Source organism: Budorcas taxicolor, chromosome 9 (assembly GCF_023091745.1).
Source record: "Budorcas taxicolor isolate Tak-1 chromosome 9, Takin1.1, whole genome shotgun sequence".
In the NCBI taxonomy this organism is placed as follows: Eukaryota; Metazoa; Chordata; class Mammalia; order Artiodactyla; family Bovidae; genus Budorcas; species Budorcas taxicolor.
This window is the reverse complement of record NC_068918.1, coordinates 87,385,513-87,673,870: the sequence shown is the minus strand read 5'-3', so window position 1 is coordinate 87,673,870 and position 288,358 is coordinate 87,385,513. Positions and strand designations below refer to the sequence as shown.

At 49.1% G+C, this 288,358-nt stretch overlaps 3 protein-coding genes across 3 annotated transcripts; 1 reads left to right on the top strand and 2 right to left on the bottom strand.

Moving 5' to 3' along the window:
- Window positions 1-63,686: 63,686 nt before the first annotated feature.
- Window positions 63,687-94,230, top strand: LOC128053363 (solute carrier family 22 member 2). The gene is made up of 11 exons (XM_052645877.1): window positions 63,687-64,082; window positions 66,122-66,225; window positions 71,344-71,498; window positions 73,777-73,945; window positions 76,093-76,207; window positions 77,754-77,860; window positions 79,904-80,118; window positions 80,938-81,046; window positions 81,973-82,085; window positions 85,686-85,785; window positions 94,164-94,230. Exons 1-11 carry the CDS (start codon window positions 63,687-63,689, stop codon window positions 94,228-94,230), a joined length of 1,650 nt encoding a protein of 549 aa, XP_052501837.1.
- A 26,113-nt stretch (window positions 94,231-120,343) lies between these two features.
- Window positions 120,344-156,467, bottom strand: SLC22A1 (solute carrier family 22 member 1). Its single transcript, XM_052645950.1, has 11 exons — window positions 156,072-156,467; window positions 150,169-150,272; window positions 147,620-147,774; window positions 144,470-144,638; window positions 143,886-144,000; window positions 143,532-143,638; window positions 139,150-139,364; window positions 134,915-135,023; window positions 124,947-125,059; window positions 122,855-122,954; window positions 120,344-120,452 (listed from the first exon to the last, which is right to left on the bottom strand). Exons 1-11 carry the CDS (start codon window positions 156,465-156,467, stop codon window positions 120,344-120,346), a joined length of 1,692 nt encoding a protein of 563 aa, XP_052501910.1.
- Window positions 156,468-165,206: 8,739 nt separating this feature from the next.
- On the bottom strand, window positions 165,207-267,889 carry IGF2R (insulin like growth factor 2 receptor). Its single transcript, XM_052645461.1, has 48 exons — window positions 267,723-267,889; window positions 248,951-249,090; window positions 239,388-239,506; window positions 237,728-237,826; window positions 231,927-232,059; window positions 231,355-231,484; window positions 229,425-229,530; window positions 226,331-226,493; window positions 226,005-226,173; window positions 225,062-225,165; window positions 218,873-219,037; window positions 216,276-216,416; window positions 214,579-214,722; window positions 213,378-213,515; window positions 212,450-212,597; window positions 211,811-211,988; window positions 211,054-211,169; window positions 210,465-210,633; window positions 208,772-208,951; window positions 205,566-205,667; window positions 204,324-204,425; window positions 201,529-201,724; window positions 198,468-198,638; window positions 197,571-197,714; window positions 197,312-197,487; window positions 196,972-197,059; window positions 196,245-196,460; window positions 195,387-195,517; window positions 195,035-195,132; window positions 191,630-191,766; window positions 190,384-190,574; window positions 188,672-188,798; window positions 187,735-187,854; window positions 187,218-187,474; window positions 186,712-186,930; window positions 183,386-183,535; window positions 180,781-180,942; window positions 179,424-179,631; window positions 179,000-179,146; window positions 177,607-177,841; window positions 176,600-176,736; window positions 174,262-174,376; window positions 173,174-173,320; window positions 172,595-172,782; window positions 169,273-169,459; window positions 168,663-168,815; window positions 167,649-167,718; window positions 165,207-167,025 (listed from the first exon to the last, which is right to left on the bottom strand). Exons 1-48 carry the CDS (start codon window positions 267,887-267,889, stop codon window positions 166,618-166,620), a joined length of 7,491 nt encoding a protein of 2,496 aa, XP_052501421.1. The 3' UTR covers window positions 165,207-166,617.
- Window positions 267,890-288,358: the final 20,469 nt, after the last annotated feature.

Genomic DNA, 288,358 nt, shown 5'->3' with positions numbered 1-288,358 from the left:
AAGAGAATGGAAACCCACTCCAGTATTCTTGCCTGGAGAAACCCCATGGATGGAGGAGCCTGGAGGGATTGCGAAGACTCAGACAGGGCTGAATGACTAAGTGCACACGCAAACAGATACACACACAATTTAATTTAGAAACTGGAGAATAACACATTCACTGAAAATGATATTATATTGACATAGTTACTGAAATGGAGTGATGCTCACATGTTCTGTAAAAGAAACAGCTTTCAAAGACTGCATTTGATATCAGTGCCTCCCATAAATGGTAAAGGAGGCCTGTTTATTTGTTTGTCAACCTGTTTCTGATTTACTGCAGACCAATGTGTGGTCTTACTGGGCATGAATCGTCTGCTTCTCAAGACACGGACACCCTCAAAGTGAATTCAACAATATCTGGTCTACATCCTGTTCAAGGAGACCTGTCCACCATTCACACATTGGATGTCATGGTGATGCCAGATTGATAGAAAAGTTTCCAAATGCTTACTTCCAATTTTTGCATTTATCAGATTGCAGGCAGGGGACAACAATTCACATACCAGCTTTAACAGTGCATTCTGTGCAGTCCTATATTTTGTACAATAATGTAGATCTCCAGAAGAATTCTTTATTGTACCCCAAGCACAAACAGATGCTGTAACACCATAGGCAATGAACGATTTCCAGAGTCTAGGCTTGAAAGACGGTCTGGAGACATGAGCTCTGTGTTAGCAGAGTCTCAGAAAGGGGTTCTGAGTGCTTCGCTGGTTTTGTGTCTGAGCGGTTTTCTATTTGTGGGTTCCTTTCCTTTTGGAATTACTTTTTGTTTGTATTTTTCAAGTTACAGATGTCTACTTTCCCTATACTGGAGTCAAAGAGTTCTGGTTGGGCCAATAAATAATTTATTTCTAGAAGTACAATTAAATTAAGATAATTAGACTATTTCCTGGCTGTAAAATACAATGAGTTAAGCTCTCTTTTCCTTTAAATACAAAAATAAAATACAGTAATCCAGGTCATATTTAGTACAATTTAACATATATATATATATGTATTGTTGTTGGCATTTATTTGCTAAGTCACGTCTGACTCTTTTGCAACCCCATGGACTATAGCTCACCAGGCTCCGCTGTCCATGTGCTTCTCCAGGCAGGAATAATGGAGTGGGTTGCCGTTTCATTCTCCAAGGTATCTTCCTGACCCAGGGATTGAACTCCCATCCCTTGCGTCTCTTGCATTAGCAGGTGGGTTCCTTACCACTGAGCCACCCGGGAAGCCATATAAATGTATACATGTGTGTGCATGCTAAGCTGCTTCAGTCGTGTCCAGCTCTGTGTGACCCATGGCCTGTAGCCCACCAGCCTCCTCTGTCCATGGGATTCTCCAGGCAAGAATATTGGAGTGGGTTGCCATGCCCTTCTCCAGGGGATCTTCGCGACCCAGGGATTGAACTCATGTCCCTTACATCTCTTGCACTGACAGGCTGGTTCTTTACCACTGACTACCAGGGAAGCCATATATATGTATATATGTACACTGGTTTTCTTTTTTTTTTAATGGCCTGCTTAAATTATTTATTACTATTAAATCACAGACAGACTCTTAACTTATCTATAGACTCCTCTGTCCATGGAATTCTCCAGGCAAGAATACTGCAGTGGGTACACATTGGTTTTCTAATGCAAGTTATAGAATGCTGGGAGACAGAATATTCATTGTCATGAGATTTTAAAACTATGTCTTAAACATGAAAAGGTGGAAGCTCCTTGAAAAATTCAAAATGGACACTTTCTAAAATGGGGCTCAAAGGTATAGTATAAAAAGAACACGAATACCTACTAGGAAATGTTGATGTAAATAGCAATGTTATATGGACTGCTGGACAGGAGCCAAGAGTGCCAGGCTGTGAGAGTGCAGGAGCAGCCAAGAGGAGCTACCGCCCACCCGAGGCCAGGGGTGGCAGCCAGGAGGAGCAACCCCATGTCCAAGGAGCAGTGGCTGTGCAGATGCACGAGGGCCAAGAGGAGCTACTCCACTTTCAAGGTCAGGAGGAGCGGCGGTGAGGAGATAACCCCTCGTCCAAGGTAAGGAGCAGTGGCTGCGCTTTGCTGGAGCAGCTGTGAAGAGATACCCCACGTCCAAGGTAAGAGAAACCCAAGTAAAACGGTAGGTATTGCAAGAGGGCATCAGAGGGCAGACACACTGAAAACATAATCACAGAAAACTAGTCAATCTAATCACACTAGGACCACAGCCTTGTCTAACTCAATGAAACTAAGCCATGCCCTGTGGGGCCACCCAAGACGGGCAGGTCATGGTGGAGAGGTCTGACAGAATGTGGTCCACTGGAGAAGGGAATGGCAAACCACTTCAGTATTCTTGCCTTGAGAACCCCATGAACAGTATGAAAAGGCAAAATGATAGGATACTGAGAGAGGGACTCCCCAACCGGTAGGTGCCCAGTATGCTACTGGAGGTCAGTGGAGAAATAACTCCAGAAAGAATGAAAGGATGGAGCCAAAGCAAAAACAATACCCAGCTGTGGATATGACTGGTGATAGAAGCACGGTCCGATGCTGTAAAGAGCAATATTGCATAGGAACCTGGAATGTCAGGTCCATGAATCAAGGCAAATTGGAAGTGGTCAAACAGGAGATGGCAAGAGTGAACATCGACATTTTAAGAATTAGTGAACTAAAATGGACTGGAATGGGTGAATTTAACTCAGATGACCATTATATCTACTACTGCGGGCAAGAATCCCTCAGAAGAAATGGAGTAGCCATCATGGTCAACAAAAGAGTCCGAAATGCAGTTCTTGGATGCAATCTCAAAAATGACAGAATGATCTGTTCGTTTCCAAGGCAAACCACTCAATATCACAGTAATCCAAGTCTATGCCCCAACCAATAATGCTGAAGAAGCTGAAGTTGAATGGTTCTATGAAGACCTACAAGACCTTTTAGAACTAACACCCAAAAAAGATGTCCTTTTCATTATAGGGGACTGGAATGCAAAAGTAGGAAGTCAAGAAACACCTGGAGTAACAGGCAAATTTGGGAATACAGAATGAAGCAGGGCAAAGACTAATAGAGTTTTGCCAAGAAAATGCACTGGTCACAGCAAACACCCTCTTCCAACAACACAAGAGAAGACTCTACACATAGACACCCCCAGATGGTCAACACTGAAATCAGATTGATTATATTCTTTGCAGCCAAAAATGGAGAAGCTCTATACAGTCAACAAAAACAAGACCAGGAGCTGACTGTGGCTCAGATCATGAACTCCTTATTGCCAATTCAGACTCAAATTGAAAAAAGTAGGGAAAACCACTAGACCATTCATGTATGACCTAAATCAAATCCCTTATTATTATACAGTGGAAGTGAGAAATAGATTTAAGGGCCTAGATCTGATAGATAGAGTGCCTAATGAACTATGGAATGAGGTTCATGACATTGTACAGGAGACAGGGATCAAGACCATCCCCATGGAAAAGAAATGCAAAAAAGCAAAATGTCTGTCTGAGGAGGGCTTACAAATAGCTGTGAAAAGAAGAGAGGTGAAAAGCAAAGGAGAAAAGGAAAGATATAAGCATCTGAAAGCAGAGTTCCAAAGAATAGCAAGGAGAGATAAGAAAGCCTTCTTCAGTGATCAATGCAAAGAAATAGAGGAAAACAACAGAATAGGAAAGACTAGAGATCTCTTCAAGAAAATTAGAGATACTAAGGGAACATTTCATGCAAAGATGGGCTCGATAAAGGACAGAAATCGTATGGACCTAACAGAAGTAGAAGATATTAAGAAGAGGTGGCAGGAATACACAGAAGAACTGTACCAAAAAGATCTTCACGACCCAGATAATCACGATGGTGTGATCACTCACCTAGAGCCAGACATCCTGGAATGTGAAGGCAAGTGGGCCTTAGGAAGCATCACTACGAACAAAGCTAGTGGAGGCGATGGAATTCCGGTTGAGCTGTTTCAAATCCTGAAAGATGATGCTGTGAAAGTGCTGCACTCGATAGGCCAGCAAGTTTGGAAAACTCAGCAGTGGCCAGAGGACTGGAAAAGGTCAGTTTTCATTCCAATCCCAAAGAAAGGCAATGCCAAAGAATGCTCAAACTACTGCACAATTGCACTCATCTCACATGCTAGTAAAGTAATGCTCAAAATTCTCCAAACCAGGCTTTAGCAATACATGAACCGTGAACTTCCAGATGGTCAAGCTGGTTTTAGAAAAGCCAGAGGAACCAGAGATCAAATTGCCAACATCTGCTGGATCATCAAAAAAGCAAGAGAGTTCCAGAAAAAACATCTATTTCTGCTTTATTGACTATGCCAAAGCCTTTGACTGTGTGGATCACAATAAACTGTGGAAAATTCTGAAAGAGATGGGAATACCAGAACACCTGACCTGCCTCTTGAGAAATCTGTATGCAGGTCAGGAAGCAACAGTTAGAATTGGACATGGAACAACAGACTGGTTCCAAATAGGAAAAGGAGTACGTCAAGGCTGTATATTGTCACCCTGCTTATTTAACTTATATGCAGAGTACATCATGAGAAACGCTGGACTGGAAGAAGCACAAGCTGGAATCAAGATTGCTGGGAGAAATATCAATAACCTCAGATATGCAGATGACACCACCCTTATGGCAGAAAGTGAAGAGGAACTAAAAAGCCTCTTGATGAAAGTGAAAGAGGAGAGTGAAAAAGTTGGCCTAAAACTCCTCATGGCATCTAGTCCCACTACTTCATGGGAAATAGATGGGGAAACAGTGGAAACAGTGTCAGACTTTATTTTTTGGGCTCCAAAATCACTGCAGATGGTGATTGCAGTCATGAAATTAAAAGATGCTTACTCCTTGGAAGAAAAGTTATGACCAACCTAGATAGCATATTCAAAAGCAGAGACATTACTTTGCCAACAAAGGTCCGTCTAGTCAAGGCTACAGTTTTTCCAGTGGTCATGTATGGATGTGAGAGTTGGACTGTAAAGAAAGCTGAGCACCGAAGAATTGATGCTTTTGAACTGTGGTGTTGGAGAAGACTCTTGAGAGTCCCTTGGACTGCAAGGAGATCCAGCCAGTCCATTCTGAAGGAGATCAGCCCTGGGATTTCTTTGGAAGGAATGATGCTAAAGCTGAAGCTCCAGTGCTTTGGCCACCTCATGGGAAGAGTTGACTCATTGGAAAAGACTCTGATGCTGGGAGGGATTGGGGGCAGGAGGAGAAGGGGACGACAGAGGATGAGATGGCTGGATGGCATCACGGACTCGATGGACGTGAGTCTGAGTGAACTCTGGGAGTTAGTGATGGACAGGGAGGCCTGGCGTGCTGCGATTCATGGGGTCACAGAGTCGGACACGACTAAGTGACTGAACTGAACTGAGACAAGAGCACATAGAAACATTTGCATTCTCATTAATTAATTTTTCTGTCTTTTTTATTGCATTAATTGTGGTCTAGATGGTTTTACCATTTATCTTGAGTACTGTGTTTGGAAGGCTATATTTTAGACATGCTATAAATAGTAGCAGAAAAGGCCAGGCAGAAGAGAAGGCGTTTGTAGATAAGAAATGAATACAAGCAGTAAAATGGGGAGAGAATATTAACTCTGTGTTCCATTTTCATATTTAGATGTCCTAGACTGTGGAATTCAAAGTCTAAATTCATCCCAAATTTACAGTGAGGTACAAGTACGCGAGACTTATCTATTTTTCCTAAAAACAGAATAGAGTGCTCTAGCATTCCCCATTTCTAGCAGTTCACATCCCCCTGCTGAGAACGGGGGTCTCTCTATGTGTCCACAGGGGCAACCCCGTCACCTTTCTCGGTTCTCAAGAGCCTAGGGTGATGACAACCACACCTAAGCCCCATAACGCCTCCTCCTCTGGAAGCGGAAGCTCCCTACTTAAGCTCCTGGGAGGCAGGCGGATCCCTCATTCCATTCACACCATGTAACTCCACATCCGCTCCATGCTCATCCCTGACACTCGGGGTCTCTGTTAACATTCACAGAACAGGACTGCACTGTGTGTTTTCCTGTTATATCCCTTTTACTCCTCAGAACCACGCTAACAGGATCCATCATCCTTTTCAGATTGGAAAACGGAGACTTGGAACAGTTAACATCACTCGTCCAAACGCCCCACAAGTTTAAGTGGTTTGTGGGAAATTCAGACCATATCTCCTCTTCCGGACCATCTTCAGGCAGGAGTCCTCGTCCTCCACAGGGATGCTGTCCTTGAATTTTCTTTTGTCCTCTTCCCATGACTTTTCTGTGAGTGCAAGAGACGTCTCCTTTTTGTGCTAGGGTTTGGTTTTTGTTTTGTCTGTTTTTAATAAAACCATCTTATGCTTTCTATGACAATCTCTCTTTTGACATAGGGATCCCATAGTTGTTTTTTAACTAAAAAAATTTCAGAAGTCATATAGTCTAATTCCCTTATTTTGCAGTCAAGGATTTAAGAACCAAGGAGATCAAGTAACTCATCTAAAATGAGTTCACTCAGTTTACAACACCAGTAGGCCCAGGAGCCAGGCTGAAACACTGTTATTACACACTGACTCAGATTAATTTTTAAAGTTGTCATTTCATATATTATTCTTTTGGCTACAAGTATTGTAGAGCCTAGAAATTTAAAAGAAAATCTTTACCTTTTGATATCAAAATTAAAGGGATTTCTGTAAATATAAAACCTACTCAGTCTTCAGTCAAATAACAATATCAGTTAAGTATTTTATAGTAAAGAATGGAAGGAAGATTGTGTTGCAAAAACTGAGATTTTTTTTTTCTTTTAGCTTTGTTAGCACTGGAAGAATAAAATGATCTAATAATTCTAAAGCATTATGCTTGTTTGGGAGGTGGGAGATAACTGGTCAAACTCATATAAGCTCTCTGAGTTAAGAGTATCTTGCCAATGCCAGTTTTCAGGTTTGGAAAATATACCATGATTATGTAGGAGATAATTATTAAGGAAACTTGGTGAAACTGGGTGAAGGATACATAGAATCTGTACTATTTTTCAACTTCTTGTGAGTCTTGAACTGTTTCCAAAAAAATTATTTAAGAAACAAAAGTAATGGCGTACTGATTGCTATGACAACCAGCTCTGGAAAGTGCGTGCCCCAAAGACCATGACCTTGAGCTCCTCCCTTCAAGGGCAAGATAGTCCGCGAACTCCAAGCCAAGCCCCGCCCCCTGGCCCAGCGCCATCCTGAGCCTCGCAGTTGCACGGAGGCGGCTCTTGGAACCAGCTTCAGAACTCAGGGGGTTCGGGAGAGCTTTACGGCTGGGCTGAGAGTCGATGCGGACACACTCCTGGGATCCAGGAAACCAACTTACAAGAGTCCTCCCGCAGCCCACCCCCCCCCCCCCCCCCCCACTTATAAACTGGAGATTGTGTGCCTGCTGTTTGAGGGTGTCCTTGGGTTTAGTACTGAGGACAAGTGAAACTGAAGCCACGGGCTGTGGAATTCATCTGCCTCAAAGTAAGCATTTCTCTTTCGATGGGCCAAAAAAAGGGAAGTTTTTGCTAATACAGTGATCGATCCTATTTCACCAAAATCTGATGAGAAAGCTGTGACCTTCTTCACAGTAGGATTTGTGTTTCTTCTGCTCTCTGATACTTTGGTCACTGGTGTTAGTGATCTTACTTCAAAATACCTGCTTTCTTTGCTTAAGACATATCCATGGCCCATGGGGTTTTGTGTGCACACTCCGTAACACACCTAAAGACACGCCATAATACACCTAAGGATACTCCATGGCACACCTAGGACACTCCATAACACACCTAGGACATGCCATAACACACCTAGGACACTCCATAACACACCTAGGACACTCCATGCTGCTGCTGCTAAGTCGCTTCAGTCATGTCCGACTCTATGCGACCCCAAAGACAGCAGCCCACCAGCCTCCCCCGTCCCTGGGATTCTCCAGGCAAGAACACTGGAGTGGGTTGCCATTTCCTTCTCCAATGCATGAAAGTGGAAAGTGAAAGTGAAGTCGCTCACTCGTGTCCGACTCTTAGCGACCCCATGGACTGCAGCCTACCAAGCTCTTCCGTCCATGGGATTCTCCAAGCAAGAGTACTGGAGTGGGGTGCCATTGCCTTCTCCAAGAACACCCCATAGCACACCATAAACACTCCATAATACACCTAAAGACACTCTGTAACACACCTAAAGACACTCCCTAACACACCTGAGACCACTCCATAGCACACCTAAAGACTCGCTGGGACAGTTGATAAGAACTGGCCCTCTGCACGTCACCAGCCTGTGCTCACAAAGGCGGCCACTTCAAGACCCCCGTGTGCGTCTATCCACAGCCCCACACTCGCGCTGCGCCCTGTCCCTCGCAGGCTTCTCCCACCTGAGCCTTTCTGCGAGTGTGCAGGACTGCCTATTAGGGGTGCTCACGTGCCATTTGGACAGTTGTCAGCCTTTCTCCTTATACCTTCCAGGAATCTCTAGGATGATGGTTGGGGGCCAGGGCGGAGACGGGGGGCAGGCAGGTCTTACATGCATTGGGGAACCACATCTTATTCAATGGCTAAGTTCTCAATCAGCCCACAGAGAAAAGAGGATATGGCCCCAAAATCTCACTCACAAGTCTTCTCAGTGGCCCAGAACCAGAACGGATTGTGGTTTCTCTGGGCAGAGACCGGATGAAGTGATGAGCATGCACTGGAGGAGCATCTTGTTGGAAACTGTTTGATGAGAATGGTGCTGTGCACACGGGGAGGCTTGATGGTGGTGAAGAGCAAGTCACCCTCCCAGGGGCCTGTGTCAGCTGAGTGGAGGGGAAAGGGGGCTGGACGCAGCTTGCCTTCACCCTCAGTCCTCAAGATTCCATTGCTCTGCACCTTCGGGTCTGCGTGTGTCTGACCCCTAAATACAGTCAGGGTTCAAGCTCTTTCCCGCAGGGCTCTTGGGCTACAGTCACATCAGAAGACATGCTTGAGCATTTGTCTCTAAATAATTTTTCTCTGTGTCCAAAGCACAGAGGCAAAGTACGGTGGTCAGTATTTGGCCAGTCGGTCCTCACCTGAATCTCAGCTCCAGACCAGCCAGCCTGCCTGGTACATGCTAACCGCGACCCACCCTCTGGGCTCTCCCATGACCCATCTCCCTGTCTCTTACCCCCTCCCAAGTTACGCTCCTCTTTCCAGTTATCTTCATCGACCCCCTCGAATCCATGCCAGTTCCTACCTTTATACTTAACTGTCTTCTCACACTGACATGCTATCTCATACAGCTATCTTCTGCTTCCATCACATCTAATACCTACGTGTACATTTATATTCAGATTCCTATCTATCCCCATGTCTTCTATGACAGCAGAGAGAGCTTTGGAGCAAGGTGGTAAGTGGCCTGCCAGCTGCTCTGTATTTCCACCTCTGTCACTGATTTGCTGTGTGGCTTAGACACATCACTTACCCCTGCTGAGTCTCAGTGTCCTCATTAGGAAAATGAGGATAAATAGCAGTATTAAACCCACAGGATTGTATGGGAAAATAAATGAGACACTGTAAGTTGATTGCCTAGCATAGCATTCGACGAAAAGAAGAATTCCATCAATGTTGGTGGTGGTGGTTTAGTTACCAAGCCGTGTCCAATTCTTTGCGACCCACGGACTCTAGCCGGCCAGGGTCCTCTGTCCATGGGATTCTGCAGGCAAGAATACTGGAGTGGGTTGCCATTTCCTCCTCCAGGGGACCTTCCTGAGCCAGGAATCAAACCCACGTCTCCTGCACTGACAGGCGGGTTCTTTACCAGGGAAGCCCCGATCAGTGGCTATCAGTTAACTATTTTCAGAATTCCTTCCAAGTGGCATTCCGTCCCTGCTCCTGCCTCTTTCCCAAACTCTCCTTGTTTCTCTTAACTCCTAAGTACTGATGCTTGTGTCAAATCATTTTGCGCTCAGTAACACCCCACTTAGCAGGAGATACTCTTTTCCAGTTGTGTCATACAAGTTATTATCGTCTTCTTAGCCTTCTTACTGCCAACCAGGACTGTACCGTGTATTTCATGTGTATTTCTCAGTGTAATTTTTCTAAGTCATCTACAATATCCTTCGGCTCTCTGAGTCATTTTAGGAAAGCTCAGTGACTCATCTGGTGATCAATGTTAAATATTCATATCTTCTGAGCCTCTTTTTTCTTAATGCTTTGGTTTAAAGATACCTTCCCCCACATACAAGTGGAAAAATTATTTAGGTGCTCTGAGGCTTCCAGAAACTGTTCTTTCCTGCTCATCCAAGAGCAAGAAAGCCATGAGCTCACCTTATCAAAATGGGCCCAGGCGCATGACGCAGTTGCTAATTATTGCTCCACTGACGTTTTCTGATGTGCTTCTGATGTACTTGTCAGGAGCTGGTGATGCCAACACAACAAGTTTACAAAGGAAACTTGGCAGGGCAAGGGGTAACTTACGCCTTCTTGCCCTTGTGGGTATTATATAGACACAATCTAAAAGACCCTCAGGGCATGTTGTTGGGAAACACTTATTCCATTTTATTTACCAGATACAGTGAGAGACAAACCAGTTCTTTCCACTCGGCTATCTCAGGACTGTGAAATCTTCATTAGGAACATCAAACAATGCTTTGCAGATGTGATGTCCGAAGCTATTAGCATAATCCTCACCCGAACATGAAATGATGCAAATACCTGAGTATCATCGTTTCTAGGCACTGTTTTTCAGTTTTCAGATGGCAAGTCCCTTTTCAGAGTACTAATTAATCCAGATATTTAGGGAATTTGGCTTGGAAAAAATGTGAAATTGAGCTTGTAAATACCAGCTCTGCAATAGGATTTGAGATTACTATTATCCTTTCGGGGAAAGCAACTCTACTGAACATGAGTAGTAGAAACAGTTTCAGATGGCACGTGGATGAACTGCGGGCTGGAGCTCTGTATTTGCGCTGCAGTCCCTTAAACTTGCCAAAGTGCTATCAGAGAAAGAAACATCATTTCACTCTGGACAGCTCTGTAAGCCCAGGTACAGAAGTCAACTAGGCAGATAGGTTTCTTTTCATGATGAAGTATCTTTTCACTTTTAAACAAGAAGTTTGGACTTTAGTCTAAGATGTAGGTAGAGATACACCCAAAGTTTCTGTGAAAATCACAAAATCTTCGGGTTGGAAGCTCACCATCCAGATCATGTTGGAAGTTAGTATTGCTTTTTCCCTTAAGGAGCCTGGAGTGAAGCCTGAAAGGAAGCAAGACCCGACTGTAACTCACTTACATTTCAAATAAGAAATCAAAATAGTAACTTTTGTATGTCTATATTCTGGCTAGGAAGAACAAAAATATTTCTTAAAAAAAAAAACACAAAATCTCATAAGATAAATGGAATATTTCAGATAGAGATTTTCTTAAGGGAAAATCATTAATTTCTGAAACATGTCATCAACTCAGAATGATTGCTTATTTGGAAAACAGATGTTGCAAAAACTACACTTTATTTGTCTGTGGCCAAAAATGCCACTTTGTCTGCAAAAGATGGCCCCAAACGTCACTTCACGTGCTTAGTTGCTCAGTCATGTGTGACTGCGACCTCATATGCTATAGCCCAGCTTTGTGGGCTCCTTTGTCCACGGGATTCTCCAGTCAACAATACTGAAGTGGGTTGCCATGCCCTCCTCCAGGAAATCTTCCCAACCCAGGGATCAAATCCCAGGTCCCCCTCATTGCAGGTGGCTTCTTTTCCATCTGAGTCACCAGGGAAGTCTCCCAAAAGTCACTGCCTAGAAACCAAATAGGATTCCAGTGTCATTCATTACTAAAATAACCTCACTGTGGGTAAATCGAAAGACTGCACAGGCCAACTTTAAGACATGCTAAAGCTTCCAAGTGTCACTTGAGGAGAGAAAGGGTTCAAATAAGTTTGGGAAGCCTTGACAACCAAATTAAATGTTTTTCTGTTAAACTTCTCAAAGTCCTTAAGCTGCATGGTATATTCCCCAAAGGAGAAAGGTTTGCACTGCGTCCAGAACTTACTGTGACCTTGAAATCCTTTTCTGCCAGAACATCTTGAAATACTGGCATTTCCTGGTGTCCTATTCTGGGAAACAGGCAAGTCACCAAAGCACTGTATGAGTCTGCGACAGTATCCTGTGGGTAAATGAGAGGAGTGGGGTGGCCTAGACATGGATGATGTGATTTGGTGGTTTGCTATGAGTTGGAGGACTGAACCACAAAAGTGTAATGAGGAAGCAGTTCCATGAAGTAGCATTGAGCCCTGTCTGCCTCACTGTCGTTCAAGCATGCATTCATTCATTCAGTCCCTGCAATGGCACCAGGTCCCAGAAGTGCAGAGATTAATAAAACACTGTCCCCACCTTTAAGGAGCTTGCTGTCTAGGGAGAGACTATGAAAACACGTCAGAGGTGTCAGGCTGAAACACTGGAGACACAAGTTCTGTCTGAGAGTCAGACAGAAACTAAGGGCATTGCAGAGTGAGGAGGGTGAGTGTATGGAGGTCAAGACAAGGAAGCCACATGTCACAGTTCAAAAGCTGCAAGACTTCTACAGAATTAAAAGAATTCCTCTGAAGGTGAGGTTGCATAATGGAGGAAAGATGCTTCAAAGATTGGAGACTAGAGGCAACGTGGCTGTTCGGGAGGTGTTTTCTCTCCCCTTTCTCACAGGAGAGAAAGGGAGCAGCTCCATAAGGAGGGATGGTGGGGACAGAAGGGCCTGATGGATGCGAGGGATGTGGAGGAGTCAGCAGGCCCTCACTGGGGGCGAGGAGGAGGCACAGAGCCAAAGTGAAATCCCTGGCGCCCCCCGGGGTCCTCGCTCACAAGCTTGTCATGGAAACAGCCTTCCTGATTAGTCTATTACAAGCAGCACTGCCAGGAATCTTGAATCAATATGGTCAAGGACATAAAAAATGGAATTTCCACCCCAGAAGTGTTGGATGATGGATTACCCCCTTGAATATCTGAGCACAGGCTTCTCCAGCACCTAGTGAAAAGGCTCACTGATTTCTGTCTGTGATAAGCACAGCCTCCAAGTCCTGAAATAATCAAAACTATCTCCAAAATCCACCTTTGAAATGAATTCTAAATGGAGGTGGGAGAGAGGAAGAGAAAACTGCATGGAACCGACTCCTTTACTCTGACCCTTTGCTAAATAAGTGTAAAAGCACTCCTCCCCCCCCAGCTTCAAGATGACCCAGAATTTTCCATGAGTGCTGGTGACATGCGCTGCTACTTGCCGCAGATATTAAAGCTCCTGGTACCTTCCAGGTGACATCAGGGCAGTGATACATAACCAGCAAAGCGGTTCCCGGAGAAGAGGCATCTCGGGTGAGTTCAGAGCTGCTCTCTCCCATCTTTTAATTACCCTGCTCTTCCCTGTCTCCACGGATTTGTGACTCCAGCCCAGGCATGGCACAGAGGCACCCTGGTGCTCCCAAAGGTGACTTTATGAAATGAGGACCCTCGCATCTAAGTACATAAAACCAGGGTGTCTGACACTGCAACCTTCCGGGAACTCTGAAGCTTATGATAAGTGGTGCTTTCTCAGGCACCTGACACCCTGGGCTGGAGAAAGGGCCACAGGGACTCGCCTGGCTGTCCTACCCTCTCTGTCATCCCTCCTCACTGGTCCCAACTTGTACCTCAAAATACACTTCCCTGTTGGATGACCCTGAGGGATGGGATGAGGAGGGAGGTGGGAGGGGAGTTCAGGATGGGGAGCATTTGTACACCTATGGCTGATTCATGTCAATGTATGATAAAACCACTGCAATACTGTAAAGCAATTAGCCTCTAATTAAGATAAATTAATTAATTGTTCAAAAATTAAAAATAATATATGCACGTGAAAAAAAACGATACAGAGGGAATTTGGGCAAACAGCAATCTCCCTATGAACCTCCCATGTCCCTGGGGCCACTTCCCAGAGCTGGTAGATTTTTAATGATTTCCATCCTCAGGACTTCCCGGAGCTGTCTGTTGTTTAATGATTTCCATTTTCAGTGTTAAGGGATATTACTTCCATTCCTTTCTTTCTTTTTTTTTTCAATTGCCTTTTGAGTTGTTAGCCGTGCTGTGCACTTTAGGGTATCTCAGTTGTCTGAGTAGAGGTTGAACCTGGGCAGTGAAAGTGTGGAGTCTCAAACCGGACCACCAAGCAAATCCCTCCACTGCTCATTTAGCAATTCTTGATAGGATCTACTGACTCTTCTACAAAAATAAGCATGCCTTTCCCTCTTTGTTGTTGTTGCTCAGTCGCCAAGCCATGTCAGGCTCTTGTGACTCCACGGACACCAATACACCAGGCTTCCCGGTCCTACACCATCTTCCAGAGTTTGCTCAAACTCATGTCCATTGAGTTGGTGATGCCATCCAACCATCTCATCCTCTGTCGTCCCCTTCTCCTCCTGCCATCAATCTTCCCTAGCATCAGGGTCTTTTCCAATGAGTCGGCTCTTCGCATCAGGTGGCCAAAGAGCTTCCCATAATCCTCTACATATTTTATGATGATAGAACAAATTTTAGTTCTTCTTTTTAAAAATGAAGCTATTAATCCTTCATTTCTTATTCTAAAACCTTAGAAAGTATCTCCTGACTCAACCATATAAGAATCCTGGCAAGCTTCATCCTTCACTTTCCATGCTTTTTACTCCCCTTTATCAAAGTTGATAAGACCTCCAGGATGCTGACATTGAAAAGGATCTTTCCTAAGTCATGTACTAAATTCCTCGGAAACCTGGCGTCCCCCCCTCAAAGTTCATTGTTAATCAAGTCTTCCTAGTGTTGGCTGTTAGCATTCAAAATAGTGAGAATGCTCACATTATACCACATACCTTCCGCTACTGCTAAGTCACATCAGTCATGTCCAACTCTGTGCGACCCCATAGACGGAAGCCCACCAGGCTCCTCTGTCCCTGGGATTCTCCAGGCAAGAACACTGGAGTGGGTTGCCATTTCCTTCTCCAATGCATGAAAGTGAAAAATGAAAGTGAAGTCGCTCAGTCGTGTCCGACTCTTAGCAACCCCATGGACTGTAGCCTATGAGGCTCTTCAGTCCATGGGATTTCCCAGGCAAGAGTACTGGAGTGGGGTGCCGTTGCCTTCTCCACCACATACCTTCAGTTATTGTTATTTCAATGTTCAACTTTTGTACTGATTCTTTTTGAGGCGCAGTCATGAGTAAAACATCAGAAAGTTCTTAGCTGCCTCCTGACCAGAACTGAAAGTGACATAAAAGGAAGATGTGGACTTAAAAAAATGCACAACACGGAAGTTGTGAGTCAAATTTTATTTGAGGCAAAATGAGGACTATAGCCTGGGAGACAGCATTTCGAATAGCTCTGAGAGACAGCTCCAAAGAAGTAAGGGCTGTGGGTGGTTGGTATAAATGTGATTTTGGTGAAGGGAGACTACGTGCAATCAAGCACGTATTTTTTACAGAAGATTTCTGCGAGTCACAAGGAGCAGTCATCACCATCAAGGATTTTCATGCTTTTCTAGATATAAAGAGATACAAGGATCAGGCTCATGAAATCGACTCCCAAAAATATCTATCTGAAGACCTGTCCTGCCAGTTTTCCCAGAGCATGGAGTGCCTCATTTCTGCTCTCCACCCTGAACTCCTTTCAGGGAGGTATTGGAAGCCAGCAGGTGCAGCAGCACATGATTTAATCCTCGTAAAAGATGGCAAGGACCAATTGGTAGTTAGCAAAGGAGTGGAGAGTAAAGGCTAAACTGTACAGACCCAGTTCCTGTAACCATGTGTATCCATTTCCTGTGGCTATAGTGATGTGCATGTGTGCTAAGTTGCTTCAGTCATGTCTGACTCTTGCAACCCTCTGACTGTAGTCCTCCAGGCTCCTCTGTCCATGGGATTCTCTAGGCAAGAACACTGGAGTGGGCTGCCATGCCCTCCTCCAGGGGATCTTCCTGACCCAGGGATGGAACCTGCGTCTCGTATGTCTCCTGCGTTGGCAGGCATGTTCCTTACTACTAGTGCCAGCTGGGAAGCCCAGCTACTGTGACAAATTACCACAAGTTGAGCGGTCCAAAACAATAGGAATTTATTCTCTGGTGGTTCTGGAGCCCAGAAGTCCAAAATCCGGTTGTGGGCAGGGCTGCGCTCTCTCCAGAGGCTCTAGGGGAGAATTTGCTCCTTCCATCTTCCGTCTTCCACCCTCGGGCAGCCCTTGGCTTGTGGCCACATCACTCTGACCTCTCTGTCTCCTCCGCTCCGTCTCTGTCTTCCACATGTCTCTTGTAAGGACACTTGTCATCCATCAGATTTAGGGACCATCCAGATAAACCAGGATGATCACATTTCAAGATTCTTTCCTTAAGTTACATCTGTAAAGGCCTTTCTTCCAAATACAATCACATTCACAACTTCCAGGGCTTAGGACATATCTTTGGCGATAGGATGATGATTCAACCCACTACACTGTACCTAGAAAAACAAGTTTTGATATAAAAATGAAGAGAGCATCCTTCCCCCTCCTTTGTTCTCTAAAAATAGGCCAGGGAACTTTACCTTCTCGTGGCAAACTCAGGTTTTCTTGCCCAAACCAGGGCTCAGCTGAGCCATTGTTCTTGATTTTCTGTGTTTAGAAAATTTTTTGAGGTTGAGGCTTGGAAGGAGGCTGTGGGCATGGAGAATGGCCTCATGGAATTCTGCTTTTTTGGACCTGGGGGAGATTCTTGAAGGATTTGCATGGGCCAGAGGGAGGGCTGATTAAAAGAAACTCCGACACAACACCTTGACACGGGTTTCATTTGAGGTCTATTATTTTTTTTTTTAATTTTTGTTTCCTTTTGACTGTGCTGGTTGTTTGTTGCTGTTGAGGCTTTTCTCTAGTTGTGGTGAGCAGGGGCTACTTTCCAGCTGTGGTGCACTGTGGCGGCTTCTCTTGTAGGAGAGCAGAGGCTCTGGGGCCCGCAGGCTCAGTAGAGGCAGCTCCCAGGCTCTAAAGCACAGGCGTAGCAGTTGTGGCACGTGCGCTCAGGTGCTCTGGAGTACGTGGGATCACAGATCAAACCCGTGTTTCCTGCATTGGCAGGAGGATTCTTTACCACTGAACCACCAGGGAAGTCCTTTGAGATATATCCTGTTTCTGATGTTGCTTTTTTTTTTTTTTTTTAATGAAAATTGTCTTCCATCTTGGCAGAGTCTCTTAAATGAGCCCACACACTGCTTTTGGCATGAGGGCTCAGACTGAAGGCTTCACCAACCTTTGGAAGCAAATGACATCATTTGGCATTTCCAGCTAAACTGAGGGCTCTCGGGCCACGTAGCCTACCTGCTAAGTCAGGCCCCCAGTGCCGCCTCGCCCATCCCAGAGGCTTCCCCCAACCCGAGGCTCACCCTCACCCTCGGAACCGAGCCTGCTCTGGCTCAGCGGGCGTTCCCCCGTCACCTCCCCTGGCACCCCTGTGAGAAGAGGCCTCCACTCACCCTCCTGCTGCCCACTCTGCTCTAGGAGCAGACGGCTGGTCCTGGGCTCTAGGGTGGAGAGAGGGCGAGCCCGGCCTCCGAGTTGCTCTGGGTGCTCTGGACCACAAGGTTTCTGCTCAGAGTTTCTGAGTTTTTCCAAGTGGGGGTCCTTTAGCCTTTGCTCTGCCCCGTCTTCCTGGGGCTCCAAATCTCAGGGCTCCATCCATAACCCTGGTGTTGGGCACTTCTTCCTGCCCCTTTGGTGGTGCTTTGTTCCCTAAGTCGTGGTCAACTCTTGCGAACCCATGGACTGTAGCCTGCCAGGCTCCTCTGTCCATGGGATTCTCCAGGCAACAATACTGGAGTGGGTTGCCATTTCCTTCTCCAGGGGATCTTCCCGACCTGGGAATCGAACCCTGTCTCCTGCATTGTAGGCAGATTCATTACCAACTGACCTCCTGCCCCTTTAGGAGTCACTAAAACACTCTCTCACAATCCATCCGCAGCAGCCCCATAAACTCCACAAGTAGAAACCCCTTCCAGGCTCTGCTGGGCCCTCTTGCCCTATTGAGGATTGGGAGCTCCGTGCCCTGCCTCCCAACCACACCTGGGATCCCGAGTCAAGGACCCAAACGACTCCCCAGAGCCCTTCTCCCTGTTTTTTAAAATGTTAAGCCTGAGATCGTTTCCTCTTTCTCCCTTTCCAGCTCCAGGAAGATTAGTGGGTTGTTTTCTCCTGATAGCCTTTCCGGTTCCATGTGGGCCTGCATTTCTCATTGCTCACTGGGAATATAATTCCCAAAATACCCTGAAAAAGATTTGTTTTTGCAGTATTACCAACCTGCACGGGAAGAGGGTTAATTATAAATTCCATAATTGGGGATTCCTAGGCCCAGGTGATGACCTTCAGTTAAGGATATCAGTTGCTTTATCATTTATTGTAATTTTTAAAAACCTCAGTAAAGACTTCCCTGGTGGTCCAGTGGGAAGATGCTGTGCTTCCAATGTAGGAGGCCTGTGTTCCTTCCCTGCTCAGGAGACTAGATCCCGCAAGCCACAACTGAAAACTCTCCCATGTCACAACAAAGAGAGTTTCCTCATGCCGCAACTCAGGCTCAGCACAGTCAAATAAATAAAATTTCATATGTGAAACAGATCACCAGTCCAGGTTCGATGCATGAGACAGGGTGCTCAGGGCTGGTGCACTGGGATGACCCTGAGGGATGGGATGGGGAGGGAGGTGGGAGGGGGGTTCAGGATGGGACACATGTACACCCATGGCTGATTCATCTCAATGTATGGCAAAAACCACTGCAATACTGTAAAGTAATTAACCTCCAGTTAAAAAAAATATTCTCCGGACCAAAAAAAAAAAAAATAGAAATAAATTAAAAAATTAAAAACCTCATTAATGTGCATATACAGTCTATACATACATAAAGAGTTCCCAAGGAGAGACTGGAATGCTTGCCCTAAGGTTCTGTTTTTCCTTTTCTTTTTCTCTTTGTTTCCTATGCAATCAATAGACACGAACCAAATGGTAGAAAGGGTAGCCTCAGGCCTTGGAGTGGATTGGATTCCTGAGGTGGTACAGATGTACCCCAGACAATAGTCATATTAGTTTTCAATTGCTGCAATAATATATACCAAGAACAGAATGAGTAAAGACCCACCTATTAGGTCACAGTGTCTGTGGGCCAGAAATCTGGGCACAGTGTGATTCAATTGACTTCTCTGCTTAGGGTGTCATAGGTGAATGTCAAGGAGTTGGCTGGCCTGGGATCTTATCTGAAGAATTCACTTCTGGGTTCATCTGGGTTGTTGGTCAAATTCAGTCCCCTGGGGTTGTTAGGACTGAGATCCCTGTCTCCTCGCTAACTGTCAGCTGAGAGTCGTTCTCAGCTTCCTTAGGCTACCCACATTTCTGGGCTCGGGGCCCTTCCATCTTCAAAGCCAGAAATCGTGCCTTGACTCCTCCTTCTGCTTGGAATGTCTCTTCCTTCCCCTTCTGCCTTCTGCTGCTGCTTCTAAAGGACTCACGTGATTGTACTCGGCCCAAATGGTAATGCAGGATAATCTTATCTAAAAGTCAAGTGATTCCTAAACTTCATTGCACCTGCAAAGTCCTTTCAAAATCCTTATCTAGATTAGTATCAGATCAAACATCCAGGGGGTAGAAAGCTTCGGGCATCCTTACCATAGCAACACTGAACCTGAAGACTTCCTGGATTTCTGCACAGCAACCTTACAGCTCTGTCTTAATCACACCACCTGGGTTCATTGTTTTGTTTGCTGGTTTTGATGGGTTACAAGGAATTAAAATTAAATTAATTATATTTAAACCTTTTTTCTATTTGGAAAAGGCTGAGGAATTAGAGATCAAATTGCCAACATCTGTTGGATCACAGAAAAAGCAAGAGAATTCCAAAAAAATATCTACTTCTGCTTCATTGACTATGCTAAAGCCTTTGACTGTGTGGATCACAAGAAACTGTGGGAAATTCTTCAAGAGATGGAAATACTTTACCTGCCTGAGAAACTTGTATGCAGGTCAAGAAGCAACAGTTAGAACCGGACATGGAACAACAGACTAGTTCCAAATTGGGAGAGCAGTATGTCAAGGCTGTATATTGTCACTTTGCTTATTTATCTTATATGCAGAGTACATCTTGTACACCTGGATGAAACACAAGCAGGAATCAAGTTTGCCAGGAGAAATATCAATAACCTCAGATGTGCAGATGACACCACCCTTATGGCAGAAAGTGAAGAGGAATAGAGAGCCTCTTGATGAAAGTGAAAGAGGAGAGTGAAAAAGTTGGCTTAAAGCTCAACATTCAGAAAACTAAGATCATGGCATCTGGTCCCATCACTTCATGGGAAATAGATGGAGAAACAGTGGCAGACTTTATTTTCTGGGGCTCCAAAATCACTGCAGATGGTGACTGCAGCCATGAAATTAAAAGACACTTGCTCCTTGGAAGAAAAGCTATGACCAACCTATACAGCATATTAAAAAGCAGAGACATTACTTTGCCAACAAAGATCCATATAGTCAAAGCTATGCTTTTTCCAATAGTCATGTATGGTTGTGAGAACTGGACCACAAAGAGGGCTGAAAGCTGAAGAATTGATGCTATTGAACCGTGGTGTTGGAGAAGACACTTAGTCCCTTGGACTGAAAGGAGAGCAAACCAGTCAATCCTAAAGGAAATTGGTCCTAAATATTCATTGGAAGGATACTGAAGAATACTGAAGCTGAAGCTCCAACACTTTGGCCACCTGATGCAAAGAGCTGACTCGTTAGAAAAGATCCTGATACTTTGAAAGATGGCATCACAGACTCAACGGACTTGAGTTTGAGCAAGCTCCGGGAGATGGTGAAGGACAGGGAAGCCTGGCATGCTGCAGTCCATGGGGTCGCAAAGAGTCGGACAAAACTGAGTGACTGAACAACAACACATCATAAAATTGTTGGCTACAAACCTCAGATTATTACTGGTGCTAAGTAATGGAAACCAACTCAGAGATTGCTGGTCTACGTAATATATTATTTTGTTCATAAAAACAGAAATTCACTGAAATTAGCTGGAGCTGAAAGGAGATTTTATCAGAAAAAAGAGGAACAGCTCATGGAGATGGAGACGGAGACCTAGGGCAGGTAAAATACTGGAGCCGAATGCAAGATTAGAACTGAACACTGTAAAGCCTGGAACTGGACGTTGTAAGCTATCAGCCAGCAGAGCATCTATTCATTCTCTCTCTCTTCCTCGAAGATGCAGTTACTGCTTAATCATTGTATGTCTGCCCAACCTTCTCTCACTTTTCACAGACCTGCTTTGTTCGCTTCTTGATCTGCGGAGCAAATGTGTCTGCCTAATCTCTGCTGCTGCTGCTGCTGCTGCTAAGTCGCTTCAGTCATGCCCGACTCTGTGCGACCCCGTAGACGGCAGCCCAGCAGGCACCCCCGTCCCTGGGATTCTCCAGGCAAGAACACTGGAGTGGGTTGCCATTTCCTTCTCCTAATCTCTAAGGCCTAGTAAACCGAGAAATCAAAGAAAGGTTGATATCTCCGAGTTCTAATTTTGAATTCACAGAAAAGAGAATCTGTGAGTCATTAGTCGGGTATCCATACCTGGTTCAGTTATCTGTGGTTAAGTGGGCAGGGCAGCAAGAGGATGTATGTGACCCGTAACATGAGAAGGAAGGTGGTGGGATCAGCAATAAAAGCATGCTCCCGATTGGCTGCATTCTTTAATCCCCGTCATCCTCTGCAGGAAGGCCAAAGTGTGTGCAGCTGCCTGGGGCCAAGCCATGTTTGCGGAGTGTAACAAGGCCTGTCATGTTGGCTCAGAGGCAATTATGGAAACTTGGGACTGCTTTCTCTATACAACTCTCCCCTTCCCTCTCTCTTTCCTCTCCTTAACCCTTCCTATCCTTCCCTGTTCTTCTAGTTCCCCGGTCCTGGACGCAGGAATCTGGTTGAAAGGCCCTCAGCCTGAGCTGAGGATTGGAGACTGATCACCTCCTCTTGGCAGAGAACTCGAATTTTGGTTCTGGTCTGGTCTGATTTCTGGTAGGGCTGAGTTCCAGTCCTCTCCTCTCTGGAGCCCCAGGGAAAAGTCCCATAATGCCTGGGTATCTGTAGGTGGCAGAGACGTCTGTAAGGCTACCCCTTTGGCACCCCCCTCTCCCGCCTCCTCCCCTTCTTCTTTCAACCTGGCTCCCTTGAAATCTCTGATGTTAGTACTTGGATCTGAAGTTCTGTGTCTCTATAGGAGGTTTTCTGAGACTGGATTCTTATATTTAACGGCTTCCCTGGTGGTACAGAGGTTAAAGCGTCTGTCTGCAATATGAGAGACCTGGGTTCGATTCCTGGGTCAGGAAGATGCCCTGGAGAAGGAAATGGCAACCCACTCCAGTATTCTTGCCTGGAGAATTCCATGGACGGAGGAGCTTGGTGGGCTACAGTCCACGGGTCGCAAAGAGTCAGACACGACTGAGCGACTTCAGTTTCACTTTCTCTACACAACATACCATTCTCTGCACTTTCCCTGAGCTTGCAGACAACCCGTGAAGCGAGAGATGTCTTAATTCTGGATCTGCGAGGACCTTCCCTCTTCCGCCTTCTTTCCCCAGCCCCCTTGGATCTTTATATCACTTCATTCTTTCCTGGTCCCCAAGGCCTCCCCTCTTTTTGTGTGGCCTCCTGTGTGGGTGGACACTTGTTCTCTCTCCATTCGGCTCTGCTGCTGGAGAGGGGTGTGAGGTGCAGACCCCTGAGGCTGAGACGGAGGAGGAAACACCCCCAACCACAGCTCCATCCCCAGGAGTGGTGGTGGTTTAGCGGCTCAGTCGTGTCTGACTCCATGGGCTGTAGCCATCAGGCTCCTGTCTTCATGGGATTCCCCAGGCAGGAATACTACAGTGAGTTGCCATTTCCTTCTTCAAGGGATCTTCCCGACCCAGGGATCGAACCTGTGTCTCCTGCATTGCAGGCGGATTCTTTACTGACTAAAGCATCTGCAAACCAGTCGGATCCCCAGAGCTGTGGAGGTCAGCTTGCCATCAGCACATCTCCTCTACTTTACCAGGTGCAAACATTGTCCACCTCCTTTCTGACCTGGAATTTCAAAAAAATTCTAAAAAAAAAAAAAAGTATTTATTTGGCTTCATTGCAGCACAGGGAAACTTTAGTCTTCACTGCGGCTTGCAGGATCTTTAATTGAGGCACGTGAACTCTTAGTTGCAGCATGTGGGATCCAATTTCCTGACCAGGTATCAAACCTGGGCCCCCTGCATTGGGAGAGGGGCATTTTAGCCACTGAACCACCAGGAAGTCCCGCCCTTCTCTTGTTTTAAAATGTACTAGGTGCCAGGCTTTGGAATGACGAGAGAGAGGAAGGCAAAGTCATCTCTTCACTGGTATAATAATGAAATCCTGCCTAAATAGACAGGACAGGAAAGAACTCAGAAGGAAATGCCCTGAGAGCTAAGAGGTCAGGCACAGGATGAGCAGTTGGGGTGGGGGGGTGGGACAAGTGTGCTTCCTGGGGAGGGAAGTTGAATGATAAGTCTCCCACCAGGACACACAAGCTCGTGGGAGTTGGAAGGAGTCGGTGAGTCTGGACTCTGGAGCAGAAGGGGAGCTTTCATGGTTCAGGATGAGACTGTAGAGGCAGTGGGACTGTAGGGACCACCCCAGGCTTTGGAGCCAGGTTAAGGATTTTGGCTTTTGCCTTAAAGACAATGGGGAACCATCCAGTGCTTTTAACTGGGGGAGTAAGAAGATCCAGTTTTCATTTGGCAAAGATCACAGCAGCTACTATTATTGCATGGACTGGAGAGGGCCAATTATGGAAGAAGGATAAACGATTAGGAGGTTATTTCAAGAGTCCTGGTGAGACAGGTGTTCTAGCTGGAGAGTCTTAGAGATGGATATGGACAAAATAGATGACCCCAGGGATACTACAGTAAACAGTTAGCCGGTGCTGGTAGGTGACTTAAGGAAAGAGAGGAAGGCATAAAGACGGTTCCTGGGCTTCTGGTTTGTGGAACTAGGTGCAGGGTGATGCTATTAACTGAGATGGGAAATTTGTAGGCAAAGACAATAAACCTGGTGTTAGACACTGTGGGGTAGACTGTGTCTCCTAATTCATATGTTGAAGCCCCAACTTCCAGCACCTCAGAGGGTGATTGTGTTTGGAGATGGGTCCTTTAAAGAGGGAAATAAGTTAAAATGAGATCATATAAGTGGACCCTAATCCAGCATAACTCGTGTCCTTATAAGAGGAGGAGATTAGGACACAGACATACACAGAGGAAGGACCAAGTGAGAACACAGAGAAGGCACCCGTCCACATACCAAGGAGAGAGGTCTCAAAGAAACCATTCCTGCCAACACTCTCATCTCAGATGTCTTGTTGTTGTTCAGTTGCTCAGTTGTGTCTGACTCTTTGTGACCCAATGGACAGCACACCAGGCTTCCCTATCCTTCACCATCTCCCAGAGCGTAAACTCATGTCCATTGAATCAGTGATGCCATCCAGCCATCTCATCCTTTGGCTTCACCCTCTCCTCCTGCCTTCAAGCTTTCCCAGCATCAAGGTCTTTGCCAATGAGTCAGCTCTTCACATCAGGTGGCCAAAGTATTGGAGTTTCAGCTTCAGCATCAGTCCTTCCAGTGACTATTCAAGGTTGATTTCCTTTAGGATTGACTGGCTTAATCTCCTTGCAGTCCAAGGAACTCTCAAAAGTCTTTTCCAACACCACAGTTCAAAAGCATTAATTCTTTGGCGTTCAGCCTTCTTTATGGTCCAACTATGAGAAAATAAATTTGTTTAAACCATGCAGTCTGTGGCAGTTTGTTTTAGCAGCTGTAGCTGACCGATATAGACATGTTGTGTTGAGGAGCCTTCAAGACATCTTACTGGAGATGTGAAATAGGCAGTTAAGGTGGTCTGGAGCTCCAAGTCAAAGGTCAGGCTGGAGAAGTTTGAGGCGTTTACTTACAGACGTTAATTGAAGTCACAGACAATGATGAGATTACAAGGAAGAAAGTGTTAAGTGCAAAGTGCAAAGAGAAAGAGCCTCAAATTGAGGAACTCCCATGCATAATGTCTGGGTGGAGAGGAAAGAGCCTCAAAAGAAACCGGTAAATGAAGGATGAAACCCAGGAGGGTAGTGTCTGAGAATCCAAAATAAGACAGCGTTTTCAGAAGAAAAAAGTGCTCAAGAGTGTTCAGAAGTGCTGAAAGGTCGCATAAGACGAGGTCTGGAAACTGTCCATCAGAGTGGGTGACTGGATGTCATCATAGCTATTGATAGAGAGATAGAAAGAAGTAAGACTGAACGGCAGAGAGCTTTATTTTAAGATGAGACTATTGAACATGTTTAATGTTAAGAGAAAAGATACAGTTCAAGGAAAAGACTGAACATAAACTAAACCTAGAAAAGAAGGAAGGTGGGTTGACAGTTCCTAAGAGGACTAGAGAGGCTGGAATCCATGGCACAGAAGGACTCAGAGTTGGGAGATCCTTAATTTCATGGGAATATTAGGAAAATCTTCTTTTTCTGCCTTAGTCTGCCACCTTCTCTATTTGGGGACCAATCTTTGATTTCCAAGTGCCTCGTTAATCGTGGGAGATCCTGTAGAGCCAGGAAGTCTTCCTACAAACTAAATCCTCCAAGCACAGAAACAGCAGTCATTCTGTTCATAATAAATCTACTGAGTGTTAGGTACTTTGGTAAGTGCCAGGCAAGCTTAAAGGTTGTGTCACACATTGATAACCCCGTGAAGGAGCACAAAGGTTGGAAGAGGAAGTAAGGAATGCATACAAATAACCGTTGTATGAAAGTGAAATTGTTAAGTTCTGTGTGACACATTTGGCCACAGCCCTAGAAGGAAGACAAACAAGAACTAATCTAGAGTAAAGGAGACCAGAAATGCAATAACTAAGGGCAGGGCATGGTCCTGGACTGGAAAAATAGCTATGGAGGACATCATCGCAACAACTGGTGATGCTGGAATAAAGACTTTGGGTTAGATAGTAGTATAGCATCAGTGTTGAACGTTCTGACTTTGATAATTGCACCAGGGTTATATATAAGAAAATGTCCTTGTTCATAGGAAATACATCCAGAAGTATTTAAGGGACAGGAGGCAGCATGTCTCCAACTTCTTTTCAAATGGTTCATAAAGAGTGTGTGTGGGGAGGGAGAGAAAATAAGGCAAAGTATAAATAACTGGTAAATCTGAGAAATGGTACACAGACTTGTTTGTTATTCTTACAACTTTTCTGTATGTCTGAGATTGTATCAAAATAAAACAGACACAAAATTACTGTCAATATCAAGTGAAAGAAGTCTAATTTTCAAGTTGAAGACTTAATAGAAATAGTGCGGTTTTGCTGGGTGACATTTGGGTTCTCTGAGAAGAAAATTGGAGGGAGAAGCATCAGCAAAATTGTGGAGGCTGGAAATCTCCGGGATGAATTTGGAGAATGGAGAGTATTTTAATGGATGTAGAGAAAACAGAGGTGAAAAGAAATAATCGGTTTCAGAGCAAGAAGGTCTTGGGACAGGGTCGTGGTGGAAGACCTCTTGCAGGCCAGCAGCACGTGAAGAGCACAGTGGAGGCAGGATGGAAGAGGGCTGGGCAGGTTGGGGCAGGGCAACAGCTCAGATGCGATAATGAAGACCCAGGCAAAGCGGGCTGTGGGCAGAGGGGAGGGCACACGTATGGCTGATGTTAGGAGTTTAATGGGTAGTTTAACAGAAAGCAGAGAGACTGCATCTCCAAGGCAGGAGGAAATTCCACCCCGGCGTCTGTCATTCTGTCCCCCTTTTCATCAACTCTATTTTTCTTCATTAATCGAACTAAAGTTTTGAACACTTTGCTTCCCTGATGGCTCAGACAGTAAAGAATCTGCCTGCAATGCAGGAGACCTGGGTTCAATCCCTGGATCAGGAAGATCCCCTGGAGAAGGGAACAGCACCATACTTCAGTACTCTTGCCTGGAGAATTCCATGGACAGAGGAGTCTGGCGAGCTACAGTCCATGGGGTTGCAAAGAGTTAGACACAGCTGAGCGACTAACACTTATTAGAGTCTTGAAAGAATTTGTTTTAGCGAGGCTGATTGTCTCTATTATATGCCTGTTTTATATTTAATTAATATCTTTCTTTTAAGTTTATTGAAGTTATAAATTAATATGAATCTATCAATGGCTCCTAATATATGCAGTATATGAATGAAAAATTAAAATTTGCAGTGAGTTCTAACAATTGGAGTAATGACCACATCCCCCAGTCTCCTCTGCAGAAATGTACAGCCGTGGACCCTGTTCTGTCCAAGGAGATGGTAGTTGATTGGGTAGGAAGTCTCCTTGAAAGAGAGGTGATGTGCCTTTCTTTCTTCTTTTCTTCTTCTTGCTGTCTGGAGTGCAGACATGGGTGATAGCAACTGGGACAATGAAGTGATCATCTATGGATAATGGATTTTTGTCAAGCGTGCCAAGACCATTCAGTGGAGAAAAGAATAGCCTTTCAACAGATGATGCTGGAACAACTGAATGGTTACATGCAAAAGTATAACCTAACTTTGGATCCCTATTTCATATCATATACAAAATTAACTCAAAATGAATCAAAGACCTAAACGTTAGAGCTAGGCTATACATTTCTCAGAAGAAACACAGGTGTAAGTCTTAGTGCCCTGGCACATAGGTGACCTGACATGGATGAACCTGTAAAACTTTATGCTAAGTGACATAAGCCAGATACAAAAGCCACATTTTGTAAGATTCCAAATATATGAAATGTTCAGAACAGGCACATCTGTAGAGGCAGAAAGTAAATTAGTGGCTTCCAGGGCATGGGAGGATGAGGGAATTGGGAGGTACATGGTTTCTTTAGAGGATGAGGGCAATATTCCGGAATTGGCCAATGGTGATGGTTGCACAATATTTTGAATGCACTAAAAGCCGCTGAATTGCAGACTTGAACATCGTTATGATGGTGAGTTTATCTCAAACAAACTAAAAATATATTTGGAGGATCATTGACCCTGTTGACCCCACTCCACGAGTCCTGGTCATATTCTTTCTAGTAAGGGAAACGAGTGTGCAGCCTTGGGGCAGGGTCCTAGTTCCACCTCAATGGATACACATAACAATGTTTTTAAGTTTTTCAAGATGTCAGCATTCTTCATACAAGAGAAAGACCACTTGAGACAATATTCAAGGAACCAGAGAAGCTCATCAAAGTTACCTGGGACCAGATTAGAGGTAGCTCAGCTAGTAAAGAATAGGCCTGCAGTACAGAAGACCCAGGTTTGATTCCTGGGTCAGGAAGATCCTCTGGAGAAGGGATGGGTTACCCACTCCAATATTCATGGGCTTCCCTGGTAACTCAGATGGTAAAGAACCCACCTGCAATGCGGGAGACCTGGGTTCCATTCCTGGGTTGGGAAGATCCCTTGGAGAAGGGCATGCAACTCTCTCCAGTATTCTGACCTGGAGCATCCCCATGGGCAAAGGATCCTTGTGGGTGACAGCCCAGTGGTTGCAATGAGTCAGACACAAGAAAGTCTGCAAAGAGTCAACTAAATTTGTAATACAGAGCAACTAAGTACATACACACAGGCCCTGCACACACACTAATCTTCTCAGCAATCCCACCCCTGCACCATTGCTATAAAGCTCCTCATCAGATCCTCCTGGGTTGGGACACATCATTTTTAAAGAGCAGGATCCCTCTGTGTCCCCCATTGCCTGGCAAACCTATAAGGCTATTCTTTTCTACTTCACCCAAAACTACCCAAAACTCTGCCTCTGAGATTTGATTAGGCCTTGCACTTGTGCACAGAAGTCAAGCTTTTAGCATCAAAGTCAAGACACAACCAAGCTAAAGAACAGAAAGAAGGATTCATTACTTGTAGCAAGGAAGGAGAACGCCAAGATCTTTCCCAAAGCAGTGTCTCTCTGAACAGCAAAATTGGGAAAGTTTTAAGCTAAGGGTATGTGCATATCCATAAATTGTCTTAGGTGGTTGACAAAGCTTCAGTTAACGGAAGTCACGAGCATCAGAAAAGGTCAGCATCTTCATCCACAGGGTTCCAGTTGACCTGGTAGCTGAGCACTTCGGGTTACTCTTCATTATTGGAACAGAACTCGGAAACTTTACAACAGATTTATTGTCTTTGCTATTGTTGTTTCTCCTGCTTGATGACAATTGTATTTTTCTACATTCTTGTCTTCCCTGAAGATCACTAATCACCGAGACCTGTTCAAGGACAAGCGTTATTGCCATGCTTAGACCCCAAAATGGCTTGGGTCAAAAATGGCTATATCAAGAAAGCCACACTTGGTTCCCTTTCTCCACAGATCCCCTACCATCTCTGCTTACACACACATCTTTTTTATTTTCAGAGATCTTGCTAAAGTGATCTGTTACCTGAAGAACTCACGGAAATTAACATATGCTGTGATTAGTCCTAGAGTTCAGCTTCTCTGTCTGTAAGTGAGTCAGTTAAATCACGGTGCTGGTCCATGACAGCTTTTGCTGATTTGTGTCAAAATGAGGAAGGGATGTGTGGAAATGCCATTCAACTTTTTAAAAGCTACCTATGTTCTATGTCTAAATCCTGAGATGATTCCAACAATTTCTGGTAGCCACCTCTTCCTTTTACAAGTCAGACTAATAGAAGATTATTTTATTCTTGTTTCTTTGGTTCTTTTTTTTTTTTTTTTTTTTTGCTTTTGAGTATCTTGCTGGCTACACTATGCCAGTCTTCGTAGTTCTGAATTTTATTTTCCTGTTTTGTGATGTACAATCAACTGGAACTGACGGACCGGCAGATTTCTTGCTCAAGTCCACCGTTCTTATTTTCAAAATGTCTGTGTGTATCTATTTTAGCAAGAGAAGCATTTTTACCATGGCCTTAGCTTCTGTCTTTCTCTTGTCCCCCAAACCTCAGCGCCCACTCTTCCTCCCACTCACTGCTCCTCCAAGGCGCCAGATGAGCTAATCCCTGCCTGGAAAACCCCTCCCATTTCAGGTCAGGCTCCTCCCTTCCCTCTAAGTTCAGGAACTTGCCTATTTCACAAACCTTTCCTGAATCACTCCACTCTGTTCCAGTCGCCGTAATCTAAGTGATTACAGTCTGATAGCATGAATGCAGAGAAATAATTCAAATGCATGTTAGAAAGTCTAGACTGTTGAATATGTGTTTTATTTTTCTCATCAGAAAAACCTCTCCTACTTAATACTCGTAACTACCTTCCCAAGGTTAATACATCAGAGCATTTAGGACTGGAATGTTCCTTGGAAGAAAAGTTATGACAAAACTAGACAGCATATTAAAAAGCAGAGACATCACTTAGCTCTCAAAGGTCCATCTAGTCAAAGCTACAGATGTGAGAGTTGGACCATAAAGAATGCTGAGTGCCTTGAAAGAATTGGTACTTTCCAACTGGAGCTGGAGAAGACTCTTGAGAGTCCCTTGGATTGCAAGGAGTTCAAACCAGTCAATCGTAAAGGAAATCAGTCCTGAATATTGACTGGAAGCATTGATGCCAAAGCTGAAGCTCCAATACTTTGGCCACCTAATGCAAAGACCTGACTCGTTGAAAAAGACCCTGATGCTGGGAAAGATTGTTGGCAGGAGGAGAAGGGGACGACAGAGGATGAGATGGTTGGATGGCATCACTGACTCAATGGACACGAGTTTGAGCAAACTCCGGGAGATGGGGAAGGATGGGAGGCCTGGTGTGTCCCTAGGGTCACAAAGAGTCAGACATGACTTGGTGACTAAACAACAACAGGACTTGGAGAAGTAAGGGACTTGCTCAAGGTCACAGAACTGGTTCCAGGAAGAACAGCCTCCTGCTTCTTCCTACCGGGGTTGCTGACATTGGCCAAGGCACTGTCCACACACATTCCTGGGAGAACCTCCACTGGCTTTAATGCCAACTTAATCCTTCTTGCTGACTTCAGAATCTAGCCAGGAGATGCTTAGCACTCAGATAAGAGTACTCTTAGAGACTCGCTACCAGGTATAGCAATTTCTTAGAAGTCATTCCACCCAGAATTAATCAACTCTCTCTGAGCCAGCCATTTCTAAGGCAGATTCTTGGCTGGAACCTTGAAATCACCATTCTCCCAATGTCACAGCTGCTAATGGCCTGCCTTATAGACAGAATAGAACTTTGCCAACTAGTAACTTCAGAAATGACATTAATCCATTTGAGCACAGTTACTTTAAACCACAGTGCACATAATCCTCACTGTAAACATCTTATTCTTTAATACACTCTGACTTCCCCACCAAACATGGATTTTATCAGTTAGTTCAATTTAAGGTAAAGTGCAACTTTATTTAGACTGTAAAATACTGATGCCCTAAAAAATGGCTTTTAGAGATTTTTTTTTTTTTTTGGTGGTGGTTGTCAAACTTTTTTTTCCCCCAATAGATATCAGCATTAATGCTGAATTTAGTAACTCTTTCAAAGGGGAACCCTCAAATATGCCCGAGAGAACCGGTCTCAGCAGGGTGAGTGGGTCGCAGCAGGGTGAGAGGGTCTCAGCAGGGTGGGTGGGGCCCAGCAGGGTGGGTGGGTCTCAGCAGGGTGAGTGGGGCCCAGAAGGGTGAGAGGGGCCCAGCAGGGTGAGTGGGTCTCAGCAGGGTGAGTGGGTCTCAGCAGGGTGGGTGGGTCCCAGCAGGGTGAGTGGGTCCCAGCAGGGTGAGTGGGTCTCAGCAGGGTGGGTGGGTCTCAGCAGGGTGAGTGGGTCTCAGCAGGGTGAGTGGTTCTCAGCAGGGTGGGTGGATCTCAGCAGGGTGATTGGGTCTCAGCAGGGTGAGTGGGTCTCAGCAGGGTGAGTGGGTCTCAGCAGGGTGGGTGGGTCTCAGCAGGGTGAGTGGGGCCCATCTGTCCTCATCTACTGTTGAAAGGGTGTGGTCAGCAGCTGGTCAGATGCTGGGAACTCAGCTACCATCCCCACAGCACAGGGAAGCTAGGAACCCAGCCAGGAGGTTGCTCGTGACCCTTTTTCCCCCAGTCACAAGTCCAGACTCTGTGCGTTTCCACCAGCCCTGTTCATCAGGTGCTCCACCCCCACTGGAGAGCTTGCTGAGTCAAACTTTTAAGTTAAATCCTTGTGTGAGTGCTTAGTCGCTTCAGTCGTGTCCAACCCTATGGACTGTAGCTCACCAGGCTGCTCTGTCCATGGGATTCTCCAGGCAAGAATACTGGAGTGGGTTGCCATGCCCTCCTCCAGAGAATCTTCCCAACCTGGGGATCGAACTCACCTGTGCCTGGGTCTCCTGCATTGCAGTCAGAGTCTTTACGCACTGAGCCACCTGGGAAGCCCAGCTAAGTCCTTAGGAGCCCAGAAGACACGGGGGCTACTCAGCTGGCCAACATTTAGTCACCTTGTGCCTTGACGGGACGAGAAAACACAAAGGAAGCCTCCTCCCCTCTTCCCGAGGGTGCAATATTGCTCACCCCACCCACGTGATTGGAAAGCTTTATTGGATGACTTTGCAAATACCGAAATTAGGAGGAGGATTTTGCTTGAGCACTCACATTCCCTGAAGAGCCCCAGGATGGTGTGAAGGAGTTCCAGGAGATGAGGCCCTTGTGATGTCCAAGAACAATGGAACAAAGCCGCTCCTCCTCTGCACCCACCAGCTGGGCTCCATCCATGAACAGTGTGGTCTGACCCCTAGGGAGCCGCCATCTGGTAGGAACAGCAGGAAACCCCAAGCCCTCTTCCCAGCCTGAGATCAGATGCTGAGACGTGTGATAGGTTTCTGGCACTAAGAGCTTCAGGGACTTGACAAACACGAGGTGCCAGGCACCTGGCTGGTTGTTCCGAGGGCAGGTGATAAGTGTGGCCGTGGCAGCTGGGGAAGGCTTCACTCACACCGCAGGCAGAAGCCGCTCTTCGAAAGGTGGCTTTTCCGCAGGGGAGAGAGCACAGGCAGGGAAGAGTCTGCTGCGTTTGGGGGAGCTGGGAGGAACCGGGCCGGCAGGATGAGCTACAGGAGGAGGTGGGGGCCCTGCATCCCCAGTGGAGAGGGTGTACTCTGGGCACACTCCTGGTCACCTGTTTCCTTCGTGGGACACACCCTGGCTCTCCTCTGCCCGGCTGGCACCTGCCTGATCTCCGAGACTAGGGTCACTCCCCTGGGAAGCCCTTACCACCCCCCTTGACCTCCTCTGCGTCTGAACTGCCTGTCCCATGTCACTAGAGCCCTCAGCTCAGGGGGTGACAAGGACTGGCTTTCTGGTCAACCTCCCCCGTGCGCAGCCAGCAGAGCCAGGCTGCGCCCCAGTGTCCAGCAGAGAGTCAGCTTTCAAGTCCGCAGAACGTGGAGCTGGGTGAAGAGGGAAGGGTGTGGGCAGTCTGGCAGCTGGGGGGATGGGGGTTCACTCGACCCCTGATGGGGACCCACAGGACTGAAAGGGAGTTTCTTGGCTGGCACGGCTGCTGGAGAACATGACATTGTCTCCCCACTTACGCGACTGCAGGCAGGCTCAGCTGAACCCCGCCGGGGCTCAAGGGCTACCAGAGATGCCAGATACCACGTGAAGAAACTAACACTCAGCCTCTCAGCCACAATTAAACAATTAAATTTCAATTATGTAATATATGATTATATATAATTAAAATTAATGAATTTAATAAACTTAAAATTATTTAGTAGATTATTTAATAAATTAAAATTTTTTAATAAATTTAATAAATTCAATGGTTTTATGTATTAAAGTGTTTAAAGAACAGTATGTGTCAAGTGATAAATCCAAAATATTTTAAGCTGAAATGGTACATAGTACATTATTACTTTAGTTTCTGGGCACTTAAACTTGTGCTATAAGCAAACAAGGGGAAAAGCGTACCTAAATGAAGTACAGTAAATGTGTATTTTTTAAAAATCCCTCATTTCCTATCTCAAGTGACATCACCTAATATTTTATTCTTTAAGGAACCATAGTACTGTTTTTTTCCTTGAGTTATTTGATATGTTTTTCACTGCTGTCTGAAGATTTTGTAATTGAGTAGCAGTGAATACACACAGACAGTGAAGAGGAACTAAAAAGCCTCTTGATGAAAGTGAAAGAGGAGAGTGAGAAAGTTGGTTTAAAGCTCAACATTCAGAAAAGGAAGATCATGGCATCTGGTCCCATCACTTTATGGGAAATAGATGGGGATACAGTGGAAACAGTGTCAGACTTTATTTTGGGGGGCTCCTAAATCACTGCAGATGGTGATTGCAGCCATGAAATTAAAAGATGCTTACTCCCTGGAAGAAAAGTTATGACCAACCTAGATAGCATATTCAAAAGCAGAGACATTACTTAGCCAACAAAGGTCCGTCTAGTCCAGGCTATGGTTTTTCCAGTGGTCATGTATGGATGTGAGAGTTGGACTGTGAAGAAAGCTGAGTGCCAGAGAATTGATGCTTTTGAACTGTGGTGTTGGAGAAGACCCTTGAGAGTCCCTTGGACTGCAAGGAGATCTAACCAGTCCATCCTAAAGGAGATTGGTCCTGGGTGTTCTTTGGAAAGAATGATGCTAAAGCTGAAACTCCAGTACTCATGCAAAGAGTTGACTCATTGGAAAAGACTCTGATACTGGGAGGGATTGGGGGCAGGAGGAAAAGGGGATGACAGAGGATAAGATGGCTGCATGGCATCACCGACTTGATGGATGTGAGTCTGAGTGAACTCCAGGAGATGGTGATGGACAGGGAAGCCTGGCGTGCTGCGATTCATGGGGTCGCAAAGAGTTGGACAAGACTGAGCAACTGAACTGAACTGAACTGGATATACACAATGTTTTAACTGCAGACTGTGAACGGCTGATTGTGTAAAACTGCTTAATAAAATTTGTTTTTGAAATACAAAAAAAACACGTCAGATATAATTAAACCTTTACCTTTGACCCAGTAATCCCACCCTTGGGAATCTGTCCCATAGAAATAAAAGTAAAACCCAGTGTATATGCAAGGATGTTTACAGCAGCTTTGTTTGGACAGCAAAATATCAGAGAAGGAAATGGCAACCCACTCCAGCATTCTTGCCTGGAAAATCCCATGGACAGAAGAGCCTGGCCGGCTGCAGTCCATGGGGTCGCAAAGAGTTGGACACAAATGAGCAACTGAGTATATACCTTGAGAAAACCATAATTTGGAAAGACACATGGACCCTGATGTTCACTTCAGCACTGTTTACAACTGCCAGAACGCGGCCATCCACAGATGAGTGGATAAAGAAGATATAGTACAAAGGTACAGTGGACTATCACTTAGCCATAAAGAGGAATGAATTTGAGTCAACTGAACTGAGGTGGATGAACCTAGAAACTGTAACATGGAGTGAAGTAAGTCACAAAGAGAAAAACACTGCATATTAACACATATATATGAAATCTAGATGCATATACATGGAATCTAGAAAAATGGTATGGACTAATCTATTTGTAAGGCAGGAATAGAGACACAGACGTGGAAAACAGACTTGTGACACATCGGGGGACAGAGAGAGTGGGATGAGTTGAGGGAGTGGCACTGACAGGTACACACGGCCACGTGTGAAACAGAAGCTCGTGGGAAGCTGCTGTACAGCCCAGGGGGCCAGCCTGGTGCTCGGTGACAGCGCAGAGGGGTGGGATGGTGGGGAGAGGCGAGGAGGCTAAAAAGGGAGGGGATAGATGTACACGCATGGCTGATTCACGTTGTATGGCAGACGTCAACATCACATTATATTGAAAATTAAATTATTAAAATTAAAAATAAATAAAGGTTTTTGCTCTATGGCTCAGGAAACTCAAACAGGGACTCCAATTAAAAATAAATAAAGGTATTTGCTGTATGGCTCAGAGAACTCATACAGGGGCTCTGTATCAACCTAGAGGAGTGGAATGGGGCGGGAGATGGGAGGAGGGTTCAAACGGGAGGGGATATATGTATACCTACGGCTGATTCACGTTGAGCTTTGACAGAAAACAACAAAATTCTGTAAAGCAATTATCCTTCAACAAAAAAATAAAAGAATCAAAAATAAATAAATAAAGGTAAATTTTAAAAAATTGAAACAAACAGACGCCAATGAGGGGCCCATGGGCTGATATAACACACGCACAGTGCAAGGCAGAATGCCTACCTCCACGAAGAGACGTGGAGTGATTTGCTGGGGGTCCTGCACGTGAGGGTAGCAGAGGTGGTCCTCCCTTCCCTCGCCCATTCTTTTCCTTTCCAGAACAACTTCGTGCGCAGGGCAGGCAGCCATACCCAGGCTGCCAGGGCTGGTCAAGATGAGGAGGGGGCCTTGCTGGCCAAGTCAGGTTCCGAGCAGAGTGTGGATGGTGAGGCGTAGGAGGAGGCCTAGGGGAGTCACAGGGCCTGGGGGAGTGAGGAGGGGTCGCTTACGGGGGCTGCCCGACAAGGGGTGTTGGAGGCCCTGTGGAAAGGAGGATCCGTCGAGGGGCCCTGGCTTTGGGCTCAGAGCCCCAAAGACTGAAGGGAACTCTGCCCTGGGATCAGCCCAGGCGGCTCACTGTCAGAGACGGGAGGTTCTGTTAAGGACGGTTCAAACTTGAGTAAACCCTCTGGCGTTAAATGGCAGCGGGGGTATGGGTGCGAATTCACGGTTTTCAGTAAACCTGAGAAGTATAATTCAGATGTGTGATGCATAGATGCATGTGTACATGTGTGTGAATGTGTGTGTGTGTGTGTGTTCAGTCACTCAGTTGTATTCCACCCTTTGCAACCCCATGGCCTGGCTCCTCTCTCCATGGAATTTTCCAGGCGAGAATACTGGAGTGGGTTGCCATCTCCTACTCCAGGGGATCTTCCCGACCCAGGGAAGTGTCTCTTGCATCTCTGCATTGGTACGTGGATTCTTTACCACTGCACCACCTACACTGGTGTATATAAATATATATGTGAGTGCATGTGTGAGTACATAGACAGATATATGTGTATGTCTATACGGACTTCTCTGGTGCTTCAGTTGATACAGAATATGCCTGCAATGCTGGAGACCTGGGTTCGATCCCTGGGTTGGGAAGATCTCCTGCAGAAGGGAGTGGCTACCCACTCCAGTGCTCTTGCCTGGAGAATTCCATGCATAGAGGAGCCTGGCGGGCTATAGTCCATGCTATCCAAAGAGTTGGATACAACTGCGTGACTAACGCATTCACTTTTCATATATCTAAATAATCTCTAACTCTATTAACTGGGAGCCGTGTCCCCCATAGTGATGAGTCCCTTCACTTTTGGGGGTCCAATTTAGAAGGCCAAGATCAAGGCATGGGCAGGGTCAGTTTCACTCTGATGGAACTGTGCTGTTGGAGAAGACTCTTGAGAGTTCCTTGGACTAGAAAGAGATGAAACCAGTCAATCGTAAAGGGAATCAGTCCTGAATATTCATTGGAAGGACTGATGCTTGAAGCTGAAGCTCCAATACTTCGGCCACCTGATGCGAAGAGCTGACTCATTGGAAAAGACCCTGATGTTGGGAAAGATTGAAGGCAGGAGGAGAAGGGGGTGACAGAGAATAAGATGGTTGGATGGTCTCACTGACTCGATGGACATGAGTTTGAGCAAGCTCTGGGAGTTGGTGAAGGACAGGGAGGCCTGGCATGCTGCAGTCCATGGGGTTGCAGAGAGTCAGACACGACTGAGCAACTGAACTGACCTTCTCCGTGGGCCCTCCCTCGGTGGTCTTCCCTCAGTGCACACACGTGCGTATCCCTGGAGCCTCTTCGTCCAGATTTCCTCTTCTCTGCTCACACTGGATCAGGGGCCACCCAAACAGCCTCATTTCAGCTTAATTCCTTCTCTACAGGCTCCATCTCTAAACACAGTCACATTCTGAGGGACTAAGGGTTAGGAACTGGGAGGGACATGATCCAGCCGGTATGAGTGTGGATATATGTGTGTACCCATATGTATGTGTATGTATATGTATGCATATATGTTTGTGGATGTAAGTGTAAAAGCCTTGACTGATCATCCCGTGTCGTCCCAATTGTAGCAAACATCCGCTATGACTTGTTCTGCCCTTCTTGTTGAAGGACTTCTGGTGACTTTTGCTCTTTAAAAAAATGTTTTTATAGGATTGTGTTTCCTGAGTTCTCTTAACTCCCAAAGCAACAGCAATTCTGTTGCTTCATTTTAGGTTAATCCAGTTTGGGGAAATGACGTGGGTTCGGGTAATCCTCTCTGATAACAGGATGTTGATGAAACATTATATACAGTCCTCTTCCACTAGGGGTCAAATGATCAGAGATCAAACTGGCTTCTCATGACAGCTCCACTTCTCAGGAAGTGTCTACAGTTGTCCCTATGGTTTATATTATATGGCTCTCTGTGGCCTTGTCAAGACATTTCGTCCCCCTCTCCCCAGCTTAATTTTCTTTCCCCTACACTTTTTGGTTTCAGCTAATTCAGTCTGCATTTGGAATTGTCTTCTCCCATAAAAGAAAGTCCCAGATACCCATATTGAATGGACAGTCCAACACGACCTCAAGAAAGGAAAGACACACCAGATCCAATGCCTGATTTTAGAAAAAGAAGAGTGTGTGTTTTCTTTGGAACACCCTTTGCACATTTGCTGCTGCGGCTTCTCAATTCCTGTGTGGTCAGGCCCACAGAGATGTGGGAAGTGTTTTGCTTGCTCTAGAAATGCCTCAAATAAACCTTCAGATCTCTTCTTTTTCTAATCGCTCTAAATAAGCTGCCAAACCATGAAGTGGCCCTGCATGGCCTGCTAGACGGAGCAAGCTGTACCAGTTACGTGTTGTCATTGTTGTTATTTAGTGACTAAGTCGTGTCTGACTCTTTGCCACCCCCAAGGACTGTAGCCCACCAGGCTCCTCTGTCCATGGGATTTCCCAGGCAAGAATACTGCAGTGGGCTGCCATTTCCTTCTCCAGGGGATCTTCCTGACCCAGTCTCCAGGGGATCTTCCTGACCCAGGGACCAAACTTGTGTCTCATGTCTCCTCCATTGGCAGGCAAGTTCTCTATCACCAGCACCACCTGGGAAGCCCAAGTTACATGCATACATCAGTCCTCAAATCAAACACTGAGGTTACAAGACAGCAGGGATGATGGATTTTGAGAGTTTAGCCTCTGTTGGGGGTGCAACGCACACTGCCTTGGGCTGGTCCCACTCCACTGGTCACTGCCGGGGAGAACTCACCTGTCTGCCTTCCCACTGCCTGCCTTCCCATGGACAAGGGCACTCATCTGTCTTCACTGGATGGCCAGCTGGGTTCCAGTTCACACACAAGTGTGCCCCTTAAGTGGTAGAGCCCCATGTACACGGAAGCTACGAGGCAATGTGGGCATAGCAGAGATGGGAGGTTAGCTGGGAGGTGGGAGACCGGGGTAATATGTCTCCCTCGAAAGTTCCCTCTGCACATTCGCTCGGATCACCCACTGGGAAAACAGAGGTCCAAGAGCCAACCCCACAGCTGGCTAGTCACAGCTGGACCATTCAGGGGCATGTGGACAGCATTTTCCCAGAATGCTTTATTACTATGTTTCAGGGAGTAAGACAGCGGTCTCCCTGGGGATGCTGCTCTCTGGGGTGGGATCAGGGGAGCAGAGCCTACCTCCCCTGGGAGTTTTGGAGCCCACAGATGCTCCTGGGAGTCACTCAGCCCCCAGTTTCCCTTTGGGAGTCTTCCTCCTCACGAGATCCAAACCTGAGGGGCCAGCCATGGGCACCGGCTTCTCCTGGCTTCAATCAGGTAGGTGAGGTCTCTGTAGACACCACCAGGTGGAGTCCACGCCTCAGCCTCCCTCAGAGAGAGGCTCGCTCCAGAGCTCTGCCCCCGAGCTGAGGGCCATCTCCCTGCCAAGTGTGATTCTCTCGCTCCAGCACACTCCAGAAAGCAGGGGCAGGGAGCCCTGTCCCACCAGCCCATCAGCGCCGATCCAAGTGTGCAAAGCTACAGTAGCCAGCAGGGCACTGTCTTCACCAGCTCCCAGGGGACAGGGTGGGAGCCGTGAATTTCCTCAATGTCCTTCTCACGCTGGGGAGTCGCTCACTCAGTCATCCAGACTTTGACTGAGACCTCTCCTCTGCACTCACTCACTCTCCTCTTCCCAGAGCAGAGCTGGGGCCTGAGCTGCAAATAAGACACCGGCCTTGCCCTCAGGGTATCCACGGTCTAATGAGAGGTGAGCACACAGAAGGCAAGGCCCTGAATACATACTTGATTGCTGTGCGAATATAAGATCACGCTTTGCATACCCCTCCCTCTTAGTATGAAATATTGACCTATTCATTAAAAAAAATTAGAGGTTACAAACTGTAGCTATAGAATAATCCATTGCAACGGACCTAAATGAGGAGTTGATCCTTGACCTTGATCCCTTGAGTCCAAGGTTTCTGATCATCCATGAGACAAATTACTGAAACATTAAAACTTGTAGGTAGAAGGGCTGAATATTGATTGTGACAAACAATCACACTTCAACTTCATTTTTCTTATGGGAAAGTATTCCCTTCTCCCCCATTCTACAGTTGAAGCCAGTGATGGCACAGGAGACCACACATCTGTGTAACTTTACAGGGCATCTGTATGTTTGATGCCTATGTATGAAATCCATTACCAGGACACCAACTCCACCTTGGAGGGCTGAGGGCTTACTCTGCTACCCAAAAAGGAGACTGACAGGCTCCTGGTAAGAGTCTATGTCTCAGGGTTCCTACTGTCTCTGTCCCCTTTCGGCTACGCCAACAACCACTTCTTCCAGGAAGTCTCCCTGGGTCACTGCATTTATGTAACCCATCAGGGCCTTGTGGCATACACGCACCTGGTTTACATGTGTTATGAGTGTTCAAAATCATGTGTGGCAAGAACAGAGATTCCAGATGTTCTGGAATATCCCATTCTTGGTGTTTTGCTATATCCCATTATTTTTTGCCTCTTTATAACTTCATGATATATACAAAGGCTACTATACGCATTATAATATACTCCTCTCAAACTACTCTACGTACTTCATATCCAGCACAGTGCTTGATGCTTGTGAGCGAAAATAGCAAAGGCTGTCATTGAAGTGAGTCTCTCCCAACCTGCTGTCCACACTTAGATGATGAACGCCTCCCCCCCCACCCTGAAGCTGAGACCTTCTGCAACCTTCGTAACTCGAAGTCTTGGACACACAACTAACTCACTCTGCATTTGTTGAATAAGTTCATGAGTGTTTTCTGTGAAGGTGAAGATATGGTCCCCATCCCCTTTTATGTGAGCTTTGGAGATGATGCTCCAAAATAAATGGGTTGTCCTCAGCCATCTTGGGAACTTGACTGCACTTGACCTTGGTGTCAGGCTCATTTCTTCCCCACCCAGGAATTGCTCTCAGGGGGCTTTTGAGCCGTGACAAGAGCAAAGATGGCAAGAAGAGGGGCAGGATTATTCCAGGCTGGTGGCAAATGATGAGAAAGGTCTGTGTTAGCTGTCTCTGATCTCAGGGTTTGCTTCAGCCGCTTTGCAAGGCTGGTTCCTCCAGGAGATTTGGATAAGGGCCCATCTCCCAAGGCAAATAAATGGGATGTGCTTGCAGAGTTCTTTAAAGCATTTTTCGGTGGCTTTAAGCATACACATTCCCACCAGGGTCCATCTCCATGGAGCTGCTCTGAGTTCTGGGCACCCACTGTGTCCCCTACACACACGGGCTCTAGAGCAGCAGGTTACCTCTTGGAGGTTCATGGTTTGTCTGTATTGTCCATTCAGACCTCCTGCAATGGGGCCAGTACCAGGGCTCTCCCCACCGCTTGCTGTGTGCTTAGAAACCAGCTTCGAAAAACAGCCTGGGGGAGCAGGTGGAACCTTCTTTTCTGCCTCTGTTCTGATACAAAATGTGCCATTTTACACAAACGGGGGCAATGCTGAGAGCCTTTATGAGGAAAATTACAGGTAATAAAAGTGTCGCGTTACCAGAATACTGAAACTGATGGTTGCTCCTTATAATATGGTCAGTAACGTTTCTTTCCCCTCTCTGCCAGTATCTAACATCGCAACAGCGACAGAGCAGACACTGTTTTATTCTTTGTAAGTGAAAGAATTAGACTGATTATACCTAAAGATTTACTCATCTCTAAGGATTTCCAGAATTTTATAACAAAAGACATCACATAGTGAGGATATTCTAGAAGTCTAGGGTTAGTATTCTCTCCTCTCCAACTCAGCATTTCATAGAGCTTCCTGGTATTCATTAAATAGAATTATAATCAAGAGAATATTAAGAGTTTCAAGTGACCCATTGATTCAAAAAAATGCAAAACCCACTGAAAACTACAGGATATATTTAAAGGAGACCAACGGAAAATGCAGAGATATCAATACCTTTTCTATCAACCAGCAAAAATCGGTTATAAAGTCCAGTGTTCCCACCCACCATAGCAATAATAACAAAAGGAAACAATGAGGGGAATCTTATTTAAAATACACAGGGAATATATGTCTATCTTACTAAATATTTACATATTTACCAAGTGACATAATTGAGTTGTATAAATTGACAGAGAAAATAGTTCTGATGGATAAGATTAAGGAGATTGAAGTATTATCAAAACAGCAGTTCTTCTCCCAAAGAATTGATATGTTCCATTTGATCTCAAAGAAATTTTTAATGGTTTTTCTGAACTTGAAAAAGTTGGCATAAAGCTTATCTGGAACATGGATTGAATAAAAAAAGAACATTCAGTGAACAGGAATAGCATGGGTCTTATCTACAGAAGACCCTGTCTATGATTCAGAGTAGCATTATAGAAGTACAAACGGAAAAATAAGCACAAGAGAATTAAGAATCCATCAACAAATCTTAGTACCCATAAAAACCATATATTTTATACATATGGAATCACAAATAAATGGTGATAGGTATTTTTTAAAGTAATAGCGCTGGCAAAATTTTTCGACATTTGGGAAAAAATGTTTGGCTTCTTATCTCACATCCCTAATAAATTTCATAGGAATTAAATAATGATGCAGGGGAAATAACCCCATAAAATAACATGTTAAAACTTTATGCCCTCTCATAATGCAAGTAAAGGTATAAAAGTAGTGGAAGAAGTAAAAGAAAAAAAAGTAAATTTTGAACACCTTTGTAAGGTTAAAACTCTTTAAAATAAAAAGACCAAAAATAAGCTGGGAAAGAATTGTTGGCACAAATGTCCAGCTTCTTAAAATGTACTGGCTTAACCTTGGCTCTCCATTCCAAGAGAGAACAGGCTATTTCTGTGTTGGTGTGGGTTGTCCTGTTCTTATTCCTGCTTTGAAGACTCCCATCCATCCATCAGAGACATGAGAGCACCTCGTGTGGAAATTCCACCACTTACTTTCTGAACATCTATGGAAAATATCTAAGCATTTCCATGCTTAAGAAACTCATTGTCGGAAGTATATTCTTAGAAGGGCTTTACTTCAGATTTTGATTTTAAAGCTGGAAAAGTGGCAGCCCCATTAAGAGAAATCTGTTCATAAAATTCTCAGAAAGGCAAAAACTGGAATTTGAGGGAGTGAACTTCCCCAAATTTCCAGTGGATACTTGATGGGAGCAAAGAGCTTCACTGGGGAGGGATATGATTCCGTTGATCGAGAAGAAGTCCCTGAATGCATGTTAGTGATAGGAAGACAAGTGAGGGCAGGATTCTCTAACTTCCTTAGTACCTGGCAGGTATGGTTTACCTAGCAAACAGAATCTATTATTATTCATCTATTCAGCTCCAATATAAAACTAGGATCAATTTTACTTACAGCAAATATTTATTAGATGTGTGCAATATATTAATAAAATCATAGCCACATGCATACATGCTTGTTAGGAGGAAATAAATCTAGTTAATTTGAAACCTCTGCTTCTGATCAAGATGGAGTAACAGAAACCACACTTACCCTCCTGCCCAAAACAATTGTAAAAACTCAATGAAATGTATCAGACAGCTGTTTTCAAGGCACTGGACATCAGGTAATGGAGAACAGTACTCCTAAGGGCTTGGGAATGGACAAAGTGAGCTTTGTAATGACCCCAGCTTACTTCCACGAGAGAGTTTCCAGGCCATGGTTCGGAGACTGTGAATCCAGGTGGTACCCAGTGGACCTCCATAGTCAACAGAGCACTATTGAATTAATAGAGCTGAGAATGTGGGCGAATGGGGTGCCTAGAGTTTGCAGAATTAAAGACCAGGGAGGAAAGTTGCAAGGAGAGAGAGTTCCTTAGATCTATGGAGGGGCTCCCTCAAGAATTCAGCAGAGTACTGCTAGGCACAGGCTTCCCTGATGGCTCAGTGGTATAGAATCCACCTGCCAAGCAGGAGAGGAGGGTCCGATCCCTGGGTCGGGAAGATCCCCTGGAGAAGGAACCTACTTTAGTACTCTTGCCTGGGAAATCCCATGGACAGAGGAGCCTGGTGTGCTGCTGTCCGTGGAGTCCCAAAGAACTGAACACAACTTAGAGACTAAACACCATCAACTGTGGCAGATGCGTGTGAGGAACCTGTGAGGCTGGGTGAAGACCTGCCTGAGAGGGTGAGCTACTCACACAGGGCCAGGGAAAGTGCCTGTCCCCACAGCAAGACATCATAATGTGTGCGTCATTGGGTAGAGCACTCAAAGGCATGTTTTGTTCGTAATGTGGAATAATTCACCTGAGACTAAACGCAGCTCTGTTTCAACCAAATTCTTAAAAGCAAGACCCAAAGCAATCAAACTTTTTCTGAGTAATTTAACTGCATCCCAAAACAAAGCTCAAGAATATTTAGAAGTAGAAAAATATTCAGCACCAAAGTAAAATTCACCAAGCCAGAAAGAAACAACAAAATAATTATAAGGAGAAAAATCAACCATTCAAAACCGACACAGAACCGATTAAATGTTAGAATTAGCAAATAAGGACATAAAACAGTTATAACTGTACAACTGTATTCTAGACATTCAAGAAGCATCATAACTGTATAACTGTGTCCTAGATGTCCAAATCAGATATTTAGAGATGAAAACTACAAATTTCAGATAAAAATTTTTAACTGTAGAGAAAAATCTATTTTTAACTACGGAGAGTTTCTATAAAGAAAGCTGAGCACCAAAGAATTGATGCTTTTGAACTGTGATGTTGGAGAAGACTCTTGAGAGTCCCTGGGACTCCAAGGAGATCCAACCAATCACTCCTAAAGGAGATCAGTCCTGAGTGTTCATTGGAAGGACTGATGCTGAAGCTGAAACTCCAATACTTTGGCCACCTGATCTGAAGAACTGACTCGTTTGAAAAGACCCCGATGCTGGGAAAGACTGAAGGCAGGAGGAGAAGGGGACGACAGAGGATGAGATGGTTGGATGGCATCACTAACTCCATGGACATGAGATTGAGCAAGCTCCGGGAGTTGGTGATGGACTGGGAAGCCTGGAGTGCTGCAGTCCAAGGGGTCACAAAGAATTGGATACGGCTGAGTGACTGGACTGAACTGAACTATAGATAAAAATACACTGGATGTGATTAACAACAAGTAAGACATTGCAGAATAAAAGATAGTGACTTTGAAAATAGAGCAATAAAAACTATCCAAAATAAAATATATTTAAAAAAACAAGAACTTAAAAAGATGACAAAATCATCAGCAAACTTTTGGACAACTTCAAATGACTTAATATATTTGTATTTAGAGTCCCTGAAGAAAAACATAGAGGGATACATCAGGAAAACTATTTAAAGAAATAATGGGGGCTCGCCTGGTGGCTCAGTGGTGAAGAATCCACCTGCCAATGCAGGGGACACAGGTTCGATCCCTGGTCTGGGATGATCCCACATGCTGCAGAGCAGCTAAGCTCTTGTGCCACAAGCACCGGAGCCCACGTGCCCTAGAGCCTGTGGTCTTCAGCAAGAAAAGCCGCCACAGTGACAAGCCCACGCACCGCTACTGGAGAGTGTCCCCTGCTCACTGCAGCTGGAAAAGAGCCGCTCAGCCATGAAGACTCAGCACAGCCAGCAATAAACTTAAAATTTTTTATAAAAAAGAAATAATGAAAATTTTCCAAATTTGGTGAAGAATACAAACTCATGGGGGTGGCAGAGGATGAAACGGTTAGAGAGCATTGCTGACTCAATGGACATGAGTCTGAGCAAATTCCGGGAGGTGGTGAAGGACAGGGAAGCCTGGCGTGCTGCCGTCCATGCGGTTGCAAAGAGACAGACATGACTTAGCAACTGAATAACAGCAACAACATAAACCCATATATCCAAAATGTTTATCTAACCCTGAGCTCAAAAGGATCACACCAAATTCAGTTCAGTTCAGTCACACTTGGTCATTAAATTTCACAAGCCACTGACTAAGAAAAAAATCAGAAAAACAGCTGAGGAAAAAAAGGCATATATAGAGAGGAACAAAGATAAGGATAATAACAGATTTCGCACTAAATAGCAAAACAAAATTTTTAGCTAATAAGTCAATAAAAGGGACTTGATGGAATAATAACAAACAATTAATGGAAAAGAAGGGTGAACAGAGGGAAAATGGAACAAAAAGCCAATGGGATAAACAGCAAGATGCTAGATAACTATAGTCATATAAATTATCACATTAAATGTAAATTATCTAAAAAGTGAAAGTGATAGTTGCTTAGTCATGTCCAACTCTTTGCAACCCTATGGACTGTATGTAAGATGATGTTGTGAAAGTGCTGCACTCAATATGCCAGCAAATTTGGAAAACTCAGCAGTAGCCACAGAACTGCTGCTGCTGCTGCTGCTAAGTCGCTTCAGTCGTGTCCGACTCTGTGCAACCCCATAGACAGCAGCCCACCAGGCTCCCCCCATTCCTGGGATTCTCCAGGCAAGAACACTGGAGTGGGTTGCCATTTCCTTCTCCAATGCATGAAAGTGAAAAGTGAAAGTGAAGTTGCTCAGTCGTGTCCAACTCTTAGCGACTCCATGGACTGCAGCCCACCAGGCTCCTCCATCCATGGGATTCTCCAGGCAAGAGCACTGGAGTGGGGTGCCATTGCCTTCTCCAGCCACAAAACTAGAAAAGGTCAATGTTTGTTCCAATCCCAAGGAATGTTCAAACTACCGCACAATTGCGCTCATTTCACATGCTAGCGAAGTAATGCTCAAAGTCCTTCAAACTAGGCTTCAACAATATGTGAACCTAGAACTTCCAGATGTACAAGTTGGATTTAGAAAAAGCAGAGGAACTAGAGATCAAATTGCCAACATACACTGGATCATAGAAAAGGCAAGAGAATTTAAAAAAAACATTTACTTCTGCTTCATTGACTACACTAAAGCCTTTGAGAGTGTGGATCACAACAAACTTGAAAATTCTTAAAGAGATGGGAATACCAGACCACCTGACCTGCCTCCTGAGAAAACTGAATGCAGGTCAGGAAGCAACAGTTAGAACTGGACATGGAACAACAGTCTGGTTCCAAATTAGGAAAGGAGTACATCAAAGCAGTACATTGTCACCCTGCTTATTTAATTCATATGTAGAGTACATCATGTGAAATGCCAGGCTGGGTGAAGCACAAGCTAGAGTCAAGATTGTCTGGAGAAATATCAGCAACCTCAGACATGCAGATGATACCACACTAATGGCAGAAAGTGAAGAGGAACTAAAGAGCCTCTCGATGAAGGTGAAAGAGGAGAGTGAAAAAGTTGGCTTAAAACTCGACATTCAAAAACTAAGATCATGGCATCCAGTCCCATCACTGTGAAACAGTGGAAATGGTGACAGATTTCATTTTCTTGGGCTCCAAAATCACTTTAGATGTTAAATGCCCCCATGAAATTAAAAGATGCTTACTCCTTGGAAGAAAGGCCATGACAAACCTAGACAGCATATTAAAAAGCAGAGACATCACTTTGCCAGCAAAGATCTGTATCATCAAAGCTATAGGTTTTCCAGTAGTCATATACGGACATGAGAGTTGGACCATAAAGAAGGCTAAGCACTGAAGAATTGATGCTTTTCAACTGTGGAGAAGACTCACGAGAGTCCCTTGGACAGCAAAGAGATCAATCAATCCTAAGGGAAATCAACCCTGAATATTCATTGGAAAGACAGATGCTGAAGCTCCAATACTTTGGCCATCTGATGCAACTCATTGGAAAAGACCCTGATGCTGGGAAAGATGGAGGGCAAGAGGAAAAGGAAAGGACAGGAGATGAGATGGTTGGATGACATCACTGACTCAATGGACATGAGTTAGAGCAAACTCAGGGAGATAGTGAAGGACCGGGAACCCTGGCGTGCTGCAGTCCATGGGATCACAAAGAGTCAGACACAACTTAGTGACTAAGCAACAATAAAGAAATCTAAGGGAAAAAATTGCTAGAGAAAAAATTTGAAAACAAGCATCTTTTTTCTGATTAATAACAGGGAGAGTCTGGCCTTAGCTGCAGCTAAAATGGATCCAGTTTGGGCAAAAACATTGCTTTCCAGGGAATATACTTGGAGGAGGTCTGCGTTTGTATAATTTCACGTTAGTGCACTCATGGCTTCTGCTGCCCACGTGAAACTGAAAAGCAGAGCATTAGGGAAAAATAAGCTGGACCATCTCCGGTCCTGACAAGAGTAGCTAAGAGAGGCAGCGTCAGGGCGAGCGAGCAGCCTTCGAGGGAGAAGCTGTCTAAGCAGCAGAGAGCTTGGTCAGGGCCTACAGAGCTGCTGATTGCCATGTAGGCAGAGCTGGAGGGGGCTCTCTGTAAGGTGTGGAAGGGAAAGAGGTACGGGCGCAAACTGTGCCGGTCAAGAGTGCGAAAGAGATGAAGAGCTTTGCTGTCCTCCTGCCCCTCCCCCAGCTCCCAAGCTACTTGTTGCTGTTGTTGTTTAGTTGCCAAGTCCTTTCCAACTCTTTGCGACCCCAGGGACTGTAGCCCGCCAGGCTCCTCTGTCCATGGGATTTCCCAGGCAAGAATTCTGGAGTGGGTTGCCATTTCCTTCTCCAGGGGATCTTCTGATCCTGGGATGGAACCCGGGTCTCCTGCATTGGCAGGCGGATTCTTCACCACTCAGCCACCAAGAAAGCCCATGAGCTACTTACCCGAACTTATCAAACTGTCAGGGGATGAATGGACTCCAGATCTTGAGACCCGCCTTGGCCAATGCTCTTCCGGCTATGATATACTGCCACATCCGATGCTGTGCTGTGTTTGAATAGGGACGAGGAAAGGGTCCTTGCCCACCTGGACTTAATTACAGCGTGGCTGTGTTCACAACACAGATGTGTTAATAGTAATTCAGGGGAAAGAGATCCGTGGTCTGCGGGGCCTCCAGACGTCCTGACCCTGCAGAACTGACCTGATTTTTTTCCCCACCCCCAGTTTCCAATTTGACTGGATATTTCTAGGTTCTGCACAAAGCCAGGTTAAAATTCGTCATCTGGTACCATGACGTCATCTGGTCCCAATATGGAAACACAGCTGCCTGTCCTGACTGGCAGGGTGGTAGCGTAAGCAGGTAGGGGTGCTGAGCGCTTGGGTGGCGTCAGCAACATTCCTGAGCCATCTCTCAGAGCTGCGGGCATTTCAACAACGAGCACGAAGCAGCACATGCTGTGGCCGCTGGCACCAGCTGTCGGCAAGGATTTGCCCCATCCAATGGCCAGCAATGAATTTCGTCACCGGCACACTGACATAAATTGGATTTGGGCTTGCGTGTCACTGGCCATTTGCTGGCTCGGGTGGTCTTTTCCAACCGCAGGCTGCTAGACTTCAAAGACAACAGCTCTTCAGGGTCAGAATCTAAGTCAGGCCTGTGTTACTAGATGCCCAGTGACCCCGAGCAACCTGTGAGCAAGGGAGCATCTCACTAACCAGGAAGGGCCGGGCCACGGTGGGACAGCCCCCAGGAAGGGCACTCTGCAGCCTGGTTTCTCCCACCCTCCGCTGTCTCTCTTACTTAAATGTCAGCATGGTGAGTAAAAGGCCAACAACAGGACCTCAGGGTTTCAGACTGTGAGTTATCAGGTTTTTTCCTCCAGGTGTTAGAATATACTGACCAGAAGGAGAGATCCCAGATAAAACCGGATGTTTTCATGGAGTAAGCCTTAACTTTGCATATATCACACCCAGTTATCAGATGAACAAAAGCTGTGGACGGATTTATTCACCATTTGGCAAGCGTTCCGCCACCCAATAATTGGCACCGTGGAAAAGAACCAAGGGCACAATCCCCTGGGCCTGGCTCGAGGCACTGATTTTTTCACAAGTGAAGGAGATGGAGAGAGAAACCGATACTTTCTCAAAAAATCGAAAATGTGAGCTTGGAAGGAACTTTTTGGTTACTGAGAGCGAATTCAATGAGTATCATTGAAATTTCACAAAAATCTTGGTACTGAAGTACTCTGTTGGAGACAACTCGAAGAGTACAAGCTTGCCAAGCCCAAGTTTGTCAATAGAAGCTACATTATGTTGAGGGTCTGAGCCCAGGCCTCTGCTGCAATTCAGACAGAGCAGTTAACTAATACTAGCCTGGAGGCTGTATTGCAGTTTCTGGGGAAAGCACCTGAGAAGAGGTGGCAGAAGACCAGGGATGCTCTTGCAGGAACGGCCTCTAATTACCTGTGTCGGGTGACATGGTTCATTCTCTGGGCCTCCACCCCTCATCTCTGAGAGAAAGGATGTGGACCATGAGTTCGCATCCAGGACATTTAGCAACATCTGGGTCATTTGGTCATGCCTTGGAGCGGGGGTTGTGTTAGTGGCATCTAGTGAGTAGAGACCAGGGATGCTGCCAAGTGGGAAACCTGGTTTCAGCTAGATCAGACTAGATTTCCAACAAGGTAATATACAGTTCAAGGCTTCCCTGGTGACTTAGTGGTAAAGAATCCGCCATTCGCCATCTGCAATTGCAGAAGACTCGGACTGGATGCCTGGGTCAAGAAGACCCCTAGAGGAGGGCATGGCAACCCACTCCAGTATTCTTGCCTGGAGAATCCCGTGGAGAGGAGCCTGGCGGGCTGCAGTCCATGGGGCTGCAAAGAGACATCAGACACGACTTAGTGACTAAACAGCAATACACAGCTCAAGCATCCGCTTTTTTTTCCATTTCAGATCCCTTATTTTCAAATTGCCCCAGATTAGTTATCTTCAATATAAGCAATAATTTTCATATATTACAAGCAATATGTGGATTAATAGTGCCTTTTAATTAAAAAAAATAGAATAAAGCCACCTAAATCATTAGAAACAGCCTCTTAACAAATATTTATGATGGCAATTGGCAGTGATTCCAAGTCTTCTGGGGTATAATCTATATCCCAGCAGTAAAATTAATCTTTTGAGAAACTGCCTTAGTAGCTGTTTGGATGATGTTTGCTGAATAAATGATTCATCAAACAATGTCTTTGGTGTTGAAAGAAAAATAAAGCTTGTGAAAGTCCTAGACTGTGGGAACTAGCAAGGCACGGACTTCCATGTGTGATTGTGATTGGTAGGTCCATGAGTAGCTTTTTAAAATAAAATAAAACCAAAAACCTTTTCCCCAGAAAGTGCTCTATTACATCCATCTTTTCCAATACAGTCTTTGTTTAGAAGAACATGCATTTTCTTTGCTGACCCTCACCCTCCCCTTAAAGCCAGAGTCAGATGCCCCCAACTTGGTGCTTCTATAGAATTCTATGCAGCATTGAACTTCTTGTATTTTAATATAAATGTTTCATTTGTTTGTCTGGCCTTCTGGACTCTAAGTTCCCTGAAGTAAAGATCTGAGTCTTGTTCATTTCTCATCCTCAGCACCTAGTCATGTATACAGTAGGCACATCATAAGTATTAGCTGATGCTGGTCAACATGGCAGACTTACAGATCTCATCTGCCATGCTCTTCACATGGGAAAATGCTGGAGAGAAACGTCGTTGGACGGAGAGCCAAGCTCAAGAGCAAAAGAAGGATTTCCCTAGAGGCTAGAGTCATAGAAGAAACACGAAATCAGAGAGGTGGTTCTTGAGTTTCGACATGAGTTGCAAAGAGAGGGCCATAAATCCCTCGGCGCTGCAGTCTAACACTAAAGAAGCACAGAAGTCATGGATTCAAGCCCTGTAGGTGATGAGCAGCTAACACTGAGTTCCTCAAATCAAGCTAAGGGTTAGAAAACTGACTTCCAGAAACACATACACAAAACAGAAATCCAAAAGATATTTTTATTTATTTACTTTTAACCTTCTTTTTAATTGAAGTATAGTTGCTTTACAATGTCGTGTTAATTTTAGGTTTATAGCAAAGTGAATTAGTTATACAGGCTGCAGTCCATGGGGTTGCAAAGAGTCCTACACAGCTGAGCGACTTCACTTTCACTTTTCACTTTCATGCATTGGAGAAGGAAGTGGCAACCCACTCCAGTGTTCTTGCCTGGAGAATCCCAGGGACAGGGGAGCCCGGTGGGCTGCCGTCTATGGGGTCGCACAGAGTTGGATACGACTGAAGTGACATAGCAACAGCAGCAGCAGCAGCATATATGCATATATACATATATCCATTTAAAAGATATTTTAAAATGAGTAGGTTTTAAGAGTTTGAAGTATGGCAAGGAAGTATTTGAATGTGTGGTGTAAGAATACAAAATTACATTGAGGAAAAAATAAACAAACAAGGAGACTGAAAAAGCACCAAATAGAAATTTAGCCATTAAAGTAAAACACTATTGACAAATTGCTGTCGCTTGCTAGATGCCATTGCTTATAAGATACACCCTGATACCAGAGGTTAAAATAGAGGAAAAATGTATGTATTAGAATCTATAAAAAAAATTACTTGTTTGAATGAGTGAAGTAGGAAGGAGTCACCTCCCATGACCTCAGCGTTTCTAACTTGATTGAAAGAGTGATGGTATCTATTATAAATACAGAATACAAGAGAAAGAATAAGATCGATAGAGGAAAGGATTCCTCCTCACCTTTGTGTAACTTGTGTGGCAGAAGCAAGAAGAATCTTGCAAGAAGTGGGAAGAAACAAGCTATCTAGTCTGAGACCTAGAGTCTATTCCTGAAGTCATCCACATTTTAACACTCTTATTACTAGGCCACTTTGTCTCTGAGGGTAAACACATCTCCAGATTTCTCAATTACTATACAATCCTTGAATTAATCCTTGAATTGCTTGTATTTCTTACTGCTAAGTCGCTTCAGTTGTGTCCGACTCTGTGCAGCCCCATAGATGGCAGCCCACCAGACTCCCCCGTCCCTGGGATTCTCCAGGCAAGAACACTGGAGTGGGTTGCCATTTCCTTCTCCAGCGCATAAAAGTGAAAAGTGACAGTGAAGTTGCTCAGTCGTATCCGACTCTTTGCGACCCCATGGACCATAGCCTACCAGGCTTCTCTGTCCATGGGCTTTTCCAGGCAAGAGTACTGGAGTGGGTTGCCATTTCCTTCACCAGGGGATCTTCCCAATTCAGGGATCAAATGGCCTCCCACATTTCGGGCAGACGCTTTTACCATCTGAGCCACCAGGGAAGTAAGCAGAGGACCAATGCATATGGGAATATAACATAAGCCTCAACACAGAGAAAGAGAGAGATGGAAAATAGGCAGAGGCTGAAATAAAGGAATGAAAAACCCCAGCTTCTTTATGAGAATTCCACTTGAGAGAGAGTCAAGAGAGTGGACTAGAAATATATTTGAAGGGAAAATAGAGAACTTTCTAGAAGAATTCCTACCAGACATCTCCCCTCACATTGACAGAACTGTTGCTCTCTGATCCGCCAGGTAAGCCTGATTGCTGATGTCACTGTTACTGCTATCTCAGAGACCCAGTCTGGGAGATTCCAGAAGAGTTTCCCACAGGCAAATTCTCTCTGCTCTTGAGACTACTCTCCCAAACATGATATCATGTCTTATCATCCCATCACATTGCTATGCTTCTAATCATATCTGGTTTGGTTTCTTTTCAGAGAGTAGTTCAAGCTTTTTCTAACAAATCACTAGCTTATGAGAGATGGAACTTACAAACAGTAATGACCAGGTTGGGTATAAAGATAGAACTTCTGCAGCCATCAGTCCAGAAAGCCAAACAATAGCCTTCAGCAATCATTTTGCCAACAAAGGTCCATATATTCAAAGCTATGGTTTTTCCAGTAGTCATGTGTGAGAGGTGGACCATAAAGAAGCCTGAGGGCCAAAGAATTCACATTTTCGAATTGTGAAGCTGAGGAAGACTCTTAAGAGTCCCTTGGACAGCAAAGAGATCAAACAAATCAATTCTAAAGGAAATCAACCCTGAATATTCATTAGAAGGACTGATGCTGAAGCTGGAGCTCCAATACTTTGGCCACCTGATGTGAAGAGTTGACTCACTTGAAAAGACCCTGATGCTGGCAAAGATTGAAGGCAGAAGGAGAAGGGGATGACAGAGGATGAGATGGTTGGATGGCATCATCAACTCACTGGACATGAGTTTGAGCAAACTCTGGCAGATGGTGAAGGACGGGGAAGTCTGGCATGCTGCAGTCCACGGGGTTTCAAAGAGTTGGACATAACTGAGCGACTAAACAACAACTGAGCCAAAATGGCCAGGACTTGATTAATAAGTGACAGCATCTCTAATTTTTGCCCTGGCTTCTAATTTAGGATCCACCATAGAAAACAAGGGGTTTCCCTTGTGGCTCAGCTGATAAAGAATCCACCTGCAATGTGGGAAACCTGGGTTCGATCCCTGGGTTGGGAAGATCCCCTGGAGAAGGGAAAAGCTACCCACTCCAGTATTCTGGCCTGGAGAATTCCATGGACTATAGTCCATGGGGTTGCAAAGAGTTGGACACGACTGAGCAACTTTCACTTCTATAGAAAACAAAATATGCACCCAAAACCAGTCACAGGGATGCTCTGCTTCCGTTCAGCCGCCTCCAGCTTCCCCACGCCCCCAGCCTCTGTCAGGACACACCTGGAGCCATGCCTTTCTCCACAAAGAAGGCCCCCAGCACTCCTCTGCCTACCCTAGAGTCTCTGCCAGAAGGCAGGTGGTAGTGGCTGACTCCATTGCTACAGCAAGCTCTGAATAGAGAGCCTTTGCTTTTCCTCACCTGGGCTTCCCAGGGGTTGCACTGACTGGTAAAGAATCTGCCTGCCGACGCAGGAGATGTGGGTTTGATCCCTGGGTTGGCAAGATTCCCTGAAGGAGGAAATGGCAACCCACTCCAGCATTCTTGCCTGGGAAATCCCATGGACTGAGGAGCCTGGAAGGCTACAGTCCAGGGGGTTGCAAAGATTTGGAGAGGACTGAGCGACTGAGCGCACACATACACTTGTCCTCAATTGCATCGTTTTGTTCATTTCCATATTGCTTATTTTAGCTTTTAAAAAATGAATTTTTTCCCTCTAAAACTGAATTATTTCACCCTCTAAAATTAATATGAAGAAAATATGTAAATTTTAAAATTTAATTCCTGGTTATAGACAATTTTCTTCACACTGCATTCTTTTCTTGCTTGCCCTGGGTACATAAATTTGGCTTGTACGTCCACCAACTTACTTCTAGTCCTATGAGAACCATGACCTGCTTGTTATTTTTATTCCTGAATCAGAGAAACCTAAATTCTGAGACTCTGTCTTAAGGAAATCTCATCTATAAACAAGGCATCTTGATCATTTGCCATCATCTCTCATTTCAACCAGAAGTCGACAGGCCTTTCCTTCAGCTTCCAAATGAAGTTGTCTTTCTGGGAAGGTGAAGAATTTTTAGAGGAATTAATTCTGTTGGTCATATATGCGACACTTTTTCTCTTTATTAAATGAGAGTGGTAATACAAAGAGATGAAAAGCTAGTAGCTGACCCAGGAACCACATACCTCACACAGCCCAGCTTGGCTCTACCTGTATTAAAGTGGAAGTCTGAGAGAAAGACAGGAGAGTTTATATGTATTTTTGCTGTGACTCGTTGGAAAATACCCTGATGCTGGGAGAGATTGAAGGCAAAAGGAGAGGTGGGCAGAAGAGGATGAGATGGTTAGACAGCATCACTGACTCCATGGACGTGAACTTGAGCAAACTCTGGGAGATAGTGAAGGACAGAGGAGCCTGGGGTCCTACAGTCCACGGGGTCACACAGAGTTGGACAAGACTTAGCGACTGAACAAAAACAATGCACTGTGATGATACAGCTGTATTAATAGCACACTAAGCATTATGAGGGTCTCTGTGCATAGCACAGAGGACTTTGGATATACCACTAGCAAATCACTGAGTCCTTAAACTATGACGTTCAGTTCAGTTCAGTTCAGTTCAGTTCAGTTGCACAGTCATGTCCAACTCTTTGCAATCCCATGAATTGCAGCATGACAGGCCAGGAGCCTGGTGGGCTGCCACCTAGGGGGTCACACAGAGCCGGACATGACTGAAGTGACTTAGCAGCAGCAGCAGGCCTCCCTGTCCATCACCAACTCCCGGAGTTCACTCAAACTCATATCTATCGAGTCAGTGATGCCATCCAGCCATCTCATCCTCTGTCGTCCCCTTCTCCTCCTGCCCCCAACTCCTCCCAGCATCAGAGTCTTTTCCAGTGAGTCAACTCTTCGCATGAGGTGGCCAAAGTACTGGAGTTTCAGCTTTAGCATCATTCCTTCCAAAGAACGCCCATAACTCCCTAAAGGTTTAGTCTGCTCCCTACAGATGGGAGGAGAAGGCAATGGCACCCCACTCCAGTACTCTTGCCTGGAAAATCCCATGGATGGAGGAGCCTGGTAGGCTGTAATCCATGGGATCGGGAAGAGTCAGACATGACTGAGCGACTTCACTTTCACTTTTCACTTTCATGCATTGGAGAAGGAAATGGCAACCCACTCCAACGTTCTTGCCTGGAGAATCCCAGGGACAGGGAAGCCTGGTGGGCTGCCATCTATGGGGTCGCACAGAGTCAGACACGACTGAAGCAACTTAGCAGCAGCAGCAGCAGCAGCTATAGATGGGGACATCTAGGTGGTGGCAGCCTGACGTCCCCTCTCCTCACCCACCGAACCAGTGTAAAACTCCTTATCACCATTGCACCTAATCATTATAAAGTAATGATTTCTTAAGACACACACATTTCAAACCATTTCAGTTATTATTCTTTTTGGTGCCCAAATTGTCCTGTTTTAGGCCAATATGAGAGCACCTTTGGGGGCCTCTTTGCCCTTTCAGCCTGACCAGCACTCTGTACTTTCTGACCTGGCAGGATGTCCCGGTGCCTCATCTGAATTTACGCCCCCTGATCTGAAATCAGTGGTCTTTCTCCCAAGGAGACGCCCCTCCCTTTGAAATGCTGCACCCCGGCCCTGAGCTGAAGTCCCAGAAAAGTTAAGATGTCCTGGCCCTTTCTCTTTAACCAGAACTCTTTGAACCTCGGGCATGACACTTTCAGCGGCAAACTTTAGCTTTGCTGTGAACCACAAGCTCTATTTCTGATACCTTTTTTTTTTTAATTGGCTTGGGATTAATTGATATTTGCATGATTTATTCCCTCTGAGCCTGGCACACACATCTATGTAGAAATCCCTGCCTAAGAATCAGACGAAGGGAATTAACAGGCAGCCTTGTCCTCAGTGCTCTGGATAAACAGTCTGAAGAAATAATAACTTGGTGGGATGAGGAGGAAATTGATCACTAATCCAACCCTTAAGAAAAAAAAAAGTGAAAGCTGAGAATAATCGAAATGAAAATCTTAAAGATTCCTCTCTTCTCATTCTCCAGGGGCACCCAGGTAACATTAAAGGGTATCCTTCCTGGCCAGACCAGACTCACGCTCTCTTTGAAGACAGCAGTTCATTTTTAGCTGACTCATTCCGGGGGTTTAGATAAGTGCCCACGAAAGTTCGATATTATCTGGACATTAGTAAAGCATGTGTTTCGGCAAACAATACCTCGTGAAGGCTGAGCTGCCCGATCACTCTCTGATCAGGCCTGTCTGAGCCTCAGGTTCAGCCTGACGCAGAAGCCAAAGGCCAAAACCGAATTTTCTGCACTATTTACATAACAAATAGTACAGCTTTGAAAACAAGTGGTGTCCCTGAGAAAGACTGTGAGATTAACTGTCCTGTGTTTTAAAAATGACGTTTCCCTGCAGCTCTTTAAAGGAAGCCCGAGAAGTCAGCCAGGCTGCCTTGCGGTTTGCTGTCAGGCAGGTGTCTTGCAGTTTAACATTCAAGGTCCAGGCTGTGTGTAGCCCCCAAGAGCTGCACCCCCCACCCCCACCCGATCCTAGGTCTGGAAGCTGAACTAAGAGGAAAGAGAAGGTGCTGTAGGCAGGAGGGACCCCCGAAACCTCAGTCACCTCCTCGTTCCTGCCCCTCCTCAGAAGGCACCCTGATCTGATGGCCAGTCTGAACCCACCTTCCTAGAGTTGAAGGGAATAAGCACAGAGCATCATTTTGTGGGGGAAACAGACCCAATAAAGATAAACAACATCAGAGATTTCCTCAAAGCAGGAAGCCCAAGGAGAGGACCCGTCAGCCCTCTCTTGACAGGAGGGTTGGCGGAGGAGTTGCCCGCCTGCTGGGGTCAGCCCACCCCTGCTTGAGCAGGCAGCACCCAGCTCTCCAGCACCCCAGGGACCCTACTCAGAGTGGTGTGCCAGGCCCTGGACTCTGCAAGTTAAGGGAAGAGAGAAACCAGAGCTCATGCTAGGGCCGTTCCCGGTAGTGAGGAGAATAGACCACCTGCCACCAGGGATTAGGGATGTTTACTCTGGAAAAGAGAATATTCTGAGGTCAAAGAAAGCCTTCTTCCAATACGGGAAGTTCTGCATAAGAAAGTTTTAACCTAATCTATCTGACCCCAAAGGAAAGAACAACGTCCAAGCATGTGGAAGATTCTGGAAGGTGACTCCTGATGCTGGATGAGAAAGATCTTTCCAGCAGTTGTTAAGGCCCAAACGCATGGTGGGGTTACCTGTACATGAAGGGACCCAGGCAGGACAAACATTTCTGAGGAACCGACGAATCAGACTGTGCTGTTCCGATGTCCTCTCAGGTCCTTCTTTCCAGAGGGCCTGAAAGGAAAAGTGTTAGTCACTCAGTCATGTCCGACTCTTTGCAACCTCATAGACTGTAGCCCGCCAGGGCTCCTCTGTCCATGGGATTCTCCAAGCAAGAATACGGGAATGGGTAGCTGTTCCCTTCTCCAGGGGATCTTCCAGACCCAGGGATTGAATCCGGGTCTCCTGAATTGCACGTGGATTCTGTATTGGCTGAGCCACCAGGGAAGCCCCATGGGTCAGGGTTGGTCTCCTACCGCTGTGGCCCATGTCTGCAGGTGGGCAGCCAGGCAGTGAAGAGGGGCTAGGCGTGTTCAGGACAGGGAGGGGATGGTGGGGAGGGGGGAAGGCGGAAGGAAGGGGTGAAGCACATCTTGTGGGTGAGGCTGATGGCAGAGGCCATGGGACTGGGGGGTCCCGAGTGGTCCTGTTCATGAGCTGTCTGACTCAGGCATAGTCACCAGCCTACAAGTTAGGAACCAACCCAGAGACACGGGTGCTCGAGGGCAAGGATGGGCACGGTCTGGAAGTGTGGACACCCCTTCCGGTCCTGCCTGGTCTGGTGCCGTCATTACCCCTGTGACCCGCCTGGAGAACACACAGCCCTCATCACCCCAAGACACCCTGCCTCCAATCTTCCTGGTCTCGGGTGGGCTCTAACTTACCTATGGGGTACCCCTGGCCGGAGGCCACATCGCCCTTTTTCTGTCTGCCAGGGGTCTACTGCCTACATGTTGGCTTGTCCCTGGGTAAGACTCACACCTCCAGGTGCCCACCTGTGCTCTGGTGGGGAGAGCTCAGAAGTCAGCCTGGGCGCAGCTGGCCTTCCTGGGTGCTGTCAGAAGACAGCATCTGGGGACAGTGTTTATTTACATTTCAAAAGAGCCTGATAAAAGATCGAGAAATACTTCCGACTCAATACAATGACTCATCCGATTATATGGATTAAGTGATCCTTCAGCATGGGATCACATTAGCCTCATGCCCCACTCCTGGGTGGGTAGGCACCCCCAGAAAGGAAGTGGTGGGGGCCCAAGAGACTCAGGCAGTGAGCGGGGAGTTACCCCATCGCCCTGTTCCCTCCCGCGTCGTGGCTCTCCTGCTCAGGGCCCGTGTGGCTTTGCTGTAGGTCCGTCTGTCACCCTAGAGGATGGGTTTTACGGTGGCCATGCTGTGGGCTTTGCTCCTGTGCCAGTCCTTCAATGGAAAAGTGTCACGTGGCCAAGCTGTAAGTGATCTGAGGTCCTGCCTTCTCCTTATCTGGTCACGTACTGTAAGTAATTCACAGCGAGTTTCAACATCTTTTCTCCGAAGCAAGCAACGTTCTTCTGGCCTCTCACCTGGTGCCCTCTGGCTCATGGCATGAAGATCTGGTCTCTTGGAGTGGAGTGTGTCCAACAGTCAAATCCAGGGTGCAGGGGTTTGTAACAGGCAGTCAGGACCACCTCTGGGTCTCTGGGGGTGGAGTCGAGTTTTAGGACCTTGCTCACTTTTAAATTCACCCATTCTCATGTCACTGGGCTTCCCTTGTGGCTCAGCTGGTAAAGAATCCGGCTGCAATGTGGGAGGCCTGGGTTCGATCCCTGGTTTGGGAAGATCCCCTGGAGAAGGGAAAGGCTACCTACTCGAGTGTTCTGGCCTGGAGAATTCCATGGCTGTATAGTCCATGGGGTTGCAAAGAGTCGGACACAACTGAGTGACTATCACTTCACTTCACTTTATGTCACTTCCAGCAAATGACAGAAGGCAGGGGGGATTTGGGGACATCCTTGCCTTGGGTCTGATTCATCCTTAATTGACTGGCTGACATTTAAGAAGTCTGTAAACTGCTCTGACCCTCAGTGTCTTCTTCTGTAAATCAGGGACACTCACGTCCACCCTGTGGAAACGATCTCCTTATTACAGGAAAGACTCGGCTCCTCAGAGGCTGCCCGGAACAGAGCACACGCTCAGCAGACCCGAGTGTCCTTCTTTCCTCCCTTCCTCCCCATCACACTCTCTGCCACCTGACGGTCCTCCTCTGGTTTCCGCCATCGGCACCTGGGGTGAGAGAAGAGGCTGGATGTAGAGTAGCAAGACCAAAGCCCCAGCTGGCCCTGCTGGACGCCTGCTAGGCCTCTCCGGTCTCCCTGAGTCACTCTCGGCAATGCACAAACTTCGACTGTAGGATGGAGAGGTCCCCTCAGGGAAGAGGAGTCTTGTTCTGGTAGTTCTGGAGGTGAGAACCAGGCTAGTAGGTAGAGAACATGTGGACAGGCAGGGTGAAGATGGCTCTGCCCCTCAGTAGCGAGTGTCGGGCGGTGAAGGTGGCAGCTTCCAAGGTCCACTGGCTGTGCGTTGAGGATCCTGTTGAGAGATCCACAAGTTTAACAGCGGTGAGATGAGGCAATCGCTGGTCCCTGCTAATTGTTCTCAGCTGGGGAACCACGTCCAGGGTGCTCAGCATCCTTGTTCAGAGGACAAGATCACACCGCAGAACTACAGACTGCAACTCTTAAAGCGGTGCTTCATCTTACGGAGTTCTGGGATTGCTTAAGAGACAATGTGATCTCCTATATATAGGAGATGTCCATTTTGGTCATGATAAAGCTCCAACTTACTCCCAAGAATCTAGAGAGAGCAGGCCTGTGTTGGGACTTCACATGGTACTGGGTTGGGACAACTGGTATTTCTGGCTTGTTGCTTCTCCAGCACCCGGTCTGGGCCCATGTCACTTTCTGGGCCCAGAGGTGCCCTCCAGGTCTGCCTCCTCTCCAGGGTACAGTGACTCCTGGTGATTGTTTTGTATAAATTGTTCACGGGTTTTTGTTGTGCTCAGTGGGAAGAAAACGGCCATCTACTGCATTTTCTTGGAAATGGAAGTTCAAGCCATGTTTTTCTTGCCCAATATCACCTTATCTTTTTGTTAGTTGGCATTATTTTTCTGCTGTTTATGTTATTCATGGTTTTCTCATCTTTATTTGAAAAATCTCTTCACCTCTAGAGATCTCTTGAGCAAAGAGCTGGAACTCATATCCAAATTCAGGCAACTGGCTGTGGCCTCATCTCCCTGGAAATCCTTCCTGTCATCTATTATCCAAGACGGATGCAGATCGAGCCGTGGCCTTGCGGGGCTGGCGCTTTTAGGTCATGACAGTTTATTCCCTCAGAAGCCGAGACCCCTGCTCAGCCTGGTCCAGTCTTGGCCTTGGCCACTTCGGGTACAGCCAGCAACTCAATTCAAGTCTCATTTCTTCTGTTCTCTTTTCTCCTTTGAATGGGCTTCCCCGGTGGCTCAGTGATAAAGAATCCACCTGTCAGTGCAGGAGACATGGGTTCCATCGCTGGGTCAGGAAAATCCCCTGGAGGAGGAAATGACAGCCCACTCCAGTACTCTTGCCTGGAAAAGTCCATGGACAGAGGAGGCTGGCAGGCTACAGTCCATGGGGTCGCAAAAGAGTTGGACAAGACTGAGTGACTGAGTACATCAAATAGTCAGTGGGTAGAGCTGCATGGATGAGCTTTGTGCTACAATTTTGTGCCAGAAATACTGCACCAGTTCTTGGTTCTAGAGTCTGGATCCACTCACTCAAACGGGGGTCCATGATGGCAGGAGCCCCACCCCCAGCCTGTCACCATCAAGCAGAGCCCCTCCAGGAGCCCAGCAGGACCCAGAGGAGGCAGACAGGGACCCCACAGGCACCCGGGTTCTTGCTTTGTTTAAAAAAAAAAAAACAAAAAAGATGTTTGCAGCTGCTTTGAGGAGAAGGACTTCTATGAGTCACTACTTTTAGACACATGCTGCTCTAGCCACAGGAAAACAGACCCTAACAGAAAAAGAAGAAGAAAGTAAACAAGATTAGATTTCTGGTGTTCTAATAGGCAGATATATCAAGAAGCCACCTTCCTAAAGTGGCAGCTGCCCACCTCGGTGAGGATCCTTCCACCCTCACCCAAGAAAGATGTCTGCCTGCTTCCCTTGCCCTTGGATGCGGCCAATGCCATCCTAAAGAGTACCCTCCGCACCAATCACAGGCAGAAATAACAAATAAGACAAAAAGGCAGCAGACCAAGACCGCCCCTGCCTGCGTCTCCACTTGACCTACATGTGGAGAGGACATATTATTCTTTCCTCACAATTGGGTCAAGCAGTTTCAGGATTCAAAGGCAGGAATGTCAAATTGTCCTTCTTGAAAGAGCAGAGTGGGGAAATCCGGGGAAATCAACACAAGGCAGCCCCAGCAGGTGCCAAGTCACGGGCTGCGGTGGGTAGTGGGAGTCCAGCAATCCAGTTCGTGAACCTCCCAAATCCAGACAAGAACTCTGGCCGGAGACTGTGATTCACACCGCACCCGGGGAGCACGGCCAAAATCCAGTTCGTTTCCCTGCAACACCTTAGTGAAAAGGTCGGCTGTGTGGGTGAGATATGAATGTATTTATTTTCTGGATGCTCGGTTTACTAAGAGAAAGATTAACAGGGCTGTGATACGTGAAAGCTCTCGGATTTCTCCCCGTGGGGGACATAGCAAGGATCGTTTGTGGGGCTGGGTGAGGGAGCGACCCACACACACGGGAGGGATGCGATAGTAAACACAGCATCTCACCTTGGGATTCTTCCGAGGAGCAGCAGGGTTCAGGGGCCAGGGAAGCGCCTGGGTGGGAGCTGGTCCCACCAGCAGAGGTTTGGACCAGAGGCTGGTCCCCTTTCTAAAGTACACTCACCCTTTGACTTTTGGTCGGGCCTTTGCTGAGCTGGCTGCAGCCTCGCTCAGCGACAACCGAGCAGCGCAGGAAAGAACCTCGGGATCTCTCTGCCCGGAATCATGCCGACGGTGGACGACATCCTAGAGCACATCGGGGAATTCAACTTTTTCCAGAAACAAACGTTCTTCCTCCTCTGTCTGCTCTCGGCCGCCTTCACCCCCATCTATGTGGGCATCGTCTTCCTGGGCTTCACCCCGGACCACCGCTGCTGGAGCCCGGGGGTGGCGGAGCTGAGCCGGCGATGCGGCTGGAGCCTGGCGGAGGAGCTCAACTACACGGTGCCGGGCCCGGGGCCCGAGGGCCAGTGCCTCCGCTACGAGGTGGACTGGAACCAGAGCGCCCTTGGCTGCCTGGACCCGCTGGCAGGCCTGGCCACCAACGGCAGTGCCCTGCCCCTGGGCCCCTGCGCGCAGGGCTGGGTATACGACACGTCCGGCTCCTCCATCGTGACCGAGGTAGGTGACCATGGGACTTAGAAGAGATAAACAGTGCAGCTTTCCTTAAGGAAGAACCCGGGGAAGCCCAGACGTGGAGTCAGAGGATCTCATAAAATCCTCGTTTCCAACCAAAACATACCGCCTCTTACTTGTCTAGAGTGTGAGTTAGTTGAAACTTCAAATTATGGCCATAATGATTCTAGCATATGCAAGTCTCAGTATAAGAAATAAACAAAAACATATCAGAATTCCTGGAAATAATGCCAGGAAAGGGGAAATTTCCAAGCCTCAGGCTGAATTTCTGGAAGCTGTATCCTCCTCCTGCCGTCATATGAATGGACAGACAGCCGACAGCTCCTAGAACTCACCTGACTGGTGCCTTACTGTGATACAATGTACTGTTCTCTCAATGGTTAACTTTCTTCTCTTTAGTTTGCTCAAAGTATATATGTCAAACTATTTGGGGTTGGAGCTTTTGCTATGGTACTATTAGTTTATTAAAAACCACACTTGACATTCCTACACTTGTCCGTCCCTGGTGGCTCAGAGGGTAAAGAATCTGCCTGAAGTACAGGAGACCTGGGTTCGAGCCCTGGTTTGGGAAGATCCCCTGGAGAAGGAGACGGCAACCCACTCCAGTATTCTTGCTTAGAGAATTCCATGGACAGAGGAGACTGGCAGGCTATAGTCCATGGAGTCACAAAAAGTTGGACACGAATGAGCAACATTAACACACAGAGTTGACATACATCTGATTGTGAGGCCTCTTTTCCATAAAAAGGAAAACAATGGAGGCTTGCTGTTTAAAAAAATTTTTATTGGAGTAGAGCCAAGTTACAATATTGTGTCAGTTTCAAGTGTGCAGCAAAGTAAATCACTCATACATATTCATACATTCACTCTTTAGATTTTTTTCCTACATAGACTATTGCATAATACTGAGTAGAGTTCCCTGTGCTCTGTAGTAGGTCCCTGCTATTTATCTATTTTATATACAATAGTGAGACATGATTTTATTGGAGGCAAAGCAAAATAGGGGGACAAGATTATCCTACAAAGAAAGCCAGGTGCTTGGCTTAACTTAAAAGGACCACTTGGACGATGTGAAGATACTCTGTCTGAACAGACATTTAGGCAGAAGAGCCTTTTTTCCTAAGGATCTAAAGTGGTCTGACAGTCACATGAAACGTGAAGGATTGAAGATTTAACACCATACAATTTTTAAGAGGCCTTACAGCTTGGCTCATCTCACTCATTCATACAGAGATGAGGAAACTGAGGTCCAGGGCAGAGAAAAATTTTGCCCCAGACAGTGAGAAGGCCTTCCCAAGTGGCTCAGTGGTAAAGACTGTGCCTCCCAATGCAGGAGATACAAGGGATATGGGTTCAATCCCTGGGTAAGGCAGATCCCCTAGAGGAGGGAATGGCAACCCACTCCAGTATTCTTGCCTGGGAAATCCCACGGACAGAAGAGCCTGGGGGGCTACAGTCCATAAGGTTGCAAAGAGCTGGACGCGACCAAGCCACTGAGCACACACTGCACGCACAGAGAGAAACTTGGTTCTAAGCCCTAGAAACCGGATCTCCCAAACTCCGGCCGGCACCTGCGACTCCTACAACACTGCCTCTTGTTCCAAATGAGAGCAAAGGCCACAGCCATGCGCAAGATGCTAATTCCCCTAATTTAAAGAGACACCAAACTTCCCAGCTTCCTTGAGGCAGCACTTGTAACATGTCCACGCACCTATTTGCCTCTGTGCATTGAAATTAGAAAAAGGAATGGTTCGTGCACAAGTAATTACCTAATTTCAGCTGATTTAGCCAAAACAGAGTTTAGCCTGATGACATACCACCAGGTAGAATGCTAAACAGGCTGCGGGTCAAATCTTCAGATTGTGTAAAGAAAGTTAACACAAGCAAGGAGAGAGTTGGGTTATTGTCATCCAGCTACTCAGTGCAATACAAGGAGTGCCTCCCGTGTCCCCTGGGCTGAGTCGTGTCTGACAGGACTTTGTTTTCTTTCTCTCCCAACTCGGGACCCCTGCGGCCCCTCGCAGTTTAACCTAGTGTGTGCCGACTCCTGGATGCTGGACCTGTTTCAGTCGGCGGTGAATGTAGGATTTTTTATCGGTTCTATGAGTATCGGCTACATAGCAGACAGGTAGGTGTGCCACAGAAGTGGTGGGACTGAAACCGTCCGAGGAGAGCACCCGCCCCTGCCTGAATGCCCTCCTACCCCACAGCACACCGGCCACACTTCCCTGGATGGTCACGACAGTCTTAGATTTCTCCCTGCTCTGTCTGTACTTTCTCATTCTCGGGGCTCATCGAGGGATGTTTCAGCATCGGGTAGCAGTGTTTCCTTGTGGGTTGTCCAGAAGCTGAGGGTGAGACGGGAGAGATGACAGATGAAAGATGACTGGATCCCTTTCATAATCCTGAATCTTCATTTGGCTTCCTGCCATCCCCCCCGCCATCCACATTTGGGGCCTCTTGCCTCTTCCCTCTCAAGTCCCAGAGCCGGGTAGAATCTCACTAGTGTTCTTACCTGAGCCTAAGGGGGTGCAGGATTCCTGAATTGGGACCCCAGAGCCAGATGTAATTGTTGAGTTGGCCAGAAAGTTCCTTTGTGTTTTCTCTTATGATCTTACAGAAAACTTTGAATGAACCTTTTGGTTAACCCAATATATGTGTGGAAGGTACAATATAACGGGGAAGGGGAAGCAGGGTCTCCACACTGACAGAGGTAAGGATTGGATTCCATAATGTCACGTCCCAAGAGATAAATGAAGGGAGATTTCTCCAGGTGGGACGCATGGCCGGTGGTCTTCTCACTTGGGTCTGAATCGTCAGGAGGTTGTTTTCAGTGGCTCGTACCAATCCAGCTCTTCCTGGGTCTCTTATTTATCCATCGTTTTGTAATCCCACATTCACTGTGCTGAAAGTTCCTCATAATGTGCATCTTTACTCATTGATCTGATTGATCAATGATCAATTAGACATTATTAGGAGTCCCCTAAAGAGACAGGGAAAGGAGGGCTTCCCTGGTGGCTCAGGCAGTAGAGAATCTACCTGCAATGTAGGAGACCCAGGTTCGATCCCTGGGTCAGGAAGATCCCCTGGAGAAGGACATGGCAACTCACTCCAGTATTCTTGCCTGGAGAATCCCATGGACACAGGAGCCTGGGGGGCTACAGTTTATGGGGTCACAAAGAGTTGAACATTACTGAGTGACTAAAAAAGGGAGAGGAATAGAAAAATCGGCTCTGTCCTTGGTAAGCACCTTAGCTAATTTGGCTATCAGAGCTATCATACCAACTGTTTACTGGGTGTGTTTTCTATGCCAGGCAGTGTGAGCAACATTTTAAACAGTATCACCCTCTTAAACTGTTAGTCACCTAGTGAGATGGCGCTGCATGACTGAGCAATGAATAGATAGTCTCATAACTTGTTATAAACTACACATGTTTAATTCTGAAATAAATGGTAAATATGCCTACTGCCTTCTCCAGCTCTATCTTTGGTACAGATAAACCCACACCTGTGAGCTTAATATGAAACGCAGGTAGAACATTTTGTCTGATGATACTGCGTGGTCTGTCTGGATTAAAACTGGCAAATATGTCAAAGATGAATAAGGCTGGCTGAGTCAGTCACACCTCAGGGGCATCTGAACGTTCACAGCCAGGACTCCCTGTGGCAGCAGGCAGGAGGGGAGTGACAGAGGGGGGCGCTAGGTCTGAGGCAGCCCTGGGCCTCGTGCCTCTTCTGTAACGGCCTGTGCACCTTCTTTCAGAGGCTCCTCTTGAGACTCTGTGTGGCGAAGAGGCTGGTGAGGTGCAAGGGGAGGGCGTTTGCTTCCACTAGTATTGCTACTGAACTGAGGGCAGTGGTTTGGAGATGATCCTTTAAGAAGGAAGAAGCACCCTAACGAGGGCGGTCCCGAGTCCACCCTGCTCCAGCGTGTGGCTGCTCGGGCCCCTGGCCCCTGGCTCCCTCTCCACTCCCGCCCGCACTGGAAAGAGCAGACTAACACTCAACTCGCCAGCACGGAAGTGAACAAATAGGTGACCGAGCTTCACAGTTGGTTAAATAAATGAGTTAATTATTCCCATCCCACTCAGAGAGTAGGAAACGGGTTATAATTCTCTCCTGATGGTGCATCCCCGGGCGATTATCCACCTTCTTAATGACCTCATCATTTTGTTCCCTTTGTTGAAATCTCCTGTGTAAAGCTGATGAGTCATCATTCTTTCCCCCCGCAAGCTGTACACATCCCTCTATTTCTTTTTCTTAAACTGTCTGAAGTCTGGTTGGTTATTACCCCCTTTCTCCTCTGCTGTGTGCAAATAAGGGTATGGAATAAGATGACTGCCAGAGGGGTCCAATGAGGATGCTTTGTCTTTTGCACACTCAACAGCTGTTTCTGAACAACTCTCAGGTTTTATACAATGGGACAAGAATCTCATGGGAACCCATTTGATGCTACAGATTAAACAAAATAGATTGCTATAAGGAATTTCCAAAATATGACCTAACAGCTGAAGGGGTGAGGAGTCTTTTAAGAGCTGAAGTGTCTTTTAGAAGAAAGCCAGGAACACCAAGCCAGACTTCTGAGGGTCAGCTTTGCAACCCTCAGGTGGGAGGGAGGGAAGATACACGCTAGAAAATTTGGAAATAAGCCTTTTATAAGATGTCTCACTTGTTTCATTATCCAGACTGCCTAAAGAACGATTGTGAGAATCATCTGACACAAAAAAGTAATCGATCAGCGACTCCAGGCTTTTTACTCCAATGATCAGTAATTCAATGTCAGGCTTGTAAATGTTTTATTTTATTTTATGTTGACCATGGGATCTTAGTCCCCTGACCAGGGGTCAACCCATGCCTCTTGCTTTGGAAGGCAGAGTCTTAACCGCTAGATTATCAGAGAAGTCCCATCAGGCTTATGAATGTTTAACTGACTCTCTAAAGGAGAAAGCCCTGACTTGTAGTTTGCTGATCTCCATGCTGTTGATGCTCCCATAGAGGTCCATTTCAAGCTACCAAAGTGAGGTCATGAACACAGAGTTGGAGAAATACGCACCATCCTATGGCATTTCCACCGTATAAATGTAACAAAAAGATGTAAAAGACCTCATGAGCATAGATAAATAAATACTCAAACACTGCAAAATAATCAGGAAGAGATGTTTTGCATATTTATTACACTAGCTTTTAACGCAATTTACTTTAGAGTAAGCGTTTACGTTCATTTTTCATAACGGTCCATTTAACACTCAGCTCACAAATTTTCTGAAAGTCTATCAGTCAGTTCTTGAGAGTCACCACTACGCTGTTCAGATTTCATAATGGAACCAGATCCAAACAGAATCAAAGTCCCAGTGGGTTGCAGTCAGGCTTACCCAACTCTGTGGAATCTTCCAAAACAAGCTGTCCCCTACCTACTATGTGCCAGTCATTGTACTGGACATCATGGTGTATTATATCTCACTAGGATCCTAACAGCCTTGAAGAGGAAAGTTATCATCCACAGTTTGCACAGGAGGAGACTGAGGCTCAGTGAAATGAAAGCAGTGCTTCCCAAATGTTAACGTGCATGTCAACCACCTGGGGGGTTTGTTAGAATTACGATTCTGATCCATTGGGTCTGGAGTGGGCCTGAGGATCTGCCTTTCAAACCACCCTCTGGCAATACTCATATCCCCAGGCCACAGTCGGAGTGGCAAGTAGCTAAAGGATTTATGAAGCCAATGGTACAGGAGTCCACCCACTCTCTTTGATTTTCTCTCTTTCTTTCATTTAACTACTTAAGTGGTTCTGTTGTAGGAGGGCAGGAAGGTAGGGATGTCTCAAACCAGTCTCCCGAACCTCCAGAATTTCTTCCAGCCCTACCTTACTGTTTTAATCGCCTTGTGTCCATCTGTGAAATTGTCCCCTAGTGAACTGCGTTCGTAGATTCGAGTTTCTGAAGGTTCCCACTCTCTGAGTTTCAAACGGTGAATGCCCCCTCTCATCAGCCATGGGATTTTGTCACCTAGGGGAGCACGATTGCGGTGCTTTGTGGTCACCCAAGTCAACTTTGGAAGTTGAAGAAATCTCATTTGAACGTGTGCTTATAAATTCTTTGAGGATAAGTGAAGGGGGTTGGGTAGGAGAACATGGAAAGAAAGGCTAAAACGTTGTGTCGAGTTGTGACTTTGGAAGGCTGTGGATAAAAGGCTAAGGGGGTATACGTTTACAGTGGGGAATAGTTGACTGAGAATTCAAAAATGATGTAGTCAACACAGAGTTTTAAGAAGTTTGGCAATTTACATCGATTCCCAATGGGACTGCTTGATCTTTAAGTTTCAGATTTAAAGCATTAATAATATCCATAAGACAGCTCACAGGATAAGGCTCAGAATATTATCTATAGCCCTTGAGAAAGAGCTAAGGGTCTTGACTGTGCTTGATGACATTATTTAGTTATTATTTAGTCTCCTTTGACTGCTGTCCTTTGTTTCCACATTTCTCACTTCTCTGATTAAACTCATTCTTTGACCAAAGTTTTCTGCAGACAGAAGGCAGGCAGAGGGCATGGTGGTGTGGGGTGGGGGCAGGAAGCATACGGTCCTGTTCTGTTTCTGTAAAGACAAGGTTAAGCCCAGGTTCCCACATTTTCCTCTACTCTGTGTACTTAGACACTCCCAGGTCCTTGAACCAATGAAACCCAAGTCCCCATAATAAAATGTACAGGAGCTCTCCTGCTAGGGGACTCCACGACAAAGGCCTAAGGGAGGGGAACACAAGAGGTGAGGGCACAAACAACCGTTTCCATGGAGACACACAAATACCATGAAGTCCAAAGGCAGTGTTGAAATGGATAGGGAAATTCACTGAACGCTGAGTTTTGTTTTTTCTAAAGCAAAAGCTCCTGGGTGGGCAGTTGAGTCTGTTCGTGGAGAGGCCCAGCCCATGTGATGATGGAAGGCTTAGATAGGCCCTTGGGGCATTCAGGACCGGGGAGCTCGAAGAATCTCCCCTCCCTGAGTACCCTCCACAGTGTGAGGCTGAGAGATTCTGCAGCCCAGAAAGGGTCTCGCTGTTTACACATCGTGCCAACGGAACAGACCCAAAGTCAAGGATTCTCTTGGAGGGAATCAATCTGTTCCTCTTGAATTTCCATCCTTCAGCGTTGACCCCCACTTTAGTTAGAGTTCCATAGCTTGTGTGAATTTTCTACAACTTTCGTGAATCTAATCTGATGCCATTCCCTCTCTTCGTTTTCTCTTCACAGGTTTGGCCGTAAGCTCTGCCTCTTGATTACAATCCTCATAAATGCTTCATCTGGAGTGCTCATGGCCATCTCCCCAAACTACACATGGATGCTAATTTTTCGCTTGATTCAAGGACTGGTCAGCAAAGCAGGCTGGTTAATAGGCTACATCCTGAGTAAGAACACTTGTGATTGTAGCTGTGGGAACAAAGGTTGGCTGGCAAAATACAGTCAGTCTGGTGGCGGAAGCTACACAGAAAACTGGACTCAGCTTCAAGACAACGTTGAAAGATTTTTCTTTCTGTATCAAAAGAATTTCTAAAATCTTTTCATTAGACTCATTCTACATTCCTCCTAGAAAGAAAACAATGGAACAGGATTGAGAGTAAACAGTGTGCCATCCAAAGTCTTATATAACGCTTTAGGAATTTTTGCTTTCTGTACCCTAGTGTGTTCCATAGAGAGAACGTCTAGCCTACCAGGCTCTTCTGATTGTTGTTCTGCCACTAAGTCGTGTCTGACTCTTTGCGACCCCATGGACTGCAGCACACCAGGCTTCCCTGTCTCTCACCGTCTCCTGGAGCCTGCTCAGACTCGTGTCCATTGAGTCGGTGATGCCGTCCAACCATCTCATCCTCTGTCGTCCCCTTCTCCTCTTGTCCTCAATCTTCCCCAGCATCAGGGTCTTTTCCATCAAGTTGGCTCTTCAAATCAGGTGGCTAAACAATTAGAGCTTTTGCTTCGGTCCTTCCGATGGATATTCAGAGTTGATTTCCTTTAGGACTGACTGGTTTGAACCCCATGAACTTTAGTACCAGGCTCTACAGAGAGAACATTCAATGAGAAACATGCTAGATTTATAAGAGACTTTATTAGTTTGAGCACATCCACTCTAGCAAACCACAGTTATCCTCAAATTATATGCAAGGAAACTGAGGATACAAGTACTGTGGTCAATCTCGGGTCCTCAGCAAGCCACTTGTAGGACCAGGAATATCATTTACATCCTACTCATTAGGAGCCAGAGCTATGCTTAAGCTCCATGGATTATAGGCAAATATTTACATTATAACAGCAGAGCATCTTTAAAGTGATATTAAGAAGACTTACCACCACACTTAGATTTTGGGAATTCACTTCATCATTGCTTTTCTTTTGGGTACATTCAAGTAGCATCCACACAAAGGGAAATGGACTCTGAAATTTAAATAATAATAATACATCTCTCATTTCACACAAGAGAAGTAGAATATCTGTGCTTATAACTGGCCCAGGAGAGGGGCCAGTACATTTGGGGGATTCTATGAGATGAGGAGGAAATGGTGCCTTTAATACTTTTCAGTGCCTGTCACGGTAGTCCCCTGATCTATGTGAGGACAAAAAAGAGATGAATGCATGTAGTTATTTGATGAGGAACGTGGCCTCTGAAGACATGACATCGAAATACGTAACTTTTGGACGTAGATTTCAGCCTCCTCTCGGTACTTTCTCCTCTAGTGTCCTTACGATGTCCTTATGGTGCCCTTGCCATGCACCCTTTTTCTGCTTTTCTACTTGCTACCCCAAGACCTCATCCGTGACCCCAACCACTTTGAAAGACAGATGTTTCCATTTATTATGTACACAATTTCATCTGTCTTTGTAAGTACTTTTGGATAGTTCACAGTACTTCATAGAAATAATTTCAGAGAACATTTCTATTTGGTTTACAAATAGCTGAAATCTTTAACACGATAACCAAACATTTCAAGCGAAATTCTGTGGTTCATGGAATATCTGGCATGTCAATTTTAGAATGTCTGTGACATAAAGATGACTATTGCCTAAAGCCATGTACCATGGACTTCATATAGCTGTCAGGTGTATGGCGTAGGATAAGGCAATAATTATACCACGTGCAGTGTTATGCCTTTAAACCAGTTCTTGGAGAATAAAAAACCTGATTCATAGTGTTTTCCAACTTCTAAGTTGTGAATACTCACACCACGACTGATTTTAAGATACCAATGGGTTAAAAATCAGCTTGCAAAATTCCTAAAATTTTAAAAATTAGTTCTTGCCAGCCAGTACTAGCTGACTTCAGTCAACTTGGAAACGCACCCCTTAGGTTTTCAAGCCATTTGCACACATTAACAGGATGGCCAAGAAAAAGTTTAACTCATGTAAGAGAACATGAGCTATTATACTGAGCTATTCATTTACGTGAAAATCATCTATGCTCTAAATTCAATGCTTATTCCATGTAATGTGGGATTATGAGACTTTATATTAACACAATAGCAATAATCATAACAGAATAGGTCCCAAAGGACACTTAAATGTTCTCTAAGAGCTGTATAGAAAATTCTGGAGGTTGGACTGCATTTTCGAGGTTGGCATTCTAGTTGTCCTTTCATTGGATCACCAGCTTCCTGTCGTACTGACTGGTGCTGGCCCTTTGGGTTCTCTCCACAGTTACAGAATTTGTCGGGCTGACATACCGGAGGACAGTGGGGATTGTCTACCAAGTGGCCTTCACGGTTGGACTCCTTGTGCTTGCTGGGGTGGCCTATGCGCTTCCGCACTGGAGGTGGCTTCAGCTCACCGTGACTCTGCCCAACTTCTGCTTCTTGCTCTATTACTGGTAAGTCCACATGGAACAAAAAGGAAAGAAACTGAAATATTACATTTAACTAAAAAGGCTATCTTCCCCCAGTGCACACCATCCATCCAGCCTAAGCTGTCCTTCACTCTCCTGTTTCACGGAAAACCCAGGTCCGTGTTTCAGGGCTGAAAATTACAAGTTTCCACCTGTCTCCCCCTCTGGAAACCAAATGTTCTTTCACTTTGAACAAAGAGCTTTATGACTTGGATCTCACATTTTCACATTATTTATGTGGTTTTAAAAATTAGCTTCTAGTGGCCGTAATACCATTTGAAGAGACTGAGAATATTACCGTTCTTATTCTGCCTCTCCTCAGAAGAAACTCCAAGATGGAGAAGGTGAAGGGTGACGCTGTTGTCACCACTTGCACCGCCAGGTCCGCAGCAGACATCCCCAGTCAATCACAGCAGTTTTTATCCCAGATTAGGCCAATGTGGCACCCCAGTCAGACCATACCAATCAATCAGAGTTAACAGAGCAAGTGAAATGTCAGTCATTCCTGCCCAAGGGAAACATGGAAATAGCAGAAACTCTCAAAAACTCCTAATGTGAGGTTATCTGAGATACAATAAAAAGGGTGATGGATTATCCACCAAATCTCCTTTGCAAAAACCCACTTATTTACCTCCTGGACATAGCTACCTATTCTTCCCATATGTGCCTTGTCTAAGGATTTAACATCTAAACCCTTTCCAGGAAGCCTGTTTCTTCTCCAAAAGCCAGTAATATTCTGAGGGTGATTCTTAGCTCCTTCCCTCTATCCTTTCTACCCCCTTTCTATCTCGGAATCCACCCCCTTGTTTTTTCCTGTTCTCATTAGGAGCTCATTATTTATTGCCTGGCTTTCTGGACAGATTCATAACTGGTCTGTTTGGCGTCAGCTTTCCTATCCTCTAGTCCATGCTTCGCATTGCATTGAAAAAATCCAGGTCTACCTCCTTACTCTGTGCCTTAAATATTTTTCAATAGTCTTATTCTCCTCAGAATGACGTAATGCTTTAGCATTAGGGCCAGGTATTATCCAAGTTCTGACCATCTCTGAAGCACTTCTTGCCACTTTTACTCAATTGAGTCAAATTTAGTTTTCTAACAATTTCACAAGCCCCACAATAGAGCTGCTTTTTCAAAAGATGACTCAAGATGAAGAGTAGAAAACAGGTGTTTGGGCTGTTTTGTTTTCTTCAGATAAATATTCAGAAGTGGGATTTCTGGATAATACAGTAGTTCTATTTCTAATATTATTCCATACCTTTCTCCATGGTGGCTGCACCAATGTACATCCCCACCAATAGTTCACCAGGATTCCCTTTTCTCCATATCCTCACCAGTACTTGCTATTTCTTGTCTTTTTGATAACAGCCACTCTGACAGATTGAGGTGATATCTCAACTGTAGTTTTGATTTGCTTTTCCCTGGTGATTAGTGATGTTGAGCATCTTTTCATGTCCTTAGTGGCCATCTGTATATCTTCTTTGGAAAAATGTCTGTTCCAATGCTCTGTTCATTTTTGTTTATTTTTAAAATTAAAAAAAGGTTTGGCTGTGCTGCATCTTTGAGGCCGTGCGTGGGCTTTCTCTAGTTGCAGTGAGTGGAAGCCACTCTCTAGTGATCGTACACGGGCTTCTCATCGCAGTGGCGGCTTCTCCTGTTATACAGCACGGGCTCTACAGTGCAGCCTCAGTCGTTGTGGTACACAGGCTTAGTTGCTCCAAAGCATGTGGGATCTTCCCAGACCAGGGATCAAACCCTTGTCCCCTGCATTGGCAGGTGGATTCTTAACCCCTGGGGCCATCAGGGAAGTCCCACTCTGCTCATTTTTAAATCAAATTGTTTGGATTTTAGCTATCAGGTTGAATGAGCTCTTTATATATTTTGGATATCAACCCCTTATTCGATATATAGCTAGCAAGTATTCTCTCCCGTTCAGTAGGCTGTCTGTTCATTTTGTTGATGGTTTCCTTTACTGTGAAGTCTCCACACAATTTTCCTTCCTCTGTAGATACAACCAAACCTCTTTATGTAAAGCCCCTCCCAGAAATTGGCTTGTGACCGCTGAGCAGGTGGAGGGCCAAGTAGGATTTTCCCCTCTACTTAACAGCACTGATGACACTTTTTCTGTGCCCCAGGTGTGTACCTGAGTCTCCTCGATGGCTGATCTCCCAGAACAAAAATGCAAAAGCCATGAAGATCATTAAGCATATTGCAAAGAAAAATGGAAAACCCTTGCCCGGATCTCTTCAGGTGAGCCAGCAGCTGAAGTAGCAAAGCAGGGAACTGTGAAAAGGAGGAAAAAGCATGCACTGTCTCCACGGGGAGCCGCAGAAGGGGCCCACCTCCCATGCACAGCAGGATATTCCTGTTGTACTAAGATTTGTGGTTCCCAGTAGAATATTTTAAGCAGATGGGAAACATCAAAGGAAACCAAAAGTCATTTGAAAGTCAAATGAGGAGCTTCTATCTTGTTCATCTCTTGACTGTGTTGGCCCTCAGCCCCAGTACAGAGGGAAGAATCTTCAAACACCAATAATTCCTTAGAATTTTTAAAATTTTAGATAAAAAATGGTCCCAAAATATTTTAAACAACCCCCTGCCTTCCTGAATAGAACAAATCAACGTGTCCATTTTCCGTGCACTTAGCATTTCGCCTTTAGTAGACCTCATCACCTTTAGTTTAAAACTTTTCACCTGACAGGACCTGGTAAAGAGAAAATCAAGCTTACTAGGAATTTATATTGACATAATAGCAAGTCATTTCTGATGAGGCTCTAAAATGAGTGACCTGTACAAATCTGAGATTGACTTGACATTCACAGTGAGAGACTCAGAGGCCTTTTCCCTTCACTTCCTCTCTGGGTGGTTAGAGTACCTATTGTTTTTTCTGCATAAACAACTGGCATAGCACTGATTCTTAGAATTCAGATCCTCTTGGACACTGGCCAGGGAATAAAGCACACATGGGTCACTGTCTGCCCCCCGGTCAGAGTTCATGTGAGGACGCTAAGTCCGGTCATTGCTGGTTCCCTGGAGGCTTCTTCCAACACCAGCTTGACCGGTCCAGCATAGACTGTGTCCTTCTAGAGTGGGCTTCTCAATTCACCACGGGAACCTGTGAACATGCATTTCCCTCTGGCTGGGCTGGGGCCAGAGATTTTTTGCTCTTTATTATTTTAATATTGTATTTTATTTATTTGTTTGGCTGCACCAGGTCTTAGTTGAGACATGCAGGATCTTAGATCTTCATTGCAGCATATGAGATTTGGCATGCAGGACCTACCTGGTTCCCTGACCAGGGATCAAACCCAGGCCTCCTGCACTGAAGTCTTAGCCACTGAATCACCAGAGAAGTCCCCAGAAACCTTTCATTCTAACAAGCCCCAGGTGATGCCAACGCTGGTCTGAGTGCCACGGTCCTCGAGCAGTCTCCTATTGGGCCTCACTCAGGTCTGGGTGTGCAGAGAGGTTGTGTCAATGCCCTCAGCCCTCAGGGTCACTGGAGGACCTCAGTTTTACCCCCACCACACTTTACCAACAGCATCCCATAATATATATGCATGAATTACCCCGCTTCTCTGTAGCCCAGTATCCTCTTCTGTGAGACATAGTGAAAAACATAAAATCTAACTTGTAGGGTGGTTATATTGATTAAATGAGTTAATGTGTGTGAAGGGCTTAGCTAGCTCTGGGCACATTAAAAGCAATTAGCAAGTCTAAGGTATTATGTTCCCTGGGTGACCCTGGGACGCTGTCATGAAATATACAAAACTATTGCTATTGTTTATATTCTCAGAGCCTCAGACCCGATGAGGAAGTTGGCGAGAAGTTGAATCCTTCATTCCTTGACTTGGTCAGAACCCCTCAAATAAGGAAACACACCTTGATCTTGATGTACAACTGGTAAGGATTATTATCCACTTTAAAATCTCTCCAAATTCTTTTAATCTCCATCATCCACATAGAGGGAGGGACCAAGAGTACCTTCAAAACGTAGCCTAGGTCCAGTCAGCATCAGTGGTAGATTGCAAGTGGGCTCATTTATATTTTCGTCAGGCAGATGTTGAAATCAGCTTACAGACCCAACACATAGACCACTACAGTCTCAACCTTGGCTTTACCTTAAGAATCACCTGGGAGTTTATAAAATACCAAGGCCAGACTCCTCTCCCACAAAGACATGGATTTAATTGTCAAGGCAAGGAACCAGGAACCAATACTTTAAAAATCTTCCAAGTGATTCTAATGTCAAACTGAGACAATTGGTATAGATTTTTTAAAAATTGAAGTGTAATTGATTTACAATATGTTAGTTTCAGTTATACAGCACAGCGATTCATATATATGTATATATGCTTCAAACTCTCTTCCCTTATAGAAGTGGTAGAAGTGTTAGCCACTCAGTTGTGTCTGACTCTTTGTGATCCCGTGGACTGCAGCCTGCCAGGCTCCTCTGGCAGGAGTCCATGAGAAGGAGAGGACTCCATGAGAATTCTCCAGACAAGAATACTGAAGTGGGCCGCCATTCCCTTCTCCAGGGGATCTTCCTGACCCAGGGACTGAACCTGGGTCTCCTGCATCGGCAGATAGATCAGATTCTTAACCATCTGAGTCATCAGGGAAGCCCTGGCAGGTTGTTACTAAATACTGATAGAGTCCCCGGTGCTGTACAGTAGGTCCTTGTTGCGTAGATTAATTGATATGAGTGTAGATCTCTACTGCAAGGCCTTTTCTTTTCTGCCTGGAGAAAATGTAAATAAATAAACTTCACAAACAAGACTACCCGACAGGTATAACCGCTGACTCCACATCCAGTAGCAAGTCTGAGCATCCTCACTGCCTGCAGGCTGCTCCAGAGCGCTGGGCCGCAGGCTCCGCACCAGCCTCTGCACCACACAGCACGGTTTCCCTTCACTGAGTGACATCACTGGGATGACACTGAGCAGCCAAATGATGCTTCACAGTCACTGACAGAAGGGGACGCCCCTGGTGGTCCACGCTCCCACTGCAGGGAGCACAGGATCGATCCCTGGTCGGGGAACTAAGATCCTGAATGTCCTGCATGCCACATGGGACAGCTAAACAATAAAAGACTATCCACAGTCGCTGACAAAAGCAAAGCTTACCAGGAGTTAATTTAGCAGCCTTCACAATATTGCATGCGAAATGCATCAGGGAAACCTGGCCTCATTATCCTCATATTTTCCATTGCAGACATTCAACACTTGCGGTCAACAAAACCAAAAACATCATCTAAGTCTTGTTTGTGAATGGATAAACAACAGGGACCTACCATATAGCTCAGAGAACGAGATTCGGTATCCTATGGTCAACCAAAATGGAAAAGAATATAAAAAAAGAAAGCATATATGTAAAAATTAATTGATTTTAGTGTGTTGTCTGTGTCATGCAGAAGATAAATCATCAAAAGTGGGGCTGTATCCATTTGGGAATTTGGTTCCCACTTGGTCTCCTGTGTTCCTTATGTTTGGATTAAGTAGTCATTAGAAGACCAGAATGGAGAAGGAAATGGCAATCCACTCCAGCACTCTTGCCTGGAAAATCCCGTGGATGGAGGAGCCTGATAGGCTACAGTCTATGGGGTCGCAAAGAGTCGGACACGACTGAGCGACTTCACTTCACTTCAGAAGACCAGAAAGAGAAAAGATTAACAACCACTAATAACCTGAAACAGTTTTACTAAATAAATCCTTCCACTAAGACATTGCTTCTCGCCTTTCAATTTGGCCAGGGAATGTTAGCCTAATTCTTTCCCTTTCTAGACTCTGCGGTTACAGCCAGTCACCATAATGGGTCAGATGGTGTAAAAGCAGTGAAATGGAGGGAACAGCAATAATAAGATGACAAAGAAAGGTGTCCTACAGTCAAGCTTTCGGTGACTTGCTCTCAATGCTTGTCTTGATCTGAGCTCTCCTCTTTGCTCAGGTTCACGAGCTCTGTTCTCTACCAGGGCCTCATCATGCACATGGGCCTTGCGGGGAGCAACATCTACCTGGACTTCTTCTACTCTGCCCTGGTCGAGTTCCCTGCAGCCTTCCTCATCATCCTCACCATTGACCGCATAGGTCGCCGTTATCCATGGGCCTTATCAAATATGGTGGCGGGGGCAGCCTGTCTAGCCTCGGTTTTCATCCCTGAGGGTAAGTGCCTGGCCAAGCTGGGGTCTCATCTGCCAAGGCCCTAAGAAGGGGCCAGGGGTGGGGCCGGGGGGAGGAAGCGGGAAGCATAGCCCTTTGATAGGAAGACCGTGTTTTTCAGCATGGAAGTCTGTTTGGAAAGAATGAATGAAATATCTGGGACTTTCCTGAGTGAACGCATATGGCAACTCTGCCTATAAGAGCCACGGCACCCCCTGATGGCCTGATGCGATATAATCACAGCCACTGGTTCTCTGAGTTGGGCTTCCCTGGTGGCTCAGATGGTAAAGCATCTGCCTGTGATGCAGGAGACCTGGGTTTGATCCCTGGGTTGGGAAGTTCCCCTGGAGAAGGACGTAGCAACCCACTCCAGTCCTCTTGCCTGGAAAATCCTACGGACGGAGGAGCCTGATAGGCTACAGTCCATGGGGTTGCAAAGAGTCGGTTCTCTGATGTAATACAACAAGAGAGGCTAGGAGGACCCACGCCTAGGGCCATCCAGCTGGGCCAGCACAGAGAGCAGGCTCTTTCTTCTGGGTCCCCTCTACAGACGAAAGTTGGTGGAACTTTGGAAGCGAGTGTCATTCGGGTGTCATTAACGACTGAGGTCTAAAGTGAGGAGTGTGCTAGAACCGTGAGGCTAACACAAGCAGACGCCCCAGATTTTGCAGAGCCGCCCTGAGTCTGCAGAAGCACCGATGGTGCACTCTTGTCCCGTTCTAGCGGATGCACCGTCTCCTTGCCCCTCCCCTCTGCCCCCGAGCCCCGCTGGGCGACCCGGGAGCCTGCGCAGCACGCGTCAGCCATGTGTTTTCCTCTCAGATCTACACTGGCTAAGAGTTACGGCTGCTTGCCTGGGTCGGATGGGGATCACAATGGCCTATGAGATGGTCTGCCTGGTCAACGCGGAACTGTACCCCACGTTCATCAGGTGCGTACGTCCCCCTCAGCGCGAGGAGGGCAGCTGGGACATCTGTTTACTGGTGAGAATGACCACAGGTGCCAACAGAGGACAACTCACCTTTTTTAAGAAATTTATTTTATTGATGTACAGTTGATTTACAGCAGTGTGTCAATTTCTACTGTACAGCAAAATGATTCGGTTATACATGCATATATACATTCTTTTACGTATTCTTCTCCACTACAATTTATCACAGGATGTTGAATCCAGTTCCCTGTGCTATACAGTAGGACCTTGTCGTTGATCCATCCTGTATAGAATAGTTTTGTCTCTGCTAACCCCGAAGCCCCAGTCCAGCGCTCTCACGCCTTCCCTTGCTCCTTGGCACCCGCAAGTCTGGCATCTGTGTCTGTGAGTCTGCTTCTGTTTTGCAGATAAGCTCATTTATATCATATTTTAGATTCCACATATAGGTGACATCATACGGTATTTGTCTTTCTCTTTCTGACCTCCTGCACTTGGTATCTCTAGGGAAGGCACCTTCCTTTTCGAGAGGATGGGAGCATGTCAAGGCAGTAGGCAGGTCACACCTCACACTCCCGGGCTGGGGTAAAACAGAGGAACCACGTGGGGAGAACGGCAGCCATTGCGTGGCGAGGGATGACGGAATGGCCACAGGCGGGAGAACAGCCCACGCAGGGTGGCAGAGCAGAGCGAGGGCAGAGGGTGAGGAAAGTACAAATCCAAAATTGCCCCCGCCCCCGGTGAGACATCTTCGAGAAAGTTAACGTAAAACAAGTACCGCAGAACACGAATGGAATTATGTATCATTTCCGTGAAGACTTTCAGCTTGCACCTGGTTTAATGACTGGGGGAGGTATTTAAGGTGGGGGCTGGGAGATAACTACGGCCCTGTGATAAGCAGAAGGAAACACGGGTGTCCCGCGTTTCAGGAACCTCGGGGTCCTCGTCTGCTCCTCCATGTGTGACATCGGGGGCATCCTCACCCCCTTCCTGGTCTACAGGCTCACCGACATCTGGCACGAGCTCCCCCTGGTGGTTTTCGGTAAGAAACCCTCAGAGATGTCCGAAGGAAACCTGTCTTTTAGGGGTCTCCATGTTTCTACCTCCCAACTAGTGCTCTCCTTGCAAGTAACTACTAAATGTGACTAGTCATTGGTACTACTGTTAGTGTAACACTAGTGTTACTAACAGCATTAGCAGCCGCTAACACTCAAGCCTGGGAACCCACGAGGACTCACGCCCGTAGAGACGCAAAGTCCAGGGCGAGTGAGGTGGGGGTTTCCTTGAAAAAGACCCTGTCCCCTCACTGATATCTGCCTCCTTGTCCAGGAACTCAATCTTTCTATCTCCTCTAGGCCCAGACATTGGAAAATCTAAACTCTTTTTACTTCCTTACTTCAAAAGAAGCAGTTAAAATTTTGCAGAGGGCAATTTCAACACCCGGGGAATAAAGACCAAGACTGGGAAAAGCAGAATTCCCTGGCGGCCCAGTGGCTAAGACTCCGCGCTCGAATCCAGGGGGCCCAGCTTTGATCCTCGATCAGGGAACTAGATCCCACATGTTGCAACTGTAAGATCCTGCATGCTGCAATGAAGGCCCAGTGCAGCCAAATAAATACATTTTTTAAGAAAGAAAGAAAATGCGTTAGCATGACAGGAACGCCTGTGGGGGTGCTGGTGCCCCGTCCTCAGGTTCCTCAGCGATTAGATTGAAGGAGCTAGGGCAGTCCTGCCGACCGACCCTGAAGGAGGTATGGGTGCTGAGTCCACCCTTCCCAGACCAGCTGCAGGAGAGAATGGGAGGGATTAACCTAATCATCACCACGTCTGGAACCCTAAGTCTGCAGACTGAGAAGGGCTGGGATCCTGGGAGGTTCCATTCACCCAGTATCCACTGCCTCTTCCCCCAGCGGCAGACAGAGGAACAGGTGCCCTCCTGGGCATCCCGGCAGACACGGCTCCAGATCCATACACGTAATTTCACCCTCTCAATGTGTCAGCCCCCGGGGTCTCCATGCACCCACTCCTGTCTTCTTTAAGACTCCTTTTGAGTCTTTGTTTTAATTTGACAGAAATGGAACGCTTTCCCCACAGGCATACAAGACAGTCTGGGGGAGGAAGGGGAAGACTATCTCAGACGACAGCAGGGGGACAGCAAATGGCTTTCCCCCAATCCTGCATGTTGTCACACCCACGTGTCTCTGCTCATTCCTTCTGCTCGAGGGACTTGTGAGGGCAGAAGCTTCCACTGTTGTAGATTTATCAGCAAAAACTCCAAAGCATTGAGAGAACTCACCCTCGAAAGAGACCTGATGAATGTTTCCTTGTTCCAACTTAATAACAACAAGATGGCCAAGTTGATAGAACATGAGGTCTCTATCCCGAGGTAGGCAGAGTGGCTGGGAGCCCTGGGCCCAGACTCCTTCATCTCCCAGTACTGGCCGAGGGGCCTGACCCCAGGACCCCCTTTCCATTTGGGGAGCACGTTCTGGTCTCTTCCTTACACTCCAACCTCGGCCACTCCCCTAGGTTGGCAATGAGTGGTCCACGGATCTGTGGTATATTTCTGGGTAGAAAATAGATACTCCTTAGTATCTATTTTGTTTCTGTTAGTACCACTTAACAACAACAAAAATATGCAAAGTCCAGACCCAGAGGAACTCCCCAGACCTAGACACTCCTTTGGGCCCTGTCTGTCAGTCAAAAAGATAAAGGATTTTAAGTGCATTTCAAATTTGAAGTAAGCAAAGTGTTAGTGGCTCAGTTGTGTCCAACTCGTTGTGACCCCATGAACTATATATAGCCCGCCAGGCTGCTCTGTCCAGGGGATTCTCCAGGTGAGACTACTGGAGTGGGTAGCCATCCCTTTCTCCAGGGCATCTTTCTGACCCAGGGATCAAACCCACGTCTCTTGTGTCTCCTGCATTGGCAGGCAGGTTCTTTACTGCTAGAACCACCTGGGAAGGAGACAATTCCCAATTTTATATGGCTGGTAGTTTCCTTCTCTCCCCAGCTTTTAATAGCTAGCAGGAAGCAAAGCGAGCAGCTTTACACTTTTTCTTTCTCTTTTCGCACAATAATGGTGTGCAAATTGTGCTCTAGTAATAACCGGAAATGGTCATCTAGAAGCTTGAAAACCAACACACAAATACATTGGAAAAGTTCATGCCATGGGCCAGGCACTTTTCTAAGCACCTAACAAATATGGACTCATTTCAGCCTCATAACAAGCATTTGAGGTGGAGACACCATCCCACATTCTGCAAAGGTGCCTGGAGTATTGGGAGATCATGGAACTTCTCGGGCTCTAAGACCAGTGCTCGGGGAGTCACCACTCAGGGTGTCAGCACCCTGGTGCCCAGAGCTACAGGCGGTGCCCTGAACTGGTGCACTGGAGGCCTGTATTTCTATTTCAGTTTTAAGGCTGCAGAAAATGGAGTCCAGCAGGCATTTTTTTGAAACCCCCAAATAGTGAAAAACCCACATCCTACTTCTTGCATTCTATGATAGGAAATATATAAAGATGTACCCTGGTTCGATTGATGGGTCAGGAAGAACCCCTGGAGGAGGGATAGGCTGCCCACGCCAGTATTCATGGGCTTCTCTGGGGGCTCAGACCGTAAAGAATCTGCCTGCAATGCGGGAGACCTGGGTTCAGCCCCTGGTTTGGGAAGAGCCCCTGGAGGAGGGCATGGCCACCCACTCCAGGATTCTTGCCTGGAGAATCCTGTGGACAGAAGAGCCTGGTGGGCTATAGTCCATGGGATCACAAAGAGTTGGACACAACTGACTGACTAAGCACAGCATAGCACGTGTGTTTGTGTGTGTGTACGCATGTATATATATATATTCCGTGTATATATATGTATTTGTGTGTGTATATATATTTTTATGTATATTTAAGTATATATATATGGTATTTTTATGTATATACACACATATATACATCTATATACATTTAAAGTCTATATATAGATATACGTAAAAAAATACATGCATATATACATAAAGATACTATATATATAAAGACTATATATAAATGTATACATTTAAAAAGCTATATATATTAAAAAGAATATATATATATGAATCACTTTGCTGTATGCCTGAAATTAACACAATGTTGTAGATCAACTATACTTAAGTAAAATAAAAAATAAAAAGCAACAATAAATAAAAATAAAATTAAAAGCCTGGCTATACCATTTAATGCTGTTATGAAGTAATATGTGATTCATTACTTTTATTTGCTAGTAACAATCCAAGTTTCTAACTCATTTTCATTACTAAGTGCTTTATGTTGGCAGGGCTATATTCTTTCTTTTCTTAGCATTGTTTTTTTTTTTTTTTCAGAGTTATTTTCTAACTCTAAACTATCTTAATATCATGGCAATGTCCTCTAGCCTAGAATAACTTTGACTCAAAATGCGAAGTATTTCATTTCCCTATAAGGAATTGTAATTCAGCGGAGTTTGGAACGGGCGAAATATTTATGATGGGGAACAGGGCAGTCTGAGATGGCAAAGGAATCTGTAAGTATAGGAAATCATCAAAAAAATTTTTTTAAGAAAGAAGGGGAGTTCTAATTACAGAAAGGGCATGCATCAACCCTGAATGTGATCTTTGCCTGTTTGGTTTTCAGCTGTGGTTGGCCTGATTGCTGGAGGACTGGTGCTGTTGCTCCCAGAAACCAAAGGGAGGACTTTGCCTGAGACCATTGAGGAAGTTGAGAACATGAAGAGGTAGGGAGTTGAGATTACTTCATGAACTATTCCATACATGTTTGGGGAAAACTCTGTAGCTGGCTGGAAAGAAAGATGAGGTTGAATCTATCCCTCACACTGTACACGGAGATCAATTCAAATGAAATCAAAGATTAAAATGTACCAACAAAGAAACAGTAAAGGAGAATGAAGATATTATAGGAGAAGATCTTTACCTTTTCACAGTGAGGAAGACTTTTAAAATCTGACCAAAAATATCCAGGGCCCCTTAGGGAAAAAAGTTCCCCTTCAAAAAAATTCAGAACTGTGTTGAAAAACTTCCATAAGCTAAAAAAAGATAAGCAAACTTAGAGAAAATGTTTACTCCTCCAAAAAGGGCTAATTTTCCTCATGTATAAAGAGTACTAACAAATTCATACGAAAAATCACTCAGTAGGAGAAAATGGACAAAGGACTTGAATACATAATTTAGTGAAAAGAAGAAAAAAAAAAACAGCTCTAAAATATATTAATATGCCCAATCTCCTTCATAGTAAGAGAATTGCAAAGTTACCCTGCACTATAATTCCCTGGGATTGTCAAAGATCAAACTGCTTGAAAACATCCAGTGGACCCTTGAACGGCACAGGAGTGAAGGGTGTCAACCTCCTATGCAATCAAAATCCACTTACTTTCAATTCCCCCAAAACTTAACCACTAATAAGTAAGTAAGTGTTAGTCACCCAGTCGTGCCTGACTCTTTGCGACCCCATGGACTGCAGTCCACCAGGCTCTTCTGTCCATGAGATTTTCCAGGCAAGAATACTGGAGTGGGTTGCCATTTCCTTCTCCAGAGGATCTTCCCGACCCAGGAATCGAACCCAGGTTTCCTGCACTGCAGGCAGATTCTTTACCGACTGAGCTACGAGGGAAGCCCCAACCGCTAATAATCAGAAGCTTATGAATCACATAGGGCGGTTCAGACATATCTCGTATGTTGTATGTATCATATACTGTGTTCCTACAGGAATCTATAGAAAAGAAAATGTTATTAAGAAAATCATAAGGAAAATAAAATACATTTACAGTGCTATGCCGTGTTTTCAGGCTTCTCAGGTGGCATTAGTGGTAAAGAACATGCCTGCCAATGCAGGAGACGTGAGAGATGCAGGTCCGATCCCCGGGTCTGGGAGATCCCCTGGAGGAGGGCATGGCAGCCCACTCCAATATGCTTGCCTGGAGAATCCCATGGACAGAGGAGCCTGGCAGGCTGAAGTCCATAGGGTCGCACAGAGTCAGACACGACTGAAGCAGCTTAGCACCCACCTTGTTTATCAATTCTGTAAATTTATAAGTTTACATCATCTGTTTATAAGACAAATCATCTATCGGCACCTACATGAACACTTTCCTATATTATACGAAACACTGTAGGACTTCCCTGATGGCTCAGTGGTAAAGAAGTGGCCTGCCAATACAGGAGACGTGGGTTCAATCCCTGATCCGGGAAGATGCCACAGGCCACAGGCCACCAAGCCCATGCGCCACAACTACTGAGCCTGTGCTCTAGAGCCTGGAGACCACGACTTCTGAGCCCACGTGCCACAAATCCTGAAGCCTGCATGCCCTAGAGCCCGTGCTCCCCAAAGAGAGAAGTCACCGCAATGAGAAGCCCGCGCACCACAAAGGAGAGCAGTCCCTGCGCGCTAAAGCTAGAGAAAAGCCCACGCAGCAAGGAAGACCCAGCACAGCCAAAACTAAATAAATAAAATTAAAAAGAAAACACTAGATTTTACATGTTTTAATAACAAGTGACATCAAAAATGAAACTGCTGCTAAGTCACTTCAGTCGTGTCTGACTCTGTGCGACCCCATAGACGGAAGCCCACCAGGCTCCCCCGTCCCTGGGATTCTCCAAGCAAGAACACTGGAGTGGGTTGCCATTTCCTTCTCCAATGTATGAAAGTGAAAAGTGAGAGGGAAGTCGCTCAGTCGTGTCTGACTCTTGGCGACCCCATGGACTGCAGCCCACCAGGCTCCTCTGTCCATGGGATTTTCCAGGCAAGAGTACTGGAGTGGGGTGCCATTGCCTTCTCCACAAAAATGAAAAGATAATGTAAAAAAGAAACCCATGTTTATTTACAGATATAGTGATTCATGGGCTTCCCCAGTGGCTCAGTGGTAAAAAAAAAATCCACCTGCCAATGCAGGAGACACAGGTGTGATCCCTGGGTCGGGAAGATCCCCTGGAGGAGGAAATGGCAACTCACTCCGGTATTCTTGCCGGGGAATTCCTATCGACAGAGGAGCCTGGCAGGGTTGTGAGTTAGACATGACTTAGCGACTGAATCTGGGCCACCATGCAGTGATTCATGCACTGATACCGAAGCAGTATCTATGTGGTTGCTTTATGGCTGCCTACTGTAATCAACTGATGCTATTGCCCTCCGCTGCTCACAGCAGCCTAGCCTATACACGAATGGATGCATTAATATGAAGTTTTTGTGCCATACGGTATTACAGTCATATTTCATAATACAGTACTGGAAACATTTGTTACATTTAAAAAAAAAAAACACTTACCTGTGATGATAAGCAGGTTCTCCAGTACGATCGAGAGAGGCATAATGTAAGATAATGTAATTCTTTGAAAGCAAAATTATAAAACAATAAGAAAATGAATACATTATTAATTAATTTTGTATTAAATATCACTCACCTTATGCCTATGTAGGGATAGACTAAAGTCTGTGCGTACATGCATGCTCAGTTGCCTCAGTCATGTGTGACTCTTTGCAACACTGTATTTCTCCAGGCTCCTCTGTCCATGGGATTCTCCAGGCAGGAGCACTGGAGTGGGTTGCCATACCCTCCTCCAGGGCATCTTCCCGACCTAGGGATCGAACCAGCGCCTCCTGCCCTGTAGATGGATTCTTTACTACTGAGCCACCAGGAAAGCCCAGACTAATGCCTGCATATACTTTATGCATTCATGATGTACTTAACTTTTTCTTAGTTTTTTCAAAATTTCTAGGCTACATGTTTCATCTGAGAGTTTTTCAAATTGTCACAAACTGCCAAAAAATTTACAACTTCTTTTATAGAAAAAAATCCACATGTAAGTGGGCACATGCAGTTCAAACTTGTGTGTTTAAGGATCAGCTGTACTGTGCTGGTAAAAGCTGCGGAGAGACAGGCAGTGTCCTTGAAATCTTTCTGATGGGCAGCATGACAATAGTATCAAAATTGTATATGTGTTTACTTTCGTATACAGCAATTCCATACTTGTAGAAATTTATGTGTGTAAAATGGTGTTTGTACAAGATTATTCATTAAAGCAATTTTTATGTATCAAAAGAGTGAGTACAACATAAACGTCGATCGGCTGGGAGACCAGTTAGGTAAATTATGGTATGTCATTCAGTAAAATTCTCCATGGTTATTAAAAAGAACGAGGCACCTTGATATATATACACTGATAAGGAAATTTTCCCAGATGCATTATTAATGGGGAAAAAAAGCAAAACATAGAAAGGTATATAATCATTTGGGTACAAAGAGCAAAATACATGTATGTGAAACTTAAATATATATTAAACATAAATATAAATTATATATGCAATTGACTTTATCTCTGGAAGCACATGCGTAACATTGATCGTCTATGGAATTAGATGGCTATGGGATATAAGTGGAAGGGAGACTCTTCAGTGCATACTTTTTGCACTTTCCGAACACATACAATTCTGTTTTAAAAGTAACCTTAAAAAATCAAAAATAGAGACTTCCCTTTTGGTTGGTACCGTGGATAAGAATCCGCCTGCCAATGCAAGGGACACAAGTTCAATCCCTGGTCCAGGAGGATTCCACTTGCCACAGAGCAACTAAGCCTGTGGGCCGCAACTACCGAAGATGCACACTCTAGGGCCAATGAGCCACAACTACGGAGCCCGTGTATCACAGCTACGGAAGCACTCACGCCCGAGAGCCAGGAGACTGCGGCCACCGAAGCCTGCATGGAGCAACTACTGAAGCCCATGGGCCTAGAGCCTGTGCTCCACAGCAAGAGAAGCCACCTCAGCGAGAAGCCCCACGGACCGCAGCTAGAGAGCTGCCATCGCTGGCCGCAAGTGGAGAAAGCCCAAGCACAGCAACAAAGACCCAGTGCAATCAAAAATGAATAGATAAAACAATTTTTAAAAATCTACATACAGAGAAACATATGTGACACACCCCCCCATGAATCTGTTTCTGTGACATGCTTAGCTATAACTGTTTGTTTTATCCATAGTCCATTTTCAGCCCACTGATGCCATGAACTGAGCTGAATTGTACCCATGCTACAAACCCTTCACATTTCACATATTCAGTACTTGGGCAAAGGTCACAGCAGAAGAGTCACAGTGGTCTGAGGCTTTTTCTAGAACTTGGAAGAGGCTTTGAATTCAGCCAGAGGTCATACCCTAGCAGTTGATGGGACACTGGGCTCTCAAGAGCCTTGCCTGGCCCACATAATTTTTTTAAGTGGGAAATTCCGCATAAACTGAATTTCTAGAATCTGTTTCATTGTTTTAAATCAGAGAATTGGGAAACACTGAGCAGGCAGTTTCCTCCTGTTGACAGTTTGGAGGAGCTGAGTGGTGACAGCTCTGCTCTTTGAAGGGCATGCCTGGGGAGCCAGCCACAGGCCTGCCTTCCCTATGCTTGGTGCCTAGAACACTTCTGTTTTCCATCTGGTGAGTGTGGACCTTTGAGTTTGAGAGCCTTGATCTTGATCAACCAACCCCCACAGATCTTGTCCAATGCATCTTACCGTGCACATGAGTGCCTCTCCTGGAGGACAGAAATTCTACATCGGTTATGGTCATGTCCCTAGAGCTAAGCATAGTCTCTGCACACAGAGAGCAGGCGCTCTCCAGATATTTGTAAAATAAATGCAGAGCTCCTTCTACAGCACCCCTATATGGGGCGCCCCTAGATTTTCCCCTGCCAGTTCCAGTGTCAGCAAGGCAGCAACATGTGATGGTGAGGAACAGGCCAGGGCTGATGCCAGAACCCAGCCTCTGTACACTGACTCAATTGAATCTCAGAGACAGAGTTTTGGGGTAAAGTAGAAGAGAATAGCTTTTTTTGCAGGTACGCAGCAGAGTCCAGGGCAGCTAGTGCTTAAAAGACCAAACCTTCCTGAAGATTTTCAAGGAAACGTTTGTAAAACAAGGTGAGGGAAGGGGGTTATGGGGTGTGTGACCATCTCATGGACATTCTTCTGATTGGTTGGTGGTGAGGTACTTGGGAGTCAGCATCATCAACCTTCTGGTTCCAACCAGTCTGAGGTCTAGAGTTTATGGGCAGCATAGGCAGTTTCTTCCATCTGGTAGGGTTTCAGTATCTGCAAAACAGCTCAAAGGACATGGCTCAGAATATTATCTATAGCCCTTGACTTTATTTAATGGTTAAAGTATTATTTTGTCTTGCTTGGCTGTTTTCCTTTTTTTCTGCATTTTCTCACTTCTCTGATTAAATTTATTCTTTGACTAAAGTTTTTCTACAGACAAAGGCAAGTGGAGGTCATGGGTGGGTGTCTATTCTGGAAAGGCTTCATAGGGTCCTGCTGGGCTATGGGTCCTCATATTTCCTATCATGTTATCTTCTCTCCACTAGGGCTCAATTTTTCATCCGTCAATGGAACAAGAGTTCCTATTCATTGAATTTTTGTAATGATTAAATGGGACTTCCCTGATGGCTCAGCAGGTAAAAAAATCCACATGCAGCACAGAAGATGTGGGTTTGATCCCTGAGTCGGGAAGATCCCCTGGAGAAGGAAATGGCAACCCACTTCAGTATTCTTGCCTGGGAAATCACATGGACAGAGGAACCTGGTAGGCGGATAATGCATGTAAAGTGCCTGGCTGGCTGTTAGTAAATGTTCAATAACCACCAGGACTATTCATAGAAGTTTTCACAGCTGTTTTACAAAACAATAAAATAGGTACTCAGATGGTTTATTGGAAATCAAATTTTTAAATATATGCTGAATGGTTTTGAGACAGGGGAGTAAAGCTCAGTGATACACCCATATGCCTGTACTTGAAAGAATTTTCCGTTTTCATCAGACTGGTTCAAAGCAGGCTAAAGAGATATTTTGCAATATTATTCCTATTGTTATTTTATATTCTTGCTGACTATGCCATCTGCAAATACATCTGTGAAGATTTGCACTTTTCTATCCTCTCCATTGTGTAACCCAGTTCACCTTTCAAAGACAGAAGAGAGATGAGTAGGGTTCAGAGCGTGACAGGAGGAGCATGAGAAGATGGAGACTGAAGCCGAATTGGGTGGAGGCTCCCATGCAGAGAAAGATGAGGAGGGGCCAGCTGGCGGGAGGTAGAGGCACCCAGGAGAGGGGGCAACTGTAGTTGGCACCTGGGGTCAGGCACGCTTCTCACTAGGTGTGGAGAGCCGACCCAGATAGAGTGTGCCAGGCACTGAGTGAGCATGGGCAAGACCAGGGAGGACAGGAACCCCACCACCACTCAAGTTATTCAGTCCCTGAGCCCATCCTAGGTACAGAGAGCCTTCTGACTTACTAACATACACCTTTTTCACCCCTTCAGCCTGTTTCCTTTCCTGTAAAATTGAGCTGCAATAGCTTACATGTCCTGATAGCTTTCATCTAGTGCTTTGCAAGCCCTTCTCCTGTATCACCTCATTTAATCCTTGCAACAACCGTAGGCAGTAGGTAGTATTATTAACCCCATTTGACAACAGAATAAAAAAGAGAGATTTGCCCAAAGTCAGTAAGTAACAAAGCCAAGGTTTTAATCCTGGCAGCCCAAGGCCAGGGTTCATGGACACACCTCACCCCAGAGGGCTGAGTTCACGAGAGGGATGAAGCGTGCAAGGTGCCCTGTGCAGGGCTGCCTTCAGTAACCAGCACCCTGGCTGTTCCTGCTGCTGCTGCTCCTGCGATTGTTGTTGCTGCTTTGCTGCTGTTGTTGTGGCTGCAACAATAGTTTTTGCTGCTGCTGTTGTTGCTGTTACTATTTCTGCTGCTGTTGTTACTATTACTGCTGTTGCTCTTGCTGTTGCTGTTATTTCTGTTGTTGCTGTTGTTTCTGTTGTTACTGCTATTGCTGTAGTTGTTGCTGTTGTTGCTTCTGTTTCTGCTACTGCAGCTGCTGTTGTTGCTGCTATTGCTGCTGCTGTTGATGTTGCTGCTATTGCTATTGTTGCTGTTGTTTCTGTTACTGTTGCTATTGTTACTGCTGTTGATGCTGTTGCTGTTGTTGCTGTTACTGCTGCTGATGTTGTTGGTGCTGTTGCTGTTGTTTCTCCTGCTGTTGTTGTCACTGTTGCTGTTGTTGCTTCTATTGCTGTTCTTGCTGCTGCTGCTGTTGTTGCTGCTACTGCTGCTGTTGTTGCTACTGCTGTTGCTGCTGTTGTTGTTGCTGCTGTTTTTGCTGTTGCTGTTGCTGTTGCTGCTCTTGCTGATGCGTTTGTTGCTGCTGTTGTTGCTGCTGTTGTTCCTGTTGTTACTGCTGCTGCTGTTGCTGCTGTTGCTGCTTCTGTTGCTGTTGTTGCTGCTGTTGCTTCTGTTGCTGCTGCAGCTATCATTTTTGTTGTTGCCACTGTTGACAGGGAGGCCCTTGGAGCTTGGTTGTTGAGCTTGGGCCCCTGCATCTGGAGTCTGACAGGACTCCAGAGCCACCTGGATTCAGGCGAGCTTCTGCGCCTCTCTGTATCTCAGATGGATCCAGAGACTGAGGCAAGACTAAGCCCCCCCAGGTGGGGGGCATTCTATGAGGAGTTGGAGGACCCAGGAGCAGCCCCAACCTGGATTTCAGTATTATAAACACAAACACGCCAAGAGGGTGTGGCTGGGAACAGCAGAGTGAAGAAAGCAGTATTTTTACATCAATGTCAGCAAGACCCTCATAGTAACAAAGACAAGATGACTGAGAAAAGTTGCAATTTGAAAAAATTTCTGAATTAATTTTTATTTGTTCCTTACTTTTACTGAAAAGTCAATAATCTTTGGTAAAATGGTTTCTCAAGTCCTATTTGTGGAACAGATGATAACAGTGTCTATATTTTGCATTCATCTAAGTGATAGAAAATCAAATTTAGATATTTACTATGTTCTCTATTACAGAGAGGAGTGGAACACCTTGAATAAAGAATGTGGGCCAGTCCCACTCCTAAGAGAGCACTTTAGGAAAGACTCCATCCACATTAGCTGCTCACAATGCTCTGTCCATTTTCTTTTGGAGCATCACCACAAGGAACACTTGGCAAGACTGATCCTGGACAAAGCTCATACTCATTTGTTGCTCCATTTTTCCATTATCCACTTTATCTTGATTTTCAGTTCCTCATAATCTCTTTCTCCTCTCTCCTTTTTTGTTTTATTATTGCAGGTCAGGAAAAAACAAGGAAAAGATGATTTACATTGAAGTCAAGAAACTAGACACTCCACTAAATTAAGAAGAGAGAGCTGCTCTAGTTTGCTTTGACGATAACAAGGCAAGAATCAGAGATTTCTGCTCTCCCCACAAAGCCTATACATGTCAACCTTACTTCTGTTTGGACACTATTAACCTCGATCTGTAACCAAATGGGGTCTGTCGTACTGCTGTATGAAAATCTGCCTCTAGGATGAGGTCCTGCAGTCTTCACTTGCTTGAACACTTCCGACGACCTCATCTTACATAGGTACCTTAAGAGGGGATGCCAGTACTCCTCTGGACCAGATATTTCCAGAGTAGGTTCTAGAATATCTCAAGGGAGAAACAAAAAGTCTGTCTAGGAAAGAAATAGCTTACACATAAAAAGAATGTCAAGATTTTATCATTTAAATCAGCAGAAATCTGGCTACAAGTTTAGGAATGAATTGTAAAGATACAAGGCCCAGGAGGATGAAACATAATAATGAGTCAGGTAAGATTTACTGATATGAGTGCTCTTACCCAAGGTTCTAGACTTAATGTGCTGGCTGGAGCATCTAGCATCAGCTCCAACAGTTAGCAGAAAAAATATATTTCCACAATTTGAAATAAAGAGGACTTATTAGGCAAAAGCATAATCCAAGAGACATAAAGTGAATGACTGACTGATTGATGTGACTACACAAAACAAGGCTAAATTAAATGAGGCTGGCTGTTTAACACACCCCAAAAGTAAATTTAATGGATGAGTGACAGATTCGGGGAAATATTTGCCACATATAAAATATTAAAGGGCTAATATCCAAAATAAATAAAAAGCTACTAAAAGTCAATAAAGAAATGATAATCCTTTAGACAGACCATAGAAAAAAATGGTTCAAGAATACAAAGTTATTTATAGAAATAGCTTTAAAAAATGGTTAGGTTTTATATATATATAAAGGTGTATATCCTCACTGTTAGGGAAATATTAATGAAATATTTTCACTCTTCAGATTAACTAATAAAATTAATAAAAATAAAATTGAAAATATCAAGTATGGATGAGGATATGAAATAACTTTCTGCATTGCTGGCATGCATGAGTGGATTGGTTCAGTCTTTAAAAAGCAGCTTGGCAGTGTTGTGCACATATTAGAAATGTGCACGTCTGGACCCAACAATTTCACCACTAGGTATCTATTTTTGAGAAACACTAAAGTGTATACAGATTCATCTTGGAGGTATTCATTGCATCATTTGCTGATGAGAGCAAAAATTGGAAATAACCAAAGTCCTTGTATGTGAGGAATGCTTAAATAAACTATGGTATATCAACTCATCAGTTGAAAAAGAGTGAAAATGATATATAGCTACTCCATATAAAGACCTTCATGGTGAAGGGCTAAGGTGAGTTTTGGAATAAGGATGTAGAATAAGGATGTAGAAGGCAATGGCACCCCACTCCAGTAGTCTTGCCTGGAAAATCCCATGGGCAGAGGAGCCTGGAAGGCTGCAGTCCATGGGGTCGCTGAGGGTCGGACACGACTGAGCGACTTCACTTTCACTTCTCACTTTCAAGCATTGGAGAAGGAAATGGCAACCCACTCCAGTGTTCTTGCCTGGAGAATCCCAGGGATGGCGGAGCCTCGTGTGCTGCCGTCTATGGGGTCACACAGAGTCGGACACGACTGAAGTGACTTAGCAGCAGCATGTAGAAATAATAGGATGTGCATCTAACTAATGATCTGGGGGGAGCATGGGACTGCAGTGCACAGGAATGACTAGAAAGATTTTACTTTTTCTGCAATTCTTGCATTTTTACTTTTCCATGTGCTGATCTGTGGCATGCTCATGCTGGTTTAAAAAATAAATGATTAACTGGGAAATAGTTTGATGGTTTCTTTAAAAACTAAACATGTACTTACAATATCAGTCAGCAGTTGCCCTCCTGGGTATTTATCCCAGAGAAAGGAAAACATACATCCACACAAAATGCCATACACAATTGCTCATGGCAGTTTTTGTCTCTAGTTAAACAAAATCTGGAAATAATCAAAATGTCCCTCATACCAAAGAACACTCCTCAGCAAGAAAAAGGAACAAAGCAACAAGACACACACAACTTGAATGGATCTCAAGGGTGCTAGGCTGACTGATAAAGGCCAGTCTCCAAAGGTCACTCATGAAAGGAAAAACTACTGAGATGGAAAACAGATCAGTAGTTAATTATGGTAGTGGTTACAGAAATCCACACGTGTGATAAAGTGACAAGGGTCTATATTCACATAGAGCACCAATGTCAGTTTCCCAGTTTTGATAATTATGTGAGATGGAACCATTGGGGAACACCAGGTGAAGGGGACCCAGAATCTCTTTGGATAACCTTTGTAAATTCCCGTGAATCTAGTTATATCAACATAAAAGATTAAAAATTTTTTAATTTTTTAAATTAAAAATTTTTTAAATGAAATGCTATGGGGACCCAGAAGAGGCCACTTCTCTGTAACAATGTTTCTTAAAGTTAACGTTCAAAATGTCTTTGATATCGGAGAGAAACTATGGTTCCTCTGTCCAGAAAACTGCATACCCAAAATTTGCATATACTTTCACAGGCTTTTACCAGTCCCTCACTCAGTTAAGAACTCTTGCTGCTGACACAAGTTTCAGTCCATAAACCAAATTCAGCATGCTGCCTGTTTCTAAATAAAGTTTTATTGACACACAGCCACACCCATTGACTTCTACATTGCCTAAGGCAACTTCGCAGCCACTGCAGCAGAGTGAGTGGCTGCTGCAAAGATTCTTTGATGCACAAACCTCAAAATATTTCTATCTAGCCCTTTATGGGGTTTACCTGATAGCTCAGCTGGTAAAGAATCCACCTGCAGTGTAGAAAACCCCAGTTCAATTCCTGGAAGATCCCTTGGAGAAGGGATAGGCTGCCCACATCAGTATTTGTGGGCTTCCCTGGTGGCTCAGGTGGTAAAGAATCCGTCTGCAATGCGGGAGACCTGGATTCAATCCCTGGGTTGGGAAGATTCCCTGGAGGAGGGCATGGCAACCCACTGCAGTATTCTTGCCTGGAGAATCCCCCTGGACAGAGAAGCCTGGTGGGCAACAGTTCATGGGGTTGCAAAGAGTCAGACATGACTGAGTGATTAAGCACAGCACAGCAGCCCTTTATGAGAAAAGTTTGCTGACCTCTGGATAGAATCCCACCTCTGTAAAGTGAAAGAAATGTTGGAATTAAAAAAAGCAATAAAACCACAGAGAAGGCAATACTATTCTAAAGTCTGCGTTCCTTCTTCTGTGTGCCTGGAATGCAACACCAGTTGTGTAAGCAAACAGGCAAGAAGTCAGGTAAGAAGGTGGCAGTTTGGAAAGAAGAGCTCACACTACACCAGCACGCTTGTGCACAGGGCCCCTTGTGGCTTCCCTCCCTGTGCCCTGAGGTGGGTTGGGCTGCCCAATGGCCTTGGGGCATGTTCTGGGTGTGGTGATTCCTGAAAGCCCCAGCACTCTTGAGGAAAAGAACTAGGTGGGCCATGCAGATTGGGGTGGCCATGGAAACTGGGAGGGGCGACTTGGGAGGGGAAGAGTCAGGGACCACTCTATCCACGTTGTAAGATGTGTTCAGTAGAAGCCCCGTTATCTAAAAAGTCCCACTCATCAAAGACTATTATTTTCATTTAACCTAAAACAAAAAGAATGTATTTTTATTTCTTCAATGAAGGAGGAACGTCTTTTCTCTAAGAATATGTCTCCTGTTAGGAGTTCTTTGGCTTTTTCTGGCGTAAGCCACATTCCTAATGCATTGTTGATCATTTGCAATTTGAGTCTCTTTAAAGTAGAACCAAAACTCAAAACACTTTGAAACAACCTGGATCCAAAATTCCAGATTTTTACCATACTTTTTTTCTTTAATATTTGACTTGTCCACGTTTACATGACATTTTTAGTGACTCACTCTATTGAATATCGAGAAAGCATTTAATTCAGGTGTCCCCAACCCCCAGGCCACAGACTGTAGCCTGTTAGAAACTGGGATGAACAGCAGGAGGTGAGCATTGGGCAGGCAAAATCAAAACTATAACCCCACCCAGGCCAGTGGCGATATTGTCTTCCATGAAACCAGTCACCGGTGCCCAAATGTAGGGGACTGTTGATTTAACTTACTTCAATTGAATTGGGCATTAAAAATGCATTTTTACCTTTCTATTTCATCAGATTACATGATGTCATCAAATTAGGTAATCACAATATCGAGTTCAAAGAAAAAAAACAGATTTAGGAGCAAATCTAATTGATCCCTGGTCCTCCTGTAACTCAGCTAAGAGACGCAGATGGGTGGTCACATTAGAACGTGGCCACCTAGTCAAGCTGAGGGCTCTCCAGCTGGTTTTGCTACCCACGCAAGTCTGTGTGCCCGACACACAGCGAGGCCAAATAAACCTGAATGTTAGAGTTTGGAGCCGAGAAAGGTTTACTGCAAACCTCAGGATCATGCGAGGAGAATGCGTGTCTCTTGCCCCCAAAACCCATCAACTCCCTGAAGGAGTCCAGCAAAGCATTTTTAAAGACGGGGGTGGAAAGGATGGCAGGTTTTGTGATCAGTTCCTGTGTCGTTTCTGACTGGCTGATGGGAAGTTAACATGGCAGTGTCACAGGGGTAACCCTGAGCAATCCTTAGGCTCCATTAGATCTGGGGGTTACGGTGCTCAGTACCATCAAGCAGTTAATTTCTTCCCTTTGGTGGTAGCATCTGACAAACTCAGGAAATAAGCATGAAATACCGTGATCTGTGCTTCAGGGAGGAGCTACAGCAAAGGATAGCGGGGAGGGGTCTGCCCCAGGAAGGTCCCACCGGGTTCTGATCTGTTACAGTTTCACAGACAGAAGGTGTGCCCATCAGGGTTCCCCAGAGGAAACAGAACCAACGCACGATATATACACGTACGTGAAAGGAAACTGGCTTACACGATTGTGAGGGCTGAGAAGTCCCACGATCTGTAAGCCAGAGACCCGGGAAAGCCAGCTGTAAAGACCCGGGGAGCCGATGCCGTAACTCCCAGTCCCAGGGCAGAAGACAGATGCCGCTCTCCGCAGCAGGAAGGGAGGATGGCAACCAGGGACAACACTCCCGCCTCTCCTCCTTCTGCTCAGTCCACGGACTGGACGATGCCCACCCAGGTTGTTGGTGGAAGGGGGCATCCACTTTTGCTGAGTCCACCACTTTCAATGCCGATCTCATCCTGAAACACCCTCACAGACACACTCAGGCATCCTGCTTCATCAGGACACAGAATTCACATTCACAGGGCGGGGTGGGGGGTGTCGCTCTGTAAACCAGTTCACTGGAGGCTGGTCTCAAGAGCTCCTTCTAAGCCCAGTGCCGCTATGTTAAACAAAACATAGAACTCCCCTTGTTTCTCTCATGCAAGTTTGACAAATAGGACAATACGTCTAAAACACTAGGACCCTGATCAAACCCCAAGAGTAAAGCTGTCGTCCCTTTTCCCTGTTTGGCAGGTCTTAGCACAGTATCCTCAGTTAACTAGAACTCTGAAGCTGTGAACTTGGGTGACCCCCATAAAAGTTCTGAAATCAAAACTGACTTGGCAAAGACTTCTCTCCCCAAACAGTCTGACTCTACGCTTACACCATCAGGCAAGCGGGTCTCGGGCTCAGGTTCACTTTCAGATGTCTCCAGCAACGATTTGTCTAAGGCAGGAAGATGTGGAGTGAGAGGGGACCACGTCCGTCACTCTCTGGCTGCTGTAATTTGGGGGTCTGTGTGATTTCCATGTGCCCTCAATCTGCATTTCCCTGCCGAGAGCCCAGCGCATCTTGCCCCAGGAGTGCTTGCCATCAAGCATAAAGCACACAAGGACGCCACATCGATCACTACCGGGCCTGGCAAAATTGAGGCGTCCATGTTCCAGGTTCCCTGTCTCTCCTCCTCCCCACACCCACCCTCCCTGGCCACACCAGGGCCCTTTGACACCAATGGCTCAGCAGGTAAAGAATCTGCCTGCAATCCAGGAGACACAGGGTCGATCCCTGGATCAGGAAGATCTCTGGAGGAAGAAATAGCAACCCGCTCCAGTAGTCTTGCCTGAAAAATTCCATGGACAGAGCAGCCTAGAGGGCTACAATCCATGGGATCACAAAAGAGCTGGATACGACTGAGCAAGCCAATCTCCCCTCTGGCCCCTCATCAAAAAAGACCTGCTCCATGCCCCAGAATCTTAGGGATCAGCTGGGGAGTGACCTGTGGGGCAGAGGGTGTTAATTCTGGAAACCAGTTCTGCTGGGTTGTGGGAACTAGCAGTCTCTATCCCAGCGTTCAATCATTTCAGTGCTTAGATGCCCAGAAACTCCTAAAAACAATGACTCAGAACACTAGTGCTGGCTTGGATTCCCAGGTCCGAGACTCCAGCCCAGAACACTCTTCCCAGCTCCAGACATCTCTATTTAGACATGCTGAGGGTTCCTGTGGGCCTCCCAGATGGCGCTTGTGATAAAGAACCCGCCTGCCAATGCAGGAGGCATAAGAGATGCAGGTTTGAACCCTGGCTCGGGAAGATCCCCTGGAGGAGGACATAACAAACCACTCCGGTGTTCTTGCCTGGGGAATCCCATGGACAGAGGAGCCTGGCGGGCTACAGTCCATAGGGTCGCAGAGTTAGACGCAACTGAAGCTGCTTAGCATGAGGGTTCTGGTAACCAGCATTTCTCACTGAGATTTTATTGCCAGTGACAAAAATGTTTATCATCTTCAGATTTTGAAAAGAGGAAGAACTCTGTAGAGGTCCATATTCATATCTTTCTTGCACATTTTCTAAGCCATCTGTCATCCCCAGGAAATCTTATGGAATGTTACAGGTATTTTACCGCCAGAACAGATGTTCAGTGATGATTTTCCCGTCAGGCAGAAAGACTAGGTTCAGAATCCACAGAGGCGGTAGAGGCCACCCAGTACCTGAGCCCCCAGCGCTCACAACCCCTCAGGGGCCCAGTTCAAACACAACAAATGGGTGCTGTAAGCAGGACCCTGTCTGGGGTGTCCCTCATCACTAGAGAAACAGCCTCAGACCACTAATCACGGCACAAAGTGCGGGGGTCTCCTCTACTCGGGAATGCTGTTCACCAGGACAAGATGAACAAGATGGGTGCGGGCTTTGACGCCGCAGGTAGATGGGGGAAATACCCTAGTGATGGCAGCGCAATGTGGAACTAGCCTGAGGACCAAGAGGGAAGTGCCCAGATTCCCAAAGTCAAGCTGGTCTTGCTTCTTGAGTGGGGACAAGTCTCCCTGGGGAGCCGATAGTACAGTTCTAGGAGTTCACAGACAAAGGAGAATACTTGGAGGACAATTTGGGGTTTGGGGACAATACCCCGAGGGGCTGAAGATAAGCATGAGCAGGAGGGGGAGAGGCAGGCAGAGTGGCCAGGGGTGCCCAACCTTGACCTTGTGGGCAGAGAGCTGGGCAGGGAGAGATGGGATGGGCAGCAGGAGGCACGGAGCCAAGAGAAGCGGACAGATGAGAGAGATTTAGGGAAAAAAGAAAAAGGATGACTATTAGCTGTGGAGCCAGAGGCTAAAGGGGCACTTAAGAAGAGCATAGCAATGAGATTTATCCCATAATGAACACACTAGACACTAACTGCACAAACTCGACAGCCTGGGGACACTTCTGGGAGCATGTTCAGAGGTCCTGAGGCCATCAGTGTCTAGAGCATCACACAGGAATTTTTGTCCACAAAGCAACCAGAAATCACAAAAACGGGTTCAAGTATTCTCAAGTACTCTTTCAGAAGGAAAGAAAAAATAAAAGACATTTTAGAAACACTTTAAATGGTTCAAAGAGAAATAACATTAAGACTGAGAGGAAGGTAGTTTTACATTTTCTTCTTCATAACTTTGGCATTTCCTCAGTTTTCTGCAATGCATGTACTTAAAAAAAAATGCGTTAGGCAGGATATGGTGCCTATAAAAATACACGTGATTGATAGGTCACCAATAAAGATTTCCTTTCTGAATTCATTCCTGATCTAGCCTCCATCACACCAAAGGTAACAACTATTCCAGATTTTGTCTCTCCGATTTCCTTGTTTTGAATGTGCAACACACACACACACACACACACACACACACAAATGTGTGTATGCATCCTGTTAAAAAACAAAAATTCCGCTGAATACATTTTAAAGATCTAATTGACTTTATTAACAATTCAGGCATCAGGCAGCATCCCACGCATTGTGTGGAAAGAAGCTTCAAAGGGTGACAGAAAGAGAAATTTGCTAAAGACAGGATGGATATGAGGGAGCCCGTGTGTGCTCATTGGCTAAGTGGTGTACAGCTCTTTTGCAAACTCATGGACTGTAGCCCGCCAGGCTCCTGTGTCCATGAGATTCTCCAGGCAACAATACTGGAGTAAGTTGCCATTTCCTTCTCCAGGGGATCTTCCCGACCCAGCGGTAGAACCCATGTCTCCTGCGTTGGCAGGTGGATTCTTTACCACTGAGCCCCCTCGGAAGCCCCAAAGGCAGGACAAGGAAGTTGTAAACATGGAAGCAAAACTGTTTCAGATTCAGATCATCTTTCTTCAGTGGAAAAGGGGTCTTTCAGGGGCACCACCTCACCTTCCTTTGGGGGATGGGGAAGGTGCTGACCGGAAAGTATCTGACCAACAGGTTAAGGCTGTATTTCTGGGGGAGTCTGAAGCTTCAGTTAAGTTAGGTATTAAGCCCCTGGTTTGGTAGCCTGATGTAGTACAAGTGAATCCTTTTGGGGCCTGTGGTCTTATTTTAGCCATATCAACTTTTTTAATATATATTTTTAAAATGTTACTGAAATACAGTTCATTTCAGTCTCTTCTTTCATCTTTGTTTTATATTTTTATTACTTTCTGCTTTTATCTTCATCTTCATTTTTCTTACTTTGGGTTTATTTTGCAGTTCTTTTTCTAATTCCCTATTCCGAATGACCATTTAGACTCTGAGCCTCAGCCGTCACAGATAACTAGCGTGTTGGCCAACTCTGATCTGAGAGGCTGTTCCACACATCCCCGTATGCCTGCCCCAGGCTTCCTATCTCCTGGTGGGACCTTCAACCGGGAGAAAGTCCCAAAGCTCCAACCCCTCTCTCAGGCTCTGTTTAACCCCCTTCTCACACAAACGGCACAGCAATGTTTTCCCACAGCCGACAACGTGGGTTGTTTTCTTCTCGGAGACATGCTGAGTTGGGAGGCCAGGAAAACATCTATTCCTGGGTCTTTAAAGGAGAGCAGCCCCTGGTGCTGTCCAGGGACTCCTCCAAAGCCATGCCCGGCTGTCTGTTGGAAGTGACCGTCCAGGGTCAGACACTGACGCATCACTGTCTCAGCTCAAACACATCTTAAAATCACCGTTTTCTCTCTTCCAAAGGCAAGAGACTGCTAAGTGCGGTGGGCGTGGTAATTAAGGTAACGAGAGGACAAAGGGGGAAGTCTAAAGAAGAGATTCCCTCTCCCTTCTTCCAAATGTGGCTCCAGAGAACTTGGCCAAGTTCAACTAGTGAGCCATTCTTTCTAAAGCATCCAGAGAAGGGGGGATTCATTAAGAGCAAATGTCCGGAATGAAAGGAAGCCCCATGAAACCGATTAAACAGGGTTCTCCAATAGATCAAACTAGGCGAAGGTGAATAGACAGCAGAAGATGAAGAGGGAAGACAGCATCAGAGAGAAGTGAGGAGGGCCTTGAGAGAGAGGTCTGACTTGTCTTCACTGCTGCTACTTTGCTTTTGCAACTGCTGAAGCGAGAGGCAGAGTGGGTAAGGGCTGACCTAGCGTTGAGACGGTTGCTCCGTTTACTAGCTATGCGGCGCACGTTTAAAGACTTCTGCTGCAAGTATCGAATTGTCCTTCCGAAGGTGTTAGACATTAATGCACTGACATACCATAGGAGAGCCTTCTTTTCCATGCCGTCGTCCCCACCCACAGCTTCTCTCTCACGCACTCACTCACTCACACCGGCACACGCACTCACCACTGGCGCGCAGTCTTGCCGAGTGGATCCGCCAAAGATCACACCTCAAGGCTGTTTCACCTGTGCTTCTTTGAGCAGTGAGGTTGAACGTGTTTTCAAATTTCTTGGCAATATTCTTTTTGCTGTGACGTGACTATTTTTGCCCTTTGCCCATTTTCTCTTCGAAATCGTCTGCTTTTCCTTATTAACAGGTAAGAGCCTTTTGTATATTAGGAATAGTAACACTTTGGCATAGAATCCTCAGTTTGTGTTTTGGAGTTGGCCTCTGGCCTTTTAGGGGTTTGGGATGGAGGGGAATTTTTCACATAAAGAATTTTTTTTTTTTTTTACCAAAATGGGTAAAAAATGGGCTGCCTCCCTACTCGAGAGGTACCTTTGGTGTAATTGAAATGGAAGGTCTCTGTCTTGACCCAATAACTCTGGGCGTCGCCACACCTTTGCCGTGAGGGGATCCTCTTTCCACACTCCCAGGACCCCCCACCCCCACCCCCATTCCATCCTGAGCAAAGCACTCCTCTGCTGTCTGTGGGACTCAGGGGAAGCCTGAAGCTGCTTCTGGTGAATTGTAAGGTTCTTTCTTCATCACGAAGGAGCTCAGAAAGGAAGCAGGGAGGTTAAGTAAGTTAAGTGAGACTTTATTTCAGCAAGAATATGCTCTGAGGGAGAGTGGCGAGCAGGTGAGGAGCTGCTGCCCCGGGTTTCTTCAGCAAGCCGGTTCCGAGGGGCTACAAATGAAGGGGTGGGATATTCACTGGGAAAGAAAGGGTTTGGGGGTCGCCTGGCCTGATTTTTGGGGCTTCCTGGTGGCTCAGACGGTAAAGATTCTGCCTGCACTGCGGGAGCCCTGGGTTTGATCCCTGAGTTGGGAAGATCCCCTGGAGAAGGGAATGGCAACCCACTCCAGTACTCTCGCCTGGTGTCCATGGATGGAGGAGCCTGGCCAGCCACAGTCCATGCAGTCACAAAGTTTTGGATACGGCTGAGCGACTAACACTTTCACTTTCAGATGAGTTTACTTCTGGATGACCAACAGGTTTCGATTTAAAACGATCAAACTGGACTTTTCTGGTGATCCAGTGGTTAAGAGTCCACCTGTCAATGGAGGGGACATGAGTTTGATCCCTGATCTGTGAAGATCCCACATGATGTGTAGCAACTAAGCCCGAGTGTCACAACTGCTGAAGCCCCCGAACCTAGAGCCCAAGCTCCGCAACAACAGAAACCACCGAAATGAGAAGCCCATTTCTCGCCGCAGAGAGAGAAAGCCCAAGAGCAGCGATGAAGACCCAGCCCAGCAAAAATTAATAAAGCAAATATTTAAAAATAAATAATAAGAGAAAAGATACGCTACTGAGAAGGTTAACAGTCAGGAAGGCTAGGGCTCCCCAAGCGGCACGAGGAAATGAACTGCAACTGGCAGGCATCTCTTTCTTCTTTTCTCTTATTCCTGTGTTGCCAAGATGACACCTGGTTCCACCTGAACTTAATTTTTCTCAAACCTTGAGCTAACCAGTGCAGTTTTCTTATGGAAATGTTTTTCTTAAGCCATGTTAATGAAACTATATATTTGCTTTGGAAATGATCAGTGCAAAGAAATAGAGGAAAACAATAGACTGGGAAAGACTAGAGAACTCTTCAAGAAAGTTAGAGATACCAACGGAACATTTCATGCAAAGATGAGCACAATAAAGGACAGAAACATTATGGACTTAACAGAAGCAGACGATATTAAGAAGAGGTGGCAGAATACACAAAAGAACTGTACCAAAAAGATCTCAATGACCCAGATCACCATGATGATGTGATCACTCACCTAGAGCCAGACATTCTGAAGTGTGAAGTCAAGTGGGTCTTAGGAAGCACCACTACGAACAAAGCTAGTGGAGGTGATGGAATTCCAGTTGAGCTATTTCAAATCCTGAAAGATGATGCTGTGAAAATGCTGCACTCAATGTGTCAGCAAATTTGGAAAACTCAGCAGTGGCCACAGGACTGGAAAAGGTCAGTTTTCATTCCAATCCCAAAGAAAAGCAATGCCAAAAAATGTTCAAGCTACCGCACACTAAGCGCAGGCGGCAGCAGCGAGCCGGCACACTAAGTGCGGCCGAGAGGAGCTACCACACATCCGAGGTCAGCGGCAGCGGCCTAGAGTGCCCGGCTGCGACGGCGCAGGAACGGCTGAGAGGAGCTACCCTGCGTCTGAGGCCAGTGGCGGCAGGGAGGAGACACCCCGCGTCTGAGGTCAGGGGCGGTGACCCTGAGGAGCCACCCCTAGCCTGAGGCCAGGGGCGGCAGCTGGGAGGAGCCACCCACGCCTGAGGCGAGCAACCCGAGGAGCGGTGGCTGCGCAGGCACAGGAGGGCCTAGAGGAGCTATCCCAAGTTGAAGGTCAGGAAGTGCGGCGGTAAGGAGGTACCCCTCATCCAAGGTAAGGAGCAGCAGCTGTGCTTTGCTGGAGTAGCGGTGAAGAGATACCCCACACCCAAGGTAAGAGAAACCCAAGTAAGATGGTAGGTGTTGCAAGAGGGCATCAGAGGGCAGACACACTGAAACCATACTCACAGAAAGCTAGTCAATCGAATCACACTAGGACCACAGCCTTGTCTAACTCAATGAAACCAAGCCATGCCTGCCGGGCAACCCAAGACGGGCAGGTCATGGTGGAGAGGCCTGACAGAATGTGGTCCACTGGAGAAGGGAATGGCAAACCACTTCAGTATTCTTGCCTTGAGAACCCCATGAACAGTATGAAAAGGCAAAATGATAGGATACCAAAAGAGGAACTGCCCAGATCATTAGGTGCCCAATATGCTACTGGAGATCAGTGGAGAAATAACTCCAGAAAGAATGAAAGGATGGAGCCAAAGCAAAAACAATACCCACTTGTGGATGTGACTGGTGTTAGAAGCAAGGTCCAATGCTGTAAAGACCAATATTGCATAGGAACTTGGAGTGTCAGGTCCATGAATCAAGGCAAATTGGAAGTGGTCAAACAAGAGATGGCAAGGGTGAACGTCAACATTCTAGGAATCAGCGAACTAAAATGGACTGGAATGGGTGAATTTAACTCAGATGACCATTATATCTACTACTGTGGGCAGGAATCCCTCAGAAGAAATGGAGTAGCCATCATGGTCAACAAAAGAGTCCGAAATGCAGTACTTGGATGCAATCTCAAAAACGACAGAATGATCTCTGTTCGTCTCCAAGGCAAACCATTCAATATCACAGTTATTCAAGTCTATGCCCCAATGAGTAACGCTGAAGAAGCTGAAGTTGAATGGTTCTATGAAGACCTACAAGACCTTTTAGAACTAACACCCAAAAAAGATGTCCTTTTCATTATAGGGGACTGGAAGGCAAAAGCAGGAAGTCAGGAAACACCTGGAGTAACAGGCAAATTTGGCCTTGGAATGCAGAATGAAGCAGGGCAAAGACTAATAGAGTTTTGCCAAGAAAATGCACTGGTCACAGCAAACACCCTCTTCCAACAACACAAGAGAAGACTCTACACATGGACATCACCAGATAGTCAACACCAAAAGCAGATTGATTATATTCTTTGCAGCCCAAGATGGAGAAGCTCTATACAGTCAACAAAAACAAGACCAGGAGCTGACTGTGGCTCAGATCATGAACTCCTTATTGCCAAATTCAGACTCAAATTGAAGAAAGTAGGGAAAACCACTAGACCATTTAGGTATGACCTAAATCAAATCCCTTATGATTATACAGTGGAAGTGAGAAATAGATCTAAGGGCCTAGATCTGATAGAGTGCCTGATGAACTATGGACAGAGGTTCATGACATTGTACAGGAGACAGGGATCAAGACCATCCCATGGAAAAGAAATGCAAAAAAGCAACATGGCTGTCTGGGGAGGCCTTACAAATAGCTGTGAAAAGAAGAGAGGTGAAAAGCAAAGGAGAAAACAAAGATATAAGCACCTGAATGCAGAGTTCCAAAGAACAGCAAGAAGAGATTAGAAAGCCTTCTTCAGTGATCAATGCAAAGAAATAGAGGAAAAGAATAGAATGGGAAAGACTAGAGATCTCTTCAAGAAAATTAGAGATACCAAGGGAACATTTCTTGCAAAGATGGGCTTGATAAAGGACAGAAATGGTATGGACCTAACAGAAGCAGAAGATATTAAGAAGAGGTGGCAAGAATACACGGAAGAACTGTACAAAAAAGATCTTCATGACCCAGATAATCATGATGATGTGATCACTAATCTAGAGCCAGACATCTTGGAATGTGAAGTCAAGTGGGCCTTAGAAAGCATCACTACGAACAAAGCTAGTGGAGGTGATGGAATTCCAGTGGAGCTGTTTCAAATCCTGAAAGATGATGCTGTGAAAGTGCTGCACTCAATATGCAAGCAAATTTGGAAAACTCAGCACTCTGGTCACAGGACTGGAAAAGGTCAGTTTTCATTCCAATTCCAAAGAAAGGCAATGCCAAAGAATGCTCAAACTACCGCACAAATGCACTCATCTCACATGCTAGTAAAGTAATGCTCAAAATTCTCCAAACCAGGCTTCAGCAATACATGAACCGTGAACTCCCTGATGTTCAAGCTGGTTTTAGAAAAGGCAGAGGAACCAGAGATCAAATTGCCAACATCTGCTGGATCATCAAAAATGCAAGAGAGTTCCAGAAAAACATCTACTTCTGCTTTATTCACTATGCCAAAGCCTTTGACTGTGTGGATCACAATAACCTGTGGAAAATTCTGAAAGAGATGGGAATACCAGACCACCTGACCTGCCTCTTGAGAAATCTGTATGCAGGTCAGGAAGCAACAGTGAGAAATGGACATGGAACAACAGACTGGTTCCAAATAGGAAAAGGAGTACGTCAAGGCTGTATATTGTCACCCTGCTTATTTAACTTATATGCAGAGTACATCATGAGAAATGCTGGACTGGAGGAAACACAAGCTGGACTCAAGATTGCCGGGAGAAATATCAATAACCTCAGATATGCAGATGACACCACCCTTATGGCAGAAAGTGAAGAGGAGCTAAAAAGCCTCTTGATGAAAGTGAAAGAGGAGAGTGGAAAAGTTGGCTTAAAACTCAACATTCAGATAATGAAGATCATGGCATCTGGTCCCCATCACTTCATGGGAAATAGATGGGGAAACAGTGGAAACAGTGTCAGACTTTATTTTTGGGGGCTCCAAAATCACTGCACATGGTGACAGCAGCCATGAAATTAAAAGACGCTTACTCCTTGGAAGAAAAATTATGACCAACCTAGGTAGTATATTCAAAAGCAGAGACATTACTTTGCCGACTAAGGTCCGTCTAGTCAAGGCTATGGTTTTTCCTGTGGTCATGTATGAATGTGAGAGTTGGACTGTGAAGAAGGCTGAGCGCTGAAGAATTGATGCTTTTAAACTGTGGTGTTGGAGAAGACTCTTGAGAGTCCCTTGGACTGCAAGGAGATCCAACCAGTCCATTCTGAAGGAGATCAGCCCTGGGATTTCTTTGGAAGGAATGATGCTAAAGCTGAAACTCCAGTACTTTGGCCACCTCATGTGAAGAGTTGACTCATTGGAAAAGACTCTGATGCTGGGAGGGATTGGGGGCAGGAGGAGAAGGGGACGACTGAGGATGAGATGGCTGGATGGCATCACGGACTCGATGGACGTGAGTCTGAGTGAACTCTGGGAGATGGTGATGGACAGGGAGGCCTGGCGTGCTACAATTCATGGGGTTGCAAAGTGTTGGACACAACTGAGCAACTGAACTAACTAACTAACCGCACAATTGCACTCATCTCACACCCTAGCAAAGTAATGCTCAAAATTCTCCAAGTCAGGCTTCAACAGTACATGAACTGAGAACTTCCAGATGTTCAAGCTGAATTTAGCAATGGCAGTGGAAGCAGAGATCAAATTGTCAACATTCATTGTATCAAAGAAAAAGCAAGAGAATTCCAGAAAAACATCTACTTCTGCTTCATTGACTACACTAAAATCTTTGACTATGTGGATCACAACAGCCTGTGGAAAATTCTTAAAGAAATGGAAATACCAGATCACCTTACTTGCCTTCTGAGAAACCTGTCAGCAGGTCAAGAAGCAGCAGTTAGAACAGGACATGGAACAACAGACTGGTTCCAAATTGGGAAAGGAGTACGTCAAGGCTGTACATTGTCACCTTGCTTATTCATCTTATATGCAGAGTACATCATGAAAAATGCTGGGCTGGATGAAGCACAAGCTGGAATCAAGATTGCTGGGAGGAAATATCAATAACCTCAGATATGCAGATGACACCACCCTTATAGCAGAAAGTTAAGAAGAACTCAAGGGCCTGTTGATGAAAGTGAAAGAGGAGAGTGAAAAAGTTGGCTTAAAGCTCAACATTCAGAAAACTAAGATCACAGCATCCAGTCCCATCATTTCATGCCAAATAGATGGGGAAACTATGGAAACAGTGGCTGACTTTATTTTGGGGGGCTCCAAAATCACTGCAGATGGTGACTGCAGCCATGAAATTAAAAGACGCTTAAGGAAAGTTATGACCAAACTAGACAGCATATTAAAAAGCAGAGGCATTACTTTGCCAACAAAGGTCCATCCAGTCAAGGCTATGGTTTTTCCAGTAGTCATGTATGGATGTGAGAGTTGGGCTATAAAGAAATCTGAGTGCCAAAGAATTGATGCTTTTGAACTGTGGTGTTGGAGAAGACTCTTGAGAGTCCCTGGAACTGTAAGGAGATCCAACCAGTCCATCCTAAAGGAGATTGGTCCTGGGTGTTCATTGGAAGGACTGATGTTGAAGCTGAAACTCCAATACTTTGGCCACCTGATGCGAAGAGATGACTCATTTGAAAAGACCCTGATGCTGGGAAAGATTGAGGGTACGAGGAGAAGGGGACGGCAGAGGATGAGATGATTGGATGGCACCACTGACTCAATGGACATGAGTTTGGGTAAACTCTGGGAGTTGGTGATGGACAGGGAGGCCTGGCGTGCTGCGGTTCATGGAGTCGCAAAGAGTCAGACACGACTGAGCGACTGAACTGAACTGAAAAACGACACCACCCTTATGGCAGAAAGCAAAGAACTAAAGAGCCTTTTGGTGAAAGTGAAAGAGGAGAGTGAAAAAGTTGGCTTAAAAATCAACATTCAAAAGCTAAAACCATGGCATCCAGTCCCATCACTTCATGGCAAATAGATGGGGAAACAATGGAAACAGTGACAGACTTAATTTTCTTGGGCTCTAAAATCACTGCAGATGGTGATTGCAGCCATGAAATTAAAAGATTTTGCTCCTTGGAAGACAAACTATGACCAACCTAGACAGCATATTAAAAAGCAGAGACATTAATTTGCCTACAAATATCTGCCTAGTCAAAGCTATGGTTTTTCCAGTAGTCATATATAGGTGAGAGTGTTGGACCATAAAGAAAGCTGAGCTCTGATGCTTTTGAACTATGATATTGGAGAAGATTCTTGAGAGCCCCTTGGACTGCAAGGAGATCCAACCAGTCAATCTAAAGGAAATCAGTCCTGAATATTCATTGGAAGGACTGATGATGAAGCTGAAGCTCCAATACTCTGGCCATCTGATGCAAAAAAAAAAAAGTCTCACTGGATAAGATCCTGGGAAAGATTGAAGGCAGGAGGAGAAGGGGACGACAGAGGATGAGTTGGTTGGATGGCATCACTGACTTGATGAACATGAGTTTGAGTAAGCTCCAGGTGTGGGTAATGGACAGGGAGGCCTGGTGTGCAGCAGTCCCTCGGGTCGCAAAAAGTCACACACAACTGAGCGACTGAACTGAACTGAACTGATTTACTTTGGAATCTGCCTTTCTTCAAATCAGTTCTGCTTAAAACTAATCTTTTTCCCAAACCTTGTGCTGATCATGTCTCAGCAAACCAGTACATTTTACTCTTGGAAATGTTTTCTTAAACTATGTTAGTGAAACTGTATTTGCTTGGAAATCTGCCTTTCTTCAAGAGTCATGTCATTGTTTTATGCCTGGAGATGACTCCCCTTGTGCCATTCTATCTCAAAATACACTTTGTGCGAGAGGGGCCTGGTGTGACCCTTTCAGTCTTGAGGTGTTTCTTTTATCTGATTAGCAGCTTGCTAACTGATATGAAAGGGGGCACTCTTTCTGTCCCCTTCTGATGCCTATGTCAGAAGCTTTCTCTATCTCTTTTTATACTTTAATAAAACTCTGCTACCCAAAAGCTCCAAGTGATCAAGCCTCATCTCTGGCTCCAGACGGAGTTCCTCTCCTCTGGAGGCCACGAATCCTGCTGTCATTCATGGCTCGCAGCCACAAACTTTCACTATGCTCATGGTTCAGAAGAATTAATATTAAAAAATGAAATAAAACAATCAAATCATAGACATTATATATTTTAAGCACTCTCTCTTTCCTTCTATATCTGTTTCTTACTTATGGTTGTTAACCTTGATGTTAATCTAACTTTGAGTAGCAAACTCATATTAATTTGTGTTGAACAATTAACAGAATGCCTTATAAACTTTATTAGGATTGGATGCGTCCTTTTTCATTGGCACAATTCCTGTGTGTTCCTTTTAAGTGTTATCATGGACTTGTGACTCTTTTTATAGTCTCAGCTTGTTCCAATAGACTATAATTACTATAATTTTATGATGTTGAAATTGTCCCTGCTGGGCCATGAGGAGCCCTCCATACTGTAGGCATCTTTGTCTTTTGAACACGACTTTAATCATCTCTGACAGTCTTTGTCGTTTGGCAAAAACGTTTCCTCCCACTTTTGAACTTTGGATTTTCCTTGTCTCTAGGTCTAGCCACAGCAGCTCTTCCTGGGATCTTAATTTCTTTTAGACAAACTGTATAGGAAACTAAAATCTGGGTGCCTCAAGTACACATGAGATGGGCTGATGCGTTTTGACAGCAGGCAGAGAGGCCTCAGAGGGAGCCTCAGCTCTAAGTAAAATTACAAATATTTTGAAGATAACTAGTCAAAAGTCAAATTTGGACTGAGACCAAGATTAGGCCACAAAAGCTTGCCGTTCACAGATCAATTAGCAAATGTTTAAAGAACACTTACTTTTCTTTGCCTTTCTAATGTTATATGGGGTTTTTTCAGAGATTTCATTTTTGGTGCAATGAATTACCCTGATTTTTCCTTGTGATTCTTTGGGGTGTTTTTTTCTTTTTTAATTTATTTTTAATTGAAGGATAATTGCTTTACAATATTGCTTTGGTTTTTAATGATTAGCAACTCTAGATTTTATCACTAATATTAATGTCTGGGACTATGATAACAGAGCAGATAAAAACCAACCTTCCTCTGAACAGATAGAGAGAGGTTAGGAGTTTGGGGCTGGCCAGTAAGTTGCAAAGGGTGGGTCACGGGCACCAGTGTCTGGAATCAGAGGGGACGTCAGCACTTGGAGGAGAAGTCGCAGAGATGGAGGCTGAAGGGCCTGAAATCCTCCCAGGAAGGGGAGGAACATTTTAGTACAACGAGAGGGTCCCTGCAGCATAGATGTGCTACCAGAAGGAGGGCTCCTTCAGGGCTTGAGACTGAGCTCTTGTCTAACATTCAGAAATGGATTGTCTGAGGAGACACGCATGCCGACAAAACAAAGACTTTCTTGGAAAGGGGCGCCTGAGCAGAGAGCAGGAGGGTGAAGGAACCCAGGAGGACTGCTCTGCTATGTGGCTCACAGCCTCGGGTTTTATGGTGACGGGATTAGTTTCCTGGTTGTCTCTGGCCAATCGTTCTGACTCAGGGCCCTTCCTGGTGGCACCAAGATGGATTCCAGAGAGGTGGATTCTGGGAGGTTGGTAGGACATTTGGACTGGTGTCTCCTTTTGACTCTTCCCGAATTCTTCCTGTTGGTGGTCGCTTGTTAGTTCCACTTTCCTCACCAGAACCTCCTGTAACTCATGTCAGTGGTTTACTATGGTGCTGACCAGGCTGGGCAGTTTCAGTTAGTGGTGTCCTTAACAGATGGACACTGGGGTTTCTTTGGATGAGGCTAACTGAATGGCTAGGTGTGATCCTCTAAAAGTCCAGACCCTCGCAGAAACAAAACTAGAATCAGACTTAAACAAAGGCCCATGTATCACCAAGTTCTCATCTCAGCTGTTTGTTAGCTCTTGAGATACCCCATGATACCCCCTGGAGCCAGGAGAGACTCCACCTGACATCAGCAGCCAGGGTGCATGAAAAGCAGGTGGTGTGTACCTTCTGGGCCACTTGGCAACTGTGATCCTTTCTGTTCTCAGGCTGCTGTGGGGGCGGGGGGTGGAAACGGAGGAGGGTGTTGTGGTTGGGATGAGAGGAGGCATACGACAGACCTCACCCTGTCATTGTCATAACTGAGAATGAGCTGAAGGACACATGGCTGTCTTTTGTGTGCTTGCTTCTCTCTTGGCAAGTTAAGGAAGTGGTGGGTGGGACATGGGAACTGCCTGACCTCTGTGGGGCTCATGTGCTCAGATGTGCCCCATACTCCACATCTTTGTTCTAACTTTCTTCCCTTCTTCTAAAGATGCCCTTTGTCCCTCCATTTTTAACCTAGAAGGCAGCTTTGAGCTTCCAGTTTTACAAGTTACAGGTTAGCCAGCTCTTTGTTTTCTTATTACCTTCCCAACTCACCTTTCATTCCCAAAAGGACCTAGGGAGGCATATCTGCTAAAGAAAAGGCCACGTGGTTCCTGGGATCTGCACTTCCCAAGGGGACAGTAGCCTCCTTTCACATCCCTCGAAGGGCAGAAGATCAGAACACGTTTGCTTGCATTTGAGAGATAAGGATAGTACTTAGCAGGCTTCCCCGGTGGCTCAGCGGTAAAGAATCTGCCTCCCAATGCAGGAGTCACAGGTTCAATCCCTGGGTCAGGAAGATCCCCTGGAGGAGGAAATGGCAACCCACTTCAGCATTCTTGCCTGGAGAATCTCATGGACAGAGAAGCCTGCTGGGCTACAGTCCTTGCGGTCACAAAAGAGTCAGACAAGACTTAGGGACTAAACAAGAACAACAATAAAGTACCTAGTGGGAGGGGAGGTATTTAACTAAGACAGAGCAAAAATTTTAACTGAGATGTTTGGAAAATGTCAGTTCAGTTCAGTTGGTTAGTCGTGTCTGACTCTTTGCAACTCCATGGACTGCAGCACACCAGGCCTCCCTGTCCATTATCCACACCTGGAGCGTACTCAAACTCATTCCCATCAAGTTGGTAATGCCATCCAAGCATCTCACCCTCTGTCATCCTTTTCTCCTCCTGCCCTCAATCTTTCCCAGCATCAGGGTCTTTGCCAGTGACTCAGTTCTTCACATCAGGTGGTCAAAGTATTGGAGTTTTAGCTTCAGCATCAGTCCTTCCAATGAATATTCAGGACTGATTTCCTTTAGGATTGACTGGTTTGATCTCCTTGTAGTCCAAGGGGCTCTCAAGAGTCTTCTCCAAACCCACAGTTGAAAACCATCAACTCAGAGCTCAGCTTTCTTTATGGTCCAACTCTCACACCCATTCATAACTACTGGAAAAACCACAGCTTTGACTAGACGGACCTTTGTTGGCAAAGTAATGTCTCTGCTTTTAAATATGCTGTCTAGACTTGTCATAGCTTTTCTTCCAAGGAGCAAGCATCTTTTAATTTCATGGTTGCAGCCACCATCTGCAGTGATTTTGGAGCCCAAGAAAATAGTCTGTCACTGTTTCCATTGTTCCCCCATCTATTTGCCTTGAAGTGTTGGGACCAAATGCCACAATCTTAGTTTTCTGAATGTTGAGTTTTAAGCCTGCTTTTTCACTCTCCTATTTCACCTTCATCAAGAGGCTCTTTTATTTGCTTTCTCCCATAAGGATGGTATATTCTGCATATCTGAGGCTATTGATATTTCTCCCTGAAATCTTGATTCCAGTTTGTGCTTCATCCAGTCCACCATGTTGCATGATGTATTCTGCATATAAATTAAATAAGCAAGGTGACAATATACAGCTTTGACATACTCCTTTCCCAGTTTGGAACCAGTCTGTTGTTCCATGTCCTATTCTAACTGTTGCTTCTTGACCTGCATACAGATTTTTCAGGAGGCAGGTAAGATGGTTTGGTATTCCCATCTCTTTAAGAATTTTCCACAGTTTGTTATGATCTGCACAGTCAAAGGCTTTGGCATAGTCAATAAGCAAATGTTTTTCTGAAATTCTCTTGCTTTTTCTATGATCCAGCGAATGTTGGCAATTTGATCTCTGGTTCCTCTGCCATTTCTAAATCCAGCTTGAACATCTGGAAGTTCTCAGTTCATGTACTGCTGAATCCTCACTTGGAGAATTTTGGAAAATGTACTTGCTAAGAAATTTTACATGCAGTCTTGTATGTTTGGGGTGATTTTCATATGTAACATAATATGCCATGTGAAATGTGTGAGAAAGAGAGAACAAAATGAATTGGTAAGATGAGACAAACAGAATTTGGATCAGCAAGAAAAATGTGTTTAGCTCACAAAATGCTTGAAAGGGCAGGACTAGATTGTGGACTGTCCAGGAGGGAAAGCCTGGCCACTCCAAGGACAGGCCATGCAGAGAGAATGTGGCAAAGCAGGATGGGGCAGGAGAACCAACAACAATAACAACAAAAACACTGTCATTTGATTTCCAGTGAAAGTGAAGTCGCTCAGTTGTGTCTGACTCTTTGCGATTTTCCAGGCAATAGTACTGCAGTGGATTGCCATTTCCTTCTCCAGGGGATCTTCCCGACCCAGGGATCGAACCCAGGTCTCCCGCATTGTAGACAGACGCTTTCTAGGAACTGTAGTGGTTGAATAAATTCTCTTGCTCAATGCATCACTGTACAGTCATTACAAAGAATCAGACCCATGTGGCTGTAATGGAAGAAAGTTAACTTGCAGACCAATGTGTATGGCGTCACTTCACAAGTTCTCAGGCCACGAAATTCAAATGTGTGAGAAATGCAGTCTTGTGTTTCTCGGACTTAGTTTTTATCTGAAGTCCTCATTCTTCCAGGAAGTGTCCTCCCCGCTGTGCCCTGTCCCCTGCAGTGGGGCCTGGCCCCCTCCCCAGCAGTGGGTGTGGGTACAATGGGTGTGCCCCAGCAGCCACCTGGGGCCTGGGAAGCCCTGTCCAGCAGAGCAATGAAATGGTGGCACCAGAACTGGTCCCCAGGCCATCAACTAGCGCCGGACAGACAGCCTCGAACTTCTTCAATGTGAGCAAGAACTTTTATCTTGTTTAAGCTTAGGATGTTTGGGAGATTTCAGTTACAGGCGAATTTAAACCACTGCATTAAACTAACGCACCCCCAGGGGAGTCTACCAGCATCTTGAAATATCAGATTTTGGACCTTCACCTGCAGAGAGACATAGTGGGGTGGAAATAGGACATGTTGCCCTTAGCAACCAGTGCAGGGACTGCGGAGTGGATAGCTCAGTGGTTTCTCCAGCTGGAGCTCAGAGGGTCCCCTGGGCCATGCAGATGTGGGGACCAGGGGCCTGGAGCTGGGACAAGGCCATAAAATCAGCAGATGGTAGAGGAGGCGTGGGAGTCACATTCGGCTCCTTCCAGGGTTGGGTCCCCTTCTGTGACATAAGGTTGCCACTTTAGGGCCACACCATGTCCCAGGAAGGATGCTTCCTGTCCTGCAATCACCCGCCCTCTGTAGATACTGGCCCTGCCCACCTGTCCCCATTGGGTCAGACCAGGCAGGCAGCCCCGCCCCCATTGCTTCCTCTGTCTCATCAGTGGTTAGCGCTCAACCATCAGTGGTTAGCTTTCAAGACCTGCAGGGAGAAATCTCTAATCGTGGGGTTCTAGACACTGCAGGAAACTTTGGGGCAGGCTGGGGAGCCGATGTCGAGAACCTCCCATCCCTCCACTTCCTGTGAGGTTGGCTGTGCTGCTCCTCCATGTCCAACAGGATGACTGAAACGACCTCACAAAGGCCTCATTTCTACTGTGAGTTCTTGTGTGAGCACTGGTCCCAGCACATCTATAGCTGCCTTCCGGTTCTCTAAGGGGCCAAGATGACAGAGGCATGCATACAGCAGGTGCTCAGTAGATACATGCTGAAGGAACAGGACTTCTTCCACGGAGGAGGCCTGGGGCCCTTTCCAGGAGCTGCCTGCCTCCTGAGGCCTGAGTCACACCTCCCAGGCGCTCCAAGTGTTCACATGACTTCTTTGCCCCACCCCCAACCCCCAACCCCGGCAGGACTGACTCTGGCTCTGGTGTAGCTACAAGGAGGAGTCAGGGGCCCAATGCCCTGTCCTGACGCATGGCTTTCCTCCTGTGCCCTGGAGAAGCTGCTCCCAGGTCGGCAGAGAAGCACACTTTCACGGTTCAGACAGGCTTCACTCTGATCCAAACCCTTGTGATGTTCAAGGGCGGCCTGCTTCTCTCCCAGAACCACATGTCTACTTTGTCCAGACATGTCTTCTGAGCAGAAAGAAAATCAGAGGTTTTACTGTTGTTTTTAACAATGACCCAGCTCCGATACTTTGGCCACCTGATGCAAAGAGCTGACTCATTGGAAAAGACCCTGATGCTGGGAAGGATTGAGGGCAGGAGGAGAAGGGGACGACAGAGGATGAGAGGGTTGGATGGCATCATCGACTCGGTGGACGTGAGTTTGAGCAAGCTCCGGGAGATAGTGAAGGCCAGGGAAGCCTGGTGTGCTGCAGTCTGTGGGGCTGCAGGGAGTCAGACACAACTTAGAGAGTGAGAAACAGCAGCTACCTCTCCGTCTAAAGCCTTCTTCAGAAGTTTTGCCCAAGATTCTAAGAAAAATTAGAGAGGGTATTTTTTTAATACCCATTTGAAAAACTGATTGAAAGCCTGCAATTAACATATTTGCTACCAGTTAAGAGTATAACTCTTGACAGTCAGAAAGAGAAGACTCAGAATCAGGGCTTTGCTTGGGAAAAGCTGAAATGGAGCGCTAGGTCCCCTCCATGGGCCCCAGATGTGGTTTTGTTTTAGTTATTTATGTATTTACAATTAAAAAAATTCGAATCTAGTTGATTTTTTTGTTTTTGTTGTTTTACCAATGACAGAGTTTCAGGTTTCCGATTAGCCCACGTCCACTCTCAAAGGAAGATCAGTGCTGCCCAGAACGAAATCCCAGTATCTCGAGTCCGCGAGGCCATCCCTCGGCTTAGCCAACCTGGCCAGAAGTGTTTATGAGGAAATACCACATGTGTTCGATCACACCTCCAATTTGCATTAGAATCTTTTCTCCCACAGTGTGTTCTAAAGGGTCCTCATTTGTGGTTTGTCTCACTAATAAAGAACTTTTAAAATAAATAAAGTTTCTGTTTTCTCCAGGAACCGAAATCACTTCTTGAACTAGAACTTGAACCAGTTACTACTAACTCAGAGTAAACTGAACTTGGGACTTCCCCAGTGGTCCAGTGGGTTCACTCCACGCTTCCAGGGCAGGGGACATGGGTTCAGTCCGTGGTCAGGGAACTAAGATCCCATGTGCCATGCAGTGAAGTCAAAACATTTCTTTAAAAAATTATAAAAAGAAGTAAGCTGAACTCCTTTTTTTATATGTTCACTGTGATATTCCATTGTTGGCATATGAGGTCACCTTCTAGAATCACCAATAAGAACTAAAAGCAAGAGTGAAATAGAATGAAGCATTCCTAAAATGTGGGTTGCCGAAACTCTTCCCCCCCCAAAAATCTTACAGACCTTCTGGTCTTAGAATAAGGAGCCTGTTTTGTGCCATCACAGGTGTATAAGCATGCTTGGGGTAGAGTTGGCTGGAAGAGTCACCATATTCATAAACCAGTAGTCCTCCAAGGAGCCTAGATGCTAAAATGCCAACATGATGCCTACAAAGACGTTTTCTTTCAGAGAGTGAATAAAACAATAGTTATTCTAGGAAACCAATGACAGAGGCCTCTGGTCTAACAGCATTTAAATGCTACTGGGCTTTCAAAATACTTTGGCTAAGCAAGTACCTGCTAACCACCAATAGCTCTCACTAGAGAAGATAAGTAGATAAAAGATAGCCAGAGCTTTGAGAGACTTTAAGAAAACAAAATAGAGCAAAGCACAGTTAGCATTCTCTAGAACTGATACTGATTTGAGGGCAGGCTTCAGCGTTCAGGGCTTCTGAAAGGGTGAGAACTCGGTCTTCATTCCTGCCGCACGTTCCCCTGCGAAGCATCTCTCTCGGGCGCCTGTGTGTTGAGTTCTGATGTTTGAACCTGCAGGTAAATCTTGTGTTCTTTGGGTTTTACTTTCCTGCAGCGACCAAAAAGAAAAATTTAAGTTACCATAGGGACTTCCCTGGTGGTCTGGTGGCTGAGATTCCGCACTCCCAAAGCAGGCGGCCCCAGGTTCGATCCCTGGTCAAGGAACTAGGTCCTGCCTGCCACAACTAAGACCTGACGCAGCCAAAGAAATAAATATCTCTTTTCAGGTTTTAAGTTAAAATCAATAATGGCTTTTTAAGAATCTGTTGCAAAGTTTCACCTGGGAATAAGTCTCAAAAGTGAAGGCGAGAACGTACATAGCAGGTGATGAAGAAGGACAGGCTGAGCAGAGACCTCGGGTGGCCAGTTTCTGGTTCTCTGCCTGTTTTGCTATGGTTTCTTACATTTTAAAATAGTTCTTGAAAGTCAAATGTTAAATATTATTTCTTGACACTTGAAAATTGGATGAAATCTCAGTGTCAACTTCCATACCTAAAGTTGTGCTGGAACCCAGCCGCATTCATTCATTTATGAACTGTGACCGCTTTCGTTCTGAAAGGGCAGAACCTGGGGACAAAGACTGCACGTCCCCAAAGCCGGAAGTATTTACTCCTTGGTCCTTTACAGAAAGGGTTTCTGACCCTTCCACAGAGCATCTGTGTGTCTGTCTCACAGCATCCCCTGAGTCAGCATGCCAGCTTGAAGCTGGGGCTCGGGAGCATCTATCACTATTTCCTTTATCTGTAGAGCAGGTGTGCTAATGACAACAGCTGCCTCACAGTGTTTTGCGAGGATGGGGTGGACGGCACCCGAAACTCAGTGAAGCTGACGCAGTGTGACGTCTATTAGCCAGAGCTCCCGTCACTCCCATTCCCTGAGCTTGTTTCCTGGACAGTAGGGAAGAACGTGTCATTTTTTAAAATTTCAATTGATTTGGCTACAAGGGATCTTAGTTGCAGCATGTGGAATCTAGTTCTCTGAATATAGACTGAACCCAGGCCCCCTGTTTTGGGAGCATGGTGTCTTAGCCACTGGACCACGTGGGACGTCCCTAGAAGGTATCATTGAAATGATCTCTCTATGAAATTCGTATAGCAGAGAAGACAGGTAATGAAATAAGTGGTGGTTATACATAGGGAAGGGCATTATCAAGAACAGAGTGTGTCCATGGTGGCATGGAGCTCCAAGCAGAAGCCCTGGCCTCCCCTGGCCAGGCAGGAATGGCTCTGATGATGGAGTGAAGGCACAAACAACACCGTAAAAGATGACCAAGTGCCTATTAACGAATTATAACGAAGCTTTCAGAATCAGGTAGTCAACCTTACTATATGTGTCTACTGCTTGGGACCAGAGGAAGGTACTGTCAGCAAGGACCAATGTGTAGCTGTGTGTGTCTACTACCCATATGACAAAATGTGCTTACAGTTCACACAGAGTGTGTGTCCCTTCTCAGTACTGAGAGATGAGGAATTTCTCAAAGTGAAGTGCACTGACGGGTATTGATCATCATGAAAAGATCATGTTCCCCCATTCACTTATGAAGTCAAAAACCGAAACGGCCCAGGAATCTGCATTTTAGCAAGCTCCATTTGCAACTCCTCTGCAGAGTAAATTTGAGAATCATTGAGGAACTCACGCAATGTGCAGGAAGAATGGCAAGAATCCAAAATTTGTTGAACACCTCCTATGTGCCAGGCAGTGGCTAAGTCGTTGTCACCTACTTAACCTCATTGAATTTTCACAGCACACTTCTCAGTTAAGTATTATTGTGGCTACTTTTCAGGCAAGGAAACGAAGGTTAGAGGGTTCAATGATATTCCCAAGGTCGCAGGGCCAAGTAGGTGGCTGCCCCTGGACTGAACCTAAGGCTCAATGAGTCCCCAGAGTCTCTTCGCTCTACTTCCCAGGGACACGTGGGTCCTTACAAAGAATCCAGAGAACCAAGCCTGTAATGACTACATCATCAGACATTTTTTTTCCTTTCCTGTTTGATGGCTTTAAGAGTAGGACCTGAGACTCCACTGAAGCACTTGTCCCTGTTACAGGAGTGAAAGTTTTAAGTCATTCTTCTTTGTGAAGAAAGTCACTAAGGAATTTGAACCAACAGTCACAAAAAAGACAGAAGATTGATTTAAAAATAGCTCCCAACAACTCTGGGGTGAGCTAGGGGCCGCGGTGCTCCGCGTGGTCGGCATCATAAACAATAAACAAAACCTTGCGACTCGCGGTTTAGAGCAGATGACTGCCCACCGAAAACATACACTCCGGCTCTCCCTGCTTTCCTTTTCAGCCAACAGTCACTGCTTTGTGTTTCTCTCTGTAGCAGCTCTGGGTGATAACAGGCCAAACAAGACCAGTAAAGCTCTCCCAGGAGACAGGAAATGGAGAGTTTCATAACAGGGAGGGCAAGTCTAACATGGGGCTCTGGGTCCCCCAGTGGCCGGCTCTCACCTCTGCAGATTTTCAGCATCCTCAATGGTCTCTGGCAAAGTGACCCCCTTGGTCTCCGGAAGAAGCAGCGTCATTCCCCCGGCAACCAGCCCCAAGGCCGCTTCAAACGAGACACATTCAACATGGAGCCGTTAGAGCATGGCCAACACCATTTACAGATGATGACAGGTAACTAAAGAGATGCGTAGGCAATACATGTGTGAGGGCCACTTCAAAAAGTCAGCGATGTCTAGAAAACTAAAAGCAATACGGTAATGGGGGAAACGGCAGTAAGAAAAGGAAATACTTCCCTCCTTGTACACCTGTGCTGTGCTTAGTTACTCAGTCATATCCGACTCTTTGTGATCCCTTGGACTGTAGCCCACCAGGCTCCTCTGTCCATGGATTCTCCAGGCAAGAATACTGGAGTAGTTTTTTACCATGCCCTCCTCCAACCCAGGTCTCCTGCATTGCAGGCAGATTCTTTACCAGCTGAGCTACCCAGAAAGCCTCATTGTACATCTACCTAAGAATACAGTTCTACAGCAACTGAGACTTAAATATTAGGGGGATTTATTGATTCAGGTACAATAGAAAACTCAATTTTGACTAGTAACTATATATATAAAGTATATATGTAGCAACTATTATATACATGCGTGCATGCATGCTAAGTCACTTCACTCATGTCCGATGCTTTGAGACTCCATGAACTACAGCCCACCAGGTTCCTCTGTCCATGGGATTCTCCAGGTAAGAATATTGGAATTGATTGTCGCACCCTCCTCCAGGAGATCTTCCCAATCCAGGGATCAAACCCACATCTCTTATGTCTCCTGAATTGGCAAGCAGGTTTCTTACCACTAGCACCACCTGGGAAGCCCTCATTATATTTATATAAATGCTGCTGCTGCTGCTAAGTCGCTTCAGTCGTGTCCGATTCTGTGCGACCTCATAGACGGCAGCCCACCAGGCTCCCCCGTCCCTGGGATTCTCCAGGTAAGAACACTGGAGTGGGTTGCCATTTCCTTCTCCAATGCATGAAAGTGAAAAGTGAAAGGGAAGTCGCTCAGTCGTGTCCGACTCTTAGCAACCCCATGGACTGCAGCCCACCAGGCTCCTCCGTCCATGGGATTTTCCAGGCAAGAGTACTGGAGTGGGGTGCCATCGCCTTCTCCGATTTATATATATAATATAATGTAGTATGATATATTATATAATTGTATAATATAAACTATGCACGCATGCTCAGTCACTCAGTTATGTCTGGCTCTTTGTGGCCCCATGGACTGCAGCCCACCAGGCTCCTCTGTCCATGGGATTTTCCAGGCAAGAGTACTGGAGTGGGTTTCCATTTCCTCCTCCAAAGGATCTTCCCAGTCCAGGGATTGAACCCGCATCTCCTGCACTGGCAGGCAGATTCTTTACCACTGCGCCACCTGGGATGCCCATATATAAACTATACAGTGGATCTTATAGCTACTACACATACACGATATGGAGCCCAGGTGATGTGTATGTGGGCAGTGTGGGCCTCTCTTGCTACTCACCCACTCCCACTCCACCCTACCCGCAGGGGTTTACCTGGCCCAGACATGGCAGCTCTCCACACACGGGCAGTCGATTAGCCCTCCGCTAAGTGGCAGGTTTGGGGAGAAGTGGATGAGTTCCCTCCTCCTCCTTTAATCTAACATACTCAGTAACAAACCGGGTACTAAACTTGGGTTCCCACTGCCCCTTTGTGTCTGTTGTCAGTTGTTACGATCTGGAAGCAGAAGAGGAGTGATGGCAACCTAACATCTAGCGATCACATGTGAAGTTCACCAAAGCTGGGCGTCAAATTCACTAAGAAACCAGGAGGCTGCATCACAAATGCTCTCCTGTTCTATTCTGTAGAAGGAATTATTGGACTCCAGAGCCACAGGACATACACCTCTGGCCCATGATGTAAGAACGGCATCTTATCTTTCCCGTGAAGCAAGACAGAGGAGCCAGGAGACAATGAAAGGGTCGGCACCACCCTTCCCTTCTGTACCCTCGGGGGGTACCATTCACTCGTCCAGTAGTTATCGACTATTCACACTGGGCTGTGAATAAGAAATAATAATCTTACCAAACAAAATGAGCGGCGAGCCTTGCCAAACCTCCATCAGCCTGAAGACCAGGAATGGGGTGAGAATCCCACCCACATCACACAGGGAGGAACACACCATCATGCCAAGGTTCCTGGGAAAATACAGAGACCAAAAAAGATGACATTTCTGTGAATCAGTTTTCCAAATGGTAAACTTTCGCTATAGCAATTACACCGCCCATTCCCCAACCTCCAGGGAGGGGAGAGGGGCTGGCGATGAGGTTAATCCCTGATGACTGGACTTCCCTAGTGGCACAGTGGATAGAAATCCGCCTGCCAATGCAGGGGACGTGGGTTTGATCCCTGGTCCGGGAAGATTCCACATGCCGAGGAGCAACTAAGCTCGTACGCTACAACTACTGAGTCTGTGTGCTGCAACTACTGAAGCCCGTGGTCCTGAAGGAAGAGTAGCCCCTGCTCACGGAAACTGGAGAAAGCCCGAGCACAGCCTCGAAGACCCAGCACAGTCAAAAATAAACAAATAAATATTCTTAAAAAAAAAAGAATCACTGGCGATTTCATCAACCGCACCTACGTAACGTGCTAAGAGAAAGGCACATCCCAGCTCCGGGGGGACAGAGTGCCTGTGTTAGGGCTCTGCTAGCCCTGCCTGCGAATCTCTCCCTCTGGCTGCCTGTTTATCACCTTTATAACAAATGAGTAAGTGCAAGTGCTTCCCTGAGTTCCATGGGCCTTATAGCAAATGAATGAACTCCAGGAGGGAGGTTGCTAATTCCAGGTAGTTAATGTCAGAATTTCATGGGAAATGCCAGGCTGGATGAAGCACAAACTGGAATCAAGATGGCCGGGAGAAATATCCATAACCTCAGATACACAGATGACATCACCCTTATGGGAGAAAGCAAAGAAGAACTAAAGGGGCTCATGATAAAAGTGAAAGAGGAGAGTGAAAAAGTTGGCTTAAAGCTCAACATTCAGAAAATGAAGATCATGGCATCCGGTCCCATCACTTCATGGCAAATAGATGGGGAAACAGTGGAAACAGTGACAGACTTTACTTTCTTGGGCTCTAAAATCAATGCAGATGGTGATTGCAGCCATAAAATTGAAAGACACTTGCTTCTTGGAAGAAAAGCTATGACCAACCTAGACAGCATTTTTTTCTTTTTTCAGATTCTTTTCTTTTTTTTTTAAATTTTACTTTACAGTACTATATTGGTTTTGCCATACATCAACATGAACCCATCATGGGTGTACACGTGTTCCCAATCCTGAAACCCCCTCCCACCTCCCTCCCCATAAAAAAGCAGAGACATCACTTTGCCAACAAAGGCCCATCTAGTCAAAGCTATGGTTTTTCCAGTAGTCATGTGTGGATGTGAGAGTTGGACCATAAAGAAAGCTGAGTGGTGAAGAATTGATGCTTTTGAACTGTGGTGTTGCAGTCCTTCGGCCTGCAAGATCAAATCAGCCAATCCTAAAGGAAATCAGTCCTGAATATTTATTGGAAGGACTGATGCTAAAGCTGAAACTCTAATATTTTGGCCACCTGATGCGAAGAACTGACTCATTGGGAAAAACCCTGATGCTGGGAAAGATTGAAGGCAGAAGGAGACAGGAACAACAGAGGATGAGATGGTTGGATGGCATCACCAACTCAGTGGACATGAGTTTGAGCAAGCTCTGGGAGTTGGTGATGAACAGGGAAGCCTGGCATGCTACAAGTCCATGGGGTCACAGAGAGTCGGACAGGACTGAGTGAACTGAACTGAATGTCAGAATTGGATTATAACAATGGTCTGGAGAACTGGTTGGTCTGACTAGGGTTTTTGCTTTCACATAGAGGGACAGGAAGGATAAAGAGAGGAGATTAAGAAATAAAGGACAAAGAAAGCTAGGGAGGAAACCGTCAACTTGAAATGACCTCTTTATCCCTGACAATAGTTTTTGATCATTCTGTCTTATATGAATATAGCCACTTCAGGGTATTCCTATAAATAATCTTGAGCTTTGGGTCGAAGACGTGGTTAAATCAGGAATGATAAATCAAGAAAAGTTTTATCCTTTTAAGCTTCTTCTATTACATCCATTTGCACAATTTCTTACTCCCTAAAATGAGTAATTATAACATTAGTACATTTTTCTTCCTTTCCCAAAGTCTCCCTCTATGACCTCAGTTTAGTTATTTATTTAGCGTTTGCCATTATAATCATTAAATATGCTTTGTAATTTACTTGATTCACCAGCTTTCAATAATATCTTTCTTTTTAGCTGGAAAACATACTGAGAAAACTACATGAAAAATTATCTATCCATGTTTATTGAGAGATTTAAAAAACAAAAATAGGTGTTGACTTTTATTGAATGCCTCTTTTATCCATGGAGAGAAGAGTACAATTTTCTCTTTTAATTTATTAGCATGAACTATACTATGATTTTCTAATATTAAGCTATCTCTGTATTCCTGGAATAACTCATCTTCAGTTCAGTTCAGTTCAGTTGCTCAGTCGTGTCTGACTCTTTGCGACCCCATGAATCACAGCACGCCAGGCCTCCCTGTTCATCACCAACTCCCGGAATTCACCCAGACTCACGTCCATTGAGTCAGTGATGCCATCCAGCCATCTCCTCCTCTGTCGTCCCCTTCTCCTCCTGCCCCCAATCCCTCCCAGCATCAGAGTCTTTTCCAATGAGTCAACTCTTCACATGAGGTGGCCAAAGTACTGGAGTTTCAGCTTTAGCATCATTCCTTCCAAAGAAATCCCAGGACTGATCTCCTTCAGAATGGACTGGTTGGATCTCCTTGCAGTCCAAGGGACTCTCAAGAGTCTTCTCCAACACCACACTTCAAAAGCATCAATTCTTCAGCGCTCAGCCTTCTTCACAGTCCAACTCTCACATCCATACATGACCACAGGAAAAACCATAGCCTTGACTAGACGGACCTTAGTCGGCAGAGTAATGTCTCTGCTTTTGAATATAGCAGAGGTCATAACTAGGTTGGTCATAACTTTTCTTCCAAGGAGTAAGTGTCTTTTAATTTCATGGCTGCAATCACCATCTGCAATGATTTTGGAGCCCAAATACTATGTGTTATTATTTTAATGTGCTCCACTATTCTGCTTGATAATACATTGTGTAGGATTTGAATTTATCATCCATAAATAATATTTGCAGTTTTCTTGTTTCCTTTATTTTTGTTGCTATTTGACACCAACATCATGAGAGCTTATAAACAATTTTTTAAAAAACTTCCTCCTTTTCCTATACTCTAGAACTGTGGATCACTGAAGTTTTCTATTAATTAAATATTTTGTAAAACTATCCTGAGAAAGCATTGTGGATTCTCTCTTAACTACGATTTAGGGTCTTCTTTGTCTTAATACAGTTTTGCCATAAATTCAACTTTGTCTGAGAACATCGTGGTTCTTGCTACAGTTTTGTTTCCATTTACCCAGTGTGCGTGTGCTGTCTGACTCTTTGCGACCCCAAGGACTGTGGCCCGCCAGGCTCCTCCGTCCATGGGAGACTCCAGGCAAGAACACTGGAGCGTTGCCATTTCCTCCTCCGGGGGAGCCGGGGGATCAAACCCATGCCTCCTGAGTCTCCTGCATTGCAAGTGGATTCTTTACCACTGAGCCACTGGGGAAGCACCTGCTTTTGTGCATTCCTTGCTTCTCAACCTTTCTGAGGAAAAGTTAGACTCCAACTATGCAGCAGATTGTTAGATTTTGCTTTACAATGAAATTAGAGCCTTTTTACTTTTGTTTTTCAATAAAGGAGTTGAGTCTCTTTATATTTATTTAAATATCAGAAATGTTTGTTCTCAATTCTGTCATGAACTGTTTATTAACATTTTGTAAATATATTAACATATGCCATGTTTTTTTATTGTTTTCTGTGTCTTTTATTTCTCAGCTTGTGTTGGTTATGTGTTTTTTTTCTGATACTTAAGAAGGTTTGAGAATATACTTAATACTCTATTTCTTTAGATAGTATTGGTTAACTATTAAGAACAACTTTAAAATTAGTGTATTTTTACTTTCTCCTCAAATCATCCCTCCATGCACTGGCTGTAGTTAATAATATCATTGTTCTTACTGTTTGCCTTCATCTCTTAAAATATGCCTATAAAACTACTGAATTTCTTAGCTTTTAGTGATATATTTTTTCCTGGAGAAAGTATTGACAAAATCAGTGTATCACCTCCAACATTCTTTCTTCCGTTTCCAACTTTTTTTAGTTATTGGGCTTCCCTGGTGGCTCAGATGGTAAAGAATTTGCCTGCAATGAGGGGACCTGGGCTCTATCCCTGAGTCGGGAAGATCCCCTGGGAAAGGAAATGACTCCAGCAGCCTTGCCTGGAGAATTCTATGGACAGAGAAACCTGGAAAGCTAAAGTCCATTTTTAGTTATAGCATTTCTGTATTGTCAATTTATATTCTGTAATCAAAACAGAAACTGAGGGTTTTAATCTCAAATTCGGTAATCACCATCAATAACTTTGAAGTATCACTCCACTTATTGTGTTTACTGAGAATTTTTTCTCTAATAGCTTTTTTGGAAAAAGTTTATAGTAACCACATTTTTAAGGAACAAAATAATCGGATGTTGTTTTTATTTGGGAATGAGAGTTTGGATAAAATTCTTTGAGTTACATTTCCTCTCCTTGGGATCATTGTAGGATGTTTCACAAGCTTCATCAAATGGTATCAGTTTGACTTTCTCCTGATACATGTGACTTACACTTTCAGCCTGGGTACCTCATAAATCTTTCTTTATCTCTGAAGCACAGTAACTTAACTGGAATATTTGTTAATATTGCTCAGAATCAAGTTTTCCTGTAACTCTCACTGTATGCCACCTTCAAATCATAGATCCAAGCATTCTTTTATTTCCAGAAGTTCTTTTAAGTTCTTTTTTTATTTCTTTAAGTTCTTTGGTTTCACTATTTCAATGATCTTCTTTGGGACATATGTATAAGCATAATCTCTAAGCCTTTTAAACTTTTTGCTTATTTCAATCTTATTTTGCAATTCTTAATTCTGTCTTACCTTTCCTTTATCAATTCTCCCTTGTACTGCTTTCAATGTGGTTTTCATTTGTAAAATATTTTAATATTTCTTTTTTTTTTCAGCCTGAGCTGACTTCATCTCTTGTCTTATCACACAGTCTCCAAAGAACTTACATTCTCTGCTTTACACTCTTCTTTTACAGAGATGGCTAATTCATTACTATTTTGTACTTAGTCATAGTACACTTGGCTATACTTTTCATTTGCTTTCTGATAATATTTTCCCTATGCATTTTCTTCATTTGTCACTTGCTTTTCCTCTTCCTTTCTCCTCTTTACCTCATGATATATTTGTATAGCTCCTGGGAAAGTTACTTTTTTATTTGTGATTCAGCATTCAACACTATTATTTCTTCCTGCAGCAGTTATTTTAGAAGGATTTGTGGAGAAGGACCAGGGCATGTTTAAGCTATTAGAAATTCTCTTTCTGGCCAGGGATGTCTATGATTAAATGCTTTGACTCTCTTATCCCTACTCATGACATTAAAAGACGCTTGTTCGTTGGAAGGAATACTATGACAAACCTAGGCAGCGTATGAAAAAGCAGAGGCGTCACTTTGCCACGAAGGTCCATCTAGTCGAAGCTATGGTTTTTCTAGTAGTAATGTACGGATGCGTAAGTTGGCCCATAAAGAAGGCTGAGTGCCAAAGAATTGATGTTTTCAAATTGTGGTGCTAGAGAAGATTCTTGAGAGTCCCTTGGACTGCAAGGAGATCAAGCCAGTCCATCCTAAAGGAAATCAATCCTGAATATTCATTAGAAGGACTGATGCTGAAGCTGAAGCTCCAATATTTTGGCTACCTAATAAGAAGAAACAACTCATTGGAAAAGACCCTGATACTGGGAAAGACTGAAGGCAAAAGGAGAAGCCGGCAGCAGAGGATGAGATGGCAAGATAGCATCACTGACTCAATGAACCTGAGAGATAGGGAAGGACAGGGTAGCTTGGACCCATCTTGTTCCTCCAACAAGGAATTGTGGGTTAGATTCTTCAAGCTCCCTTCCTACCTTGGAAAACCTCTGGCCTTGTCTCAAATTTGCTGTCCCAGTGGACCTCCCTGGAGTCTTCTAGACCCTTTTACATTCACTGTTTTAGGCAGCCTTTCTTCCTACACCTTCTTTCAAGGTCGTCCTACTTTCAAAGATGGCATTTGCAGGGTTTGTTTTTTTTTTTTCTTTTCTGCATCTCCTTCCTTTTTGTTGCTATTAAATTATTTTTGTTGAAATTTTCATTGATGAAAATGTAGATTCTCACACAGTAGCAGTGAATAATAAAGATATGCCCTCATGTGCTCCTCTCATTCTTCCAGTAGCTTTAGTGTGGTTTCCAAGAGGAGGGGAAAAAAATCACCATTTAAAAAATAATTTTAAGAGGATAAGTCTTAAAAAAGAGCAAGATTTTACAAGCACACAGAGGCTAGAAGAAGTAAGAAACTAGCTTCCATCTTTAAAACTCATAGGGCTTCCCTGGTGGTCCAGTGGTTCAGAACCTGCCCTGCAATGCAGGGGACACGGTTTCATCCTAGGCCCAGGAAGATCCCCCAGGACACAGAGCAACTAAGCCCGTGTGCTGCAACTACTGAGTCTGCTCTAGAGTCCACGCTCTGCAACAAGAGAAGCCACAGCAATGAGAAGCCCGTGTCTTGCAACCGGAGAGTAGCCCCGACTCGCCCCAACTAGAGAAAGCCTACGTGCAACAGTGAAGAGCCAGTGCAGCCAAACATAATTTAAAATAATAAATATCTTTAAAAACAAAATTAAGAAAATTCAGTTCTCTGGGACACTTCGGCCATTCATTCTGCAAGCACCAGCTGCCTGGTTAGTGGAGCTACAGAGCAGCTTCAGGAGGTGCAGACAAGAACGCTGTGCAGTCTCTGTGTTCAAGGAGCACATAATATAGAGAAGAGGTAAAAATGGGTGGATGATTTTCAATACAAGGCGGAGCATGCGTGCATACGTGCCAAGTTGCCTCAGTCGTGTCCAACTCTGTGCGACCCTAAGAACTGTAGCCCACCAAGCTCCTCTGTCCTTGGGATTCTCCAGGCAAGAATACTGGAGCGGGTTGCCATGCCCTCCTCCAGGGGCTCTCCCCAACCCAGGAATCAAACCCACATCTCTTGTGTCTCCTGCACTGGCAGGCAGGTTCTTTACCACTAGTGACACCTGGGTCTTGACAGTATATGTTGCAGACAGTTAGAAGGAGGATGCTGTTCAACTCTGAAGCCTCCTGTGCATAAGAAGCAGGGTCAAAATGATCTAAATAGAAACTCTGTCAACCTGAAGCGATTATAAAGTAATAAAGGAACAGAAATGATCCTTTTTTTTTCCAATTTAGATTTGATTCAATTGATTGAAAAGACCCAAACTTGCATGACTGTCTTACTTTGGCATGTGATGTCTGTGGATCAAGTTTAAAGTTATTTCTGAACATCTGGCTTTCTTTCCTGGTTCTTGAGAATCCTCATCAAATGGATGCTCTCCCCCTTGAGGATGGGCCACTTGGCTTTCCTCCGCCTTGGACCAGGCGCTCAGGACCTCTGGCAGTTTACACTCTGAGTCAGTCCCCTGGGTCCAGTGGCCATGACAATGGAATTGTTCGGCCCAGCCGCTTTAGACTCTGGGCTCAGAACGGCCAATTGTAGATTTTTCTCCTTCATTTGCCTTTATCTCTCTGTACCCATTCCGAACAATCTTTTCCAGATGAGACACGGCCCTTTAATGAGGGATGTGCAGGAAAGAGTGAATCAGTCACCTGTGTCTTCTGGCTCATGAAAGGGTTCTGAGGGCTGCCCAGGTGTAAGAGAAGGATGGAGAGCTGGAATAGTTCTTAGACATCACTGGTCTGATGATATGGGGAGAAGAAAGAATTTATAAAGTGAGGCGGGGTGGGGGAAGAGTTCGCAGAAATGTGCCAAACTCTAACAAAGTTCAGAATTTAAACTTTAAGAGGGTTAATCCTTTACAATAAAAATACTCTTCATTTAGACTAAGCCTTCTAAGATACAGATGGTAATAAGGACATGCAACGGTGATCAACATTATCAGTAGTTAGGACAAGGTAAATCGAAGTCACGATAATACCACCACCTCCAAGAATGGCTCAAACATTTTTTTTTAAGCTGGCAACACCGAGGACAGCGGAGGATACAGAGCAATCACCTGTGTCTCACACAGCTGGTGGGATAGAAACTGGTGTGGCCACTTTGGAAAACATTGTGATAGTTTCTCATGAATTTAAACACACAACTACCATATGACCCATCCCTAAGTTTTTTCCTAAGAGAAATGAAGACGTATGTCCACACAAAGACCCATAGTGAAGCAAAAGTTGCTCAGTCGTGTCCGACTTTTTGCAGCTCCACGGACTATATGCAGTCCACGGAATTCTCCAGGCCAGAATCCTGGAGTGGGCAGCCTTTCCCTTCTCCAGGGGATCTTCCCAACCCAGGGATCAAACCCAGGTCTCCCACGTTGCAGGTGGATTCTTTACCAGTTGAGCCACTAAGGAAACCCAAGAACACTGGAGTGGGTAGCCTCTCCTTTCTCCAGCAGATCTCCCGACCCAGGAATAGAACCAGCGTCTCCTGCATGGCAGGCAGAGTCTTTACCAGCTGAGTCACAAGGAAGCTCATAAACCCATAAGTGAATACTTATTGGCACCTGTATTGTAATCACTCTGTCTGGAAAAAGCCCAAACCTCCATGAACTGAGAAACGGAGAAACATACCATGGTCCATCTTCCACGCATGGAAACCACACTCAGCAATAAGGAGGAATGGAGCATTATACAAGCCACGGCCTGGATGGGTCCCCTGATGTCAAGCAAAAGAAGCCAAACACAAAAGCCTGCACTCCAAGTTACTCCATGTATGCAACATTCAAGAAACGGCAAAGCCATGGGGAGAGAAACCAGATCAGGGCTTGCCCGGTGCTGGAGGTGGGAGGGGAGAAGGCGGACCACAAAAGGACAGGAGGACGCATTTGCACACGTTGGAGATGCATCTGTGTCACCTTGATCATGGTGCTGGTGAAATGAACAGATCAAAACTCATCAAACTGTGCCTTTGAGGGTAAATCTTGCTCTAAGAAAATTCTACCTCAATAAACCTGACTTGAAACAATGAATGATCTGGGCCCATTGCTATGCTTACAAAGTATTCTGTCGTTGTAGGGAAACACCAGCTTCAAGGGCAGAAGAAGTGTGTTCTTGGTCCCCAAGAGGGAGGGGGAGGGGAGGGATGGAGTGGGAGGTTGGGCCTAGCAGACGCAAACGAGTGTAACCAGGACAGACAAACAGCCAGGTCCTACTGTAGAACACAGCAGACGTCACTCACTACCCTGTGAGAAGCCGCAGCGGAAAAGAACACGAGAAAGAATGTATTACTATGGGTATGTGTAACTGAATCTCTTGGCTGTGCAGCAGAAATTCACACACACCAATGTAAATCAACTGTACTTCAGTTGAAAAAAAATAAGAGGGGCGAAGCAGTGTGTTCTTACCTGGACCCTGCCACTTTCTAGCTGTGTGATCCTGGGGAGGTCACCTTCCCTTTGTAAACCTCGGTCTGCTCACATGTGAAAGGCGGGTAACAGCAATTTTACCGGATGACCTGCACGCCACGTGTGGCAATGCTCTGTATGTCACAGTCCAAATAGGAACTGCCCTTAACCAGATGTCTTTTCTCTTATGTTGGCCCTCCATACGGCACGTGCTGTGACCCTGAGTCCACTTTAACCTGTCCATCTCACCTTCTCTACTGCATCAGGCGTGGGCTGTCTTTGATGCCCAACCCCCATCTCAATGTCAACCCATCCACCCTGGGGGGCATCTTTAAGAGTGGTCCTCAGTGAGCCCAGCTGGCCCACAGCCCTGTCAGCAGCTAGCCACCCTGTCCCCGTGGATACACTCACCTGATGAATGTAGGGAACAGCTCGGCGTTGACCAGGCACACCATCTGGAACACGATGGTGATCCCCATTCGGCCGACACAAGCTATCGTGATGTTCAACCAGGGCAGATCTGGGAGGAAAGAGACAGAGGGTGTGAGGGCTAGAGCCACAGGTTTGCCAGGGGACGCCGTGACTGGGAGCTTGGACTTAAGAGCGGGAAGGGCCCGAAAAGCTGTCTTCTCCGACCCCTCCAGATTTGGATCAGTAAACTGAGCCTGGTGGCTCAGATGGTAAAGAATCTGCTTGCAGTGCGGGACACTTGGGTTTGATATCTGGGTTGGGAAGATGCCCTGGAGGAGGAAACAGCAACCCGCCCCAGTATTCTTGCCTGGAGAATCCCGTGGACAGAGGAGCCTGGTGGGCTACAGTCCATAGGGTCCCAAAGAGTCAGACACGACTCAGCGACCACTACTAACGTGAACTAAACGGAGTCCTGAGAGATTTGGGGACTTGAGGACACTTGAGGGAAGGCTTCACTGTGCAGAGGACAGAATGTGCTTTTTTGAATCTCAGCTGTGCCTCCTGTCAGCAGAGTGACAAGGCGAATGGCTTACTTCTGCCTGCCTCAGTCTCCTCAGCTATGAAATGGGAATAATCTTACCCAACTTAAAGGTGGTGGTGAAATTTAGAGATAACACATGTCAGCTGTGCGTCGTGACCACCCCACCAGTCCTGGCTTTTTATTATCCTGCAATAGAGTCCTTTCTGACACAGCTCTTGAAACACAGTAGGTCCTCAACAACGTGGCTCCCTCGGGCAGAAGTCCTAGAGCTGGTGGACTGGATTTCTCATCCTCAGCACTCATTTCCCAACACATTTTTTTAAATGTTTTATTTATTTATTTTTGATGGCACCTAGCCTTCTCAGCTTTCTCTAGTTGTATGAGCAGGGGCCACTGTCTAGGTCTGATGCTGAGGCTTCAGGAGTTACAGCTTGTAGGCTGTATGACTTGGGCTCAGCAGTCTGACACCTGGGCTTAGTGGCCCCGCGGCATACGGAATTTTGCCAGAGCAAGGATCGAACCCATGTCCCTGCAGTGGCAGCTGGATTCTTAACCCCTGGACCACCAGGGAAGTCCTCAGAACACATTTTTTTAACCCAAGCATCTTTCACTGGTCTGAGAGGATGAGGGATGCAAACCCTCATCTCCTCCTAACAGATGGCTCTGCATCTTAGTTAGCGGCAGGTCCAGAAGCCTTCTCCTTCCTGGGGAGCCGTCAAAGCATTAGACACCACTGTCTGCTTCTCCTGGATGTTAGGTGTTCACCCAGACCCCAAACCACAAGTAACTCCTGAGTCAGGCCAGCTCACTAAGAGAGCCTCCAGGGTCCCAGACAGCGTGTCATCTCACCCTCATCCCCACGAGCCGGCTACTCAAGGAAGACAGGCGTCCATCCCCTTGCCAGCGGGAGGCTCTGGGGAGAGCCAGCCAGCGCGGTCTCTCCAGGTCTCGGCTGCTCTCTGCCTGGAGGAGAGCCCAAGCAGAGCCTTTAGTTAAGGCTCCTACGAGATACAAGATAAGGGAGTTCACTCGGACCCCTGGAGGAGGGCATTGGTCACAAATTCCGCAGCTTTGATGGATTTGGCAAGATGCTCTCCTGGACATGCACGGCATCCTTGCCCTCAGAGAACCGCCCTGCCTCCTCTGGGCCCAGGTCACTCTCCCCAGCAGTCAGAGGGACCACTTACAACTGCAGTCCTGCCACGTGGCTTCCTGCCACGCTTGGGATAAAACCCACGCTGGCATCTCTCCCTGTCCCCTGCTCACCAGGGTCCGGCTGCTCCTCCAGCGCCCAGCTCTCCCCATCCTCAGGGTCCTTGCTCTTGCTGTTCCCTTTCCTGGAAACCTCCTTGCCTGGCTGTTTAAATGGCTCATCCCCTCTTCACTTCGGTCTCCTAAGGTCACCCTGGACCACCATACGAAGAATTAATGCCCCATCCCTCTTCCTCCTTCTCTTTTCCCTCTAGAACGTAAGCTCCAAGAAGTGGAATCTTTCTCTGCTTTGCTCACGGCTGAGATCCTGGGGCAGAGACACCACTCTGTCAAGTACACAGAGGAGCTTCCCAGGTGGTGCTACTGGTAAAGAGCCCAACTGCAAGAGGCGTAAGAGATGCAGGTTCAGCCCCTGGGTTGGGAAGATCCCCTAGAGGAGGGCACAGCAACCCACTCCAGCATTCTTGCCTGGAGAAACCCATGGAGAGAGGAGCCTGATGGGCTCCAAAGGGTCTTTGCTCCAGAGGGTCACAAAGAGTCAGACACAACTAAAGTGTCTTAGCATGCCTGCACGCAAATACATAGAAGGTACTTGAAATAGTTTCTGGAGCAGGAGACAAAGGCTCGTCATCGAATGCGATGAGGACCAGTAAAGGCGAGTGGCGAGAGTGGGAGCCGGGAGAGGGTCCTGGGAGGGTGCGGGACAGAGGACGCAGTACCCAAGCTTCTTCCAGGTGATAACCAAATGGCCTCAGATCCCAGGTTCCCTCTCAGTACTTGGCGTTGTTATTTAAAAAACAGCAACAACGAAAACCTCTACTCATTCATTCAGCTTTACCAGGATTCTAGAAACAGGGAAATAGGGGGAAATGGGGGGAGCCGATTTCAGATGCTCGGCACCTTTGCCTTCTTCTTTGTCCCTGGTGGCCCAGACAGTGTCGCGCCTGCCTGCATTGTGGGAGACCCGGTTCAATCCCTGGGTCGGGAAGATCCCCTAGAGAAGGAAACAGCTACCCACTCAAGCATTCTTGCCTGGAAAATTCCATGGATGGAGGAACTGGTGGGCTACAGTCCATGGGGTCGTAAAGAGTCGGACACGACTGAGCGACTTCACTCACTCACTCGCTCATGAAAGGAGGGAGGAAAAAAAAACCTGAGCTACCTTTTGCTACCTCTTAAAGTTTCCAGCCTGCTCTGTGAAGTCTAATTCTTGAGAACAGGGATTTCATGGGATGTTTCTCATAATATCCTGCCCCCAAAGCCTGCCAAAATGACTCATTAAACCAACAACTGCCAAGCACAAGCAATAAAAACTGAGAAAATAGCAAATCTGCTCTCCTATTTTTTTTTTTAACATTTCTAAAAGTAACAGATGAGAAAGGCAATGTATGTACTCAAATTAAAGTGGCCCAAACGATTCTGCTTTGGCTTATCTTGGATTGCTAAGAATTATGGACTCAAGCAAACAGGCACCAAGATGGCTGGTGTTGAAAAGACTAATGATGCCAAGTGTTAGTGAGTCTGTGGAACCACTGGAAAGCTGATGCATCACCGTGGGAGCGTGAACTGAAAAGCTGTCTGGCTGTATCTACTAAAACTAACCTGTGTCCCGCCCCCTGACCCAGCAAGGGAAGTGAGTGTCCACGAAAAGATGCGTTGGAATGTTCGCTGCAGCCTCAATCCAAATAGGCAGACACTGGATGACTTTAGATCTTCCCAACCCAGGGACTGAACCTGCATCTCTTATGCCTCTTGCACTGACAGTCAGGCTCTTTACCAGTAGCACCACCTGGGAAGCTCCTCCATGTACGTGATAGAGTGGTGTCTCTGCCACAGGAGCTCGGCTGTGAGCAAAGCAGAGAATGTTTCCACTTCTTGGAGCTTATGTTCTAGAGGGAAAAGAGAAGGAGGAAGAGGGATGCGACTTTAATTCTTTGTACGGCGGTCCAGGGTGACCTTAGGAAGCCTGAAGTCAACAGAGGCCTGGATTTAGGGTGAGGGATTCCTACAATGCGAGGCTGCCCAACAGTGAAAAAGTACAAGCGACACCCTCTTGGGACAACGTGGGTGACCCTTGCAGACGCCGCAATAAGTGAATGAAGGCGATCCAAAGCGTAGGTGCAGTATGGTTCAATTGTATGAAGCTCAAGAACAGCCGACTTTAATCTGCGGTGGCAGAGACCAGAGCTGCGGTGACCCGGGCAGGGGTGGTGAGCGTTGGTGGCCAAGGAGGGTGAGGGACCTTCCGAGGTGCTGGAAATGTTCCATATCTTGGCATAGGTCGCAGTGCCCAGGCATACGTACAGGTGAAAAATTCATAGGCTTGAACACTTTAAAAGGGCTCATTGTTGGTATGCTGTACCTCTACTTAAAATTCTTAAAAGGTAATTCTAGACTCAGGTAAGCACCTTGTCTTTGTTCCTGTTCCAACACTCTTCCCACAGTTCAACGACCCGGAAGACAATGGGTGTGGACCACTCACCATGTGGGATAAAGATCATGAGGAAGCAGGCCAGCCCGGCCACCAGGTTGAACGTGGCCAGCGGGTAGCGGCGGCCGAAGCGGTCGATGGTGATGAGGATGATGAAGGCCGCGGGGAACTCAACCAGAGCAGAGTAGAGGAAGTCCAGGTAGAGGTTCCCGCCAGTGGCACCCACGTGCATGATGAGGCCCTGGTAGACCACGGAGCTGGTGAACCTGGGCGGCAGGAGAGGCGGGTCAAAGGTGAGCTCCTCGGAAGAAGGGAGATCCCGGAGACTGGCCGGGATAGAGGCCCCTGCGAGCTGGAAGGAAGCATCCACTGCTGGATGTAGAATGTTCTAGACCAATATGAGAAGTAAGAAAGTAAGTGAGGTTGCTCAGTCACGTCCGACTCTGAGACCCCAAGAACTATAGCCCACCAGGCTCTTCTGTCCATGGGATTTTCCAGGCAAGAATACTGGAGTGGGTTGCCATTTCCATCTCCAGGGGGATCTTCCTGACCCAGGAGATCGAACCTGGGTCTCCCACATTGTAGGCAGACAATTTACCATCTGAGCCACCTGGGAAGTCGTAATATGAGAAGAGGTGGGGGTGGGGGGGCATCAAAATCCAGAAGGGGCCCTCCTGGTTGAGAAGCTCCTTCCACGATTTTTGTGAGCCTGTGACTTACAGGACAGACCCATGTTTCCGAGAGATGGCAAACGATGTAGCGACCATCGTTTACTCCTTACTGTGCCCCTGCGGGCAGCCCTGCTCTGAACACCACAAGGGCCCTATCTCATCAGATGCCCCAAGCCTCCAAGGGGAAGGAGGGCGGGAGACAGCAGTGGGGAGTGAGCAGCTTCGGGATTCAGAGTGCTGTCTGAGCTGTGTGGTCTTCGTAAGTTAACTGTGCCTCAGTTTCTTCAGCTGTGAATCTGTCTTGAGAATTCACTGAGGCTGTGGACCAGAAGGGCTTGGTGTAGGTGGGCCCTCAGAGAAGAGCAGATTTTATTGCTGTCACGGTTGTCTTTCCCAGGGCCAGGATCCAGAGCACCATGGCGGGGAGGAGTCAGCCAAGTCTTCCCAGCTCCACAGTGGGGGCCCCCTGTGCACATCACACCATCTTGAACCAGCAGTATTCCCTTCCTCTCTTTCACCCCATATCCCACGGCACACGACCCATTCACCCATATTTGAGGAAAGAAAAACCATGTTACAGAACATGGCACGCAGGATAGGGACCAGCTCAGTCACTCTGACTCAGGGGAAAACGTAGCATCCCATGGGTCACTTTTGGGCAAACTGCACAATTTTGGAACATTGAATGACTCTGTTGGTACAGTCATTCCTCACTACCATGGGGGACTGGTTCCAGGACCCCCCAGGGTACCAGAATCCGAGGATGCTCGAGTCCCTCGTGTAAATCGTATGAATCAGCGTAGGATGGGCGCACTCCCGTAAGACTGACACCATCGCTAGATTACTTGTAACACCTAACATAATATGAATGTTGTGTAAGTAGTTGCCAGCATGCAGCAGATTCAAGGTTTGCTTTTGGGGACTGTCTGGAATTTTTTGACTATTTTTTATCTGCAGTTGATTGAATCCCCAGATGCAGAACCTGCAGATATGAAGTACTGGCTGTGGGAAGAGATTTTGGTGGATAAGAAATAACTTTCTTATAGAAATGCAAATTGCCCATCAGTTCCAAAACTGAGGTCACAGGGGACGTTTCTCATTACTACACCCCCCTGGTTTTATAAGGTCCGGCTCTCGTGGCTCAGACGGTTAGGAATCTGCCTGCAATGCAGGAGTCCCCAGTTCGATCCCTGTGTCAGGAAAATCCCCTCGAGAAGGGACTGGCAACCCACTCCAGTATTCTTTCCTGGAAGGTCTCATGGACAGAGGAGCTTGGTAGGCTGTAGTCCATAGGGTTGCAAAGAGTCTGACATGACTGAACGAGTTTCATTCACTTCACTCACTCACTCCCTGGTTTTATAAAGCTGCATTCAGGGGAGTCTGGTATGCTTTTGTTTCTAGTCCTAAATTATTCCTGTTTGAAACAAAGTGTCAAGAGAATAAGAATGCACTGCCTGCAACTCGGTGAGTTTAGATGAGCCTGGTGGGGCAAGGGGGAGCTTCTCTATTCCGGGTTAAATGGTTAAATGGCAACAGTCATCTTCTACTCAAAAGCAACTGACCTAAGAGAAAGGAATGTAGAGCCCTGATTTTCCTGTACAAACAAATAAACAAAAACCCCAAATCACAACAAACTCTGGGAGATGGTGAAGAACAGGGAAGCCTGGCGTGCTGCCATCCATGGGGTCCCATGGGGTCCCAAATAGTTGGACAGGACTTAGCCACTGACCAACCAAACTGCAGTCAACAATGTGCAATGCTGCCATCTTCTGGCAGAACCCACAAACTGCATGTACACACTGCTACAGGTAGAGGTGATGGTTTTTTCGCCAAGTGTCTGACTCTTTGCAACCCCATGGACTGTAGCCTGCCAGGCTCCTCTGTCCATGGGATTTCCCAGGAAGGAATACTGGAGCGGGTTGCCATTTCCTTCTCACACTCCTATAAAAATAGCAGTCTGTCGTTGTTGGGCGTTTCCTAAGATCTAAGCCTTTCACACGCATTATCACATTAATTCTTCCAACATGCCTGTGAGTAGATCCTATCATTGCCTCCATTGGCTGATGAGGAAACTGAGTCACAGAGATCACGAAGCTTCCTGAAGGTCACACAGCCAGGAAGTGATGGGCCCCCCGGCCCCGAGTCGCTGTAATGAATGGAGCGGATGGGGGCAGGGGGCGTGTACAGTAAGAGAAGGTGTCCAGGGCCAGATGGCATGAAGCCTTGCAGGCCGTGGAAGGAAGCTAGGTTTCTTCTCGGTGGATTAGAAAGACTATGAGGATGTGGACAAGGTGATGCCATCCGTGACCTGTGCTCTGGGGAGGGGGGAACAGCAGCGGGAGCAGACCGCCAGCAAGGAGGCTACTGCGACGAGCTGGGCGGGAGATTGCCACACTCACGCCTAAGAGCACAGGCGATGAGAAAATGGCACGTTCAGGATAGGTTTTCAAGACACAGAGGGATTTGCAGAAAGCTTGCATGGAGGGGTGTGAGAGAGCTGAGGAGACAGAATCACCGCCTCGACAGGGGTGCTAGGGGTGGAGATGGGACCTGGGCTGATACAGGAGGGGAGCAAGTCTTCCTGTCTGTGGGGTCCTGGGCCTCCAGCCCAAGAGGTACCATGGCGCCAGATGCTGAGAATCAAGAGAAGCACACCAGGCAGCTGGCATGCTTGCAGGGGTCGCTGGGCCCCTCACACGGCGGGCATAAGGGCTCCCAGGGCCAGCCTGCAGACACAGGGCCTGGGGACCAGGAGACAACCCAGCGTCTAGAGAACTCAGGATGACTCTGTGGAACACTGGTTACTCATTTACGCTCCCACAAATATTTACAGAGTGGCTGCTATGTGCCAGGCGCTGCCCTCATCATTGGAACCCTTATTTCACAGAAGGGCAAATAAGGGCAGGGTGGCAGAGTGACCCCAGTGGAAGGGGAACCTGGATACTCGGCCCAGGGGTTTCCAGAAGTAACTGAAGGGCCGCCGGGGTTGGAGGAGCAAGTGCTGAGGTGGGGAGCTGACCCAGCCCCCCAAGGGAAGGGGGAGAAGACCCCATCTCGAGGAAGCCACCGGGGAGAGTGACACGGCCCCGGGGTGTGCCAGGGGTGCTGGGCATGGACAGGCGTTTCCTAATCGGTGTGAAAAAAGCACGCATGTGCTTTCCGAAGGCTCTGTCAAGTCCTCAGACGTGAGGAAGACTTCTTCCTCCTTGACAGCCCGGAAAATGAAGCCATTCAGTCGTGTCCGACTCTTTGTGACCCCATGGACTCTAACCTACCAGGCTCCTCCGTCCATGGGATATCCAGACAAGAGTACTGGAGTGGGTTGCCATTTCTTTCTCCAATATCTCCCCAACCCAGGGATCGAACCCAGGTATCCCACATTGCAAGCAGATGCTTTACTGTCTGAGCCACCAGGGAAGTACTGATGTCCTGGGGAATCCCTGAAATCTCATCTACCTACCGGGGCTAAGTCAGCACTTGGCTCCTGAAGCACAGGGTTTCTGGCAACCCTGTCACCTCCCTCCGACTCACTGCTGACTTTTCTACATGGGGATTTCTTCTTACTAAAATGAGGCCTTGCCTCTACTGGGATGTCCTCAAGGGAGAAATATGGGTGTCTTTTTAAGAGCTCTTTGAGCGGAAAGCCATCCGGAAATGCCTTTTCATGCCTCTCTTTCCCCCCCCTCCATAAGTTGGCCCACCGTCTCTGACGTGTACCCAGGCATGCAGGGAAGCGCACGGGGCCTTGGAAAGACCCCTTACCACAGGTACATGAGGATGAAGGTGTACTTCCTCAGGATGGGCGTGCGGAACAGGTCTGTGAATGAGGGGCTCAGCTTCTCAGTGACGTCCTCCTCTAGAGACAGCATCTAGGAGAGAGTCAGGGCATCAGCCACATCCAGGCTGCCACCATGATCAGGAATCGCCATCAGAGCCCTTCGCCCACCCCGCCCCCTGCCTCCCACCAGCCACCACCCCGAGGTCGGTCATCATACTCATCACCCCAAAGAGTTCCAGCACCTTCCCGCCTCCCCAGGCAAGTGCCACAGGCAAGCGCTAAGTCATAAACCCGATCCAGCATTCAGTGAGGAGAGAAAACCCTTGCAAGTGAGTCACCTTCAGGTCGGCAGGAGGCAGCTTCCCGTTCTTTCGGGCAATGTGGTCCATGATCTTTATCGCCTCAGTGTTTCTCTTTTGCGATAACAGCCATCGGGGGGACTCGGGCACAAACCTGAGGACACAGATCATCCCCACTTGGCGTCTCCCCCAGAGCCCGTCTGAGGTTAAGATCGAAAGAGAACCTCGCTGGAGCTGGCTCGAATGCATTCTTTTTTATAGCTGAGAAATATTGCTTGTGTGTATGAACCACAGCTTCCTCATCCATTCTGCCGATGGTCCTGTCGGATGGGCATACTCCCAGAGATGGCTCCATTCCTTCATCTCCTCCTTCACCGGCTCGTCTAAGAGCAGATGCCTACTTCATGGCGAGGTGAACTTTTGTCCGACTTTTAGCATCTCAGGCCTCGCTCTGGGTGAAGTGAATTTGTTTCTTTAAAGGGTGGCTGAGAGTGGCTCCCCCCAGGAATGAGGGCTACCCCATGATGGAGCACCCCAGATGGCGTGGGTGGCTGGAAGCCCCGGGCCTGCGGGTAGGACCGCCCTGGCTGTTGGGAAGACGGGTCCCCATGGGGACACAATACCAGTAGCAGAAGAGGAGCAGAAAGATGGGCAGGGAGACGGCCAGCTGCAGCCAGCGCCAGTGCGGGAGGACGTAGGCCAGTCCGGAGAGCAGCACAAGCCCAATGGTGAAGGCCGTCTGGTAGAGGATCGCCACCGTCCGTCTGTAGCCCAGGCCCACGAACTCTGTGACTGAAACCGGAGAAATGTCACCTGCGGGCTCCCATCCGCTTTAAAATCCCCCATTTGCTATCTGCAGCTCCCCCCCGCCTTTGCACAGTGCAGTATTCCGTCTACGGGGCTCTCCCACCCAGAACCTTCCTCCCATCGGCTCCAGGATTAGCTGGAGTATTTCCCACGACCCCCCAGGAAGTGCTGTTAACACCACCAACACCTTTGAGTGCACCCCAGGGACCTGGCCCTGTCACAGGTGTTCAGATGCATCTCCAGCTCTGTGGGCACAGTCCCGCCCTCCTAACCTCACAGCCTCATGAGAGGTGGTGGACCAGACACACACACTGTGTTCATCACACCCAGGTCTTGGCATGCTGCGGGCCACATGGGAGAAAGCATAAATAGCCAGGAAGGTGGGGGAGTCTCTGGGGGTCGCAGATTTTCAGAGAGCAGTGGAGCAGAGCTCGTGGAGGAAATCTGAGCCATCAGGAGGAGCAGTAGTCAACAGAACCCGGAATGGGAAAGCGAGTTCCAGGCAGAGGGATAGCAGCCCGGGTGACTGCTGGGTGAGGTCGGGCCATGGGGGCCATGCGCCCTCCTGGGGTAGGGGGGTGGGCAGGTCTCGTAGGCTTGCGGAGAACACTGGCTTCAAGTGCGGGAGGCACAGAGGCACCGTAGCACAGGGGTGACCCGATGTTACGTCTGCTAAAGGCCCCCTCACCGCGGTGCTGCCTGTGGGCGCCCTGGTGGTGGACCAGTGTGGAGCAGAGCCCAGCGTGGTGGGGGGGCCCAGCAGGAGCAGCAGTGGAGCGAGAGGGCTGTGGTGCCAGAGGTATGCCGAGAGGAAAGCAGATGGGGGGCTGGGGAGAGGGGCACAGGAGAAGCAGGCTTGGGGGTGGAGGAGGAAGACGTCCTGGGCTGGAAAAAGAGGAGGAGTCAGTCACGCAGACTGAAGGGGAGCCCCTCGTGCAGGACCAGGGAGTATGGGACCTCCAAGCAAGGCAGGGAGCTGTGGGAAGGAGGCAAGCCAGGGTAGCACGCACTCCATCACAGACAGGTAGCATTCCGGGTCTGTCTTCCTTTCTCTCTAGCCTGGGAGCTCCTTGACAGAGGTTGTTGTTCAGTTGCTAAGCTGTTTCCGACTCTTTGCACTGGCTTGTAGCCCATGGGGACACAAAGAATCGGACATGACTGAGCAACTTCACTGGTTGGTTGGTAGCCCATGGACTATAGCCCGCCAGGCTCGTCTGTCCTCCATTCTCTCCCAGAGTTTGCTCAAACTCATGTCCATTGAGTCAGTGATGCCATCCAACGATCCCATCCCCTTTCACCCCCTTCTCCTCCTGCACTCCATCTTTCCCAGCATCAGAGTCTTTTCCAACGAATCAACTCTTTGCATCAGGTGGCCAAAGTATTGGAGCTTTTGCTTCAGCAACAGGCCTTCCAATGAATATTCAGGGTTGATTTCCTTTGGGACTGACTGGTGTCTTGAGAGTAGGATGGGAGGCCTTATCTATCTCGGCATCTCGGGCCCCGCCCCTGTGCCTGCCACAGGGCAACAGCCACGCAGGGAGGAGAAGGGGCAGGCATGGCTCTGGGCTCCCCATGGGGCCCTTCATCGACCTCACGGCACCGTGGTCCCCACGTGGAGAATCCTGAGGCAGAGAGAGATTATGGAACGTGCCCAGGACCACACTGCTGGTCAGACTTGGGTGTAGATTTGACCTTAAATTAATCCTTGTCACCAGGTGCCAAATACTGCACGTTCAGCCTCTAGATGGCTGGGCTGTTGCAGTTGATATGTGCTAAACTCACTAAACTAGTGTGTTCATGATTTCTTGGGGGAGGAACATGGGGTTTTTTTGGCCCTAGTGAACTATTTCTTAGAATGTCAAGCCATAAGAGACTGTTTTCAAAGATGGCAAGACCTGGTGAAAACCTGGGCCATCCTCTTGCTGTCTGATGTACCCATCCAGCCATCCATGGGCTGAGAGATACACAGGAGGCTATTATGCTTTCTTCTGCAGAAGTATTTTTCATTTTCTATTCTTACTCTTCAGAGAAAACTTGAAAGAAAAAATAGTATATAGAATTACATTGTTTTACACTTGAGTTTTTTCATCATTGTGTCTATCTCTTTTTTGATTTGCTTGTTCAGTCGCCAAGTGATGTTCGACTCTTTGAGACCCCATGGACAGCAGCACACCAGGCTTCCCTGTCCCTCACCACCTCCCAGAGTCTGCCCACGTTCATGTCCATTCGAGGCTGATGCTGTCTAACCATCTCCTGCTGTCTTCTGTCTTTCCCAGCATCAGAGTCTTTTCCAATGAGTCAGCCAAAGTATAAGAGCTTCTTTTATTTCCTCTTATATCTTCTCCCCTAACTCTTGCTGCTGCTGCTGCTGCCAAGTCGCTTCAGTTGTGTCTGACTCTGTGTGACCCCATAGATGGCAGCCCACCAGGCTTCGCCGTCCCTGGGACTCCAGGCAAGAACCCTGGAGTGGGTTGCCATTTCCTTCTCCAAGGCGTGAAAGTGGAGTTGCTCAGTTGTGTCCGGCTCTTCGCAACCCCATGGACTGCATTCTAACTCTTGGGTGTCCTTCAAACCAGTGGAGTTTGTTGTATTTCTTTTGGAAGAGGCTGGTTAGTTTATATTTAAAATGTTAAAATACTCTCCCACCTGTCTCCCCTTCCTACACACCCCCATCACTAAACACATCACACGTGATCTCCTTTTCCCAAACAGATTAGTTGATATGGAAACAAGGACCCATATGAGTGGTTATATAAGTGTCTCTCAAACAAAGAGACAGAGGCCATTCTGACAGCACACTCAGTTCCAATCACACAAACACAAATACAGCTAGCAAGGCCAAACTTTCTCTAGGCTTCCTCCAAAACAAACCTGTCTGCACGTTCAGCTTCGTCCCATTCTGCCCCACTGTCTGACCTCCCGGGCTTCTCAAAGTGGCTGGAAACCTCGGGCCAGCAGATGCTTACTCAGGGTGTAGCCAGCCGTCCAGCTGCCCTTGCTGACCAGCCCCTGCAGCAGGCGGAAAAGCAGCAGGGACGTGTAGTCTGGAGCCACTGCCGTCAGGACACCCGAGATGGCGCAGGTGACGGTGGTGGCCAAGAGGCACACTTTGCGGCCAAACCTTCCGAGACAAGCAAACAGTGAGGTGAGCGTTGAGTGTTCACAGGGACGAAGGGACAGCAGGCTCTCTACTGGGAGACAAGAGAGTTTCTCTGCGGCATCGTGCAGTCCATCACACATCGCGGCCCCTTCTCCAAGCCTGACCTGGTCCCCACTCCGTGACAGGTTTAACGAAGTCACTCGGAAGAGGAATCCTGACCGCTCTCAGTCAAGGACCAGGGTCTCCCTCTGTGACCCGCCCAGTCTTCAGACTCATCCCCTCTCGTTATCTTTGTATGTAATAGATTGCATTACTATTCACAGACTTAACAGGGTGCACCAGAAATCAGGTCCCCACCCACCCACATAGTTAACCTTATCAATGCTCATAAGGTTTTTCTGGGGAAATATTCAATTCTAATAGTATAATTATTGAAAAGTGTTTTTCCTTTCTTTTTTCGTGAGTAAAGTGAGCCAACAAACACGTGAAGAGATGCTCAACATCCCTAGTCATCAGGGAAATGCAACTCAGAGCAGGGAAGTTGCTGTAAACACAGGGAGCTCAACCGGCGCTCTGTGAGAACCTAGAGGGCTGGGGTGAGGTGGGGGTGTGGGGGGAGGTTCAAGAGGGAGGGGACATGTGTATGCTTACGGTTCATTCACACTGGCGTATGGCAGAAGCCAACACAATATTCTAGAGCAATTATCCTCCAATTAAAAATAATTTTTAGAAAACTACAATGAAATATCACCTCATGCTTATCAGAATGGCCATTATCAGAAAGACAATAAACAAAAAGTGTTGGCAAGGATGTGAAAAAAAGGGAGCTTAGGACACTGTGGATGGGAATAGAAACTGAGGCAGCCATCATGGAAAACGGAAGCAACAGGACGAAGGTTCTTCAAAAAATTAAACATGGAACCACCATGCAATCCGGCAATCTCAGGTCTGAATATTTCTCCAAAGGAAACAAAAACCCTAATTCAAAAAGACATCTGCAGCCCCATGTTTATTGCAGTATTAGCTAAATTGCCAATATACGAAAGCAATATATGGAATATATTCCAATATAAGCAATACATGGAAGGACTGATGCTGAAGCTAAAGGTCCAATACTTTGTTTAGCCACCTGATGTGAAGAACTGACTCATTTGAAAAGATCCTGATGCCGGGAAAGATTGATGGCAGGAGGAGAAGGAAATGACAGAGGATGAGATGGTTGGATGGCATCACTGACTCAATGGACAAGAGTTTGGGTGGACTCCAGGAGTTGGTGATGGACAGGGAGGCCTGACATGCTGTGGTCCATGGGGTTGCAAAGAGTTGGACATGACTGAGTGACTGAAATGAACTGAACTGAACTGATATGGAAGCAACCTAAGTGTCCATCGATAGTTGAATGAATAAAGATGTGTGTGTATATATATGTGTGCGTGTATATATAATATTATATATTATTATTATATATTTATATTATATTATATTTACATTATTATTATATATATTATATATATGTATACAATGCAGTAGTGCTCAGCCATAAAAACGGATGTATTTGTAACAGTGCAGATGGACATGGAGGGTAAAGCTCTAAGTGAAAGCAGTCAGAGAAAAACGAATACCATGTGACCTCACTCATACGCAAGATTTAAGAAACAAAACAAATATAGCTTCTAATGACAATTATCTACTCCTGAAAATAGATACATAAATAGATAAATACTAAAAATATTAGTGATGGAACCATTCACTCTACCTACTTCCCACATGCAAAGATGATTAACACGCTTTAGGGAAATACTGTGGGGGGAAAAAGAGCTGTCCACACACAAATATCCACTTCCTCATCTCTCATTTCCAACCTCCCACTGACACTGTCCTTGCTCACCAGCTTCTACATGTTGAACTTCTCTCTGCATACCCTTTTCGAGCTTATCTCAAACCTGGGTTATCGCTTTAAATACCAGTTACTGGTGGCAAATCCCAAATATTTGACTCCAGCCTGAACCTTATGTATCCAGCTGTCTCCTTGGCACTCTTCTCTGCCTCACACGATGCTCTGAAACACATCTCCTAAAAGCTGCAGTGGAGGATATTCTTAAGCCTCTCTGTCTCAAAAAATGGCCCTGCCCCCTCCACCCATCTGCCAGAAGCATAATCCTTGGCTTTCTGCCCCCTTCCTCTGAGCCCTGCATCCCAGCTACACAACCTGCCTGCGGTCTCAACCTCTGAAGTCCCCTCGAACTCCCCAGCTTCCTCCCATTGTCTTGCCCCACATCGTCCCTCACTCCCTACCATGTCGGGTCTCAAGTTCTGCGAAGATTCCCTCTGGCCACTTCTCCCACCTCCGGCTGCTGAAGTCCCTTCTCCCCAACGGTGTTGGCGCTGTGCTTGGTCGGATCCGCCTTTACATACCTGTCTGCGATGTAGCCGACTCCCAGAGAGCCCAGGAAGAAGCCCAAGTTCACACAGGACTGAAAGAGGTCCACCTTCCAAGAGTCATCACACACCAGGTTAAACTGCGGGTCGGAAGGGCCAAGACACAAAAGACCATTTGTAAATTAAACTACGCCTACCATTTTCCCTGCAGAAAATGTCAACGCACTACGCAAAAATGTGGGATCCCGGGGCCCCTCACAGTCTTTCCTTTCACCACATTTTCGTAAGACAAATGCAAGGTTTCTGAGGAATCTCAGGCAGTGTCATTATATGCCTAATATCTTTATCTTGGGTTTACCCTCAATATATACTAATTAAAGAGTCTGTTGTCAGGTACCCCTGATAGTTTTCAAAGGACAGGGTGGCCAAGTGGTAAGGTTTCTAAAGGAAATACAGCAAAGTAATTATCCAAAAACAAAAATTATGTAAAATAAATATGACATGTTTCCCAGAATTGGTAAAAACCCTTAATTAAGAAAGCTGAGCACCAAAGAATTGATGCTTTGAACTGTGGTGTTGGAGAAGACTCTTGAAAGTCCCTTGGACTGCAAGGAGATCCAACCAGTCCATCCTAAAGGAAATCAATCCTCAATATTCCTGAGAAGGATTGATGCTGAAGCTGAAACTCCAATACTTAGGCCACCTGATGCGAATAACTGAGTCATTGGAAAACACCCTGATGCTGGGAGGGATTGTGGGCAGGAGGAGAAAGGACAATAGAGGATGAGATGGCTGGATGGCCCCACAGACTCGATGGACATGAGTTTGAGTAAGGTCCAGGAATTGCTGATGGACAGGGAGGCTTGGCGTGCTGCAGTCCATGGGGTCGCAAAGAGCTGGATATGACTGAGTGACTGAACTGAACTGAATCACATGTTTTATTCCATAAATCCTACCCAATAATTGTGTAAATTTGTCATGACTGATGGAACTGTGAGTATCAACGTGAGAATTTCTTAGCAAAGATGCAGAGGCCAGCTGGTGGGGGCTTCTGGGGAGCAGCCCTGTGCAGCCTTGCATGCCGGGGATGGGGGAGCCCAGAAGCGGCAGGAGATGCAGGGGGTCCCATGTGCCTGGGAGGAACCAGGGCAGAAGGACAGAGGCAAAGACAGGGGCCAATCTGCCTGGTCTTTGTTGGGAGTGAGGTCCAGGGATCGCCCCTCCGTGCTTGGCACATGCGTGGTGATGCCAGCAGGCCTGGGTGCTGTGGGAGGCCCGAGTGCAGAAGCATCCCCACTTGGAGCACAGAGGGGCAGCAAGCAGGGGGGCCTCGGTCTCCTGTCTGGAAGGCGTGTGTGGAGCTGCTCCTATCACCATCGTGAAGCCCCTGTGGGCACTGCAGGGAGAAACCACGTGCCTGTGGTTTAGTAAATACTGAACCATTTAACTTTTTAAATGGAGGCTTTACTTTTTGTTGTTCAGTCGCTCAGGCATGTCTGATTCTGCAACTCCAGGGACTGCAGCATGCCAGCCTTCCCTGTCCTTTACTATCTCCTGGGATTTGCTCAAATTTATATCCATCGAGTCAATGATGCCATCAAGTCCGTGATGCCATCAAACCATCTCATCTTCTGTCACCCCCTTCTCCTCCTGCCTTCAGTCTTTCCCAGCATCAGGGTCTTTTCCAGTGATTCGGCTCTTCTCATCAGGTGGCGGAAGGACTGGAGTTTCAGCTTCAGCATCAGTCCTTCCAATGAATATTCAGGGCTGATGTCCTTTAGGATGGACTGGTTGGATCTCCTTGCAGCCCACGGGACTCTCAAGAGTCTTCTCCAACACCACAGTTCAAAAACATCAGTTTTTTGGTGCTCAGCTTTCTTTATGGTCCAACTCTCACTCCAGGTGTTTATTCCCTTGAAAATTCAGCTGGAAGCACACCACCCTGGGGAGTTTCTCCTGCTGCTGTTTGGTTTGTCTGCGGCCCTGGGCCCCGTCAGTGGAACTCAGGGGAGGCCACTCCTGGGAGTTGTTATCTCGCTGGCCCAGGTCAGCCTCTCCAGCGGCCTCTCTGGAGCCTCCACCTACGTCACCCAGGACGATGTTCTGTGTGTACTAGATGCCCCCAAAGCCACAGGGCAATGGTTTGGGGGTGTTTCTTCTACTCTTTGCAATCAGCATCTTTGTAAGATGTCTCTGCCACCCTCCCTGTCTCTGCCACCCTCCCTGAGATGCTCTGCGTGCCATTCTGCTCTGGGGGTGTGCAGAAGCCGGGGAGCTCATGGAACTGGAGGAAGGGGGCCTGGCCTTCCCTACTGACACCGCCTCTCTTAAGAACTCTGCCCCCAGCTATGCCTAGGGGCTCTGTCTGCAGGCACCTGTCTGCCCTCTGTGATCCCAGACCCAGCCACTGTCCCTGGGGCCCCTCTGTGCCCCTAGGAAGACAGAAAGCCTTGGGTTTGTACAGGGGGCACGCAGGGTGGGGTGGGGTCTCCTAGATCGGGTCCCTTTCCCTGCTGGGACTTCACTGGGGATTTCTCCGGGGCCAGGCTGTATGGTGGACGTGACCCATAGAGCAGCAGGCTGGCCAAGCTCACAAGGCACAGAGTCACCCAGCGTCCTCGATAGAATCCAGGTTCCCGTGGGCTCTGTCTCAGCAGATCATGGGTTGGAATCCAGGTGATCCCAGGGATCAGGTGAGTTGGGAAACCAGCACCTTCCTGCCCCAAATGGACCCTGACCTCTGCCCTCAGGGTGGGGAGGGACAGGGAGCTGGGTGTTCAAAGAGGTCAGCTCATCGTCTTTCCTTCAGCCAATTCCAACGTTCAAGGCAAGGCCATGTTAAAGATTATTTCTGCAGAAATGAATAACTAGGGAGGGTTCTCCCCCAAATAAGCTTCAGCTTAGGCTAAGGGGAGGAGGCAAAAGTTGTTGTGAAGCAGTGGGAAGGGTGAGTCAGAGGAGGCCCGTTCCGCCCAGGAGAAGCGGTCCTCCACTCCTGAGGCCCCGCGTCTCATCGCCTGCATCACCTCCAGCTGGGTCCCACCCCCAGTACACTAGTGTGCCCCCAGCTGAGTCCTAGCCACAACCCCAAACCGTCTCCCCCAGCCCTCCCCAGAGTGCGCGGGTCCCACCGTCAGCCGGTCGGGGCTGTGTCCCCTCCCCAGGCCCCCACCCAGCCCAGGCCCCCCACATGCATGACCTGCTACTTCCCTGTGTCCCAGCCTCACCGTTCAGGGTCTCAACCGCCCTGCCTCCCTGGCCAGGACCCTCTGGCAAATCGGGCCCCTCCTCCTCCCCAACCCCTGCCAGGTCTGCGTCTCTAAAATCGATCCTTCTTTTTGACCCTGTGGCAGCCGCATTGACTGACAGCCCTGCCAGGGCCCATGTCGGCCTCTTCAAGCTCTCCCCACCTCTGGGGAGCGTCACCCCCACTCCCCACCAGCACCTGGACCGTTTCGACTGTCTTCTTCCTCTGCCTGAACTGCCACTTGGCACAAAGGTAGGGTTGCCAGTTTTAGAGCAAAGAAAAACATGGGGTGCCCCTCCAAACTGGAATTTCAGATAAACAACACTTTTTTTTTAGTGCAATCATGTCCTCAGCAGTATCTGAATCCCCAGCCTCAGCTGTCAGTATCAAATGTTATGCAATATCTGGGACCTAATTATCCTAAATAAATATTCGTTGTTTACCCAAAATTCAAATTTAATGGGCGTCCAGCATTTTATCTGGTGACCTGATGTAAGATCTCAGCACTCTGGCCCAAAGCTGAGCCACCACCATTCTGTTCATGACTCCTCTACTGAATTCCAGTCAGTTCAACAACTATTGCTCCCTGAACGTGGTCCCTGCCCCCTCTCCCCTGAGCTTCGGTTCACATTCCCCAACGCACCCTGTTTGCTCTCCTAGCAGCTCAAAATACCACCCTAGGCCCCATTCAAATACTCGGTCCTAAGGACGTACTGTGTAGCACAGGGAATTATACCTGATATTTTGTAATAACCTAGAAGGGAAAAGAATCTGAGAAAAATAGATATCTATGTGTATATAACTGAGTCAGGGAGGTGGCACGGTAACCCACTCCAGTGTTCTTGCCTGGAGAATCCCACGGACAGAGAGGAGCCTGGCGGGCTGCAGTCCATGGGGTCGCAAAGAGTCGGACACGACTGAAGCGACTTAGTCTGGGACGGCATAGCTGAATCACCTTGCCTGAAACTGACACAGCACTGTAAATCAGCTACACTCCAGTGCAGAAAGTCTGCCGCCTCCCGCGGGAAGAACCCAGCGGCCAGCTGAACGGTAAGGTCCCCCTCCTTGTCTGAGACACTGATCTTATTCTCACGGCCACCACCCCTCCCTCACTCCCTGGAGACTGCAAACTCCTTGAACCTCACAGGCTTCTTCTGTGTCCCTCCTGGCATCATACCCAGTGCCAGAACAGAGGAAAAGCTCAGGACCTGGTTACTGAGGGAATACATGGAGGGGTGAATGGATGAATTCATGCATCTAGCTGATCCTTTCCAAGCAGAGTGTGCCTCAGCCACAGAGAACAATACATCCCCATCTGGGTCTGTTTCTAGATTCCCGGCAAGAAGAGCAGCCAGTTCAGCATCCCTGGGAAGCGAGTCCTCTACCTGGACATCTGCGATTGGAGACGCCTCGGAGACTGGATGTCTGAGCAAGGGCACCTGCACCTGCTCCCCGGCCCCTAAGACAGCGGGCCGTGGGGCCGGAGGGGTGGGCACGGCGCTTTTCTCCAGCTGGACGTGTGCTGCTCAGGCCACTCAGCTACCTTGTTGCAGGTGAGCAGTTTGCTAACAGACAGACTCTGCGTAGTTCTGGTCTGTGGCTTCACCAAATGGCTTCCCTGGTGGCTCAGATGGTAAAGAATCTGCCTGCAATGCAGGAGATCCAGGTTCAATCCCTGGGTCGGGACGATCCCCTGGAGAAGGAAATGGCTACCCACTCCAGTATTCTGGCCTGGAGAATCCCATGGACAGAGGAGCCTCGCAGGCTACAGTCCGTGGGGTTGCAAACAGTCGGACATGACTGAGCAACTAATGTGTCTAAACGTCTCCTGTGACTTCACCAAGCGACCTTGAGGTCAGTTTCCAAGTGCCCATGCTTGACACAGCATAGCACTTTCCGAAGGGCCCATGAAGGAAAGAAATCTGCTGGCTTCTCGATAAGATATTCTCAAAGCAAAAGCTCAGATAACCCACTAACCTATCCAAGCAAGCGCTCTGCCTCCATCCTGCTCTCCTGTGGGCCGTGGAGGGGATACCCGGTGCAGCTGGGTGCTGGACACCCAGGGGTGCTGACCCGGCCACTCTTCTGGATTGTCTGATCAGCACCTTTGCTGTCTTCGGCTGACCCCTGGGAAGCGGGGCATTGTCATCACTGGTTTACTGATGAGGGAACTGAGGCTCAGAGAGGCTGAGTAACCTACAAAGCGACACTCAGCCAACTCGGGGCATGGCTGGGGCTCAGTCGGACTCCAGGGCAGCTTCCACACCGCCTCAGAGACCAGCATTGAGCTGTCACATGTCCACGGCTTGTGAATGGAGGGATGGGGCCTCGCATCTCTGATGGTGGGGCTGCTGGCCCCCAGGTGGATTCTGCAAGCCCGTGGAGAAGCCAGTGGGGCAGAAGGCTGAAGGAGCCAGTCTCCTCAGGGGCCCCCCATCCAAGCAGTCCAGCTCAGCCTGGCAGGCGATGATGTCTCTGAGCCCCAGTTCCCTCCTCTAACACCCAGAGTGTGCGGAGGATTGAACAAGGGAGGAACAGCAGTGCCTGGGACGGAGTCTGATGCGCCGGAGTTCAGAGAGCATGACCCCGCTGCCTCTTTGCTGATGTGGGGTTGAAGCCTGTAGGATCCATCATGTTTCCTCTCTGCCCTGAAACCCGCATCATTATCCCTGCAGCGAAGGCCTGCTCTTACCTCGGTCACGATGGAGGAGCCGGGCGTGTCGTATACCCAGCCCTGCGCGCAGGGGCCCAGGGGCAGGGCGCTGCCATTGGTGGCCAGGCCTGCCAGCGGGTCCAGGCAGCCAAGGGCGCTCTGGTTCCAGTCCACCTCGTAGCGGAGGCACTGGCCCTCGGGCCCCGGGCCCGGCACCGTGTAGTTGAGCTCCTCCGCCAGGCTCCAGCCGCATCGCCGGCTCAGCTCCGCCACCCCCGGGCTCCAGCAGCGGTGGTCCGGGGTGAAGGCTAGGAAGACGATGCCCACATAGATGGGGGCGAAGGCGGCTGAGAGCAGGCACAGGATCAGGAAGGTTTGCTTCTGGAACCAGCCGAACTCCCCGACCTGCTCCAGTACATCATCTACGGTGAGCATGACTGAGCCTCCATGCACATCGCTCTGAGCAGACCACAGCAGCCACAGGGCCCGGGGTCAGGGACTTATGTGGGTTTCTCTGCAATGGGCTGGTCTGAAGTCGAATTGCTGTCTAAGCATCTTGGCTTCTACCCTTGGAAGCCAACCAGCTGGAAACAATCTTTCACCCACAGGGCAGGTTTCAGGCAGGGATAGCAGGATGATGATTGGTCAGACTGCTGTGCTGGGGGAAGTCACCTGGGCTGAGGACCTGATTCTGTGGCACCGGGGTTCCCAGAGCCAAGGGAGTGAGCGAAGGTGGCCATGACCCTCCCAGCAGTCTCTTTCAGGCTCTTCCAAAGAGATCCTCTTCTTGAAAGATGTTTTATCATCCAGGTAAACAAGGACAGCACACTGCTATCGAACCTGCTACTCACGATGGGGTGTCTCAAGCAGTGTGCATCGAGGGTCTGGCCGCGGGCGATGGGAGAGCCACGCTTCCCAGACTGACTCACTTCCTTACGTCCTTGTCCCAGGGTAGAACGACTGCCTTCTTCGGGACCCACAAAGGACTTCTCCTGGCATCACTATGTCCGCAGGCAGGCCCGTGGTCGCTGGACTGTGATGCACCCACCCTGAATCCCCAGGAAATTGGGCCACAGAGGTCCTCTGAGCACAGATCCTGATGGGTTTCCTGGGCAGAGATGCTGGTAGAAAAGATCAAAGGGCTGCAGGCAGAGAACACCTCCCCCTCCCCGACTGCAGCCTGGGAGGACACAGAACATTAAGGTTGGGTCCCCCCTCCGTGCATGCAAGAGAGACAGATAACAGACGAATGAGTGCCGGGTGCCCTCTCGTTCCCGGGACCCTCATTTCTCTGCTCCGAGGGCACAGGGAGCTGGCCCCAAGCCCAGCGGTGCACCAGCTGTTCTGGTGAGACAGGAGGAGGCTGCAGCTCTGCAAACTACTTCCCTACTTGGGCTGAGCACTGACTGGGGTGCGGTGGGAGGGGAGAGGGTGGGGAGTGGGGCAAACCTCCCCAAGGCATCAGCTCACCCAGGCCAGGCGCTGCCCTTCCTGCCTGAGTGAGATAATAGAACTGTGTCTTCATCACCCCTCCCTGTTCTTGGCACAGGGCCCCTGAAACCCTTGACACTTCCTAGGAGTGTCTTCTGTTCAACGAGGTGACTCTGGGTGGGCTTGTGGGTGGCTCCTGGGCATGGGTAAGACAAGGCTATGATTGTGTGCTAGGGTCTTCCCAGGTGGCGCTAGTGGTAAAGAACCTGCCTGCCAGTGCAGACACAGGAGATGCAGACTCAATCCCTGGGTGGGGAAGCTCCCCTGGAGAAGGAAGTGGCAACCCACTCCAGTGTTCTTGCCTGGAGAATCCCATGGACAGGGGAACCTGGCGGGCTACAGTCCACGGGATCGCAAAGAGACTCTGGGTGGGTGCCTGCCTGCAGGTAAGCCTGTGATTAGAAACTTGGAACTTTCAGCCCCATCTCCCGACTCTCTTGAGCAGAAAGGGCTGAAATGGTTGGTCATGGGTCGTGCCGATGGGGTGAAGCCTGCATAAGAGCCCCACTACCCGGGGTTCAGAGCAACCATACCCATACCCCAGGTCCGTGGGGGCCGCAGCTCCTGCGCTGGGACCCACCCCCACCCCCGCCCTGTGCGTCTCCTCCCCTGGCTCCTTCAAGGCTGCACCATATTCCCTAATAATCTGGTGGACAAGTCAACACTTCCCTGACTTCTGTGAGCTGCTCCAGCAAATCAGCGGCTTCCCCATGGCTTAGTTGATAAAGAATCCACCTGCAGTGCAGGAGACCCGGGGTCGATCCTTGGGTCAGGAAGATCCCCTGGAGAAGGAAACAGCAACCCACTCCAGTACTCTTGCCTGCAGAATCCCATGGACAGAGGAGTCTGGGGGGCTACAGTCCATGGGGTCGCAGAGAATCGGACACGACTGAGCAGGTAACACTTTCTCACAAATTAGTTTACTCCAAAGAGGGAAGTGGTCACAGGACCCTGATCTGTAGCCAAGTCAGGCAGAACTGTGGGTCACCCTAATAGTGACTGGCATCCGAGGGGGCATGGTCTCATGGGACCAAGCCCTTAACCGGTGGGGTCTGAGGCTCTCTCCAGGCCAAGGGGGTCAGAAGTGGGTTAAATTGTGGGACACCTGGCTGCATTGCAGGCAAGTGTCTGGTGTGGGCAAAAGCCCCACATTCGGTGATCTGAAGTGAAGTGTCCTGGGAGAGGAGTGAGGAGGACTCACGGGAGAAAGAACGGGGTTTTCCTACACACGAGGAAGTCCCTGCATTTCTCCACCACAAGCGGCCCTGGACACACAGGGCTCCCCTGCCTCGCGTCCTCAGCTTGGGAAGCAGCCAGCTGCTAAGGCCCTGCTCTCAGCTCGTTGTGGGGAGGAAGCAAGCAGGGCCCTCCCCACACCCACTCCCCAGGCTGGGCCAGACCCACCACGCACTCTTCCCCGAGGAGACGGCAGCCACCCAGGTCTGGGCAGAGCTGCCCTCCTGCTCTCAGTGTCCTGAGAGCTCTTTTCCCCCTCGGACCCCAGAGCAGGGAGACCTGTGCACGGCTCTGCATGGCTCCCCCCGACCCTGTCTCCAAGTCCCTCGGCCAGGGGCACATGGGGGTGGCCGGTCATCCTGGGGTCCAGACTGCAGAAGCGACCCAGGCTGGTGGGTAAGTGCCACCGGGAAAGGCCAGTGCCACCATCCTCAATGACATCGGCGGTGACGGGCCAGACTCCTCTCTGAGCACGATATTCACTACGTGATCCCATGAGAACCCTCGAGGTTAGAAGCATGTTAGAGACAAGAAACTGAGGCCCTTGTCCGCTGTCATGCCACTGGCTCTTGGCCAGTTCTTAAGAAATCAATTCACTGAAAGCCGCAGGGCTAGTGACCAGTGACAGTGTTTCCAGGACTCTTGTGCTGCAGCTCAACTCGCCCAGCAGCCCAAAACACAGATTTTGTGCAAGACATGTCCTCTGTTGCAAGACAGTTCATCCCAGGCCTTGGGACCTCCTGAAGTTAAGGACAGAGGCCGGGCTCCCCTCTGGGAAAATAGAAAAGGAACAGGCATTCGGGGCAAGCCCAGAGCTGCAGAATGAAAGCCCAGCCACCAGGGATTCCCTAGGTCTGGATGACCTCCCAGGGGACTGACTTCAACACGACTGGGCTGATTTTCCAGGAGGCCTTTAGGGAGATGGGCTGGCCTGCCTCCCACCCTGTGGCCCCAAAGCTCCTGCCGTCACAGGGCGCCCCTCCCGCCGGGCTGAACTGGGGACATGGTGGTTGGGGGGCCGTGGCTGTCCCAGACCTGGCCCCAGGGTTGCTGTTTCCCTCTCTGTGCTGTCCAGAGGGGTCCCCCGGTGACCCTGGAACCTTCTTCCAAGGCAGCATGGCTCCACGAGGCCATCAGGGGACAGGCATTAACTCCAGTGGGGAGCACGGAAGCCACCAGAGGCGTGGGAACAGCATGGGAGCCCGTGGTGAGGCTCCAGCCAGGCCCTTGGGGGTGAAGCTTGTCTTAGGGGCAAAGTGCGTTCCCTGCACCTCAAGCTCCTTCCCGAAGTCAGGCCTGCTCTGCTGGGTCTGCGTTTCCTGCCCCAAAGTCCTGACACGGAAGGCTGCTGGGCAGAGTGCTTCCTCCTCCCAGGCCTCAATCAGTTTTTTTTTTTTTTTTTTGATGGTTGAGGATGGTTTATTAAGCTGTGCCTTAGTGTAGATGCCAGGGTTTGCCCACGGCGCTTACTGTACAAGGCCCTGCCTGATGTTCTGCCAATTTTTCTCGGCAGAAGTCTTCTACTTCCACTTCCTCCAGGGACTGGGATGTTCCTCCCAGTGTTCTGTGTCTGCCTCACCTGCTGTGACAGTCCTCTTTGTCCCCGCCTGTCCCAGGACCTGGACACAGAAGCATCACTACATCCTGACTTACCCGCCCTGCCCCCAGAGTGCCAGGGCCAAGTGCCTACAGATGCCACCCCTGGGGCTGGGGGTCTCTGGGGGTTGGGGGCTGGCCCAGCAACATCGACAGAGGCCAGGGAGGACACGGGCATCACCTGGGTCTTCAGCTCTTTTCCAGATGAGGTGAGAACATTCCAGGACCAGCCTCCAGACACTGTTCTGAAACCTTGTCCAAGAGATCCTGGCTTGGGCCTCAGCTACCCACCACCCTGTCCCACTAAGGAACCCACCCACTCACTCACTCTCTGCAAAGTAGAGCTCCTGCGGTCTGCCAGGCCCTGCTCTTGGCAGGGAGAACAGAGCCTTGAACAGAGGAACCAGCATCTTAGGGTAGAGATCCGAGCTCAGTGAGGGAAGTAGGGAGACGGTGTCTTCGCAGGTAGGAAGTGCTACGGAAATCTCAAGCAGGAAGGGGTGGGGGGCTGCAGCCTTAAGAACCAGCGGTCAGGGGTGGCCTCTGGGATGCTGAGCCTCGAGGGAGACAGGAGAATGAGCTCTGGGGGTGGGAACTGGAGGACAAACGTTCCAGAGAGAGGAAAAAGCAGGGGCTGGGCAGACTGAGCAAGGAGGCCCATGGGGCAGCCACAGAGCCAAGCCAAGGGAGCAGGACTGAGGCCAGAGGGGCCTCGGGCCTGGACACAGGGCCCCGCAGGACCGGGGCTTCACCCAGGGGCGAGGGCAGCCCCTCAAGGCCGTCTAAGCCAAGCACGGGGAAGCTGCCACTGCCCAGCTGGGCCCGGGGGGCTGGACCAGATGGCACCAGCAGGGCTGTAGAGAAACACATTCAGGGTGTGATTGCAGGTGGAGGTGGGAGGATGTGCTGATGGGCTGGATGTGGGGTGTGAGAGCCAGCGAGAGGTCCAGAGGTGCCAGGCGTTTGGCCCGAGCCTCTGGAAGGACGGCCTTCCCTTGACCGAGGGGACGGGAGACGTCCACAGAGCGTGCAGACAGCACACAGGCAGGGAGGGGCTTTAGAGTCATTTAGATCCCATCTCCATCAGTACACCACACATCTGCTAAGCCTTAACGTTCACGCCTGTAGAATGGGCCAACACTCACCCTCCCTCCTGCCCCGGGTGCGGCCGAGAGGATCAGGAAAGCCTGGGGCGGTGGGTGAGCTTTTCCGCAGAGGCCCCGGTGGTCGGTGCCTGGGTGGAGAAGCCCTTCTGGGCCGTCTAGTCTCTGCAGAGGGTTCCCTTCAGTCCAAACGCTAACACCGCCCTGGATGAGACCTAAATGAAGGCACGTGCTTTCTGGCTCCCCGGAGAGTTTCATTTAGGGACACAGAAATTTTTAGTTTCATCTCATTGTCCTGTGTCGTGTGATATCCTTATTTTTGTCAACCATTTTTTCAGTACCACGCTATTTACTGAAAAAAAATCTGCGTCTAGGTGGATCTGTGCAGTTCAAACCTGTGCTGATCAAGGGCTAACTGCGCTTCAGAATCAGGGCTGAGGGTCGGTTTCTTGGGGACTTTGACCCCAAGAAGAGTGGTGTTGGGGGGACACAAATGGTGGGGGCAGGGAGCAAAGCCTTCCTCTGAGGAAGGCAGGTGAAAGGCAGATGGGGCCCACCTGGCCATCGTCATTGTTAATCATCTGTGTGCCCTCGCAGAGTCCACCACAACCCTGCTCCATGGGACCTGCCGGGGAACCACAGAGCCCCGCCCACCGTGACAGCATCCCCGGTGGGCGGTCCACACACCCCCCAGGTCCCAGGGACCACCGTGTGCCGCTCCTCTTCTAGGAGACTCGCCGGCCACGCTCCCTAGTCTGACTTCACGTGCACTCAGCCATCTCTCCTTCAAAAGACCTTCTGCCTTGTACCAAGAAAGGTCATTTCCCTTTAAATTCAGGCTTTTCCAAACTTTCTTAAACCTAAGTCCTCTCCAGTGTTTGCAGAACCTCCGTCAAAAGCCACACAGAACAAGTGTTCCGTGCGGGGGTCCCTGTGGGAGTGTGGCTGTATGAGAACGCGGCAGTCAAAGCGCGCTCAAGCAGGCCTTCTTTCATCCCGAGCCCCTTCGCCGGTGCTTGCAGCAGGAGTCCGAAAGCCACAAGGTGGGCAGAGCGGGACAGCGGTGGGCTGGGCAAGGCCAGCCCTGAGGGGAGGGCGCTCGTCAGGGGTGGCAGAGGGTGATCGTGGGTGAGGAGGGCGACCTCACGTCAGGGTCACGAAAGTCAAAGGCCAACTTCCCCGACGGAGGGAAACTCAAGACAGGGCAACTGAATGGGGCAGGATTCTGAGTGGGGTCCTCCTAGTGAAAAGTGTTTCTATGACAACCAGCAGGCCGGAGGCACCACAGCTCGAGGGTCCATGCGTGTTGAGGGGGCGGCAGGGGTGGTGACATCCCAAGGCATCATGGAAGCGCTTAATGTTCACATGATTCAGGGAATAAAGTTCTTTGCCTGGTACATTTCATCAATTTCATTTCTTTAATCTGAAGCCAAGGGTCACAGGGCCTGCCTGGGACCCGCCCCTCATGGCACCTGCTCCCCCCCACCCCGTGACTCAGCGCTGCTCTGGGGGAGTGAGGCCTGCTCTCGGGATGCTTCCCCTAAGGGGGTCCCCAGAGTCGCCACCAGGTGACCTCTGACACTCTCACCCTGTCCAGGGGTGACGGGACCATTTGTTCAGTTCTGTTTTCCTCTAACTCTGTATCAAAATAACAGTATAAGTAAACTTCATTGAACTCGATTCACTAATTGCCCAAAATACCGTAAGAAGTAAACAAAGGGAGTGAAAGGCGCTCAGTTGTGTCCAACTCTTCATGACCCCATGGGCTGTACAGTCCACGGAGTTCTCCAGGCCAGAATACTGCAGTGAGTAGCCTTTCCCTTCCCCAGGGGATCTTCCCAACCCAGGGACCAAACCCAGGTCTCCCACATTGCAGGCAGATTCTTTACCAGCTGAGCCACCAGGGAAGCCCAAGAATACTGGAGTAGGTAGCCTTTCCCTTCTCCAGGGGATGTTCCTGACCTGGGAATCAAACTGAGGTCTTCTGCATTGCAGGTAGATTCTTTACCAACTGAGCTGTCAGGGAAGCCCATAGCTCACTACCAGAAGGAAGCAAAGAAATGTGAGTAATAACTCACAGCCTGACTTTGGCCTTCCCCTGCATCTTTAGGGAAAACAGTTCACTTCCCCCAGAATGGGAACGACAGTGACTGTCACGGGGCTCTTCAAGCTCCATGACAACGCTCCAGCCTTACCTCCCCAGCACCTCTGGCCACTCTGTCCCCAAACACCCAGCTCCTTGCCTTGGGGTCCGTGCAGCCTGGAGAGGAGCTGCAGGACCGCCCTGCCCAGGATTCATGCAGTGACCCACCCCACCCCGGGAGGCACAACACTCTCAGCCACCCTTGAGCTGCCAACTCCCCATGGGCCAAGAACGTCTGGAGAAGTAAGAAGTCATGTCCCTCTGGGTCGTGGGGATTCTCCAAAGCTGGTGAAGGGGTTTCTCATCAATCTAACCTGACCTCCACCCCAAGGCACACTACCCGCTGGTGACCTGACCCCGGAAGAAAGGTAAGACCTCCATGTCTTCCATGCCTACCTCTTGAACTGGTGCAAAGGGACGGAAGAATTCTTTCTAGATGACCCCCTGGGGTGGCCATCGACCTCCCTGAAGGTGGTCGTGGCCAGTGTGTGTCACAGGTTGGTGGAAAGCACGCAGCTGCATCTAGAAAGCTCTTGGTGGGAGCCGGGTCTCCACTCTCGCATGGATTTTCCTGGGCACAGGGTTTGCCTGACCTTCTACTTATCCCAGCCCCTTGCCATTCAATACACAGTCTCTACAAAGGTGGGGCTTAAAATCTTGGTTAAAAGGAAACTAAATTAGACTCATGAAAGATTTACTTGCTGTTGGGGAGCGTTTTCCTAAACTTCCTACGACCACAGTTGGCACAGACTGTTAGTCTATTTGCAGGGGCTCAGGGGAAGAGATTACCGAGGTGCTGGAGAAAAGAGCGTGAGCAAACACCTCACACGTGTGTTCACTTCCCTGTTGCCCTGTGCCCCGCACACCTGGCCACCAGGGTAGGTGGCCGAGGTGCCAATGAAGAGTCATTAAGTTCACCCACAGGGCTCGCGAATACCCCTCTGGACAGAGAGGACTCCTGTGTCTTAGTGAAAAGGGAGTGGCTTGGACAACAGTTTCGTGGACACAGCATCTGAGAACCAGCAACCGTGGGCTCACAACGTAAACCTTTATATAAGACCCCAGAGTGTCCGTCTTGAGAGAGATGCTTTGAAGTCCTCAAGAGGAAAACAGTCTCTCCGGTTGGAAATAATCAGAATATGAGCAGAAAGGATGGACGCTGACTCCGATAAGTCTATAGTCAGACATCATACTCCCTGCTCAGTCTGTCTTCATAGTAACATCCGGGAAGCTCTAGTTACTAGTCGGTCATTTCAGATGGAAACCAGATTCATGCAAGAGAAGCCCCCTCCCAGCTCCATGCAAGCCTGGGCTGTATACCAGGATTGTGGGATCTGCACTCATGGTGGCTGTTTTGGTAAAAAACAAATAAATATCCTGAGATCTGCTTTCTCGGAAGGAGGAAAAACCAGGTGTGGGTGAAGCTGACAGAGGCCCCCCGTGGGCCTCGAGTGAGCATCTACACTCGGGGAGACTTGGGGACACTTGTGAAGGGTCGGCCGACACCCGGACACGACTGTTTCTGGAATGCAACAGGAGACGCAGAGAGGGTATCGGACAAACTCAGGGGCTTTTCACTCAAGGGCAGAAAGCAGGACCACCCAGTTAATAATTTATCTTTTATTCAAATCGTTGAATACTTTATATTACAGTAAATTTGATTGAAAAAAAATGAGGAAAGAAATCAATTTTTAAAAATACACTCATGTTGAAATCAAATAAGCTAGCCAAACGAGAGTACAAACCCAGGAACCCTGCGGGTTGGTTGGCTTTCCAGGATATGAATACCACTGAGTCTATATACAGCTCTATAAATGCCAGAAAAGTCATTCGTTAAACACTTCAGAGAAAGGCGCCAACAGCCGGGGAAGGATGCGGTCCCCGCTCCCGTCCTGCGGACCGGGCGGCCGGTCTTGGCCGTGCCGGGGCGGGAATCCAAGTGCAAGGCTGGGGGCGAGAGCCTGGCCCACTGGCTTTCATGCAACTTCCATGAGTTACGCACTGTGCAAATTAAGGCTTCTTATAGGTCGAATGGTCGATACACACTTTTTTTTTCTTAAAAAAATAAGCACAGTAAAGGTGGTATCATGAGAACCTGAAGAGGTGAGACCTACACCCCAAGTCTGGAAAAAAGTCTGACATCTCAACTCCATTCTCTCGGACACACATGTGAGCACATAGGCACATGCGTGCGCGTGCGCGCACACACACACACACACACACACACACACACACATCGATCTTTGGGTGGGTTGTTTGACTTCACCAGCTGGCGAGAGAAATACTGATAAGTGTGCTCTGTGCACCTGGGATCGAAGACATCATGCAAAAAAAAAGAAAGGCTGCAGCTGTTACTGACTCGAGAGGCAGAGAGCGGGCGGCCCCCCCCTCCATAGCCCAGGCAACTGCGGACCCACGCGTGTGCGCACGCACACACCCGTGTGCCCTGACGCCACAGAAGCAAAAGGGAAAAGAGACAGAGCGGTGGAGTCTAACTGAGAGGATACATCGTGGACCAGTTCAAAGCGTCTGAGCGCGCCCACAGCCTCCCCCTGCTTAAAGGATGGACAGGAAAGCTTACCCCCTGCCGGCAGGAAAAAACTGTTGGTGGTGTTTTTTTTTTTTTTTTTCCTTTTTCGCAAACCTGAGTAATTGTCAAAAGTCAATAAATAGGAGGAGAGAATTAAATGCTAAAATATAATGATCAAATACCCTACAAGGCCTAAAGCAGCAAGGGTCTTCCTCAAACGCAGCCCTCGGTCCCAAGACGTGTCCGGCCGCAGCGCCTTTAAGAAGCGCACGGTGGCCACGCTCAAGGCGAGGGCTGGGGACAAACCCGGGGCGTGCGCCGCCATCAGCGGCCGCGCCTCCACGACCCCCGCGCCCACGGAGAGGGGCGCCCCCCTCCTCCCCCACCACCAACACTCTTCCCTTTTTTGGACAGTTTTCGTTAAAGGCCAAGGACAGAAGCATCACGGAGTCCCGTCGGATTTGGTCGGAAGCGGCGCGCGTGAGCCTAGACGTGCAGGAGGTCCTCGTCGCTGTCGTCGTGGAAGGCGCTGATGGGCGTGGCCGCCGCGCGGGGCCGCCCCCGGCGCGCCGGCTCCCCGCGCACCAGCCCCACCCGGTCATCCGCCCGAGGCGGCAGGGGTGCCTTGCGCGGCAGCGGCCGCAGCGGGGGGCCACCTTCGGCGCCGGGTGCCCGGCCCGGCGGGCGCACCTTCACCTCGGGCAGCGTCAGGACCTCGTCCTCGCTGTCCTGCTCGTCGCCGTGCAGGGCGCTGAGCGCGTCGGCGGCTCTCACCGACTTGGCGGCCACATGCCCGTTCTCCTGGCTCTCCTTCCCGGGCCGTGGCGCCGGCGGCTGGACCTCCTCCATCAGCCACTCGGTCTCGTTCTCGTCCGCCTCCTCCTCCTTGTTCACCTGCCGGGACACCGCAGGGGCTGTGGGCCCACCTGAGACCTCGTCTAACCACCCCCGAAACCCCAGCAGGGGGAGGAAGGGGAAGGCTGGCAAGCGCCAGCTCCTGCTGAAATCCGACCAAGAAGGACAGGGTCAGGGACTCGGGGACGGCCGAAGGTGAGAGGAGCCCCGTGGACAACACCACGTGGACGTGTGCGGTTGAGGGAGACCTTCTAGAAAGCAGCTGGAAGGAGAATCAAGAGCCAGGAGTGCATTTACGCCACCTGGGCACAACTGCTAGAAACTCAACCGGAAGAAACCATCCAAATGCCAGAGGCGCAACATTTCCAGTGCCACACTTTTTGCAGAAGAGCCAAAAGAGTAGAAACGACCTGAATATTAAATGCGGTAAGAATTTAGCTGCCATCACAGTTAGAAAACCTTGAAGAAGAAAGGACAAAGAATGTGTTCAGGTTGAGAGCTACGAGAGAGAGTTTCCCCTTTGGCGGTTTCCAACGGCCCGGGGTGATGGTTTCCTTGCAGCCACTGCCAACATGGCAACAACACGTGGACCATGTGTGTGTGTCGGGGGGGGGGGGTCGGGGAGGGGTCGGGGAGCCGCTGGAGGCCTTGGCAGGCCTTACCTTCGAGTACTTGTATGACACGTTCGCGCTCCGGCGGCAGCAGTTGGTAAGCCTGCTCATTACCATCTCCCTGCAAAGGGTGTTCCAGTTACTCCAGCCTGGAGCCGCCCCACCCGGGAACCTCCCCTACTGTGCCCCCCGACAGGAGGCTGTGCCCACCCAAGCACACGCTCCCTCAACCCACAACAGCAGGGCTGGGAGCCAAGTCAAAGGAAGGGAGGCTATGGAATCAGGAGAAGCAGATTCAAACCCTGTATGCAAAGACACACCCCGTCTTTGCGGTGCTAACAGAGACCACAGTGAGTTACCCTGCACCTCTGCACCTGCTTTTCCCCACACAGATGGAACGATCCCACACCTCCCCGCCACCCCAAGGCTGTGCTGAGATTACCGAGCTGAGTGGCGAACCCAGGGCCAGCTCCAACCCAGACCTCCCACCTGACTCCTGCGTCGGGCTGATGGCCTCTGGGGCCGGGGTGGTGGCAGTCAGCACTTCCTGCCTCTGGATCGGTGGGCAGGTGAGGGGGGAGACAGGAAGCCCCAGAGCCGGCCCATCCCTGCCCTTGGGACATGGCTGACCATACGCAGAGCCCTGGGCCTCGTTCACGGGTGACGTGAAACCTGCTGAACAGTCACGCTGGCCTGCCTCTGAGTGACAAGACCTTTCACCCCCCAAAGAAGAGACTATGGATGGGGGTGAGGTCACAGCCTGCACCTCGTAAATGCTCCCCTCTTAAGGGCAGGGGTCAGTTGATCAGAAGGCAGTCAGCTCACATGGGGACATGTACAGCGAGCCATGTCCTGGGAACAGGGCAGGCTCGGGCTGAGGCCCATGGGGCATCTGGCCATGTGACCTGACAGCTCAGACGCAGGGACAGTCATTGCAGGAAGCTTTACACGACACAGCATTCAGAGTCTTAAGAGCTCCAACTGCTGCTGCTCAAGAGGAGGAAGCCAGGGCTTGACTCTGGGCCTCCGGCCTGGGCCCCCGCCTGGACCCTCCTCTCTCCTTACCGGCGCTCCTTCTTGTACAGCAGCAGGGTGAGCAGGCAGCCAGTGAGCGCCACCAGCAGCAGGCTGAGCACCGCCCCGACCGCCTGGCTGCGCTCCGAGAGCCCCTTGTGCTCCTGGGTGTCGTCCCCCGCAATCTCCTCGTCGAAGCCCGCCCTACAGGGAGACCACAGCGCTCAGCCCCACTGCCCGGCAAGGCCCGGGCCCTGACTGTGCACACCCACACCCAGGAAGACACGAGCCACCAGCTGGGAGAACCCCCGCGGGCAAACCCCTCTGATGCCGAGACTGAGGCAGAGATCAGGAAAGACACTGCCTCGACCATTTGAGCCTCCATCACTAAGGGGACGAGGAGAGCTGCTTTGGAGAACATGCCTCGCCCCCCTGCAGCCTTGCTGACCCTGCTGCCAGGCCCCAAGGGCACAGGGGCGCTTCTGGAGCAGAGACTTAGGGGGACACACCAGCTGCCTTGGTCTTCCAGGACCACGATTCTGCTCTGGGAAGACACGGGGTCACAACCCAGGTAACGACTTCTCCCTCACAACAACTCCTCTCGGGAGCCAGCCTTGGCTCTCTGGGGCTGGGGGATGCTGTGGGCCAGCGCCCCACTTACCCCAGCGGGCACACCGCAGAGGTGTGCCAGGAGAAGAGGTACTGGCAGTCGGCGGTCTCATGGCTGAACTCGGGGATCCCATCCTTCACCAGGGGGTCACAGTGGAAGAAGATGGTGGAGGACACAGACTTTGTCTTATCTTTTCCACACTTGGAGGACGAGGCAAATACCACATCCAGGTCGCCATCTGTCAAAAAGGCACAGCAGCATGAACACGGTGCTTCGACAGCGGGCTGAGTTTACTTCTCCGTCATCTGCGAAAGGTCTGCAGAAACTTAAAGTCAGACGAAAGGGCCCTTCGTCTCATGTCCCGGAGGAGCTCTTCACAGACTGCTCACACACAATATGGAGCCCCTGTCCTAAGTCAGGAAGCGGGAGAGACTTGAACCTTGCCCTAAGACAGGTCTGGCCTCTGTCCTCAGCAAACAACACGATGTGGAGTGGGGGCTGCCCACGTCTCAGTCTGCCTGGACACCCAGGTTGACCATGTAGGCAACCAATCAACCAGCAAATCAGCCAACCAACCAGCCCACTAACCAACCAGTCAACTAGTCAACCAGCCAACCAACCCACTAACCAAAGAGTCAACCAACCAACTAACCAACCAGCCAGTCAACCAACCAACCAACCAACCAGTCAACCAACCAGTCAGCAAACCAACTAAAAAACTGACTAATCAGTCAAGCATACACAATGAAGAGCCACTAAACCCCTGGACACGGAGGCACGGGTGGGCCTCCCTGGTCAGCTCCCGAGCTTCCGTGCGTGTTGTCACACATTCATACTGTCACACACTTGTACGTTAACACCTCCTGACTCCACAGGGAGAAGACACCAGAAATGTCTGGCTCCCTCCTGGACTTTACCCTACAGTGCTTTTCCCACTGGCTGGTTTTAATTTATATCCTTTCACTGAAATAAACTGTAAGCATGACTAAGACAGCTTTTCGCAGTACCTTTCTAATGAGCTATCACACCTAAGGAGCGCCCCCTGAACCTGCAGCTGGTGTGAGATGCAAGGGGTCCCTGTGTAGACCCTGCCTTGTGAGGACAGCTTGGCGGCCAGTTCGCAGTCGGCCCCCGCTAGAGGGCCAGGGTGTGCGGTGTGTGCGGCGGACTGAGTGGAGGCCAGCCCTGAGGGCGGCCATGTGGGCTGGGCTCAGGGGACCCCCGGGGTCCTCACTGGTACGTACCCGGCTGAGCTGTGACCTGAGAGGGCTGCCTCACAGCCTGGACTGTGGACACAAACCCATGAGGTTGGTGAGGAGCCCAGGTGGCAACACCGAACCTCAGCCAGAGATCGGCCTGGCGGCCTCCCGCCCTCTGGAATGAACGCAGACGCGTGGCAGGGTGGGGTTAAACTGCACTTCTTCCTGGTACGTGGACAAAGGTCTTAAAACCAAACCTATTTCCTACTGGTGGTGAGTGAATGGAGTGAAAAGGTAAGAAAGGGATTTAACTAACCAAGAATAAATAAATGCACACACACAGATGTACGCATGTACACACACACACACACTCTCTAAGCCTGGGGACTGCAGGAGGCCAGCTAGACTAGACATAGGCCTTACAGACATAAGGTTCTCAGCCTGGTACCTGGGCCCCTGCTCAGGGCTGCAGCGTGGAGCTGGGCCACTGCTGCAGACCCACCAGCGGCAGTGCCGCTGGGTGAGAGAAGGGAGCCCCAAGCTGGGTGTGGCAGGGGGGAAGTGGGGTGGGGGTGAGCAGGCCGAGGTGTGCCAGCGGGAAGGCCCGAGGAGAAGTGGCAGGGTGCCTGCAGGTGCTCTTGATGGGGAGGCGTGGACGCGAGCCAGGCTGACCTGGCAGGACTCTGCCCAGCTCCAGTGGGCACTGCCAAGCACAGAGACTGGCTTATTTACCACCTGTGCATGGAAACCTCTCCGAGACTCCACCTAGTCAGGGAGCAGCTACCCACCCCCACCTCCTCTAGGGGAGGTCAAAAGTCAGCTGGTTTTGTAAACACATTTAACTGTTTTTAAAAAAATCAAGTTCATTCACCTAGTTCAAAAATCAAACCATGAAATGGTTTACAGAGGAAGACTAGTTGTTGAAAACAAAAACACACGAGCTGCCTCCTGGAAATATTCTTTCCAGGTCAAGAAGGAATTAGGAAAGACATGGGTGAGGGGGATGAGGAGGCACAAATGTCCAGTTGCATGATAAAAGAGCGTACATATGAAGTGCAGAGTATGGGAATATAGTCAATAATTATGTCCCTTCTTTGCGTGGTGACAGATGACAACCAGACCTAGTGTGGTAATGATACTGAAGTGTACGGAAATGTTTAAAATGCTATGTCATGCAACTGGAACTAATATGGCACGGCAGGTCAATTACGTTTCAGAAACAAACCAACAAACTCACAGAAAAAGAGAGAAGCTTTGCAGTTACCAGGGGTGTAATACTCAGGATGCCACACACCACATGCTAAATATAACAAACCCTGCTGTATGTCAAGAGAATAAATCCTAAGAGTTCTCACTACAAGAGAAATATATTTTTTTTCCTACTTCTTTACTTTTGTACCTATAGGGCATGATGGACAGTCACCAAGTTTACTGTGATAATCATTTCATGATGTATATAACTCAGATTGTTATTCTGGACACCTTAAACTTATACAGTGTTAGTCGTTCAGTCGTGTCCGACCCTTTAAGACCCCATGGACGGCAGCCCCCCAGGCTCCTCTGTCCATGGAATTCTCCAGGCAAGAATACTGGAGTGAGTTGCCATTTCCTTCTCCAAGGGATCTTCCCCACCCAGGGAGCGAACCCAGGTCTCCTGCATTACAGGCAGATTCTTAACCATCTGCGCTATGGCTCTATGTCAATTTTATCTCAACAAAAGGGAAGGAAAGAAAGAAACACAGGACGAAGCTGCATCCATGTAGCGGAAGGCCTTCCTCCATACCCACTGTGGACACTTGGGCCAGGCCTCCCTCTTTTCATCCTTTTGACAAATACAAAATCTCTTACCCTCCCCTAGTAGCATCTGAAGTTTCAAAGAAGCATCAGGATGAAAACCAAACCAACCAGAAGTAATTCTGGCTGTGGTCCTCCACACCCACCTCACCACCTCTGGTTTAGTCCAGGCTTTGCTCATCTGTTTAGGATCTAAGTCTTCCTGACAGTGAACCATTGGGACTCTGACATGTGCTGCTCAGTCCACAAGACACAGGACTGGACCTGGGCCTTTCATGTTAAAACCGATCTGACGTTTTAACCGAAGGGAGTGTATGTTCATGAAAAGGTTAATGTGCCTCCGAGGAAGCTAAATGTGGCACGCGGGTGGAGAGAATTACCTTGGACGTAGTATCTGGTTTGGTTGGAGGTTCCGACTTTGCGACTGAAGTGCTGGTCGTTGGCCTTCCTCTGACAGATGTTGGCCCCGGAGCAGGCGGGGTTGCTGGAGCCCGTGATGGATGAGAGCTGGATCTCGTACACATACTTGTCCCCGTTGGTCCTCATGTCCCCGGAGGCGCTGAATCGTCTGAAGAGACAGAAAAGGGCTCAGGGACAGCCCTAGATCCCGGGACCCACCTAGTGACGCTGCTAAGAAACTTTAAAAAGAGAAACTAGTAAAGCCAGAAGGTTCCTCATCAAAAATCAGACCAGAAGGTTCCAGCTCCGACCTCTGGGCTTATCACAAATGCTAAGAGGAAGAGCGACGTTATTTTCACATTCAAGAGACCTCACCATCTTTGGGGTTCGACTCCAACAGTTAAGCAATGTCTGCCCTCTGTTTGAGCCAGACGTGACAAGGGTATTTGGAAATGGCAACTAAAACACGCAAACACACGGACGTCTTCATCTCACAGCCTTCAGCCGGGCAAAGACGGGGGGATTATGGGGCGGCGCTGCCACAAAACGGCCCCACTTACTTGAAGTAAATATCCCCGAGGCTGAAGCTCCGGCCGTTGGCGGGATTGATGATGGTCCCGTTCACCATCTGCACCTCCTGAGGCTTCACGGCACAGGCCGCTCGCGAGTCCCAGCTGAAGTGGTAGGTGCAGCTGTCGATGTCGAACCTGCAGAGGCACGTGGACCGCGGTCACGGCTGCCCTTCCACCCGCCTGCCAGGGCCCCGGGAGCCCCCCCACTGCCCAGCTGCCCTTCCGCCCTGGGAGCCCCCAACCGCCCAGCTGCCCTTCCATCCCAGGAGCCCCCCACCGCCCAGCTGCCCTTCCGACCCAGGAGCCGCCCACCGCCCAGCCCTCCCCGCCCCCAGCCAGGGACCAGCCACTCTAGGCTGGGAGGGCGACCTCATCTCCCTTCCCCAACACCATCCAGCTCAACCAGTACGTGAAAAAAAAAAGCAGGCAAGCACTTCAACATGTAACTTTTTTACATTTAGACACTGGGCAACATCTAACAGCTGGGAAAATCTGCTCCCATATTTTTGAAAGCCTGCTTTACAAGCATTGATTTCGACCCTTTGACAGTTCCTGGGTCTCCCCTTTCCCAAGCCCCGCTTCTATAATGAAAGCGTGTCTGTTCACCAAGCACAGCTCACACGCTCCCTCTGCTGGCCAAATGCCCTCCTAGCACCAGAGGCAGAGATTTCCAGCAAAATAAAAGGGCATTCCAGGTGGTGCCGCCCCACCTGCCGGGGGTCCCAGACCGGCTGCCTGAACAGCTAGCCATGGGCGGCACCGATCAGTGAAGCCTTAGTTACACTGCGACCTTGAAGATGAGCCCAGTGAAATCCCACTTTATGCAACTGCTTTATCAGTCTCGTGCACGGGTGCCAGCCTCCATCCAGGACTCCTCCCTTGCGGAGTGGCCCTGGCCCCATCAGGCTAGGGGTCTCAGGGGCCGGTCCCCCCCTCGCTACTGTGACAGCCCCAGTATCCTCTCTGCAGCACGCACACTAAGCCGCCAAGCAGAAACCGTGGGGAGGAGCTCTGACGGGGGCCCAGCCCGCCCAGCACCCAGCTCCCCCCTGGGCTGGGGGACCCCGCACCCTCACCTCGTGAACGAAGGCCGCCCCACTGTCTTGGCACAGGTCAGCTCAATGACAGCAGACGCCGTCTTATTGTCCCCACAATGGTGGCCTTTAGAGTAAGTTACGATGACTCTGTCATCTGAAACACAGACCATTGAACTGACGTTATCTCTAGGGCATCCTAGAAGCCTCAAGGTCACAAGTGGCTCTGGAGACTCATCGCCCTGGCGGTCAGCACTGCCAGCCTGGTGACTCGCACCTGGCCCGCGTCACTACCTGTGTGGCCAGAGGAGACTGCGGGTCATACCTCAGCCCCTACCTGTGAGCACTCGCCTGTGTGACAGGGAGACCCCAGGGCGTGCAGCTCAGGGCCGAGCGGGGAGCCCCCTGCACGGCATGTGTGCAGGGCTAGACTGCAGGTCACGGCGGCAGCCTGAGGTCCCCAGCAACCTCTGTGCCAGCCCAGCGCTTCCCCCACATGCCCCGGGACGAACAGGGCAGGGGCAAGACCTCCACCCCGCAGAGAGACGGCCCACACAGGACCGCCCTAGTCTGCTCGGTCTCCTGGCTCCACACACGGCTCTTCCTGCTTCTGAAGAGGGCGTGGCTGAGGAACCAGCAGAGCCCTAGTCTGCAGGGGCCAAGGCAAGCGGGGACACGCTTTCAGCGGCCCGGCTCCCAGGGGCCAGAGGTTCTGAGAGCTGCCCTGGGGACCCCCAAGCCCAGCCCCGCTCAGCAGACGGACGGTGGCTCCAGGGGCCGGGACACAGCGGTCTCAGGCCTGGCTCTTGGCACAGGGCGGTCCTCGGACCTGGCACTCACACCCAACCCACATCCTTAGGGGCAGTGGGCCCAGAATGGGCAGTGCCAGCTGTCAGGGGTCCTCCAGGCACGGCCGAGGCACAGGGGCCACTCAAGGGGAGCTGAGGGGTGAGACCCAGGCTCCCGGCCCCCGTCACGGTCAAAGCTACTCTGGGTGAATTTGTTATAAATAATTGGGCTTCTCTGTAAAATTCTGGAAGTTTCCCAGCTTTGAAGAGAAATGCTTAAACTTCTGGAATATGGAAACAACAGGTGGAGGTCTTGCTCAAGTGCTCCCCCCACGGCAGACAAGATGGGCAGCACTCTTGACCTTCCAGGCCTCGGCACTCAGCCTGAGAAGTGGACTAAGACGCTGACCTGGAGAACTGCTGAAAGTTACACGTGCACACACACATATATGACACACACACATATGACACGCACACATATATGACACACACACATATCAAGCACAGTTTCTGAGGACTGTTGGTTTCTGTGATAAGAGTCCATCTCTTCACCCCATAAGGTGATGTCCCCTAAGTGAACGTGGGGTCACGGTGATGGGCCTTAGACGGTTGTCCTGTTGGGGCCTGAGAGGCAAGATCCCACCTGGCGTGTCAGAGAACAGGAGGTCTCACTATGCTTTTCAGGAGGCTTCAACCTCCTAGTCTTTGCACTCGGCTGTGGGAAGACCCGGGTCACACGTCCACACGATGACGAGGCACAGGAAGAGAACCACCCTCAGCCCCCGGTGCCCTTCACGGCAGCAACAACCAAGGTCTCCAAGGTCAAGGACTGGGAGGTCTGGACACTTCTGCTGGGGCCCAGGTGGAGGGTGACTTCACCCCCACTTCCAACCTGCAGAGTCGGGGGTTTCTCTCTAGGGTGACAGCTGTCCTCCAGAATTTCCTTTCTCCATTTCAACAGCTCGAGCAGACTGTTTCCCTGTGCTTTCATCAGGACAGCTTGGAGACCGGCCCCCCCACCCCGCCGCCCCACAGCTGAACAGGCACAGTGGCGGTTTTCTTTCTTGTCCCTTCCACCAGCCCTGACTGTCCCTAAAAGAAGAAAGCCCAACCTTCTCCCTTCGCGTGACGAAAGAGTCTTTCACTCAACAACCAACTGCAAAAGAAATTCTCCATCAGAACTATTAACGAAGAGCTTCATTTTCCGATGTCAAATTATTAAGACATTTACGAGGATGCATCTGGATGGTCCTGACCACGTTTTCGTGTTTGTCGTTCAGCTTCTCCCGAATAAACCCATGCCAGTGTACGGGGAGACTCAGGCACTCGGCCCACAGTTGGAGCAGGGACTCGGAGGAACCCTGGACATCCCAAGACCACCCAGCCCTCTAGACACAGACCGGGACCTGCCGTCTCAGAGAACATGAGCGTGCTTATCTAACGCTTCAGGAGGCCCCAGGCTGCCTGAGAAACGGTTACTGAGAATAACACTCCTGCAGGTTCCGACGGAAGCCAGCGCTGACCCTCCAGTCCCAGGACGACACCCTCATCTTCCCAACTCAGAGGCGACACGTGTGACCGCAGGGCCTTACCTACAACATCCAGCTTCTGCGTGTGAACGAGCCCAAGGACCTGCACCTCGCCAGAGGCACTCCTTTTGCACACGCTGGCTCTCTCCGAGCAGTCCTGGGGTCCCTTGTGTATTTTCTGACACAGGTTGATGTAGTACCTGCAGAACGACACGCGGGAGACGAGCAAGGTCGGCGTCTGTCCCGACACGCTTGGGGGCAGCTCTTCCCACCCTTTCAGAAGAGGCTACCGTCCAAGCGTCTCCCAGCTCCTCTGGACACAGCCCTGACAAAGGTCTCTGGGTAAACAAAGGCCAGAGAGTGGGTGGACGCTGAAAACACACGCGGGGGACACACGGGGTGAGTCCCGAGACTCAGGCGGCTCCGAGTCAGGACAGGCAGAGGCTGAAACCTTAGCAAGGTGTCCCCCGTCTTCAGGTTCCCGAGGCTTCCGGGTCCACACTCCCCACTGCTCTAAGCGTGGAGCGGTCGGGCCAGCATGGCCGAGGTAGTCGGGGAAGCAAACCGGGGCAAGTTAACACCCCCATCAACTCAACACAGACGGGTGGTTTAGTCAAAGTCATGTCCGACTGTTGCGACCCCATGGACTGTAGCCTGCCAGGCTCCTCCATCCATGGGATTCTCCAGGCCAGGATACTGGAGTGGGTTGCCATCTCCTTCTCCAGGGGATCTTCCTGACCCAGGGATGGAGCCTGGGTCACCCACACTGCAGGCAGATTCTTTACCAACTGAGCTACCAGGAAAGCCCAACACGGACAGCGTCCCAGACAAGAAGCAAACCGCGCCTGATTCCATCGGGCCTGCAGCTGCTCACCAGCTGCTTTGGGATCTCAAGGCTGGCTTTAGCTGCCTCTGCTTCCAAACCCCCGGAATACACCAGGCCTGCCCAAGCAGAGGACCGAGGCCATCCCACCTTCAGAATCGGAGCTTGAAGCTCTGCGCACTCGCCCCGTCAGGACGCCAGGCCTGCGACGGACGCGGCCGGCGGGCTGGTGGGGGGAGGTACTCACGAGGCTCCGTCATGGACGAAGGACCAGGAGCCGGTGAGGGACGAGAGCAGCCGCAGGTCGTAGGTCCGGTGCTTATGGACGAACTTGCACTCCATCTTCTTTGGGGGGCAGACCACCTTCGTCTTCCACTCGAAGGTCACCTCGCACCCACGCACCTCGCTGAAGACCTGGGGCCGCCCCACGTCGGCATCCTCGTCGCACTTGAAGATGATGGTGGATGTCCGGTGGCTGGTGGCTGGGGCGGCACGCGAGGCGAGTGTCAGGCCCCCCGCCCAGCCGGGGTGCCCGCCTTTGCGGCACTGGCGCTGAGGGGTGCTGTCCGTCCCCAGCCACTCCCCACTTCCTTCTGTGTTTCATTCCCATTTCAACTCTAAAATTAGGACCAAGTTCCCCTTCCACACTTAACCATCCCACAGCAACAGTACAACTCCTTGCGAACAGGTATTACTTGATTAAAGTACGAATGATAACGATAACAATAAGAATCCTGTGATAAGCTAAAAATATGTCATCTAACCTACCAGGAAAAAGATCCTGTCGTAATAAGCCTCCAAAGAAGGCTACAGGAGTCCCTTGTAGACTTAATGTTTCTAATTCCATGTGTGTGTGTGTGTGTGTATGTGAGTCACTCAGTCGTGTCCAACTCTTTGTGACCCCACGGACTGTAGACCGCCAGGCTCCTCTGTCCATGGGATTCTCCAGGCAAGAATACTGGAGTGAGCTGCCGCTCCCTTCTCCAGGGGCTCTTTCCGAGCCAGGGATTGAACCCAGGTCTCCTACACTGCAGGCAGCTTCTTTGCTGTCTGAGCCCACAGGGAAGCCCTAATTCCTCAACATGTATAACTTTGTTCCATGGCCACTTACAAGAACTAAACAACTTGTCGTGCACCCGTCCCGTCACTTTCCTTGAGAACTCACATCTGTCTGTGCCCTGCATGTTACTAAGACTCTCGTGGGTCCATTCTCTCCACGGCAGCAAGGGCACTGAGAGCCTCCCCGACCCCTGCCCGGCACAGCGCACTGCAGAGCCGACAGTCAGCAGACGAGGCCCTGAAGACCTGAGGACCCCTCACCACCCTGCAGACCTGGGACAGCAGCAATTCTAACGAGTGTGGACATGAGCCCACACAGAAAAAGCTGGCATGCAGACACAAGCGCCTGGAGCTGGGGAGGGGAAGAGCTGACCGCCCCACACCTATCTGTCACCTGGCCCCCTAGAGCAATTAAGGATGACTTTTCTTTACGGAAAATAGCCCCGGCGAGAAAACACCACATGCAACAGAAGCGCTGCCGCTAATGCGGACAGTCCAGGAAGATCTGAGCATGAAGCCAGGCCTCCAGCGGGTGCAGGGCTACCGCGCCGGCCAGCGGGGGCCCCAGCGCGTCCACTTACAGTGCTTGCAGAAGCCCCACTCGTGGTCTCTGTCGTAGTTGGCGGTGGTCGCGCACCAGAGCCTGGCCCTGCTCTCCACGACACACTCCTCGTAGCTCTTCCCATTGAACACGAAGGGGAACACACACGGGTCGCCGTCCTCAGTTTCTGGGAAGGGGAAATCAGAGTGACCCTGATTATCTGCACCGCGTCAGCTGCGCCTGGCAGGGGCAGTCACCTTGAACGACGATTCCCCGAGGGAAGCCCCCCTAAATTGACTGACTGTTCGTGGGCCCAAGCGCTCACACTCAGGGCTGGTAGGATGGACCGTTTCGTGTGCTGGGGCTCACGGCATCTGGAGCATCATTCCTGAGTTCCCTTCTGCTGCCGTGTCTAATTCCGTGTCTACTGGGAACAGACACTCCGCCCGCCTGCAAAGACTTACCCGGAGGGCAAGTGTCTCCGTTGGCATAACTCAGAATGACGGCTTCGTCCTGATGCCTGTAGTCCAGCTTCATGGACGCCAGCCGCCCGAAAGATGCCCCCTTGCTCCCAGACAGCAGGCAGACAGCGCCATCCTTGCAGCCTCCTTCGTCCAGGCCTGCAGCCGCGGTGCACACCCCCACACTGTAGGTGTGCAGGCCTCGGGTCACCTGCAGAGACACCGCCCCATGGTGTGACTGGGTCTCCAGGAGGGGCAAGGCCAGTGCTGGGGCGGGGGGGGGGGGGGGGGCACGAGCAGGAAGGCGGAGCTCTGTCCATGGGCAGTGCAAGTGCCTGAGAGCTCACCCTCCTTGGCCCCCCTGCAGAGCACGATGCCCTGGCCACTCCCGGGCACATCCCTCCTCACCAAGGCCGTGCCTCTTGGTGCAGCACTACAGACCATGCTCCCACGGGGCTCCGGCTGCCCGCCCCCTACCCTAAGCCACGTCTCCTGCCAGTAACCTCGGAGTGCTGAGGACTTGGGACTGAGCACAGAGCAGCCACGACCTAACTGAACATGGTTCTCGCTGGCTGCCCCGCCTCTGCAGGCTCTAAGCTACCGCACACCCGTCCTGGGGGCCTGCGCCGAGGCAAGGTCTCTTGTTCTGGGAGCCAGATGGCTGGCACCTGGGCATACGACTCAGAGCTCACCGCTCCCTGGCTGCCACACGCCAGGAGGCGCCGGGATCTTGTGGGCTTGGCCCACAGCCATGTGACTCAGTAACATCTACATCGCAGGGACAGCTTGGTCCACAGCTGTGTGACTCTGTAACGCCTATGCCACAGGAATGTGGGCCCCAGCCTCTGAAGCACAGCCCCTCGACATTCAGGCTGGGGCGAGAGCAGCCCCTGACACCCAAATGTGTCTCAGGTCGGGGCTAGAGGGTGGTCGCTGGGCGGCAGGCAGAGGCGGAGCCACGTGGGCTCCGCTGGTCCCACTCCCTCAGGCACGTGGTCACTCACATGGCCCTGAGCGGCCTCCTGCTCTCCATCCGCAACCTGGAACAGGCCCCATGACCCTCCTCACTGAATGACTGAATCCTCGCCAAACCCACGAGAAAGACTCACTCTGAACCGCGGGGCACAGCTAGGGTAAAGCCGTGACTGGTTGGCACACTGTCCAGCGCCCCTGGCAGGCCGAGCCCGCACTGGGGACAGAGTGAGGACCACTCCTGTCCATCCCCCAGACCCCCACAGTGCCTGAGGGACCGCAGGTTCTCCAGCGCTCATGGAGGCCGCATTGTAACACACAGAGGAGCCTGAGAGCGACGCCAGGCAGCAGGGGCCCCGAGGTCACAGGCTCTGGGGCACAGCGTTACCTTGAAGGTGTTCTTGGAGAGGCTGGACAGGTTGAAGCTGTAGTACAGCTGCTCGTCCGTGAGGGAGCAGCCCTCCATCTTCACTTCGTCGGGACAGACCAGCGGGGTCTCCCACTCGAACACGAAGTCACAGACGCTGGTCCTCAGCAGTTTTGGCGTCCCCTGTTTTGGGGGGCGGGGGCAGGTGTGAAATCCACGTGTATTAACAAGCACAGTAACCTTCCCGCTTCCCCCGCAGGGCCAGGGACCCCTGCCCCAGGCGCTGTGGGCTCAGAGATGCTCCCAGACCAGCAGGGGTCCCGGGTGACCCACGGTGGGCTCTCTCCAAGAGCAGGGAGCCACCGTCTTCGCCAGGGGCAAGCAAGCAGCAGCCCCACCAGGCAGGCCTGCCTGCACCCAACTCCCCTCCGCCCCCCAGGCCCCTGTGTCCCTGCACGTAGCATGCCAGCACTCCAGACCACCAGCTCAGAGAAAAGGGGGGGGGTCTTTAAACTTTCCGACAGGGAAGCCTGAGACACCAAAGAGTCTCCGGTGGCAGAGGAGGGAGCAAGCGTTTCCTGTACATTCGAGGGGCTGTCCCCACCCACGTCTCTGGAGACTGAGGGGATGTTTATACTGAGGGCGAGACACGATCCAGCCGGACATTCCACAGGCTGAGTATCTAAATAAATATCCATCAACGTCCTCACTGCCTCCCCTCCCTCATTCCGCGGCAGCCGTAAAAATAGATGAGGAATTTCATTAATTGTTGCTGAGAATGCGTTTTTCTATTAATGTACGTGGAGGAAATATTTCCACTAAAGATAAAAAAATGTAGGGGAAGGAGAGTTCATTAAATGTCTCTCTGAACTGGACCGCACTTGCAGCGTGAGATGCCCTGCTTCTGAGCCCCGCCAAACACTCATTGCTCTCAGCACTCCACCACTCTGAGACCCAGCACGAGTCTGGGGGGCACTTGCGGACATGCATCCAGACCCCTCCAGACACGCAGACGCACGCGCAGAGACAAGAGAGGCTAGCGGATCACGGCTGCCCACACCTCGGTCATTCGGGACTCCCCTCCCACTCGGCAACATGTGAACGGGGGCGACATGTTGGTCCAGGAGCTGTGAGGTTTCCATGCAGACGCCCAGGATGGCAGCCCTTCCTGGGAAGGCGGCTGCGAGCCTCTTCCTGCCACTGTCCACTCACCCACATCGCCCATTCCCATCAAAGGACTTGTAAGCTTTCCAGAGTTTAGGAATTTCAGAAGCACAAGTATGGCAGAGGAGAGAGTTTAGAGAGTTTCCAATGGACACGTACGCAATGCTATATTTAAAATGGATAACCAAAAAAAGACAGAACACAGATAACTCTGCTCAATGTTAAGTGGCAGCCTGGATGGGAGGGGAGTCTGGGGGGAGAATGGATGCATGCATGCGTCTGGCTGAGTCCCTTCGCTGTTCACCGGAACTATCACAACACTGTTAGTGGCTATGCCACTGTGCTGTTCGGTCACGAAGTCGTGGCCGGCTCTTTGCGACTCGATGGATCGCAGCACGTCAGCCCTCCCTGGCCCTCACTGTCTCCCGGAGTTGGCCCAAATTCATGCCCATTGAGTCGGTGATGCCACCCGACCATCTCCTCCTCTTTCCTTAAACGACTATACTCTAATACAAAATAAACAGGCAGCACAGGGGGCTGAGACCCAGGCCGCCAGCACAGAGCATTCCGGTGGAGCAGCGGTGGGGACCCCTGCCCCTGCAGGGCCACGTGACATCAGGCAGCCCTCCCAGGTCATCACGAAACAGGAGCCGCAAACCACTGGTTTATCTCCTGTTCCCAGATGGAAGGCAAGAGAAAACTTACACGAAACTCCTTACAACAAAACAGCGCTCTTTTTTTACAGGAAGCTGTTTTTTAACTGCACATAAAAGAAAAATCAATGGCCTCCTTAAAAGTAGATGGTACACTATCGTAGCTACTGAAACTTTTATCCCAAAGGTCTTCTTTCATTTGCTAATTTGCGAAATATGAATTACATCCTCAACGATTACAGCTGCCAAAATGTCTGACTTCCCAACAAGAATAAAATCAGTAATGTTAAAATTCAAAAAAAGAAAACCAAAGTTGACATTTTAGTATGATGGTAGGCAAGTAGCTCAGACAGTAAAGAATCTGCCTGCAGTGCAGGAAACTCGGGTTCAACCCCTGGGTCAAGAAGATTCCCTGGAGAAGAGAATGGCAACCCAATCCAGTATTCTTGTCTGGAGAATCCCACGGACGGAGGAGCCTGGCGGGCTACAGTCCATGGGGTAGCAGAGTCAGACATGACTGAGTGACTAACACCTTCTTTCACTTCCAGGCAAAGGTGAAGGCTACTTCTTTGCTCGGGCATTTATTACAAGCCTCCTTGTGCAAAATCTGCCCTGGTAACTCAGGGAGGGCCTACTTATTGCTAAACTTAGGACCTGAAATGGTTCCACACACCACTGATACAGCACCCGGTGCGCGGCAGGTGCTGCGAACACGGGCAGCCTTCGTCCGAAACAGGCTTCGTGGGCCTCCGGCTCTGGCTGGCCGACCTGCACACCAGCTCCTACCTTGTACGCCAGTGCTCACTTACCATGCTCACGCCCCGCTTACAGTGAAACGTGATCAGTGAGGTGTAGTTGAAATGCCGGTCCGCCAAGCAAGGGGTGCTGCTTTCAAAGTTCAAGTAAACTTCGTTGGCTATGGGGTTGAGGATCGGAGGTCCTGCCACTCGGCCAATATCCTGAACAAAGAGAAAGCAGACGACGTTTCGGGAAGGTAATTGTTCCCCAGGTTAGAGCAGTAAGGACTGACAGAGAAGTTACAAAAACTGCACGTCCTCAGTTTTGAGGACAAGTAGCACCTAAAGAAACCCTGTGACCAGCGGCTCACCTGAAAAGTCCTGACAGTGAGGCACAAAAAAAGAGCCTCGCTTGGCCAGTGGGCGTCGGCTACATGAGCAGCAGCGGCTGTGCTTCTGCTCAGGGCTGGGCTTCCCTGGGGCTCACATGGTAAAGAACCTGCCTGCCATGCAGGAGACCCGGGTTCAACCCCTGGGTGGGGAAGATCCCCTGGAGGAGGGCATGGCAACTCACATCCAGTATCCTTTCCTGGAGAACCCCATGGACAGAGGAGCCTAGAGGCTACAGTCCGTGGGGTCGCAGAGTCGGACACCACTGAGTGACTAACACTTGACTAAGGGACAAATTTATCACCAAGGCATCTACTCAGGGTCCACTTTCAAAGATTCTAGGCAACAGGAGTCAGGTCACAGTGGGAAAGCTGCTCCGTCCCTTGACCTGCTGGCTGGAGGCAGAACACACACGGCTGCCCCGTCTCCTCAGCGGCGCTGAGGCATGTCCTCGGGGGGCACACAGCACACACTCACACCCCCACCACCTTCTGCGGCTTCGCTCAGCCCCTGGCACACACCGGCTGCTCAGCCAGTGTTTTTGAGCAAATAGGCACAAAAATGAAAGAAATGTGATTGGCCAGGAATGGTGTGTATGTATGTGTGTGTGTGTTAGAGATGAGTGTGCGTGTGAGATAAGTGCATATGTGAGACGAGTGTGTGTGTGTGGGTGAGATGAGTACAATGTGTGTGTGAGATGTGTGTGTGTGATGAGTGTGTGTATTTGGCAAGTGTGTGTGAAATGAGCAAATATGTGAGATGAGTGCATATGTGAGATGAATGTGTGTGTGTGACAGGTGTGTGTGAGAGAGATGTGTATATGGTAAGTGTGTGAGAGATGAGTATGTATGTCAGATGTGTGTGTATCCAATGCGTGAGAGTGTGTATGTCAGATGTGTGTATCCGATGCGTGAGAGATGAGTGTGTACGTCAGATGTGTGTGTATCCGATGCGTGAGAGATGAGTGTGTGTGTGTGGTGTGAGAGATGAGTGTGTGTGAGAAAAGTGTGTATGTGGTGTGTGAGATGAGTGTGCGGTGTGTGTGACATGAGTGTGTGTGTCCGGTGTGTGAGATGAGTGTGTGTGTGAGATGTGTGAGATGTGTGTGTGTGGTGTGAGAAATGAGTGTGTGTGAGATGTGTGTGAGATGAGTGTGTGTTTGAGATGAGTGTGTGTGGTGTGTGAGAGATGAGTGTGTGTGCAGGTGTATGTGAGATGAGTGTGTGTGCAGTGTGTGAGATGTGCGAGATGAGTGTGTGTATGTGGTGTGTGAGATGAGTGTGAGGTGTGTGAGATGAGTGTGTGTGCGGTGTGTGAGATGTGTGTGTGTGTGAGATGAGTGTGTGTGGTGTGAGAGATGAGTGTGTGTGAGGTGTGTGTGTGTGAGAGAAATGAGTGTGGTGTGTGTGTGTGAGATGTGTATGTGGAGAGAGATGAGTGTGTGTATGTGGTGTGTGAGATGAGTGTGAGGTGTGTGAGATTAGTGTGTGTGCGGTGTGTGAGAGATGTGTGTGTGTGTGTGAGATGAGTGTGTGCGGTGTGAGAGATGAGTGTGTGTGTGTGAGGTGTGTGTGTGAGAGAAATGAGTGTGGTGTGTGTGTGTGAGATGTGTATGTGGAGAGAGATGAGTGTGTGTATGTGGTGTGTGAGATGAGTGTGAGGTGTGTGAGATTAGTGTGTGTGCGGTGTGTGAGAGGTGTGTGTGTGTGAGATGAGTGTGTGTGTGCGGTGTGTGTGAGATGAGTGTGTGTTTGAGATGAGTGTGTGTGGTGTGTGTGAGATGAGTGTGTGTGCGGTGTGTGAGAGATGTGTGTGTGTGTGTGAGATGAGTGTGTGCGGTATGAGAGATGAGTGTGTGTGTGAGGTGTGTGTGTGTGAGAGAGATGAGTGTGGTGTGTGTGTGTGAAATGAGTATGTGTATGTGGAGAGAGATGAGTGTGTGTATGTGGTGTGTGAGATGAGTGTGAGGTGTGTGAGATGAGTGTGTGTGTGAGGTGTGTGTGTGAGAGAGATGAGTGTGAGGTGTGTGTGAGATGAGTGTGTGTATGTGGTGAGAGATGAATGTGTGTGGTGTGTGAGAGATGAGTGTGTGAGTGTGTGAATGAAGCCACACAACACGCTCTGTTCACCATGCTGGGGCCACGATGACACACCACCCTCTCTGGTTAGAGAACTGCCTCTATTATTTTTAAACCTGGAAGAAGGTAGCCACAGAGAAGACGGCTCCCCGGCTACCGCCGGGAAGGCTGACCACAAGCACTTCCTGCCAACACCAATTGTCCAGGCCCCGCGCTTGTCACACAGCCACGCTCTGGTCAAGCTCACATCACGGCCAACGTCCCCAACCACTGCCCATGTCTCTCCCCACCCGCACCACCGGTAACGTCCATCCATTACAAGGACATCTAGGTCCCTCGGGACCGGACCCACAGTTAAAGCAAGTGAGAAACAGACCACTCCTGGGGCGCATCTCATTTCAAATAACAACGCTGAGAACTGGACAAAACGTGACCATAACTCGTGAAGGCAATGCCTGGAGGCCCAAACCTACGCTGGGAAATGCTGGCGTACACCGAAGCTTTCAGGGCAGAATGCTCAGTTATTAGCCAACTGGCTCACGCCCTTAACTATAAACTCATTTACCAAAGAACATGCTTGTATTTCACAAGCTTTTAATGACCCAAGACCCGCACTCAAGCAGACACTGAGCTCCATCAACATCCTTGGGGACTTGTGACCTGATAACAAAAATGCCACAGCTCCACACACGTGTTCACATTTTCTTCCGTAATTTCTATCACAACAAGTGACAGCTCAATGCACAAACCCTCACGTTCCTCTTCCCCTGGCGGACCCAGAATCACAGAGTCCCAGCTCACTTCCCCGTTCGTTCTGCCTGAAGACTCTCCACCAACAGCAAGACACACGACAACATGCCAGGGGCGGGGCGGGGGGGGGCTGTTGAAACACCCTATGGGACGGCCTCTGCCCTCGGGCCCCATACTCACTATCGGGGGGCCGTCCACAGGAACCTTGCACACAGCGGTGCCGGCGGGGCAGGGCACCCCGTGCATGGGGTTGAGAGGCTGGCAGATGTTGATGTAGAAGTCAGGGCTGGTGTCTGAGCGGTCGTCCTCACTCTCATCGTACGCTTCGTAACCCGCGGTGCGGTGGATGAGTGGGGACAGGTCGATGAGGGAGCTGCCGTTCCTCACGGAGCACTCGGTCTATCAGACGGGAAACACGCCTCTATGTTGGCATCTACGACAACTGAGCTCCTGACCACTGACCAGCGGTCAACGCAAGGATTTAGGCTGAACGGGAAATGCGCTAAAGGAGGATCAACCCCACCCCCACCCCCGCCACGTGCTTTGCTTTATTCAGCGTCAGGCACTCTGAATCAAGCATTATCGGGGCCACAGGAGTGAATGAGAAGCAGGTGGGGGTGACCTGGGACCCATGAGAGAAGCAGAGGGCCCCTGGGCTGGGCGGGCCGGGCCGCCCCGGGACTCACCGTCTGCTCGCAGGCCAGGGGCGTGTGCCAGGAGAAGAAAAGCGTGCACGTGCGCTTGTCCAGGGAGATCAGCATGGGCCTGTTGGTGGGCCCGGCCTCGGGCCTGCACACGAAGCTGATGACGCTCTTGTAGCTCAGGCCGGTCTTGGAGGGGCAGGGGGAGCCGTTCTCGTACACCAGTTGCAAGACCTGGTCCACGTAGGTCAGCCTCTTGCTCGCCTTGCCCACGCTGATCCTGGTCTGCCCGAAGCAGGCCCCTGTGCCCAGCACAGAGCCGGTGGGAAGGACACACAGTCAGGGGCCCAAAGCACTTGCTTCCTGCAGACCCAGATGCTGCGAGCCACAGCTGGCACTCCTGGGGGTGCTACCCAATTTCAACAGATGCACGTCTAATACTTCACCCCATGGTTACAAATCACCCCCTCACGGCCCCCGCCCCAACCCCAAGAGGGTTGCTGCCGATGAAGGCGTGTGATCTCTTCACCAGAGAGGGGCATGGAGGGCAGGCCGCACTCACCCACGCCAGAGGCGCAGTTCTCGTTGTCCCCGCACACACTGAGGAAGACTAGCCCCTTCTCGCTGTAGGCGGCGGTGAAGCCGGCCCGGCCGCTCAGAGAGTTCAGGTCAAACAGGTGTCCTGCACGGGGTGGGCAGGGGGACACAGTGACCCCCTCAACTGCCTGCTCAGACACAGATCCCACGGGCCATCTGGCCCCGGATTCCTCGTGATAAATCTTCCCCCTTCACCGGCCCAGCCCTGAGAACCTTCCTGACCCACTAGAGAGTATTGGGGGGGGGGGGTGGGGCGTCCTCCTGGGGCTGGGCCTCAGCAGCCCCTGTGATTTGGGGTGGGGGGAAGTTGGGGAGGCCCCGACAGCACTTCCAGCTGCCAGAGAAGCACCCTGCAGCCTCCCAGGTCCCCAGCGCTGAGACTGAGCAGTTTCCTGGGTGTCCCCCCGCCCCGCCCCCTGCCCAGATTAACGCTGAAAAGGAACAGGAGATCGACTCCAGCTCCACAAGCCAAGAGCCAGGGATCGACAGCCCCAGAAACAGGGGCAGTGGGAACACAGGTCTCAGGGGGACAGGCGGTCTCTTCCACTGAAGGGGACTCCCCATTTGACAGCAGCCCGCAGAGCCGGCACAAAAGGCCAGCGTCCACCTCCAGACAGGACCCTGTCTGCTTCTCAACCTCATCCGGGGCCTCTCATCATGCTGGGGGCCGGGGCGGGAGGTGCGGATCCCTCACTGCAGGGGTGGGGCGGGGCATGGGAGGTCGGTGGGGGGGGTCCCTCACCGCGGGGGTGGGGTCGAGGAGGCTGGCAGGGTCCCTCACTGCGGGGACGGGGCAGGGGAGGCCGGCGGGTCCCTCACCGCGGGGGCGGGTCCCTCACCGCGGGGGCGGGTCCCTCACCGCGGGGACAGGGCTGGGGAGGCCGGCGGGGTCCCTCACTCACCCGTGGCAGGGTTGGTGACCTGGCAGTCGTCGTGCACGTTGCTCTTCACCGGGCAGGCGGCGGCCGTGGGCCAGGAGAAGGTGTACTCGCAGTCCTCCACCGCGCTGATGAACATGGGCCTGGAGTTCTAAAAACAAGCAAAAACAAAGATGGCTGCCGACGGGCCGCAGGGAACAGCACCGACACCGTCAACAGAAGCTCCCCTGCGCCGCCTGTGACTCGTCCGTCCCGGGGTCTTCGTGGGACAGGGGCAGGTTCAGAAGAGGCAAGAGGTCAGCGTCTGCTCCTGAGATGCCCCTGAGGGCCCTGACACACACAGGACGAGACGAGGCCTGAGATCCACGCGGGGGCCAGGGGCATGTCCCTGCAGCCAAGCAGTGAGATGGGGCGCGAGGGGCCGGGAAGGCAAATGAATGAGGAAACCAGAGGTCATGTCCTGAAAACCGGAACTGAAGTTTGTTACAGGGGACAAAAGGGGAAGTGCCGCCAGGAGGACTAGTGATACCTGTGAACTCACTGACCCCTGCACTGCTCGGGCGAGGAGACTCCCCGCTTTTCGGACGTGCCTCATCCACATGGCTCAGGCCAGACTGGTGCAGCAGGACCCTTCTCCCCAGATAACCCAGACCAAGGCACCCACGTACAGAGTCCTCAGGAGCCCCTCAACTGTCCTGCTAAGCCATAAGCCTCTCTGCTCAGTCACACAGGGAGTCTATGGGGGCCCAGGGTGTCTGCACCCCAGCAGCTTGGGGGTCCAGGCTCAGCCTTGCATGGTCTCCCAAGGAGAACCTCAGCATCCACCCCGTCCAGAGGGGCAGGCCTCAGGCCCCCAGGCGCCTCTCCCTGGGGCTCCCTCACACGCAGCTGGATGGTGACACTGAGTGGGCTAGTTCAGCCTGTCCTCATGGCCCGTAGCCACAACCCACATCTCCCACAAAAGCACCTTCATCTCCCAGATGGAAATGTCCCCATGGTAAAAAAAAAACAGTCCAAGACGACAATTAATTCTGTACCCACCTCCACACTGCACAGACTAACCCTCTGGGGAAGGGACTGCCCAGAAATGAGACAAGACGTCGGCTCTCATGCACCAACCACAAGCCAGCAACAGGGCCCGGAGCCTCAGGTCTCTCCTCTCTAACCTCATGGGAGCTCGTGGTAACAAGTGACCAGCTGAGAGGGATGAAGGGACTGGGGTGCACGGTCAGGAAACACGAGAGCTGGCTTGGAACCTGGTCTGCCCGACCTGCTGTTTTTACCCCCGAAAATGAAGGGCAGGATGGCAAATGGCAGTTCTCTCTCCAGCCTCCAGGGGGCTGAGTAAGACTTTGACGATGAGTCACAGTCGTGGCGGACTCTCTGCAACCCCTGACTGTAGCCCGCCAGTCTCCTCTGTCCATGGGATTCTCCAGGCGAGAATACTGGTGTGGGTAAGCCACTCCCTTCTCCAGGGGACCTTCCCAGTCCCGGGACTGAACCTGCAGCTCCCACACTGCAGGCAGATACTCGCCCACTAAGCCACCAGGGGAGCCCCTAACTCAGGACATTGAATTGCCAGGGTGGGCACCCGGGACCACAGGCCCAAGGCCGCACTGCCCGAGCCCCGTTAGGCTGGGTCACCCTGTGGGCTTCACCGCGCACCCGAAAGAAGTGAGACGTCAGTCCTGCTGACTCAGGACCCACGCCGGGGTGGATACAGCTGGGTCACTCACCACGTGGCTCTCACTGCACGTGAAGCGGATGGTGGTTGACTTCTTCCGAATCTGGTCTGGACACAAGTCGCCGTCTACGTACTTCAGGAGGGTCAAGCCCTGGCTCCACTGAGGACTGTCCCGCACCCTGCCCAGGTTCACAGGCTTGGGGCCGCCCAGCAGACACACAGCTGCCTCCGGAGGGCATGGATCTGCAGCACAGGCAGAGACGATTAAGAGCGACCACCGGCCGCTTTCCAGACTGGACTCACAAGGCACCTAATGTCCGTCACGTGACACATTTGACTCTAACGATCACTCCAAAATACCAGTGATTCCCATCATTTAAGTCAGATGCTGATGACGCCACGAGCTCTCAGAGCATGAAACTATTTTACCACAGATGGACTGGGGGAGTGGGGGGGTTAGATGTGGAGAGTCAGGAGAATTCAAGACAGGATGGCCTCAATTTTTCTGACCCCCAAACAGGATGAAGCTGAGAATACCCAGACTGAGCCCATGGGACGTTGCAAATGACCTATGTTCACGTGCTATCTTTATTTCAGAAGTCACCAAGAACTGCGCCAACTTCCCATTCTTGGAAATGTCCGAGTCACCTGCCCTGGGGAAAGAACAGGTGGGCCCCACTTCATGGACTGAGAGTGTGGGTCACCAGGCTGGCCAGCACACAAAACAAAGGGAAGTGGGCCGTGCCCACACAGCATGCAGCAGAGAAAAATCACTCAAGATGTGAGTGGGGCTGCATAGACCTGCCAGGGAGACAGAACAAGCTCCGTCTTCAGGATCCCAGCAGGCCGAGGCGGGCCTCGGGGTCTCTCTGGGTTGCTGCTCCTGGTACCCTGGGTCCAACCAGCTCTCACCTCATCACTGGCCCCAAGGGTCTGGGTGCATCGTATCAGGACCCCCACCCGCTTTACTATCAGTAAATACAAAGGGTTGTGCCCACACAGCCATTCCCTGTCTTCCAATCTCCTGGCCTGGCCTCAGCCACCACCGTGATTACCCACTACCTCCATCTCTTGGCACTTCAAACAGGTCCTCACACTCCCAGCACGCCTTCAGCACTGACTTACCCTGGACCACACCAGGGCCTGGTCATCAAGACCCGCAAGTCCTCCTTCCACTTCCAGGCTAATGTGTCCCGACTCCCATGTCGGAGTGATGTGACTTCGAAGAATCCGTCCTGACTCCCTCTCTCCCCCGCCAAACTCCCTACGAGCCACGAGCCGCCGCGCCCCCCACTCACCCGAGCCAGCCTGCGGGGACAGAGACTTGCACACGTTGATGAGATAGTGCTCGGTGGACCCCGTGCCCGTGACGGCCTCCCAGTTGTCGCTGTACCTCGACAGGGACGAGAGGTCATAGGTGTTCCCATCCTCGTTTCTGCAGGGAAAGAAAAAGTGCCACGGTGAGGTGCAGCCAGATTCTGACTCGGTCTTGAGCACCCCGGCTGGAAAGGCTCAGTGCACAAGAGTGTACTTCTGACACCCCAGGGCAACAGACCCTACCAGAGGCTGGACTTGACCCCTGGGGTCTCCCAGCTCCAGGCGGAATCAGCAACAACACAGCCTGAGCTCAAGAAACGCCAAGCCTTGGTGCAACGAAATTATGTACTCAACAACAATAGAAAAGAGCAAAGCATAAGTGTGTGCCCTGCTCAGGGCGGTGAGGAGACGGGTGAACAGACGGCTGAGACACGCAGCTCCCAGGGCATCCTGGCCAAGCCACCTGCTGTCCAAGCCGGAGGCCCCCAGCAGTCCCCGAAGTAAATTGGGCTGGCGTTGACCTCCTCGGGGGAAGTTTTACTTCCTGCACAAACCCCAGGCAGGGACAGGTACCGAGAGCCAGGCCTCTGTCAGGTGCAGAGTCAAGGCTGAGAAAGACACACAGTCTGCCCATGGGGTCCAAGTCAGGTGGAGACGCAGGACAGCTAGAGACACTACTTAACCCGAGGAGACCAGAGTCAGCCATTTGTTCACAAACTACACACCAGAGGGGGTGGTGCTGTGTTGATGGAAACGGATAAAAATCGCCCATCCTATGAAGTCTGAAGAGGCCACGGGTAATTTTTTTTTTTTTAATGTACAGTATAACAGATGGTAATCAGAGTGAAGAGAAAAAATAAGGCAGGGAAGGGAATATGATGTTTGAGAGGGGAAAGAGAAAGTGAAATTTTTAGACAGTGGCCAGAGAAGGCCTTTCTGAGAAGGCCATCTCTGAATAAGCTCAGGATGATGCGGAAGAGCCTGCCCCACAGGCAACCGGGCAGAGGGAGCAGAGGGAATCAGAGGCCTGGGGCACAGAACGCCAGGGTGTCCACAGGAAAACACGGGGCCCCGTGTGGCCGGGGCAGAGCAGACAGGAGCCGTGGCACAGTGGGGGCTGAGGCTGGCAGCAGGGCGGGGGGTGTTCCAGCCCCCACCAGCCGACTTCAGCTGGTAGCTCCAAGCAACACGGGGGCTTCATCGCATCGCGGGGTCGTGACAAGATAGGCCTGGGCTGACTGACAATCTCCCAGGCCCACTCTGGTCTACGGCCATACCACTCTGAACACACACTTGGTCTCGTCTAATACGACCTCTAACCCCTGTTGCAGGGCCAGTCCACCATGGCCAGGGGATCACTGAGGGACCGCTGCACCCATGCAGGGGGAGACGGGGATGGTCTAAACCGGGGTGGGGGGAGGGCGGTGCTGCTTCTGGAAGACAGAACTCTAGGTACTTTGAAAGTTGAGGGACCATTAATGGGATGAAAGTGAAAGAATGGGGCAGGCATTAATATCTGCATCTGTGGGAGACACAGACACTTGCAGAAGCTGATCCTCGAGAGCTTCATATAACGGATATTTACTGTAAATGGTTAAAGACCTAAAAGAAGAAACTGCAACTATAATAAAAGAAGGGGGGCGGAGTGGAGAGAAGAAATGATGAAACGGAGGAAGAAATGAGAAAGAGTACCAAACAGAACTCAGTCACGAAAATTAAAAAGACGACAGACAGGTAGAAGAGCAAATCGAATCAGCTGATGAGAGAATCAGTTAATGGGAAACAGATCTAAGGAAACAGAATGCAGTACAAAAACAGATTAAAAAAACATTCAAAATATACGGTGCATACAACAGGCAAAGTTTAAGATATGATTAATAAAAGGCCCAGAACAAAAGGCACAGACTAGGTTAGAGGCAACCTTCAAAAACACAGTCACTGAAAATATCCCTAACTGAATAACAGGCATACATCTTCAGTTTTAGAAAGTACCACCTTCCAAGCAACATAAATAACAAAGCCACGCGTAAGCAAAACAGACTGAGGCCACAGAACAAAGCCAAGAGAACATACACAGAAAAGGCAGGTTATCTACCCAGGGATGGAACTAGGACTGAAAGGCCAGATTCCCTAACAGCGGCCCTAGACGGATTACCTCCCAAGGGCTGGTGCGCACACACATAAGTGTTCACCTGGACTTCTGTACCAAGCGAGTTGTGATAAAACTCAGCCTTTTCACACGAAGACCAAGATTAACTCCACACACTCCCTACTGGTACAGGACCGCCAGTGTTATGGTGTGGCTTGGACCCCAGGACCAGCTCCAACAGCCTGAGGAGCCAGGGTCGGAAGACGCACTAGCTCCTTCCTAGTCCCAAGTGGGACATCCCGGTACAAACTCCCTACCCCAACAGAGACCAGAGGCAAGCAATCTGCAAACAAGCGTGCTGCGTAGCATCATACTAAACTTAGAGAATGAAAATCAGGTCAAAAGGAAAGGGTACAATGCAAAAAGGAAGAGGAAGCCAAAGAAACAGAGATATTTCTGTTCGTTTTCAAAGGAAGAAATCTATATAGTCAAACAACCAATCAGTATTTTTTAAAACCACAACTTACAACTTATGTGAGAAGGAAAAAAAAGTCAGAATTAAAACACTAGCCCACGTTTGGGAGAGTGTGTTTGGTGATAAAACATTCTCCATTATTTCATGGTTGGAGGGGTGGGTTGAGCTATGGGTCAACTTTAGCTTCCTGTTAAATCAAAAATACATGTGTAAGGCAACCGTTAAAAGAAAATGGATTATAATTCAGGGAAAGCATGATGAGATTTTTTTAAAAAGAAAACAAAAATTAGAATTCGTATCCTCAGAGATAATTAGAAGGACTTATGTGAAATTTAAAATAAAACTTTTCAAAGGATAGTTTTTTTTTAAGTTTAGAAAATATTCCAGAATGGAGTAAAAACTCACAGAAGATGAGCAACAAACTTTTTCACCAAACGTGCATGATTCTTGTCGGAAATGGGACAAGGCCTTCAAAACTGAAGGAAAACTAATTTGACTCTGTCATAATCCCAGTCCCAGTTAATCAGATCTGAGAGCAAGTCAGTGGCATTTTCAGACAATGCCTGGGTTCTCTGCTACCCAACCTCTCCACAATACAGGAGGATACACTCCAACAAAACAAAAGAATACAAAACAGAGGACCTAAAACCCAAGAAGCAATGGACCTAAGCCAAGAGCAATCCAAGAGTGTAATATGCAGGAACTAAAGCGTAGGGACTCACCTAATCTAATTCCCCATCCCCACCAGCCACCAACTATTAAAGCAAAATATTACCATGTAAACCTGACTGCCCTCCGAGAGTCAACACCCCATCGACTTACTTGAACGAACACTCGATCAGGTCGAAGGGCGGGCAGGCGTACTGCGTGCGCCACTCGAACAAGTAGGAGCAATCGGAAGTCTCCTGGAGAAACACGGGCTGCAAGGGCAGAGACGAGCACATGAAACCGGAAACCCTGGGTGGCCGGTGCTTTGAGGACGCACATCGGAAGGGACGGACCTGCTCGTTAAGCTCGAGACAAAACTGATTGAGGTTCTGAATACCGGGTCTGTGAATCACACACTTGAACTAGGTTTAGCCAGGAGGTTGCACGAGGCGGTAAGGGCGGGCTCGTTTTATGAAAGAAGAAGGCAGCAAAGCCAGGGCGAAGTTCCCACTCTGAGTACACTCACCGTCTGCGTGCTGCGGTCACAGTAGAAAAAGATGGTGGTGGAGCGCTGGTACACCTTGTGGCAGGTGTCGCCCCCAGTGTAGTTCATCTTCAACACCCCGTTCTCGTAGGTCAGCTTCTGAGTAAACAGACCTGCCGAAGAAGCAGCCAGGGATATGAGGACGGGCTCAGGAAGCCCCCGGGCGGCCAGCACATGCGGCCCATCGCACGCGCTGCACAAACCCCGACAAGGCCAAGCACGCCTGGACCACTGGCTCCTTGAACCAGGCCTCCTCTCGCCCCAGGCCGTGACCTCCGCACCAACAGACACCAGAACACAGACCAACAGAGGGATGCCACGCAGACACTCCTCGACCCGATGAGCTCAGAGGATGCTGGCTCCTCAGCGAGGCCCACGGACTCACCCTGTCAGCTACTCCATGATTTGCAAAAAATTCATAAGTGCATCACCACCTGCCCAGCTGCTGAGAGAGTGTGAGGACCGACAGTCTGCCCTAGCAGGTTCACGGCCCAGCCCCGTACCAGACATGTGCCCTCCGCTATTCTACAAAGTGCCACCCCAGAGCACCCACCAGTACTCCAGTGGGTCCCAAAGCTGGGATAAAAAAGAAGAAATATGAGTTGAGAACTAATTAGTGTTGCTAAGTAAAAATGAAATAAGCTCTTAACAACACGTGTCAGTGTGTGTCCTGGGTGTGAAACCAGAAACATTGCTAACAGGCTGTTTTACCAGGACACAGCAGATGTACTTCTTTTTCAAGAAAAATACTGTCTTTAGACCTTAAAACACAAGATATAATCGATCATCTTACATATGGAATTCCATTCTTTTACAAGAAAAGAAAGAAAACCACAGTACCTGCCACTTTTTGAAATCCCTGAGGTCCCCGCTTTTCCTGGCATGATGAGATGACCTTGGACTTGTCACTGGTTGGGCAGATGCCAGAGGAAAGCTCTCCGCAGACCCGGAAGTAATAGATGTATTCACCGGTCCGCACGACGGTGTCGTTCAGACCAAGAGGGATCAGGTTATACAGGTTGCCGTGCCTCGGGTCTCTCACCTCGCAGTAGTCTCCTTTAAGAACATGAGAGGGGAAGGGCAGTCACACTCACACACACACACACACACACACACACTCACACAGACACACAGACACACACAGACACACACACACCCCTTCAGGCAAAACTTCTGCAACCTCTAATCAGCTAAGTATCGCCTTAAAACAGGCCTTAAATACCATTTCTACCTTCTCTCCTTCTGGCTTGTATGCCTAAGACAAACTGCCCAGTCTTCTAGAAAAGCTTAGGTCACTGGACGAATGAAGATCCACTTAAAACCAAACCTCATGTTCATGCTCTCAAGTGTGAGACGCCAACAGCCCATCAACCCAGCAGAGGAGGAAAATGTCGCTGGTGAAAGGAACAATGGAGTGGAGCAGAAAATTCAAGGACAAGAAGCTATCCATCCGCTAATAAACACATAGGCGTCTTGTGGTCACGCGCAAGGCTTCACATCTAAAATGCTATCAGAGCACGCCCTACATCACACTTCCACAACCTGGGTGAGCAGGGCCAGGTCTTACCTTCCGCGCGCACGACGGGACAGGCTTCCACGGTTCTCCAGAGAAACACATACTCGCAGTCATTCTGGAGCTGAAAGGTCGGGGAGCCCTGCAGCGGAAACCAGTGCTCAGCACATGCTCGTCCACTTACGAAGGGAGTCAGACCGTAGCAGGATGGACACCCAGCTCTTCAACTCCACGAGAGAAGTACAAGGACAGCCCTCAGGAAACACACCAGGCCAGGACATTCTGGTCCAATCCCATCAACAGCCTAAAACCCCTGAACACTCCGGCAAGCTCAACATCAGACGCAAGACCTGGAGTCTGGGGGAGGCAGAAAGGAGGTTGCACGGACACGCACCGTCGTGTGGGCACATTCGAGGTTTATCCTGGTGGAGAAACGCTGGTTCTTGCACTTGTCCCCGTTGACGTAGACGAGGGTCAGGGACCCATTGGCGCCCACCTGAGGGCTGATCTGCACGACGCCCAGGTTCCAGTTGTTTTCTTCCGTCACCAGGCAGGACCCCACGGCGGTGCCTGCAAGGGCCGGGAGACAGCGTTGAAGGTGGCGGGGAGGGGAGGAAGGCAGGGCGAACGTGAGTCCGGGGCACGGCACGCACCGTGGCAGCCGGGAATGTACGGGAGAGGCGTGCACACGCTCAGGTAGAAGGTCCTCTTCTTCCCCTCGTCGAACGTGTCAACCGCAGTCCACGGCTTCCTGGCTTTGCTCAGGCCGCTCAGATCGTACTCGTTCCCGGCGGGGTCTGAAACACACGGGGGCGCTGCGGAGCTGCCCTCCTGGTAGCTCTGGACACCTTTCAACCCCAAAGGCTACGGATGCAGGAACTTAGCACTCGTAACAGAAATGAGCAGACCCACAGGAGGCCGACAGGCGTCCCCGGCAGAAACATGCACCAGGCCTGGCGCTCAGAACTGCCTTGACGGGGCTTCCCTGGCGGCCCCGCGGCTGAGACTTGCAGCTCCCAGGGCGGAGTTCGACCCCTGGGCAGGGAACTAAGGTTCCCACATGCTATGTGGCACAGACAAACTTTTTTCTAAAGTCAAAAAAATTTGATTAAAAAAAAGTCTAGCGATTCCCAATTTAAAAAATTTCTTTTAATTCAAACACAGAAGCAAACAACCAAACAAACAAGAAAACCAGCCGTTACAGCAGAGCCCCATGGCCGAGGAGGTGGAGGCCGCCACAAAGAGGGAGGACCCAGCTCAGCGTCGGGGACCCCTCTCCAAGCTTTATCCTCTTATCCTCTTCTCCCTCCAGTAAGGAGCTCCAACAGTGAGCTTGCCTTTTTCCCCCTAGTTTTCTTCTCTGTCCTTAAGCAGCTTCTGATCCCAAATGATAGCTCAAAACCGTGAACCCAGATTCACTTCAAGAGACGTTTTACAACTCTATGCATCAGTCAAGGGAAACGTAACACAAATGTCATGCTGCCTGAAAATAAAACACACACACATACATATGCTCACAGGCACAAACACACACTTCCGACCGGTCTCACCTGTGACTTGGCAATCTACTGGAGAAGGTACACAGGCCAGCGCGGTTTCAAACTCAAAGAAAGTGTCCCGGATCCCCAGGCTGGAGTCGATGTCCTGGTGCAGGAACTTGGGCGTCCCTGGGTAAACGTCGTCATTGCAGACGAAGCGGATGATGAAAGCATCAGCCCTCCCTGGGAACAGAAGGCCAGACTGTTGAGAAACAGCAGTGACCAGAGCGTCGCCGGACGCACGTGGGTCACTGGGACAGCGTGCCCAGACATGAGCCTCCAGGCTCATCTGCTAAAACAGTGTCACAGCACCCAGTCTGTTCCAGGGACCTGAGCTAAGGAGAGGTCACACACATTGGGACAGTGACCCTCGTAAGGAAGGTTCACACCATGAGCACAGTGTCCTGGCATTCTTCTGTTCCAAGAAGGATGAGAGTGCTACATCCATTTATCCACGCAAACACTAGAAAACCATCACTCTCCTTCCACGGCTTATTCAACAATGTTTACTACGTTCATACTACACACAAGAGTGAGAGAAACAGAAGAAAACCCGCTCTCCTGGGAGCTGACCCTCAAGGCTGCTCAGCACCCCGACAGTGAGCAGACTTCATGCAGCCTCGGCAGGACAGATGGAAATGCAGGAAGACACCGCAGGACGGGGCTGAGAAACCCCAGGGCTTGCGGCGGGGGGGGGGGTGGTGGCAGGGGGACAAGGCGCGATGACTGGGCTCACTGGAAGGTGCCATCAGAGCCCAACCCTGCAGAAGGGAAGCAAAGAACCACCTGGCTGCCTAGAGCACAGACTGCCGTGAGCAGCGGGAAACAATGAGGACGAGGGCTCAGTGGGGAGGGTGGGCCTTCCTGGTCAAGGAGCAGGAGGTCGGACGGGCCCGAGCAAGGAGCAGCAGGGCGCCCGTGGCCACTGGACAGGCCTGGCTGCTGCTCTGGGCACACGGAGAACCCCGGGTCGGGAGGGGGTGGTCTAAGCCAGGGGCGATATAACCCAACACTTCGAACATCACTCGACTTGCAGAGCCGAGCACAGACCACTGGGGTGGCGGGCAGGGAGGAAGCGGAGGTGGCACAGCCAAGACGGAGGCTCCTGCGGGGAGGGGACCATGTGGGCGGAGGCTCCACGGAGGGAAGAGCCCCGGCGCCATTACCGTGTTACTGAGTCCCACGGGGGCCCCCAGAGACGCCTGGTTTTCACAGGAGGACACTGAGGCAAAGGGAGAGGGAGGGACAAGCCTGGAGCAACACAGCTCTAAGGTCAGACGCGCACTGCACCCCGGGGGCTGCTGGCGCCTGGATCCCAACCCAGCAGAGAAATGTCAGCGGCTGTCAGCCACACGACCACACTGATAACCCCGCAAGAGACAGAGAATCATTTTCCAAATTAGGGTAAAAAATATATATGTATATATATACACACATACACATAAATGTCTAATCTAGTTCATTATTAAACAGTGGGGTCATTTTCCAAATTAGGACAAAAAAAAAAGGATACGTAGATGCCTAATCTATTCCATTTTTAAACAATACTCTGGAACTGGAAATGAAGAGAATTATAAACATGACTGAAGGGTGGTCTCTGATGGTCCAGTGGTTAAGATTCTCAGCTTCTACCATAGGGGGCATGCGTTCAATCCCTGATTGGGAAACTAAGACCCCACGTACCACACAGGGTGGCCAAAACAAATACTTTTAATAACATGTCAATAAAAAGAGTGAAGCACATTTCTTTTTGGATATTGAGGCGAGTGAGCAGCTGGCTCTCCGGACCCAGCGGTGAAGAAGTTTACATCTGCAAAGCAAAGGGCTCCCGTCCCCCTGGGCTCTATGAACAGACTAAAATCATCCGTCTGTGTCTGAATCCTCCCCAACAAATGAGGCGTAATGAGAGCAGTTCCCTTTCTAGGCCAGCCCTTTGCAGGCCTGACAGCAGCCCCCAGACCCACGTCTTCTGTCCTCGAAGTTAAGAAGACCCCCAATTTTTAACCCCCTTCCCAGGAATCCCAAAATCAGCCTTTCAACACCCTACAAGCCCTCTTCCCGGCATGTTACTGGATCCGTCAGCTTGAGGCAAGGTGCACAGCACGAGCTGACGCCCGCAGACGGGCAGAGCCATCCCCACTGCCTTCCGGCTCTCGGCTCCCTCTGACGTGGACTCAGACTGCCCCTGTTATTTTGGGCACCAGGCATCACACGAATGCCCCTTCCTGAGGCCACCCCAGTGTGGCGAGAAGTGCGCAGGTCCAGAAGTCAGACCACGTGGGTTCCGACCTCAGCTGTGCTCATCACCAGCTGCGTGGCCCTGGGCTGTGTGTGGGGGGGCACCTCTGGGGGCCTCTGATCCGCAACACTGAGTAAATGTGTCCATCGGCAGAACCAGGATGAGAAGCAGGAGACCTGGCTCCCAGTACTGGCTCTCTGTCCAGGGCGTGAGGCCTTCTGGGCCTTCATCACCTGGGATGCAAACAGGTGGTTAAGAAGGGCATAAGCCAAGAATGAGGTGCCTGGGGTTGGTGGAGAACCAGGCAGAGCACACAGCACCTCCACATGGGCCCAGCACGCGGTGGCCAGCAGGCCTGCACGGTAGTTGCTACTCCACCACCACCATCCCCCGGGGGCGCTTACACTCAGCATCACACCTGATGACACCACAACGGCAACTGTTTACAGTCACAGCTGCAGGAAGGAACAGAAATGAGAACCCAATAAAGATGGCAAAACTGTCACTATCTTCACCCATCACTTCAATATCTGAAAAACAGGGGACAAGAGGCCAGGTGAACACTTTCCTATCAGAGGAGCCGCTGGAGGTGCTGGGGGAAGATGCTGGGGGTTGTGGGTGTGAACAGAACCCAGCAGTCTGGCCTCCAGCTGCAGAATGCACTCAGGGGCTGGGAGAACACCCTGGAGGCCAGGCACGCACGGTGCATGTGAGGCCAGAAGGCAGCCAGACCCGGAGCGTCTACAGACCCGCACATTACTCTCGGAAAGGTCGACAGTCACAAAACCACCAGGACGCTGGTGAGTCACTAAACCAACAGGGATCTGAGCTCACCGTTGGGGTGGGAAGGAAGCCCGGTGTAGTTCAGGGTTATAAAGCCCTCGGTGGACAGCTGCAGGCTCTTCTCCAGGCCCACCAGCCTGCCCGGCTTCAGGGTCTTCAGGTCGTCCGTCTGGGCTTCTGCCTCGCAGCCGGAAGCTGGCTTCTCATCCAGGGTGCCGCAGGCGGGCATTGCTCCGCACACGTTGAACTGCAGGCCAGAGGGCAAGAACCACACACCAGCTCAGGCTGCAAGACCCGCCGCAGACACAACCCCGCAACGCAAACCCTGCCACAACCCTGCAACGCAAACCCTGCCCTGCCAAACAGCTGCTGCTCTTCAATATCACCCAAATGACCAACCTGCCACATCTGGGCAATTAAATCCTAAAGCTAGTACATAAGGCAAAAATCAAAGCCCAAACAGCAATGTCCATAAACTGCCTCAAATGGTTTATTTAGACAGCCCTCTATCTTTAAATGTATGAGACAGTCTGCATGCAACAATATATGCCAACATATATACCCAGAATGTTGCAGTATTTTTGATTATAATAGGAAAAGCACATATTGCTGAAGTCACATTAAAAAGTAAATATAATGGGATACCCCTGTTGTTTTTTTTTAAATAAAAGGCTTTTATTGTGTAAAAACCTGTTTTATGTTCTGAAAAACTGTTTTAAATATTCTGAAATTCTGGAAAAACCTTTCTATGGCTTTATGAAGCCACATATGAATATGACATATGTGAATATACATGTGTGTATTTTACATATATGTATGTGAATACATATGTGTGTATTATATAATACACATAACTCGTTCTTTAGAAAAAGTACGGGTAAGATTTGCCAACATGATCGATGCCCACACATTCCTAACCTGCTTAATACTAATCTAACAATGTTCCTGAAAAGTCTTGCTCTAAGTTTATATCCATAAGATATGACACAGAAAGCTGCACGTTCTTTAACCTTTTATCTGGTTCCCTTTTATGTAATGATTTATCCATTTACACTAGATAAAGACTATTATTCAGTTATACACTGGTAGACATTTTAGAAATGATTCATTATTGTCAAAAAATTAATTAGAATTTGATTTGTCTCCCCAAACCTGAATTGTTAATCAAATCTAAACGTAGTTAGATGCATCCAAATTTGGAAAAAGTGGATACCCCTGTATTTTTTTTTTTTAATTGGAGAATAATGGCTTTACAGTACTGTGTTGGCCCTGTAACTCTCGAAGCTACTGACACCGTTCCACTTAAATCCAGCAGTTGACAGAGTGAAGCAGAACTCGCTCTTGGGTGTGAGACACAGACAGACTTCTCTATCACCGGTCAGTGTTTATGGACAATGTACACAAAGTTAAGATCTCTGTACACAAAGTGCCTTTCCTTAAGATCACAGTTTCCTATCTAAGAAACGGCCACGTGAGAACACACCCAGGCCGATGGCCTGCAGCCACATGGGCCGCGCAGTCACAGAAGCACGCAGCCCGCAGGAGAACACGTGGCGGCCCAGCCCTGCAGGGCCAGGTGCCAAGATGCAACGCCAAGTAGTCAGCTGGTGGGCGGTGCTGTCTGAGGCCCTTCTGGCAGCACAAAGCCCAGCGCCCTGACTCCCGGGAGCCTGGTCACCCCACCACTACCATCATCCGGAGCCTGTCCCTGTTGTCTGCGACCCTGCACCCGTCACCTCCTCCTGCCCCCCGGCCAACGCACAGAAGGAACCTTTCTGGCCGGTTCTCCATGGGATCACCTCTTCCAGCATTGCCCTACAGACATCGTCATCTCTTCTGGCACGTTCTTCCGGGCTTACCTCCTCGGGCAAGTCCCCCAGGGGACTTACCTCTTCTGAAAAATCCCCTAAGGGGCTCGATCTTGAAGTTCCTGTCTGCCTCTCGCACTCACACAGGCAGCCAAATACACCGCAGTCACCTATTACAACCTGTTACGAGCCAAACTCTAGGGCAGCAACTTCTGAGAGTGGGTGGGGAAGGGAGGGACCACGAGTACCGTGCTGCTGGCTGACAAGTCCTCCATGTGTCGGTGACAAGCCCCATCGGGAGTCTCAAGGCTCCGAAGGAACCTGCACGCCCTCCCACATGCGCTGTGCCTACAATGCCCCTCTGTATTGGTTTTATGACATTCTCATCCCAGCTTCCTTTGGGATGAGATCCCCGCTTCAAAGGTTACTCTCTTCTTCCAACGTGGGTTCTGCTAGAAAAAGTTAAACCTAAATACAGATTTTTAAAAAGCCTCTCTCTGTCCAGCAGTGCTTAATTTATAACGGAACACACTACGTGGACTTTCTCCTCTTCGCAGCTCCAGACACACTGCCAGGGCCGCCCACGAAGGAGGGGCTGTCGGAAGATTCTTGAGCGTGCCATCAGCTCGTCTCCCTTTTATAGGCAAGTATGATCACCATTTCCTTTTGACCAGGGACTCAAAACCCCAGTGGGCATGAGAACCATGCTGCTGGGCCCCACCCCCGAGACACTGCCCTGGCCACAAGTCTGCAGGCCATGTGCATGCTGCCGGCCTGGGCACCACACCAGATGCAGGGCCAGGACCAGGAGCAGCCCTTCTTCTGTTCCTAGTTCCCATCTGCAGAGCGGGAGGAGGCAAGGGTTTCACCTTATCACCCCTTACACTTGGACTTCTTGCCTCCTCCTGGGTGAGGGCTGCCATCCGTACCCTGGGTGGCTCCTAAGGACACCTGTCTCCCCAGTCACGAGATGAGGGTGAGCTCCGCGCCTCCTCCCGTCCTTCCAAGGCAAATCAGAGTGCACCCCGCAAGTCTTACCAGAAACATCTTCCCGATGCCCAAGACCACGTATCCTTGGGACTTGTTCAGTGGGTTCAGATCAAACACGTACCCGCTGTTGGGGTCCCTGATGGAGCAGGCCTGCAGGAATGAAAGGGGTGAAGAGGCACATTCAAACCCGGTTCTGGAGGGCACGGCAGGGACAGAGCATCGCCCATGTCTGCCTGGCACGGATCCCATCGGAGAAGCGGCCCTGGATGAGCTCATGGCCCCTTTTGGTGCCGCATCTGAGACGCCCCAGAGAGGACAGCAGCTCAGTGGTGCCATCCTCCCCTGAGACCCGAGACTGCTGTATTCACCCAAACAAGGCCCCGGCTGAGCCCCTAGAAAAACTGAGGAGCCATAAGTGAAGTGAAAGCCACTCAGTCGTGTCCGACTCTTTGCAACCCCATGGACTATACAGTCCATGGAATACTCCAGGCCGTAATACTGGAGTGGGTAGCCCATCCCTTCTCCAGGGGATCTTCCCAACCCAGAAATCAAACCGGGGGTCTCCTGCATTGCAGACGGATTCTTTACCAACTGAGCTATCAGGGGAGCCCAAATCGGAGACAGATCCATGAGAGATCCACAAATAACTCCCGGTCTCTCCTCAATTCTAGGAGGCGCAGTGAGCCCCCTCCCCATGTCTTCCTTCCACCCCGCCCACCCTGCACAGAGAACCGCACAGCGGCTTCAGAAAGCCCTGCCGGTGGGCGGGGGCCCGTGGGTTCCCACCCGCATCCTCCCCGAGCCGGGTACATTCTCTGGGAGAGCTCTGCCACTCGGAGGGAACTTGAAAAGAGAGGTGAGAACATCAGGCAGGCCCGAGGCAGGGCCGTGGCTGGGGTCAGGGCGTGAAAACCTCGGGCGTCACGTAAGCCACACGGGCCGAATTCCACAGCCGGCCGAGGGGGCACCGACACGTCCCGGGTGTGGCCATGATGTGAAATTAAGACTCTGTCCCCACGATGGCAGAGCGCCCCGGGGCCCCCGTGAGGCCGGAGGGACAGCGGGAGGGAGGGAGAGGGTGGGGTCTGGGAAACTGGGGAGCAGAAGGGAAGTCCTGGTTCTCATCCCAGGCCGGGAGGTGGGCCAGGGCAGAGGGTGGGGAACACAGGACGCCTTCCAAACGCCTGCTATCCAGGCAGGGATTAAGGGGCCGGAGGGAGGGGTGGGGCTGGGACGCGGGGCGGGCGGGGCTGGGGCAGCTCGGTCAGGGGCCCGGGACCCTATCCGTACCTGGTCTGTGTCCGTGGTGACTCGGATAGGACAGGCTGCTGCCGTGTTCCACAGGAAGCTGACCACGCACTCCCAGTTGAGAGAAAATATGGGATGGGTATGCTGAAAGGCCAAATCAAGGGATACAAGTCAACTCAAGGCCATGAAACGCTCTCTAACCACCAGAACACTAGTCGGATAACAAGAAGAGTTCAAGTCGGTGGATTAACATACGGTGGAGCAGGTGAGGAGCTTAACCTGCCTCATCTGATGACGATGTCATCCTTCCTACTAAGGAGACTGTTCTCTCTTACATGTGAATGCCAGTGAATCTACCTGGGGGGTCACACCAAGAGTAAATGGTAGAACTGGGATCCAAATCTGGGTCAGAGTTCAAGACTGTGCTTTTGAACACCATTCTACACCCAGAGTTGGACTATAAAGAAAGCTGAGCACCAAAGAATTGATGCTTTTGAACTGTGGTGTTGGAGAAGACTCCTGAGAGTCCCTTGGACAGCAAGGAGATCCAACCAGTCCATCCTAAAGGAAATCAGTCCTGAATGTTCACTGGAAGGACAGATGCTGAAGCTGAAACTCCAATACTTCGGCCACCTGATGCAAAGAGCTGGCTCATTTGAAAAGACCCTGATGCTGGCAAAGATTGAGGGCAGGAGGAGGAGGGGACAACAGAGGATGTGATGGTCAAATGGCATCACTGACTCAATGGACTTGAGTTTGAGTGAACTCCGGGAGTTGGTGATGGACAGAGAAGCCTGGCGTGCCGCGGTTCATGGGGTCACAAAGAGTCGGACACGACTGAGTGACTGAACTGCACTCAACGGCATCCAGATGCAGAAAAGCTGGGCCCATGGGCCAGACGCATACGAGCACGGCCACACCACTGTGGACCCAGGTGAGGCTGGCCGATGGGGTGAGGTGTGCTCAACCGTGAGCCGTACCAGCGCCCACACAGGCACAGTCTCCATGGCCGGCCGGACACCCAGGGTGCGATCAGCCTTGCGGGGGGGACCTCCACCGCCCTCCCTGACAGTTGAGGACATGGCCAGGGCAGAGAGCGGAGTCACGAAGGAGCTGAGCCGCCCACCCAGACACACGGGGAAAGGGGATACAGCCGCTGGTCCCCACACCTCCCCATCCTCTCTGCCGCGGCATCACCCACAGTGAACTGCAAACACGGCCGTCCCTGCGGCCCCACCATGTGGCCGTGAAGAGCCCAGGGGGACTGCAGCACAGCACCCCTGGGGACGTGGCTCTCCGTTCACTCCATGTTGCCTGGGCCCACGAAATGCACCAGGCAGTGGACCAGTGCTGAGGGATACAGTAACAACGTCAAATCGCTGTGAAAACTGAAAAACACTGTCCAAATAGGGTGACACAGGGAAGCTGAAAAAGTAAGGGTCTGAGAGGGCTTCCTAGAACTGTCCAGTATCTCCACCACACAGAGATTCCATAGAGGGGAGTGGAGGGGGGACGAGGCCCAGCAGAGGGGAGAAAGGGGCCCAGGGTGGGGTTCGGAGGGGCCCTGGAGGCGGCCAGCGAGGTCCCAGCTGCTCAGCCAGCATTCCTTCCTGGCGCTGAGAGCAGAACTCGGGAAGCCCAGCTCAGGCTTATCAGTGTGTGTTTATGGCTCAGCTATGCAAAGCTTTGCTTGTACAAGCCGAGCTCGGCCCACAAGGCTTTTCCTCCCCTTATCAGGGCAACTTTCTTAAGCTCTTAAGACGTGATCTCCTGGGGAAAAAATCGTGTGCTGGCAAAGGACAGAGAGAACTTGACGTCTGTAAGCCGACTAGGATGGAAGTGACTGAGCCCCCGCCTGCTAGGTGGAGCGGACGCACTGGGCCAGTAACACGTCCACCAAAGTGGAGGACGCTGCAACTGACCCTTACGAAGCGCCGCCAACCCTTGGAAATGATCTGTTTGACGACAGACGTGAACTCTATCATCCCCACTGCATGTCCATCAAAGGGCTTGGTGACTGCTCAAAAAACACGTGATGCAATTATGATTGTAAAACTCTAGGTTAAAAAAAAAGCAATTAGGTTTAGAATAACAATGGACACAGTGGAAATGGACCCCGTGACGGGTGCACAGCACTGCAACAGCATTAATGCTGCTAAACTCTACACCTAGAAATGGCTAAGACGGTAAATCTTGTGTTATACTGATGTATCTTCTACCACATTGCTTTTTAAGAACCACCAGAGAGTCACCAGGGAGTGTATATAACGAGTGAAGTTAAGTGAGACAGAGAAAGAGAAATATTGTGAGACACCCCTTACATGCGGACTCTAAAAGGAAATCACACAGTAAATGAACTTATTTACAAAAGAGAAATGGACTCACAGACTTAAGAGAATGAACTTAGGCTTCCCAGGCGGGAAGGATGGTGGGAAGGGACAGTTAGGGAGCTTGGAAGGGACATGCACACACTGCTGCGTTTAAGATGGAACAAGGACCCGCTGCGTGGCACAGGGTCCACAGGGTCTGCTCAACCGTAAGTGGCTGTGTGGGTGGGAGGGGAGTTCAGCGGAGAATGGCGACTCAGACCTGTATGGCTGAATCGCTCTGCTGTCCACCTGAAACCATCACAACACTGTGAATCGGCTAAACCACAATACAAAATAAAAGGTTAAAAAAAAAAGAAAAGTGCAGACTGTATATAATGACCCCGAAGCATTTTCATGTCGCATTTTCTCTTCTGCTCGGGCTAAGGAGCTCGGGCCTTCCTGCAGTCTCCGTCACCTCCTCCATTTCCCAGCCTGGAGATTTCATTCCGGCTCTCCCAACAGACCGCTTGTTATTATTCCCTCGGTGTCCACCCATGGGGCCCGGCTTCATCTCCTCATCTGTGAGCCATGGTGTTTGGACCGAGCCATCTCTAAGACCTCATCTGCTATGAGGTGTGACCCTCAGATCACAGAACTCTGGGACCCTCCAGAACTCACAGAAACTCACATTCAGGATGGCATCTGTGTGGCTCAGAGAGAAAGCTCACGCCTACGGAACACCTTGCGGTACGGGTCCCAAGCCAGCACGTACGGCCTGGGCGTAAACTGGAGGAGGGCAGGTGCAGAAGCACCACTGCTGTACCCCTGGCCTCCCCGGGTCTGCAGCACACACAGAAGCAGAACCAAGCAGAACCCGCGTCCCGTGCAGATAGAGGAGCCCGACCAAGCGAGGTCGCGGCGCTGCCCCGCCCCCCTCACCAGGCTGCCAATGGAGCAGACGAGGTGGATCCTGGTGGTGTAGGTGGTGCGCCTCTGGTCGCTGGTGGTGCAGGCGGAGCCGTTGACGTACTCCAGGAGCAGGCTGCCGCTGTCCTCCACCACGGGGCCCGTCTTCGCCACCCCCAGGTTGCTGATGGAGACGGTCTCAGAGAACGAGCCCTGTGAACACACGTGGCTATTAGCTTTCCCTCTGGAGAGAGACCAACTGCGTTCTTCGTTACTGACACGGTGGGTGTTTCGTTGTGCACGGCAGGTGTGTCCTACAGACTTGCCACAGATGCTGGATTAGCAAATGCGAACCACCACTCCTCCGTAGAGGGGAAACTCAGTCCGCCCTCGAAACCCACAGGTTCTGCATCTGCAAATTCAACCGACTTCAGATGGAAAACACTCAGGGGAAAGAAATCCCAGAAAGCTCCAAAAAGCAAAGCTTACATTAGCCACCCGCATCTACTAACACAGCGCTGCCACTGAGTCATCTGTAGAGGAGCTGCGGGGCGGATGTGCACCAGGGCGTGTGCAAGCCCTGAGACACTGCTCGCCACGGACTTGCACGCCCTCGGGCTCTGGGCACCAGCCAGGAGCCTAGAACCGACCCGCTCCCCGCACACCGAGGGAGGGGGCACGTTGATCTCTGCGGACATTTATCTCCCATCGACTGCGATCCTGAAGCCTCAAAACCCTGGCAGATCCTTTTTATTTCACAAAAGTGAAAACGAGGTTTGGACGTGTTAAGCGAGCCATCCAAGGCCAGTCCTCTCCCGGGCGTTCGAGGAAGGACCCAGCCCGGTCCACGTGTGGCCAGGAGCCAGGAGCGTCTGGCACCGCACTGCCCACCCCCTCTCGCCTCCGGCGAGACGTTTGGACGTCTGGGTAGCAAAACCGGGACAAAACTGCAGAGCCACGCCAGGCCTCTCTGCACATGTCCACGACAGACCGTGAGAGCGCCCGGGCACTGATCTGGGGTCACAAATGAACGGTAGCAAGTAGACAGCTTGCAAATACAGAATTCATGAATAAGGAGAGCAGACTGTCCTTGGAGGCCATTGCTCCAACACAGAGCACACCAACACACCACCACGCTCCACTCAACCAGCAGGGGGCGCTCACCAGCTTCCCCTAAAACACCTCTGAGCTGCCGTGTAAGGGACCCCAGGAAAAGTACATCCTCGACGTGCTATTTTTAAAGAAGCACACAGACGTCTTTATTTTAAGATGCGCTGTGTACAACAAGGCACCCAGGGGAGCGATACCGAGGTTCTGGCAGTGACTGCATTCCATCGAATGACAGAGTGCAGCCTGCACCCAGGCAAGAAGGGCTGGTGCTTGGATCTGCCAAGCAGGCATCCCCTCTAATCAGTCCAGAAGCAAGAGCTTTTGGAAGCTTAAACTCTCCTTGACAGACGGCTGCTGTTCAGAGTCACTTCCTCTGCTGAGAACCGTGAGCAGAGGTGGTTCCCCACACCCAGGGGTTTTTGTTTTTTTCATTTTAAAGCTAAGCAACGACTTAAGTGTGATCGCATCTCTGGGGGGGTGGGGCAGGTGAATTCGCAGCAAGACCCCCCTCTCTGTCTCAAGGGGCTTCTCGGAGCAAGCCAGACCCACTCAGACCACCCCCTCCACCCTCCAGCGAGAAGCCCAGGGCTCGGGAGGGAGGGCAGGGCCGCCTCACCTGCTCGCCCTGGTACTTCATCTGACAGGCAGACGCGTAGCGGTCACAGCCTGGCACCGGGCTCAAAGGGCGACACACGTTGATGTAGTACTTCCGCCACGTGTTGCGTGCCCCGCCGTGGTCCAGCGAGTACCAGTTTCCCCCGGGACCGCCCTCGGATTTCGCTAGCCTGAAAGGTCAAGGGGGAAATGCATGCTTTTTCCAGCCGACAGCTTTCGGCCCGGTAATTCATTTCTAAATCCTAACGACTTAGGTGCGCTGCCTATCAAACCCACAGAGGCCGGCCCACCACTCCTCCTCTCCAGCCTCAGGAGACACAGCCCTCTCCGCACCCCTGGGACCGCCCCCACTCCTCTGCACCGACAGGCATCGCTCTGAAGAATGCAGCTGAAGACAGAGGTGTATGCTGGGCAAACCCTGGCTGATCCTGTGAAGGCTCCCAGGTCATTAGAATTCATGCAGCTTGGGGCTCCCCACCATTGTCCTGCACACTCTCTCACCAGCTCAGGGACATGCCCACCGGCAGGGCCTAGGCAACCTCGGCCCTAACTGGACAGGGCCAGGCTGAGGGCAGGCGGGCCCACCTCACCTGGAGAGGTCGTACTGGTCCAGTGTGACGGGGTCGGTCACAACGCACTCCAGCGGCTCCTCCGGGCAGGCGTAACTGGTGTACCACCGGAAGTTGTATGTAGAGTTATCTTCCTCCTAATCTCAGGACACACACAGGAGGGACGGCAGAGAAGGGGACTCGTTACACAAAGCCAGCATTTCGAAAAAGGTGGGACACTTGTTCCTCAGTAAGAATCGGAGGCAAGTTCATCTCCTTTGTCCATCCCCTCTCGTTCTATTAAAAGGAACATAGCCCATCAATGAGTTAAGATGGAACTCTAGCTTCTGTTAGTGGGAATAAGGCAGGGCTGCTGCTTTTGTGCGGTTGGTACCCGGAACCAGCAGTGTCGAGGATTGTGACTAAGGGTGGTACGGCCCACTGTTGGTCAGAAAATACACACTGCCCATGTCCCCTGGCAAATCTAAAAGGATTAATTAAAATCAAAGGAGCTGAGGATGTGCCCAGGAAACCAGACTAATAACGGCTCTGCTTCTAAATAAAGGGCCCATGACAGGCTCCTGGATAAGGCCAGGGAAGCCAGACAGCGTGACAGCTTCTCCCCAGGGACCATTCCAGCTCACGTGTCAGCTCCATCAGAACCTCCTTCACTCCAGAAGAATCACGAGCCCCGCCTCCACCGGCTTTCTTCTCTTCCCCCGCCTTTATGAGACTGACAACCTCTCCCTCCTTCGCCCCCGTCAGCGCGCAGACGCACACGAGCACCCGTGGCTCCCACCTGATATTCAGGGAAACCCACTCCGGCGTCTCGGTCACAGAGAAAGGTGATGAGCGTGGCTCTCGGTGTGCGCTTCTCGTTATTGTAGGGTGTGCCGTCCCTGTAGGTCAGCTGGATCATCCCGTCGTAGTATGAAAGCTTAGCGTTGCTGCGTCCCAAGTTCCAAGACTTCCTATCACTACAACAAGCCAAGCGTTTCTCAGAAAAGATAGTGGGACCAGCGCTGGGTGACACTGGGAGCGTGGGGGTTGCCAGGACCTGGGCAGGAGGATCTCTGCACAGTGGGCGAGGGAAGGTGACCCCACCCCGACGCCAGACCTGTCAGCACTGCTTCAAGGCCCAGCTCCCTTCATCTGAGCTAACGCTGCACTGAACTTGGAGAAGCGTGGGCATAGATCCCCCCAGGTGGCCAAGAAGTGCTAACTACACAGAAGCAAGGGCCCCCCCACCCCACCCCATGCACCCACTTCCTGTCCTGCCCCTCCTCTGGAAACTAAACGCCCTTAGTCCAGGCCCTCCTGGGGTTTAAAGGATCGTCGGGGAAGGACGTCGGCAAGCAGCAGAGCTGTCCTGGAGGACGACATCCGCGCGCACGCAGGACACCCGAGGGCGCACCCGGATCGCAGAGCGGCCACTTGCCTTCTGGACACCTGACAGGCCCCCGAGTCCGGCGGGCAGGCACCCACGGACAGCGGGCCGCACACGTTGATGTGGAACTCGTACTTGTCCGTCTCGACCCTGTAGGAGTCCTTCTTCTTTGTGAGAGGTGTCAAGTCAAAAGAAAACCCTAAGGAAGAGCCGAAAGCACCCCAGGCAGGTCAGACCATGGGGTGCAGGAGAGGCTGGGCCGGCCCAACAGCATGGAGACGTCACGACCGCCCCCCAGGGACGGGCCTCCTCCACCGCCTCACTCACCCCTTCCTGCCGTGTTCACCCAACGCCTGAGTCAGAGCCCACAATCCCTGGCTGAATGAACCACCGGTGTGTCAGAAACGGGACCACAACCACAATACAATGACCTTGAAAAGGCTATGGTGGGTTTCACGGCCAGAAAGGCACTCGGGATGTCTTTCCAGACACGATTTATTTCCCGTGTTCCTTGGGCTAATGATTAGCAAACCCACTGCAACTATAACTATCAGAGAGGTTTTTTCATTATCTCAAGTAAGCCTCAAACACCAGATTTTCAGAGTTCTGGTCAAACAGGATTACTATAAATTCTGAAGCAGGTTATCAACTCTGAAACACTCAAGAGAGAAAATGTTAGGAAACAAACAGGCTTTCTCTGGTGACTCAGTGGTTAAGGATCTGCCTGCTAATGCAGGAGGCATGGGCTCGATCCCTGATCTGGGAAGATCCCACGTGCTGCGTGACAGCTAAGCCCGTGCTCCACAACCACTGAGGCCCACACTTCACAAGAGAAGCCACTGCAATGAGTAGCCCCCCAGTCCCTGAAACCAGAGCAAAGCCTAAGGGGCAATGAAGATCCAGAGCAGCCAAATAACAAACAAAAGCCAGCTGAAGTGGCTGCAGGAGAGGCTGCCCCACAGGGCGCTCGGACACGCACCTGCCTGGGAGTCAAAGACCGTGCAGTTGTCCCCCTCGGTCCTGGAGAGCACACAGGCCGCGGCCGTGCGCCACGCAAACTCGTAGAAGCAGCCATCAGCACTGGAGGTTGTCAGCACCGGGGCACTTTCTAAGTCACCTGTTGATGGGCATACCCAGACTGGTCATTGATCCGGTCTCGAGAAGCTTCCATGGTTCTCAAACCAGCTCTGTAAATACTGATCTGAGGTCGCTAGAGTGGTCACACCGACAGGGTCAGGACAAGGGTGGGGGTGAACTAGTGTTTAATGGGGACACAGCTTCAGCTTGGGAGGACGAGAAAGTTCTGCAGATGGACAGTGGTGTACACGTACATAATGTACAATGTGAACATAAGGTGCTTAACGCCACTGAACTGCGGTTAAAGGGGCGAATTTCAGATTATGTGTATTTTACAAATCCTTTACAATGGTCAACTTTATGTTATGTATATTTTACAATCTTAAAAAGAAAAAAAAAATACTGTCCCGGTCCTTGAACTTATCTCACAGCCGGGAATTTATCCAAAGGAAATCTTCCAACAGGAGACAGCAGGGACATGTCACAGCACAATTAATGCTGGAAACGTTATAAATCCAACAATAGAGAAAAATGAGTAAAAATAGTAAAACCAAGCCAGCAGCAACAAGGAAGTCCCGACAGATGATAAATAACGACCGTGGGACACAGAAGAGCATTCACAGAATGCCACGTTTTGAGAAACATAAAAAATGTGCAGATATATATATATAGATCCTGACCCCTGGAAAACAATGCGGACCTATAAATAAAGGCAGATTAAGAGGAGTGTTTATTGTGTGCCCGCTAAGGTCATGGATGACGTTTTGAGCCGTTCGTGATGGTCCCCCTCTGGAGGAAGTCAGGGGGCCCCACGATCGGCCGGCACCAGGCCTAAGGAAGTGGAAGCCGTGCCGAGAGCATAACTCATCTGGAAAATTGCAACATGACCCCCTCGGACACCATATGGTTTCTCCATCTCTGGGCCGGTTTGGGGCGGGGGCGACAGAATCCAGCGGGGCCACCGCGACGCTTCTGGACCTCAGCGCTCTACCGCGTCGTCCCAGCGGTGGCCGGGGAGGAACACGGGAAACAGAGACTGCGCGGGTGCCCCTGGCAGGAGCCCGGGAGACCCCACGGTTTCTGTTTGTGCTTCTCATTTGTACCTGGTTTGCACATGAGCGTTATATTTGTCATTATCTTCTGGCCACCACCGCACTCATCACCATCTGAGTAAGAGAGCTGAATATTTCCTTTCTCTCTGGTGGGAGACGAAATAAATCTGCCCAGATTTTTACTTCCATTCTTATCTAGAAAAGAGAAAGCAAAGGGGGAACAAAACAGAAGACAGGATCAAAAGGGGTTAACAACACAGATGCAGAGGTACCGAGAGGGAGCTGAGGCCCACAGGTGTGTGTTGGCCCTTTTCCCGGCCCGCCAAGCCTGCGCGGGACGGTCAGTGGGTCTCTAGACGCGAGTGACACGTCTGACCGAGCAGGGGCAGCCTCGCTGAGGACCCCACGGGCACCTCCAGGCTGAGGAGGAGGAAAGTGTGAGAGTGACTCACAGCATCTTTCAAGGGCAGGGGAGGCAGACAGAGGCAGAAGTGCCTGTCACGAGATCTCGGAAAACAACGCTCCCCCATTTAGGGGGGCCTCAGCTGCCCTGAGGCACAAGGTCATTTGAAACCGAAGGGGAAGCATTTGTCCCGTGACCAAAGTAGAAACTAAATCTGGTCAGGGGGCCAAGCAGGTGACCACTCAATTCTTGGTTCAGTGACTTTTACGATAAAGCAATGAAACTCTGTCTCAAGTCCTTCTTAAATAAAGGCAGGGACACGCCTGCTTAAAAAGACACACCACTAATTCTGAAGCCTGGGGTAATTCCTAAAATCCAACCTGGATTTTAAATTTAAGTTCACAATCCCTTATAACTCTGCCCACTGCTCTGTGGTGACCTAAATGGGAAGGAAATCCAAAAAAGAGAGGATGCATGTATACACACAGCTGATTCCCTTTGCTGTTCAGCACAAACTAACCCAACACTGTAAGGCAACTGTGTGTTAGTCGCTCAGTCGTGTCCGCCTCTCTGTGACCCCACGGACTGTAGCCCACCAGGCTCCTCTGTCCATGGGATTCTCCAGGCCAGAATACTGTAACGGGTAGCCTTTCCCTTCTGCAGGGGATCTTCCCGACCCAGGGACTGAACCCAAGTCTCCTGCATTGCAGGCAGATTCTTTACCACCTAAGCTACCAAGGAACAAAAAGCATCTGTACTCCAATAAAAATTAATTAAAAAGTTAACAATTCACAATCGCTTATCTAATGCTTGCAAAACAGATTCCAATTATTCTGCCTGTCACTTTCCAGGTGACTCTTAAGTAACATGTTTGAACACTTAACATTCAATTGAGAACACAGTTAAAAGCCAAAGGAACTCAAAGGGTCCGTCCACTTCTCTCATACAAGATTCTGAGAGTCCCCTTCCCCGGAAGCCATAATTCTTGAACAATTCCAGGCAGTACAGTCGTTAACAAATCAAAATCAGTTTTTTTTATACAAGCACTGGCAGTTCTCTTCCTCGGGTTACAAGGTGAAAAGATAACCAAGGATTTTCCCACGTTTCTTTCTGTCTCTAGGGAGCCCACATTAGAAGACTTCCGCCTTCTTCAAGACGCCCGAGTGCCCCAGTTCCCTACATCTGAGTCATTAAACTCTCCTTTCCCTCCCATCCTTTATGTGCTGAACCCAGAGAGAGGAGGCTGTGACGAGCCACAGGGAGCTCATCTTCATTCCCTCCAGCCTGGATGCAGCCCAGCTCCGCCTGCATGCACAGGCACGGCTCACCACAGGGCACCACTCACCCACAGCACACACGGCGGCGTCTTCGGGGCAGCCCCGTGCCTGGCCCGTCTGCAGGACCCTGTGGCAGATGTTGATGAAGAAGTGCTTCTTTTCCGCTTCCCTCTGACTGCCATCCACAGCTTCCCAATTTTGTTCCAGTTCTGTAACCGAGAGAAAAATTAAAAAAAAGCTTTTTCTAGCCCTAGGCAGTGATTGCTTTTCTGTGTGAGTCACACCATAGACGGTGATGAAGCGGGAGGTAAAGGCCCGTGGTCACTAAACAGGCTCTCACATCTCGACCTGGGCAGGCTGAAGGCACAGACACACAGGGGGAATCTTAGGCTTGTTTTGAACGTGACAGTAACAAACCAGCCCCAAAGAGCTCCTCAGAAGAGGGAGCTTACCGGGACGACCTGAGGATTAAACAGCAAAAGTTCTCCCAAGCCTCAGAGTCTGAAATCAAAAACCTGAAAAGCAGAGCCAGGCGCCAGCGCTGGGACCTGGCAGGCGCAGGCCACGGGCGACGCATCTGCCTCCAGACCACAGATAAGGCAGACCCGGCCCGGGGCTTAGCACTAGGGGCCCCCAGAAGATAAACAAGACATGGGTGGTCCCTGAACTCAAAAACGTTCACGACCCAGTCGTGTTTGAACAGAAAACACCCACAGAGGTAGAAGCAACAGGGGCTGAGAGCAGAGAGCAAGTCAAAGGCGGACCGTCCCCAAACAGCCCCCGCAGACATCACTGAGGACCGGGAGGGAAGGCGGACGTACACACGGAGAGGATGCTCCCACACAGACTGGAGTCCGGGGTTTACAGCGAAAACCCCTCATCAGCGGGAGCACAACCCACTCACTACACAGGGCTGTCAGCAACCTGGAAGGACCACTTGCTAAACAAGGACAAACGGTTCTGAAAGCTGCAGTGGGAGGGCTGAGGGGCCTTCACGCAGAAGGACATCTAACTATCAGGGAAGGATTTTAGCTCTCACTTCACAGCATCTCAATTACCTGGGTGCAAACGCTACACAAAAACACCCTGCTCCCAAAGAACCACTTCAGTTCAGTCACTCAGTCGTGTCCAACTCTTTGCGACCCCGTGGACTGCAGCACGCCAGGCCTCCCTGTCCATCATCAACTCCCAGAGCCTATTCAAACTCATGTCCATTGAGTCAGTGATTCCATCCAACCATCTCATCCTCTGTCGTCCCCTTCTCCTCCCGCCTTCTATCTTTCCCAGCATCAGGGTCTTTTCCAATGAGTCAGTTCTTTGCAGCAGGTGGCCAAAGGATTGGAGTTTCAGTTTCAATGTCAGTCCTTCCAAAGAATATTCAGGACTGATTATTCACGGAACCAGAGAGGGGGGCCAAAGTCAGCTGAGCTTGAACACATCTCTGCATCCTTCACAGACCTCAGGCTGGGCCTTGGACAGAGGGATGGTTACAAAAAAAAAAAAAGGAAAGTGAAGAGAGGGATTAGAAAGCAGCACTCAGTTTACAGCAAGGAAAAACTGGGGGAGGAGGAGGAGGGCAAGCTGCTTGAGTCAACACAGCTGGACGTGGCAGTAGAGGCCTTGCACCCCGGTCTGAGCAGAGCGGAGAGCCCTACCCGCCCAGCAGACAGAAGGCCAACCTCTCCACCAGCCTACAGAAGGGAACCACAGCCCCAGGCCCGCGGCTCAGAGGTGCTGAACCACAAGAGCACCGGGATGGTAACTCCTGGGGCAATCCACTACCTGAGGGCATCTGCGATGGGGCTCATGTTCCCTGACTAGCACCCACAACAGAGGGATCCTCCTTCCAACGTAAAGCGGCCCTCAGCAGCGGGGGCTCCGAACACATGAGTCATCGTTCCCATAGCAGCTGGTGATTATGCAGCTTCAGGCCACCCTGCCTGTCACGTGCTATCCCCTGTGACAGAGGCAACTCGTCGGTGCTGTGCCATGCTGAGCTGAGTCTCTCAGTCCTGTCTGACTCTTTGCTACCCCCATGGACTGCAGCCCACCAGGCTCCTCTGTCCACGGGGATTCTCCAGGCAAGAACACTGGAATGCGTTGTCACGCCCTCCTCCAGGGGGACCTTCCCGACCCAGAGAACGAACCCACGTCTCTTAGGTCTCCTGCATGGGCAGGTGGATTCCTCACCACTAGCACCACCTGGGAAGCCACATGCTGGCTGTAGATATACAACACAACTTGATATATGTATACACTGTGAAATGAACACCTCAGTAGTGTAGATAAACATTCATCACAAGAAACTAGCAATTTCTGTATGTGTGGTGAGAATTTTTAAGATCTACCTTCTCAGCAACAAGAGTTAAAAAAAAAAAAGTTTCTAATCACAAAATACAGGGCCTGGCACACAGAAGGCACTTGGTCGTTTTTTCACTAAACTACGATAAAAGGAGCCCAAGGCACTCCAACTGGGAACAATAACGCTGACCTCAAATTCAGACTCCTGAGTCAGTGTCATCTCTGATAATTCATGTTGCTCCGTGAGAAGGGAGGAAGGGCTGGGATACGATCAGTTGACAAAGAGAACAGTAACAGCATTTCCAACCACACTGGAGGGGCAGGAGGCGAGAGGAAAGGTTCTTGCGCACCTCCGGCCGCCTACCTGAGTGCCGGGCCAGCGCCGACAGGTCGAAGCGCTGTTTCCCGTCGGAGACGCTGCACAGCAGGGCCTCCTTCTCGTGCACGCAGGCGTACTTCGTGTCCCACGTGAAGAAGTAGGTGCAGTCCACCTCCCCGGTGAACACAGGAGCCCCTCTGCCGTTGTTACCTGCGTCAGGCCGAAAGGGAGACAGTGCCCGCGATGTGAGAGACGCCAGGACCGCCCGATGGCACACAGGACGGGACCCCCGGGGCAGGCAAGCAGGCAAACAAGCTCAGGGCTCCAGCCCCAGAGATAAGAGGGCGCCCAGGCCAGAGTGTCTCAGGCAGAACCCCTGCGGTCAGCCTTGTGCCCCTTTCATCTCAGGAGGATGGCCTCAACAGGACAGCAGGGTGTTTTCAATGGGTGTGAGCCCCCGGGCAGTGCTAGGCAGCTCACGGCCTGCAGTCAGCTTCCCAGAGGCTCATAAACACCCTTTTAAGTCAGACCAGGGCGTCACTCCGGTTCCAGGACCATCACAGTCTTAACGATGTGCTTGTGAGCAGGACAAGTCCCCAGGGACTCGTCCCTGAATTGAGCAGAGAAGAGAGATAAGGTCTGATCAGGTCTGGGCCTCCCCCCACCCCCAGCTGAAGGGCACTCAGGTCTAGTAACCTCACTCCCAGAGGGGCCAGCATCCCAAATCCTGGGGACTCGGGCACGCGTGGGCCTCTAAAATTGTCCTCCAATCCATCAGCCCTCCCTGCAAGCCAGTTTCCCTGGTCCACGTAGCCTGGGATTCTGCAAACCCTGTTGACTTTTCCCCAACGAGAAATTCTATCCCCTTGCCTTTCCGAGCTAGTGCGCTGCTGGCACAACAGCCGGTTTTCCACCCTTGATGGTTTAATAATCCTCCTCTGGACCTCCTGCACGACTTGCCTTTCTTAAGGTTCAGTGCCCTGAAGAGAACAATGTTCTAACGAAAAGGGAGATAATATTTTGCACCAAGAGTGAACGCTGCTTCAATTGCAACTTCTATTAAATCTTTAATAATATAATCGTTGCAGCTGTAACACCAGCAACAGCGGCTAGTTGCACACGGAGCTCAAGCCAAGGTGGGCAGGGCTAAGCCCAGCATTCTCCGCCGGGCTGGATGGCAAACAACGTGGTCTGCGTTAAGGGCTCCACATCCATCCGAGGATTTCATCCTTCACACCCTGTAGCACGGGGACAGTTTCAGCCCTGTTCTGGAGATTTAGGAGGGCTAAGTAGTTTGCCTATGGCTCCAGAGCTAGAAAGCCAGAAATCAAACCCAGACGGTCTGGCCCCAGAGCCAGACTCAGAGCCGCAAAGCAGCAGTACTTCCCTGCGCTACTACGGGGTTTTTTCTTTCTTCTGTTTTTCAAACTTTTTTTTTTAAGTACCCTAAGCTGTTCTCCCTAAGAACCAGTGCTCCCAACCTCCTTACCAACAACACAGAGCCCACCCTCTCTAGCTGAGACAACGATGCCCCCCATGTGAAGCCCCGCAGTGAAGCTCCTCCAGCTTTTTTCAATGCTCCTGAGCCCCCAATCCACCCACAAGGTTTACACTGCTCCCCGCTGGATCAGTATTTCACGAATCAGAAAAGATCTGTGTTTCCTGAAAACCTGAGGCATTCAGAGTGTTTTTCTTTTACCAAGTAACTTCACAGACGATTAAATACCAATAGTACTGTGAATGGTTCTAGGGTCATCCTCCCTTAGGAGCTAGGTTTGCATCTGAAACGCCCTAATGATCCACAGGGAGAGTCCATTTTAAGTAAAATTTAAATAACCACTGGCCGACCTGCCCCTGACCTGCATTCTTATTTAACTCCTCGGAGAACTTTTAGAGAATAGAAAACTAAGACTCCTCACTACCAATCTACGTTTCTTTTGTTTGGTTGGTTTTAGGTTCAAACACATAAAACTAGGTTCATTCTTACAATTCTTATACAACTATTACAAACAAGTCGGATAATTTAACATATTAAAATAAATGACTCGTTCATTCAGACCACGTGGCTTTTTAAACACACAATGGCCTTGCCTCTAGGACCGCTATTTTCCTATGGGTTTCCACCCACCAGCGGGATCAGGGTGACTTTCTGTAATCTCTCCATCAGTGCTCTCCACGCAATTCCGAAAGCTTCCTGGGTATCCCACCTGCACAGGTCCATTCCCAGCACACCCTTTACGCGGCCTCAGGGTATGTGGCCTCCACGACCAGCGGGAGGCGAAGCGGACTCTTCCCTCCGTAGCCGGGGACCCGCCCCATTCCTCCTCTACCCCGACAGAGACGGGGCTGCCCACTCGCCAGACCGGTTCAACCTTCCCTCAGGGCACACAGCTCAACCACATTTCCTGCCTCCCAGCCTTTGAAGTTGGGTCAGGTCTCTTAGTTCTGGCCCATTAAATTTTAAAAAAAAAAAAAAAAAAAAAACTGCAGTTCCCATCCTTTGTGGAATCCTGAGGCCACATCCACAGACAGCAGCAATACGAGGTAGAAAATGCACTGTCTCCAAGCAACCGCACAGAGCAGAGGCCCCCGAGACCTGCACGGAGACTAGAGAAACGACGTCTTCAATGTGATCACCTGCCCCTTGGATTTGTGGATGGTGTGTTACTAGCCCAGGCTAACGAAACTCCTCCCCGCAAAATAGTCTAATGTCCTAGTTTGACAGGATCACCAATAATAAGATCTATTACATCAAACGAGATGTGAAGTTATTGAAACAAATGGTAAAGAAAATACATCATGGATGGAAGGAAGAAACTTATGCACCTCTGTGTCTTGAAAAGCAGGAAACCCTAAACTCATGCTGCTGCTGCTGCTGCTGCTGCTGCTAAGTCGCCTCAGTCGTGTCCGACTCTGTGCGACCCCACAGACGGCAGCCCACCAGGCTCCCCCGTCCCTGGGATTCTCCAAGCAAGAGCACTGGAGTGGGTTGCCATTTCCTTCTCCAATGCATGAAAGTGAAAAGTGAAAGTCAAGTCGCTCAGTCATGTCCGACTCTTAGCTACCCCATGGACTGCAGCCCACCAGGCTCCTCCGTCCATGGGATTTTCCAGACAAGAGTACTGGAGTGGGGTGCCATTGCCTTCTCCGCCCTCAACTCATAAGCCTAAATAATTCCTGGAAATCCAAGCTGAACTATAAACCACCCTTCACAAGATTCCGTGGCCAATTAACACCCATTCAAACATGCAAAAAATACATTATTACATTTATCCAATAAACATGAGACTCCACTAAGGGCTTCTCTTCTCTAAGTTCTCTAAACTTAAACTCAAATAAAGCAACAGTGAAATAATTTTAGACTACACACAGTTTCATGCATTGGAGAAGGAAATGGCAACCCACTCCAGTGCTCTTGCTTGGAGAATCCCAGGGACGGGGGAGCCTGGTGGGCTGCCGTCTATGGGGTCGCACAGAGTTGGACACGACTGAAGGGACTTAGCAGCAGCAGCCGCACTACAGTACATATAGTTAGCTCCAAATTACAGAGGTGGAGGGAGCTTTAAATATTTCATAATCCAACTCCAGCCTGAAAGGGGCTCAAAGTCTCCCACAAAAACATCTAAAAGTCTCCAGGTCGGGTCTCTGTGTCACCAGTCGCAACAAAATGAACCTAGGAAGACAAGTGTCTTCAGGATTAGAGCATCACCGTTCACCTTGCCAGCTCTTTGGCACCAAGGTTACGTGAAGGAATGTCCTCTCTTGGAGTCGGGGTGCAGTGTTACGATCCATCACTGATGTGATGGAGCGTATAAACGTGGAGCAAATTTGGTAAAACATTAACGACTGTTTAGCCTGAGGGGTAGGCATGTAAGTTTTCATCGTAATGTTCCTTCTACTTATAGATTCGAAAACTTTCCTAACAAAAAGGGGAAAAAAAAAAAGAATGACCTCTAATCGTTTTTCCAGTCTCCAGCCCACTTGGGCTCTCAAGCTTCCTGGCACGACTCCCGGGTCTTTCCTGGGAGTCCCTGACCAGGGGCCCTCCTCAACATCCTCCTGCGGTCTTCGGGGGTGATCATTCGATCCTCCCAACGTGCCCAGATGAGATCAGCGCATTCCCGACCACCTCAGCCAAGTCATTAATAAAAAGCGCAGACGCACGGCCGGAGGCGGCAGCGACCGGGTGGAGGGGGCCCTGGCCCACACAGGGCGCCCGCAGCAGAGCCGCCCACCCGGCCAGGGTGGGGGCAGGCCGCCCGAGGGTCTGGGCGGGGGACTTGGGGGCAGGGAGGAGGCTGCCTTTCCCGGGGGGCCCAGGAGGAGAGGAAGGGGTGGACTTCGAAGAGGGCCTCCTGAGGGCCCGGAGGAGCTGGGGATGACGGCAGAGGGATGGAGAATCTGGGGAGGGCCTCGGGGCCTTCCAGCAGGAGGGAGACAGATCCAGAGGCCGCACCCAAGCCAGATGTGTGTCCCACTTCCCCCCACCACCACCAACCAGCCCCTGTACACTGGTTTCTAGACGGAGTCCAGACCCTCCGCAGGACATGAGATCCCCACAGTGCCCCCCACACTCTCTTTAGCCAGGGTTGGGGCCTTTGGCTCTGACCTGCTCACGGCCACCCCGATGCCCACCTCTGCACGAGCTGCTCCTCCTGCTACGAGCGTCAGCCCCTTGGCCCCCATCTTTGGCGCCTGGCTCAGCCCCGCACTGTCCCATACGCCTCATCCACACAGCACCTCCTAGTCCTCAGGGGGGACCCAGACACCAGCCCACTGACCTGGGCACCTTCCTCCTGACACAGGCCCCCAGTGACAGACCTTGCCAGGCGCCCTGACCCTGCCCGCACCACCCTGCACTGTGGTCCCCAGCACCATTCTCCCCCTGCCTCTGCTCTGCACACACCCATAGAGCTCTCAGCCATCAAGGCGTCCCCAGGCCTCACAGACAGGAATCAATAAGACGTGTTCAATGAATCAACTGAGAACACGACTCCAACGTGAAGACCAGGACGCGCGTGGGGGTTAAGGGGGGCTGACAGACCACAAGCAGGGCCGTGAACCATGGGGACGGCGGCGGGGGCCAATGGGAACCGAGGAGCACCCTGACGCCCTCCCACCTGCTTCATGCCAGGTGAGTCTCTGCTTGGGCCCCGGGGGCGAGTCACCCCCTCTCCTGCCCGCGTTCACCTTCAGACATCTGCCTCTAAAGCTTGGCTCCCGCCACGCACGGCTGCCTCTCCCAGACCCCCGGTAAATCACGTAGGAACCTGCCCCAGGACCAGAAGGTTAAAGCTCTTCCATGGGAACGTACAAAACAAACAGAGGGAGGAACCAGGGGCCCCTCGGGGTGGAGGGATGGGGCGAGCTGGCCGGCTATGCGGATAGGGCCGGACTCGGGTAGTTCCCAGGCTGCAGCTCTGGGCTGAGGCCCGGCCAGCACGCAGAGAAGCAGGGGAGGTCACCGTTTGGGGGGCCTGGGAAAGGATGGCGCTCTGATGAGGGTGAGACCCCCATCACCTCTCAACAGACCCCAACCGCGTGGAGGAAATGGCAGCGCCATGGTGGCCTCGAGGAAGCTTCTCAGTCGCTTAGAAAGACTCAGGGTGTTAGCTGCTCAGTCGTGGACCCCATGGACTGTAGCCCAGCAGGCTCCTCTGTCCACGGGATTCTCCAGGCAAGAATACCAGAGTGGGCTGCCATTCCCTCCTCCAGGGGATCTTCCCAACCCAGGGATCAAACCCAAGTCTCCTGTATCACAGGCTGATTCTTTACCATCTGAGCCCCCAGGGAAGCCCTCCACTCCACTTAAAGCTGCCCTGTGGCCTCTTACAATCCCCGGAAGCCAACCTCTATAGCAGGGCAACCAACTGCAGAAAGGTTCACCTAGAAACTTGTTTCCTGGAAGCAGAGTTATTGGGTGACAACCCACCAGAAGGTGGTGAGCAGCCCAGCCCACAAGCTCCGTCCACACTCCAGCGAGAGCTGAATGCGGGACAGAAAGGCTTTCCCGGTGAGCCCAATGCCGGGCCCACTCCCAGAACAAACAGAACATGGAAACAGGACGTGTGTGTCCACTGCTGGCAGGGGGGGGTGGGGGTCCTCCTGCCCGCTACCACAGAGGGGGCCTTGTGGGGCCCCATCTGCAGGAGAAGGTCTGACCACCCCCCACCCCTTTGCCTCCACGCACCCGGCCCACTGACGCACGGCTGCCACTGTCTCAAGCGCACTCACCTGCTGTCTGATTGCACTCGAAGTTGATGACACTCATCCGCTGGAAGCCGGAGCTGCACTCCTCACCCCCGAAATAGATCAAGGTGAGGTCTCCGTCCGAGTACCTAGGTTTTTGTAACATACGCACACACACGTTTGGTAGAAACAAGAAAGAAACTTGAACGTCTAAGCATTTCTACATTAAGACTTTTGCACACCATCCACAGACCAGCACAGACGCAAACAGCTGGGGACACACTCCCGCCGTCTGGGGCAGGATCGTCCAGAGGAAAAGAGTTCCAAATGGATGCGCTTGTCATCCTCTCACTTCAAAGTGATAACTGGCTGGATGAAAGCGCGAAAGGTTCTACTGGGAACATGGGGACTCTTCTGCTCTCATTTTGGGGTTCCGTACAAAATAATTTATGCCCAAGAAGACACAGCTCTACCAGCAACTGCCACAGAAAGTCTGACAGAGGGACCCCGGATGACAATTTCAGAGAACTAACGCTTTGATAAAAGCTTTTGTGAAGGTAACTCCTGACTTCAGGGGTCAGGAGAAATGTCCTGAATGCATTCGCCTGGTTGTTCAACTCTTGGTGATGCCAGTGGTGTTTCAGATTTCTCAAACCGCCAGAGAAAACTCAAAACTTCTAAGAAACATAAGCTGTAAAACGCAAAAGCCATATCAACTAATCAAGTAACTTTGCTACAGTACAGTTCCCTACAGACAACAGATTATAAAACAAACCGTACTAAATAGAAGCATTTGTACTGTAAAGCTAGGAAAAACATCCACCTGGGTCAGCAACAAATGGCACTTGCCTGACTCAAGCAAGAAAAAAAATGCCAACTTAGCTGACTTCCCTGTGGAAAATGGAAGCAGGCGGCTGGCAAGGGAGCATGTTAGGCTTCACAGGGACATGCAGGATGCCCTTGAGAGTCACACGGGGGCTGTACGCACCGGAGGGTCAGGTTCTGGGGTCTCCCGGCCACTTTGACTTGAGTGGAATCTGCCTTTTTCACTTGGCACACCGCAGCATCTTTCTTATTACAGATGGGCACTTGGCTTCCTCCGCAGACGCTCAAATAATATGTATACTCGTCCGCCTCCGAAGTGTAGAACAAGGAGTCTGAGGTTGAGGAAAGGGGGACACACGAGAAGGGGCTTCGCGACACGCACAAGCCTGGGAGAGCACAGCCTCCTCCCGTCTGACCTGCAGCGCCCGCCCCGGGGCAGGGAGTGCTCAGCCCGGGGCCCCTCCCGGCCCTCAGGGCCCCCCCACTCACCTCCCACCCGGCTCAGCGGCTGGAGGTCGACCGCCACGTCATGCTGCGCGCTGCTCAGGGAGCAGCTCTGGCTTTCCAGGTAATCCCTGTGGCAGGCGTACTCGGTGACCCACTCGATCTCAAAGCGGCAGTTAGATTTCGCCGTGAGCTTGGGAATGGTGCCCTGCCACAAACCCGGAGAAAAAGGGAGAAAGATTCATTTTATTCACACGGCTCAAATGCAGACAGAGTTTCTCTGCTTGCGGAAAAGTTCAAGGGTGTGCTACTGGGGTTTTAACGTTGTTCTCATTCTAGTACTGCCACGGCCCCTAACGGATTGTGACGATTTGACTGGTGACAACTCCGCTTCTCTGCGGCTCTTCCGGTCCCTTTCAGAGTCACATGCAAACTTCAGCCTGGGAACCCACCCTGAACGCAGTCTCCCCTGCCCCACCACGCTCCTGGCTAGCAGTCACCATGTGTGCAGGGCCTGTGGCCTGTCCACTCCTTTCTGTCACAGGCGCCAGATGGACGGCCCCTCCAGGGGGGTGGAAACCACTGCATCTGCGCGCACCTGGGGAGACAGGCCCTAGCCCCTCCTAGGCATGTCCACGGGGGAGATGGTCCCTAGACCCCTCTTATGAACGTCCATGGGGTAGACGGTCCCTAGACCCTCCAAGGAATGTCCACAGGGGAGATGGTCCCTAGCCTCCTCTTATGAATGTCCACAGGGAGACAGTCCCTAGCCCCTCTTATGAATGTCCGTGGAGGAGACAGTCCCTAGCCCTCTCTTATGAAAGTCCACGGGGGAGACAGTCCCTAACCCCCTCTTATGAATGTCCATAGCAGAAATGGTCCCTAGCCCCCTCTTATGAATGTCCAAGGGGGAGACGGTCCCTAGCCCCCTCTTATGAATGTCCATGGGGGAGACAGTCCCTAGCCCTCTCTTATGAATATCCACAGGGAGATGGTCCCTAGCCCCTTCCTAGGAATGTCCACAGGGTCTTGGGCAGGCTTCACGTGTACTCAGATCAGTTTTGCTCCCGGGTGAGGCCAGGCTGTCACCCCACCCACAAGCCCACCCTCTGGGATGGGTGCTGAGCAGGAAGTCACTGTGAACAGGGACGCAGTGCCACCCTCTGACGTCCCTGGAGGAGTGGTCCTCTCCCCGGCCCTGGCATCAGGTGCAGCCGTGCTGCCTCTGGGCACCTCACGCTGCCAACGCTTACTGAACACCTGCTGAGTGCCAGACGTGGGGCCCAATGCCAGTTTCACCATCACGTGGCCAACAAGCTGCAGAGGTCCAAGTCCAGCCCCGACCGCTTACTCAGGAAATCGATGCCCCAACTAACCCCTTGGCTGAGGGCAGCCGGACAAACAAACAGAGATGTGGACCGAGCGCTGAGCGAGAGCAGCCGGACGCCCAAGGCCGTGTGACTCCACGTACGTGGGAGGTCAGGGAAGGCAGAGGCCAAGGGGCAGAGGCGGGGCTCACGGTGGTGGCCAAGGCTGGGTGAGCAGGGGGTGATGGTGGCTGGGCACGAGGCTTCTCTGGGTGATGGAAAAGTTCTGAGGCGATAATTGTGCAATTGGGTTAGCGCACTAATAACCATTAAACTGCACTTAGGCTGGGCGAATTTTTACAGTATGTAAATTCAAGTAAAGCTTTCTAAAAGAGATTTATGTGACAAGGTGAACGTTTTACTAAAGTTCCAGCTTCTAAAAGCATTTAATGAGCCGGTGAAAATGCTTCAATAAACCTTCTAAGTATTAAGGGCCCCGGGCCTAAGTCACTCAAGCTCTGCCCAGGCGACAGTCAGGCTGGACACAGAACCTCGTAAGCTCCACGGAGGACACACCAGCCTCGACCGCCTCGTGTCCCATGGAGAAGGGAGGGGCACTCTCCACTGTCTTCCCCGTGAGAGTGTGGAATGAGGCTCGCTGGACGCAGCACAGATCAGAGGGGGAAACACCGAGACCACGGCCACCTTAGAGCATCTCCCTAATTCTGATTCCCACTTGTATGATGGAAAGAAGAAATACACAAATACATGCAAAAAAAAAGTATAAATGACACTCCTCACAATCACATTCGGGACCAGCGTCGTTTACTGGCCCGCCTGGTCTTGGCTGAGTTGACACCACGCAGCCCCGGAAGTCTGGCTGGACCCGCACTGTAGTCTCATTCTCCACACCCCCCCAACCCGCAACACACACACATACAAAACGGCCAGCTGCCAGCCAGAAAGCAGAGCAAATTCCACGTTTGTTTGGGGGAGGACATTCTTTGGCAAAAGAATTCTGTTCCTCCTACTTCATTCTGCGGGGAGGACAGGCAGAAATAAATTGGAGGAAAGCCCTACCCTTCCTCCCTGGGGACGCCTCCCTTCAGCAGCACTGCCATCTGCAAAGACACTTAAGCAGCAAAGGACCTGAGGGACTGCACTGGCCCGGGGCCCAAGGACACAGCAGATGCAAGGCCCTACCCTCAAGGAGTTTACAGCGGGCACTGGAATTTGAGTAAACAGCGAGTCATCAATCTGCCCGTGGGCAGGGGGCGGGCATGCAGGTGAGGGGGCGAACGCGCTTCTTGAGGCTGCAGGAATCTCCCTTCGGGCCCTCGTTTCCCCTACACTGGTACCCACCCCCGGAACCCCAGAGCGCTGTCTGCCAGGCCTACACGCCATCTGCACAACTCGTTTCTTACTATGCTCCTACAAACCACTTAGCCGTTTTTACCTTGCCTCACCCGAAGCAGTCAACAGACACGTGAAATCCACAGGTTCAGGATCATATGTACATTTTTTTTTTCAAATATTTACTGACAGCCGCCTTGCTGTGAAGTTTTTTTAAAAAAAAAAATCTGTCCCTGAACTATCAGATGTCATCCCACGCGACCCTTGAACGAAAACACCATCCTACGGGTGTAGACGGAGGCCCCTCGGGCTGGTTGCGAAATAGTACACAGCCAACCAGGCACGTTCGGCACATGGCCGGGTCTAGCCCGGGCCCACTTGGCTTCCCCGTCCACGGTGGCTCGTCTCCCCGACGGGGACCCCCGGATGCGGGACCGCTGAACGCCGCTGGGGTGCAGAGCTCAGGTCAAGCCACTCACCTCTCTGCGCTCCGACGGGCACACGAACGTGATGGTCACCGCCGGGCTATGGCCGTCACAGAAGTCTGGCTGGCCGGCCCCTTCCTTCACGTAACTCAGGACGAGCCTGGAGATGCACACGTCGGGGAGAGAGTGAGCGTGACCAACTCGGACATCACAGCCCACTTCATGCTGCCCTCGGCACCCTCATTCAGGCGAGAGGAGAACAGATGTAGGTCACAGACATAAAAGACACCACAGGACAGACTCACTCGTGTTTATTTTCATTTGGGGGACATAAAATTTAAGTGAACGTCAATGAGTGCTGTACTTTCTCAAAAAACAAACAAAACCCAAAAAAAGAGCCAAATAATCACCATGTAAACTTAAGTTCTTAGAAAAGCTGTCGGGAGGACAAGGAACAAAATCATAAACCATCTAACAAAACAAAACAAACACAGCCCAGCTGGCCAAGCGCCTTTCAGCCCACGAGGCTGCAAGACCACTTCCTCTCTAAATGGCAACTTTTCAGTGCAAACCGAGGACTTCTTTTTTAAACCTGATAACCGCCCAGAGCACTGGCCTCATGGCCTCCCACAGGCAGGCAGACAGACCCTGGAAAGGTCCATGGGGTACTGGCCTCGCTGCGGGCCGTGGCCACAGAGGCACCAAAAACAGACGACCTTCCTGGTCTCTGAAGGTGACCTTGGGCTTTCACTCCATGCCCACGCTCTCCGGAGAGTCCTCTCCAGCCCCTGCCAGCAGGAAGAAGTGCCCGTTTATCACTTGAAGACAGGGTGAGAGGCTGAACTCTGTCCCCGCAAATTTCACAAGCGGAAGCCCCCGATGCCCAGCATCCCCGACATGACTGTATTTGGACACGGGGGGCCTTGGAGGAGGGGATGAAGATGAGGTCGCTGGAGTGGGCCCCTGAGACAGGAGAGCTGTCCTTATAAGGAGAGGGGCTCGGGACACAGACACAGAGGGAAGATCACAAGGGGACATAGGGAGGAGGCAGCCGTCCACAAGCTGAGACCAAGGGTCTCAGGAGGAGCCCCCCACCACGCCCCCCACAGACACCTCGGCCTCCAGAGCTGAGAGGGAGCTAGAGGAGCTGCCTGGGCATCCTGCAGCACTCAGTTTGGGCGGCCCTGGCAGGCGGACACACTCGCACATGTGGGAATCTCCCAGCATGCTTCAATTTAGGTCATGCGCCAGTGTTTTCTGGGGACAGAGTGCAGTCTATAATTGCACACACTGATACACCACGAGTTCCAGACGGGAGCAGGTGCAGTGAGACGTCTACCAAAGGGCTCCGGGAACAGAGAGTGGATAAAAATCCTCGCTCCAAGTTCAGGACGTGGTCACGTGGGACCCACCGGAGAGAGCAAGCTCTCTGCCAAGCCAGGGGCAAACACAAGTCAGAAGGAGAGCGTGTGTCAACGCAGGGCTCCGTAAGAGAAAATGAACCACCCCTGCCAGAAGCTAGGGGGCCCACGGCGGGCTAGGGGGCCCACCGGACCCCAGTCGGGAAGCAAACTGTACCCAGAAGGACAACGGCAAAGTGGCCCTCCTGCCGCTTGCCCTCCAGGACTGTGGTTTTTTTTTTTAAAGAAGAGATAAAACTATGGACATAAAACCAATGTCAGGGGGATGAAGCAGGGAAGACACTCAAACACACCATAAGGTAGTGGCGAATTCATGAAACGGAACCCACATGGATGGATGCTGGCTGCATCACGATAAACGTGTTCCTGCTCTAAGAAACAAATGATTAGAAAGTCACCAAGAATATGCAACTCGAGCAATGACCAGTAAGTTTATAAGAATGTGTGAAGTAGTAGTCACTTGGCAAGGCCTTTCTCAAGCCCTGGTGAAAAGGGGTATTCTTGCAGCTCCCCTGAAAAGCCAGGCTCTTGCTGAGAACTGCCCCTGCCAACCGCAGACTGACCTGTCATTGCTCACAAGCTTCAGCCCCTCCTGGGGCCGGCCCACGTCGAACGCGCGGTCCCCTCTCACCAGGCAGGCGGCTGCGCCGGGGGGACACACACGCACTCTCGGACTCGAGGCCCGGAGCGCATCTGGAAGAGGTAACACGTGACAGCGCATCAGACCACGCACCGGGCACAGCAATCACACTCAAACCTTGGGTCCAGGGGCTCTTGGAAAAACTGCAAATTTTCTTAAAGTCTCCAATATAAGGTAAAAGATATTTGGAAACAAGGACGAGCAGGATCCCATCCCGAGACCCTGGGCAAGCCAAGGCCCGCTCTGAAAGTGGACAAGGGGATGAGCTCTCTGCCCAGCTGGGCAGCTGGAAAGCAAGGATGAAGCACTGGAACGCTGGCTCTGCCCCTGGTCCGCAGGAGGGGCTGGGAAGCCGGGACACGAGACGTGGCTGGTGGCTAAGGGATGTACCCCTTCCTCTTGGAGCCACGGGAACCCTACGGTGCTGGGGCAAAGGCACTGAAGGCTCTGAATAAATCTTTCCCCCCCTCCCACCCGATTCCCTCAGACACAGACCTATATCCCTGCAGACATTGATGAACAGAGATGTATCCGGGTCAGAGTCGTCCACCAAGTAAGCACCGCTGGTCTTGATCAGTGGGTTTAAATCATGCTTCTTGAGCCCTCTGTCGAAAGCGTAACACGGCACCTGGGAGAGAGAAGGGAGAAGGAGGGGCTTCCACACACGCCTTCGGGTTGGGGGGAGGGGGGTGGGCAGGGGCACGGCAAAGCCTGTGACCTCTGCCACATGACACCGGGCTCCATGCCTCAGGGTTTCCAGTGAGGCCCCCGAGAACCACATAATCAAGGCCTGCAGGGCTCCGGCTGCTCCCGTGAGCATCTCCTGCCTGCCCCTTCCCTCCCCGCCACCCGGTCCGTTTCCACCAGGGTGCTCACTCATGGCTCCCTGTCCCTACCCTCCCTTAGCAACCACCTCACATCACCCTGGCAGCAAGTCCTCTCCTGCCTGCAATAATCTCTTTTAAGGGGGCCTCTAGGTTCCAGCTTCCATGTACCCAACTCTGAGCCAATATTTCTACAACCACCAGATCAACCCTTTAACAATTCCACCGAGTCACAAGAGATGGTCACATACCGAGTGAAGTCAAGTCAGACAGAGGAGAAATATACTATGACATGCCTGATGTGCGGAATCTAAAAAGACACGATGCAGCTGAGTTGACTTAGAAAACAGACTCACAGACTTAAGACGATGAACTTAGGAGTTGCCAGGAAGAAGGACGGAGGGAGGGGGGGTTAGGGAGTTTGAAATCGACACGTACACCCTGCTGAATTTAAAATGGACCAACAAGGACCTGCTGTACAGCACAGCGAACTCAGCTCAATGTCCTGTGGCCACCTGGATGGAAGGGGAGTTTGGGGGAGAATGGGTACCCGTGTATATATGGCTGAGTCCCTTCGCTATTCAACCTGAAACCATCACAGTGATGTTGATCAGCTATTCCTCAATATAAAATAAAAAGCTTATAAAGGAAAAACTAAAAAAAAAAAGTTTTAAAAAATTAAACAAAATTCCCTCGAGTCACATCAGTCTGCTCAAAATCCACCAGGGGCCACTTCCCATCGCAATGAGGGTGCAATCCCAGCTTCTCCATTGTCTCCAACCCTGAGGACCACTCCACGTAGTCACATTGGCCTCGAGGGGCACTTCACCCCAGGAAAGTGACGCTGCCTCTGCCTGGAATAGTTCCTGGCATCCCCTCTCACCTTGCTCAGGCCCCGGGGGAAGCGTCACCTGCTTGGCGTGGGCTTTTCAACATCTCCCACTCTCTCTGCGCCTCCCCCACCCTTTTCCTTCATTGCACTGGTGTCTGTCACCAGACACCCCCACCTGCTAACGTGCGAGTGAGCTCCTGAGGACGGGGGCTATGTCACTGCTGCAGCCCCAAGCAAGGCTTAGGACATGGCTCAGAGCCTGAAGTTCCTCCTCTGGGCATCCGGCCCACGCTTTGAGTGTGTGTGAGTTGTTCAGTCACCTCTGACTCTTTGCCACCCCAGGGACTGTAGCTCACCAGGCTCCTCTGCCACAGGGTTCTCCAGGAAAAGAATCCTGGAGTGGGCTGCCATGCCCTTCTCTAAGGGATCTTCCTGACCCAGGGATTGAACCCAGGCCTTCTGCTTTGGCAGGTAGATAGACTCTTTCCCATCTGAGTCAGCAGGGAAGCCCCACTGGGTTCCAGCTCACACGTATTCTCTCATCTCTATAAATGAATGGCCTTCTGTTTTTAAAAAATCAAGGACTAAACCAAACCACTGCATTGTACACTTCAAATATATGCAATTTTACTTGTGAATTACACCTCAATAAAACTGGCAGAGGGGAGGAAAAGGGGGTCCGGGGGAAGGTTACACATGAAACCCATTACAGCGGGCAAGACCCTGTGCTTTCCAAGCTCCACCAAAGTCTGAAGGCAAAGCAGCCAAGCCCACAGGTGTGCCCCTGAGTAAATGCCTGGTCACCAAGTTTATGTGAAACAGCCCCCAAATCTCAGCTGCAAAGTAATATACCACATCGTTTTAATTGCCTTAGCCAAGAAATATTCTAAAAACTCATGTTCTCTGCAAATCATTTCAAAGGATCGATAGTCTGTTTCATCATTTCCAGTGGGTAATTTTCCTTAAACTGTTCGTTTGGAAAAGTGAAGCTATTCACAGGCAGGTTCACTTACAAAGGTTAACTGCTTCATGTTAATGTTTAGCTTTTAAATGTTTCTCGGAAAGATGCTATCAACCCTGCAGGAATGCTCTGACCCACTAACCCTCTTCCCCTGTTCTGTTTGCAGAGACTTCAGAGAGAGCTACTGGATTAAACCCAAGGACTCGCACCCCCTCGGCGGAGGTGGGGGAGGGGGACCCAAACTCATGTCAACCAGACCCTTAGAGCAAAGCTACCACTGCCTGTGACACTGACCCGACAGCTAGATGCCAGCAAGGAGGGCAGGCACAGGCACAGAGCGGGCCGAGGGCAGGAGGCAGAACCCACGCATGGCACCACGTCCTGCCGAAAGGCCATCGAAGTGCAAGAGCAGGATGACTGCAGACCGTGACAAAGCTCCAGTGGAAGTAACCCACGCCCTTGATCCTGCAAATTCAAAGCTTGCAGCCCCTAGCAGAGTAACACCGTCAACAGAAATGCGTTAACTCAGAGGAGGGGGATGGAACTGGGCTGACTGATGAGACAGGAGACAAGAAGCAACTTTTCAGCCACGCGATGAAGAGAGTGAGCAGGACAGCACCCCGCAGGCGGGGAGGGGGGCCACCTGCCTCAAACTAGCTCTGTGTCACCCCAAGGCTAGAGGGATCTCCGTGAGCCAGGCCTGCAGACCCCACCCCCACCCCCGCCCCGGCTCATGGCCACAAGCAACTGCTGGCTGTGTCTGGACTCCAGGAAGGAACAGGAGACACGCCCGACGCAGCGCCCCCCAGAATTGGAGCGAGCGTCGGAAAAACAAGCAAGGCTCCTGGGGAGAGTCCTCCCACTTCCTGCTCCGCTGAGCCGAGCAATGGAGACATTCATCAGCCCCGGGAATGCGGCGGCCGGCAAAGGGGGTCTCTGCCAGCTCCACACACAGCACACTGAGTCACCCTTGTTAACGGTGTGCGTCTGTACATTAACCATATTTATGCAACGCCGCTAGGACCACGCACTTGCCAGGAGTGCGTTTTCTGTGTTCCCTAGGGGTGGAATGGTAGGGGGTGTGTGTCCACAATCTTGTAAAGAAATTACGATCTAAGAGGACTCCACCGGGATCCACTAAGCAAAGCATGACGCGGGTGGGTTTAGACGGCACTTTCTGGAGCCCACCCCCGCCCCGTGCTCTCTGCCCATCACTCCATTCTAAATCCGATGAAGCCAAACCAACAGAAGCAATGAGGAGACACTAATAACGGGTGGAGATCAAGACCACACGGCCACTAAACCAAGCCTAGGTTTGTTTTTTCTTAAAGAGGAATGATGAGTGTTTCTACATTTAATATAATCCTTGAAGTTATACTATAGCCTATACGACGCAATCGAATCCTACTGAAGACAGAGAAGAGGGAAGACGCTTTCCTATGCCTTGCAGGGGGTGAGAGCAACGCTCCTGCTGCAGCCATCAGGCTCTTGTGTGTGTCAGGCGCTCGGTCGTGACCGACTCTCTGCAACTCCATGGACTGCATGAGCTGAACCTCCCAGGCTCCTCTGCCCGTGGGATTCTCCAGGCAAGGATACTGGAGTGGGTTGCCATTCCCTTCTCCAGAGGATCTTCCCTACCCAGGGATCAAACCTGGGTCTCCCACGTTGCAAGACTCTTTACCAACTGAGCCGCCAGGAAAGCATCAGGCTCTTGTGTTCTTACCTACTTGTCCATACCTAAGGCAGAGCAGACGCCCTCCACACCTTCAGTCTATGGGCCCCCTGAACACAACAGCGTTTTCAAAATGTAATGACATTCCTGACACTGAGCCCCTCCAGGGAGGAAAACAACAGATAAAAGCCCTGCCGCCAACCAGGCCCAAAGAAAAGGTCACTGGGAGCAAATCAACATTCCCCCTGCATCTTTCGATCAGCTTCTAAGAGAAGTTAAACATCACTTTTGAGAAAAACATAGGCTCTAATCTCCCCATTTCCACCCCGCAAAACGACTCAGGTCCAGGGTCAGCACCCTCGTCCTGTAAACATGTTAGGCTTTGTGAGTGACGTAGGTCTCTGCTGTGTATTCTTCTCGGCTTTTTTTTTAACAATCCTATAAAAATGTAAAAAAACAATCCTAGGTCTGAGGCTGCACAAACGGAGGATGTAGTCTGTGACTTCTTGACCTAAAAACACAAAGGAAACCAAAAACAAGCCACCGTTTCTTTCTTTGGGGAAGTAATTACTCTTTAGGTGGTGGGAGACAACTGTCAGTTCAGCAAAGCAAGGTAAAAGAGAGACTCGGTTAAAACAGGAAAAATGGGGGTGATAACTATCGCTTGGAGAGTCAGAGTCCGCAAGAACCTCCATGGGGCCTGGGGTCTCTCGGGAAAGCAGAAGGCACTTCACACTGGTTCACAGATGCTTTACCTGCCGCTAACGAAATACTGGCAAAGAGTCTAACCTAAGGTTTTAAATGCAAAGTTTAAATCTGACACCATCTCCTCCTAGTGTTATTTCATTATATCTTCTTCTTTCCCATTGAACGTTCCTTACACACAAGGCGGCATCCCGACTAGCTTTTCTTTTAGAGACGGCCGCATCTGAACAATCAGTGATAGCTCAGTATTTGTAACTTAACATGGCTTTTTAAAAAAAAGATACAAACATCTCTTTTTGCCCTTCTTAAATGACAACATATTAGGCCATCAGGTAAATGACCGATTACTCCCATCACTGATCACTCCCAGTTCCTAGCTCCTAAAAGGGTCTCTGAACTCAACTCTACAGAACAGAAAACGAATATAGAAAAAAGAATACTCAACCCAGGAAGACTATTGCCTGGGTGAACAAAGGAAAGCCACCTTGAAATCCCGGGGTGGTGGGATGGGAGAACTGCAGAGGAAAGGGCCCTCTGCCCCCTCCACTGCCAGGGAAAGTCAGAAGCTGTAGGTTAGAGAGGATGGTGCTTCATCGATCACCAGGAACACGTGTCAGATAACAGAGAAACAGGGGAAGTAGTGACAGTCATCTGGCCTCTGAGGGGAGCTGGCAACAAATGTAAGGGCCAGGCACACCTGACCTGGATCCAAGATGCATTTAGAAGCCACTCCCAGGCCAAGGAGATGGTCTCTGCAGGCAGCGTGGTGATCTAAACCCCAAAGTCAGCTTGAGACTTAGTTCTTGAGATGCATGGCATCAGAAACCAGGAAATCACTTGCTCTACATGAGTGAGCCATTCCATTTCCAGTCTGTCCTGTATGTTTAAAACACCCTGTCCTAAAAGTAAGAACCATCCAGGACAAGTTATCAAGGAAATCACGCAGTGTGTGTGTGCATCAGCTGCTCAGTTACATCTGACTCTTTGTGACCCCATGTACTGTAGCCTGCCAGGCTCCTCTGTCCATGGGATTCTTCAGGCAAGAATAACTAGAGTGGGTTGCCGTTTCCTTCTCCAGAAGTTCTTCCCAACCCAGGGATCGAACCTGGATCTCCTGCACTGCAGGCAGATTCTTTACCATCTGAGCTATCAGGGAAGCCCAAATCATATGGTCTCTCTGCTCAAACTGAGTTTGAAAACCAAAAACAGATTTCTACCTCAAAAGGTATGTGTCTGTACTTCAAACGCTGAAGGTCCCAGAATGTACTTCACAAACATGTAACCCTGAAGGGCCCTTGTTACCTCTTTATTTGCTTTAAATATATCCTTCTTGCAGGCTGCAGTAGTCCTCCACTCGAAGTAATGCACACAATCTGTTGCAGTTACAAACTCGGGAGTTCCCTATTTTTAAAAGAAGTAAAAATAAGTTAGCACACCACGTATTGTAAAGTGCTCCTTTTCTAAAGTTAGAAACCGTGAAGGCTAACGAAAAATTTTAAACTAGCAGCAGTGGGTGTGTTGGTGGGGGAGAGTAGTAACACACAACTGTTTTAGTTAACAAGGTCAGCCGAGTGAGAAGTTCCCAAACTCAAAACTTCTGAGACAAAAGCTTCATAAAATCATGATGGAATTTGGCTCTAACTGATCCAAAACTGTTCTCCGGCCCCAGCTATGCAAGTACAGTAAGCTCATGGGAAGTAATCCCTGCAGACCTTCCACTCTCAAACTCCAAATGTTCTCTGAACCAAACGCCAACAAAACCAAAGCCAGAAAATGTGACCTCATGCTTCCTGGAAGCCGACGGAGGAGGCCCATCTGGACCTGACCAAGCTCATACACCGGCCTTCCTTAAACGCCCCCACACTGGAGCGGGGGGCCCCTTCTAACAGACGGGGACCAGCGATGACCACGGTGTGGCTGGTTGCTAAGACCCAGCGGGAACTTACCCCTACACTCCCTGAGCAAGTCTAAGGAGCTCTGCAAATTCTGGTTCTTGTAGCATGAACACAGAATTCCTCAAGAAAAGTTAGTTAAAATTCAAACGACAGCTTACTCTGTAACTCAGACCTCCAGATTTCATACCACTGCAAACAGATTATTTCCCAAAGTTTCAACATGGACAAGAGTGCAACGGACAATCTGGTCCAAAATTAACAATACTGAGTTATTTTTCAAGTTCTTCATGCAAGACAGGATGTGTTTTAAAATGCAACAGTCACAGCACCAAATTCTAAAAATGATATTTTAAAGCAATCTGGTAGCCACATGAGCGTCACTCTATCTGATTTTTCTAAACACTTGGATTCTTACTCTGATTATAGAACACTCACAGAACATGTACACAAGTTGTTTTTCCTAAAAGCTAGCAATCGTTTGCTGAGAGTCCCTTTCTAAAGAGTAAAGATTAAAACTAAAATATCACATACAATATACAGAGAGTGAGGACAAATGTCATGCTTTAAACAATTATGTTCCATTTCAACACTAGTAATACCCCGTAAGTTGGGCACCCCATTACCCACTGGCCAAGGTTTCTTCTTGATAGGTGTCAGTTTGTCCAATTTCATGTAAATGAGAAAAAAAAAAAACAACACACACACACTTTAAGAAGCAAACATGCTGCCCTGAAAACTATCAAAAGGAAATGCAGAAAGAAAAAAAAAAATATGCCAGCAGCATAAACATTAAACAGAGCTTTGAGTTTAAACACACTAATCTTTACATTGCGTTGTACACAGGATGTGGGTCAAGTTTCACTTAAACACTGTAACTATAGGCTTAGGATTTGTTTACTTATTGGTTTTTAATGATGATGGTCATTTGGTTGGGGTTTCTGTTTATCTGTTCGCTTGAGTTTTTCATTTTACTCACTTACTTGTCTTTGAATACCAGGACAGCAAGAACGCCCTAGGGACAAATATTTTTAAAAGAAAGATTATGAAGTGACTCTCCATGGACTCACCAAGGTTTTCCCACATAAGAAGGTGATGCTACTCTGAATTTTGTGATTCTGCTGCTTACAGTTCACTGTTGTGTTGAATTCCAGAAGAGATCTGCTTGCGGTTTTCAAAAGAGAGTCACCTATTGGGAGAGAAAAGAGCATGAACAAGCTAGAAGACATTCATAACCAAAAGCTATTTCCAAGTACGAGCAAACTAAAAACGGCACTATAATTCATCTGAAAAGCTTATAAGCTTACAAAGTGCCCTTTCCCAAGAATTCTCTGTCTCAGGAATGCCATCCTCGCCCCACCTCCTGCTGTTCAAGCCCCAAACAAAATGGCACTAAGTCCTATCTTTCTCTCATCTGTCAACATAGGCAAGTTCCAGCACTTTGACCTTCTTCTCAAATTCGTCCATGTCTCTCCATCTCTACGACGACTGTAACCACTGGCTCCCGTGCTCTGGCTACAGCCTCTTAATGGGGCCCCTTGCCTCCAACTCCTGTCTCGTCCCTCACCATCCTCCCTTTCCCACCCACCTTGCACCAGTCTGATCTTCAAAAACATAAATCAGAATATATAGTTTGGCTGATGAAATCCTTTTTATAACTTCATACATACACACTGTAAAAACAAAAAATTTTTAGAACAGTCCACAAATAGGGTGATCACTTCTCAGTTTGCCTGAGATATTATTATAATTTAAAAAAATCTATATAGTATCAGTGATTATAGTTGGCACAAGAACAGACAGACTGGAACAGAGATCAAGACACCAGAACAGAGAGCACAGACACCTGGATTCTTGAGTCAAACTTTGATATACAAGGTATCAAGTCGGTGAGCAGAGAGACATTCAGTAGATAAAACTGGAAACAAAATAGCAATCGGTACTGGCAAAAGATAACTGAATCCCCACTTAAACCACTGTATACAAAAATGAACTCTAAAGGGATTAAAAGATATAAACATGAGAAACCAAATTCTCTTAATAAAATATATACATAGTTATCTTTTAAATCCTAATGCAGCAAAATATTGAAGTCTCAAAAGCATTAACTACCCAAAAAAATTTTAAACTTGACTTTTTATTAAGTTTAAAAGTTTACACTCATCAAAAAGTTCCTTGAGGAAAACAAACAAATTATAAATTTGGTGATACATTGAGCTGGCAAAGAACTAGCATCAAGAATATATATACTCACACAAAAACAAAATCATTTTTTATAATTTTAGGAAAGAAAAGGAAACGAATGACCTCTGAGAGAAAACGCTGAGAGGAAAAAGGGGAAAACCCACACCAAGTCATAGTATGGTGATTTCAATTTCAAAGGCAAAGAGAAAATTCTAAAGCTTCTAGAGGGAAAGAACTGATCACATGCGATAGATAACTTAATATGAAGTGGGCAAGACATGATCAGACAGAAGAAAAACATCTTCATAATACAAAGAGATGTTCAACATCACTGGTGATCAAGACCACATGGCATACCAAGCCCAGTCATTAGATGGACAAAAATTAAGCACCAAATGTCGGAGGAGAGACAGCCCAGAGCTCTCCTGTGTTGCAGGAGGAAGTATGAACTGGTTTAACCAGTACATAAGTTGGCATGGCACTGAGTCCTACCACTGAACATTCACATACCCTATTCCTTAGCTTGTCAACTCTTAGGTAAATACATAAACGAAAGCCACAAATAAATATATATATATAACAAGACATGTGAAAGAATATCTCGTGTTCTTCACACTAGTGAAAACCTGGAAACAACTCAAATGCCCATCAAAAGAAGAGTGGATAAATTAACCCTGCTAGACCTACACAATACTACAACATAGGAATCAGAGGAATAAATCAGGGAAAGACAACAATACAGCTGTTTTTTAGCAATATGCTGTTACCACTTAAGCTCCCCCAAAACTACACATTGTATGATATACACTTTTTATTAAGTTAAAAACACCACACAGCCGGACAGACTCTGACTACAGTGAGAGAGGAAAGAAAGGAAATGTTGGTATACAGGATGTGGGCAAATGATCACCTCCAGTGAAGAGAGACAGGAGCATGGAGACAGAGTGGTTATTGTCAAGGTCCTAGATTTTGTGAGAGAAGGGTTTCATTGCATTATCCAAAACAACTAATTTAAAAAACAAAATGGAAAAAAAAGATTAGTTCACAGACTAATGATGAGTGAGTGTCATGACCTCAGGATTACAACTGGTCTACTTTGATACCTACACCGGAGATCTTTAAGCAGGGGGAAAAGCAAAAAAAAAGAGGGGAAGGGGTAAAAATTTTAAGACGCCAATGGAGAGGAGATAATAATGGCTTTCAGGCCCCATAGCACCAGACTTAACAGTACAGCGGTTCTCTGCCTTGCCTGTCTAAACCGCGGCAAAGGTTTGCCAGGATCCTTCTTCCGCGCCTAAAACTCCAGGAGATCGCTCTGAAAAATCTTTTTTTTTCCTCTCCAGACCCAACAGCCTCAGAGGCCTGAGGCGGCGGCTCTGGGACCACGGACAGCGCCCGCGGCTCCGCCCACTGTGGGCGTGGCCAGGGAAGCTGGTGACGGGGCGGGGCCTCCCGAGCCCCTGCAGCGCCGCGCTCCAGGAGACTCTGGGCGCAAGAGGTGGCGGGGCGGGCTCGGCCGGCAGGAAGCGGCGTGTGCAGCTGCCAGAAGGGGGCGCTTCCGGGCCGTGGCAGGGGGCGGGGGGAGCCCCCCACCTTAAAGACCCTCCCCCCGCGCCTCTGTCCCCCCCCGACGCGGCGGCCCCATCCGGCCCTGTGCCCAGAGCTCCCGGGGGCGCCTCATAACTGCTGGGCTCGCCCTGCGCGCAGACCAGACGGGCCCTGGCCTCGAGCCGAGACGGACCGGCCGAGCTCCGCGGCCGCGGCGCTGGGGACAGCGGCGTCCCTCAGCGTCAGGCCCCATCGGCACCGCACCCGCCCGCCAGTCCAGCCTGCCTGCCGCCCGCTCCTCCGCCTACTGGCCAGGACCGACTGCCCACCCCGGCACTCGGCGAGAGGCCGCGGTATACCGCGGCAGCGCCCCCGCGGCGGACTCCCGCGGCACCCCGGCCAGCCTGGCCGTCCTCCCCGGACGAAGGCCGGGCGAGGACTGCGGGGCGGCGGCCAGCACGCCAGGCCCACGGCCAGCTCCCGAGGACGGCGCCAAATGGGCTGGGCCACGCTCGCCGGGCCCGCCAGATCGCGCCGGGTCCTCCAGACCGCGCGCCGGGCCCGCCAGACCACGCTCTCCAGGCCGGGCGCGCCAGACCAGACCACACTGGCGGGGCCCCAGCAGACCAGACCGCGCCGCGTCCTCCAGGCCGCGCTCTCCAGGCCGGGTCCTCCAGACCGGGCTGCGCGCGCCGTGCCGGCCAGACCGCGGTCTCCCGGCAGGGCCCGCCAGACCAGGCCGCGTCCGCCCAGGCCCGCCAGGCCGCGCCGGGTCCTCCAGACCGCGCTCTCCAGGCCGGGTCCGCCAGACCGCGCTGGGTCCTCCAGACCGCGCGCTCGGCCAGCCGGACCGCGCCAGGCCCGCCAGACCGCGCGCGCCGGGTCCTCCAGACCACGCTTTCCAGGCCAGGTCCACCAGACCAGGCCACGCGCGCTGGGCCCGCCAGACCAGCTCGCGCTCACCGGGCCCGCCAGATCGCGCCGGGTCCTCCGGACCGCGCCAGGCCGTGCGCGCCAGGCCCTCCAGACCACAGTCTCCAGGCCGGGTCCTCCAAACGAGGCCACGCGCGCCAGGCCCACCAGACGGCGCTCTCCAGGCCGGGTCCGCCAGACCAGGCCGAGCTCTCCAGGCCAGGCCGCGCCGGGTCCTTCAGACCCTGCGCCCCGGGCCCGCCAGGCCGCGCTCGCCAGGGCCCGCCAGGCCGCGCCGGGTCCTCCAGGCCGCGCTCTCCAGGCCGGGTCCGCCAGACCAGGCCGAGCTCGCCCGGGCCCACCAGACCAGACAGCACTGGCGAGACCCCACCAGACTAGACCACGCCGGGTCCTCCAGGCCGCGCTCTCCAGGCCGGGTCCTCCAGACCAGGCCGCGCGTCCCGGGCCTGCCAGACCTGTCCGACCGCAGCCTCCAGGCCGAACCCCCCAGACCGAGCCGCGCTCGCCTGGGCCCGCCAGACCAAACCACACTTGCCGAGCCCGCCAGGCATTGGCGGGTCCACCCGACCGCGGTCTCCAGGCCAGGGCCGCCAGACCACGCCGGGTCCGCCAGACCACGCGCTGGGCCCTCCAGACAGCGCTCTCCAGGCCGAGCCCTCCAGGCCGCGCTCGCCCGGGCCCGCCAGACCAGGCCGCGCTCACCGGGACCCGCCAGACCCGGCCACGCGCTACCGGCCAGGCCCCGCGAGGTCCTCCCGACCCTGCGCACCAGGGCACCCGCCAGGCCACGCTCGCCCGAGCCCGTCAGACTCAGCCACGCTCTGCAGTCCGGGCCGCGCCGGGTCCTCCCGACCCTGCGCGCCAGGGCGCCCGTCCGGCAGCGCTCGCCCGCGCCCGCCAGCCCCGGCCACGCGCCGTCGGCCAGGCCGCGCCGGGTCCTGCAGACCCTGCGCGCCCGGCCGCGCTCACCAGAGTCCGCCCGATCAGGCCGCGCACAGGGCCTGCCGGGCCTCGCCTGCCGCCCTCGGCGCCAGCGGCCGAGCCCGGCCGAGCTCGCAACCCGACCTCGCTGAGGCTGCCCGGCCTAGCGACCGTGCCTCCGCCGGCGGCCGTGCCTCTGCCGGCGGCCATGGGGCCCAGCACGCGGCCGCCGGGCCTTCTCAGCACCTTGCTCAGGGCCTGCCAGCCGGGCCGCTAGCCCTCTCCGACGTGCTCCAGCCAGGCCGCCCCCTCGCGGAACACGCCCCCTTCTGTTGTATCGTGTCTTTCGACGTGTACTGTTTCGCGTGTTCTTTCACCAAAAAGAGAATCCCCTGCGCAGCTCTCGCCTCTGCCTCCTGCCTCACCTTTCCGCTCCTCTTTCTATGAACACTCCAAAAGAGATTTCTACTCTGGCTCCTGCCCCCTCAGACCCTCCCTCCCTCTAGCCTTGACAGCGCCCCCCGCCCCCCCCTCCCCCGCTCTGGCCGCCCCCCAACCCCGGAGCCATGTGATTCGCTGCTTTGTTTCAAGTCTTTGCTCAAATGTCACTTTCTCAGCAACACCCACCCTGCTGAATATTCCTGAACACACACTCCCAAGGCCCCCCGGCACTCCCGCCTTTCCCCCGTCTTTTCTACAACATCCATCACAGTCTTAATATCCCACTTAGCCACTGTCTCTCTTTCTTGTGTGCCTCCTGCTCCACTAGAATGTAAGCTCCGTGAGAAAAGGGGTTTTTGTCTGTTTTGGTGACTGATTCATTCAAATATTTGTTACAAATCAATAAATGAGTATTAAGTGTTAGCTGTTTTTTAAAAAAAAATTTATATATATATATGTTATGATTTAGCCAAGTAAATCAGAATATACTACAATGTACTGAACTATCCCATAGTTAGGCTGTTTCGGCATATTCGCTACAATTTTCAATGCTACGAGGAATTTTTTTTGTACAAAAGTCTATGTACAAAAGACGTTACAGGAATCTAAGTTTTTAAATGCAACAGATAATTCTAGACTATCAGGAGAGACTCTGAGATAAAAATATGAGTTACACCTAGAAGGCAACCAGGTATCACCAGGTATCATCTTATGTATCTAACAGAATTATATCATTTTTGAAAATGAAAGATACAAGGCACAAGAAGAAATGGTATTTTCACATGTTAAGAGACATGAAAGTCAATCTAGTGATCAGCTGGATTGCTGTTGTAGATTTCTGTGAATGCACACAGGAATCATTAAGTGCAACCTTAAGTTAGGTGTCAGTCTGCTTAGAGCAAACGAAGTCACATGACCAGCAACTGCAACTGAATTTCACACTCTGTCCTACCCCCAGGTCACCTATAAGAAGCCAGTCAGAACCAGGCTTTGGTGGTGAGTAACCTCACTTAACAGTGGGTCTGCTACCTTGATGAAAGGGGCTATAATAGCCTTCATGAAGTGGATACATAATTTTCAACCTCCAGAAAGATTAATTAAATGAAAATTGTGGTATTAATATTAAAGCTGTTAGGAGGAATGTGAACATATTCAGTACGTTTATATACTTGTGATGTTCAATGTTACAACTAATTCAGAGGTTATAAACTAAGCAACTGATTCAGAACTGTGACAATATGAGAATAGCTAAGATAATTTCAGGCTTATATTTCTACATTTAAACTATTAAATTTATAAGAATTATTGTCAATCCTTAAACTTTTATCGTCAGATCAGATTATCTGATGTACTTTAAACAGAAATCAAATGTATAAAATGCATAAATCATTGTAAAATGTGATGAAAATGATGCAACTAGGTTGTAAATGGAACAAAGTGGTTGTTCACTGACCCCATAAAAACGACTGCTAAACTCTGCTGGATTTATACATGTAACAATATCACTGGCCTAAGGAAGAACTAACACAGGATTTTTTTAAATCAAAAATAATGTAATATTATTTAGACCAAAGTTGAGGTTTTAATATTTGTAAGTACAAAAACTGCCCTATGGGCACTATCAAACTCACATCAACAATTATCTTCCCATAAGGGTTAGAGACAACCATCTTCCTATAGTCATATACGAATGTGCCCGTTTCTAGGCTCCCTGCCAGCATTCCGTGATTCAACCATTTAAATTTCTGCCAATGTGACTGAAGGAAAACTAGATTTCATTATTGCTTTGATTTGCATTTATGCCTGGCTTACTAATGAAGCTGAATTGACCATCTGGATTTCTTCTTTTGTGAATTGCCTGTTCTTAGAGACTTTGCCATTTGCTCCTGCGTTGTTTTTCTTATCATTTATTAAGAGAAATTCCTACCTCCTTCAGATTATATTTCTATTTTACTAGGTTCCCCCCGCCAATGTTCTATTGTGTTTTTACTTTTAATTAATCCATAATCTCTGTAACACAATACAAAGGAGATGTCTAATATTGTTTCCTAGGAGATACATAGCTTAATTATATCCAAATTTCAGGTTATACATTCAGTTCTCCTATGTGTTTGGATCTGTTGCTAAACTAGCTCTTCTTGTCTCTGATCTATTGGGAGCTCCAGTTTTTGCGGCCATTTTCCAAAATTCATGTTTGTCTCCCCTTTCTAGCAAACTGATGTTAGTTTCCAGCTGTCCTCTAAAAGCCAGGAGTTCAGGTTACCCACCAGAGTTCCCATATTAGCGCTATAACTGTCTGATGGGACGCTGTGATCGCAGAGTAAGAAGCCAAATAAGTCCACAGGCTCTGCAGCTGGCCCGTCAGCATTCAAATCCACAACCACACAACCTCTGGCGACCTGCTTATCCATGTAGTGCTTCAGCTTTCTCCCTTCTAAAACGAGGGAAATGAGACCATCTACTTCAGAAGTTGATGAACGAATTAAATGAGGTACTTTTTACTTAGAACACCTGGCATGTAAGTGCACACCAAGTTTAGTGATTAGCTATAAAACTAAATTTATAAGAACAAATTTAGTTATTTCAACTGTATAACACACATGAGCAAAATGAGATCTGATTCAAGATGACCTGTGCTAATGTTCGCGTCGCTCTCACTCGCTCACACACGTGTGCTTTTGTGAGTTGAAGGGCAGGGCAATAACCGCCAGTGCTGAAAGCACACTCCATCTAGCATGCCATTCTCTCCCCCGGGGCGGGGGGGCGGGGGCGCTGAGGCCCCAGGAAAAGTATGTCATGTGTGTCTGGGAGTAAAATGAGATTAGAAACAGCTGTTTTATATCAGTGTCAACCGGTAACAACTCATCTTTTTTAACTCTCCCTTTCAACCAACCTCTCATAGTCCACCAGGCCCAGCTTTCTAAAAAACATTTTATCAGATCACCTCCCCCAATTACCGTCACAAAGAATTTATAACGGATCCACTATCTGCCCCAGAAAATACCAACTCTCCTGCCTGAGCTTTCGAAGCCTATCTAACTTGGTCATTCTCAAATTTTGTGCCAAGTTCATAAATCCGCCTCCTAGTGACTTGCGTGTGTCTGGTACCCATCTATGTTACACTCTACTGTGCTGCCGCAAACTAGAAGCACACTTTCACTAGCCAAAAATACTATAGCCCGTATTATAATAAAATCAAGAGGAAAACTACTTTTCTTCTTCCTAAAAACCTAAGTAACACCAGCCAACAGGCCCACTTGGGGCCTCTCTCCCTGAGTTGTTCAAACTAAGAAACTGATGATCTCATTTGCACTTTTTTTAAATTTGGCTGCCCTGGGTCTTAATTGTAGCATGCAAACTTGCCTCTTTGCTGAGGCATGCAGGCTCTAGCTCCCTGGCCAGGGGATTGAACCCAGGCCCCCTGCATTGGGAGTGAGGACTCTTAACCACAGGACCACCAGGAAAGCCCCACACATTTTTTTAAGTATTTCACAAAATAGTAAAATTTGGCCCCGGAGTTCAGAACGAGCTGGTGCTTTCTCAGATCTCTGTCCTGGGCACCAAATCCCTCTGACCACTGTTCCCAGTCTATACTGTCTCCATGTCGGGGGAAAGGGAAGCCAGGCAGACTCTGGAGCTCGACCAGCAGACCTCCCAGACCTCGCTCTTCTTTTTCTAAACATTACTTTCTAAAAAGCTCTTTCAAGTGTGCTTAGGAATTTGCGTTCAAGATGACAGATGGCGCTACCAAAGGAACCCGCCCCTCCCAACTCCAAAGCCGAGTCTCCTCTTCCTGGCGCCACACAGTCACCAGTCACGTGCCATGTCCACTTCACCCCGACCCGCACCATCAGACCTCACCCCCGAAAAGGCCCGGGTCGCAGGTCACCACGGACACCCACGCCACCACCCCCGAGGATGACACCTCCTGCTCTCACATCCGCCCCATGTCTCTTTACACATCTGCCCCTTTCATGCTCCATGTAATGTGGTGGGGCCATCAACCACGTGGACCCATTATCCTCCCAAAGGACAGGGATCCCGACCAAAAAAATAACAACAACCAGGGCCACTGGGCAAATAAAATGAGCCCTAGGAAAGAGGTCTGTGCTTTTTCCTCTGGGAGGAAGCCCTTAGGACCATGTAATTTTTAGGGGGAGTCCAAAGCCAGGGACCATCTACGACCCCATGTGAATACAGACTGCCTGAGACTCAAACCACCACAGCAGAAAGCAGAAAGATACAAGTGGGAAGGGAGTTGGGCACCAGAGGAAATGGGGGTGAAAGAGGGAGAAAAGGAAAGACAGGGTTTAAGAAAAAACAGGAGAAGGCAGAGCCATATAGGAAACATCCTTCTGTAGCAATAAACACAGAGGCACATCAATCTTCGTAACGACTGACTGCACCGCATCCGCTGGACGGGAGGAGCCTAACCCTGTCTCAGAGCAGACATTTACATTGCTACCACTTTGAATGCCTGTAAAACGTAAAATATATATTATGGATCATAAGCTTATATAATTAAAGAGACAGCTTACATACATAGAGTCATTTTTGCAAAATCAGGATCCCGCACGTGTAGCAAGCTAACGGCAGTTTTACTTACCCACAGAATGAAAGCTGTCTGTCTTCAAGTCATGCATACAAACAGCACTTGATGGTCCACACTGGGCAATACCCATATTTCCACAGATGTTGATTTTATAAAGCATGTTATTTTTGGTATCCACTGCTTCCCATGTATAACTAGAAAGGGAGAAAAGCAATTTGTCACTGTCACTGATCTGCCAATAATTAAACTTCTCTCTAGTTTCATATTCAAGCCACATTCAAGCTTAAGACTACCATAACCTAGAAGATACACTTTCATTAGCCAAAAATACTAAAGTCAAACTATGTTAAGTTGAATAGAAGCCAGGGCAGAAACCACTAAATACCACCTCGATCTAGTTCAATCCGCCCTGAAGCAGCCTCAAGACTGCCTAAGCATTAAAATACTTAAAATTCTACCATTAATTTAAGAATACCAACTCAGATATTTAAGTAATTGCTCAGGAATTATGTTCAGTTTTAAGGCAGTGACCTTTCCAATCATCGTGGAATGCTGCAAAGCCAAATGTTTGTTTTTAATTTTGTTTATCTTATTTAAAAACTAGTTATACCACGTGAGAGAGTTCTGGTTCTGGTTTTACCTTTAATAGTTCAAACCCAAAGTGACAAGATGAAGCTTTGCCATCAGGCGACAGATCCAAAATCAGACAAAATTAACTTTTAGTTGATTCACTACATGAAGTATTTTATATGCAATGAAACTCGCTGTCTGTTCAAACCTCTGGCAAAGTAGACACTGAGTAACTGTCCATGAACCGATCTGCATACTCGAGACAAAAATACAGCTGACCCCTGAACAACATGGATTTGAACTGCACGGGTCCACTTATACAGGAATTTTTTTCATTAAGTACTGTGCTGCCATATACCAAACGATACAAGGTATAGTTGCTGAATGCACAGATGCAGACTGTGGATGCAGGGGGTGAACCGTTAAGCTCGATGGGAACTTTCAATAGGGGTGGGGAGGGCGGGGTGGGGTGTCACACTCCTAATACCCGCACTGTTCAAGGGTAAACTATAACGTTTGTCAGTTTTCTCATAATAAGGCTTCTCAATTCTCCACTCTTCTCAGGGAGAATGCTGTGTCAATTTTGTAAAAATTTCCTCAATAAGGGTAGATAGGAAACGAGAGTAAATTAAAAGTTCCTCAAAAAATGCAAAAGGTACATTAATGCAACGGTATTGTTGAAAGGACAGAAGATAAATCAGAATTCCTACCCTGGAATTGTGGAGGAACCGGGTGTGAGACCTTGAGGTTGCTAAGCCTGGAAACCACAAGTATGTGTCAGGAGCTTACCGTGGGCAGCACCAGCTTGACGGGAGAATACAGCCCCCATAGGACCAGTCCACTTACGGGCTCCCCTTCCACTGGGTGTCAGAGCGCTAACTTGGCACAAGCCCCAGGCAACACGCCCTTCCTTGCCCACGGGCAGTCTCCCCAAGAGCCCCGTCCAGCAATGAGGAACACCAACAGGAAGGTTACTGGCAGACAAGGAGCCAGGTGTGCTCCTGAACCCAGATCTGGGGACCGATCAACGCCACCTGCCAGGAAACCAAGGACCTGGGCACACATCAGCACTCGGGCAGGGCTGTGAATGCTCCGCTGGGAGTTCTGACAGCCACTGAACTGCAAGGACCTGAAAAACAGGCTGGAGCGCTTTGGCAAGCACCGGCCTTGGGATGACACTGGACTCGGATGCAGTTACCGCTAAACTCAGCCCTCCTACCAGTAAGCAGCACCTTTTACCCCCCAAGTCCAGAGTTCCATGGCCCAAGAAAATGACCCAAGTAACACCAGGCACCAGCAAGTCATCTATCCAGGCCTGTTGCTTTTGACCTTCATAACCTTTCTTCATTCGCTTCACAAGTAAGTCTGAAATACTTAGTGAGGAGTACAGAAATGATCAAGCAATGATTATTCCAAAAACGCCCTGCCCTCTTGGAGTGTATATTCCAGGCCAGGACAGAAAATAAACAGGTAAGCAAATACACAGGAGAATTCCACCTTCTAGCACAAAACAGTAATAAAGTAACAGAAATGTGATTGGAATCCAGAAGAGTACTGATCTCAAACTCAGGCTGACCTGAATGACAAAATGAGCAACCCAGGGGAAGATGTGGTGGGAAGGATATTCCAGCAGACTGACCAGTCATTCCGAGGTCCTATGGCAGGAATAAACTTAGCACACGGATGGAAAGGAAGGAAGGGCCCTGTGGCTGGAGCAAGGTGGACAGAGAGAGCAGCAGATGAGATCCAGGAGATGGGAACACCTGGTCACACAGATTAAAGGAACCAGTGTTGATTCTGAACTTGAAGCAAAAACAGGCTGCTCAAAGATCCAGACTATGGATCTTTCCTTAAAATTTTCAGCTAGTGTTGTTACGTGCAGAGTATTAGTAGACTTTTCTATTAAATAGTTAATTAAGGCAAATTGTGAATCTCTTACTCAGGGCCCCTAAGTTTTTCCAGAATAGCAGACACCAAGTTTAAAGCACTGGCATCATTAAAGTGTTCCACAACATGAGAGCTGTGTGAAGGTATTTTAGAATGAGTGATTTGGTGGCAATCCGCTCTAAAGAAATGCACGTGGTGACTGAAAACACTACGCTTTTCTTAAAACAGAAACCCACTGCCATTTTTACAGAGGTGATAGTTAAATAAGGCAGATGTAAACAGCATGTGTGAGCGGAGCAGAAAAGAGAGAAGAGAGGGAAGTGGGGGGTGCTGTCCTGACGATCTGGCAATCAGAGTTCCTAGAAAGACACTGCCCGAGTCCATCGTCTTTCTCTTCTCTACTCGTATTTCATATTTGCGTTCTGTCAAGATTAATCAAAATGATAAGTGGTTATGGGAGTAAGGAGGGGAGGGTGCTGTGAAAGTACTCGAGTGCTGGGTGTCTTCAAGGGTTTGACTGAACCACCAACACAAGGCAGCGACTCACAAACCTAAACTGCAGCTCTTGGGTGAAGAGTCCTCAGTCAGCACTTGAGAGGGTCCGATTCCAACAGACACGTCTGCTTTAAAACAGACACACACGCCCAACGCCTTGTATCGTTAGGAGCTCAGGAATGATTGTTCAGTTGAAATCATCGATCTGAAAACTCACGAAGCATATTCCAAAACCTATACTGTCAACTGCTGTGCCCCTTAGTTAAATTATCATCCTTAATAAACACGTTTTAAAGATGATTTCCCTAAATGTGAAAGTCAAATAAATATCCGTTAGCACTTGAGAGAACTACGCGTTTGGCACTAGATAATTCTAGCCTCCTTGCCAAGACTGAAAGGCAAACTACCAGAATGGCCGAGGCCGAAATCATTCTTTAAACTTATGCTGAAGTTTTAAAGCACTGTGATCGTATTTGAGAACGAGAGAATGGCTTCAGAAACAATAAAAGCACATAGACTAAATAAAATTTAATGAAATGTTAGAGGAATAATAATATTTTGTCCAAAAGTTTTCCACTAGAAAATTCTCTACATGAGGTGAACACATACAGCCAAAATGAGGAAACAGAACAGTAAGATTTATTTAAGAGCCAAGCAACTGAAACCGTTCAGCTGAGATTCCCAGAAAAGCCTATATTCTACACTAAGCTTTTTGGGCTTACATAAATAAAGGCGGGGCAGGGGGAACTAACAGGAAAAAATGAGTCTAACGTGTCAGACCAAAGAGAAAAATGAGCTGTAATATTAAAATTTTAAACTTTTAGCAGGGAACAAACCATGGAAGAAAACATCTCCAAGTTGGGTGGAAATGTAGTCTTTATTCAGACAGATACACACACAAATGTTTGAAATATATTTGCTTTACAAGCATCGACTAGCATGCAGATAGTATAAAAGCCCAGTGGGCATCTTCACGAAACTCTTGACTCTCCCATCAGGCCAAGACTTCTATGAGACACCATGGTTCTAAGCTGTCCCCCATCTCATCTGTGAGAAACAGGATGCCAGAAGACGGAGCAGGAGAACCCCAGGAAGTGTGTGGTCTTTGGAAAACAGCACTCAGAGGCCTCGCCCACTTTGGGGTCTTACAATCAGTTCCAATCCTGTGAGGAGACAGCCTAACCTCAGTTAGCAGTGCTCTTCTGGACACAAAACCACCTGGACAAGAACCCTGGCTTCGAAAAGTAGCACACGCAAGCAAAATCCTTGCCACGCTACCTCTTTCTCCAGAGTATGAAACATCAGTAGCCAATGTCCCCCTCCCACTCTTGAAAACTCCCATGTTCACTTCAAAGCAAACCTGGCAATTAAACACACGGGTCTGCACGCAATGCCCTCTGGACCACATGGGCTGGCCCCTGCTGTTATCCTCAGCTCTGACACTAACCCTCCTGGCATTTCCCACCACCCACTGCTAGATCTTACGTGCCTGGTATCCCCCACTGCCCCGTGACTCAGGACAGGAGTGTCCTCCGTCCCAGAATGACAGAGTGACATATACGTGGACAGAATCAACATATGCTGGCAGGCTGGGAAGGAAACCAGCCAGGGGAGCCCAGGTCCTGACGTCTGGACAGCAGGCCGCCCATGCACTGTACACGGTTACTCAACTCTCTCGAATTCCTCCACTTTAGAGCCAGACTCCACGGCTCAGAGACATGAAACCCCCTGTTCAACGTCACACAGCTATGAAATGACAACGCCAGGCACTAGCCCAGGCCCATCCCAGCCCCAGGGGTAAATGCTCACACTTAGATCAACTGCCTCATTTACCTGCAATTTTTTTTAATTTTTTTTTTAAACTTTTCAGAAGATATTTAAAGTACAACAGTGAAGCTAGCAAAGCATTCCAGGAGACTTTAGGAGCTTCAGTCTTGTCTCAATAGATGCCCCTGAAATGGCAGACCCCGAGTGCCGATTTCCAGAGTGAGTGAATGCACCTGAGCGTGGCCCCTGGGGAGAAGCTGTTGGTGAAGACTTCTGTGAAGATCCAGGCCGCCCCACACCATACTGATCAAAAAAAGACACTTTTCTGAGCTCACTGTTAGTTGCTCAGTCGTGTCCAGCTCTTTGCAACCCCATGGACTGTAGCCCCACGGACTGCAGCCCGTCAGGGACCTCTGTCCATGGGATTCTCCAAGCAGGAATACTAGAGAAGGTGGCCTTTCCCTTCTCCAGGGGATCTCAAACCTGGGTCTCAAACTGAATTCTGCGGCTGAGATAGGCCCTGGGGGTGGACGATTCATCTCATCAGATAAACTGAGGACACAGGCTGTGGTCCCTCAGTTCAAGAAAGCTTGAGACCATCTGCCCTTGACCATGATCCCATGGCCTCTGCCGAAACCACCCTGGACGACAGCAGTCAGTCTGCATCTGTTCCGAGGCCCGGAGGTTCCATTTTAATCTCATTTGGTTTACATTTCATAATATCCTGAAAACTGCTGGCACGCAACCAATTAGAAGATCACCAATTAGAAGGAAGCACACAACGAGCAGACCGTCAACCAACCTGGAGACGGCAAGGTGTCCCTACCTTCCCAATACTGTCTCTGGGAAATGCCACACTGAGAGCCCAACCCGGTCAAAACGGGACCAAATCAGGGGCAGCAAGGAAGAAGCCGATCTAACTGGCCATCACAACTGCCTGGAGATCAGAAAGGTTCACGAACAGAAACAGAGCCATTTCTACCGAACGTGGTGCCGACGTCCGTGCAAAAGAGAGAAAGCAAAAGAAAAAGCCAGATGGCTATAACTGGACGACTCCTCTCAGCTATTTGACACTGGTGTCTTAGGACTCCTCTCCGGTGTTCTTGCCTGGAGAATCCCAGGGACGGGGGAGCCTGGTGGGCTGCTGTCTATGGGGTCGCAGAGAGTCGGACACGACTGAAGCGACTTAGCAGCAGCAGCAGCAGCAGCAAGCTTTCATATACATCATCACTGAATATCTGCAAAACTGTTTAACACTCTGCAAATACAATGTGGGGTTCTTTCTAATTCTTAAAACAGCTAACATCTAAACTGAAGTCTAGGACTTCCCTGATAATGCTGTGGATAAGAATTCGCCTGCCAAGGCAGGAGATGTGAGTTCGATCCCTAGTCCGGGAAGACTCCACGTGCTGAGGAGCTGCAACTACACCCGTGAGCTGCAACTACTGAAGCCCCCGCCTCTAGAGCCCGTGCTCGGCCACAAGAGAAGGCCCCGCAATGAGAAGCCCGCGCACCGCAAGAAGAGCAGCCCCAGCTCACTGCAACTGGAGAAAAACCCGCACAAAGCAACCAGGACCCAGCAGAGCCAAAAACAGGTAAAATTTTTAAAAATAGATAAAACGAAGTACAGTTTAATTATAAAATGGAATGCCCAACACCTTAAAGGAAAAAAAAACAAATCTCAGAAAATTGAGTCCCTTCCCCTCCAACACAAAGCAGTTCCATGAACCTTCATTCTGTCCATATTCTTTAGAGATCTTGGTTCCCTCACTCCCACAAGTCCTGGGGTTATGGTAATGATGGTCAAGTGGCCAAGAAACATTTGATGACTGGCCTACAATCATCAGTATATAAAGCAGATGAGAGGTACAATGGAACCAGCAGTAAAATTAACAAGTACGTGTGAATCTATAATTTGGTTTCCTTAAAAAAAAAAAAAGTTGGTGGTATACAAGTAAATTCATATAACATGGTCACTGGCTAGAGGACTGTTTTTCTAAATCTAGAGTGAGCAGCCAATACCAAATCGGGGGGACGAGGGGAATGCAAAGTCTTTCCAACCTGAACAGCAAAAAAAAAAAAAATTTCTCTGCTTCTGGCCTACATCCAAGGGCTGTAACGAAACACTCAGGGAACATTTGGCTCACCACTGCCTCTTATCATTATCAGAGAGTTTCTCAGCTCATCCCTCCAGACCACCGACCCTCGAAAATCTGGAACGGTCTCCTAAAATAGCAAAGGGGGAGGATGGCGGGCAGAGGGGAGGGGTGGCAGGGGGAAAGGAAGGCAGGGTTTCCAAAACGCACATTTGCAGCAGAAATGTCAAGAGCATAATGTAACCCCTGTTGTCAATAACTCTCTGCTTCTGACACGATGAGAGAAGAATCTGATTTGGCAAGGAATACGCACCCTGATCTGCAGGCGCTGGGGGACACAAAAGTTTGATAGAGCATCGTGGCCAAAGCTTATATAGGAAGTACTTCACTTCCTATTCTAACAAACCCACAAAGCTGTGGATAAAGATACGGGGCCAGCAAAAAAAAAAAAAAAGGCAAGGAAATGCCAGACATTAATCTCTGGTTTTCCCTGTAGTGACACAGGGTCTGGGAGCAGGAAGCCAGTGGTCTGGAGAGCGATCACGCCGGAGGAGAGACTCCGGTGGCATGAGCGTGGAGGCGCCAGGGGGTCGGCAGGCACGGCTCTAACGCCAGCACCGAGTGTCCGGGAGAGGTCCCGAGAAGCCAAGGCAAGCCACGAAGTGCCAAGGAATGGGGAAGGAGCCCACACTCGTGGGCCTGAATCCCACCCCAACCCAGCTTTGGGGGACACACGTAAGCACTCAGAGCCTCACCTGCCAGTCTCCAAGAGTCATCCACCCCACAGCCACCACCAGGAAAACGAGACTGGAAACATGGAGCTGTTGAGGGACTGTCACCTAAGCTCTCATCTGGATCAACAGCAGGACTCAAAGACGGGTTAAAAACTGAGTTGGCCTGGTTAAGTCCTTTCAAAAGGACTGTGACCTCACGACACTGCCAGGATGGGGGTGGGAGCCTGGTTTGGGGGCCAGCTCCACGGAGCTGATGAAGCTCAAGACAGAGAGTGGGGGGAGCTCAGGACACACACCTAGAGACACGCACACCAGCCGCCTCCTGGGATCTCTCAAAACAGGACAGGCACTCAGGCCCACCCAAGCCCACACCACGCAGCCACCAGCTGCCACCAGCACAAAGGCCTGATGGATCGGAAACCTGTGGAAAAGGACAGACACGCTCTTCCTCAACGGGCTTCCAGGAACCTGGAGGCCACAGCCCTCTGCACCCGAGGTCTGCCTCCAAGGGCTGGCCGGTGCGCCCACTGCTGCACTTGCTGCGTTTTTGCTCCCAGCGACTCTACAGCCCCAGGACGCAGGCCAGGGTTTCAACCCTGCTCCATGAGGCCCCTTTTACAATCTAGGTACTTTCTTACTTTGTTCCTCAAATGCAAAACGAAGGCTTGAATTACAGGCTGAACCTCCTCCTTAATCATCACATGGATGTTGGAGTTCAACTGCCTTTAACGTCGGCCCACGGCATAGAGATCAAGCTTTAAGGCTCAGTCCCCTCAGAGGCCATCACCAACGTCCCCCGAACCCTCAGGGACCCAGCACCCTGCCTTCAAAGCCTCTAGGACAAGAGAAAGGCTGCCTTCCTTTGTTTGGGGCGGGGGTTGGGGGGGCTGTGCCAGGTTCATTGCTGTGCAGACTCTTCTCTAGTTGCGGCGAGCAGGGCTTCCTCTTTGTTGTCCTGTAAAAGCTCTCTGCTTGTAGAGCACAGGTTTTAGGGCACTCACGCTTCAGGAGTTGCAGCTCCCGGGCTCCAGAGCACAGACTCAGTAGTGATGGGGGCACGGGCTTAGCTCCTCCTCGGCACATGGGATCAGCCTGGATCGGGGCTCGAACCCGTGTCTCCTGCCTTGGGAGGTGGATTCTTTACCACGGAGCCACCAGGGGAGCCCACCACCTTCCTACTTTCCGGGCAGTCAGCTCAGCTGGTTAGTTCGGATGGTGATGGGGCCACTACCCAGAGTGAGTTCTTCACAAAGGCCAGCAAGGCTGCCACAGGAGAACAGTCTCTGCTTTGAAGATGCTGGGGTCACAGGACTCAGAAACCCTACCACCCGCTGCTGGCAACAGGAAGCACAGGGCCACATCAGTGTCACCTTCATGCCGCCTGAAAGAACCGCGGCTCCACTGGCTCCCCACCCCTACCGTGCACTTCCACGGAATGACCCCCAACACTGTCACAACCTCCACCCACTCTCCAGGTGGCCCCTACTTCCCCACCACCACCCCCTCTGAAAACGGCAGCTCCATCCTTTCAGCTCAGTCCCTATCCCCCCACCCCACCCCACCCCACCCCACATCCAGTCCTAGGCAGAGTCCATCAGCTCCATCTTCAAAGTCCCCACAATTGGACCACTCTGCACCACGACCCTGGTCCAATCTGTTATAACCACTTACCTGGTCTGGCAAAAATTCCCCTCAGGCCGTCCCTACCCGAGGTCACTCCTGGGCTCAAAATCCTCCCAGGATCCCGCTTCCCTCAGAATAAAATCCAGAGTCATTCTTCTCTTTTTTAATATTTTTTATTGAAACAGAGTTGATTTACAACATTGTGCCCATTTCTGCTGCATGGCAAAGGGATTCAGTTAAACACACCTACACACTCTCTTCCAGAGTCACTCTTGATGGACTACGGGACGTGGCCCCAGCCAACCCTCTCCGGAAATTCCCGTCTCCCACCCTCTTTCTTGCTCTTGCTGCACGTCGGCCCCGCTGCCACTTCCCAGCCGTGTCAGCCAGCATCCCAGCTGGAACACTTGATAACGTGATCCCTCTGCCTAGCACACCCTTCCCCGGGTCAGATGCGCAGGTGACCCCCTCGCTTCCTAAAAAAAAAGCAAAAGCTCCCCCCCTATAGACAGGCCTGCGGACCCAGCACCCTCCATACAACAGCCCTGCCCCATACGCCTCTCCCCAGGCTCGCTCACTCACCCAAGCAGCTAACTCACCCAGCCTCCGCCAAAGGATGGACGCTCAAAAGGGGGGAGAGTGAGGCATGCGGGTTTCTCACTTTGTTTGTGGTGAGTGACACTCCTCCGGCAGATGGCAGGCAGAGGGGTCTCAGAGGACGCGAAGGGGTGACTCAGCGGGGACACTTTCTTGTCACTTCTAAGAAGCCACCCTTCAGCACGTCCATGCTCATGGTTTGGGGTTTCTGTTTACAGGCCAGGGTGCTGGGGAGCGGCTTTCAGTACCAAACAAGTGTTTTGAAGATGTCTAACTGGCTTTTGACTAGAGCAAGTCACCCAGATGGCGACAAACTAACGTTACAAGTCAACATCCGGTGGCCGGTCGGCTCCTGGACAAGCTCTCCATGTGCACGCCACGTGTTTATTCCCGCACACACGTACGTGGGAAGAACTGGACGCGACCCCATGGACTGTAGCCCGCCAGGCTCCTTTGTCCATGGGATTCTGCACACAGGAATGCTGGAGTGGGCTCCCATTCCCTTAAAGCACACAGGCTCTGATTTAAAAAGACCTCCCCGGCCGCTGGCCGGCAAAGGCCAAGCTTCACTGTCTCCATGTTCCTTCATCTTTCCCTGCTCCCTCTGTACCCCAAAACAAAACTCGAACTGATAACTTTCACGACCTCAGATTTCTTACATCTCTGAGCCCCAAAGTGAAGAGCGACACCTGCAAAATTGTACCCACCCCCTCGCCCTGGAGGAGGAAGCCACCCTCCAGAGATTCATGGAAGGATCTTAAAGCAACAACATAAAAATCCCACCCAAGGTCTCTGGCCCATCTGAAGGGCAAGCTTCATGCTCGCAGAACCCAGAGGGTCTAGGATCTTCCCCTCCACCCACCCCAGCCGTGGAGGATGCACACAGGCTGGCCCCTCGCACTGGTTACCACGAGGACAGAAATAGGCGTGACATACCACTCCAGGCACCTCAAAACCCCGCCTGTGGCAGCTGCTTCTTAAGTCATGCGGCACCGTGAAGCTGGTGAAGGGCTCTCACAACGCTTCCCACTGGCCTGCATTCTTGCGCCCAATCCCCACCTACAGCAGACGCCCTGGAATCTAAGACCCACCCCTCCTCCAGGGAGACGGGGCTGAGCCCCTCCACAGCACTGACGCCCGTGCAGAAGTCCTCAGGGGCTTCAGGACCTTCTACCAAAAAACGAAATCAGGAGGCTCTCCCCCGCCCCCCGGGGTGGTAGGCCACCGCAGGAAGGAGGACAATGCCAAGAAAAAGGCAGGAAAGGGCCTGGAGCCACCCGACATATGGCACCTGGCACCCGCCCCAACCCCACACCTCCTATCAGCAAGCTCCTCCTTGTGTAAGCAAACTTAGCTGGGCTTTCTGCTACTCGGGAGCTGGAGGAATCTTGAAGGATGGAGCCTCAGAACCGCAGAAGCCTGGATGCAAACTAGACCCTGAGAATCACACAGCCCCGTGGTTTTAAAACTTTAAATGATGGAAACACTTCTTACTCAAAAGAACTTTCCCATGGAGTGCCAATGTATCGGATGGATGAAGAAGAAATGCCCTCGTGTTGAGGCAAAAAGCCCCTGAACACTGAGAGAACCAGGGGGTGCAGAGGAACCAGCTAAAAATATCACTGATCTGACGCACAGAGCCCTAACCTGCAGAAAGAAAGCAATCACCACCACCACCGTTTATGACCACTAAGGATGGCTGGGCACCTAGACACACTCTGGTTCTCACACTACCCTAAAAACGTGATTAGCACCCTGATTTGACACAGAAGAAAATCAAAACCTCAGCAGGTCAGTTCACTGGCCCACGAGGCTTTCCAACTAGTAAACAGGAGAGAGAGTCCCCATTTGAAAGCAGGACAGTGACCTCCAAAACTCCACTCCCAGCCCTCCTGAGGAGGAAACTGAGACGCAGAGGAAAGAGGTGACTGGCCCCCGCCAACTCAGAAAGCCAGCTCTGCGGACTCCAGCTACAGGCAGAACACACTGTCCTCTGCCAGCGGCCGTCAACGAGGGCCCAGCAGCTGTCTCCGAGCAGGAACAGGGCTGGGAGTGATGTTGAGGAGGACGGAAAAGCACCTAAGACCAGCCACAGGGACACACCAGCCAGAGGAACGCCCTGCCCATCCCCCGGCCTCCCCCCAGCAGCTTGCAGCCAAGCTTCAACAACTGCTCCCAACTCCATCCTGCACAGCTGCGCAAAAAGAGGCCACAAATGTCCCAGCGGAGGCTCGACGCAAAGAGCACAATCAAGAGGCACCAGCCGTCGCAAGGGCACCCACACCATGAAAATGAGATGGCAAATGCCCACAGACACTGGGCCCAAGCAAAGAGCAATTCACAGAGCTTCCAAGGGACGAGGGAAGTCGTGGCAACCATGAAAAGGCAGCTGTGAGTGCGCATCAACTCCAGACCCTGCTGGAATGTTTCTCAGAAACAGAAAAAAGTTGAAGAGCTCACAAACAGCAGAAGAACTGCTAGGCGGGGAAACAGGACAGAAGCCATTCTTCTGGAACCCTGCCCACAGTGGTAGTCAGATACAAAGTATAAACAACAGACCAAGCAGGTCGGAGTATATGTTATGATAAAGAAAGGCTGAACAGCACAATAAGGAAACTTTGACACAAAGAGAGAACCTTTTTTCCCCAAACACACAGAACACCCAACTCAAGGAGGTTCTAGGCCACAATTTCACACTTTTACTGCCCACATGAGGGGAAAATTCCATTTACCTAGAGAACAAAAGATTTTTAAAAACTGGTGGATCCAAGAAATTCAAATAGTTAGCATTTCTGGGTATAAGAAGAAAATATTTAGAACTGAAGGATGAAAAATCTATGTATCAAAACCCATAAGTAGCATAATACTCAGGACAAAGAAACACACAGCTTTAAATTCATAGTTTAGTCATGCAAGCTGATTTAAAAGATCAAAGCTTTCCATTTAAATTAGGGGAAAAAAGAAGATAAACAACAAAATCCTACTGTATAGCATAGGAAACTATAGTTAATATCCTGTGATAAACCAAATGGAAAAGAAGACGAAAAAGAACATGCAGGTATAACTGAATCACTTTGTTGTGAAGCAGAAATTAACATAATATTGTAAGTCAACTCTACTGCACTGAAAGAAATTTTTTTAAGAAAAAAAATTTTTTAAGAGAAATTAGAAAAAATTTTTAAAGAAATTTTTTAAAGTTAACAGAGAGCATAAATAAAATAAAAATTAACGGTAACAAAGATGGTAAAATAAATACTAGTTCTTTTGAAAAGACTAAAAAGACTAGAAAAATCTTTAGTAAACCTAATTAAGGGGAAAAATACATAAATTCACATCAGGAATTTTTTAAATTTACCTACAGATTCAAAAGGTATTTCCAAAAGCATAAGAGTAAATGCTACATATTTATATGTGAATACATAATTTAAATGACAATTTCCTAGAAAAATACAGATTATCAAAACTTGCTCAAGAAAAAGTACAGAATCTGAGTAAACAGACAAAACTGAAACAGTAATCAAAACTCCTCTTCCACTACATTCTATCTCCACAAAGGCACAAGGCCCAGACAGTTTTACTACTGAGTTCTACCAAAATTTAAGGAACAGAAATTGTCCATCCTATACAAAAACTATTCTGTATCATACAATATACTAAAAACTAACTGGCTCTTCCCACAAAGCAAAACATTCTTGATACTGAACTCATCCAAGAATAATACAGCAAGAAAGCTGCAGCCTGAACTCACTTAAAAACTCAGTTGCAAGCTTCCTATATAAAACATCAGGAAATGTGGGGGGGAGGGGGGGTGTGCTCAGTCATGTCGGACTCCTTGTCGCCCCACAGACTGTAGCCCACCAGGTTCCACTGTCCATGGAATTTTCCAGGCAAGAATACCAAAGTGGGTTGCCATTTCCTTCTCCAGGGGAGCTTCCCAACCCAGGGATTGAACCTGCATCTCCTGCATTGGCAGACAGATTCTTTACCACTGAGCTACCTGGGAAGACAGGGTGCTCTTAACACCCCACAATGCAAAGGACAGACCCCACAACAAATATTTATTCAGGCCAAATGTCAAATGTCCTAAGGCTAAGAAACCTCGGCACAAAGATTTCGTAGGCTACAAAAAGCCTGATTTAAAAGAAAAAAAAAAAAAAAAGGTAAATTGAAGTTCATCAAAATTAAGAAATACCTAGTTTTCAAAGGACATATTAAGGGGAAAAAAAAAAAAGCAATCCAAAGACTGGGGGGAAAATACACACTATACAGACCTGAGGAAGGACCTGACTCCAAAAACGTAAAGAACTCTTGAAACACAAGTGTGTTCAGGGATGAGGGGCAGGAGATTTTTTTGAGAATCACAACAAAAGATATTCAAGTGGTCAATAAGCACATGAAAGACGTTCAACCTCATGAGGCATCCAAATAAATACAAAAAAAGATGTTCAACGTCATGAGTCAGCAGGGATATGAAAATTAAAACCATACTGAGATACCACTACAAACCTACCAGGATGGCTAAAATTAAAAAGACTGATAAGACCAAGTGCTGACAAGGATGTAGTAACACCGGAACTCTGACACCGATGATGGAGATGCAACGTGGACAACCACTTCAGAAGTCAGTTTGCAGCTCCCATAAATCAACCCTCACTCCCCAGCCACTGAACAATCTCACTCCTAGGTATCTGTCCAAAAATAGAGCGTATGTCCACACAAAATCTTGTACATGAATATTTACTACAGCTTTATTCATAAAAGCCCAAAAAACTAGTAACATCTAGATTAGTCTTGGGTCCAAAAAAAAAAAATCATAACTTAGATTACACATTACTTAAAATTAACAAAAGAAATTCAAACGTTTAATAAAATAAAATTAGCAAAAGGGGAGCAGTGGTGGCCACCAGTTCTCTGGATCCAGAGCTGTCCAGATAGTGGTGTCTCCACTCTAACCCCTCCCAGTTTTCCCCTCTACTTAAGAAATGTCGATGGATCACTTGGAGAATAAATGAGTCCTTTGTCACCTTGCCAGGATTAAAGGTGAGGAGACACCATTAACAAGAATTCAGGCCTCTGTCCCTCACTGGTCATGATTCAGCTATGCGGAAAATACAAAGGACTCACAGGTATATCCGATCTCAGCCACCTCCACCTCCATGACCAGTGGGGTCACTGCCAAGAGGGCTCCTGGCTGGGACAATTAAAAAAAGGCGGGGGGGAAGCAGAAAAAGAACAGTATCTGCAAAATAATGAGTTACTTTCTTCCATCAGCCCCAGTTCTGCGACTGTCGTGAATTCTCTCTTCCCAGCACAGCACAGTTACACATGCCAAGATCAAAATAAAGATGAGACATCTAAATGATTTCACTCAACCCCATCTTTTAAAACTCCCTCTGTGAAACATTGATAAAAGATATGAAGCCCAATCAGGAGTTCATTCCCTGGGACTATTGTCAGGAAGATGGTCTAAGAATTAAAGCATGTGTCTACCCACAGTTAATAATCTTGGGCTACACACACACTTATTGTTGCAAGAAACATATACACACAAGTGGATGTGATCCAGGTTCAACATGTGGCCCAAATTAGGCATATAAGCACTGTTCCTTCGGAAAAATCGCAGGGAAAAAAATGTCTCCTTAGAGACATCAACTAAACCAACCTCAGCTCCCAGCTGGCTTCATTACTCTCTTGTCCTCAATAAAAAAAAAAAAAAAAGTTGCAGCGTTCATACAGAAACAATTGGGGGAAAGCTTGTTCTAAATACACTTTAAGGTACTTAACTACTTAAAACAGCCCAAAGCATTATTTTATAACTCGTATAAACTGTTAAGCCTTCACTCATTAAGAATGTTGTTAACACCAAAATAAAGGGTAGAAAGTCACCCATTACCACGCACGTGTAGAACGGCCTTTTACAAAGTATATCTCGTACGGAAGAGGGTGACGCTGTGGACAAGCGGAGGGCCTTCTGGTCTCTTCGGGTGACTCTTCACGGCCTCTGGCCTCTGCCCCCGACCTCCTGTCCCCGCAGACCCTGCCCCCCGACCTCTGCACATCCCACACAGCTCAGCACTCCGCGCCCCAGCCCTGCCGTGCCGTGCCTGCCAGACCCAGTGGCAGCCACGGTGGCCTCTGGATTCCAGTGCTTTCTCTCCACCACACACCACCTCCCAAGGAACAGCCGAGGGATTAAAAACCTCCGACTTCTTCCACAGCGCAGGACTCGCCAGGCGCATCCATCCTCATGAAGCTTCTAGAATGCACAACTGAGGCTCTCCGAAGGACACGCGCTCAAAGTGCTGGGAGAGCAGATACACTCTGGGCGGCTGGCCGTCGTCATCCCTGCTTTGCAGTGCCCGGCTAAAGATGCTAAAGCCGCTGCGGGCACAGTCTCTCCTCGGCTGCCTTCATCCCTTCTGCTAACGAGCCACTTGGGGACGACCCCTGCCCACCACACTCACCCCAGGAGGGGTCTGGGCCACACGGGTGCCCTGCAGGCCTCCCTGAAGTGGGCCCCAACTTCCCTCCTGTTGCTTCTAAGGGGCCATAGGCAAAAGGTACCCTCCCGGGGTCTAGAGAGCTGGATTTGGGAGGAGAGGCCGCTGCCCCACAATCAACCCCCCTTTCCAGTGACTGTGAGACCTGCCTGCCAGGGTTCCTGCGGCCACCAGAAGGTGTCTAGGCACCCCAAACCTGCGAGAGGGGAGCTAGGGACTACACGGGGCACCAAACCACCAGGAACCGGGAGAGTCTTCCATGGAATAACATGTTCCTCGTTACCAGCAACCAATTTGCGGACATTTGGAATGTGACCCTGTGTCCGTGGGGACCGCTGCCACCGACAAGCGGCGCAAACTTCTGCAAGAGGAGAAGTCTGCTCTTCACACTCACGGTAAGGCCTGGACAGCTATTTACGGATGGACGCCCAGGGCTGGAAGAAAAGGCCGCCAAAAACAGCCTGCTTCAGGGCTACTCGGTAGAATTTTTCAAAGTGGACTTAAAGACATGATCAGCCCACATTCCCATTCAAATATGTGCTACAGTGAAGGAACTTTTAGGCAGTCTGATTTCATTCCAGAAAAGATTTTTTTTTTAACCCCTTTCCCTAAAGGGGGAAAAAAATGTTTTCAGTATTTAAGCCAATGTATGCATTTGAAACAGGAAAAAAAAACAAAACAAATTTCATATTTCAGGGAGTGGGTCTGAAGTAGAGACTGTTAAACGCGGCTCTAGAGAAGTCTGAATGTGAAACCACAGAGCAGTAACGGGAAAGAAACGTGCCAAAGCCCACCCAGGTGCAACCTGGCTGGGGCTGCAGTCCTCAGAAGCCTGGCAGAAAGGACCTGTCCTAAGACCTCAGAAGGTACATGCTAAAAACATGCAAGTCCCCTCAGGACACTGTCAAGCACTTGCTAAGTCAGGCCCACGTGTGACCATGAGGAGAGGCATTTCAAGATACAACGGCCATTTTCTACTGGACCAAGAGGCCAAGTTCCATCTGGAGATGAGTTTGTGAACCACGGTCCAGGTGCTAGGATGACTACCCTAAAGCAAAAGCAAGAATCCCCTGCAGCAGCTCCAGAGTAGGGGTCTGCCCTTGAGGCCAACTTTATTAAGAAATCAATTCCAATCGCCCAGCAACCAAGACTTTAACACCGCTAGGCCAAGCTGAGCTAATTTCTCATGGATGCGTATGGTTACAGCAGCCATTACCCCAAAAACGTCCTCCTTTAAAGATCAGTCACAGCCTGACCTTGGGTCAGTGACTGTGGCTTTTCACTGTAACAGGGGGCTTCTATGAGTAACTATGTATCTTAGGGCAGTTAACTGGCCTATAAACTAATGAGCAGTTAACTCTCCCTTGGGCCCCCAATACCTTTCCAAAAAAGGACAAAGAATATGGGCCTTTCCGCTTCCACTGTGCGTTCAGCCTCACTCTCCTCAGAGTAATAATTTCTGCAGCTTCTCAGTTCGGGGGTAATAAGACCATCTGCAATGCAAAGGAAGACTAAGAACCCCATACACCTCACCGTAAGCTCAAAATTCAGCTCCAAGTGGGCTACACTTCGCTTCATTCTGAGAGGTAACTTGCTAGCGCCAGGGATAATTGCTGACTTCTTTGTCCACGACTCTTTCAGAACTTCACCCCTTTTTCACCAAGGTTTAAAAAATTAAATAAAAGCTGTATTTTCCATCATCCTAAACAGTCCAGAGAAGGTTAGTTAGAAAAATACATGAAATTGGCAGTTCCCCAACCCCGGGACTCCCAGCCACGGCAGGACACTTAACAGTCCTCACTGGGACCAACGATTATACAGTCATGGTTCCCAAAGCAAAAGACTCCACTGGAATAATCCACCCGGAGACAATGACATCATGCGAACAACGAGACAGGAAGTTCAGCTCGCAGAAGTGAAGGGTGAAGTCTCGAAAGCGAATATTGAATGACCACTCTCCATTCCCCCGATTAAAAAAAAAAAAAGTCAACTTCTGCAGATAAAGCTACTTTACAAATGGAAAACCCACATGGAGGAAATCAATCAGCAAATGAAACCAAACCCCCCCCCCCCGCCCCAACCCCACGGCCGTTCCTACGGGTGAGTCTGTCCACCTTAAGGGGCGCATCTGAAGCCCCGCTGGTGGAACTTTGGGGGAAACGCGGAGTGGGAACAAAGCGAAGCCGGGGATTCCTGCGTCCTCCCAACTTTTTCGCAGGCGCACCGCTGGGCGTGAGGGCGCCCGCAGGGTGTCACCCGGCCGCTCGCAAGCACGCAAAGCCGCCCCGGACTTGGTGACAGCCACAAGTGGCCGGACGGCGGATCCCGGGCCAGCGCGGGCCAGGGGCCCCCCCATCCCCTGCCTGTGGGCACCGATGACCCCCGGGTCTCTTATCCTTCGCCGGCACGGCGGCAACTTTCCGTCGGGGACGTGCAGACCCAAGGAGAAGACTCGGGGACCCCGGCCCCTCCCCCGGGGGCGCTCCCTGAACCCCCATCCCGCCCGCCGCGCGCTGGGGCACCGCGACCGAAGCCCGTGCCCCGGCGAGCCACCCACCTGCACAGCTCTGGGAACTCGGCGCCCTGGGTGCCCGCGGCCCCGGGAAGCCAGCCCGGCGGCAGCAGCAGCAGCAGCAGCTGCAGCTGCAGTAGGAGCGGGCACCGCGGCGGGCGCCCGGCGGGCGCGGGCCCCAGGTGCGAGCTCCGGCCGGCGGCCGCCTCCATCGCGCCGGGCCCGGGCTGCGCGTCCGGAGCCGGGCGAGAGGCGCGCGGCGGCCGGGGGCGGCGGCCGGGACACGGGTGTGCAGCCAGGGCGGCAGGCGGAGACGGACAGGAGCGCGAGGAGCTAGGGACGAGCCGGGGGAGCTCCAGGGGCGCGCGGCTCTTCTGGGCTCGGCGGCGGCCCGGGGGCCTGTCACGTGACCGCCGCTCGGTCCCGCCCCCGCCCCCGCCCCGCCCCGCTCACGTGACAGCCTTGTTCAGGTGATCCCCGCCCGCCCGGCTCCGCCCAGGCCCGGTCACGTGAGCGCGTCCCCGCGCGCGGCCGGAAGCAGCGCGGCGCGCGCGCGCAGGTGCGGGAACCCCGGGCCTGCGGTGCCCGCCGCTACCTCGCGGGACCCCCGCCTCCGTGTCTCCCCCGGGGGCGCTCTCGGGGGATGGAGGTGCTGCCCAACCTGGACTCCCAGGTTCCCACCCTCGACCGACAGGGAGGGGAAAATGAGGTTTAGAACCTAAGTGATGTAAAGGCTGCCACGCAGCCCTGTTACCATACATTCGGATCCCTTAATGAATGGGAACCCACTTTTCTTGCTCTACGGGGGGCCGATCGCTGAGCCCTGCACCGCGGTGTTCCCACCGTTACAACCCAGCAGAGCCTCTCACAAACCTTTTGTGGCAATGTGATTTCCCAAGCGTGGGCTTCCTACAATAAGGAAGGCAGCCCAGATATAGGAACTTGAAACATAAAGGAGGTGAAAGGGTGACTGTCGAGCGAGTGCCGCTCAACAAAGCTTTTTAATCGCTCTATTCATGTATTTTGTTAAGCTCATAACTGTGTGAATGGCTGAGCTAGGCACAGTGAGAATAAAAAGGTGAATCTGAAAAGACATGAACTTAAGAAGTTTACCTGACACAGAATAATCTGATTATTGTATAGAATAACCACGATGGTAACGGTTCTTTTTTTTTTAATATTTATTAATTTTGCTGGGCCACGTCTTGGCTGCCTCGTGGAGGAGCTAGTTACCTTATCTGGGCTGGAACCCAGGTACCCTGCATTGGATGTATGCAGTCTTAGACACTGGACCACCGGGGAAGTCCCCTGTTAATTTTTTTTTAATGCTTACTCCATATAAGACACTGTACTAGCAACTAACATGCATGAATCCAGGAACCATATTCTAAATGAGGAACAGAGGCACAGAGATGTTAAGTAACTTAGGCAAAGCCACTTTGATGCAGCAAAGGAGAAATTCAAACACATACAGTAATAGCTAACGTTTATTGAGCAAGTTAATTATGTGCCAAGTGTAGTTCTGCTGTTTTGATTTAGCTCATTTAATATTAACACAATCCTATAAGACAGATACCTTCGTAGCACCCATTTTATAGATAAGGAAGCTGAGGCACAGACAGATTAAAAAGCTCGCAGGTCATATGGCTACCAAGTGGAGAAGCCAGAGTTTAAGCACAGGCTAGACAGTCCCAGAGCCTGCAGCTTAGCCATGGTGGTATATTGCCAAAGAGGAATATGGCCCAAGAAAGGAAAGTTGTGGTCCTAAGAGGGTGCTCAGATGTCCCACTGAGGGCATCCTAAAAGGGTTCATATTTTCCACAACAACAGTGTTATAATTGCTACAGCCAAAGATCTTCAGTGGAAACTGAAACCATCAGGTGAAAAATAATTGCAAGCTAGAAAATTCACTTTGTCTAAAAGAATGTTTTTCTACTAAAGAAAAATATATCTTTACAATGGAATGATCTAGTGGAACCATCTTGATCAAGTGATTAAAATTCGTGGCACCAATATTTGGAAAAAAATAATATTTTCTGCTTTCTAAAAATGACACAATTTCTTCCTAAATTGAAGAAAGTAGGGAAAACCACTAGACCATTCAGGTATGACCTAAATCAAATCACTTAGGATTATACAGTGGAAGTGACAAATAGATTCAAGGGATTAGATCTAATAGAGTACCTGAAGAACTATGGACGGAGATTTGTGACATTGTACAGGAGGCAGGGATCAAGACCATCCCCAAGAAAAAGAAATGCAAAAAGGCAAAATGGTTGTCTGAGGAGACCTTACAAATAGCTGTGAAAAGAAGAGAAGCAAAAGGCAAAGGAGAAAAGAAAAGATATACTTATTTGAATGCGGAGTTCCAAAGAATACCAAGGAGAGATAAGAAAGCCTTCCTCAGTGATCAATGCAAAGAAATAGAGGAAAACAATAGAATGGGAAACACTAGAGATCTCTTCAAGAAAATTAGAGATACCAAGGGAACATTTCATGCAAAGTTGAGCACAATAAAGGACAGAAATGATATGGACCTAACAGAAGCAGAAGATATTTAGAAGAGGTGGCAAGAATACACAGAAGAAGTATACAAAAAAGATCTTCATGACACAGATAATCATGATGGTGTGATCACTCACCTAGAGCCAGACATCCTGGAATACAAAGTCAAGTGGGCCTTAGGAAGCATCGCTAAGAACAAAGCTAGGGATGTGATGGAATTCCAGGTGAGCTATTTCAAGTTCTAAAAGATGATGCTGTGAAAGTACTGCACTCAAAATGCCAGCAAATTTGAAAAACTCAGCAGTGGCCACAGGACTGGAAAAGATCAGTTTTCACTCCAATCCCAAAAAAAAGCAATGCCAAAAAATGCTGAAACTACTGCACAATTGCACTCATCTCACACGCTAGTAAAGCAATGCTCAAAATTCTCCAACCCAGGCTTCAACAGTATGTGAACCGTGAACATCCAGATGTTCAAGCTGGATTTAGAAAAGCCAGAGGAACTAGAGATCAAATTGTCAACATCTGTTGCATCATTGAAAAAGCAAGAGAGTTCCAGAAAAACATTTATGTCTGCTTTATTGACTATGCCAAAGCCTTTGACTGTGTTGATCACAACAAACTGTGGGTGGAAAATTCTTAAAGAGATGAGACTACCAGACCACCTGACCTGCCTCTTGAGAAATCTGTATACAAGTCAGGAAGCAACAGTTAAAACTGCACATGGAACAACAGACTGGTTCCAGTAGGGAAAGGAGTACGTCAAGGCTGTATATTGTCACCCTGCTTATTTAACTTCTATGCAGAATACCTCATGAGAAACACTGGGCTGGATGAAGCACAAGCTGGAATCAAGATTGCCAGGAGAAATATCAATAACCTCAGATATGCAGATGACACCACCCGTATGGCAGAAATTAAAGAACTAAAGAGCCTCTTGATGAAAGTGAAAGAGGAGAGTGAAAAAGTTGGCTTAACACTCAACATTCAGAAAACTAAGATCATGGCATCTGGTCCCATCGCTTCATGGCAAATAGAGAAGGAAACAGTGGAAACAGCGAGAGACTTTATTTTGGGGGGGCTCCAAAATCACTGTACATGGTGACTGCAGCCATGAAATTAAAAGATACTTACTCCTTGGAAGAAAAGTTATGACCAACCTAGACAGCATATTAAAAAGTAGAGATATTACTATGCCAACAAAGGTCTGTCTGGTCAAAGCCATGACTTTTCCAGTAGTCATGTGTGGATGTGAGAGCTGTACTATAAAGAAAGTTGAGCACCAAAGAATTGATGCTTTTGAACTGTAGTGTTGGAGAAGACTCTTAAGAGTCCCTTGGACTGAAAGGAGATCCAATCAGTCAATCCTAAAGGAAATCAGTCCCGAACAGTCATTGGAAGGACTGATGCTGAAGCTGAAGTTCCAATACTTTGGCCACCTGATGTGAAGGAACTGACTCACTGGAAAAGACCCTGATGCTGGGAAAGATTGAAGGCAGGAGGCGAAGGGGATGCTAGAGGATGAGATGGTTGGATGGCAACAGCGACTCAATGGACATGAGTCTGAGTAGACTCCGGTAGTTGGTGATGAACTGGGAGGCCTGGAGTGCTGCAGTCCATGGGGTCGCAAAGAGTCGGACACGACAGCGACTGAACTGAACTGAAAATGATGCAGACCGTTCAACATCACAGTAATCCAAGTTTATACTCCAACCACTAATGCCAAAGAAGCTGTAGTTGAACAGTTTTATGAAGACCTACAAGACCTTCTAGAACTAACACCAAAAAAAAAGATGTCCTTTTCATCATAGGGGATTAGAATGCAAAAGTCGGAAGTCAAGAGGTACCTGAAGTAACAGGCAAGTTTGGCTTTGGAGTGCAAAATGCAGCAGAGCCAACTCACTGGAAAAGAGCCTGATGCTGGGAAAGATTGAGGGCAGGAGGAGAAGGGGGCAACAGAGGATGGGAGGGTTGGATGGCGTCATCGACTCAATGAACCTGACTTTGAGCAAACTACAGGAGATAGGGGAGGTCAGGGAAGCCTGACGTGCTGCAATTCATGAGGTTGCAGAGTCGGACACAGCTTAGCAACTGAACAACAACAACAAAATGATGCAATGAAAAATATTACTGATGGATAATATTTAAAAGAGAATATCATGGTGGCTCAGATGCAGATGTAAAATGAACATGTTTCAAAGTTACTACTGAGCTCTTTAATGTGAGAACCAGTAACCTGTTCTAACGGGTTCAAAAGAGAATCCAAAGACAACCCACCACATACACATACAATCAGGAATGCTGAAGTTCTGTTGCCTAGTGGATGGAAGATTAGTCAAGACCCATAGGTCAAATGGATGTCAAAGGAACAATATTTGCAGTTCTAAAGATAAGAACCCTAGACATTACCTTCAGTATTCCACAATTTAGAGAGCTGTAAAAGAGCTCAAAGATAAAGAAAGCTGTAAAACCCTGTAGAATCAGATAACCCACAAAGTTGCATGAGACAGCATGTAGCTTTCCACTCAAGTTACCCAATAATTTTTTAGTCCATTTCAAAGTCTTTCACAATTTCCCCCTATAGTGTACAGTATCACTTCTGTGGTATTCTTGCCAAGATGTTTAACCTAAATCAAAAATAAAAAGATCAAATCCAGACTGTGAAACTTTCTACAGAAAAACTGAACAGGACAATTCAAAAATGCCAGTGCTCTGAAAGACCTCCTCTGCTTCCCCCTCCCCCTCCACAAAGGCAAGAGTAAACAGCAGACTGAGATACCAGGCAGCTGCTTTGTACATAAAGTTTTACTGGAATGTAGCAGCATGCAGTTATGTATTGTTGACGGCTACTTTTGCCTACAGTGGCAGAACTGAGTGGTTGCCATAGAGCCTGAAGTATTCTACCATCTATCCCCTACAGCCAAAGTTTGCCAACCCTGGTTCTAGATCAGCAGTTCTCCAAGTTGTATGTTTGGACCAGCAACTTTGGCATCGCTTGGCAGCTTGTTAGAAATGCCAATTCATGGGCCTCCCTCTGACCCACTGAGTCAAAATCTTTGGAGATGGGCTCCAGAAAATTCGATCACTCACTTTCCAGGAGATTCTCATACACGTGATGGTCTGATAACTACTGTTGCAGAAGGGTGAGCAAGAGAATATTCCTGTCCCCAGTGTCCGGTGCGTTCCTGGGTTGGGCCGACAAGTGAAGGTCCTTGGCTCTGTGCAGGAAGGAGCTCAAGAGGAGGTTGTAGTAAGGGGTGCAGACATGCCTGCTAAGTCACTGCAGTCCTGTCTGACTGTTTGCGACCCCATGGACTGTAGCCCACCAGGCACTTCTGTCCATGGGGATTCTCCAGGCAAGAATATTGGAGTGGGTTGCCATGCCCTCCTCCAGGGGATCTTCCCGACCCAGGGATCGAACCTGCAACTCTTATGTCTCCTGCATTAGCAGGCAGGTTCTTTACCACTAGCACCACCTAGGAAGCCCGTAGTAAGGTGAAATCTAATTTATTTAGAGAGAGACGGATTCTGTAGACAGAATGCAGTCCATCTCAGTAGGCAAGAGAGGCCTGAGATGTGGAAGTAGTTAGTTTTTATGGGCTGGAGAATTTCATAGGCTAATGAGTGGGAGGATTATTCCAATTATTTGGTGGAAGGGGTGGGGATTTCCAGGAATTAGGCCACTTCCTACTTTTTTGGCCTATTATGTTCAAGCATCCAAAACTGAGGTGGCACCTGTGGGTGTGTCCTTTAACTAATGTATTACAGTGAGCACATAATGAGGCCCAAGGTCTACTAGAAGGCAGATCTTCAGCCATCTTGGACAGATTGATTCTAACCAGTTTTTGTTGTATCCTCAAGGGCTGTGTCACTCTTTTAATGGTTGTGCCCTGCCCTTCCCACTTGTCTCACCACCACCCTGAATTTAAGGAGCATGAAAAGGCAGATGACACCACCTTATGATAGAAAGCAAAGAGGAACTAAAGGGCCTCTTGATGAGAAGAGTGAAAAAGCTGGCTTAACACTCAACATTCAGAAAACTAAGATCATGGCATCCAGTCCCATCACTTCATGGCAAATAGATGGGGAAACAATGGATACAGTGAGAGACTTTATTTTCCTGGGCTCCAAAATCACCGCACGTGGTGACTGCAGCCATGAAATTAAAAGACGCTTGCTCCTTGGAAGGAAAGTTGTGATCAACCTAGACAGCATGTTAAAAAGCAGAGACATTACTTTGCCAACAAAGGTCCATCTAGTCAAGTCTATGGCTTTTCCAGTGGTCATGTGTGGATGTGAGAGCTGGACTATAAAGAAGGCTGAGCACCGAAGAATTGATGCTTTTGAACTGTGCTGCTGGAGACTCTTGAGAGTCCCTTGGACTGAAAGGAGGTCCAATCAGTCAATCCTAAAGAAAATCAGTCCTGAATAGTCATTGGAAGCACTGATGCTGAAGCTGAAACTGCAATATTTTGGCCACCTGATGTGAAGAACTGATTCATTGGAAAAGATCCTGATGTTGGCAAAGATTAAAGGCAGGGGGAGACGGGCATGACAGAGGATGAGATGGTTGGATGGTATCACCGACTCAATGGACATGAGTCTGAGCAAGCTCCGGGAGCTGGTGATGGACAGGGAGGCCTGGCATGCTGCAGTCCATGGGGTCACAAAGAGTTGGACACGACTGAGCGACTGAACTGAACTGAACTGAAAAGACAAGACAACAAAATGTGACACATGACCCTTAACTAGCGCCCAAATACCAAAAATGGAAGGTGTAAGGGACAGTTGGGGATAACTGGGAAAACCTGAACATAAGTTGTATATTAGAAACTCTAAAGTCAAATGGTAGAGGGCATAACTCTCCTGCACAAGATTCCATTTAAATTTTGCAGCAAACCTTTGAAAAAGCAGTACTTAAAAATATTAGCTTAAGACCTTGTGCTGTTGGTCGTATTATGTCCCTAAAAAATACGTGGGGCTTCCCTGGTGTGGCTCAGTGGTAAAGACTCCACATGCCAGTGCGAAAGATACAAAAGACTCAGGATCGATCCCTGGGTCAGGAAGGAGGGGGAAATGACAACCCACTGCAGTATTCTTGCCTGGAGAAGTCCGTGGACAGAGGAGCCTGATGGGCTAGAGTTCATGGGGTCACAAAGAGTCGGACACGACTTAGCAACTAAGCCACTAAACCACCACCACGAAAAAGATATATTGATGTCCTAATCCCTTTGACTTTGGAATGTGACCTTACTTGGAAATACAGTTGTTGCAGAGCAATTTGTTTTCATTAGATCCTACCACAGGAGGGTGCGCTCAGTCCAGTGTGACTGGTGCCATCGTAAGAAATGGGGCAGAGACACTGAGACACGCAGGGAGAAGATGACCTGGTGAGGAAGGAGAAGTGATGGGTCCACAGGCCAGGGATGCTTACACGAAAACCGCACGGCAACACGGAGACATGGCTCGGGCCAAAGGTTGTGCTAAACGCCAGCCTTCTCGAATGTGATCCTCAAACAGAGCAGGATTCGGTGATGCTTCCCCCGCCCCACGTCCTCTGCCTGCCTTGTCTGTGAAAAACTTTAGTCAAGGAAGAAGTCTGATCAGAGAAATAAGAACATGCGAGAACAAAGGAAAACGGTCAAAGGAGACCAAATAATAATAATGCAGTCATTAAGCAGAGTCAAGGACCTTGAGTTCTTTCTCAAGGGCTATAGATAATGTTCTGAACCATATCCTGTGAGCTGCCTTACAGCTGCTGAAACACCAGGAGGGAGAAATTAACTACGTGATGACCACTCTTCCCATGACAGAAGATGCCACAAGTCTAAGAACTGGCCACCAATACATGGGAACAGAGGGACTCTGGAGCTGAAGATTAACTGTACCTAAGCTCTTCCCTGGTGGCTCAGACGATAAAGCGTCTGCCTGCAATGTGGGAGACCTGGGTTCAACTCCTGGGTCGGGAAGATCCCCTGGAGAAGGAAATGGCAATCCACTCCAGCACTCTTGCCTGGAAAATCCCACGGACAGAGGAGCCTGATAGGCTACAGTCCATGGGGTCGCAAAGAGTCGGACACGACTGAGCGACTTCACTTTCACTTTCAAAACAACCAAGATGATGCTGGTCAGACCACCAATGACCAGCCTGAAGCTGCATGTAGCACTGATAGAGCTGTGTGTAGCCCCCGCCCGTCCCCCCAACTCTGTCCATCAACTCTGTCTCACTCTCTGCCTGTCAGGGGTGGGGAGTCAGCCTTTGAACAAATGTCCACCACCCTTCATCCCTTGCAAGTTGCCAGCGTCTGAAATAAAGCAAACTTTCCCTTTCCACCAACTTGGCCTGTTTATTGGCTTTTGAGCATTTTGAGCGGCGAGCAGTGGACCCACCACACACCTTTTGGTAGTGTGATCCTTCCTTCAAGTAGTTGATGGCTTAGTAGGGGAGATAGTGAATTTTAATGTAAGTTTGAAAAAATTGTATTGACGTCAACTCCTACAGGATCTTAAGTGGTCACCTAAGAAATATAATGGTTTCCCAGGTGGCGCTAGTGGTAAAGAACCCGCCTGCCAATGCGGGAGATGTAAGAGATGCAGGTTCGATCCCTGTGTTAAGAAGATTCCCTGGAGGAGGGCATGGCAACCCACTCCAATATTCCTGCCTGGAGAGTCCCATGGATAAAGGAGCCTGGCAGGCTACAGTCCATAGGGTTGCAGAGAGTCGGACACAACTGAAGTGACTGAGCATGTACACACGCAAGAAATTTAGATTTAATTGGATATAAAAGGCTTCCCTGGTGGCTCAGATGGAAAAAAAAAATCCACTGCAACGTGGGAGACCTGGATTCAATCCCTGCGTTAAGAAAATCCACTGGAGAGAGGCATGGCAACCCACTCCAGTATTCTTGCCTGGAGAATCCCCATGGACAGAGGAGCCTGGTGGGCTACGGTCCACAGCGTCACAAAGAGTTGGACACAACCGAGCAACTAAGCACAAAATGAGGAAAAATAATAGCTGACAATATACTACCTATTAAAGGGCCACTATGTGTCAAAAAACCTTCCTGTATTTTATGATTTACTCTTTATGGTAGTCCTGTGAGCATAGTAATCCTATTCACATTTAAAACATGAGGAATTCAGGCACAAAGAACTTAAATACCTTCCCTGAGGTTTTGCCATGAGTAAGAGCTTCGATGTGAATGGTATACTCTAGTAAGAAAGTCTGTGATTTTAACTCATAAACTTCCTTCTCATTGGGAGATTTGGAGCATGTGTGTGTGTGTGTGTGAGTTCACAGTTACACATCAGGAAAATTCATATCACTGCAGGATGGACTGAGAACCACTTTAATGAAAGCACCAGAATTAAGGTGACAAAAGAGACAGTGGAAAGGTGTCTGCCCTTCCCTAGGAATGCCTCGTTCCCACTTGGTTAACACCTGGTCAAGAGTAGAACCCATGTCTTGTGACTTCCTTGGGCACTGAGGTGGCCTGTGACTACCTGGAGCAGTGTGGGGTGGGGACAGGGGATAGGGGCAGACGATGTTGCCTGCCTTCCCGTGGGGGGTTGACCATGACTTTCTTTGCTGGTGAAGCCCTCTTCCCACTACAGAGACTAAAGGTATGAGACCCTTGTAACATATCCCTTTTTATAACCTGAGGGAGGGCATGTTTTCCAGTCCTGACCATGGGAATAGATGGGAAGTCTCCTGAGATTTTTTGCAAAATAGTTCTCCCTCCAATAAGAAATACAGAGAAGATCCTCTTTTCTCCATCCCTCCCCCTTTTTTTTTTTTCTGGAAGCAGTATTTTCTGATAGGGCACTTGTAGCTGCTATAGTCGCTTGAAACTCCAAGAGAAGACATGGTCAACACAGTGGGAGAAAGGATCTTCAGTGTCACTGCTGACCACTTCTGAACTGGCCAGTATCTGATCATTCACTTTGTGACATGATAAATAAATTTGCTTAAGCGAAGTGTGTTAGCTGATAATTTATTGCCTTTCACTCCAAGTGCACCCTTTAGGACATGCTATTTTATGAACAAAGGAATTCTTATAAGCAGTTCTCTTTACAACGAGCATGATGTTAAACTTTCTGAGTTGAAAACACTCTGGAGGGAAATCTTGAGAGCAAAGTCTCCTGCTGCTCCCAGAACAGCCATACCACTGGTTTCTGCCCACCTCCTCCCTGACCTGCATGCTGAAGGGTGACCTACAGACCAGCCTGGTCACATCAGAGAACTTCTCTACTGCTCAGTGAGCTGAACCACACCCTGTCCAATGAGATCCAAACCCCTTCCTAGTTTATCCTCCCTTGTTACTAGCCCTAGAATACCATATAGAGTCCCTTTATATCTTATAGCTGGTCTTTCTTCAGAGTTAACAGTTCTCCATACTGAAGTTCCCCGTTTCGATCCTCTGATTGAACCCAGACTGCTATGCCATGCTTAGCTGGCTTTCGTATTACTTGCAGGATTACTTACCCAAAGCATGCCAACTGACAACACACTGCAGCACCTGGCAACTATTTCGACATGACAGACAAAGGCATCAGTGAAGATCAGAGTTTCTAGATTGGAACGTTGGTGCTGCCAAGAACAGGAGGGAACAGAAGAGGAAAACTGGATTAGAAAAGAAAAGTGCTGTGTCTTTCTGTGCAGTTAAGAGTCAGGAATACCCAGGAAGAGATGCCCTGCAGGCACTAGTAATACAGCCCTAAGCATGGCCAAGAAGTCGGGAATAATTGCAGGGGAGACATTTGGAAAGACAGGAGCATTGGTGATGGGAACTGTGACTGGACATCAATAGCATCCAGTGAATAAAACAGCCCGGGGAGAGAACAAAAGGGATTCTTGGTGGACCTGTGGTCTATTTTGTTGTTCAGTCACTTAGTCATGTCCAACTCTTTGTGACCCCATGGACTGCAGCATGAAGGCTAGACTTCCCTGTCCTTCTCTATCTCTTGGAGCTTGCTCAAACCCAAGTCCATTGAGTCAATGATGCCATCCAACCATCTCCTCCTCTGTCACTACCTTCTCCTCCTGCCCTCCATCTCTCCCAGCATCAGGATCTACTGGACTATAACAAATTACCTTCAGGTAACAAGCATCATTTATTAATTCTCACGAGTTTCTGTAGATCAGGAATTCAGACAGGGTCCAGTAGGGTTGTCTCCTTTCTGCTTCACGACTTCTGGCCCTCAGCTAGAAGATTCGAGGGCTCAGGGCTGGAATTATCTGAAGGTTCTTTCTCTCTAGCACCTGATGGTTGGTGGTGGCTGTCAGCTGAGCCCTCAGCTGGAATGCCTTGGATGTGGCCTCGACTTATGGCCCGAGCTCCTTCAAACGTGGTGGCTGGGCTCCGAGTCAAGCAGAGAGAGAGAGAGAAGGGGTCGAGAGGGGGACTCAGCTTGGAAGTCCCAGATCACCGGTTTGGGGGAGGCAGTTAGTAGGCCCCTGCCAGCTTCAGGGGGAGGAACCCTGGACCCCAGCTCTCAATGAGCAAGGGGAAGGGGACAGGTATCAAGGTGTGGCCATGTTTGAAAAATGCAAAGTGCCCCCTTGGAGGGCGCTATGTTTGTGAGGAAGAGAGAACAGGCCAGAAAAAGAGCAGAAGCACAGAAAGAAAACTGAGGGAGCCAAGAGGGAAGAGAAAGTTCCTGTGAAGTTCCCCTTGAGAACTGTGCGGAGCCCGCTCTGACACACACGTGAGAATGAGCAGGGGCAGCGGCACCGTGGCAACGCCAGCAAGAATCTCATTTTAGGTTGGTGGTTGGAAAGAAAAGTCCTCAGATTAATCATAGATGTTCGCTCAAGTTCTCCTGAAGTAAGTGAGAAGATGGGAAATAACGTTATTCAACCAAACCGTGATCTGACTCAGGATATGGGCTGTGGTTTCCCCGCTTTACAATGTTGTCTACGAGGAGAGTCAGGAGCTTGTGAATAAATACAAGCCCTAGCTCTGTATCAGCGAGACTTGTACGAGTGAGGGCTCTCGCAGAACTTAATAGAAATGAGGTGACCACTGGGACACCATCTTTCTCTTCTGCCCTCACTCTCCACAAAGCACATCATCCCACGAGAAGACAGTGAAGTTAATTCAACCAACACATACTGAGTGGTTCGTTTTTAATCGACACTGTACTGGCCCTAGGGATGCCGAGGAGTCACAGTCCCTTCCCGGAGGGACTCAGAGATTGAAGACAAGAAACCAGTGATTTACTACTTAGTGTGATAAGGAGACAGGCAATTACCCACAGGGAACTAAGGGAGACGGAATCTCCTCTAGAAATTCCCAGAGAAGATGATCTCGGAGTCGACACAGCCAGAACGGAAGGGAGTGGAAAGGATTGCGGAGGCAGAGGGGAGGTGCTCGTGAGGGAAGCTCAGGCCAGATTTTGAGGAACTTTGTGCTTTGCTGAAGAGAAGGTCAGTCAGAGAGAGAAAGACAAATGCCACATGGTGTCACTTTACATATGGAATCTAAACTGTGACACAAGTGAAGTTATCTTGAAACAGAAACAAACCCACAGGCATGGAAAACAAACTTGTGGTTGCCAAGGGGGAAGAGGGTTTGGGGAGAGAAGGACTGGGAATTTGCAAACTACTATACAGAGAATGAGGCTTCCCAGGTGGTACTAGTGGCAAAGAATGCTCCTGCCAATGCAGGAGACACAGCTCCAATCTATGGGTCAGGAAGATCCCTGGAGGAGGAAATGGCACCCCACTCCAGCATTCTTACCCAGAAAAAAGTCCCATGGACAGAGGAGCCTGGCAGGCTACAGTCCATGGTGCCGCAAAGAGTCAGACACAACTGAGCGACTGAGCACATCCACGCGTATATAGAATAGATAAGCAGCAAGGTCCTCCTCCTATGCAGAGCAGGGAACTATATTCAATATCCTGTAATAAATCATAGTGGGAAAGAAGGTGAAAAAGTACATTTATATGTATGTATATATGTATATGCATATACGTTTATATGTATATCTATTTACGTATATGTAGGACTGAGTCACTTTGCTGTGCATCAGAAACTAACTCAGCATTATAAATTGACTATATTTCAATAAAATAGTAACAATAATAATAAATAAGCAGGGTGACAAGTTATGACCAACCTAGACAGCATATTAAAAAGTAGACACATTACGTTGCCAACAAAGGTCCGTCTAGTCAAGGCTATGGTTTTCCCACTAGTCATGTGTGGATGTGAAAGTTGAACTATAAAGAAAGCTGAGCACCAAAGAATTGATGCTTTTGAACTGTGGTGTTGGAGAAGACTCTTGAGATCCAACCAGTCCATCCTAAGGGAGATCAGCCCTGGGTGTTCTTTGGAAGGACTGATGTTGAAGCTGAAACTCCAATACTTTGACCACATGATGCAAAGAGCTGACTCATTTGAAAAGACCCTAATGCTGGGAAAGATTGAAGGCAGGAGGAGAAGGGGACATCTGAGGATGAGATGGTTGGAGGGCATCACCGACTCCATGGACATCAGTTTGGGTAAACTCTGGGAGCTGGTGATGGACAGGGAGGCCTGGTGTGCTGCAGTCCATGGGGTCGCAAAGAGTTGGACACGACTGAGCGACTGAGCTGAACTGAACTGAATAATAATAATAAAGAGAAATGAAACTCAGAGGATTTTTAGCTGAGTAGCCACATAATCAGATTTTTATTTTAGGCAGATCACACTGACCACCCTGTGAAGGACAAGTATGGGGCTCATATGAGGGTGGCTCACTGGAGGCAGGGAGGCTGGTTGAAAAGACTGTGACATAACCCAGGTGTTAGGTTGAACTGTATCCCTCATGAAGATGTTAAAGTCCCAATCCTTTCCTCTGTTCATGGAATTTTCCAGGCAAAAATACTGGAGTGGGTTGTGATTTCCCCCTCCAGGGGATCTTCCAAACCCAGGGATTGAACTCGTGTCTCCTGCTTTGCAGGCACATTCTTTACCGCTGAGCCACTGGGGAAGCCCATTAACCCAGAATGTGGCCTTATTTGGAAACAGAGCTGTTGCCGAGGTGCTGGGTTAAGCTGACGTCATTCTGATTTAGGGTGGGCCCTTAATCCAACATGACAGGTGTTCTTATAGAAAGAACATGGTGTGAAGGGGCAGGCGGGCACAGCAGGAGGACGCCAAGGGAAGGCTGGAGTTACGCCACCAAGAGCCAAGGAACAACTGGAAGTTCGGAGAGATGCCTGGAACAGGCCCTTCCCAGGAGCCTGCAGCTGAGCCTGACCCGGCCAGCAGCTTGATCTCAGACTTCCGGCCTCCAGAACTGGGAGGTGATACGTTTCAGAAGTTCTCAGCCACCAGGCACCAGCATGGTATGTGGTTAGAGCAGCCCCAGGAAACTGACCCATCAGGGTAGGATTTTGATGAGCGTTCCCACAAAGGCAGCAGCAGCAGCGGAAACAGAGAATAGAGAAAACTACAAATTCTACAGTTTGCGGGGGACCAGCCGTGAAGGCTGAAAGAGAGGCGTTGGGCTGACTCCCAGGTATCTGGCTGGATGACAGGGTATTTGGGGATGCTATCCAGTGAAGAAGAGAAAATCCTTCTAAAATGCAAGCTCTGTGACTGTGTTTGGCTTGTTCTGGTTCCCGGGATGGTAACAGTGACGGTACAGGACCTAGATGTTTATTGAGTGAATAGAAAAACTAAATGAAATAGGGAATATCTACAATACGCATGTGGGGCTTCCCAGATGGTTCAGTGGGTAGGAAATCAGCCTGCAACGCAAGAGGCACAGGCAGATGCAAGTTCGCTCTCTGGGTCGGGTAGATCCCCTTGAGGAGGGCATAACAACTCATTCCAGTATTCTTGCCTGGAGAATCCCATGGACGGAGGAGCCTGGTGGGTTACAGTCCATAGGGTCACAAAGAGTCAGACACAGCTGAAGCAACTGAACATGCACGCACTATACCCACATAGATATTTTCAACATTTTCTCTTATCTCATCAAGTTTCAAAAGTTTCATTGTTGTTGTTATTCATTTGCTAAGTTGTGTCCTACTCTTTGTGATCCCATGGACTGCAGCACACCAGGCTTCTCTGTCCTTCACTATCTCCAGGAGTTTTCTCAAACTGTTTCCTATCCATAAAGTCAGTGATGCCATCCAACCATCTCATCCTCTGTCATCCCCTTCTCCTCCTGCCTTCAATCTTTCCCAGCATCAGGGTCTTTTCCAATGAGTCAGCTCTTCGCATCAGGTTGTCAAAGTATTGGAGCTTCAGCATCTGTTCCATATAACTTTTAAATATATAAATGTTTACATATAATATATTATAAATAATATATATTTATATAATAAATACGACCATGAGTCTTTTGACCCAATATGGAAGAAATATATGTCAGTTGAGTCTTGCTGTTTAACAAAGAAAAACCCCAAACTTGATGACTTGAAATAGCAGTAAGCATTATTGTCTCCCACTTTCTGTGGTTTGGCAGAGAAGTTCTGACTCAGCATCTCTCCTGGGATCACAGTCGAATGTGAATCAATGTTGCCGTCACTTGAAGGCTTGGCAGAGGCTGGATCTGCCTCCAGGGCTCTCGTGTGGCCAGCAAGTTTGCTCGGCTATCGGCGGGAGGCTTCAGCCCCTCTGTGTGGGGGCCTCTCACCAGAATTGCTTGAATGTCCTCACAGCATGGTGACCGGGTTTCCCTCAGAGCAAGCAATCCAGGAAACCAAGACAGAAGCTGCAACACCTTCTGTGACAAAACCCTCCAGTTTCATCGCTGTGGCCAGACTCTGTAGGTCTCACCGACCAGTCCTTATATAACGTGGGAGGGGACTACACAGAAGCGTGAACGCGGAAGGTGAGGGTAACTGAATGTCCTCTTGGAGACTGGTTGCTATAGAAGGTCAGAAGGAGAAGGCAAATGCACGATCAAGGAAAAACAGATATCATGGGTAAGTCTTTTTCGTGCTACTATATTCATTTATTTCACTGTTTTCTCTTTCATTTCTAAAACTCATCCTCAGTGATTAAAAAAACTCATCAAGGTAACACAAATCAACCTTTCACTTAGGTGAAGTAATTTTTTTAAAAATCTGTAATTGTATCCCAATAGTTATCAACAAAATTTATCCCTATCCCAGTTGGTATTTGTGGGGGTTTTTTAATGATGTGTTAGACTTATCATGATAAATTCTAGAATTCAGGGTTCTCATGCCCCAACCTATTCCTCTGTTCATAGCAACAGGTGAACCCTGTTCCTAAGAACTGAGTTCATCATTATGGACATATTTATTTCAGCAGGCCCATGTCTGTGATGCTGTGTGCAAACAGCACACATCACAAAAAATGCAAGCCTATCCCAAGAAACTCTCCCAGTGGAACTGGTAGCAGAGGGAGCCTTAGCTTCTGAGTGACAATCTGGTTCCAGCCTCCAATGAGCTCTTTGATTGGGGGCGTTGTTTAACCTCAACCACACTTTCTTCATTTAGATCCAGTGTCTAAAACTCTCTATTAAGACTAGATGGCAAACATTTTAGGCATTGTGGTCTCCATCATAACTGTTCAGCTCTACTATAGAAGCATGAAAGCAGCTATAAATCTATATAAATAAATGAGCATGGCTGTGTTTCAATAAAACTTCATTTACAAGGACCGCCTGTTAGCCAGATTTGGTCCAAGGGCTATATAGTCTGACAACCTGGAGCTAGAAAATGGGCACGTGTTGAGGATGTTGTGGTTGACTATTTAGTAATCTAAGGCAATCAAAGATGTCTGTCTCCTGAACTGTTTTAATTTAGAAATGGACGTGCCCAACTCATTCTGAATCAGTGAGACATGAAGAGTGGATTCCTGGAGGCTTCTGGAAAATTGAGGTCCTTGCTCTTAAGAAAATGCTGCTGCAGAAAGCTAGCCTCTCTCTTTCTCCCCCAAGGCATAAACGGGGAGTCGTACAGATCTAATCACCACCAGCATCCATCCTACCAGCTTTAGGGAACATTTGACAATGCAAATGGCAGAGAGAAACTTTTCTCTAGACTTCTTTGCATGTGAGCTAAAAAAAAAAAAAAGTCCAACTCCTCTTTATCTTTGAAATGGGTTATCTGTTATTTCAACTAAAGGCATCCTAAGTGAAAACCCCATTCAAAGGGTAGTTATGAGATCTTAAGATTTAAATGGTATGGCAGTGGGTGTGACCATGGCATGCCAATTATAGAGCTCAGCCAATATGAGTATTGGTAATATTAAAATAATCACACAAGTCCTCCCCCGAATCATCACTGATCTCAGTCACATTGTTAAAGGCCTTTGACGTCTTTATTTCGTTAAAAATGAAATCTTCATCTGTCTTGAATAATTTTTTTTTAATTGCAAGCCGTCACTTCTCCTAGCTTGAAATCCCCAACCAACATGAGAAAAAAAACCTGGTGGGAAGAGAGCAGCAGTAACTATTAGCCTATCAAAATGATGAGGCAGTGGGTGAAGGTTCCTACAAAACTAACTTCCTTTCTTCCTTCCTGCCTTCCTTTTCTGGGAAACAGCAATGGGGAAAGCTGAGTTTGAGGGATGAGACTAGAGTCAAAAAAGCATCCTTCTTTGGACTTCCCTGGTGGTCCGGCAGTTAAGAATCTGCCTGCTAATGCAGGGGACATGGGAAGATTCCGCATGCCGCAGGGCAACTAAGCCCGCTTGCTACAACAGCTGAAACCTACACACCTGAGTCCAAACTCTGCAATAAGAGAAGCCACTGTAATGAGAAGCCCATGCAACTAATGAAAGCCCGAGTGAGCCACGAAGACGCAGTCCAGCCAAAAGTCAATAAACAAAGCACTCCTCTTTGACTAGCCAGCCATCCTCTGCCCCTGAGTAAATCACTGTGTGCTAGGTCTGACTAGCCCTCAGAGAGGATTCCCTGGTGGCTCAGATGGTAAAGAATCTGCCTCCAGTGAGGGAGACCAGGGTTTGATCTCAGGGTCAGGAAGATCCCCTGAAGAAGACAACGGCAATCCACTCCAATATTCTTGCCTGGAGAATCCCATGAGCAGAGGATCCTGGCGGGCTATGATCCATGGGGTCACAAAGAGTCAGACTTGACTGAGCGACTAATCACAGCTGTGGTTATTTATGAAGATCAGGAAGTGCCCAGCAGCTTATAAAGTTAAAATGTCTCCTTCTCCCTCTGTCTTTCCCTAGAGATGTTTTGCTCAAGTAGCAAGTATTTTTTTTTCTATTTACTTTTTTTATCTTTCCACGATGAACCTAGTTCCATGATTATTTGAAATCTGAAACAAAGAAATTAAGCAATCCAATACAACATCTCATAAACTGTATTGCTGGCAACTGTGTCATAGGTAGAGTATACCAGAGATGGATCATAAATAGCTGTTCTAACTTATCAAGAACTTATGACGTGCCAAGTGTTATAGTGGCTGGTTGACAGTCATTCACTTTCAAAACTCTGAAAGGCATCACTTTGAAAAAATATTAATTTATTTGGCTGTGCCATATCTTAGTTGTGGCGTTGGATCTTTAGTTGTGGTATGGAGAATCTAATTCCCTGACCAGGGATTGAACCCAGGTCCCCTGCACTGGAAACTTGGAGTCCTAGCCACTGGACCACTGGGGCAGTCCCAGGCATCATTTTCTTCATTTTATACAGGAGCAAATTGCGGTTCACAGGAGGTCAGAGCAACTGGCCTAAGGTTGTAGAACACGGGAGCGGAGGGCCTGAAATGCGTGTCTGCGAGATACAGAGAAGGTTCGGGCAGAAGTGCTCAGCTGGGAAACTACGAGAAGAATGAGTGGAGCTGATGTTTATGGGGTGCCACTGGCTGAGAACCAGCTCCAGGCTGGACAGGCCACATGGGGCTGGCAGGACTTGGGACGCTCCCATTGCATGTGAGCAAGGAAAGGGGCTGACTGCCGCCCAGAGACAGTGAGGCCGTGTCAGTGCCTGCCTGTCCCAGCTGCGTGGCTTCCCTCTCACCCAGGATGCCTTGACTGGACTCCAGCTCGTCCATCTGAGTGACGACAGAACTGGGGCTCAGCTGAAGTCTAGCTTCTGATTCTGGTCTTTCTTCCTGTAGATCTCTCTTGCCTTTCAACTCAGTTCAGTCGCTCAGTCATGTCCGACTCTGCGACCCCATGGACTGCAGCGTGCCAGGCCTCCCTGTCCATCACCAACTCACAGAGTTTGCTCATACTTATGTCCATCGAGTCAGTGATGCCATCCAACCATCTCATCCTCTGTCGTCCCCTTCTCCTGCCTTCAATCTTTCCCAGCATCAGGGTCTTTTCAAATGAGTCAGCTCTTCACATCAGGTGGCCAAAGTATTGGAGCTTCAGCTTCAACATCAGTCCTTCCAATGAATATTTAGGACTGATCTCCTTTAGGATGGACTGGTTGGCTCTCCTTGCAGTCCAAGGGACTCTCAAGAGTCTTCTCCAACACCACAGTTCAAAAGCATCAATTCTTTGGCACTCAGCTTTCTTTATGGTCCAACTTTCACAACCATACATCTTGCCTTTCAGCCCAGCACAAATCCTCCTTCTCCATGATGGCTTGTAGGTCCCTCCAGCCCAGCAGCCTCTTGACTTGGAATGTCAAGGACACTCCTCTTGTTTGGCATTCACTACATACTAACTACGGCTTCCCTGGTGGCTCAGACAGTGAAGAATCTGCCTGCAATGTAGGAGACCCAGCTTTGATTCCTAGGTTGGGAAGATCCCCTGGAGAAGGGCATGGTAACCCGCTCCAGTTTTCTTGCCTGGAGAATTTCATGAGCAGAGGAGCCTGGTGGGCTACAGTCCATGGGGTCACACAGAGTCGGGTATGACTGAAGTGACCAACACCTTCACTTCTCACTTTCATATACGAATACATGTGTTTTGTTAACCTCCCATGTAGGGGTATTTATTTTGGTAAACTCAAAGGCAGGGGCTATATTTTATATGATTTCTGTGCCTACGTGTTATTTCTTGTGTCCTCCACAGGATCGAATACAACGCTGAAGTGGAGTAGGCCAGGCCACCCCAAAATGTGCCACTTTGCCAAGTGGACTGTTTTTAGCCGAAGGCAATCAAGACCCAGCAGAGTCAAGAAAACTGATTGCTTTTCCCTTAACTACCTGAAAAAAATTAGACAGGGCCAGAAAGGGAGCTATTTCTAGAGATAACATTTTATCTGAATGACCTATCTGTGGCAGG

Excerpts from the sequence above, each read along its gene's own strand:
- LOC128053363 (XM_052645877.1), top strand. The coding sequence starts at position 63,687 with ATGCCGACGGTGGACGACATCCTAGAGCACATCGGGGAATTCAACTTT. Across the intron at positions 76,208-77,753 it reads CCTTGCCCGGATCTCTTCAG|AGCCTCAGACCCGATGAGGA; the intron begins GTGAGCCAGCAG and ends TTATATTCTCAG. Across the intron at positions 82,086-85,685 it reads GCTCCCCCTGGTGGTTTTCG|CTGTGGTTGGCCTGATTGCT; the intron begins GTAAGAAACCCT and ends TTTGGTTTTCAG.
- IGF2R (XM_052645461.1), bottom strand. The coding sequence starts at position 267,889 with ATGGAGGCGGCCGCCGGCCGGAGCTCGCACCTGGGGCCCGCGCCCGCC. Across the intron at positions 231,485-231,926 it reads CAATGTCTGCAGGGATATAG|ATGCGCTCCGGGCCTCGAGT; the intron begins GTCTGTGTCTGA and ends TACCTCTTCCAG. Across the intron at positions 204,426-205,565 it reads TCACCACGGACACAGACCAG|GCCTGCTCCATCAGGGACCC; the intron begins GTACGGATAGGG and ends TCATTCCTGCAG.
- SLC22A1 (XM_052645950.1), bottom strand. The coding sequence starts at position 156,467 with ATGCTCACCGTAGATGATGTACTGGAGCAGGTCGGGGAGTTCGGCTGG. Across the intron at positions 139,365-143,531 it reads TTCATCCTCATGTACCTGTG|GTTCACCAGCTCCGTGGTCT; the intron begins GTAAGGGGTCTT and ends CCTGCCGCCCAG. Across the intron at positions 122,955-124,946 it reads CTCGCCGCTCATTTTGTTTG|CGGCCTTGGGGCTGGTTGCC; the intron begins GTAAGATTATTA and ends TCTCGTTTGAAG.